At 36.1% G+C, this 288358-nt stretch overlaps 1 protein-coding gene across 2 annotated transcripts; it reads right to left on the bottom strand.

Moving 5' to 3' along the window:
- Positions 1–57609: 57609 nt before the first annotated feature.
- Fut9 (fucosyltransferase 9) lies at positions 57610–238826 on the bottom strand. Of its 2 annotated transcripts, XM_057790741.1 has the most exons (3): positions 238362–238826; positions 154991–155075; positions 57610–69517 (listed from the first exon to the last, which is right to left on the bottom strand). In XM_057790741.1, the coding sequence occupies exon 3, from the start codon at positions 69507–69509 to the stop codon at positions 68430–68432; it is 1080 nt and encodes a 359-aa protein (XP_057646724.1). In that variant the 5' UTR covers positions 69510–69517; positions 154991–155075; positions 238362–238826; the 3' UTR covers positions 57610–68429. The 2 variants fall into 2 exon arrangements, with proteins under 2 accessions (XP_057646724.1, XP_057646725.1); XM_057790742.1 differs by lacking the exons at positions 154991–155075; positions 238362–238826 and adding an exon at positions 104009–104013.
- Positions 238827–288358: the final 49532 nt, after the last annotated feature.

The raw sequence follows: 288358 nt of genomic DNA, 5'->3' as shown, positions 1-288358 counted from the left end.
TTTTTTTATTGGATTATTTGTTCTTTTGATGACCAGCTTTTTGAGTTCTTTGTATATTTTGGAGATCAGCCCTCTGACTGATGTGGGGTTGGTGAAGATCTTTTCCTATTATGTAGGCTGCCATTTTGTCTTGTTGACCATGTCCTTTGCTTTACAGAAGCTTTTGAGTTTCAGGAGGTCCCATTTATTAATTGTTTCTCTCAGTTTCTGTGCTACTGGAGTTATGTTTAGTAAGTGGTCTCCTATAACAATGCGTTCAAGTGTACTTTCCACTTTCTCTTCTATGAGGGTCAGTGTGACTGGCTTTATGTTGAGGATTTTTTTTTTTTTTTTGGTTTTTCGAGACAGGGTTTCTCTGTGGTTTTGGAGCCTGTCCTGGAACTAGCTCTGTAGACCAGGCTGGTCTCGAACTCACAGAAATCTGCCTACCTCTGCCTCCCGAGTGCTGGGATTAAAGGCGTGCGCCACCATCGCCCGACTTATGTTGAGGATTTTGATCCATTTGTAGTTTCTTTGTTTCTATTGTGTTGTTTTTAGCTCTCAATTTCATTGTTTCCTGTTCTTTAGTTCTTCTGGGTGAGTTCAAACAGCTTTATTTGCAAGGATTCATTATGTAATGTGCTGTTGGTCAAGTTCACAGCCTCTTATTTCTGTTACACCAACACTGGACCCCCACTAGAACTACTCTCTGATATTTTGCAGTTGCCTCTAGCCATAAAGATCCTGTGGCTATGGTTCCACAGAACCAGTCCAGCAGGTTACAGATGGGGTAAATATTGGGGTGTGCCCAGTCAAAGCCCTGGATGTGTACCTGGGTGGTAGCTGGGTTGTTCTGTGCAGGCCAAAGTGACTACCTCTCTCAGGTAAAGGGCAACTATCTTATTAGGAACTGGGCCAGATTTCCTGTATGTGTTAGAGGGGTCATAGTGGCACATTATTTCCAAGGGTCAGCTAGGAGTGGGATCAGCTCTCTAGCGAGAAGGCCACTCTCCCCATGCCAGTGAGGAGAACACCCAGCTCAGCACAGCCCTTATATGTAAGTGGAGACTACTCTTGCATTTCTAGCCTCCCATACATGAATAATCACACAGAAACTCTATTAATTACAACACTTCTTGGCCAATATCTTAGGCATATATCTACCTAGCGCTTATATTTTAAATAATTTTTATTACTCTCTATATCACCATGACGTTGTGGCCTACCAGTAAGGTTCCAGTGGCATCTTTCTCCTTCAGCATTTACATAGCATCTCCCTGACTGTCTACTCTGTCCCTCTATCTCTTCCAGCTTGGTTATATTCTGTCTTCCGTAGTTCAAAGCAGCTTTATTCATTAACCAATAGGAGAAACATGTATATAGAAGACATCCCATATCATCTCCCCTTTTCTCTCTAACTAAAAAGTAAGGTTTTAATTTTAACATAGTAAAATTACATAAAACAAAACAGGTATCAAGCAAAAATTACAATTACAATACTTAGTCTATTTGTATCTGGAAGGTTTCATTCATATTTAATTTATTTTTTATCATTATTAAGAAAAACTATAACCATCTGTCTTCAACTCTTCAAAGACCCCAGAAGGATATAATATTACCTAAGTAAACAGGAATGCATTATAAGCAACTTCCAAAATGCTAGAATTGAAAGAGACATCTCACTGCCTGGATAGTCATGCAAAGTTTTTTTGTTTTTTTTTTTTGTAACATTGGGGTATCCATCTTCAGCCTACAGCCCCAAAGTATCTGGCAGACTTTTCTAAGAAGCAGGAAATTTGAAAAACTGTTTTGAATACATCGGCAGTTTATTAGTCACTTTCTTCTGTGTCCTGCAAAATGTCTGGCAGACTCACGAAGCAAAAATCTGAAGGACTGTCTCATCTCACTTTAGGCAACTTTAGCAGTCATTTTTGTGGGTCCCCCATGTCCAGTTCATATAGCATACTATCAAGTAGTCCAGGCAAGAGCAGTTTCTTGCCTGAAAGGCTAGAAAATTCCAAAAGGAGACTCTTTGATGCCCATCTTTCTTTTGAAGTAATTGGTTCTGCCATGAGAAGACATATCTTAATGTTAAAAAAAGTCTAAGTTCTTAAAACATTTTAAATGCCATATTCTTTAGGTCTTTGAAGTATTAAAGATTATCTAACTGAAATTTATCTCTGTATATCTAGAAAACCTAACTAACATGACTGCAATTATGACTATTATAAATGACTATCTTTAATTTTAAGTTATATACTATATTTTAAATGAGCTCCATAAACATTAATAATACCTTAAACAAGGGTAGAAATATACACATAACGAAATTGACCTTAAATTTGTATCAATAAACCAAAATCCATACCAAAGTAAAGTATTCATTTCTATATCATATTATCCTTATTACTTTTTAAAAATTGACTGTAACCATTAAACATGTATAACCAGCCCTGTTAAAATGAAAACAAACATTTATAAACAATTATTTTGGGAATTTGGGTGCAATTTTTTTCCAAACTGCTTCTGCTGTTTGTTAAGCAAAGTATTTTAGGATTCACAGAGACCTTTTGAGGGGGTGGGTCTTGTTCTATCAAACCACATTTGCCTGGATGTAACACATAGGTTCTTATCTTCTGTGGAAACAAAAGCAGAACCTCTTTTCTAACATATCTGTAGACTCAAATTTTGAAGTCAAGATACCTTTACATTGGTTTGCCTTAGCAGCTCCCAGAATCAAATATCTCTCTGCAGTCAAAATTTTCAAAGAAAACATAATAATATGCATAATTCAGATTCTCTGTGTATTTTCCATCTTTACATAACTTTTTTTACTCTATTATTTTTTCATTATTATTTTATTATCTTTACTCCTTTAATCTATGACTGTATATACTTTTTCTTCTTTTTCTTTTAAGCCCATCCAACACCTTGATTCATTTAGAGATTTTTTTGTTTGAATTTGTCTTTATTGCATATATGCAATCCTTTTCTGACGAGGAGCACTTCTTAAAATGCTAATCTGTGTGGCCTGGGCTAAGGCTGCTTTGCCCAGTGCAACATGGCAGAGATACGTTCACCACCAGCTCTGTGAGCAAAGCTCACTGGCCCAGCTCCAGGGGTGAAGTGTGTCTCTGTTGCCATTAAGCAACCTGTAGCACTCTACTCACAACCCCATTTAAATGCTCCATTACAGGACTTCCCAAAAATACCAGAACCATTTGTGCTGCCCTTACAAATCAGGAAGTTAGCTCTTAAAGGAGCTGCACAGTTTTTGCTGCTAACGCTGAGTTTGGAAACTTTCTCTTAAAGGAATCCCACCTCAGCTTGCTAGCAAATAAAGCCTATCTAAACAAAACAAAACAAAACAAAAACAACATAACAATGTAGCTACCAAGAAGCTGAACTTGGCTCATGTTTATGTGGGTCTAGAAGACCTCTTCTTTTTCTTAAGCTTTTTAAACGTCTTTTGTGGACTTATGTGGAACCATGCCCCAAGTGGTAGGTGCCATTATGTAGACAGAGACTGCTCTTTTGTTCCTGGCCATCCTGATCCAAATAATCACACAGAAACTATATTAATTACAACATTGTTTGGCCAACAGCTCAGGTGTATTTCTACATAGCTCTTATATTTTAAATTGTTTCAATTAATCTGTATATCACCACGAGGTTGTGGCCTATCAGTAAGGTTCTAACAGTGTCTTTCTCCTTCAGCAGCTACATGACATCTCCCTGATTCCACCAGCGCTCTCTCTCTCTCTCTCTCTCTCTCTCTCTCTCTCTCTCTCTCTCTCTCTCTCCCAGTCTGACTATATTCTGCCCTACCATGGGCCAAAGCAGCTTTATTCAATAAAGAATAAAAGCAACCCATATACAGAAGGATAACCTAGACCACTTATATTTTAAACATGGTTCCTTTGGACCCCTGTGTCAACATAGACAATGGATGCTACCACAGACCACAGCTGATACAGGGTTAAGAATCCAGACACGAATCTTGGCATCAGTTGAAGACTAGACTTCAACATGGCCCTGGGTGGCAAGCAGGCCTCCTGCGTCAGCCCATTGCTCACCACCTTTGTGTCTTTAATCTGTCCCTCTCCAAAGGACATAAACCATTCTACACCCCTACATACCCATAGTCATATATATTTCCACATCCTAATGGCCTCTGATGGGTTCTTGTATCTTTTCCCCACCTAGAGCAAATAACAAGGACTAAAAAGTTTTATAGTTGTTACTTTAGCTGGCTTATGTGGACCATGTGATCATGGTCATCTTAATTCATGACTGTGGTAAATTTACATAGCATATACTTTTTTTTTAGCCTTAGTAAAGATGACTTCCAGCCACATGGTCATCAGTCAAGATGGAGGTGAACTATATGGTTTCTATTTTTAAACATCTATTTTCCTAAACAAGAGTTGAATCCAAGTTACATTCTAAACAAGAACTGAACCACATGTAAAATATGCAGTGGTAAATATGAACATTACCTAAGTATACAGGTAATTTTAACTATCAGTCTTGTGTTATAAGTTTTAAGTTAACTTTTTGTTAGGGATATTACAGATCTTTGAACCACATCCAATGACCTACAAACTCTGAGTTAAAGAGTTTACACAATGGTCTTAAAACATTTTGTGAGAGCAGAGTTAAAAGAAATTGTAGACATAAAAGATTTTTAAGAGTGGGAAGTGGCCAAAACTTAGAGACGAGAGACATTTTTTAAGTGTGGAGCAGAGAAAATTTAGGTATAAGAGATTTGGGGGCATTTGTTTTTGTAGTTGTAGAAGTCATTACCATAGAGAGATTTGAAAATCACATGTGTCATTTTTGGCAATTGATTGAGCTATATTTAAAACAAGCCATTTGTAGGAACACAAGTACAAGGAGTAAAAAAGAAAGGGTCATATAGGCTCAGAAAGGTAGAAGGAGAAACAAAATAGGTAGTTCCTAGCAGGAGGAGACGAGGAAAGGGTCTCGAGCAGTAATTCCACCTGAGGGAAGATTCCATATCATAGAGGCCCAGGATGGAAGAGAGAATCTGCACACCTGCAGGTTCTAGGGGGCGGCAAGGAAGCTCCATGATGGCCCTGAGAACAAAGGGAGTAGAGGAGGGTAAGTGTTGTGGTGACAAGAATTTCAACTCAGAGCCTCCCCAAGTGCACCAAGAGAGTTGTCAGTGAGAAATAGCCCAAATCACAAAGGAAAGACATCCCTTTCCATAAGATAAGGATCCAGTAGGGTGAAAGGAGATTCTAGGCACACTGGTGGTATGTCTTTGGTAGTAAGTAATAGCAGACAAAGCAGCCAGTTTCATGGTGACATCTACATAGTAGAGGAGGAAAGACCAGTTAGTGAGAGCAGGTAGGGGAGAAAATATTCAGAGTGGAACTGGGAGATTTTTTTGGGAAAAGGGAAAGTTCCAATAAAGGGAGAAAGGTAAGTATTTTAGAAGAGAGATGCCCACATAGTGGGAGCTCATGGCTGAAATGACAGGATTTTATAGGAATTATAAACTGGTGAAAGGGAAGCAAAGCCCATAGGCTGGAGAAGTTTAGGGAACAGGATGGCATGAGAAGAGCTGAGAACAGCTATAGATGCTGACCCCCCCACCCAGGTACAGGTGCCCATAAGATTGAGGTTTTTATGAGATTGCATATACACATCACGTGAAAGGTATTGGAAGACAGCAAGCTACTTTAGCAAAAATGAGCTACAGTTTCCAGAGTTGATGGTCCTGCAGGCCTTGCCGGGACAGGATTAGCCTCCATCAGAATCACTTCTCTAATGGGTTGACATTTGAATTAGCAGTTGCCATATGCTGTGTATTTCCATGGCCTCTGACACCCAAGGCAAAATGTAGGTGAAAAGAAACAGGTAAAGTTCTAAGAACCAGCAAGTAAAAAAACTAAAGAAGACTGAGAATTCAAAACTAATAATAAGTCTCTGTGTCATTATTTGAGAGGTGATTCACGGCCCCGAAAGAAAATGCTTGGTATAATAGACCCAACTCTTATATGAGAAAGCTGAAGAAAAATAAACTCCTGTGAGATTTTCTCTGTAATGAAGCAGTCTAGCCTGCATCCCGTCTGGGCACATTCCTCCTGCTGAGCTGGAGTCAGCTGACAGGGGTGTTATCTGCTCCTCTAGAAGGTCAGGTAAGGTTAAACAGTCCACAGAGGGCAGCTGGAGCAGAGAGAGAGAGAGAGAGAGAGAGAGAGAGAGAGAGAGAGAGAGAGAGAGAGAGAGAGAGAGAGAGCTATGCAGGTGCAGAGAGTTTTCCCACAGAACCTGGGAGTTAATTGATTGATAAAGCACCATCTTTTCCACTGCCACCTAAAGGGAACAGTGTAATGCTGAAGTTGGCAAGAGATGTGCCAGGAACAAAGGTAAATCCAAGAAGGTGAACCTGAGACACAGACCTTCAGGACCTGAACCAGAATTGCACCCCCACCCCATAAACACAGCAACATATGACCAGAACTATTCCCAATTGTAATTGGCAATAAGGGGAACTTCGTACCATAAAATTCTAATAAAGAGTGGATTCCTACACAGAAATCCCTAGCAGCAGGAAGTAATTTGAATTACTGAAGCTAGTCACCCTCCTGAAGAGCTGCAGAGATGGCTATTAAAACAAAACAAAACAAAAAACTAACAGAACAACAACAAAAAAAAATTGAGTGGGCAGGAGTAGCCGCATTCATCCAAATAAGAAAGAAATACTCAGTGAGATTATAAAATCTTCTATCATTTTATCTCATTTCTTTTTACTTATTATATTGAATGTGAGGGGAGTCATGTGCACTGTGTCTGTGTGTGTGTGTGTGTGCATGCATGATGCATCTGTGTGTGTGTATGTGTGTTGGGGGGCATGCACACATGTTGTCGTTTGGGGAAGTCAAAGAATACTGCAGCCATTTCTCTCCTTCCACCATGCACATCCTGGGTATCAAACTCAGGTTTCCAGGCATGGCAGTAAGTACTTTCACTTGCTAAGCCATTTTGACAAATCCTTTATTCCCTTTTTAGCTTTTAATTGTTTTATTGCTGTTGTGTGTGCTTCTGTGCTTGTTAAATTGTTTTTAGTTTGCATTTTGTCTGAAAAAACTTCTTATCACTTTACTTTTCATTTTCTGTACCTACTCCATGCTATTTTCTTTACCGTTTCTCCTGTCCTTAACCTCTGTGCTTTCTTTCTCATTAATAATTTACTCTCATGTTTTGTTTTCTCCTTTCCTTTTTTTGTCTACCATTTCAACACTTAATTATTGACACTCTTAACTCCAAAAAACCTATACACTCAAGTATTCCTAATCAGTACTTTAATGTTACTGTCTCTTAATACCTCAAAGACACCAGTAAAGTACACAAGTATGTTCTATTCCAAATTAGCAGTGTGACTACTGTCAAATTATTGTATTTGTTGTACATGAGAGAATCATTTCTTTAAAAAACACTGTTTGAAGCTTGCCTTTACAAATCAAACTTTAACCCAACCTGTAATCAAGGTAGCAGTGTGTTTTAGGATATTTAAAACTGTATATTTCATCTCCTTAAATGCTGTGTACTCAACATGTTCAGAATTAGCTGACCTTTAAGAAGGACATTGTAATCGATCTTACTCTGCTTTGGACTTCCAGTGTAATTAATTTCTCCCTTCCCAGCACAATGCATAGCTTCAGTGTACCTTGCTCCCATTTTTTCCCCTGGTGATCCACTCATGTCTCTGACTCTGGAGAAAAAAATTTGTGAATACGTAAGATGTAAGAAGTGTGGGCTAGAATTCAGATCATTGCCAGGGAACAATGGGAAATGAAAACACGCTTTTCTTCATGAAAATGTTGAAAACAACATGTAGGTATTGAGGAACAAAATCTGATTGTTGGCTGTAGTGTGCTGTTCTGAGTTAATAGGGGAAAAGCAATAATTTCCTCCTTTGTAATGCTCCTATAAATATTAAGACAAAACTTCCCCATTTCTATTTGTCATATGATTCAAAAAAATAAAGAAGTTGACATTTGCTTGAGAGACAAAAATCAGAGGAGAATTCAGAACTCTTTCTCTACAAATTGTTTACAACTCTAGTTGGTAGCATAAACCTGGAAGAGCAGGGCCTAAAAATTGGTGGGGGGGTGTTACACATGTGGTGTTACTAGGAAAACCAGTGTTTTGTTTTCTCTTTGTTTTTTTAGTCTTGTAAATAAAACAGTTTAGCCAGGAGGTGGTGGTGCACGCCTTTAATCCCAGCACTCAGGAGGCAGAGGCAGGTGGATCTCTGTGAGTTCGAGGCCAGCCTGGTCTACAAGAGCTAGTTCCAGGACAGGAACCAAAAGCTACGGAAAAACCCTGTCTCGAAAAATCCAATAAATAAATAAATAAATAAATAAATAAATAAATAAATAAATAAAATAAAATAAAACAGTTTAATGGACTTGGAAAGAATTTTACCAGAATTTTAGAGAAAAACAGCAGGGCAGGCAAACTGTAAATTTTAGCAGTTACCCAGAGGAGAAAGGTCAACAAGAATGAAGACTATGCTATCCGTTGGTAGTCAAATGGGTAAATCATGGGCGATAGAGATAGCTTCAGAGAAACACTATTGAAAAAAGCATAGAAGAAAATGAAAATGTTATGCTTTTTTGAGTAGTTCAGAAAAGTGGACTGACTTGCAAGAGCTATGTGATGTCTGCTCTGTAAGCAACTGCACCAAGGGAGGGACTTCTGGAAAAACAAGTGTTTTATCTCAAGGAGATTATTATTACTTCTATCTCCTTAGCATGGCTTTAAATGTATGAGACTTCATGAGGCATGGTTGATGACTGACAGGCCTGTAGAATTAACTCTTAAGTGAAGAGTATGTAATATTCCAATCTTTGGAGAAGATCAGAATGCCATGTTGATACTCAGGGTTAGTGATAATTTTTTAGGGGGGGGGGAAGGATTAATCCTTGATGCTGTCTGAAGTTACTAATTCCTACCTAGCTATCAGCAAGGTAGGGGAGGTATATATGGACTTGGAATAAACTTGTGGAGAAAACTAAACTTGCATGTCTGAAAATAGTCAACCATACACATTGCTGATGTATGGAATTCATTTTCCTTTAAATATAATATGATGCTATCTTGGACTTGGGCCCTGGTACCCACATCAATCAAAGCACAACAGTACATCAGTAGTTAGGTCTGTTGTAACTTTAACAAATATACTGACGCTTCCTAGTGGGCAGTGGAAAGTTGAGTGAGGAGATCATCACCTCAGATTCTAGCTATTGTACCTCTCTATCTCCAGATGAAAGTGATCCTAGGAGATGCTCGAGTATGTAAAGAGTAAAAGGTGAGGCCGGGCGGTGGTGGCACACGCCTTTAATCCCAGCACTCCGGAGGTAGAGGCAGGCGGATCTCTGAGAGTTCGAGGCCAGCCTGCTCTACAAGAGCTAGTTCTGGGACAGGCACCAAAGCTACAGAGAAACCCTGTCTGGAAAAAAAAAAGAGTAAAAGGTGAGTTAAAAGTAGGACTCGCTGATGCAGCACACATGAGGTCATCATTCATGATGGTCTAGATGAAGCTGTTTTGAGCATCATTCATGCTCCAACAGGTAACTGACCTGCATCTGTGCACTGCAAAAATAAATCTCAATGGAGTTTGTGGTGTCGCTGAGTTGGACTTTGGTGAAGCTGTTCTTTCGTTCATTGTTATAGACATTTTTCATATCTCTCTAGCAAAATTTAATGTAACAACTGTGGACAAACTGATGCTTAGTATTTACTTAGAATAATGGACAACATAATATTGAGGCTTCTAACATAGGTTAGGGCTGATATTTTAAGAGAAAAAAACATTTTGGCTTGATATATAGTTGCATACCTGTAGTGCATTCCTCTGGATGTTAGTGATATTTTTGTCATGACTTCATTTTAGTATCATACACAGAATGCGTAAGCAATAGTTTACGTGGCATAAGCCATTATAGTAATAAGGAAAAAACAAACCCAAATATCCATCACCAGGTACATTGAGAAGAAAATGGAAAATATTGCATATAGTAAGATTGAAAGAGGATATAAAAGGAAATAAAATTCCTATAGTGGGCTGGATAGATGATGTAAAAGAGAATAAACTCAAAGATCAGGGTTTGAGCACTGTTTCTACATAGAACTTAGTCCATCACAATCTGTAGTTCTGTGGGTGAGTTCCCTGAGGGGAAAATATTCCAGCTTTTCTAGAACTGATATGCTTTAGTTGCCTGTGCTTCATTTTAGGGAGAATAACCAGAGTGCAACTGATGCTACTTCTCATTCTTCATTTCTTTCAGGGCTTCTTGTGTGGCCATTTGTTTAGTAGAGGAGCTCCCTGGTTTAGAAGTACAATGCTCATGAACTGGAGGGATGGATCAGCCATTAAAGGCTAGATACACAACAAAAAATATAGGAACTATAAGGCCCAGACTGTTTTCAGTGAACTTGGTCTTTTTGTCAGCAAGCAAGATGGACAACTCAGTTCAAGTATTTGCCTAGACAGTTCTCAGAGACAGCATTTGAATATAAACAACATATTGCAAATGACTGAATGCAATGATTCATTTAAATCAGTGGTTCTCAACCTTCTTAATGTTGTGACCCTTTAGTACAGTTGTGGTGATATCCAACCATAAAATTATTTTTTTACTAACTATATAGCTGTAATTTTGCTACTGATATAGATGATAATGTAAATATACGATATACAAGATATTCGATATGACCCTAAAGGGGTCAAGACTGACAGATTGCTAACTGCTGATTTATGTGAATTATATATGTTTTAAAACACATACATAAAACTACATATTTTCTTATGCTTGCGGTGGTCATTGACTCTTCTGAGATTGGGTTTGCTTAATCCTTTTAGACACTGAAATCAGAAAAGAAAATGTAAGCCTTTTTAGCTAATCAGAAGTAAAGCAAGTGATTTGCTGCTTTTTCTCTCTAAGTAATTAAGAACCACCAGACACAGAATGGATGATGTCGGCTACAAGGCTGTCCTTATATGCTCTGTCTCTCTTTCTTGGATAGGCAATTTGGAAACAGTTGAGTCACCAGAGTGCATCTGATGCCACTTCTCATTGTTCATTTATTCAGGACTTTTGTGTGTGGCCATTTATTCAGTAGAGGAGCTTCCTGGTTTATAAGTACAATGCTCAGGATCTGAGGAGATGGCTCAGCCATTAAAGGCTTGACATACAACCAAAAATATATGAAATATAATGCCCGGATAATTTTCAATGAAGTTAGTCTACCTTAATGTCAGAAAGCAAGAGAGACCTAAGCAGTATCTTCATGAATTTTGCTGCTTCGAACAATGGCCTATGAAACTCCCTTTTAGAGGCAGACACACTTCTCTGGAAGAACTATTGCTTCTCAGGGGTCTCTGAGGAGAACTGTAGGCATTAATATTTCCTTTTCATACAGAGGTAATAATAGGAAGGCCAGGAAGATCACTCAAATATCTATAAACTACCTGTCCACGACAGTGCTTAGACTCTCATCAGACTTACAGGAAGGCACAGACCTTGTCATCAAAGTCCAGTACATTCCTAAGAAGAAGCCACACACAGTCTCAAACATCTTTAATTGTAAAAACAAACCTTCACATTTCTGCTGAAGGTGTTGGTGTCAATGACATAGTAATATGTTGTCTATTCAAAATAAGAAAGAGTGTTGAAATGCAGGTAAAACGACTCTGGTCTGACAAAAGTTTGCATTTGACTGTGCTCACTAGCTATATTGTCCTCACTGACTAGCATGACCCTGGAGCAGTTCAGATCCCATTGCTGTCCTGCTTGAGCTGACTTTAATGACCACATTCCACCATAGTCCTTCTCCTTTCCCTGATCTCAAACAACAAGCCACAGGCAGAGCCATTAAACACAGAAAATGTGAGCATCAATCTAAAATATGAAAACAAAACAGTAACAATAAGAAAGCCCTGCTTTTGCAATCTGATAATATAGACTGTGTTATCCTGTGTTATGTATTTTGTGTGTAGATATACTTTAGAATTGTTAAGGGATTTCCTTTTAAAGCCAAAACTTTTGTGTTCTGAAGAAACCTATTGATGGACTATTTTAGTCTAAGTAGTCTGATTTTACCTTTTCTCTCTAACTTTTAATGACTTTACCAATATCTCCCTTTGAATTTCATTAGCAGGGATGTTTCAAATTGGATTCAACATACATCTGAAAGTGTTTTTTAAATTGGGCAGTAACAATATGCTTTGAATCAGAGTTGTACTAGAACATAGAAGCACTAAAGATTCTCTCATTCTTGCTGCATTTTTCATAGCTGCATTTTTCATATTAGTTGCTGAGTAAAGCCATGGCAATATAGAATGTTTGATAGTAATACGATGCCTTTTTACTAGTAGCTAAATGCACACTTAATATTAGTAATACGATGCCTTTTTACTAGTAGCTAAATGCACACTTAATATTCTAGATACTCTTAATGGACCTTAGTGCTTAGATTTCATTAAATATCAGTGCTCAGATTGGTTGATTTTGACTGTAACTGTGAGCACCTACACTTACTCCCAAACTTTCCAGATCAATTTAATTAATAATTATTTAGGCACGTATAAGCAAAATTGCCAATAAATTTTATTATGTAGTTTAATTCTCTGGATTGCCAAATTTATTCATTTAAAACAATAATATATTTTTTGTAATCTTCAAATTCTTATTCTTCTGTTTCAGCCTTTATCTGTATTTGGTCACATGTTGTTGAATTATTTCAACTTTCTTTCACGTTGATTTTGAGAATCAGAAAAACAATCAACATATGTGATTCCAAATCTTGTCATTTGACTTTTAAAAAGTGTTTTAGCATAATTATGTGATAGATGTATATAATGTGAAATCGCTTAATCGAACTAATGGGATAGGGCAGGCACTAGACAAAGTACTACCTTTAGTTCACATGATTTTTTACTCGTTGCCATCATTTTTGTTTCTGTTTTATGCTGGGGAATATTTCCATCTTATACAGTCCTTATCACTCTTGTACATAGGATATAACAAGTTCTCCTTACTTTGCAATGGTACCTAAAGTTATATTTGTAGACTTTGACTATAGCTCAGGGGTAGACCACTTGGGTACTACAGCCAAGATCCTGATTCCACTACAACTGTCTTGCAATAACTAATTTTTATAGTAAATCTCACCTAGTTTAGGGTCATCTAATACAAGAATTCTTAAACACTTTTTACTCGTGGGGGGGCTTTTTTGTGCTAGATATCATTACGTGACTTTGAGTATATATTTTTTTTTTGACTTTGAGTATATTTATTCATAAAATGGGTACAAACATGAACATTTAACAATCATAATTACAAAAGCATTATTTTAAAGCAATTATTTAATATATATTTACTATTTATTAAAGGTGAAAAGAATTTATATGCCAATGAGATGCATAGACTTGTACTTTTACACAAAAACTTAAATCTAGGCTGAGTATTTGATACTACAGAACACAGTATATCTCCAACATATTTCATTTCTTGATATCAATAAACACTTAAATTATGATTATCAGTACTAGAATGCTACTTTTATAAATATGTGGTAAAATTTTAATTATGCTTTGGATTATTTCACAATTTGAAATTTGTGATTTAATCTTTTTTTTAAATTTTTATTGAGCTCTACATTTTTGTCTGCTCTCGTCCCTGCCTCTTCCCTCCCTTTCAACCCTCTCTCAAGGTCCCCATGCTCCCAATTTTCTTAGGAGATCTTGTCTTAAGTCAAAATTTTTAATGCTTTATTTAATACACAAGTTAACAACTCAAAAAGCACTTTTGAAACTCATACATGTTAACACGGTACAAATGAAACATACTAATTAGACACTTGATGAAGAATGATGGTTAAAAATATCATAAAAGCTTTTTTCTAATTTAATCCATCATTAACAGAAACAGAAAGATAACCCCAAAGCAGAATCAAGATGCTTAGGCAGCATTGTTGGCCTTGCATGGCAGGATGGCATGCTTAGGACTGAGTGTCCACGTTGTGAGTTAACAATAAATGCTGCAGTGATATCACATAATGCAGCACAGGCCAAATGCCTCAGATCTATTCCGAGTTTGATTTTGAATTAATCTGTAAATTTTAGCATATCCTGTTAATTTCCTTTTCATTACTTGATTAGTTGCAACATTTATTAGTTCTTCCCACTTATCCATCATGATGTTTAACAAATGAGAAAGACAACTTTTATTCTTGATGAGGTTGTACTCCAAAGAAAATATGTTAGTCTCTGGGTAATTCTAACACAGAACATGAGGGACTATCAGAAGGACGAGGGAAACATCGATGTGGTGCAATAGTAAAAAGCACCTACCTGTTCTTGCAGCGATTTTGTCTTTGGGAAACTGAAAGCTTTAAATAAATTCTTATAATCCTGCAGCGCCCCTTTTGTTTAGACGGACTCACATGACAAAGAGGAGGAAAAGAAAATATTTACACCTTATTCTGAATAATTCCTGATACATGGTTTATGGCTAGCTCATGCTATTAATTTTAGGGTTATTATAACTACCAACCCAATTGCAGAAGGGAAGATAGTATTTGCGACAACTACAGAATGCTTTTGAGTGAATGAGAACAAAACTCTGAGTCTTGTTATTTGATTTGGTTTCTTGATTCTGTCAGTAGAAATTGATATTCCTTCTACCTATTGAAACTCAATATTGCTTAATGTAATATGAACAGGTTTTAATAACCTTTTATCCTCACCCTTCAACTTTGATTATTTGTTAATACCCTCTCACAGATCAAAGAATTTTTACTACAATATTGTTAATTTTACTTAAAGAAATAAGATTATAAAATTATTTATAAACAGTACAAGTATTTATTACATAAACTAATACAAAACAAATACTTTCTGCTTTTACTTTTATTTGACTTCATTCGTTTTACACATTAATGGAGGGCTACGGGTCCTCCATATTTATTTAGAACATATATTTCCAACCCCCAGATTCAGAGGAGTTCACAAAAGGAAGGAAAAATAACAGAAGATGTAAACCCATGACCCTGCAAAGCTGGTTATTGATCAAATTCTCCTTTCAAATGCCCTAGCATAGGACTTGGGTTTCATTGAGCATGCCAAGGTCTCCTGAGACTGCTTCTTCTTCCACTGTGTTCTTCAGAGTCACATAACATTGCAAATGTTGAAGACTCACAGACATAAATGGTTACATAAGGCTGAATGTGTCTCAGCAAAATTAGCCAAGTTTGAAGGAATTATATGTGAATGTCAGGCTCACATATTTAGTATGAGTGTAATACATAAACAACAAATATAGCACGGAATGATCTCAACTGAAATAATCTCAGTTTATTATTTTTTTTCCTGAGCCTTACATGGGCAAGCTTGTTCAAGATATGTAATTTTAAAACCTATTCAAAACAGTAGGAAATCATAAATTATAGGTTTTCATCTATCAACATGATTTGAGATTTCTGAGTTACAAGTTCTGGACTGTACTCTAAAACACACCTGCTGTTTATTTGCCATCTGCATCTTTTGCGTTGATGATATATAATTTGTAACCAGGCTAGGGAGAATGCAGTAACATTCATCAGGAGGAAAATGAAGAAAACCTTTGTTTCTTGACATATTGATCCCAAGAACATGAAAATAATGTACTAATAACAGCATCACCAAGTATATAGGAAAATGCTTCCTGCTTTGCTGAAGATTACTTAATGTTTTTTTCAGGAAATGTGTTAGCTAGTTTTATCTGAAAGAGAAGTGTCGACCTTATTTTATTTATTTTTTATATCCTATACCTACTTGAAATTAAATTGCATTTGTATGTTCAGTGGGGAAATGGTTTGAAAGAGACCTTACTAAGGTTAGCATTTATATTTTCTGACATATATGTGTGCTAAAAATGACAATGAAGAAATGTTTAGCTCTGTGAAGCAACAGAAAATTTGCATAATAATTAATCTGTTATTCATCCGCATTCAAGGTAATAGTCATGCTTATTACATAAAAACTAGAATTCACAATTGATTTAAAATTTATTTAGATCAATAATGGCGGATATTAAGGAACTCACAGAGTAAGGATGCATCATTGCTACAAACCATCAAACTCAATTATAAAATGACAAACTTGGCTGATTTGAGTTTTATTATTTTATATACAAATTAATATTTATTACTATACAAATTTCTAAAAATTATGTGTATAATTTTTTGCTTGCAGTATTGTAAGCAAAAAAACTATGATCATTAGCAATGTGTAACTGAAGTCAGTATCTTTAGGCAGATAACTAAAAATAACTGAGTCGTATAAAGCCACCAATCAAAGGCAAACCACTGTTAGCGCTGTTCTCATTTTCTCTTGGTAATTGGTTTTCTTTCTTTATGCTTTTGGAATTGGTGACTTGACAGTGAAAGAAACTAGGCATGCAGAGAAAATGAGTGCAGTCTGATCCTCAGGAAAAATGCTGTGCTCTTTTCCCAGATCTGCTAATGACAAATAGGCTCAAAACACCCACATTCTGGGAAGTCTAACTCCCCGGCCACTCACCTTTCCTCTTTCTTCTGTTTCTTCAGATCATGTATATTTGTCTTGTTTTGCTCACTTGCATTTTCCTTTTCATGTTAGTATGAAATGCTAGTTGTTGGCTTGCAAAAGTTTAATTGAACATTGTTAATGTAGAAGCTGTCTTCCCCTTAACCTTAGCCTTAAACCTAAGAAAACTTAAAATGAAGGTAGGGCTGTGTTCTTCCTGACAAAATGTTCTATGTGTTTCTATTTCTTTTCAGTCAAGAAAGCCTTAGTTTTCATAGGGGACATATTCATTACAAGATCTCAGTGAATGCCTTCAGCCACAGATAGCACCCAATTCTTCATATACTATATTTGCCCACATTCATGCATACTTAAAGTTTAACTTACATATTATGTGCAATAAAAGATTAAAAACACTAACATAATAAAAATGCAGCAATATAAACCAACAGAACTTAGGTGACTGTGTTCTTGCTTTTTTTTTTTTTTTTTTTTTTTTTTGGTTTTTCGAGACAGGGTTTCTCTGTGGCTTTGGAGCCTGTCCTGGAACTAGCTCTGTAGACCAGGCTGGTCTCAAACTCACAGAGATCCGCCTGCCTCTGCCTCCCAAGTGCTGGGATTAAAGGCGTGCGCCACCACCGCCCGGCGTGTTCTTGCTTTTTTAAAGAGTGAGAAAACATTAACATTTTCAGACAATGCTAACTGGGTCACTGAAACCATAGAGAACTATGGAAAGGGGATGGTGTAGTATTCTACAATAGACCCTAGCAGATGGAGCCCCTAAAGGCAAAACCTGGACTGCAAGCATGGGAGTCAGGAGTAAAGAAGTTATGTTCTGGGAGAATGGCTAACACCCTTAATTTTAGTTTAAAGCTACTTTTTCATTGTTCCTAGGTAACAGTAAACCCATCACCCATGTATCCCAGGAGAAATTTGATAATTCTTTAAAACTTTGTAATTAAAATTTATTGTATTTTGCTAAATTAAATATTTCATTATTACCATATTTGATTATCAAAATAAAGTATTTTGGAGAAAATATGATGTGGTGTGTGTGTGTGTGTGTGCATGTCCAAGTGTGTATGCACATAGACATTTATGAAACAGCCAGGCAGCAAAAAACCTCATCTGAAAATGGGACAATGTCCATATCTGCATTTATATATTAAACCATTTCCATACTGACATATACTTAGCATATATACATATATATTACTTATTATGAAATTTAGAAGCATATTTTGTTTGCATAATACATTCCTACACAAGACAATGCTTTGTAGAATTTCTTTTTAAACACACCGTTTAACACCTTCAATAAATGTACCTGATTAGATACCTATTCTTAGTTTTTTTTCTTTTTAAATTTTGAACAAATGCTTTTGTGGTATGATTGGGAATCTCTTGGGTATATTCCCAAAAGTGGAATTGCTGGATCCTGAGGTAAGTTGACTCCCAGTTCCTGAGAAACCATCACACTGATTTCCAAAGTGGTTGCACAAGTTTGCATTCCCACCAACAATGGATGAGTGTTCCCCTTACTCCACAACCTCTCCAGCAACGGCTATCATTAGTGTTTTTGATTTTAGCCATTCTGACAGGTGCAAGATGGTATCTCAAAGTTGTTTTGATTTGCATTACCCTGACCGCTAAGGAGGTTGAGCATGACCTTAAGTGTCTTTTGGCCATTTGAACTTCTTCTGTTGAGAATTCTTTGTTCAGTTCAGTGCCCCATTTTTTAATTGGGTTAATTAGAGTTTTAATGTCTAGTTTCTTGAGTTCTTTATATATTTTGGAGATTAGATGTTTGTCTGATGCAGGGTTGGTGAAGATCTTCTCCCATTCAGTAGGTTGCCTAGTTTCAGGAGGTCCCATTTATTCATTGTTCTTATTGTCTGTGCTCCTGGGGTTCTACATAGGAAGTGGTCTCCTGTGCCCATGTGTTTCAGATTACTTCCCACTTTCTCTTCTATCAAGTTCAGTGTGGTCAGATTAATATTGAGGTCTTTAATCCATTTGGACTTGAGTTTTGTGCATGGTGATAGATAAGGGTCTATTTTCATTCTTCTACAGGTTGACATCCAGAACCTGGAAACAACCTAGGTACCCCTCAATAGAAGAATGGATAAAGAAGGTGTGGCACATATACACTTTAAAGTTCTACTCAGTGGTAAAAAACAATGACATCTTGAATTTTGCATGCAAATGGATGGAAATAGAAAATACTTTACTGAGTGAGATAACCCAGACCCAAAAGATGAATATGGTATGTACTCACTCATAAGTGGATTCTAGCCATAAATAAAGGACATTGAGCCCATAATTTGTGATCCTAGAGAAGCTAAATAAGAAGGTGAACCCAACGAAAAACATATAGTTATTCTCCTGGATATTGGAAGTAGACAAGATCGCCGGGCAAAAGTTGGGAACACAGGGGTAGGAGTGGGATAGGGGAAGTGGGAGATGGGGAGAGAGAAGGGAAAAGAGGAGGATTGGGGAGAGCTTGGAGGAATGGGATGGTTGAGATGGAGGAAGGGTGGATATGGGAGCAGGGAAGAAGATATCTTAATTAAGGGAGCCATTTTAGGGTTCGCAAGAGACTTGGCTCTCGAGGGATTCCCAGGTGTCCAAGGAGATGTCCCCAGCTAGGTCCTTGAGCAGCAGAGGACAGGGTGCCTGAACTGGCCTTATCCCATAGCCACACTGGTGAATATGTTGCATATCATCATAGAACCTTTATCCGGCGATGGATGTAGATAGAGACCCACATTGGAGCACTGGACTGAACTCCCAAGGTCCAGATGAAGAACAGAAGGAGGGAGAACATGAGCAGGAAGTCAGGACTGCGAGGGGTGCATACCCCCACGGAGACGATGGGACTGATCTAATGGGAGCTCATCAAGGCCAGCTGGACTGGGACTGAATGAGCATGTGATCAAATGAATGTGGCTGACAATGAGGGTAGACTGAGAAGCCAATGATGGCACTGGGTTCTGATTCTCCTCATGTACTGGCTTTTTGGGAGCTTAGTCTGTTTGGATGTACACTTTCCTAGACCTGGATGGAGGGTGGAGGGCCTTGGACTTCCCACAGGGCAGGGCACCCTGAGTTCTCTTGGGACTGGAAAGGGAGAGGAGGTGGAGTGGGGGAAATGGGAGAAGGGGAGGAGGTGGAAATTTTTAATAAATAAAAAAAATTATTATGAATAACATCACAAGAAATTAATGTAGTGCAATCTGTGGATGTCTCCAACTATTACAAGTTGGATTCTGTAAATGTGGTTTAGATACATAACACATCCATGTACTCCTTAACAGACTGCAAAATGGGTTAATAAAGCTTTGGAAAATAATGTGCCTCTCCGAAATAGCAGCGGTTATTATTTCCTGAGTATCCTAACCCATGATATCCCTGGCAAATCCTCACTGGTGCTCACACTATGGCTTTACACATATTTTTAACCAGTATAACAGATAAAAAAGTAATCTTAATTTTTATAATTTTAATATCATTGACAACAAAACTGAATATATTCATATTTAACATATACTTGTGTTTCATCTGATGAATTTGGAACTGTTTAGCTATGTTTTTCTCTATTCTCATATTTGTAAAAGATTTTTTTATAAGTTCCCTATATCTATCTCATATTCGTTTATATCAAATACATCACCATGCACTTTGCATGTTAATTGTATAAGTGACATTTTAAAGATAAATCATTTCTTGTAATTAAACTATCAGTATGTTATTACTTATTTATATATTTTAATCAATGTTATAAATATTCATATTGGAAATTGGGAATAATATAACTTTTGAAAAATTTGTCTAGTTAACAAATTCTTCCAAAAGTATTAACCAGTTGTATATGTTGATTAAGACAATCTCCATAAAATTTACTACATAACATTTGTGAAAATACCCCAATGTTGTTTGTTCAATCTGAATTCAGTAATTTTGAGTCAGTTTCTTGTTCATTTAATTTCCTAAATTTTAGTCATTTTCTAACACTTGTCCAATATTTTCTTTTTATTAAATTCCATTTGTTTTATTTTTTATTTTTCTTTCTTAATTATATTGGTTTGTTAGCTTACCAAGGCAGTCAAGCTTTCTCTTCCTTAATTCACACAAATCATTTCAATTCTTTTTTTAATATTTATTTATTTATTTATTTGTTATGTATACAATATTCTGTCTGTGTGTATGTCTGCAGGTGAGAAGAGGGCACCAGACCTCATTACAGATGGTTGTGAACCACTATGTGGTTGCCGGGAATTGAACTCAGGACCTTTGGAAGAGCAGGCAATGCTCCCAACCACTGAGCCATCTCTCCAGCCCCGTCATTTCAATTCTTGCATTCTCTGGATGGAATGGTCATCTTGGACAGTGGGATTTCCGAGAATGGGAGGTTTTGTTCCTCATTCGTTATAGTATTTCTCATGTCAGGTTCGATGCATAGTAGAAGAAAGCAGTTGATGCTTAAGGAGGTTTATTGAATGAGTTACTGAAGATATAAGTCAATATTTAGAAAGCAGGGTAACAGTACTAATGACTGTAATAAAAAAAAGATGTAAGGAAAATGAATGGAAGGAAATGTGAGGCTCTCATACTTTCCTGCACACAGGAGGAAATATGAGGCTCTAATACTTACCTGCACACATCATATTCAGTACATTTACCTTAGTGAGTGTAGACTGCTTCTGACTAACGTCTAATCATGAAATGTAGGGCAGTGCACTCAGCCTGTCTGTGAAGAGCACGCCTAGACTTTTTCTCTGTGAGCACCTGTGAGAAGCAAGAGACCCACTTCCACCCACGCACCACATGAACACACGTTATCCTCTTGTCCTGTGCTTGCGTCTCACAAATCTCTCACTTTGGGAAGCAATGGAATCTCAGGGGAGAATTTAGAAAGTCAAGTACAGCTGCCTTAGGATAGTTAAGGAGGCGCTGAAGTCTTTAAACTGGGTTTTATAGTGGGAAACAAAAATTTTCCTTCTTTTCTTCCTCTCTTTTTTTCGTTCTTTCTTTTTTCTTTTTTTTTTTTGTGACAGTATCTCTTTACATCACCCAGACTGTCCTAGAACTCACTATGTAGACAAGGCTGGCCTTGAAGTCCTAGAGGTCCACCTGCCTCTCTGCCTGCCAATTGCTAGTTTTAAGAGCCTGTGCCACCATACCTGCTTCCCTTAAAATATTCCTTGTGTGTTCTCAGGAGATAAATTTCACTATCTGCCTGAGTCATATCAAATACCTGCACATCACAGTACCTGTAGCAGGAGAAATATTTGTAACCAGGATTAGTTTTTCCCCCTTTGCCATTTAGTTCTTTTCTTAAGCTTCTCACTCTGTGTATTCAACCAGGGAGAGGATGGAAGAATGTTCAGTTACTATCTTAGCCCAAAGCCTCTATGTGCAGTGCTTTATATATTTTTGTACATTGGCAGTAGCTTTTCTGCAGGCAAAATTTGATTCCTGAGACAGCTTAGATGGGACCTGATGGCTTGGACAGGGTTTTTGATGCTGATTTACAAGGACATTTCATTTCAAACATGGGCATGATTTTTTTTTTTTAAAAGAAGGAAATACTATGGAATAGGTTTTCTTTACAAACTCTCTTAAGCCCAATTTTATTAAAGTTTTAAGGCCAATAACAGTTAAATTTACACAGCAGCAAAGCTTTTCCAATGTGGGAAAACAGTTTGTGATTAATTTTATTCCATGTGTTTTGTTTAATAGAAGTTCCTTATCACACACACACACACACACTATGAGACAGATGCTAAACTTTCAATCTAAAACACATACACTTTGTGTGAGAAGAGACGACATTGCTTTGTTGAAGCTTGCATTAAACCAGTATTTAAAATGAGGTAGATATGTATATTTCAGTTAATAAAAAATGATTGGAAAGGACAGTGAAAGTCAAAGGTAGGATAAAAACTTAACTTATATATTATATAAGTTGGGAATTTTACTGGGACCCCTTTGGTCAACAGCTCAGTTAGATGTCACCCAATCATGGAACTTTAGGCTTCATTTGGTGACAAGATACAACCAGTTAGAACTGTCTCCCTTATAATTTGGTGATTTCACTTAAATCATCTTCATGTTTATATTTTAGTAAGATTCTAGTGTATTAAGTTTCCATAGTACCCCTCAAATGACAAATTCAGCTGTTTCTTCCCATATTCCTCTTCCTGTCCCCCTTTCTCCTTCCTCTCCCATTTTATTCTTCAATTCCACTACTGACATTCATCCATAACTATTTTATTTCCCTTTCCTTGGGAAATCTATCTGTCCTTCCCATTAACTAGCTGAGTACCTTGTACATGTGGTTCTACATATTCTACCTTGATTGTCATTGATTTAATAGTTAATATTCACCTATAAGCAAGTAAATGCACTATTTTTTTCTGAATCCAAGATACCTCATTCAAGATTAATTTTTTTTCTAATTTTATCCATTTACCTGCAAGTTTCATGATTTCCTTTTCCTTAATGGTTGAGTAATTTTCCATTGTGTTAATAAAATTACCACATTTTATTTATCCATTTTTTCTGTTGAGGGACGTCTAGATATTTTCCAGTTTCTGGGTATTATGAATAAAGCATCAATGAATATGATTGAGCAAGTGTTGTTGTGGTAGGATTTAGTGTTCTTTGGGTACACGCACAAGAGTGGTATGGCTTACAAGGTAGATCAATTTTCATCTTCCTGAGGGACCACCACACGGATTTCCACATTGACTGCACAAATTTGCATCCCACCAGCAAGAAGGAGTGTTCCTCTCACCCCACATCCTCTCCAGCATGAGCAGTCACTTGTGTTATTGATTTTAGCCATTCTGACAGGTGTAAGATGGAATCTGAAAATAGTTTTGATTTGCATTTTCCCAATTGCTAAGGATGTTGAACATTTCTTTAAATGTTTCTCAGTAATTTGAGAGTCCTCTTTTAAGAATTCTCTGTTTAAATCTATACCCTGTTTTTAAATTGGGTTATTTGTTTTCTATATCTACTTTTTAAGTTGGTAGAATATTTCATATATTAGTCGTTTATCAGATTTAAAGTTGGTAAAACTATTTTCTCACTATATAGGCTGCCTGTTTGTCTGCGTGACTGTATTTTTGCCATGCAGAAGCTTTTCAGTATCTATCTCATTTAATTATTGGTCTTATCGCCTGTGCTAACATGGTTCAGTTCAGAAAGTCTTTTCCTGTGCCAATGACTTCAAAACTATTCCATACTTTCATTTCTATCAGGTTCCATGTATCTAGCTGTATGTTGAGGTCTTTGATACATTTGGATTTTTTTTTACACAGGGTGACAAATGAGTCTATTTGGATTATTTTGCATTTAGGTATCCTGTTTGAACAACACCATTTGTTGAAGATTCTGTCATATTTTTTTCCAGTGTGTATTTATGGCTTATTTATCAATAGTCAGGACCATATGCTATGGTCTTCATTGTTTATGTACTCAAACCTCTGCTCATTTATAGGATCATCTTCTTACATGCTCTCCTGTCTGCATTGGTTTCAGCAGCTAAAAATGATGGAAAAGCATTTTATGCACATAGCTATGAGATTTTTTTCTACTTCATTTTCTGATAGAGTTGTTTTCTGATTTATATGTGACTTGGTTCTATGATTATGCAAGAAATATATTATTATGACTTTTAAGCATATCTTTTCCTAAAGGCAGAACGAGAGAAAATGCAATTTTCTTTTATATGACTCTGCTTCATTTCAGTCTAATGCATTTCCTGCCTAGGGAGGCGATCAGAGGTGAGCACAGGGTAGCTAAAGAAGTCTTCGTGGCTTTGAGAGACTTGCATACTTTTCAAGTGGAGGGGAGATAGTTCATGCAGAAAATAAAACAAACAAAATAGCTGATGTCTGGTCAAGATTATGACCTAGTTACCCACAAACATATTCAGAAGATAATCATCATTTGTTAGCATGAGAATGAAATCATGGGAAATAGCATTTGAAAAGATAATTTGGGATGTAGCTCTTTAAAATGGAGATACTTTTGGTGTCTTCTGCTTTGCTTTTTCTTCTTAATTGAGCTCAATGTTACGTTTTCCTACCATTGTGACTAAGGTTGAGTTTTATAATAGGTGCTTAGCATCTAATCACTCTACACCCACTCTATTAGCATAATTCACTTAGCTATTATTTCCAAAGTTTTTAATTGGACTCCTTTTTTTTCATTATTTTAAATGAACCATCTATATAACAGCCAGAACGACTGCTTTAAAAGGTCAAGAATATCATGCATTTTCTGTTTTCAACTCAATCCTTGAATGTTTCACTTGGAAAAAAAAGCTACAAATATTTTCTTTAGTCTTCTGTGACACCCTTCTTTCAGTGCACTTCTTGCTTCGCTCCCTATCTACTTATTATTCTCATTCTCACTTATTGGACTGCCACCAAATTGGCTATTCTGTGGCCCCTCACATTAAGAAGACTCAATCTTTATTTATAAAACAAAAACCCAAAGTCCCCTAAATCTCTGGTTTGCTCTGTCATTTATCTCATGCATAGTCCAATTCATTTCATCAGTTTAATGAAGTGATGAGTCTAATCAGGCCTCTTTTCTTCTTTAGTTTACGTCTGTGATTTTGTAGTTTTCTTCCTGATGTATATCACTACTTAACAATATTGTACATATTATCCTTTATTGTCTGTCTTCCCCAGCAGCATTTATAATATTTAGACACGGTTTTTTAACTAAAAAATTTTAAGATCCTGATGAAAAAATTGAAATGATCAAGAACACTGAAATTTGAATTATAACCAATATCATTAAAGATAATATTTGTCTGAGACAACTCATTATATTATAAAGCCATCACTAGAGTCAGGGTTCTAAAAATTAATTGTTTGAAGAAAAATGTAACTAATGTAAGATGTTAGGAGATAGAAACACTGTAAAGAATAAAGTAGTGCTGTCAAATTAATATCACTTCAGAAGTCTGCTTAAACTGATGTGTGAATGCATAAGTTTTTATCACCATTCACACTATGGCACCTACTAGATTAAAATTATTTTTGTAATTAAAAAAAATAAAATACAAATTAAAAGATTTAAAGAAAAAAATAAATAAAATTATTTTTGTGGAAAAAGAAAGATACATCTTTAATGATGTGTTCTCAAAATAAATGACTTTATTCAATGAATAATATTTTATGATTGTGTGTGTGCAAACATTGATAAAAGTTGCTTACTCAAGAAAGTCATTGGTCCTAGAAGGAAACATACTGTTATATTTTGTTAGATGGACATGATAACATACTGTTCTAGATATGTATTTATTGTCATAAATTCATGCTGCTCTTATCCTTGCTCAGAAAAGTTTCTATTAGCAGTGGCAAAGGGTCATTTCTTGAAAGTGTAAATTATATTTCTTGTTATGGTGGCAGAGATGTCTTCACAACTGAAATGTTGTGCCCTTTGTAAATAAAGAATTGGGAAACAGAGTATCATTTATAGCTGTTTTGATTATCAGTTAAACTGAAAATACAGCAGATCTCTGAATTTATTTCTCAGCATAACACACGTATACATGAATCATAACTCAGGTTACTCACTGCTATCTTATGCTAACATTTATAGATTTGACAGCTTAAAAGAGAGACTTTTCTTCTTTTAAAGAGGGTGTGATAGTTAATCTTCGTTGTCAGCTTCACTGGGTTTAGAATAATCTAGGGACATGTTTCTGGCAATGTTCATGAAAGCATTTCCAGAGAAGCCGAAGAATAAGGAAAGACCCATCCACTTGGGCAGCACTTTCCAAGGACTGAAGTCTTAGAATGGATACAAAGAAAACAATGGGGAATATGAACCAAACAACATTCATCTTGTTCTGTTTCTTCCCCTCATACATAGTATGTTCTGCCTTCTCACATGCTTGGAACCATTCCTCACTGTCATGATGGACTGTGTTCCTTCAACCGTGGACCCATCTTAATGTTCCTTCCTCAAGTAGTTTCTATTGTTTTTCTTTTGTCCCCATATAACAAATAAATAAATAAATAAATAAATAAATAAATAAATAAATAACACAGCAGGCAATCATTTCAGATTTCTTTGACCTTTCTAATGCTGAGAAGGCATATTATGCTCAAGACTATTTTTAAAGTCAAAATATTGTTAAGTTAAATGTATAATATTAACAGAGAGAGATATTGAATTCTTGTTCAACTAACCGCTTGCTATGACAAGAGAATTTTGAAAATATATAATTTAAAATGTTCTGATTTTCATGTGGATTGATTGACAAAAGCACTAGCGGGTATATCAGCTCTACATTATGAAGTGTTTTTATCTACACGCAGACCTGATAATAACCTCTAAATTTTCCCAGAGAAGGGCTATTTCTACTGCAATTACATCTCACTCTCTCTCTGTTTCTTTCTGTAAAATACTTATATCTGTTTTAAATAAAATGTGCTTTATCTTATAAGGTCTGAATAGCATTCAAAAAAATAAAAAAATTCTAGGTCAATTTTATATTGATAGATAAAATTGAAACAATATATTATTATTTAGTAGATGTAATAAGATAATTTTTCTATTTGGATCCTTTTTTTCTTTAAACTGTTTAACACAGGCATTATGTAAAATTTTGCATTGTAACATATTTCATACCTCAGTAACAGATGTGAGAATATCATAACAGGATTATTAGACAGTCACAACAAAAGTGCTTATTACAGCTTATTGTTTTAGACAGAATTGGCAGTTACAAACAGCCTTTAAATGGAAAGGATCTCTAAGGTTTTGTGGCATATATTTCAAGGATGAATCCATGGCATTCAATCAAGTATGAAAACAAAATGAAGGTATAAAACAGACTTGGCATTAAAATACCTCAAAGTGTTACATAAACATCAACAAAGTGTTTTATAAGCACCATGCAGTTTTAGAATGTACTCGTGTGTTCTTCTAGCCATTAATATCTCTATGACCATTTCTAACTTGAAGATGCTCTGGTACTGAGCTGCCTTTCAAAGTAGCAATTAGTCCCAGTCTAAAGTCCTCACATCCCAGAACATTCTTGGTATTGCCTTTCATAAAAAAATTAAAATGTTTCTTTCTGATTTGAATTCTCCATTTTTTTTTAGAAGAAAGCACTTACCGTCATTTAAAAATGTGAACTATCACACATTTGAGTGTGATTGTTTTTCCTTCTCAAAGCCAAACTCTTTGCCTTCCCCTGAGTCCTGACTTCAGTGGTAGCTGCTCGTTCTCATCCACTCCTCTTTCTTGTGTCATCTCTTCTTTAGAACTAAGGGAGACCATTGGTTCCTTCATGGTTTCATTTTAAACAGCAGCTCAAAACACGAACAATTGTTTGCCCATATTCTATTTATCATCTTATTTGTATTTTGTTTTGAAACACCAGAAATTAAGGTGTCCAATTTTTGTTTAAATTTCTCTACTTACTTCTATTTCTGAATGTAAAATTTTGTCATTCCTTATTTATGTTCAAAAATTTCTTTATATTTATTTATTTATTTGTTTTTTTCAAGACAAGGTTTCTCTGTAGTTTTGGAGCCTGTCCTGGAACTAGCTCTTGTAGAACAGGCTGGTCTCGAACTCACAGAGATCCGCCTGCCTCTGCCTCCCGATGCTGGGATTAAAGGCGTGTACCACCACCGCCCGGCCCTTTTTATTTATTTTTTTAAAAATGCATTTTGATTACATTCTTTCTTTTCCTCCAGCTTCTCCTCCCAGGTCCTCTTCTGCATATCCACCAAACTCATGTCTATCCTCTCCCAAACACACACACACACACACACACACGCACACACACACACACACAGAGAGATATGAAAATGAACAAACTAAGAACAATACTAACAACAAGACAATAAGACAAAATAATGTCAAAACAGAACAAAAAGCACTCAATAAGTGTATGGCATTCACCTTGTTTTTTAACTAATCCTGGGTATGGGGTCTGACTTGGAGTGAGCTTGGTATATATACCCGGTGACACTCTATTGGAGAAAATTATTCTCTCCCTTTTTCTCTAGTTATCAATTGCAAATACCTTCTTGCTTAGGGGTGGGAATTTGTGCCCACTTCCCCTTCTAAGCACTGTGATTTTGGCTGATTTGAACCTGTGCTGGCCTTATGTGTGTTATTACAGTTTCTGAGTTCACACGTTGACTAGTCCTTTAGCGTTTAGAAGCATTTAGCCCTGAGTGAAATTTTCTTATCAATCCCCCTTTCTCCAGGCTCAGGTTTCTGTGTAAAAGAGGAAGTATAATGACTGCAAATGGCAGAGGTGGTACATAACTACAGAGATTTCTCTTCCAAACTCATGCCTAGTTGATAGTTAAATGACCCCTTTTTATTCTGCTCCATGATCCTCCTGTGACATTCTATACCTGAAATGTCTTTTCTTGTTTTATGTTATCTTTCTGTTTCTCTGACATTTGTAACCAATCTTTTGCAAGTCCCCAAGTTACCAAGAATCTATATTAATCCCTACTTATTTTCTGACTCTATAGATTAAAGTATCTTTCTTTCATATAGATGTTTTATTGTATTTGTCTCTCATTTTCCCTTATGAAACTTAACACAGATTTAAAACATACTTAAAAGGATTACACAGGAGTGGCCAAGTCAAGAGCTCATAACATTGATAGTGTGTCACTGAGAACATAATGTTTAAACATTAGTAATCTGAAAGTAGAAATCTGAATATTCCAAAATAAGTTGGTTGAGAACTGACATTAAAACGCATGTGGAAATTTTCATATGACCTTCTATGATATGCCACAGTCAAAAGACAGGTGTCTGGGAATATGTCAATAAATTAGCTTCAGGTTAAATACATAATGTATCTATGAAACAGAATGTGAGCTGGGCATAGTTGTGCTCACCTGTAACTCTAAGACTCAATAGGATCAATAATTTGAGGTCAGAGTATGCCATATAGTAAACCAAATATCTTAACTCTCAAATATGCTTATACTAATAAAAAGAAATATTGTAAAGGCCCAAACATGAGAGTCTATTCTACCTTTTTTGAATGTCAAAGCATTTGAGGATGTTCAAAGTTGTTAATAACAACTGTGGCTTCTCACCCTGACCTAGCATATGGTTGCTTGCTTTTTCGGACATTAAGATGGTCCAGAGAAGGAAATCCACTCTACTCTGACCAAAGGTCAGAGAAATTTAAGCATACTTCTGCTCATTCTATTGAATTAGGGTGGATGACTTAGGGAGTGATTGTCTTCATGATCTAGGTCTTGATCTTCATGATCTTGGTCTAGGGTGGGTTTACCGCCTAAACAACAGAATGCTTTTCTCATGAATTAATGGCTTGCTGTCTCAAAGCAAGTAATTGTTCTAGTTGTCCTTTGTGTAATGTTAAAGCATTCTTTTGTCTTCTTTCCCTTTTTGTATTGGAGTATAAAGTATACAGGAAATTAAAAATGGGTGAACTCAGTCAAGAGAAGAATTCAGCATTTAGTATTTGCTGAGTTGCCCTCCCAGTACTAGCCTATGTTTCTGTATTTCCTTCTCCTAACATTTTTATTCCTCATGCCCCTACCCTGGCACATGTGAACCCACCATGGCTAGGACTGTGGCAACAATCACCCCAAGAAGGTGGTTCACAACATATGACAGCCAATGTGGCATGGTTCATGACAAAATATATGCACATATATGTAAAATTGGGATTTTATCATCTAGATATTTCCTAATGTATGTGTCCATTTCCCAACAGAATCCTTGCTGCCTTTTGAAACATCATAAAGTTGCCATTCACTGTCCACGTTTCTCTCACCGTTCTTCTTACTTCTCAACAGAACAGCCCATGAATCTCTGCTTACAGTACTTTAGGGCTTTTGTAACCCCAAATCCCACACTATTATATTCTTCCTATAAAGAAGTTCCAGAGGCTACAAACCACTTGTTAAGGTTTGCGACATCAAAGATGTCTCAACTTCTCAGCATCAGTTCTCTATATTGCTATCCTTATTACTGGGACAGGGTTTCAGACAAACAACTTAAGGAGGAAGAAAAGGAGGGTTTGTTTAGACTCACAATTCACAGGTACAGCCTTTCATAATAATGAAGTCAGGAAAGCAGAAAGTTGGGGCAGCTGCTCACACTACCTGTGCAGTCAGACAGCACAGAGAGATGCTCAACCAGAGAGAGGCTAAGCCAGCTTTCTCTGCTTATGCAGTCTCAGTTCTGTGCCCGCCAAGTGATGACTCCACATCAGAGATATTAAAACGCCTTCACAGACATGTTTTGATGTCTTTCTCTAAAAGATTCAAAATACCATCAAGTAGACAATTGAGGTCAACCATCATATTCATCATGACACAGAACAACATTTTGAAGACACTATAACACTTTCTTCTGTGTCATAGTCAGAACAAATTGGAGGAAACCAACCTCCTTTTGTTTTTATCATTTCTCAAGTTTATTTTTCAACATAAGTGCTTTATCTGTTTACTTCAGTAACAAGAAGTTAGGGATATTTGCCCTTAAATCTAAGGATGGATGGATACACAGTAACCCTCAAATTGATTAATATGTCCCTAAATAAAAATCACAACTGGAGGGTCACATTTGATATAAGACATCTGTTCAAAGACTGTGGCACTAACACAAAGATCTCTCCTTTCATTGTATACAATGTACAGAGCAAAGAAGAATTGTTTGTGTAGTCTTTTGAAAAGCAGCGTTGATCTTCCCTGCTTAGTCTTACTCCCCTATTATGAATGTGGCCCAGAGTTTGAGATATAAAGACAATACATCATATGAGATTTTCAGCTACTTTGCTTAATTCAGAAAAATGAATTGTGAAATCTTTCAAAGAATGACATAAAGACATATAAATGTCGCCATGTTTGGGCTGTTGGCTCAGTAAACCGATTTCTAAGATTGCACATAAAATATAAAAGTCATTCTCCATGATTGTCTGTGTAACTTTCCTTCCATTTATCAGCTTTGTCTGTAAGCAGAAGAAGGTCCTGAAGATGAATATGTTTGGATTGCTCTATCTCTCAGTGTTAAGGACAATGAATCCTTTTTGCTAGAGTTTATAGAGTAAGCTATACCATCTCCATGACAAATGAAAGGTAAGACAAAGCAGTAAATATTCATCTCAGTCAGAGTAAAAGCTTAAAGATACTATTGTGTTCCTAATTTCCATTTTCCCTGCCATTTGCTGGGTAATACTGCTTGTTACTTTCATTGTGAAAATAGTGCAAAACAATGGAAGATTTTGTCATATCCCCTCTGTCAAAACAAAGCAAATAAACAGACAATAAAAAAGGAGGGGAAAGAAAAAGGAAATCAGTTAAGAGATGTGTTTAACATTTAAATTTTAGATAAAACTGTCTTAGATTCTGATATTGAAAATTTTTGTTAGTTGAAGACCAAATCACAAGTCTTTGTCCATTTTCTTTTGGAAAACCCCACTTTCTTTTATGCTAGCATAAATTTTCCCCTGATTTGGTACTGAAAATGATTCTCTGTACTTGATATTTGGGGATGTTAAATGTGCTTGATGTTTTTTCATAGGACCTAAGTTCAGTTCCTAGTACACATGTCAGGCAACTTTTAACTTCCTGTTACTCTAGCTCTTCCAGGGTTTCTCATGACCTCTATAGGCATGTGTGTGTGTGTGTGTGTGTGTGTGTGTGTGTGTGCTGTGCTGTGTGATAATGCTTTGGTACACTGTAAAGATTTGTCACTCATATTGGTTTATGAGTGCTGATAGACCAATAGCCAGGCAGAAAGTATAGGAAGGACAACCAGACTAGGAATATTCTGGAAAAAGAAATAGACATAGTCACAAACCAGATTCAGAGGAAGCAAGATGAGAATGTCCAACTGAGAAAAGGTACCAAACCATATGCCTAAACATAGACAAAAATTATGGGTTAATATAAGTTATAAGAGCTAGTTAATCATAAGCCTGGGCTAGTAGGCCAAACAATTTTTAACCAATATAAGCCTCTGTATATTTCTTTGGAACTGAACAGCTGAGGAACCAGGAGGGACAGAAACTTCTCTTTACGTGTGTGTGTGTGCACGTATGCACATGTGAACACACACAGAGATATATGAATACATAGACACACAGACATGGACATGGATACATACACATGGGCAAACACACATACACTCAAAAATAAGTCTTTAAGAAATTCCATTGACCTGAGTTTGAAACATTAGAACAGTGTTATTTTGAGCAACATCTTAGGAAAAAAAACTTTCTCATAGTCCTCCTTCTATCTGACCTTTGTATTTGGTACACTGAATTATGCTCTTCTTGAATTCATAGTTAGAGGGGAAATAGATTCCTGGGATGTTTTTGTAACATTGTTTATGCAATATTTAATGATTTTAGGTGTCCTGAATGGCTATTCTCTATATTAGAGTGAACCAAATATTACAAATAATTTTTAGATTTATTGTTTTTATTTTTAATTGTATGCATGCATACCTGTGTGTGTGTGTGTGTGTGCCCGTACGCATGTGAGCATGTGAACATAAGTTGAGTATGGAAGCCAGAAGCTTGTGAAAATCTGAAAACACAAGGTGTAGGAGCTGAGCTCACATCCTATGGAAGAGAAGTAGGTGTTGCTACATGCTATGTCATTTCTTCAGGCCCCAAATAATTTTTGAGGTAGGGTCTGGCTATGTTGCTTAGTCAGGAATCTGACTCTTAAAGGCATGTGCCTCTATGCTTGGAGTTCAAAATAACTTTAAAAGTGAAACAAAATTTGTTTTTTTCTTTTGTGGATTAATGTATAATACATGTCAGAATTGTTTCACAGTTAAATTTTGAATTCTGTGGTATGGGGGTTTTGTTTCATACGCCTTTTATGTGTATTGTAGTATAAACACTTTTGTTACAAGGGCTCTTACCAGCAAAAATAATCATGCCTTTCCATGGTATTTTCAAGTCACTGTTTTCTGGAAAGTATTTTCAAAAGTACTTTATCCACATCATGAAAGTCTCACTGTTGCTCCTGAAACAGCTGTATTTGCACTCATGCCTTTTCAGCTGTAGAAGATGAGTTAGTTCATCGTTTCCACATTTTATTTCCACCCCGTAGAGGTGCTGAAAGTGGACATTTGTAAGATATGCTTGTATCTCCTATTCCTATCTTTACACATTTCCGTCACACCTTTAAAGCAAGTCAGTGATTCACTCAGCATTTCTTTGACCTGCCAGTGTTTGAGCCCCTGTGCTTACCAAGTACTTTTTACCTTTACTTTATGCATCTTAAATCCCTTCTGCTAGCCACAGATGGAAAAGTTATTCTAACCTTTAAAGTTAAATAATTACACCTTTAGATTTCAAGTTTTCATTGACATAATTGTAAATTTTAAAGCTTGCCTATGACATCATTGCTGTTCTGCTAGCAAGTTTTGGAGGTGAGCACTGCTCTTACCACAAACTCTGGCAAAATTTTTCTTTTTATTATTGTTCTACTATTTTTTCTACTAAAATATTTTTTTCAGAAAAGCCTGAAACCTTACCTGGTGATTAAGATATCAATTAGAACAATCTACTTTCATTTCTGGTCTTTGTTTTTAATTTAGGCGATACATAACTGTTGATGAGACTTAGTCTATAAGAAGGGTATACATGCTATAAAAGTACACTTTGCAAATTTTGCAAATATCTGTTATAAAGTGTGAAGTGAATAAAATGCACAACCCTCTTATGAAATATTATCTTCACAAAAGATTGTTTAAACTCAGATGAACATAAGCAAGAAATTATGCAAAATTTACAAAGATTCCAAAATATGCATTACATGATTGTTGTTGAGAGGAAAACCTTTCTGAATTACTTCAAAGCAAATAATGCAAGCAATACAAAGAAGGGAGGATTATATGTCTACATTGAAACCTAAGTAGGTCACATTGGAATTCCTGTTTGAAACCATTCTTTCATTTTGCAGGCCTGTGTCCTTATAGAATCAGCTGTGGATGATCATATGACTTGAGGGGCTTGACATAGTGCTCAGTTCAGATCTTACTTAAAAATGAAACGTTATCTTTGAGAATTCTAGTCTTTAGAGAAAAAAAGTAGAAATGAAAGAAATGTGAATATCAATACGATTGGCAACTATTTTTCTTTCTGGGTTAGAAACTTAAACTGTAGTACAGGCCCTTTCGTCTCAGTTCCTGACTTCTTACTCATTCCAGGACTTGCAGCAAATCTGGAAAAAATTTTAATATTCTCGACTAGGATTCTCTCCCCGTAGATTTCTGGAAATCTCCCTTTGTAATCTACATTTGTGATACTCCATGTGATTGTTGGTTTTATTTGTCAACTTGACCTAGTCTAGAATATAGGCAATAGAAGAGTGTTCCCTTAAATGAGGGATTCAAATAAAGGAACAACATCAAAGGATAAAGATGGCATCATTAAATCTGTTATTTACAACATTCAACATAAAGCAACTGGGAAAATTGAAGAGTTAACTTGGGTTTCCAGTTGAGATTTCTCTTCATGAATGAATATTTTATGGCTCAAACTTCAACTTTATTTTCTCACTTGCAAGCACATTTATAACAAGGGACAGACAATAAGTAACCTCTGTTGAAGCTAATTTACCACATAGCTATTCTCAAAACACAATACTTTTACCTTTGGGCTGTTTTGCTGTTCTGTTTTCTACCTATTACAGATTTGGGAGAGCCATCTTATTATCAAGCAAAAGCCTTAAAGGACACTTTGAAACAAATATGAGTCTGGAATGAAATAGTTAAATGTCTTTCTGAGATAGTTTCTTAGTGAATTCAAAAAGCCTATGACAATTTCCCAATATAATATGTTATACCGATTCTAGACTAAAGAGAGAAAATTGAAAAAGAGTATTTCCTTTCAAATTGTAAAAAGTCACGGATTCCTAAAAGTAGTACTGGGAATTTTAGTTAGAGGAATAACACAGGTAAAAGAAGCAACAAGACTGCAAATAGGCAGAAGAAAAAATTCTACATGCTCTGTTTGGTAGATGATAAATTTCTATACTTTAAAAATTTCTGGACATTACTAGAAAACTCTTAAAGCTGATACTTTCATCAAAGGTGCAAGATACAAAAGTCAATATATAAACTGAATAACCTTTGTATATATCTTTAACACACTTATTAAGGAAGAAATGAGGGGAAATATTCCATTCATGGTAACTTCCAAAAATAATATACTGAAGTATAAGTTAGACAAGCAGAGAAATGTATTTCATAATGAAAACACTGAACATAAAAACTGAAGAAAGCAACTAGCATTGGAAAGACATTCTTTGACCATGGATTGGCAGAATTAATTTGTAGACCAATATGACCTACAGATTCAATGCAACCCCATTAATGTTTTAATAATGTTCTTTGCAGAATTAGAAAATACAGTCATAACATTCACCTAGAATAAGAAAAGTTCCCCAATAGGCAAAACTGTCATTAGTAGAAAGAACAATGGTAAAATCGTAGCACCTATCTCAAATTACACTACACAAGTATATAAATACAGTGTTATAGTTGCAGGAACTGCATGACATTAGAACAAAACTGATATGTAAACCAAGAAATAGAGTACAGGACTCAGGAATGAGCCCACACGGCTAACTCACCTATATTTTCCACAAAATAGGAATAAAGTACATTGGAAAAAAGACAGACTATTGTACTTATGGTATTAGGAAAACTGGACATCCACATGCAGAATTAAATTGGATCTATTGATCTTACACTGAACAATAACCAGTTTAAAGTATCTCAAAGAGATTTGATTCAAGCATTTGGCAAACTTCTTCAATCACAGCATAAGGGAGGCAGAGGCAGGAGGATCTCTGAGTTTAAAGTCAACTTGGCATACAGAGTGAGTTCTGGCACACTCAGGACTGCACATAGAAACTCTGTCTTGAACAAACCAAAATGAAAATGAAAGGGAGTGAAGAGAGAGAGGAAGGGGGGGGGGGAGAGAGATCATGAAGTAGTTAAATTTCTAGAGAAAAATAAGGAAATCCTTTCAAGATTTGAGACAGGAAAGAATCTACTGAAAACAATTCTAACAATACAGTAAATAATAAAGTTAGACAAATCCAATTCCACAAAATTAAAAATCTATACAGCTAAAGAAACTATCAGCATAGTAAAGAGAAAGGCTACAGAACAGGAGTAAATCTTTGGAAATTTACTTTGTAAAGGAGTTGTTATCTATAATATATAAAGAACTGTAAAATTTAAGCACCCTCCCCTCTAAACGACTGGAAATGTAGAAATGTCCCAATCAATAACTTGGTCAATTGGCTTAATGGCTAACTCTATTGCAGAAGCATAAATGGCAAATAAATATACTAGAAAGTGTTCAACATTCTTAGTTATTAGAATACCTGAATACCAAGCCTGAATACCTGAATTCAATACCCAGCATGCATATGGTGAAAATAGAGAACTACCCTGGAAAGTTGTCGTTTAACCTCCACTTACTTATTAGGCACTTGCAACAACCCTCATGTGCACTCAAACAGAGAAAATAATATGAAAGTAAAGTTCCCTTTACATAGCTCTCACACCACACTGGTATGATACCCTTCTTCACCCAGTCTCCTTTTTTTCTAGGCTATTTGTTTAATCTTACCACACCATGTGTTACTGAAAGCAACAATGCACGAACAGTTTGAAACTTTAGAAAATATTGCTGACCAGATTTGGGTTAGACAACGCACTGATAACACAATTTAAAAGAGTTAAATTTCATCTTCTTCAACATTTTTTCTGATCTTTTCAGGCTTTAAACTTTTAAATAAATCAAAGTCTTGATTTACTATTGCAATTTACTCGGACTTCTACCCTTTTTACATATAAACATACAAGGCATAGATATTTACCTATAATTTTCTGAGCAACTTAATGTAGGTTGGTTTTCTTGGTTGGTAGTACATGCATTTTCTTCTTTGTATCATTTCTGTTTAATGGGGGAAAATTGCTACTGCGACCAAAAGAGAAGGGCAATCGGCAGTCCATTCCCCTTCTATTTTCAATGATTTTGTGAGAAAGGAGTTAAATTCTCCTGGGATGGAAATGCTATATAAAATGTGAATGCTACTGCACAGCAGGGAAATGAAGTGCTTTCTTGGGGAGAAAGTGAAGAAAATTTACAGGGGAGATCCAAAAGGAGCTGAGATTTTTGGGGAAAAAAAGAAAAAGCAGAAGCAATTAACTTCCAAATAAGATAACGTGACTCATATCTGCAGAACTGGTTGGGAATATATAACTTTTATTTGTGGGTTTATTAAGTGCATTGCATACATCAGCATTCAATGCAGCAAGGCTTTAGATGGGAATTTGCTACATTGCATGTCGCATACCTTTAATTGACATGTTACTTGTTTGAAAAACGCAAGTAAAGCTTTTGTTAGGGAGTGAAGGGTTGTCAACCCATGCTCTGCGAATCTGTGATGTGTATACGTTTTATTTCTGCAGATTTCACATACTTGCTAAGAAATGGAGCATGGCAAAAAGCCAAGTGATTTTCTAGAAAGTGCCAGCCTGCCTTGTATTACCAATTTCCATGTCTTCCCATCATAGCACTATGTGCTTTTAAATTAGTGCATTATAATATACAGTAGTAATTTATTTTCCTGTCCTTAGTTGAGTGGCGTATTAACAGTTTCCCTTGTGTAAATAAATGTCTAATGTGGTATTTAGACAACATGGAGATGAAAATATAATGTGCTACTTTCCCATAATTGAAGACATTAAAATTAATATTTGAACCAGAATAAAATTCATGAAGGTTGTTAGGCAATACGAGAGTAGGCAATGGGGCTTAAACATGTCATTGGTGGACAGATAAAGCTGAAACAAGAAAGATACATTTGTTAAAATGGGACAATGCCTTTGGTCATACAGGCAGGCTCAAACAAAAGTGCAGAGAGAGATCATAGGGCAAGACAAATAGAGAAGACATTTGTCTACATTTGTGTTACTCTGCTGGCGAGGCTGCATTACCCCACGCAGTTTCCATTTCATAGCTAAAAGCTACGCCTGACCTACATACTGCTCATCATCATCATCATCATCATCATCATCATCATCATCGCCATCGTCATCATCATCATCATCGTCATCGTCATCATCATCGTCATCATCATCATCATCGTTGTCATCATCATCGTCATCGTCATCATCATCGTCGTCGTCGTCATCATCGTCGTCATCATTGTCATCATCATCATTATCATTGTTGCCTAGAAAAGCATATATGTGAAGATTTTGTGATCTTATGTTTATAATTGAAGGATGATACCTTTATACTCTAGTAGGAAACATGTTCCAGATGAGGAATTTTGTTGTCTTTGTTATTTGTTTTGTTTTGAAATGGACTTTGGAAATTCTATGACTTGCCCAGTGTCACCCTTTAGTATATTTATTTTCTTCTATCATACTCTTTATAGCCTTTAATTTTAAAAATGGCATTTTGCTGTGGTTAATTAAGTGGTTGCTAAGCTTCTTCACTGGTTAATTGGTACATATTAGGTTAAACAGTATTCTGGTTGGCAGTGATGGAAAACAGATCAAGCAATTTAGGAGAAATATTTAAAAGGCATGTATGTGTATTCATCCGTCTGTACTAGTTAGTCTAGAAATGGTTTCAATGCTATCTACTTCTTTCAAATGAGACTTTTACATTTTTCCCTCCCATATTATGTCATATGTCTGCATGATCAACAAATTATAGTAAAATGATAGTTTTAACTTCTGGGGGAGAAATCATAAAGGAATCTGTAGCTTCTCACTTTCTCTCTCAGATTGTGCAATACTGGGAGAGATCTCTTTGATGTGGTATGAAGTCCCTCAAGCAGCACACTGTAGAGTATATGTTGAGAAGATCTGAGCCCTCCACAAACGTTAATGAAGATCTGAGACTTCTGGGAAAAAAAAGTGAGTGATCATCATGGAAAGAATCTTCTGTCCCCATTTCCATCTTTAGCTGCTGTTCTTACAACTGACACTCGTCTTCAATAAGGGAAATCCCAGGAGAGACATTCCATTTAATCCACCTTCACATTTTTGACTCTCAAATCTAATGTAAAATAACATCTTTTTTTTTCTATTTTTAAAATGCAATTTTTAGAGATAATTTGCCGCACAGAAATGTGTATCCAATAAAACAATTGAGAAATCTCATGGTAGAATTTGCTTAGGTGTGTACCAACTCAAATATTCCAGGCTGTGGTCAGAATCAAATATCACCATATCTCTTGCTTCTGAATTTATTTTATTCTCTTCCATTTTGAGAATTCTTCATGTGATAGAAATAAATATCCTTAGATATTCTGGTACACATTAATTTACATTTTTAATGTTATATGTAATCTAAGATCTTCTACTTCATGCTATATATACATGAAATATACATATGATACATAAAGTAGTTTATAAAATATGTGTTTTTTTAAATTTTTCTGGCAACCTGGAGCCTCATGTATGCTAGGCAAGCTCTTTACCAAGAACTATATCTGCATGCCCTACTATTTTTCCTAAAGTAGACATACTTTCAAGTCTAGGTTGGGAGTGAACCTCTCAGCCTTATTAGGCATCCCAAACATCTAAGCTAAAGATGTATACTAAACTCATTTTGCTCATACCATACTTTTTAATTTCACATACTTATGATACAGTGAGGTATATCAGGAAATGCATACAATATACAATGATGTATCAGCATTAATAATTAACTGTATAACTTCAAACAGTTGCCATTTCACTGTGCTAGGATTGTTAAAATAGTTTCTTCTCTTGTGTAAATGGACTGCATTTACTTTAGTCATTCTTCCATCAGTGTATAATAAATTAGATTCCATAATTTGACCATTGCAAATATTGTTGAAATAAACACAGATACAGACATTTTTCAGTAATAATTTACTTTCTTTTGGATATGTATCAGGTACTAAAATTACTGGATGATAAGAATCCTAGTTCTAGTTTCTATTGGGCTACTCCTTATGTGGTTATGGGGGCCAGTTACATTCAAAGTACCACAAAACCCTCATTTGTTTTTAACCAGAATACAATTTTAAAGCCCTTAGCATTGTGGCCCCAGTCGCTACTTTTTGACTAGCACCAATAGTCTCAGACATATTTACTAAATCTAGAGGTAAATTATGTAAAAAAGTAGACACTGGGTTTTTGTTGTTGTTGTTTTCTGACATAAGACACCTCTGAACTCATGGAAAACATCAACCTTGTTGACCAGATAGAAAGATGTATGTAGGTTTTTGCTTTATTGGTCAGGTAAACAAATATCTTTAGACAAGTTAACATCTTTGATTCTGTTTACATGTCTAAAAATAGTGTTAAATATTCATATGGGGACAGCCTAGAAAAGTAGTATAGACCTTCAATATTAGCTGCTCAGGAAGTTAAAACGAGAGAGTGTTAAGTTCAAACTCAGTGGTTTAAGATCAGTTCTGGTAATAGAGTGAGACCCATGTGAATAGCAAACAACAGTAAAACTTCAGATAGGATTTTTCTTTTTAAGCCTTCAGGAAGGGAAGATAAATGAAAAACCTAGTTTTATCGGTAGATACTAATGATATAATAATAGTAAAATCGGGCTATAAATAAAAGATATTTTTTACTTACCATGAAATCATAATGCCCGTTAATAATAAATTTTTAATAAAAAGCTTCCAATGTTCAGTAAAATGTCTTATAGGGCAGCATTTTTGTTTGTTTGCTTTTTAAATCTTAATAACTTAAGAAAGCGAATCCCAGGAGTGTGTGCTGTGTCAGTTGCCCCAGTATTTTAACAGATTAAACACTTCAGTATGGACAGAGTATGATGTCTTAATCTTTGTGGAATAAAGAATATTTTGAAAAAAAGAATCAGTTGATTAATTTATGGTGAAAGACATCTATTTAACTACATTTTTTTTTCTGCAGATGCCTCCGAGGATGGAACAGAAAATTGCAAAAGCATTTGGGAGCCGAAGACAGACGGCTCATCACACAACATGGCTTTATGAAAGGTTCTGAGCTCTGTGTGTTGAGAGACGATTAATCTGCTAGATGCTTTTGTCTTGACATCAGAGTCTCCTGTACAAAAAGAGCTATTGATCAGTGTTTTCTGCTGACTACTGCCATCATTTCTGTCAGGTGCACTGCTTTGGCTCACAAAGAAACCCTTTGAGGTCTCATAAATAAGCCCATGACAATCTTACTATCAGAAGGTTTGTGAATTGGGTATGATGCTGCTAGTGGAAACATTACTTAGTAGGCACAGGGAAAATTTTGGAAAAAAGCCTAAAACAGTTTTGGCTTTGAATGATTTATGCAAGGGCAGGAACATGACTGAAACCTGGGTAAGTAGCTAACTCCTTACTACAGGAAAACACTCATTGTATGAAGGCATCAGACCATAAAGCATACTGATACTACCTGGTAGGCAGCAACACCCTGCCATCTTCCAAAGGCAGGGGAGCCACTTCTGAATTTATTATATACATTAATTTGATTGCATAGTGATATATTCATTCGACAGATTTCCACAGGTCTAATTGAAGGATGGGCTTAAAGCCACCTGATTACTGATTACATTTCATTTATTCTATCCCAGTGTATTTGTGTAGATAAATTAGATGTAATTTCCAAGTAATAAAACTTAAGTGGTGTAAAATCTCAAGGTTACTAGATTGAAAATGAATGGAGATATTTAACCACATCATTGAGTGCTGTGAGTTATGGAAGCAGGCAGTGTGTATCAGTGTCAGAAACACAGAATACGAATGGAATACTTATCTTTTCTGTCTTAGTTTTGTGAGGTCCACATACATTCTCATAGTAGAGGACACTGATTCTTCAACTCAGGATGAGTTTATTTTCACATACTATCAGGGTTATTTTTTAACAAAACTAGCAAGATGGGAAGATTGAATATTTAGTGATAGATCACAGGTTATGACAACTACATCCTATGGTGTGTACATAAGCCAAAGAAGGATTTTACCCCCTGTTCTTTCTAGAACATTCCAAATCCCTAAAAATGTGACTAGGTTAAGGTTGTTTGTTTCTGTCACCTGTATATAAAGACATCTTAAAGTATGTAAGTCATTATTTACCATAGTATCAATGAACATCTGATAAAATACGTATTTACTGGAATATAATAATGTATTTTTATTAAACTTAAATTCTTTTTCTGTTTCAAATATAGTGGTATTTGAATTATGAGGTGAAATACTCTTTGTATTAAGAAGTAAGACATAAACGGAAGGCTGTCATTCTAGGTTTGATATAGTTCTTTTATTGTGGTTCCTTAATGATAATAAATGATAATATAATGATAATAGAAGTTCACTACTTTTAATGGTTTGGCCCTAATACATTTTAAGTACTCTACTAGAATGTGGACAAACTTTTAGAATTCTGAACTATTAATTCATAATGGGTGGCTGAGATGCAATGTGGAAGGAGACAGGATGAAAAAACTGCTGATGATTGTTCTAGAAACTTGAACCCACCACACTGTCAGCAAAGAGAATGTGTGCAGGAATCTTTCTGGCATGTGCCTCCATTGCTTTCTTGGTCAGGTGTGTGTGTGTGTGTGTGTGTGTGTGAGAGAGAGAGAGAGAGAGAGAGAGAGAGAGAGACAGAGACAGAGACAGAGAGAGACAGAGAGACAGAAAGGCAAAGACATTGTGTGTGTAACCTGAGGTATCTGTGCAGAGGACTAGTTTATTTCTTTCTTCCCTGTCTCCCTCCCTCTCTCCCTCCCTGCATCCCTCTCTCCTTCCTTCCCTCCATCCGTCTTTTCTTTCTTCCTTCCTCCTTTTCTTTCCTTTTTAATTGTTCTACCTAGCACTGGGAGTCCAGCTACACTGGAAGACTCATATTTGACAATTTTGCCTTCTGGTATTTGAGTAAAATGGGACTATTCTAAGGTTTGTTAAAGGCATTATTTAAAGTCCCATTTCTCAACCCTGCCAGAACCTCAAGGTTCATTCTGTAAGTGGCAACATCTTCAGGCTTCCTCTGTTTACATCCTCTTCACTGCCTTATTTCCAGTAAGCCCTACTCCTTGTTACTGTCTGTAATCCACTATAGTCGCCTGTCTTCATGATATATTTGTTCATTCTCAAAAAATTATACTTTTATTTTTAAAATATCACATTACTTCTAAAAGATTTATTTCTATATCTTCCCACTTTTATTTATGCTATCTGCTTTATTTTATCTAGTTAATTATCTTTTCCAGGAGAGCAACTGGCTTGTGACATATATTAGTAAGTTCAATAAATGTAGCTTCAGGTGGGAAGCTGAGATAAGCCCAACCACAAGTGTTTGTAAGATCCAGCTTTATTTATTGTTCTTTCTGAAGTTATGCTAAATTGTTTGCAGTTGAAAATGCTATCAATAAAATTAATCAGAGTTTATAGTGTAATGCAATATCCACCAAACTTAACTTTTCCATAAACTGGGGGGAAAAAAGAATAGAAAAGAACAGAAGGTTGGGCTTAATACAGTATTTCTTTCAAAAGAAAATCTAATAATGTTTATAACTCAGCTTAAATTTCACAATACACCGTTATATGTCATCTTTCTATATAAAATAAAAATTCACTCCTTGAAAGTTTGTTTTCCCTAGGAATACATTTTTTTCTGTATATCTCATGAAATGATATGCTACAGAATAAATGTTCTCATATAAATCACAGTGGGGAAATTGTAAATTTTTTCTAGGTTTAAAACTAAAAAAAGAATCTTGTATGAGATCTACGAGAGAAAATTTGATTCAAAGTGTTGAGATGACCCAGTAGTTCCTCGCATGCAAACAAGTTTGGAAGCTCATAAAACACAATTTTAAAAAATTAAATACAAAATTTTAGCAAAATGAAAAATAGTAGAGGATTTATTCTTTCCTAAAGCAAGTTTTCCCAAAGGCATTTTGTGAGTCTTCTTGGGATGAAAAAAAGAAAAGGAAAGAAAAGGAAAAAGAAAAGAAAAAGAAGAACTTGGTTAGTATTAGAGAGGGTAGGGGAAGGAAGGAGGGAAGAGAGGGGAGCAAGGAAAGAGAACAGACACACACACACACAGAGACAGAGAGAGGTGGGGAGAAGAAAGGAGAGGGATGGAGGAAGGAAGAGAGATTATTTGGTGTTTAGAAAGTAAACTTTCTTTTGGTCAGAAAACATTTTAATGGAAGTAATTATTTTCAAGATTTGATCAGCTGACAATTCAGGATCCTAATTTCTGTGAATATATGTGCAATTGTTTTCTCTTATTGCTTTTCATGATCTTGCTATTTTTATTTTTAGCAAACAATGCCAAACACAGCCATCACAACAGAAACTTCCTCAATCACTGTCTCTATTATATGCATATTCATGGCCAATTAACTCCTGCAGCATGAACCAGTTGTGTGAGGTTATGTTCCCCTTCAAAGATTTATAGTCTTCTATATATCCACTTGCTGATATACTTAATGAAATTAAATTGCAAGATATGAGTTCATCTACTTCAAGATACAGCTATCTCACTCTTGGGCATATACCGAAAGGATGCTTCTTTCTGCCCCAGAGGTACTTGCTCAACCATGGTCATTGCTGCTCTATTCATAGTAACCAGAAACTGAAAACAATCTAGATGTCCCTCAACAGAAGAATAGGTAAAAAAAAAAATGTGGTAAGTTTATTCAACAGAGTATAACTCAGCCATTAAAAATCATGAAATTTATAGGCGAATGAATGAAACTTTATAAAAAGTCATGTTAAAAACATTATAGTATGTATTTGTATGTATGTATGTTAAGTCAATGATAACCAAGCTATAATCCATAGAAACACAGATATTCAATATAGGGTAAGGGACTAGAGGAGGGGAAGATAGCTCTCACTAGAAAAGGGAAATAGAATAGATAGATATGAAAGGAAAAAGGGAAGACGGGGGACAAGGAAGGGAAAGAAAACTAAAATTAAGTGGTATTTGAGAAGATATTTGGAAATCTAATATAGTAGCAATTTCCTAAATATATATACATTTATGAAAGCATTTTTAATAAAGTCACCCAATAGTGGAGAAAACAGAGCTCCAACTTGTCACCAAATGAAGCTTTGAGGACTTGGATTGGCTTATATCTAATTGAGTTGTTGATCAAAGGGGTCCAATGGGAATCCTCAAACAACCCAGGCTGGTGCGAAGACATAGGTTGCTCTCCACAAGCTGACAGCAAGTCTCCATCACTGAAGACAATACCTATACAACACAGTGAACATGTTGAGTTGGTACTTACAAAGAGCCTTCACCTCTATGTAGTAGTGTCTTTGGTACAGGAAGGTACTCTGCCTGCTACCAAAAGAGAAACATAAACTCCATGCCAGCCACAAACCCCTTGCTCTCCAATGCTGTTCTGTCTGTAAGATATACTAGAGCAATAGTGGCACAGAGTTTGTAAGAGTAACCAACCAATATCAGATTTGACTAAAGCTCTGCTCCACAAGATGGAACCCATACTTGGCACTGCTTAGGTGACTAAAAATCCTGAAACGAGGTAGCCTGAGGACCTAGGGTAAAATCAAAATCAAATACCTCTAGTCTAGAAGGAGGAGGAGGAGGAAAATTAGAAGATAGCTATAAAATGACTTCGCTTGACATTCTCTATACTCATAGATCAATGCCTTATTTAGCCAGCATCAGAGAAGCTTCCTCCCGTAGCAGGTGAGAACAAATACAGTGATCTGCAGTCAGACATTAGGCAGAGAGTGAGAGACCTTGAAACACCCAGTGGGAAAAGGGATATTTTCACTAAATCCCTCTTCTCAGGGTTAGGAAGAGGAGGTGGAAAGAGTGTAAGAGCCAGAGAGAATGGAAGACATCAAGAAAAGAAAGCCCACTAAATCAGCATGATTGTCTTAGTTAGGGTTACTATTGCTGTGATAAAACACCAAGAATAAAGCAACCTTGGGAGGAAAAGGTTTATTTGGCTTATATTTCCCTGTTACTCTTCACCTTTAAAGGAATTCAGGACAGGAATTCAAACAGGCCAGGAACCTGCAGTCAGGAACCTATGAGACCATGGAGGAGTCCTGTTTACTGACTTGCTCCCTGTGACATTCTCACCCTGCTTTCGTACAGAACTCAGGACCACCAATCCAATCCAACCCAAGCATGGCACCACTCACAGTGGTCTAGATCGTCCCTATCATTTCCCAATTAAGAAAATGTCCATCAGGTAGATCTTATGGAGGCATTTTCTTTATTGAGTTTCCCCCCTCTCAGATAATTCTTGCTTGTGTAAAGTTGACATAAAATAAACCAGCAAGATGATCAAAGTTCATGTGAACTTACACAGACTAAGACAGTATGTACAAATCCTGTAAAGCCCTGTACCATGTTCCCAGTGTATGTATTGTGACTTTCAGTTTAGTGTTTTATGGGATTCTTGAGTGGAAAAAAAAAAAGGGGGGGGGTGTCTCTGATTCTGGTGTTTTTCCTTGGGTTCTTTTCCTTTGTTTGTTTTGTTCAATTCCAATGTGTTAATTTTTGTTTTGCTTTATTTTATGTTATTATTATTATCCCATGAAACTATTTGGGTTTTTAAAAGAAACAGAAAGAGAGTGGATACATAAAGAATGGAATGTGGTGATGAAATTTGAGGAATACAGGAGAAGAAATCACAATTGGTATACTATGTAAGAAACAAATCTATTTTTTTATTAAAAGGAAAAAGAAATACAGACAAAGGATCTCAGGCCTTATAATCTGAGTTCTGAATTCCTTTTCCAAGCCACACATGGTAAAAGCCAATAACTGTCTCTCTCAAAATGAGTTCTGATATCCATCCACACATGTTTGTACACATATGCATGTGAACACACACAATCTCTCTCTCTCTGTCTCTCTCTGTCTCTGTCTCTCTCTCTCTCTCTCTCTCTCTCTCTCACACACACACACACTCACACAGAGAGACACACTCACACAGAAAGACACATACACCCACCTCAGAAAAACACAAAAATAAATAAAAACATAATGAAAAGTCAGAAAAATATATGGATAAATGTGTGCAAATCAATCAGCCCAAGAATAAAATTACTTCAAAGAATTAAGAAACTCTGTATCATAGGAAACATTCTGAACAAGTTGGATGCCACTTTTTCTTTAAAGCAAATGTAGCAGCAGCAGGAGAAAAACTTTGAATCACTAATGGTGTCACAACTGTAGAAAAACTAGATTTGCTTTGACATAATCAGAGTTTGTTGCCTCACTCATTCTCAAATGTGCATGGAAAACAGATACAATGATAACATATGGATACTATCGACATCTGTGTTTTCACTGTTAAATCTTTATGTTAAGTACTGTGTTCCATAATGTATCTGCAACATGATTTATAAGATTTCTCCCCACTTTTTTTTTTTTAGATTGTTTTTCTATTCTCTGTTCTACATAATGTGGTAATTATTTTGATAGAGGGAGCTCTTTTTTGACAATAAAAATAATTTTCTTATAGTGCATAATAAAAATAATTTTGTTGGAAAAAATATACATCTTATAGGTATGTTATGTATATATACAGAAACACATATAATGCATATTGTTATATATACATATATACACACATACATATGTGCGTACATATATATATGACTTGTTTTTCATGATCTTTTAAAAGTTAATTAATTAATTAATTTTTTAAAAAAGAAAACATCTTTTTTCATTATACATACCAATCCAAGTTCCCACTTCCTCCCCTCCTCCCATTCTCTCCATATACCATCCTACCCCACCCCCATCCAATTCTCAGAGACAGTAAGGTACATTGTTTTGGGTCCTCCTTACTGTTTCTAGCTGAGGTCCTCCTTACTGTTTCTAGCTGACCTAGGTATTGATCCAAAGAGAATAGGTTCCCAAAAGACCAGTATATGCAGTAGGGATAAATCTTGGTGTTTGTTCCTTCTGTAAGGACATGGAAAATTTTAAGGAACTTTTTGCTTGCTTAGTAGCTGATTAGGGCACTGGGTTCAAATGCAAGACGCCTAGGGCTGGTTGAAAACAGAATGTCTGACTAGGACGCTGAGCTCAAAGCACAGACCACAAAGTGCCCCTGGCATCCTGGCAGCAGACCCACCTGTCAACACCTAGCTCTGTGGTCTATCAGGGATCAGAAAAGTCGACCCGCTTCCGGGAGGGTTTGGGGGAGGGGGAGCCTGCTAGACATAACCACTTTGGGGAGGGGGCTTGTTAGAGATAAGGCACACCTGCTGTTAATGTAAGACTAACTCCTTTGACCCAAAATGAACCTGGCTTGCTGTTTTTGCCTATATAATGTCAACCCCAAATGATAAGGGGGCTCTCCTTCCTACTGTGCTGCTACGTATAGGGGACAAGACCCCAGCCTGCCTGAATAGAGCTCTCAATAAACCTTGCTTTTGCATTCTGGACTTGACTGGATCCTGGTGGTCTCTCTGGGAGTCACTACTTGGGCATAATACTTCTTCAACAGGATTGCCCAAGCTCTGCATAGTGTTTGGCTGTGGTTCTTTGTATCTATTTTAATCAGTGATGGATGAAACCTCTCTGGTGACAACTGGGCTAGGCACCAATCTATGAATATAGCAAAGTGTTATTAGGAATTATTAAATTGAGGTGGTTTTTCTTTTTCCTTTCCTTTTTCTTTTTCTTTTCTTGCCAGTGGTGTTTGGTTCTATTCTAGGTCTCCGGGATACCCAGACTCTGGCATTCCAGGCAGTGTCAAGCGTGTGCTCAGTGTGGGGGTCAGGATCTCAGGATGTACCTACCAGACATTGGCTGGCCACTCTCAAAATTTCTGTGTTACCTTTACCCCAGCACATCCTATAAGCAGTACATTTAGTGCTTTTTTAAAAATATGAGTTTAGGGATAACCCCTTTGACTGGGTGCCCTATCAGGGGCCTCATCCCTGTAGAAAAATTCTCTTTTATTCAGCATCCATTAGTTGTCTGTAGACATTCAAATAGGGGAGGGGCCTTGTGAACGCGTTCACTCCATCCACATGTGAATGTCAACTGAAATTTCATTGAGGAGGTCTTGCTTACGTGACAATGTGGAAGACCATAGATCACAACAGATGGCTTGGTTTCTGGCCTTTAGAATCATCTCTCTCCTCATCAACATTGTTTTCGGAGACTTAGTTTTAGGGGTTGTGTTGCAGAACTATCAACTGTGGGTTAGCATCATGTGGTTAATTATCTTCTGCATTTTGAGTTCTTGTGACTTCCTGTAATGGTGTCTGTCTGCTGCACAGTGAAGTTTATTTGATGAAATAAGGCATCTTTATATATAAAAATACACATTTAGAATGCAGTTAGGAATTATACTGATTTACAAGAGTAGCAATAGTAGGGCCTGCTCTAGGTCTATAGCACTAGCCATTGGAAGTCTACTAGGTTTACAGTATCAACTATTAATGCCTTCCTACTGTGTAGGCCATACATGTAAATAGAAGGCTGTTGGCTACTCATGAGATATATGAAGCACTGCAGAACACTCAGGTGTATCTTGTGATGCTGGTTATTACTGTGGGATTTAGGGCTTATAGCTGGTTAGGACTGTTAATTGTTTTTCTCCCTTAGCAGTTTATATAGCACCTTCAGATATTATGGGTAAGGCCTTACGAAGGAGGCTTTCTGTTTTATTCCAGGTTATTCCTCCAAGTTCTATGTATGAAGTGTCGTTGGGATTAAAATCTTTAAGTTTTGGAAATTAGCAAAGAGCAAGTACAATAACCTACATTATTTTCCACGTCTTCAGGATTTTACTTACCAACAGCTCCCCATGCCCAATATTAGACTTCTTGTTAGGTAGTCTATTGTTCTCAAGGGCAGCATTATCACTTCAAGTGGTTTAATGCCATTTAAAAACAAACATACACACATAATATACGTGAAGAGAAACCATGACGGTGTCAGCTCTTATAAAGGAAAACATTTAAATGTGGTGACTCACTTACAGTTTAGAGGTTTAGTCCATTATCATCATGTTGGGAAGGAAGGCAGCATGCAGGCAGATATTGTTCTGGAAAAGGAGCTGAGGGTTCTTACATATGAACTCACAGGCAAGAGGAAGTGGTCTGAGACGTTGCACATGGCTTGAGCATATGTGAGATCCCAAAACCTTGCCACCACAGTAACACATTTCCCCAAACAAACCCATTCCTACTCCAAGAAAACCACACCTCCTTATAGTGCCACTCCATTTGTGGGCCATTTTCTTTCATACCACCATTATACATATATTAAATATTAAATAATATATATTCAAGTGAAGTGAAAATATTTCCCTATAGTTTTTTCAGTCATCTTAGTGTTCTTTACCTCCATTTCCTTTCCCTCCATTAGTATTGTCCTTTCTCCCTTGCTCCAGATACCGACAATAAAGTTTTTCAGGTGCCCTTCTATATCAACTTTGCCTTATTATCCGCCATCTCTAGAGATCTTTCTTCCCCACACCAATGGTCTTTTTTTCTTTTCTGATATCTCCTATTACTCCAGGTTATATATACACATCTAAAGACTCAGAGCTCAGATCCCCAAACAGTAGAATATGCAGTGTTTGTTCTTTGAGTCGGAGTCACCTCACTTAGTGTATTACTTTTCTGGTTTCAACGATTTTCCTGAAAATTTTATAAATTTATTTTACTTTTCAACTAAATAACATTTCATTGTGTGCTTGCATTACATTTTTAGTATCCACTCATCAGGTGAATATTTAGGTTGCATCTGCATCCTAACCATTGTGAATAGAGTGGCTATCAACATGACTGAGGTAGTTATCTGTGGCACAGCATGCTGAGTCTTTTGAGGATATGCCCAGGCGTGCTGCAGCTGGTCATATGGTAGATCTCCTTTTAGCTTTTTAAGAAACTTTCAAATTGATTTCCATAGGGACTGCGTAAACTTGCAATCTCACCAACAGTGAATGAGGCCCACCCCTATTCCCCACATCTTCAGCAGCAATTGCTGTCACTACTTTCCTTGATCTTGACTGTTCTGTCTGGGGTGGGATGAAATCTTGAAGCAGTTTTAATGTGGATTTCTCTGGCCACTTGGTAGCTTGTTTCTTCTCTTTTTTTTTTTTTTCTGTTCCCCATGATCACTGTAGTGGATAGTATAAGATAACCTCTCTCTCTCCATTTCTCTTCTTTTATTCTCTCCTTCTCTTATCCCTCTTATCCTCCTTCCTTTTTCTTGAAAAGAGATCTTCAGGATCTGTTGTATTTCCTTTTGAAAGTGGTTATGGCTTATTTTCCACTTTCAATTATTCTAGTGATTTGCCTCTTTATTTTCATGCAATGGTCATTCTATGAGGAAGATTATTGAATGAATGATGGGTAACATATGATGATGTAGCTTCTTCTAATGATTTCTGTTGTTTCTGCTGATCCCTGATGTTTTTTAGTTGTAGAATTTGAGATTGGGCTTTGATATGAGGTAGGGTTATTTGTTCAGGTGGTCTGATTGCAGTCCTTGCACAATATTCTTTATGACCCCATGATCTGCATATCTGACTTTATGGATTCCTTCCCAAATTGAACAGTACACTATGCAGGAATTTCACTGTTAACTGCTGATTAGAATTGATTTTTGTCACCCCAAAATTTGATGATATTCAAGGTGCATAAAGGAAAATGCGACTTTGCTTGTGGTGACAAGCACTTTAATGACTGTGTAATTACTCAGCAGAATCTTTCCCAATTTTCATGTTAAAAGCACTAGATTATCTCTTTTAATTTTAGCTTTAAAAAATGTATTATGAACCAGCTAATGATTTAAAAATGACCTTTATAGTTTATCCATATTTTAGCTCTCTTCTGAAGAAGTTTTTCTATAATCTTTAGTCCATGATTTCAGAATCAAAGATCACAGTATTTTCCCTGACTCTGGTAATAAGCAATGCATTGTATCAATGAAGTTATTCTCAAATCTTCAGTGTACTATTACTGTAAAATTTTAGCTTATTATAATATTAAAAGCTACATTAAAAGATATTTGAAATGTCTCAAAGTTTGCAAAATGACCTGTAGGAACAAAGTACCCTATGAATGAAGGCCATGGTTGCAGAAGAGGAGAGCCTATTCCTGGTTTATAGGTCTAATAGACATACCCTGTCTTAGGGACGCTGCTGACCTGGAGGACTCTGTGTCTCTTGCCAATTCTTCCTTTCTCAGACACAACATAAAACTAAATTAATTTTTTTTCTTCTCTGTATTCTCCCATCACTATACATTTTAGAATTCACCCCTTTCTTTTCCTGAAATATCAGTCAAAGTATGCCCTTTCCGTGACTGTTTCTTATTGCTTCCAACGCATTTCTTCCCTGTCTATCAATCTGTTTGAGAATAAAATATTGGAAGATGTGAGGACAGATTTGCATCTTACTCTACCATCTCTTAACTTTGCAGCAGAGTTCTCTACACTCTTAGGAAAGTGGGAGTATTGTGGTGGGCCTGATCACCACTTGGAGTTCTCTACACCCTTAGCAACTAAGTGGGCTTATCTGGCTGGGGGATACTGATCACCACTTGGAGCTGAGAAAGAACCTGCTTCCATGGGTTCATTTTGAATTCATTAATAATATTCTTTAACAGAAAATCAAAGTAAATTAAACCCATTTAAACCAACAATTTACTTTTTAATGAAATCTTAGAGCAATGTATCCCTGATTAAAACAGACTACTAAATATTTTGCTTTCACATATTTTCCTGAAAACAAGCTGTTTTCCATATGCGTTGCGACATCTTAAACAATATTGGAGGGATTTGGTTTCATGCATGAAATTTGATTTAGGTACTTATGTTGATATATTTATTACTTTTATAATGTATGTTATGAAATATAAACCAATGTTTTCATCCAATTTCTGTTGCTATAACTGCATAATTGGGGTTACAGTTTTATTAAAGAATGTAGTTCCTTTGTCTCATGGTACATGATATATAGAAGTCCCAGAGTCTGGCACTGGCATCTGGTAGACTTCTAGTGAGTCTTCTGGATGTGTTATGGTAAGTGGAAAACACCACATGAAAGAGTGGTCTGTTTCCGCTTCGATCTTCTCTTTCCTTCCTCTTTCCTTCCCTTCTCTTCCTATAAGGTGTTCATGTCTGTCAGAAGCCCACATAGATGTAAACAAGATTACATTCACATACAGCACTCACATATACACGCCCAGCATAAACCTACACCATTCACATACAACCGAAACAGGAACATATACTGCTCACACATGCATGCCAAAGAATGTGCATATACCACTTACATACACATGCCACACACACCCTTTTTATTTAAAGATTTTGACTTCATCTTAGTTGAGTGTCTAGAGAGTGTGAAGCAGATTGGATGTCATATTACAGTCTGCTGGAGTTTCCTTTTAATAGTTACATTGATTTGTTGTCAAAATGCCTTCTAAATATTTATATTTAAGCCCATAAATTAGTGCTTCTTTCAGCGTTGTTCAGAGAAGCGTCTATTTGCAGTGAGTAACTATGAATTCTCTGCAGAAAAACTACAGAGAATAACTGGCTGCCAAGTGTTCAGCCCTAAACATTGAGTTTATCCTATGCCCTCAAATGCCCAGTGAATATGGAAGAGGGGATGGAAAGAATCTAAGAGCTGGAGGATGGGGAAAAGGGCTATGAGGTGTTCTCTTGAGGACATGATATGGCGATTTCGTTAATGAGCCTCACCAGTTGTGGTTATCTAAAAACGACTTACACAGATGCAGCCCATCAACCCTCCTGAGCCTTTACCCCAACCACGTGACTAGGGATAGCTAATCATTACTGGAGAGCATTACCTTTTTCTTCATTGATGAACAGTCTAGGCTCAAGCAAATATCTTCCTGTTTCTACTTATTTATATAAACAAACATAATTATACACAATGGTTAAAGTAGAAATAAAACAAAAAGGAAAGCAAAAAAGGAAGCTAGGATGAGGACTCGTGAGGAAGAATTCAAGAGGAATCGGAGAAGGGGTAAGAGAGTGGTGGGGATAGAAATGAACAAAACATACTACATATTATTATTATTAAAAAGAAGAGGGTGCTGATTTCCATATTGGGCATAGAATATTAACTAGAGTCACTGAGACTTTTTGGGTCCAGACCAATTAGTGTAAGTCACAGTCCACTGAGAAAGATGTGCATTGGAAGATAACTAGACCCAATGTCTTGCTTATATCATTGAAACCAGAGAAGAAATATCAATGGGATTTAGAGCAGAATATCTCAAGAGGTATTTGAATAACTTACTGGTTTGGTATCTTTTTTCTGAAATATTAACCGATCTTCTTAAAAAGTAATATGTAATGAATTCACCTTTGTAAATATTTTTATCATTTATATATATATGAGTTGAGCAACAAGCATAAAAGTGTAACATTTCCTTCATATGAGAAACAGATTTACAGAAACCATTTGAAACAATGTTTCTTAAAAATGATAATTCATAATTTGCCATTTTAAAATAAACAGCTGGTATTGACCATACAGCAACATCCATGTAAGTGCTTACACTTCTAAAGTAACAGGCTACAAATTTGTTTGTGGTTGAGGAACTTACAGTTTGAATAATTAAAGTAAAAAATGTAGCTGCTTATAGATTTGGGGCTTAAAACTTTGCATTGTGGAAGAATCTGGCAATGTGAAAGAATTATGGATCATCTAATAATAATCTATTTATTCTTTGTGCAGACTCTGCTGTGGTTTGCTCTGGTTTTATGTTTGCCATGATCCCGGAAGTCAGGATATTTGCCTTAGTGATTTTGGCAACATATTGTCTGTTGAATACATTCCCATTTCTAAAATGTTTTCATAGTATAAGATAGAGGAGAAATAAAGACCATTACTTACCTGGTAAACAATTCTCACTTTTTCTCCAACTGGGACTGTGTTCCCAAAAGGTTGCCGATGTGCTTATAAAATAATAGTACCTATTTACTTTATATATGGCGATTCCCAGAGTTTCAGATGGGTTTAAAGCTTTCTGTTTGTTGTTTGTTTGCGGGTATTTGACCATTGATTGTAGGTTTTCAAATATTTAACATTTCTCTTGATATCAAGCTACATTCTTCATGATGAAAGCACTTGCACTGTCTACCCAAAGAATGTAATAGTAACTGGATTAATAACACAATGTATTTTAGATAAAATAGATGAAGAGTATTTGGAAGGACTGAAGAAAAGATGTGGTGCAGATACTTGGAATACTCTTTATTCTGGTCCTCTTGTCAGTCTGTTGGTATATTAGTTTACTAATTGTGATAGTTTTATGATGCTTTGGATCAACTAGGAATCTTCTATATGTCAGCCAAATACTTTAAGGTTGACCTGTGAGCCTACTTTTTAAGATGAAGAAATAGTGAAACGGTGTTACAGTTACAAGAGGGAGATCTGAGAGCTGAACATGAGCAGTCTGTCTCCAGGACTCAGATATTTTGGGCTTCCACATTGTGCTTCTTTGTTAAATAAATATATTGTATCTTAACATACCTTACATTCAGACAGAAGAAGGTATATGGCATTTATTTTTAAATGATTTACAAGCTCATAAATATGTATTTTGTGGTTTCTACATATTGTACATCTGCTCATAAACTTTCAAGAACTTTTGATGTTGCAGTGTAAATCAAATCAAGGTAAGCCAGCTCCAATCATGTAACCTACTAAACATTTATTAGTTTGTATGTCTGTTTTCATGAATGGGCCCTTAAAATAACAAAGCTTGCTTACAGGACAGAACATATTCTGTCCTTAAGACTTTGCTCAGATTTCCATTGAAAGACTTATATAATTTGCTACTTAAATTCTCACAAAAATGCTGCAACTTTTTCTGTATCATTTTGTTTTAGAATATTTTATATCTGTAATGCATTTTGAATCATAGCATATATTTCTTTAAATATATTATTAAGGAAGGTAGGACTTCAGCAGCGAGAGAAATGGCCTGGGGAGTGGCTGATATGTGAGGTGTTAATGACAAGACTGCCTCGGAAGTGGATGACATAAGAGGCGTCAATGACAGGATGAATTAGAAGCAAATAAGTGTCTAGACAATTTGTGAGGAAGTCACATATAAAAGGACAAAATGACTTGCTACCAAATCAGGAGTTTACCTAAAAATGGACAAATCCATGAAGAATTTTAGTAAGTGTGTGAGTTTCAGGAAGTAGGGCAGCGGAGATTACTGGTTAGCCATGTTTTAGTTGAATTTTTCCTCTGTCATATTTTCTTATTTATTTCTATTATTAGTGATAGTGTAAAACCTGGATTTTGAAGCTTTGAGGAGTTGGTCAGTGCAGGTAAAAATTCTCTGAAATTATGTCAACTTAATTAAGTCAATGGCAACAAATCAGAAGGAAAGTGTCATATACAAGAGATGTCTTATGATCGATTCAACGTAAGGAAAAAGGGTCAAGTTTGCAGTACCAACCTGTACCATTACATAAAGGATGAGAGAAGGGAGAAGTGTTGAGATTCTTCCATAGTGGTGTTTATGTCATTAGATGACAGATGGCAATCAGAAGATAAAAGCAGATGTTTGAAAGGAGACGTCCATAGTAGATATATATTGGGATTGTAGATGTTGTCGACTCTGCAGGCCTGCATTAGAAGGCTGAGATGGGGATGTACAGAATCAGAGAATGAAGGTAATAGAAGACAGGGTCTTCAAAGTTAGGATCAGGACACATTGAGGGTGTCCTGATTCTCATGCACAAAATTTCATTATTAATGAAAATAAATAATAATAAAATCATTATTAATGATTTTGGCTACGCTACTAAACCCATTAAAACAATGCTTAAGCAAACTCCATGTGTGCACTGGTTGTTGATGTTTGGTTGGCTATCTATAATATATGTGTAACCTGATTAGTATATTTTAATTCACTATTAGTAAGTCTAGATTTGCATGTGAGTGAAAATAATTTCTGAGCGGATAAATTGAGTACAATCATTGCACACAAGCCAAACTAACTATTGCACATTTAAATTGAATTATTTTATTTTAAATATTCACATTACAGGAATTAATTAGGCCCAAACAGAACATTATTATTTACACATCTAATAACTCCAGTGTCAAATCAGTGAGGTATTTACACTGAATATCGTAAATGTGATGTAAGAGACTTACATACAGGCTCAAATTCTTTACACATTTATTTTTCTGCATTGGAATCTTTGTGCAGATGGTAAAAAGCATTAATTGCTAAACAAAATTTCACAAAATTGGAGCAATCACATCATAGAGTTATAAGCCTGAAAAGGCATCAATGATCAGGAACATACATTGTAATGACATAATTTTTAAGGGAAGAAAATTTCAAATGGCAGCTCCGGTTTATTTTATGGAAAATACAATTTCTCCAAACAGCTGAAAGTACAGATTTCCTATGACATCATGCCCTTCATGGCTTATTAAATATTAACTTAGCTGCCACAAAGTATTGTTATTTACAGGTGAATTCAATGAAGGGATGCATGCAGTATCAAACTACGAGACCAGATCAGACACTTGCTGAGTGTTACACACTTACAGTATTGTAAATGGCATATTCACCTTTTCATACACCTGCAATATCATGAATGAATGATATAGTCATCCTTTCTGTGACAGGACAGGCTGTTCACACTTATGATATCATGACTGACAAAGTCATCCTCTCTGTGGCTGAACCGGCGGGCTGTTCTTCATTTGAGTCAATGCTTTACTTTTGAACTTCAGAGGGACTCAACCTCAGGATTTTGACTTGGAATAGTAACTAGAGTCATTTTTCTTAGCGTTTTATTAACTTCATTGATGCTGTTAAAATTAGACTCCAAAGAAACAATCTACTGTAAATAAATAAATAAGCAAATAAACATTACTAAGGCTTCTTTGCTTTGTTAACGTAACAGGGAAATTACCTTCCAACGTGGTGAAAGTTTATACTGGTAATTTGAATTACTGAAAGCTATGTTCCACCCATTATATGTTATGATACATGATTCATTATGGGAGGGAGAAATCAGTCTACTTGTATTACCTGCCTAAAATTAGGCCTTTCAAAAACACAAGGTTTTTTTCTAAAATAAATAAGACCAACCAGACAAAATGCCTGAGCACATCCTTTCAGAGATTTTATTTTCAGAGATTGCTGTGATTTTTCCAGCATGTAAAGGTGTATCTCTGTTGCCAACATTCAAAATTCTTCTACATTTTGCAAATTACTAAAAAAACAAAAGATTTGGTCTACCATTCTCTCACCTCTGCTGTACCAATTGGTTGCGGTCTGGATAGTCTTGTTAGTGCTCAGGTATAATGCAGGTCTGACTTAGTGTTTCTCCTTTTTGGCAGTAGTAGTGATTTGGCAGTGTTTCAAAAATGATAAGCTTTCCTTGATTATCCAAAGAGCTGCCAGAATATTGTATTCATATAATGGAACGTTGTACAGTGACTTTTTCACATCTTCATGCTAGAAACTTTAACTTTCTATGCTGCCACTTGTAAGATTTGACAGCAAATTACTTTATTTGCTGTAGGTAATTGCTGACAACCCCAAGAAAAAGGTTTTTTGGGAAACTTTATAACACTATAATGCAATGTTGGAAGAAAAACTAAAGCAGGACAGTATTCTGCCTTGTCACAGGGGCTCGTCAGCACTAAGACTCACAATTCACTATATAAATATTGCAAAAGGACTCTTGAAAGAATGCGAATCATGCACACAGATTAAGACAACGCTTGCATGTAAGGTGGCAGTGGGAAACACCCCCTCCCCAAGCTGCATGGTTCATTATAGCATGCATATTTCCCATTTACAAACACAACCTTAATATTATCATAGTATTTAACATCTTATTTCAAACATGCATTGGCTACCAAAATAAGATTTCAAAGAAAAACTGATGTTTGATATAAAATAATCATGTTATTTCAAGTGTGGAAAAATACTCTACAAAAAAATAAGTAAAAAAGTGATTTCTGATCAATGTATGATTTTTATCTATAAAATCCTAGATGACTAATTAGTGTGCTTACAACAACCCTGTTGGATCTGCATCATAGTAACACCCAGGGAAAGTTAATAGCATTAAACAACTGGCACAATGCAATGTAGTTCTTATACGAAATAACATGAACCTATGATCTATACATTTGGCATTAGAGAGCATTTTAAGTTTGCTTGAACATGATAATATCGTAGTGCAAATTACAGTACAATAATAAAACATACAATTGCTTTCAAAGTCGTTTAGGGCCTACTGGTCCTTAGAATTTACATATTGAAAGAATTGGCACATTTTGTTTTAGTGTAATTGCTTTGACCTTCGTTTCTTGAGTATGAGTCCCTTTATGAAAATGACTTGAACTACTCAAGCCAAGCATCGACTATGGTTTATATGGCAACCCTGAGCAGAATCAAGGTGGTAGGCACATACTCTGTTCTTCCTTTGTGGACCTTCACTACAGTGTTCTTCTAAAGCAGTACTTTATGCCAAGCTTTATGTGGGATGTTCTGCCCCTTCTTACAGTTATAGAACATAGCCACCTGGAAGAATGCATGGAGGAAAAGTCTAGAGTATATGGTAGACCATATTTCTGATCAGGATTTCGGACCAATGTCCATATGTAAAGAGTTATAAAGAGTTTCTTAGGTGAACTAATGACAGTCTATCACCTTTGGATAACAAACGAGGATCCTGTGGCTTTGAAATGCTAGCAAATTACACCATAGTTGCTAAAAGCTAAAATGGACTTTGATCATGAGTTTTCTTCACATTTTCTTGTTTCTTCTTGATGCTCTCTTCTCTCTGAATCATGTAAACCTGGATCTAAATTTAGACTTGTTAAGCTCTTTATTTTGTGTTTTAAAAAACACTATTTTATCCCATGCTGGTATAGATACAGAATAAATCACATTACTACTGATAAGATAACTTATTTCTAAAAGTATACTCAGTACATTTATGAAATGGAGTGTTCCCTTTTACCTTTCACCCCCACAACACCTGCTTTGATTCCTAGGGACTTATGACATAATAGGACTCCTATCACATGTGATGTTAAGGGATAGAGAAAGAAAAAAAAAAAAGAAAAACATAACGTCCCTTGATTAGTTTTTTAAAACCATACATTAGAATCTGTGTTAAACTGTGCCTTCTTATAAAGTAGGTGGTTACCAGTTTTATGTAGACCATCAGTTAATCTGGACACAGGTCTCACCATAGCCCATGGAGATACATAATATCTTAATCCACTTGTGCATTCCTTTGGTGGTCTCACATTGACAAGGATGTCATCTCTAGGATTGTCTCAACTATGGCCTGAAGGGAGATAGTGAGGGCAGTTTGAAGCAGGGCGATGCATTTTTACTTGCATGCATTTCTTACATAATATGTAGCTCTGGGTCCAGGATGTTAATCGAGTCTTTGTAAACTATTTTTTTCCAAGCCTGTTTATCTAGCCGCTATACCCTCATTAATCAAAATGAAATTCAATCATGTGTGGAAAAGTTAGCTTAACATGCTTCTCCAGTTTTAGATTATATAGACATCACCTGTAACCCACTTTTTAACCGTATATGTTTATCACAATTATAGCTCTAGTAGTCTTTTATTTATTGTCCATTATATATCCAACTAATTAAAAGTATTCGGTTGCCAGAGAATTCAGTAAACCAATTCAATTTTTGAGACTTTCTTTTAAGATATATTTCTAATATCTCTTAAGGAAGCACAATTAAAAATAGTTAACATACTATTTTCAATATCACTCTTTTTTCATGTGAAAATTTTCCTTAAGTGTATCTTTTTGGGCCATTCAATTTAAAAATTATGTATATGCACAGTTGTGATTGTTTATGTCAAACTCCTATTTATCATGCAATTTGTAGAGACTTAATCACAGCCTGGCTCAATTATTTAATTTCTGCACCACTGAACAAATTAATTTCTGTTTAATGAGTTTCTATCTTAACATTTTGACTTTTTCATTTTCTGTAATCTTTGGGAACGGTAAAGGGAGGCTGGGTTCTCTTGCAAATTACCCTTACTTGGTTCTGTGACTAAGCCACGGTTGATGTGGAACATTCAGGCAGGTTGTTAGACATTTCTGTGAGTGATTTACTCACCAGAAAACTGTATCTGAGACTACTTCTGCTATTGTATCCTTGAACTTAAGCTGTATGACCTTCTAAAGAACTAAATTAACAGGGAAGACAAACAAGGCCTGCTTATTTTAGGAGATGGTCTATGTGCTTAGTGAGGCAAGCTGTGTCTATCCATCACTGCCACCACCCAGCGACCCTTTCTGGACTTTTTAATTTCAGTAGGTGTTACTGTGTGCTTCCACACTGTGTTTGTGCATATCCCTTCTATTGGATATTTACCCTTTGGCTTTTTAAATTTTTCAAAAATTCTTGTGAGCTGCCAGCTTAACATCAACAGATGTTAGATCTGAAATTTTGATATGTTCTAGATTTCTCTTATTCTCTTTTATAACTGAGGGATAGATTAGGGGTAAAACATTCACACACATACACATAAATATATGTATATATCATTGTCTATTATTGGACATTCAATATTATTAGGAGGTTCATTCATTTGTTTTTAAGATAGCCTACCCTCATGATACATACACAAATCTGAGAGTCTTAACTTTCTTTCTTAAAGATGAAGAGCTCAAGCACAGCTAGTGAACAACATAACTTGCATTTAAATCTGAATTCATGATTGTGGACAGTCTACAGTGTTATAATTGATTGTCATATCCTAAGTATCCCACAGGCTGCTGAGACCCAGGAAAACAAGTGGTCAGGCATGTACAATGGCTTGTTGACTGCAAGAGATCCTAATAACTGTCTACTCTTCTTTTTGTGCTGAAAAAAAAGCATTTAAAAGCTAAAGGAGAGAATGAAAAAAAAATTTTTCCAAGTAAATAGCTGGAAATGCTAAATTGTTTGCCCTAAATCACAGGATTAGTTGAAGAGCAGCACAGCTGTGGAAGGCATAATTAGGTATGAGGAACATCTTGAGTTATGAAATATAGTAATACATATCAATATATTTAAGAAGATTGCAAGTGAGCAATATTTCATGCCTGTATTGTTTGAATATAGAATGATTTCTATTTAATAAGCAGAACACAGACTGTTAAAACTGGCAACATGCCAGAATTGTCTAGGGAGCTATTAAAAATACAGTCCTGGGGCATGAATGGTATATAGTAGTATTTGAAATGATGTAAATAATTCTGATACCATTGATCTAAGGAGTCCCCAATGCAAATGTCAGTCAGGCACAGGGTCCTAATAGCTCCTCCCTTCTTCATTCTTCTCTATTCTAAGTTGAAAAGATTCTAATTGCCTAAAACAGGGGCCAGTTGTTATATTATTGGCAATGTCTCTTACAAACTCTAGATCACATGACTTAGAAACAACGCTTTGGGTAATGCTTTAAAAAATTAGTGATTGGAAATTTTCTTTTAAATTCAAATGCACTCAGAATGTATTAAATGGGTGGCTATTAATTAGTTATGGGTTAAAAGAATAAAATTTCTAAATTTATGCTCAATCTTATACAATCAAATTGTATATTTCTGTTGATGATGACATGCCTGAGGAGCTTCAACTGACTTCCTGAGTTTTGCATCAATAAATAGTTTTATTATAGTAAGACTTTTAATATTACAGGAAGAATCTGAATTACTTTAGAATAGACTTCAATATATGGTTGATTTTCTACAGGCAATCAAATTCTCAAAGTATGTTACAAAAGACCTAAGAGGAAACAATACAGGAGATTAGTTAATTGAGCACTTGCTACATTGTAAGCTTCAATAAAGAACCAAGATTATATTATTTCCATCATTAAAGTAACCAGTTTCATGTTTTAGATATTTATATATTGTTGCAGAGAAATAAAAAAAATTCTATTTGGAGCGTTAACTTTCAAAAATATTTCTAGATGGGCAATGAAATTTGAAATTTAAATTTACGCACATATAAATTTAGGCCCTGTACTAAAGAGCAGTGGTGTTGAAGGAATTCTTACGGACATGGTCATCCAGAGAGGTTAAGTGACTCTCTCAAGGCTACAATTTGTCGCAATGATTGCCTAGGGTAGAATTACTTATATTTCTAGTTTAACAGTGTATCTCCCATTTGAACTCTATTAACTGCTTATGAATATGGATGCATTGAACATCAATTACAAAGAGGGACCACACTTCAGATAGGAGCAGAACTTACCCGTTTTCAAAGTGCTATAAAGTCTCTGGAGTAGAGATGCCCCCAATTGAAAATCACCTGACTGACTGATTTTTGCAGTACCTTCACAGTACAACAAATGCAATTAGCAAGGGATGAAGGGTAAAACTGCTTTCTCTTCTCAGGGTTTGATAATACATATTTGCTTACCATGGTGCTTGATTTTGTATGCTATTTACATAACCATTTATTTTCTATTAGAAACAGCTGGTGAGTGATTAATATTAAAATAGAATAGAACCAACAAGTTCCAAATATAGTTTAATCTTTTTTTAGCATTTTATTTCTTTTGAGTTCTTTTAAAAAATTTTTATCTATTTATATTTTATGTATGAGTGCTCAGCATGCATACCTGCATGTCAGAAGAAGGCATCAGATCCTATTACAGATGGTTGTGAGTTACCATCCTGGTTTCTGGGAATTGTACTCAGGACCTCTGGAACTCCAGCACCTCTTCTGGATTCTCAAAGCATGATAAAAAGAACTTATACAGTCTACTCTCTCTATCCAGGAGAAATGTGAACAGTAAAGTCAATATAAAAACGTCCTTTGTCTGGAAGAAGTTGGTATTTTGACTACATTAAAAGTATTTTTCACATCCACTAATTTCACTGATGTAACCATTGACTAGGCATTTATTAGTGACCTGTCCTTCATCAGGAATTACTTACCCTTTAGCTTCTAATGTCTATTCTATTCACCAGCTTGACTACAAATTTTAATACTTCCTCCCTTGAGATTAGAGTTCAGGGCAGGTGATAGACATGAAGGAAAAATATGGAGAGCTAAACTTCATGAAACATTAATCCACACAAATCACCTTCTGGGTGAGTAGCTGCCTTGAAATCTAGTCTGAAAATAGACCAGTAAATTAAAAAAAATCTCAGTAATTTATTTTCTGTTTTTGTTCCTCCTTTTTAAATCTCTAATTAGAAGTAAGAATTTAAAGACTTAGCAAATAATTCCTTAAGTATTTTGTCATTGGTTGTGTGATGTCATTCTGTATATGCATTGCTTTATTGGTTGATGAATAAAACAGTTTTGGCCAATGGCTAAGCAGAGGGAAGTCAGGCATAAAAGCTGAACGGAGATAGAGAGTAGATGAAGTCAGGGAGATGCCATGTAGCTGCTGAGGAGGACACATCGGAACCTTAGAAACCTTACAGGTAGGTCACAGCCTCATGGCGATACATAGATTGATAGACACGGGTTAATTAAAAATGCAAGAGCTAGTTAGTAATATGCTAGGGTCATTGGCCATACAGTGTTGTAATTAATATTGTTTCTATGTGATTATTTGGGTCCAGGCAGCCAGGAAATGAATGAGCAGTATCTTACTATAGTCATTTTACACCTCAATGCATTTAGCCCAGGTTTACGCACTTTGGGGCTATGCTTTTCATAGTGAGTTGTTGCTATTTTCTCACTAAGATTATTTTTTATAGTTTCTACTTCATATGAAGTCATGGCTGTCCTAAAATAAATGACTGTCATGGTTTTCCTTCTTCAAATATGAATCCAGATAGATATGGATAATTCAGTATATGTTCTTATCAGAGAACTTCAAAATAATCATTTGCATATTCTTACTAATAAGGCCTGCAATAATTAACAATTAAATATTCAGAGTGCTGATTGTAAGACTTTCTGCACTTGGAATAAAAACTTGTTCATGGCCATTTTAGAGTCATAGTTTATTCCCAGGCCTATTATCAGTCTTTATTATAACCAACCGCAAGCCAAGTTGATTGAATCAATCTATCTTTCACATGAGATATCATTAAAAAACTGTGAGTGGCGAGTGGCAGATCTTTTCAGTTATTGTTTCTCACTTACACATAGCAAAGCTCACTCTTTTTGCTAAAGATCAGCTGCTAAAACAAATGAGAAAAAGTGTCAAAATGTAAAGTTTTGTTAACTATATATTCAAAAGTTGAAGTCCCAGAGATTACCATGCCACATATCAATGTGTTATTGACATCGCAGGAATTGGGACATATTTGTACAATAAGGTGTAGAAGTGTGGAGACAAACATGACATTAACAGCAATAGGATCCTTAAATTCCAATATCTACTATCACTATGTGTGGGGTTGGAATGACAGTCTTTCAATATATGTCATGAATAAATAATGCTTTATGTATAATTAATTCAGATAGAAGAATTTAGCTTATGAATATTGTTGTGATTTTCTCTAGTTAAAATGCTGGTGATTCACTGTTCACTTGGAATTCAAACACTCATTTCTATGGCTTGGATTAGGCTCACAATGTACAGATGCACTAATGAAATACTTGTTGCCTTGGCTTGGTTTATATTTCTGGCATTTAATTGTAGTTTCATTTTAAGAATAAGCTCAAATTCACTGTCAACAGAAGAGACAGCTAGCTGCCTCCAGGTCTCTTAGCGTCCAGTTTAGCAATGGTGGATGGAAACACAACTAGATGCTTTCCAGCTTTCAGAGAAAATGCTTTCTAAGCTTAGCATTGCATTGTGTCTTTAGGTATCTATATTTTATGGATCAAAAAGATAATGAATAAATGTAAATGTCTGAAATTAGCTTTTAAACAAATAAATATATGGTATAGCTTTTAGGACAATATCCATGTATATGCACTTTACCTCCATATACATAAAACAATGTGTGGACAAAAGAAATAAATATATGTCAGATCAAATGATGGAAAGAGCCTGCAGCTCCAACACATGATGAGTAGCAAAACAATTGGGTAAATTCATTAGTAGTTTTTTTTTCAGTAAATGAACAATGACTCATACGATCTCCATTAAAAGTTGAGGAAGCTCTCTTTCACAAGCCCTTTTAAGGCAGTGACATGTTTTTTTTATTTTTGTGTTATATTGTTGTGTTTATCTTTTGTATAATTATTTCTGAAAAAAATAAACATGAAACCAAATTTTAATTCTCCAGTTTAATTCTGGAGTATTTGTTCAAATCCTTCCCATGCCAGGGAAGCTCATTCTCTCACAGGGCACACAATTACCTGCTAACTGAACTAAAGTGTATCTTTCCCCGTGATCTATACGGAGAGAGTATAAATTGTGTTGATTGTAACAGTTAATAGGAAACCTACAATGAGCCACGAAAGATCCAATTGGATTTCATCACAGCATTACATTTCCTGTAGGTTTTGAGTAGAGTAGAACACAAGCATTAGGAATCCTTTGGAGAATAATTTACTGTAAAAGTCTTAGGTATCTGCTTTTTTTTTTCCTAATCTACTTTGTCTACATATGCCCGTCTACTTCCTCTAAACTTTCAAAAGAGAATTTCTGCAGGCAGCTGAAAGTTCATGGGTAACAAGCCCCCAAATTCAGTGCAATAATAAGCTTATACTGGTTCTGTACAGCCCTGAATATCATAACAACATATGCTATGCATGAATAGTTTTAAAACATAATAAAAAGATAATTTTCAATTAATAGCCATAGACTAGAACTGTTCCTTTATTGAAACAAATAAAAATTACCCATGATTTTCCAATGCTGTTAATTTATTTATTTAATAAAAATATTTTGAGATCCTACTCTGTGTTAGCACTGTCCCTTGAAAATTCCCACTTACATACCAGTTGTAATAATTCTGTTTAGGGTTTTTAAAATGAAAGGATAGACCTTTCAAGTTTTATATGCATTTATTACAAAATAAGGAAAAATAAAACTTGTAAATATTGATGCTTTCGAAACTATTTCAAATGGACAAAGTAATTAAAATTATATAATTGGCACAATTTATGTATTTTATCTGTATTACAGATACCATTTTACTTGTTTTATGAGGAAATTGTTTATTTTTGCAAAAATGGCAATGTTAAAGATTCGAGAGGGGACAATCAAAACTTCTCCTAGCTGTTTTTAGGCATTAAAAATATCACATAAATTGTATGTCTCAAAATTTTTGGATATTTTAAGATATTGAGAGTCTGCATTTGCAAAACAACTTAATGCAAATGAATGTAAAGTCTAATAACATTTCTGCTTCATATCTTTCTTATTTACTACATGAATAAGTCCGTCTTCACAAATGTGGTAAACAGGTAAAAATGACATCAGTTATACACAGTGTTCAACTCTGAAGTCGAAGAGGTTAAAAATTAAGTGATACTCTAATCCTTCTTTGTTAACATTATGCAAGCTAGAATCTAGACATTATAATCCTTGGTAAAAATCTTTCAAATTTTAGGGTATGCATTTCCATTTCCCAAACAGATTATAGATCGGGTTGGTGTAGAAACAATTGAATCATAACCTTACTTTACAGGCAACTATAAAATGTTCAAAAGAATGTTTACAAATGAGAAGGAAGAATAAATTATTTCCAGTGCTCATTATCACATATATACAGGATAATTTAAAACCAAAGGGAGTGATCGCTTATTCTGAGCTCTTAAAAATTTCCATCAAAATATACATGTTACTCAGTGGAGGGTGGAAAAAATAATCTGTGACATAAAAGCAAAGTGTTCCTCTTATTGTCGGAACTTGAATGATGTCACATTCATATAGTTCACTAAATGTGAAAATTATGAAAACTTTAATTCCAAAACCATTTCTCCAAATTACCAACAGACTTATATTCTTGATGCCTTTTTACATGATCACAAGCCAGGCATGCATGTGATTCCCAGAATCGTGGGAGGTTGACAGTGAAATCCTTCCTCCAGTTAAAGTAACTAAGGTACAACTTATTGTTTTTGTCAACTTCCTTTAGATATTTTGCCAGCTCACTGGGAGAGTTATAATCTTCCACATGAATGAATGAATCAGCTGGAATGTAATTCTCATAGTTTTCCCTAGAAGGTCCCAGGACAACGGGTACTGAGCCGGCCAAAAATGCATTGTAAAGCTTTTCTGTGATGTAATCTTTGTGAATTGAATTTTCAAAAGAAAGATAAAATTTACAAGTAGATATAGTGGGAATCAAGTTTTTGTCATTCACGTATTCTCCAAATGCTTGCCCATAGGTGTGGATCTCAATACTCTTGCTGAGCTCATTATAATACTTGACCCTGGCATGCTCAGGGTTCCAGTTACTCACAACCCAGCACACCAGCTTCTCTTTGTTTGGCACTTCAAACACAAAGGGATTTGTGCTCACCGTCAAGAAGCCATAAGGCACTTGGATATCGGAATCACGGCGATAAGTGAGTGTCAGGTTGAACAAGTGCTCAATCCCACTCTTTTGGGGAGTGTGAGTGGGTGACTCTAAGTTCATCCAAATCCATTTCTGAAAGGGTGGCCTCGCCTGCTGAGGTAAATTGGTCAGATCCCAGCTGATGTCTCTGTGGTGTATCAGGACCGCGTGGGATTTGTTGTACAGTGAGCGGTCTGTCGTAAGATGGCATCCATGGATGTTGAACATCGCTTGGCACGATGTAAGGTCAAAGGTCTGCCCAAAGGGCCACACCCAAACCAGAATAGTGGTTTCGTTGAAATAATCAGATTTTGTGGAAAAGAAATTTTTCATTTTCAGGACAGAACTGGCAGACTCCATTGGACTGAAGACCCAGCTGTTGGTCGGCTTGATGTAAATAAGCAGACATGCCATGAAGCAGGCCAGGATGATGCAGACGATTAGAAATGGACGAAGAATGCCTTTGGATGTTGATGTCATAATTTTTTCTGTGGGAAAGAGAAAGATAAGGTAAAGGCAGGAACAAAAGAGGAAATACTAAATACAATTTAAGAGAAATAGTAAGACTGCTGTAATCATAAAATCAACTGTTACTTCTTTCAGTATTAACAACCTCTGTGAGAAACGTGTAGGCACAAAACTGGTTTTAAATAGAAGTTTCCAAGAAATTCTGGCCTAGGAAGAATAAATCAGAATTCATTTTCAGCATTTATCGTGAAGTCAGGCTAAACAATGCTTCAGTGACTCTAAAACTACTCTGATTTCATTTGTTACAAAACCTGACAAAACAGATAACCATAGTAAAAGTCTGAGTTTATCAGTAAGTATTTCTCCATAAGATTTGTAAATATTTTCCAACTGACATATCTGCTTGTTCACAACTATGCTTTAAAAACTTTCTTTTCAAGAAAAAGAAATAGCTGAAGTTGGGTGGGTAGGGGATATAGAAGGGGTTAGAGAATGGAAAAGAATGTGTTAAAACAGCCTTAATGGGAGAACACTCAGTAAACAAAACTTCTGAAAAACACTACCCAGTACACTTCAACCTAGATTAGTTATGAACACCTGGCATTCACCTGGAAAGGCAAAGTCAATATCAAAGATAAAATCTACTTTGAACCCTTAAGCTTGAGATGTACAAGGACGGACGGACAGACACACACACACACACACACAACAAGGAGAGGGGAAAAATAAAACATTTATTCCAACCACTTATGAGGGCTTGATAGTTTGTCTGTAAGCACACATTACAGGTTAGGAGTCAGTACACACAGCTCAGTCTTGCGATGTGCTTATTAAAGCAGACAGTGACAACCCAGGCCTTAGTTTATAGTGTAAGAGTCCTGAACTCCCCATGCACTTGCAAAACTCAGGTTCCTAAGAACTGGGGCAAATTGGATGGTGTAGCAGGCCTGGAATTCAGTCCCTGGAATCTACCATGGAAAAGAACCAACCCTTGAAGGTTGTCGTTTGGCCCCTCTATGATGCATGGGTTGAATGCTTCTGAAGACAGTGCTGACTTTTTAATTTTTATTTCTGTAAAGACTGTATTTTCAGGGGCTGGAGAGACTGCTCAGTGGTGAATGACACTTCCTGCTCTTGTAGAGGACCAGGGTTCGGTTCCTACACCTACAAGATGGCTCACAACAGGTAGCTCCAGTTCCAGGAAATCCAGTTCCCTCTTTTGATCTCCAGGGGCAACAGTCACATGTGTGTTACACAGATGTACTTGTAGGCAAAACACCCATTCATATAAATAAACAACTCTTTAAAAAAAAAAAAGAAATTCTCAAAGAACCAATAAAATTAAAAAGAGATAGTTACCTACTTTTGCCATTAGCGTGAAGTTAAGAGAATATTAACATTTTTGAAAAGTTATTATTTGTTTCTGGGTAAAAGTATATTTTACCCTTTATATATAAATATATCAAGATAGCCATGTGATTAAAATGTAATCTTTGATATTTTCTTTTTGTAAATAAGCATGTTAACAAATCTACTTCTGTTTTCCTCTTTTTATTTATACATTTTACAATTGTCTGACGATTTTGTTTCAATAACCTTGTAGTGAAACAAGTAAGTGGCAGTATTTACTAATCAAGCACACTGCTGTCATTAGAACAAACTCTCATTTGTCAGGTATTAGGGCTTCAAGCTTATCCTTTGGAATTAAATAATATTATAAATAAAATTCTTAAAATAAAGATATACATGGTGGAGAAAGACATTATTAATCAATTGACCTTTAATAGCTTGTGCCTAAAGCAATGAGCCATTTGACTTTTTTGTGTAAGTGTCCTCAAAGGTGTACTTTTACATTTGTCTCTTTATGAATATGGAAAATAAATGTCACATGTAATATATTTACAAGATTATTTCTTAGTAGAATTATTACCTGTTCTCTGAAATTCATATTCTTTTTTTCTCTAAACTGACATCACTCATCAACTTCAGATGTATGAATTATCTTGAAATCTTGATCAAGTATAATATAGAATACTCTTACCTAAATTTAGGTGAGCATTTGAAAAATCACCCCCCCACACACACATACATTTTCTTCACAACCTTTTAAAGAAAATAATTCTGTGTGAATTATAAAGCTCAATTATGTAAGTATAAAAATTGTGGACATTGAATTCTAGAGCATTCCCTGTACAGAATTATTGGAAAAAAATGAAGTTTTCTCTCAAATATAGATTCAGTCTTGAAGTCAGTAACCAAAAGAATTGACAAAAAGAGAATATATACAATATATCTAAGACCTATTAGTTCAACCTTAGTCTATAGAGATAATTGGGAAGGAGTTATAAAGGAAATCTCAATATTTTCAAAAAAGTAGTATTGAAAGTACTTTATTCCCAAGTTTATGGTATGTGAGAGAAAAATAGTACTTAGAAGAAAATTACAGGTTTGATAGTTTTCAGGGGATTGATTATTTGATCAGTCTAAGAAGCCCCACAAAAAAATGTAATAAAATTAAAAAAAAATACCAAAAAAGAAAATGAAGAAAATAAATTTAGACAAACTCACTGATGTTAACAGCTTAAATATGAGGGGATTAGTAATATCACAATATCTGAAATATTAATAGAAAGATTAATCAAGACAGAAAAGAAGAAATCTGGGTTAATATCAAAAGGGTAAGTAATGATTAACTTAATGCAGAATAAAATTAGGAATAGTTATTTAGTTATTATACTAATATAATTAAAGAACTTTATAAAATAAATGATTATGGTTTGAGTTTATTGGTATAAGAAAAAATTCTATTGAAAACATAATTTTTTAAAGAATGGAATTTATGAATAACAATTGAGAGTAAGTCATAGACCTAGAGAGCACAAAAGGACTGAGACCAGGAATTCATTAAATTGAAATTTGCTGTAATAACCCTTTTGAATGCTATGAAAATATGTTGCTCTTGCTGGCTGACAATAAAAGCTGCTTTGACCTATATCAAAGCAGAATGCAGCTAGGCAAGAAAGAAAAATGTGGCAATATACAGATTAATAGAAATGGGTTAATTTAAACATAAGCGCTAGTTAGTAAAAAGCCTGAACTACAGGCCGAAGGGTTTGTAATTAATATGAAGCCTCAGTGATTATTTAAAAGAAAATATAAAAGAGGAGGAAGAGAGAAACCTTCTTTACAGAGATTGTTATCATATTTTTTAAAAATGGATCATTTTAGAAAACATAAAATTAAAGAAAAGTGATTTAATTATTATATGAATTCAGTTACAATCTTGTTAAGAATATATCTGAAAAGATATTTTTAAAGGTCAATTTCAGTTAGAAATACACACAAAGCTAAAAAATTTAGCAAAACAGAGATTTGTAAATATAAAAGAATGCCATTGCAGAAGAAGATTATGAACATCAGTTTACATGAAGTCCTGAAGTCATGGAGTCAACACCCATTTAACTGAAAAAATCTTCTTGAAAATCATGCTAAATGACACTAACATGCTCTCCTGTGCATAATCTAATCAGAGCTGCTCCGTCTGTAAGATCGGGTTACAGTTATAACAGCCACCATTCAATAACCGCCTCTTCACCGGGGACTGCAGGTTTGCATGGGCCATTTCTGCCCGTCCTTGTAGAACAGTTGTGAGGAAAACCATTGTTACCGCTTCTTTACAGATGATCAAATAGGGGCAGAGATACATGTTACAAGTGATTACCTTAACCACTGAGTTGCTTTCTATAATCCACACCAAGCGAAATAACACATCAATAAACTATTTCCATTGTAGTTTGGGTTTCATTATTTGCCCCCTTTAACTCAGGGCTTTTGTTAACAGATAAAATGTGGACCAATTTCTCTTATCAAACAATACCTCACACTTCCATTGCACTTATTACTGCAGAGACTGACCTAAGAACTTACACTCACTCACACACATCAACAGATCTATCATTTCATATTCTCATTTTACTAAGAAATAAACTGAGACACAACATGGTTAATAAGCAGCTGGCACAAGCTTAGTCAGCCAAGAAAGTTCAGAGCACACTTTCCAGTGCAGGCTGCTGGCTGCAGGGTGTGAACACTTGGTTGTGTTTGACGATCTACAATTTTGCTCACTGCAGGCAGAATTTGCAATCATTTAGTGGTACCAGAGTGAGCCTCTTGATAGGCTTTGCTTCCTTCACTGACACACCAATACCCTCTGGGCAGAGTAGGTGCTTAATAAATGTTCCTTGTGTCATGTGAATGAATGAGTAAACTACAGTGCTTCATACAAGTGTAAGGTGCCATGCCAGGCACTACAAACACAAACTATGACCCGAGTGTGAATTTGTGTTTACTTGTTTTCTCTACAAATGTAGCCTATGGTTGTGTAGACAGTGAAAACCACTGAAGCTGATAGGAAGCATCTGGGCAAAATCTTGTTTTGGATTTTTCTCCTGTCTCATTGTTAGTATGCATACAGTTGATTTTCCTTTCTTTATTAAAAAAAAATGATTTGGGCCGGGCGGTGGTGGCACACGCTTTTAATCCCAGCACTCGGGAGGCAGAGGCAGGCGGACTCTGTGAGTTCGAGGCCAGCCTGGTCTACAAGAGCTAGTTCCAGAACAGGCTCCAAAGCTACAGAAAAACCTTAAAAAAACCCAAAAAAACAGAAAAAGATAAAGAAAAAAAATGATTTGGTCACTAGGCAGAACACAGCACTACTTTCGCTACGTGTTCTTCCATTTCCCTGTGTCCTGGGCTTTTTGTATTGCTTGTTCCTCTCTTTCCACTCTCTACCACTAATTTTTCACTGCTGTCAGGGTCAATTACTAAATGACGGCACAGTCATCCAGTAGGGCGTCCATTCATAGAGACTGTCAAAAAGCTTACCTCCTAGGGCCAAGCTGACATTCCTTTGACAGGAACAGTTTCACTTACTCTTCATAACTGAAATTCAGGTGAAAACCCAACATGTATTGCTCTATCAATCAAGCCAACCTACTTTTTTAAAGCCTCTAAGCAGAATTGCTATGTAGCGTTCTCCTGCCACAGCAATGAATTCACAAAATAAGGGGAATTGTAGCCATAAATCAGATCATTGAAACTTTTCAGTTATTCTGAATGGCTATATGGTGTGCGGGAGATGACAAAGATTTAGTATTTAAAGAAAAGAACAGAATCTTTGGTGAAAATAATGTTTGCTAAGATTTTGTATAGGAAAATATTGTCCATTGAGAAACTAATCCTATTTTTCAATATTGCCCCAATACATGATGTAAAAAGTGGAAGGAACTTTAAAATGCAAAGCGCTGTGATTTGCAAATGATAGATGCATTTTCAAATAGATATTATGGGGAGAAATGAGAAAGCAGGGAAGCTGGGAAGCTTCAGATGCTGGAGATTCTACCAAAAGCTTCTCTATGTGTGTTGTTTGTTTGATTGTTGAGCTAGTAGTCACTTTTATTTTAAAATGGAAAGGACATAGACTAAAATATAGAACAGAATTAAACAATTGCCTAAAACGGTATGAAAGAATCCATCTTTTGGCTTGAGTTTAGGTTTTATCTCCATGCAATGGCTACTACATTTTATTGTCTTGCCTACATTACACAATTGAAGAAATCACTACTCATATCAGTAGGACTTATTCATCATGGAGTAGTCAGTTACTTTACATTGTGTGTGTGTGTGTGACATATTTTTACCCTTATTAAAAGAAAAGGTTGATCAATGACTACCAAATGCAAAAACTAGGAGTGGATTAGTGGAAATTTGATGGGGGGCTGGTAGTGGTTTGAGTAGTTATGGTCCTCATAGACTCATGTGTTTGAATTCTTGGTCCACAAGGAGTGGCATTATAAGAGGCATGGCCTTGTAGAAGTACGTGTGGCCTTGATAAGGGATGCTTTTCACTGTGAAGGTGGGCTTTGAAGTCTCATGAGTTCAAGTCTTGCCAGAGTAACACAGACTCCTGCTGCCTGTGGATCAAGATTAAGAACTCTCAGCTCTTACCCCAGAACCATGTCTTCCTGTACACTGCCATGTCCCACCATGATGATAATGAACTAAACCTCAGAAATCATAAGCCACCCCCAATTAAATATTTCCCTTATAAGAATTGCCATGGTCATGGTGTCTCTAAACAGCAGTAGAACTCCTAACACTGGAGCTAAGTTAGAATTAGTTTTAAAAAATAGTTTAAAAGATGATCCTTTAACTTATTCTTTCTGAAAAAAGTTGTAAAGTGTGAAAATTACATATTTTTTGCTATTATTATTCTATGGTAACAAATTAGAAATTAGAATTCTAAGCCAAAACGTGTATAATAGTAGACCTTCTGTGATTTTTTTTGCAGATTATTGTCATTTCTAGTTAACTGAACATCCACACAAAATTCTTCAGTAAGTTCAAATATAACTGATTAATTATGATTAATAATATATAGATAAATTATAAGAAATTGAAATTCTTGAATATCTTTAGGGTCTTTTTATAGTTTATGGAAACTTTTAAAAGAAATATTATTCTAAATATTTGTTCATGTGGGTATAACTCATCTCCCCCTACTCTGTCTATGGTATAATATATTCAACAGTTCAAGCCCTCAAGACTTGTGCATGCTCTAAAAGTGCTCACTCCCTAGGCTGTATCCTATTTTCTATTGGACAATTGCTTCTGCTGGGCAAACTTGTACAGACTACAGAAAAAACAAAACTTCTCTTTTATTAAGCAGTGTTGACCAGGGGAGTCAGATTGAGGGTGAAGATGTCTGAGGATCACAATGGAGCTCTCTGGTGAGGGCTGGATTAGTGGAGCTACTCCGGGCTACCTTTCTTTGCTATTCATAAGTACCAAGAGTTATGCTATAATTAACTGTTTCACTTGTGTTATATTAATTATAATTATTCTGTTACTTGAAATAGACAAACTAGAACAAATGAACAGAAAAACCACTACTCTAAACAATCAGAAAATCCAATTTATATAAACTAATTTCTAAACCACTTCTTTTTCCCTCAAGATACAAATTATATATCTTGAACCACTTCAAAATATACAAAATTATCTAGATTAAAAATTTGGAAAGATGCTGTGCGGTGGTGGTGCATACCTTTAATCCTAGTACTTGGGTGGCAGAGGCAGGCAGATCTCTATGAACCTGAGGCCAGCCTGGTTTACAATATCTAGTTCTAGGACAGGCTCCAAAGTGACAGAGAAACCCTGTCTCGAAAAACAAAACACAAAACACAAAACAATTTGAAAAGCATAAAATAAAGTTGGATTTGAATTTCCCTGATCGCTAAGGAGGTTGAACATGACCTTAAGTGTCTTTTGGCCATTTGAACTTCTTCTGTTGAGAATTCTCTGTTCAGTTCAGTGCCCCATTTTTTAATTGGGTTAATTAGCATCTTAAAGTCTAGTTTCTTGAGTTCTTTATATATTTTGGAGATCAGACCTTTGTCTGTTGCGGGGTTGGTGAAGATCTTCTCCCAATCAGTAGGTTGCTTTTTTGTCTTAATGACAGTGTCCTTTGCTTTACAGAAGCGTCTCAGTTTTAAGAGATTCCATTTATTCAATGTTGCCCTTATTGTCTGTGCTACTGGGTTTATACATAGGAAGTGGTCTCCTGTGTCCACATGTTGTAGACTACTTCCCACTTTCTCTTCTATCAGGTTCAGCATGTTCAGATTAATATTGAGGGATGGAGAGAGAAAAGTGAGAAGGGGAGAATGGGAAGAGCTTGGGGGAATGGGATGGTTGGGATGTAGGAAGGGTAGATAGATATGGGAGCAGGGAAGTATATATCTTAATTAAGGGAGCCATTTTAGGATTGGCAAGAAACTTGACTCTAGAGGGGTTCCCAGGTGTCCAAGGAGATGTCCCTAGCTAGTTCCTTGGAAAGCTGACTAGAGGGAGCCTGAAATGGCCCTATCCTATTGCCATACTGATGAATATCTTGCATATCACCATAGAACCTTCATCTAGTGATGGATGGAGATAATGACAGAGAACCACACTGGAGCACTGGACTGAGCTCCCAAGGTCCAAATGAGGAGCAGAAGGAGGAAGAACATGAGCAAGGAAGTCAGGACCGCGAGGGGTGCACCCACCCACTGAGACGTAGGGGCTCATCTAATGAGAGCTCATCAAGGCCAGCTGAACTGGGACTGATGGAGCATGTGATCAAACCAGACTCCCTGAATGTGGTAGACAATGAGTGCTGACTGAGAAGCCAAGGACATTGGCACTGGATTTTGATCCTACTGCATGTACTGGCTTTGTGGGAGCCAAGTTTGTTTGGATGCTCAACTTCCTAAACCTGGATGGAGAGGGGAGGACCTTGGACTCCCCACAGGGAAGGGAACCCTGACTGCTCTTTGGACTGGAGAGGGATGGGGAGGGAAATGGGAGGAGGGGAGGAGGTGGAAATTTTAATAATAATATAATAATAATAAACACACAAAATAAAATAAAAAGCATGTGTATATTAAATAAATAAATAAAGTTGGAATCAATCACATGACCTAGTATAAATACCTGTACTGACTCCTAAGTCGAGTTTAAGATTTTGGCAGTGCTATCAGTGTGAAACTCTTATGTGTATGATGAACTCATAGGACAACTCTCTTCTAATATTAATATGACCTCTTAATAACATCATATTAATTTGGAATTACCCAAAATACAAATAATGCAAGTTTTCAAGATTTTTTGTTTGTTTAATTTTTCTTATCTTACTTATCTTACAACTTTTTACACTAAGATCACTTAGACATTTAAAATAAAATACAATTTTCTCATTGTATACCAAATTGTACTCTCTCTCTCATATTATAAAGTTGTATATTGATACCTTCTCTTTCAAAGATTCTTTGGAAGTTCAAATTGTCTTGAGCCTTCCTCATGGGCTTTATTGGTTTTATTTGCCACAGCTCTCTGTCTTTGATGCAGAGCTGCATACCTGCTGTCTGTGGAGAGATGCTGTTTACTTTCTGGCAAGGAAATACTGGTTGATTTCTGGAATGCTCTCAAATTTGTGTCTCTGATCCTCTGTCAAAGATCCTTAAATATAATCTCTGGTGTTTCCCTGATTAAATCTTTGTTTTGCTTCCTTGGACTCTGGGGGACTTTGCACTAAAGTGCTTCAGTAAGAATGGGATCACCTGGCTTTCCCCAGGGTCACCAGTGCTTTTCCAGAGTCATCTTCAGAATGATTTCCAAAGGAGCTTTGTCTTTAGGAAGCCTAATGAATGGCTTTCTTTCACCCTGCCCCCCCCGTTTTTTCTGTCTTCAGATATTTGCTGCTAATAGTGAATGTGCTACCAGATGCCATTTTTCGTGCACTATCAACTCCTTTATTTTCAGGGCTTTCTATAGTCATTCCCTTTGAAATCCTATTCAATTGAGGGATTAACATCTTTGAGTCTGTTCTTTCATGTGCTCTTTCTCTTCTATCACTAGTTCTTAATCATTGTCTTTATTCAATAGGAAGCTCTACTTACCAGCTTGAGTTATAGTCACAGCAATCAGATTTGACACAGAGCCTAAGTGTAGTCTGGCTCACATTCCCTAGGGTATGCTGTAGAGAAGATCAGGGGCCCCCTCATGACATATTTTTCTCCTAGAACATGCTTTCCTGTGCACCTGAGGGCCAGTTGTCCTTCATAACTTGGCTGACATAATTTTCTATGATTACTGTTAGGTGTTACACCAGATAATATAGTTCATGAAACACAAGGAAATTTTGCTTTGGGAAAATTCTCCCCACATACACACACCTCATTTTGCTTTGGGATATTCACATTTCTTCTTATTTTAAAGATGAAACTCCATGCTATCCAAATAATAAGACAGAGCAACTAATTCAGACAATCCTCTTTGGCAATTCTTCATCCCTTATATTGACATAAATTCCAGACCAAATATTATCTTATAAATATTTGTTGCATTATTTGATTATTCTTCATTTATCTAAGTAAAACACCCGTCATCTCTTGTGTGGAATACTGGCTTTGCTTTGAAGTTATCCACTTGGCATTGCTTTTTTTTTAAAAATTTTCTTTGAATAATTTATAAAAACATAAAATTATATATGGCAATGGAACGTATACCATGTAATGTTCAATAAATCATGTAATGTTTCAATCAGATCAAAATATTTATATCTACAAACATTAACAATTTCTTCATGGTGAAAGTTTTCAAAGTCTTTTCTTCATTTTCAAATATCTAGTCTAGTACATTATTGACATAAAACTATGTATCACCATACTGTACCTTTACATATCACTATATTGTACAATAAGGTAACAGCTTTTTAACTACTTCTATATATTTTTGCAGTGACTTCTTAGCTATGAATCAGCTTTTGCCCATTTTAGGAGGTAGTCGTTTCTATAGTCTACATATGAGTAAGAACACTCATTACCTGTCTTTCGGTTGGGAAGTTTCTTTGTCCTCTTTAAATTTGCTCACACTATGGAGCACCTATGGTTTGTAAGGCTCGGTTCCCTAGACCAGAGAATTTACCTCTAACATTTTGACATTCAGAAAATAACACTAATGAGAAGGTCAAATCAAGCTCAGGAAGAAAGCTTCTCTCTGACCTCCCAATCATTTCCTATCTCCTTCATCACAGTTCTTCTCAGTTATATAAACCACATGTCTTTTTCCTGGAGAGAAGACATACAAACTAGAAATTCCTTCTTGAAAGCAAGCTACACCTCCCCTCCAATTATTGCTCTAATAATTCACACCCTTCTGCCTTGGAACTGTTGGTGAAGAAATTCTTTGATCTACCTTACTGTTTAGTGGGTCAGAAGATGCTAATTTCAGCAGGGATCCTGTTGGATAGTGAAGAAGAAGGCATATATGCTGCAGAGGCTAAGAAGAATCTGAATGCACTGGCCTTGCAGGGATCCCATGTATTATGTCATTACCTATGGTACAATCTTGTTTCTGATGATGCCCAAGTTCCATTAAGTCTATACATTAAAATCTATATCTTATAATGGACATTTATATACTTATTTTTAGGATTCCCTTGCCTTATACAATCATCATTGAATGACAAGAGGTTATGAGAGTCATTGTTCACTGCTACCCTTCATGATGTCTGTCTCTATAGTATCACTTGGGGTATAGCTAGAAATATCAATTTTCCCAACAAAGCAAATGTATGAAATTCGAAACTGGAGTGAGTAACAGCAATCTTTTTAAGACCCCTACAAGCAGTCGTGGTGAACAGTGAAGTTCCGGGACCCCTGCAGTAGAGTGACATCTCGACCCTCTAGTCAAAGATACTTTTTGGTTCAGGCTTCTTTATTCTAATGGCTTTTAAGATTAAGTTTAAAGTACTCGTGTGTTCCACAGACAGCTCCTGATGATAGGACACTGTGGCTCTAATCTCATTCTTGCCACTGCTACATCAGTTGCATGTCTTTGCTTGTCCCTATATCACACTGACTCAGCATCTGAGTTACTGCTTTTCATGTTTCAGTTCTCAGTTGCAGTCAAAGGTCCTTATGAAAGGGATGCTGATGACCTTCTCCAACCTACTGCATCAGATTTCTTAAGCGCATGCTTTCTTACAATACACGTCATATTTGCACTGCTTCATAGGAGCAAGTCCACACATTTGTACGTTTGATGTTGTTGACCCTGTTCAACTGAAAGTAGGTTCATAAGGCAGAGTTGTCCCTTTAGTATTCACATTTTAATTCCTAGGGTCCAAATCACAATGGATAGTTTTGCTCTTAACATTATGTTTCATGGGTCATTAAATAGCCATTAACTATTCAGAACATTTAAGGTTCCAAGTATTTTATATATAGTGCTGTCATCTAATTTTCAAGTGATTTTCTTTTTCTTAAAAAATAGACATCACAAGGCCTGAACTCTACTCAGAATTATAGGCAACTAAGGAATGTTTACTCTTATCCAGGAAAGAGCACACCAAGAGGTTATACAATATCAAATGATCATTCCTGAAAACACACATGCAAATAACATGCAGACTGAGCAGGTCATATTTATATATCTAGGAACATACCACACACACACACACACACAATATGTTGCAACAGGGGTGTAGGAGGTCCTTCTGTATTTGTTTTGATTTCATTGGTTGAATAAAAAAGCTGCCTTGGCCTTTGATAGGGCAGCCCTTGGGTGGAGTAGACAGAACAGAATTCTGGGAGGAAGAAGGCAGAGTCAGAGCTGCCATGAAGTCGCCAGAGTCAGACGTGCTGAATCTTTCCCTGTAAGCCTCAGCCTCGTGGCTCTACACAGATTATTAGATATGGGTTAAAGCAAGATGTAAGAGTTAGCCAATAAGAGGCTAGAGATAATGGGCCAGGCAGCAATTTAATTAATACATATTTCCGTGTGGTTATTTAGGGTATAAGCTAGCCGGGCAGGATGAAACAAGATGCCCCGCTCCTCGTACTAACACAACAGAATGAAAGAAAATGATGCCATGAATTTGAAAATGATCAAGGGAAGTACATGGAAGGTTTTTCAGGGAAAGGAGGGGAAGAGGAATGGGAAGTGATGTCATTATATTATAATCTCCCAAAATAATAAAAATATTTGTTTATTAAAAAGTCATTTCCTAAACACAAAGCATATTATGAAGCATTTTACTAGTATCAATTCTTTTAACTCATACCATAGCAGGTGATATATATGCTATAACTACATCTGGTTTTGCAGGTAAAGAGACTGAAGTGCAACAGTTTCCCTAAGTTAGGTTTTCTAGATGTATAAGAGATATATTTTAGATGGATTGGTATTCATCATACCTTTCAAAAACTAACAGAATATGGCATTTCAAATGCTTTAAGAACTTAGGACTTTTCATGAGCATGAGACACATCTGTTCCTGGCAGCACCAAACTACTTCAAGAGGATAATGGGCATCAACAAGGCTACTTATGGAGTTTGTTTGTCATTTGGTCTAGAAACTGCTTTTGCCTGGACTGCTTGAAGGTCTGCTGTGTAAGCTGCACTTTCAGGACCCACAGAAAAATGACTGCTGAAGTTGTCTAAAGATGAGACAGTCCTTCAAGGTTTCGCTTCATGAAAAAGTCTGCCAGACATTCTTCAGGACACAGAAGAAAGTTACTGACAAACTGCCAATATAGGCAGAACTGTCATTGAAATTTCCTGCTTCATGAAAAAATAGATACTATGGGCCTGTATTCTGAAGGTGGATGCCCCAATGTTACAGAAGAACTTTGGGTGACTGTCCAGATAGCAAGATATCTCTGTCAATTCTAGAGTTTCAGAAGTTGCTTACAATGTACTCAGTCTTTACTTAAGTAATATTGTATTCTTCTGGGGTCTTTGAAGAGTTGAAGAAAGATAGTTATAGTTGTCCTTAGTTATGATAAAAGATAAATTAGATATAAAACTTTTGACTCGCCGGGTGGTGGTGGCGCACGCCTTTAATCCCAGCACTCGGGAGGCAAAGGCAGGCGGATCTCTGGGAGTTCGAGGCCAGCCTGATCTACAAGAGCTAGTTCCGGGACGGGCACCAAAGCTACAGAGAAACCCTGTCTCGAAAAACCAAAAAAAAAAAAAAAACTTTTGACTCATGAAGATAGGAAATTGGTTCCATAATCTCATGGAGCCAGACTTGCCTATTGAGCATACAGCTTATGACAGTTATAGCCACTTTAATATCAATTGTTCATTGAAAATTTAAGACAATAATGTACCTGTTAGACCTGTGTATATAAAATAAAAGTATACAATAGTTTACCTTGGACAGGTAATTTGTCAAATGTAAATGGACTTAAATATTGTAAACTATTACTCTTGCTTGATACCTGCTTTGTTATATGTAATTTTACTATGTTAATGTTAAAACCTTAGTTTTCATTTAGATAGAAAAGGGCAGGTGATGTGGTATTCCCCTTTGTATGCTGTGAGAATGATTTGTTACCACTGGTTAATAAAGAAACTACTTTGGGTCCATGGCAGGGCAGAATAAAGCCAGGAGGGAAATCCAAACAGAGATACAGAGAGAAAGTAGACATAATAAAGGATAAGCCAGGTACCTGCCAAAGGAGACAGATGCCACAGAACCTTACCTAGGTAACCACAAGCCTCATGGTATATAATACAAAATAATAGGAATGGGTTAATTTAAGATGTAAGAGTTAGTTAATGATAAGACTAAGCTAATAGGCCAAGCAGCGTTTTAATTAATGTAGTTTCTGTGTGATTATTTCAGATCTGGGTGTCCCAGAATGAACAAGCAGCCTCTATCTACATAATTAATGTTAAATGAGGTCCTAATGATAGGGCTCTGACTCAATAGAAACAAATTCAGCCACTTCAATATCAATTGTTCATTGAAAATTCAAGACAAAGATGTACCTGTTAGACCTGTGTATATAAAATGAAAGTACACAATAGCTTACCATGGGCAGTTCTCAGCACAAAGCAAGTACTCAGTAAATATGAACATCAATTAGAGTTACACATATGTGTTTAGAGGTTAAAAATGAATATTTTATTCTTGAATGTAAAATTGTCACATATAGTAGTAGTAATTTAAAAATGCACCAGAGAGAGCTACAAGAAGTTTTACAATGGTTGACCTTGTCACTTAACTATGAAGTAATAGGCAACCTCTCACAAAAAGAAAATGTATCATTGACTGCACGTAAAATCTAATTTGCTCAATTTGAATTTTATTTTGTTTCATCTTTTAGAATAATTACTAGTCAATTATTTTGTCATAAACTGTATGCTCAATAGACGAGTCTGGCTCCATGAGATTAAGAAACTAATTTTTACTGATGTAGTTTGCTCAGCTTGGACTTACAATTTATGAAAATATATCGTTTTATGTTGACAGAGGTTTCTGTTCCATCTGGTCCTGTAGCCATTCAATCACAAAGAGACACACAGAGGCCTACATTAAATATAAACTGGTTGGCCTATTAACTCAGGCTTTCTTTTCTTTTCTTTTTTTTATTTTATTCTTTTTTAATTAAAATTTGTGCCTCCTCCCCGTTTCCCGTTTCCCTCCCCCTCCTCCCACATATTTCCCCCTCCCCCCTCCCCTCCCTCTATCCCCACTCTTCTTCTCCTCCCCCCACTCCATTCCCCCTCCCTCTCAATACTGAAGAGCAGGCCAAATTCCCTGCCCTGCGGGAAGACCAAGGTCCTCCCACTTCAGGCTTTCTTAATAACTAATTGTTACCTCTTACATTAACCCATAATTCTTGACTGTATTAGCAATGCGGCTTGGTACCTTTATCAGTGAGGCACTCCCATTTTGCTTCCTCTGTGTCTGGGTAATAACTGCATACTGAGCCTTTCCTCTCTCCAAAATTCTCGTATTCTGGTTGTCCCACATATACTTCTTGCCTGGCTACTGGCCAATCAGTGTTTTATTAAACCAATACAAATGACAAATCTTTACAGGATACAAGACCATTGTCCCATAGCACTTCATGCTTTTTTTTTTTTCAGAACAAAACTCTGATTATAATCTCCTTTGTTTAGCTTTCTTCCTGACCACTATTCATAACAGCTTGTAACCAACAGTTTAAACAAAGACACACATCCATAATCCATTTATTTAGGAATGTGGGCATCGTTTTCTAGTATACTTCTTGCTGATTGGGGGCATTGATAATCTTGTGGGGGCCTAAAGAAAGATTATGGTCAAGGCCCGACTGGAATATTCTGTGAGGCCTGATCATCTCATTGCATAATCTTGAAGCTGTTCTGGATGTAGAACTCAGTGGAAACTCCAACAGAAGTTCTCTGAAATGTTGAGTCATCTCTCCTATTGGGGACTTTTTCATAGGGTTTTCCTTGATCAATCCTGATTTTTCTTAACTCACAATAAATCTACAGACTCTTATTTCTTGTGAAAAAAAGAAATACCTCTTCTTCAAAGTTACACATATTTTGACTTAAATTTTGATGTCAAAGCATTTTCAGAATACATATGTTGGATTAATCAAATGTCTTTTAGCAACTGTTGCTCTTTCCTCAGCCATCAAACAATTCAAAGACAGAGCAATAACATACAGTATCCAGACTCACTATGTTTTTTTTCCATCTTTACATAGCTTTATTTTAAATTCTACTTCTTTTATTTTAATTTTTAACTTTTCGTTTTCTGAGACAGAGTTTTTCTGTGTATTTTTGGCTGTCCTGGAACTCATTCTGTAGAGAAGGTTGTCCTTGAACACACAGAGATCCATTTGCCTCTGTCTCCCAAGTGTTGGGATTAAGGTGTGTGCCACCACACCCAACTACTCTCTTTCATTTTTATAAAGTACTTTATCCTTTTTCTCCCAAGCCTACATATACTTTTAAATACATTGTAAACCATTTGGAGGTTTCTTTCTTTTTTTTTGTCCATCTGAATCTACCTTTATTGTATATCTCTCTTTTTCTAATCACATGAGTCTTTAATTTGTTAAGCGATATAGCTAGGATTAAAGCCATGGCTTTGACAGCTGTACCCACCCCATTCCTTAGCTTTCTGAGAGTCTAGCTTCATGGTGGAGGTACTGGTGAAAGCCAAGTTTATTGCCACAACACCATGGAGTTTCAAAGTCCCTGCCACCACCAAGAAGCATGCTGTAGACTATTCATAAACACCATTTAAATGTTAGGTGGTGGAACCTCTTTTTTTTTTTTTTATTTTTTTTGTTTTTCGAGATAGGGTTTCTCTGTGGCTTTGGAGCCTGTCCTGAAACTAGCTCTTGTAGACCAGGCTGATCTCGAACTCACAGAGATCCGCCTACCTCTGCCTCCCAAGTGCTGGGATTAAAGGCGTGCGCCACCACCGCCCGGCGGTGGAACCTCTTAAAAGAGATGCAAGTTTTTTTTTTTTTTTCAGCTAAAGCTGAGTTAGGAAACCTCTCTTATATGAGACACACTTGCCTCTAGCAAACAGAGGCCACCTGAGAAAATTCTGCTACCAAGAAGTCATATTTAAGTCTGTAGAATCCTTCCCAAACTTCCTCAGATTTTATGTGGATGTACTTTTGTACGTTAGTGCCATTTGTTGAGAGAGCTTTCTAATTCTGCCTGGTTGCACAGCCATTCAGTCCCAAAGAAACACACAGAGGCCTACTTTAATTATAAACTGGTTGGCCTATTAACTCAGGCTATCTTATTAACTAATTGGTACCTCTTACATTAACCCATAATTCTTGTCTGTGTTAGCGATGTGACTTGGCACCCTTATCAGTGAGGCACTCTCATCTTGCTTCCTCTGCGTTTGGGCAATAACTGCACACTGAGCCTTCTCATATTCTGGTTGCCTCATCTACTTCTTGCCTGGTCACCCAACCTCTACTTCTTGCCTGGCTACTGGCCAATCAATGTTTTATTAAATCAATACAAATGTCAAATCTTTACAAGGTATAACATCATTGTCTTAAAGATGTTCTTTTTAGGACTAAATAATTTTCCATTTATTTTGACTCTCTTGACTTTCAAGGTTCTTAAATACTTAAATTCTATTTTTCTCTTTCACCAAACAGACTAGTACAGTAAGGGTTTGTATATGTGAAATATTTATTAGTTCTTTTAAAATCATATGGTTATGATCTAGTGTTATGAATGGTCATCATAGTTGCTGCAAGAAAACTTCCTTAAGGAATCCATAAATAGACAAATTTATTAATTCACAAGTAAATATACAAATTCTGCTGAATAACTCATCCATTTAAAAATGTTTCTCTTAACGATGTTATATTCTATTCTTCCTTCCTTGGAAGATCCACTCCTGCTCCTAGTCCCTTACTAACTACCTAAGATCTAGTAGTTATTTAAACTAAAACTCACATATCTAAAAGCTAACACCCACATAGAAGACAAAACATGCAATATTTATTGTTTGGGGTCGAGGTTACTTCACTAAGAATAATTAACTGCTTTTGACTTCATCCATTTACCTGAAAATTTCAGAATTTCATTTTTTAATATCTGGATAATATGTCAACACCTGAGTATACCATAATTTCATTTCCTATTCAACAGTGATGGACTTCTAAACCTATTTACAACTTATAACTTTGGGTAAGGGCTAAAAAGAGTTCCTCAATTTTGTCAAGTTGTGTGCCCTACATACTCACATGTTGAATATTTGATTTACAACCAAGGCTATTTTGAGAAGTTCTAGATTTAGGAAGAAATTTGAGAATATAACTAAGGATTGTCTTTATCTTAGAGGGTCAAGGGTAGAAGAGGAGAACCCTCAGAAGACAATGAAGTGCTTTTTCCATTGAGTGATGGTAGATTTACCACTCAGTTTATTTAAATTCTAATCTCTTCCAGTTATGTGAGCACATGTATTTTTAAAAAATAATGCTTTACAAACTATATGCATATTATTTTATCCTGTCAAGTTGATAGATAAATTAATCGTCAAATTAAATTGTATGTAAGCCAAAATACATATTATAACCAATATAAAAGGTTTACCACCATAAAGTTTAAAATTTTATTTTAAACAGGTTGAATTTTATTTCAAAGTTAATTCTTAGCCAGGCAATGGTGGCACACACCTTTAATTTCAGATGTCTGTGAGTTCAAGGCCAACCTGGTCAACAAGAGCTAGTTCCACAACAGGCTCCAAAGCTACAGAGAAACCCTTTCTCAAAAACCAAAACCAAAACAAAACAACAAAAAAAAAGTTAATTCTTTTTATGTATTTATCTATTCATTCTGGCTTGTAGATTACTAATGTATAATGTGAGAGTAGTTTTAAAATCCACACTCAATATTTTATCTATAGTAGTTAAATATACATCTAAGTTGGGTGTTCTAAAGTATTTGCATGCAAGTGACTGTTACACACAGATGTTGCCTAATTACAATACTTGATGTCTGAATTTGTACATTTATCAAGTAGACCATAATTTTTGTTTGTTTGTTTTGAAAAGACTATATCTACCATATGTTGCTTAACAAAAATGTAAATGGCAACACACTCAGTTGACATAATAGATGGAAATGGTAGAAAAGCAAAGTGCTATGGCTTACATTCAGAAAAAAAAGGCAAAGACAAATGGACTTGGTGGGAGGAAGAACCAGGAAGTGGAGTAATCTTGAAGAGGATACCTGTCTTTCTCTCTGATGAATTCCACAATTTATCTTCTTCACTGTAACACCTACGAGCCAAATGGGGCATTCTTTAGTTCTAAATTGTCCCCAAAGGAATCAAGGACAATTTCTTTTTCTCTTTCTTTCTTTCTTCCTGTCTTCCTTCCTTCCTTCCTTCCTTCCTTCCTTCCTTCCTTCCTTCCTTCCTTCCTTCCTTCCTTCCTTTTTTTGTTTTGGTTTTTCGAGACAGGGTTTCTCTGTAGCTTTGGATCCTGTCCTGGAACTTGCTCTTGTAGACCAGGTTGGCCTCAAACTCACAGAGATAAGCCTGTCTCTGCCTCCTAAGTACTGGGATTAAAGGCATGCGCCACCACCGCCCAGCCGACAAGGACAATTTCTAAGTGTGGTTCCAGGATAGAAGACCCCATTCAAGCTCTATTTCGGAAGGTCAGATCATGTTGGACAATTCAGGGGTCCACAGCAGTATTTAGCCTGCCATCTCGAAATGCTATATCAGCAGTTATCCTTTTAGAAAATATGAATAATTTAGAATGTGATAATAAGAAAAATGCATATATATAATAGTTTGAATTAGTTTTAGACGACTTTGTTGGAACGTGTTTTAGGTCATTCCTTTTGGACATTGGAACAGGAAAGAATAGAAATGCCCTTGCTATTGTTCCCAAGTCACTTCTCACCTATGAGTTCTTCTGCCTTCTCTACTTATCCTTTTTCCTCAATCCCATTATTCTAGATACTCTTGTGTTTATTTGAATCTTTTACCACGTGGTTCCAAATAAAAGCATAGTAATGAAGAAAAATTGAAATTCCTTTACCCTGCCTCCTAGTTCTAACTTAACCTGTAACAGTGAAAGATGATTGTCCTGTTTCCATAGCCTTTAGGAGCGAGTTCTTTTCCTTTGTTTTGTGGCTTTGGTTTTGCTTCTCCAAGATAATGTCTTACTTTGCAACTGTCACTGACCCAAAATTCTTTCTCTAGCTACAACTGGCATTTTTTGTCTTAATATACATCATTTATATGGTACTATGCAACCATTTATTTTTATTTAGCCCCCTGTAAATGGAAAACTTCTGGTAACCTTTAAAAACAGCATTTTTTATGCTTAAAACAATAAGTAGGCCTCAGCTATCCTTTCTTTAATAGCATCTTAACTGCTTTTAACACCTGTTCATAATAATGGGCTGTCCTTTAAATACAAAATTGTGATTGTTACAATATTAATTCTGCCTCTTTGGGGACCAGGAAAGAGTTTGCCTTTAGTCTCATCTCTTACTCACATCTGCCATGTGATGTTTGTAGATTTCAAATTGGTGCGTGGTACTATCTCTCTACACACATGTATGAGGAAATTACTGGGCCTTTGGAACTTTGTGTTTTCTACCTTAATCTGTGTAAAATATTCTTAGTTTAGAACTTCCATTAGTACTGATTCCTCTTAATCTTAGTTCACACAATAGAATTTCACATCTGTGTTTAAAAAACCTAAACTAAATTCAGTACATATTATTAACCATTTTGTTATGCAAAATATTTCTTAAAAATGCTTAATCACAACCATCTGGCAATCACATTCATTTGAAAACTCTTACCAGTGTTGTAAGAAGATAGCAACTATTATGAAATACTAAAGAATACAAAAAAAAATCTGTAGGACCTTTCTTTAAACATTCTTAATACATGTAAAATTATATTGTGCATGTAAAATTCCAGGTGCACCATTTGTCAAACTTGTAAGATAGATGCAAATCTATTCTATTTGAAGAAGAATTCAGTAATTTTATCTCTATTTTGTAAAAAAAAATAGACTTTAAATGAAGAAAGGATATGAATCAAGAAAAACTCTAGTGAACTGATAGAAGAACAAGCCCATGTCTAAAGTCCCATGAAAGGAGAGTTGTACATGGTAGTCTGTCAATATGTTCAATGAGTGATACATTACCAACATTGTGGAGGCCCAAAGAGGTCAAAGGTCAGAGAGTTTGGGGCTTGTTTTTAGTTCATTCAAGGGTATTGTAGGATGAAGGTCCCACCTACTTGTAAATCAGAGTTCTGCTCTCTCAAGACTATTGTCAATAGGTGTGGCTAGTTGCCAGACCTCCTGCTCTTGAAATAGGGAAGTAGTAGGTTCCACCTAAAACAAAAGTCTAAGGGTCCAGTTAAGTCCCAGTTCCCTTTATGGAAATAACTTTGGATTCCACCCAGGGAGTAATTTGCCTCAGCGTGTTTGGTCTAGGACTGAGTCAAGGGCATGCATGCTGAATGTACCCAGTGACTTTCAATTTGTACGTTAATGCAGTCCTTTTGTTATAATCCTACCTTTTGAAGTCAGGGGTATATTAAGCTGTGGGAAAATAAAATTTTCTGTATTCACTGAAATTCCCTCCCCATACTATCCTATATGATTCTGCGTTTTAATCCTTTCATTGGCATCTTTGTATTCTAAATTCCCACGCCTCCACTCTGGAAAGGGTATTTTTGTCGAGGATGGCCCCCAACACAAAATTATATTGAAAGACCCCGATAAATTGAGACCCCTCTAGCAGAAAGTGTAGAGCCAAGAAAATGTAGCAGGGAGAGAAGAACCAAAAATCTAGGTTAGCTGGTTCAGTGACTCTGTTCCAGGTACTAGCTGACCACAAAGTTAGATTATAATCTTGAGAATAATCTTGAGAAACAGGGAGTTACCCCTTGTGATTGTCACTGGCATTTTTGGAATTTTCCAATGATCACTGGTATTTTTGGAATTTTCCAATGATGCCCTCCCTATCCCCTTTGGATTACTGGGTTGTGGTTTCTTCACTTCAATACCCCTTCTCCCAGCTACTCGGGGTCCAACTCTCTACCCCTGCATGGGAAATGAGTTTCGGCCCCAGTGTACTGGTTCCTGTCCTGTCAAAAAAACCTCATGGATTGCAACAAGGATGGCCTCTTTTGAGTTCCTGGGGTGGGGGGAGTCGTGTTATCCTGAGACTTGAGTGAGAGTCTCCCCACTCCGGGGGTCTTTCAATATCAAACACTTTACAGGTTGTTTCCCATGCAGCAAGCAAAGAAAGAGATGTCGTCATTTCTCACACTGCTAATTTAGTGGGGGATGGGAAAAAAGTAAAAAGTAAAGAATGTAAGGGTGTGGGTGAGACAGCATCAGTTCGGGGCACATTTTATGGAGAAAATAAGGCATAATGTGTGTGTGTGTGTATGAGAGAGAGAGAGAGAGAGAGAGAGAGAGAGAGAGAGAGAGAGAGAGAGAGAGAGAGAGAAAGAGAGATCTTTGTTAACATAAATAGCATGATAGAGGGTATTTAAGGCAAGACTTTGAGTCTCCTTTATAACATCTAAGAAGCAACAGAGAAACTGAAGAAAAAGAAACGTTTGTGTATATTGGTGGCAGTAATCGATGCTTCTTCTAACCCCTCTTTGACAACTCAAAGTCAATTTCACCACATTCTGCGAGTCCTTCTCTAAGTCCAGCTATTCATTTTAACCTAAGTTCATTAAAAGAGACTCTTTCAATTAAAACAGTATCTCAACAGTACAAGGAAATCTCACATCTATTCATACTTAGGCTTCTAAAATGAGGATTGCGTTCTTTCTTTAGCTTTGAAATATGTTCTGAGTGAGAAGGGGAATTCATCCCTATGTCAAATGTACCAAAGGCCAACTGTCCAGGCAGACTTTTAGACACCATTTCTGAGTCTCCCGTCTACCTGTTTGTTTGTTGTGTCTCCCCACTCCCCCCTCGTGTATTTCACTTTCGATAAAACTTTGCTGAGTGCTGAGGCCTTATTTTTCTTCTCTTTTTATATATTAAAAGGGCAGAGAAAAAAAAAAAGAACCCTTTTCTGCAACACTGATAGCTACACCCTGGTAATATAATGACTATGGAATGGACTTAGATTTTCTACACCTGAAAGGAGGTTTCATGAAAAGGAATGAAGTTGAGATTAACAACCAAAATACCTTGAAAAATAATGATAAGAGGATGCTAAGAAACAAACAAAATGATGGAACAGTGCGGGTCTGTGGTTCAAGCCTGTAATCTCAGTATGCTAGGTAGGCTGAAACTGGAAGGTTGGAAGCTCGAGGTGACTTCAAGTACAGAGAGCTTGAGGTCAAAGAGAGCTATATGGTGAGACCCTGTCTTAGAAAACAAAAAACCAAAAGAGGGGTGAGGTAGCTGAGTTCTAGCTTCACTTTGCTTCTGTGATGAAAAAGTGGGAGAAGAATTTTCTTTTTTTTTTTTTTTTGGAGACAGGGTTTCACTGTAGTTTTGTTTGTTTTTGTTTTTTGTTTTCTTTTTGTTTGTTTGTTTTAGAGCCTGTCCTGGAACTAGATCTTGTAGATCAGGCTGGCCTTGAACTCACAAACATCTGCCTGCCTGTGCCTCCCGAGTACTGGGATTAAAGGCATGTACCACCACTGCCTGGCTGGGAAGAAAGTATTAATTTTAGTTTTCAGGTTATCATCTATCACTGAGGGAAGTCATAACAGGATTTAGGCAGAAACTTAAAGCAGAAACATGGAGGAATACTGTTTCCTGTCTCACAGGTTCTTGCTTAGCTAATTTCCTTATACAGCTCAGTAGTATCTGACCAGTGAATGGTGACCTGCCCCAGGGGCTGAACCCTCCCATATCAACTAATAAGACTCCCACTCCATACAAATATGCCCACAATCTAATCTGATCTGGGAAATCCCTCAGTTGTGACCCGTTTCTCAGGTGTCCCAAACTTGCTAGGGCAGTATACCTCTCATTGGATAGTGAACTTTATTCTTTCATTTGCATGAATGTTTGTGGTTCGTGTTCAGCCTTAAGCATTCAATGATTATTTCTTTTTATGAAACAATGGGACGGTTTTCATACTTATCTCTCATCATTGGTGAGTTCTGTAAAAGCACACTACTAAGGCTTTAACCTCAAGGAAAAGAAGACAAACTGTGTAGGTTTGAGTAGCTAATTAATCGTGAATTGAATGTCAGAAAAAAAGAGAGCAAAAAGTCACCCGAAATGGTTTTTGAGAATCATACATAATAACCAGCAGGCATTTTGGAAGGCATACAACAAATCCAAATGTTCTGGCTGAATGTGAAGCCATCTCTATTAGACAGAACTCAAACTTGGTTCTGTAAATCTGGTGAAGAGTCCTTAGCTGGGGAGGTCCTAGGCTATTAGTGGGGATCTACTGTCACTGTTCTTGATGAATGGTCATGTTTGAAATTGTCTTCTACACATTTGTGTTTTTGTCCACAGAGCAGTGCTGTACAAAGCTTTCATGGGGGAAGCTTCTTACTGCAGAGGCCAGTAGCAGGTGCAGAGATCTGGAGAAGTGCAGAGATAAGAAAATGCTTTGTTGCCAGACGGTGGGGGTACACACCTTTAATCCCAGTACTCGGGAGGTCTTCTGAGTTCAAGGCCAGCCTGGTCTACAAGAGCTAGTTCCAGGACAGGCTTAAGCTACAGAGAAACCCTGTCTTGAAAAACCAAAAAAAAAAAAAAAAAAAAAAAAAAGAAAGAAAGAAAGAAAGAAAGAAAGAAAAAGTGCTTTGCCATAAATGGAACAAGTATTTATTTCACCCCTTCAATGAGGCTCAGAAATCATGTGGAAGGGGAGGGTGAAAAGAACACAAGAGTCAGAGTGCGAGGGGATGTATGGCAAAAATGCTATCTTCTGAACATGATACTACCTTGCCTCAGTGAACGCCATCAGCTATGCTTATGTGCCAAGAGTTTATGGGAAAGACGGGTGTTCGACCCTTTACACCATGCTATGAACCCCACCTCCAACTCTAACTCCTGACTTAGTAAGTTGCCAGGCTCCAGCTATGGACTCCAGGGTGAATTCTTTGAGTAGAGTGCCAGTTATTTACTCTCTTAATCTAATCAGGGTAATGAATAAATGGCTAGTCTTGGAATCCTCCCAAGTATTCATTCACAGGCAAAGAAAACGTGCTGGCCAGTTAATATCAGCTTGCTTAGCCTTGTCTAAATGCATCTGCAAACAGACAGCATTTATTTTTGACCCACAGTTTCTTAATGCCTCTTAGAAAGTGCTACAGACTTGAACGCTACTTAACACTGTGTTGGCCAGCTTAATAACATATTCTAGATGTAGCTACCACCCCTTTCCCTGCTCCCTTATATGACTCTATCCACTGCCACCCCCAACTGAAGCCAAATCAGTAGGATTTAAAGAAAGAAAATACCCATAGAAATAGACCACATTTGATCCACACCCTGCAAACAGAAAAGTTACTTAATCTCATTTTATAGAGAGATATATAAAATATTTTCTTTATATTTTCATTTGATGCAGTACAAGCACCCTATTCTCCAGTGTTTTAAATGTATTATGTGAATAGACAACTAAAAAAACTCTTTTCATGTAGCAAAAATGTGTCTTTTGCAACTATTATAATTTTATTGAATTTCAATAATTCATAAAAATATTGTCAGAAACCATTTTCATGAATGTATAAAGTAACAATTCCAAATGATAACAATATCGCTACATATACTTGAGAAATGGACCTATGTGTGAAAATTTTTGGGTGTAGTTTAAAAGGTTTGACAACTGTACAAACAATTCTTTCAACAACAGCAAAAATGAGGGTTTGATCTGTGCAGCGCCAATCTTAATATGTTAAGGTGGATTTTATTTTTCAGTTCTGTGGTTAGTACAAATAACTGCTCTTATCATTAAATATTGCATAGAACATCTCTTACAATTCAGACATTCAAAACTAAATTTCTACTGTAGCAAGATTAATAAAAAACGCAGAGACTGATATTGGCGCACAACCTGAAGGTCAGAAAAGCAAAAAAGCCAGTCACTGGCTCTTACCTCTACCTCAGTCTGCAATGGTGATCGTGCCTCCAGGAATCTCAGAATGAGACTGTGTGAGAGAGCTGTCTCCTTCAGCCTTATATTCCTCTCTGGGGCTGAGATTAAAGGCGTGCACCACCACTGCCCAGTTTCTAAGGCAAACTAGTGTAACTGCTGAGAATAAAGATGTGTGTGACCATTGCCTTGTCTGTAAGGCTGACCAGTGGGGCTGTTTAACTCTCTGATCTTCAGGGAAACTTTATTTATAAAATACAAAGGAAAAATCACTCCATCCTACATTTATCAAGTAAAAACATTCAATTCTCAGGGATCATAATATCTTTGATCTGAAGTACACATTGTAAGCTATTTCAATTCCCTTGGAACTTATTAATCCTGTGAGATTTGGGTGCAAACTCGATTATCCTGCATGATTTCACTTCACTGACTGACGAATAAGAGAAACTTCAAGTGCAAAAAGTGAGTTTGTTATGCTGTGGACATACATTTTCCCCTCTGAAACACTTTGTGATTTCATTAGACACTCCAAACCCTATCTGGATGTAAGCATTTTTTCAATATCGAACTGAGTTTGAACTGCAAATGAGTCCTATTTGTTTTCAGGATTGGTTTTATCTCATTAAGTCAAGAGTATTTGTTTTATGATTGTATGCAGAAGTAAATAGTCTTTCACAGGCCTATGATAAAAGATTAAAATTTGTTTTCAATGTATTTTGTTGTCAGGAAAACAAGCTTTCACTCATTGCTAGCCTATGATATTATTTTCCATTTCTGCTACAATAAAAATTTTATTTGAATTTCCATATATGAGATAAAATTAAAAACAATTTTCAAAACCAAAAGAGAAATAGTAGAGGACACATTACGTTTCAGAAGAAATGCGAATAGGAGAGTGACAAGTCTGGTTCATAATATCTAGACACTTTAGAAAAGGTCTTCACTTAAACACAGAATATATTGTGAGTTTAAAATGATTGTGCAGAGCTGTAATAAGTAGATGTAGTGAAAGAAAAACTCCTAGTTCTGATTTTGAATGAAAAAAGTCTCAAGCAAAATGTAGAAATAAAGCAAAATCAACAATAAAATGACTCTCTCTACGACTCCTGAAAAGGAGCTATGATTTAGTTCCGTTTAGCTTGTAATGGAGCTGACACTCTCTGGTAACTGCACATATACCTATAATATATCTACACCTAATAATTTAATAATGTATCTATATGCACATCATTAGCAATATTTCACTGCATACTCAAGTAACCATCTTCCAGAATAATGAGATTATGCTACTCTGTTTTACTGAGGATGGATTAGCAACTGAAATAATCAAAGAACTAACTTGAAGCTAAACATATAAGTCATGAGAACCTGAGTTCAGATCCCGAATGGATATATAAAAACCAAGCATAGTAGTATATGCTTATAGTTCCAGTGATGATGAGGGAGAGGCAGGCGGGTGCCTGGAACATGCTGATAGTCAAGCAATGATGAACTAATGAGCACCATATTAATGAGCACCGTGTGAAGTGAGAGACCCTGCTTCAGAAAATAAGAGGATGACTGAAGAAGATACCCAGTACTATCCTCTGGCCTTCACACACTCTTGCACACATACATATATACCATATACACATAAATAGAGAAAAAAATACATTGAAATTTCTATATTCACTTCATAGTTTTCAAACCATATTAGTCATTATTTGGTGAGTCTATAGCAGATACAATAGGGACATTATACAAATGCCTCAGCTATGACTGTGAAGTTCATATATATATATATATATATATATATATATATATATTACAAGGGAGATTTGAAAGCTGGCTGTTCATCCAAGATTATAAATCATCAGTGACAAATCCAAGAAACAATCCCATAGAAGACGTCTAGCACGGGGAACCAATGGGCTTTCAGGAATTATTTACAGAAATTATGAATGACTAAAAGCTGAATTATTGGAAAACTGAGAGATCACATCTTCAACTGCAAGCATGAACAAGACCACACAAACAGGAACTAGGACCTCAGGCTATAAACTCTTAAAGCACAACCCCAGTGGCATACTTCTAACAAGGCTGTACCTCCTGTTTCTCCAAACTGTATCACAAACTGAAGAAACGTGTTCAAATGCCTGAATCTATGAGGGCAACTTTCATCCACATCTGGTATGTTGGTACTACAACATTTTGAATCTATAAACTAGCAGTACTGTTAGTGGCAACTCTTCTCCAGCAGACTGTATACTGCATATCAGTACAAGAAAACCCACAAAAGAGGGATCTACCCTCCAGTATATTCCCTTTCTGGTTTTCTCATGTCCCGTAGCCAAAGATATCATGTCTTTAGCAAGTGATTATTGCCATATAGCTCTGGAATGTAACCAGCATACAGGCATTATTTATATGGTTTGTGAGGTGCTGGGAGTGACACTGGCCATAAAGCATTAGGAAAGTACTGCAATCCTGGTACTGGAATTTTCAATCAACAACCTAATGACTCCTGGGAGTTGCATTTGCCACTCTCATAGGAAGCTTTCCTTTAAGATTTTAGAGATCTGTAAAACACTCAAGGCTTTACGTTACATACCTTTTCACAAAGATCTCTGAAGGCACCCTATTGTATACTCTAAAGTGGAAATTATTCTCACAGCTAAGAAGAACCTCTAAACGACACATTAGCAAGACCCAACATAGTGGGAAAGGATCTGATTCTCAGTCAAGTATGTTATCAAAAGAACTATACTGACATATAACATTGTGTCAATCCAACTGTCATTTAATTATCCAGAGTTATTTTCTTTCTTTCTTTCTTTCTTTCTTTCTTTCTTTCTTTCTTTCTTTCTTTTTTTTTTTTTTTTTTTTTTTGGTTTTTCGAGACAGGTTTCTCTGTGGCTTTGGAGCTTGTCCTGGAACTAGCTCTTGTAGACCAGGCTGACCTCTGACCTCGAACTCATAGAGATCCTCCTGCCTCTGCCTCCCTAGTGCTGGGATTAAAGGCGTGAGCCACCACCGCCTGACCAGAATTATTTTCCATTCTGCCTGCTCATTTTTAATGCTGATGTTCCTCAGCACCACTGCGCATTTTTTCATCCCCGATGGTCTTGGCACAGCTTGCACCAACTCAGGTCCCAGGGAAAACAGGGTTGTGATCAAGCCTTCCATGATTTTACTGGAGACTACTCTCCAGTTCGGACAACTCCTAATCAGCATTGTGGCACTTGGTTTTTCACTGGCTACATCTGTCAACTGATAGGCTTCAGGCTGTGTGAATAATCTCCACACATGATCTCTCTCTCTCTCTCTCTCTGAGTTTGTGTAGGGGTTTATAGGATATGTTCAAAACAAAGTCTGGAGGGTAGCTGACCATACCTAGGACAAAGTTATTTTTTTTTAAATTTGAACAGCTTTATCATGTATAACCTTCTGAAAGCATCAGCTCAATATTTAAGTTTCCATTAAAATTTTCCCTAAGAACTCCAGATTAACAAAAATTTTATTACATTTGCCTTTGCATGACTTGTACAGACAACTTAAATGTTTTGCCTTTTTCTTGTTCCTCCTTGATTACTTCAGCAATTCAGGAAGATAATTTACATGCAGTTCAAAATTATGTAGCTTCTCCCTAACCTCTCATAGATGGTATCCCACTGTGAGGTTCAGCAAAGCCATCAAAACTTTATGTAAAACCCCGTCTCAAAAAACCAAAACAACAAACAAACAAACAAAAAAAACCCCCAAAAAACCAAACCTTATATAAGTCCCATGGGCCCTGATTATCCAACTTTATTTCAAGTTCTTCTATGAAAACAGTCCCAGGAATCTCTCTTATGACCATTTCCCTAAAAACATGCCTGGCTATCCACTATTGTCTTTCAGACCAGAGTATTCACAGGGGCCATCCTCGGTCAGTGATGAGCTAGTATCCATAATTTCTTGCCAGTTCATTAGAAATAATTTCTCTCATAGTCCTTCAAGTTTTTCAACCTTTATCTCAAAGAGAGATGAGAAGTTTTTATTATCCAGTTTTTCAAGTTTAACAAACCCGTTGGCCCCATGTCCTGGAACATCTGGAGCCATTCTGTGAGAGGCTCTTTTATTGCCTGGTTAAACATCTTTCCAACCCAATCAGATAAAGTGTGCAGTATTCCATTGTTGCCATGGTTTCCTATACTGGGTCATTATTAAAGACCTCAACATCATTTGTGGATTCATGCTTTCTCTGTAGTAGAGGTCGCCCCTCAGGGATATCTTCTATAACTTCTATTAGTTTATCTCTCCGCTACCTGGGTTTTCTGCTGCAAGGATTTTAAGATTTGGGGTCCCATGAAAAGGCCTTTCCTTGAATCTTATTTTACACTGTCTTTTGCCTAAATCCAGCTAACCTTCAGAAACTACACCAACACTTTCATTCCATTCATTTGTTCACTTGTCCTGCTGAATCAGAAGTTAATACAGTGGATAAAATCTTGATTTCTTTTCTTAAGTTTTTCCCCCCTCATTGGGCATTTCCTTTCTTGGAAGATGGCTGAACCTAAATTTCTTGTATTGTCCTCAATAAAAAAAAAATGCAATTGATTCTACAGCCTGCTTTTGATCTTGTTCTATACACGCAACTTTCAGGACCAGCAATATATACTTTCAAGCCATCAGCTATGATACCCATCTCATTCTCCACAAATATAAACCTCTCTACCACCATTACATAGAGAATTACATGGCCCACTCTGTAATTCCCCCCAAAGATACTCCAATTGTGGATACCTTAGCCTGGATCTTATCTTAGTACCTATTGCAGGAACATGCAGCTATGACAGCATTTTAGGATTGCCTTCACAGGAGGTTCTGCATTCAGACATTCTCAGTTGCACTTCTCACCACTCATGTAGGGGGCATGAAACTTCCCATTAATCTTTGGTTCTTTAGATTGGAGCTTGGGTACTAACTGTAACATGTAGCTTTTCCTAGGGAGGCATGAACTCACTCTAGATAGGGTACTGATAATAGACCAAAGACAGTTCCACCCACAGGTATCTTGATGAATGATGTGTGGTTACTTATAAAAGCGTGAGTGACTCAAAGGCAGCTGAATGGCTCCTACATGGGTAATGACTCACACAAGTTGTATCTGTCAAACTTCCTGGGCCAGCTGCAGATGGTTTGTTTAGATGGTCTCTCTACAGCTATTATTTGCTGCTTTTATGATCTTGGATGGTGCTTCCCACATCGTGTAAATTTCAACACCCTTCCAGAGCCTTATAAATTTCATTTACTTCTCAAGATGGATGAATCTCCTACTCTGTCCACATGTGAATGTTTCAGTTCAAAGGAAACTGCCACATGTACCCAGAAAAGTCATCAGAGCAGCATGCTACGTATCCTGCCCTTTTGCATGTATTATTAAGTGAACTTTATTCTTGTGAAGACCAATTCTTTAAATAGAGAGTGATTCCCCTCACTTTTCACTTTTTTTTTCTTTCGGTTTTTATTTATTTATTTATTTATTTATTTATTTATTTTATTATTTATTTTTTTTTTGGTTTTTCGAGACAGGGTTTCTCTGTGGTTTTTTTTTTAGAGCCTGTTCTGGAACTAGCTCTTGTAGACCAGGCTGGTCTCGAACTCACAGAGATCTGCCTGCCTCTGCCTCCCGAGTGCTGGGATTAAAGGCGTGCGCCACCACCGCCCGGCTTCTTTCGGTTTTTAGAGACAGAGTTTCTCTGTAGTTTTTCAGCTTGTCCTGGAGCTAGCTCTTGTAGATCAGGCTGGCCTCGAACTCACAGAGATCTGCCTGCCTCTGCCTCCTGAGTGCTGGGATTAAAGGTGTGCGCCACCACCACCCGATTTCCCTCACTTTTCATTGATCTCATTGGAAACATCACTCAATTTTTTTAAAAAAGTTTTCCTTATTATCATCAAAATACAAAGAGATCTACCATTTACATTAATCAGATATGCCTCTCCTCTTTGCTGATTCATTCCTGTATTGAAAGTTGCAATCAAATCTGAGCTATTCTGCCTTTTCACACTCTTCACCTTTTTTCCCCTAATTCTATTAAATTCATTGTAACCTTGAATTTACTTCTGCTGTGTCATAAAAACTCTTCTCTCCTTTGCTAAATCAAGTGATTATTCTCTATAATCACTTTTATTTACTTTATTTATATGGAACATTTGGTATATCTACTTCTCACATCCAGCATAAACTTTTATTCAAGAAACTATGTTTTATTATTGGTATTTTACTGCATTAGTCATTCCTGCCAATATTTAAGATCTCGTCTTTAATCCCAGCATTCGGGAGGCAGAGGCAGGCGGATCTTTGTGTGTTCGAGGCCAGTCTGGTCTACAGATAGAGTTCCAGGACAGGCTCCAAAGCTACAGAGAAACCGTGTCTCGAAAAACCAAAAAAGAAAAAAAAAAGATAAAATATTAAGCCAATGATGGTAGCACATGCCTTTAATCCCAGCACTCAGGACGGGAGGCAGAGTCAGGTGGATCTCTGTGAGTTTGAGGCTAGCCTGGTCTACAAGAGCTGGTTCCAGGATAGGCTCCAAAGTTACAGAGAAACCCTTTCTCGAAAAAAAAAAAAAAAAAAAAGATAAAATAGGTGGTGGTGGTGCACGCCTTTATTCCCAGCACTCGGGAGGCAGAGGCAGGTGGATCTCTGTGAGTTTGAGGCCAGCCTGGTCTACAAGAGCTAGCTTCAGGACAGGCTCCAAAAGCTACATTGAAACCCTGTCTCACAAAACAAAACAAAACAAAACAAAACAAAACAAAAGATCTCAAGGCACAAGTATCCCCTATTTAGTCCTTAGCCTTTACAATTTCTTTTATTAAATCAATATAAGCACAGTAAGAATGTTTATATCTCCAGATCAAATCATTCATGAATACTAGCTAGTCTCAGGTATCATGACAACTATTTGGCTTTTCCATTTATCGTTTCAACAGATATAGCTCAATTTCCTTCTGACATTAAAAAGAATGCAACAAATTAAAAAAAAATAGTCACACTGGGCTGTGGTGGCACATGCCTCTAATTCCAGCACTCAGGAGACAGAGGCAGGTGAATCTGAGAATTTGAGGCCAGCCTGGTCTATAAAGTGAGCTCCAGGATGGCCAAGGCTACAAAGAGAAACCCTGTCTTGAAAAACTAAAACAAACAATCAATCAAAAAAGACCCCCCAAAAAATAATAAAAGGAAAAAAATAATTTTAAAAGTAGTTAATTACTGACTTTGCTTAGAGAAAGAAAAGAAGTAAACATGAAATCCTCATGTACTAAATCTCTTCTCTCTTTCATCCCTCCATCTTTCTGTGTGATAATCTCATCCTTTCAGACCAGATAGAAGATTCTACTCTTTATCTCTCACAAATATCCAGTTCACCACAAACTCTTGTTGGCTCTGTCTGTATATGATACTTCAATGATTTCTAGAACATTGTGTCCTCCACTCTTCCTGCTAGTTGCCAGTTCCCTTTTTAACACCACAATGAATCGCAGGCACCAACCTGCTCACTCCTTCATGCATCACACAAATCATTATCTACACATGGAAGCGTCTTTCACTTTGCCTGCCCCCATGCTTCCAGTCAGTGTACTGTATAGGGATAGGCACTAACCATTGTTATCCAATTCACTGACAAAACTCACTGGCAGGGGAGGCAACCCACATTAATGTTAAAATGTTTATGAGACTGGAACTTGTCTAATACCCAAAACCTTTACCAAGGCACTTCCTCTTATTCTAGTGTCTATTATGAAGATGCCTTGCAAGTTAATTCATTTGACAGCAGCAGTGTTACCAAGCCTATATGATACTACCTGGAGGGCATATACTAAAAATTTAACCAAATATTTTCGGGTACTTTATACAATATAAACCCAGGACTGCAAAAATATAAGTTGTGCCTGTCTTTATTTTCTTAATTTTTGGTTCATGTGGGAGGGCCTATTTCAGGGTGGGTGGTTCCAGCCCTGAGCAGGTGATCCTGGATATAAGAGAACAGGCTGACTAGGCCATGGGAAACAAGAAAGTAGGGATCATCCCTCTAAGGCCTCTCCTCCAGTTTCAGCCTTCATTTCATGCCAGTGTCATGTAGATACTGGAAGAATTGTGGAAGTTATTTGGAAATTTAAAGTCCCGTCAAAATGTTTTGAATCTGTAATTGGGAAAGACAAAAGTCTTCTGGGAAGTTTTCCCTCAGGGTCAGCACCACCCAGAAGTTGCAGTTCAGATTGCGGCTGAGGCTGCTTTGTATTAATCTGTTATCCAGTCTTGATTATGTGTAAGAGTCTCACAGGTGGGAGTAGTTTTAATGGCGCGAAAGCTATATGGCTGAACAGGTTGTGGGTAGAAGCTGAGGCCTGGTGCCATGAGAGGCTAGGAGAGGCCGCTGGTGAAAGTGCAGCCTTAATTGCAGTGAAAACTCGGTATACTGAAGATGCCAAGACTGTGGGGTGATTACCAAGGATGGGAGCAGGTATAGAACTGGGGAAGCCAGGGATAGAAAGCAGGCTATGTGTGTTGTAGATGATAAAACCAGAGAAATGGTGTTGCCTACCTCGAAGTCCAAAATATGAGTCCAAGATACCAGACATATTCTTGAAGAGTTTAATTTACATTGCTTCAGTTTGTTTTGCTTTGATTAAGTCTTATCTGCGTCCTGATTCATCCCTGTTGGAATAATAAGTATGTCACTTATTTTTCCATTTTCAGAGAGACTTCAAATCTTGAAAGTGCCATCAGTCTCTTTAAAGAGACTGAACTTTTAAAGTATTTGAAAATTTCAGGACTGGAGCTTTTAAAGTTATACTGTGATTTTATTGTGACATTAACAAGATCTTGGGGACAAACAAGAGGGAAAGGCTATGCTTTACAGTGATGTATCTCAGAATCAAATTGACAGGACATCAAGTTGCTAGTTATTATTATTATTAATTATTTTAAATTGGCAAATGCAAGGATAGTCTCAAATTAGAACCTGACCTTCAGGCCATACCCGTAAGTACAGCAGTGGAAAGCAGACCTGTATAAATAAGGAATTTGAGGTCAACCTTAGCTGCTGTAGTTGTAACATTTCTTGTTGCTGCAACAAAATATTTGACAAAAGCAACTTCAAAAGGAATAGTTGAGCCTGGAGAGATGCATCAGCAGCGAGAGCACTTATTGCCATTGTAGAGGACATTGGTTCACTTCCCAGCACCAACCAAGGTGGTGTCTTACAACCACCTCTAACTCCAGATATCAGTTTCAAAGGATCTAATCCCCCTTTCCACCGTTGCAGTCACTGGACATACGCGTATAAACATGGAGGAAAACATACTAATACAATATAGATATAGTTATCTATCTATCTAGATAGATAGATATGCAATTTTTTAAAGAAAGGATTTATGTTTGTTTACAGTACTAAGATTTAGTTCCCAATGGTAAAGAATCCAGGGTATTAGGAGCTTGAGGCAAGGGACGCCCTGCGTACACAGTCAGAAAGTAGAGAGAGATGAATGACAGTGTTCAATGCACTTTCTCCATTCATAAGTAGTCGTAGGATTAGTCCACAGAATCGTGGTATTCACATTTTTGCTGGGTCTTTTCATTTCCATGAACCTAATCTAGAAGTATCCATTTTCAGAGTCTTGTTACCATGGTGATTCTAAGTCCCATCAAATAGACAAGATTAATCATCAGAGATACAAAAGAAGTTCACAGCCCTTCTGAGAAATATGAGATCCTATATCAAAAGGAAAAACTACTTTCTGAAATTGAGGAGTTAGTGTCATGACACATATCTGCTGTTACAGTACTTAGGAGTCTGAGCCAAGAAGACAGAAAATTTGAGGACCAAGAGGCAGAAACTTTTCAAATAACCAACATGTATACACATGTACACATAGAAAAAATTTTCCTAAATTGAAACACAAAGAACAAAAGTAAAGAAAAGAATAACAGAATTTCAAGGACCAAGGAGCAGTTTCAGGAGCAACATATCATCAATTGGAATACGATATAAATTAAGAAATATGACAACACAAGCAATTTAATAATAAACAAATTCAAGTAATAGAAAAGAATTTATTAAATGAACAACTACAATAACAACAACAACAACAAAAACAAAAAACAAAATCAATGATCTAAGTCCAGAGAACACCAAGTAATAAAATAATTGCCTCTAAATGCATTCCATTACTTCCAAAGCACAGAAAATTAAGGATAGAGTGAAATGCCTTGACAGAAGCTAATGCATGCAGAACATACCAAGGCAGGTGGTGGTGGCACACGTTTTTATTTCCAGCACTCAGGAGGCAGAGGCAGGCAGATCTCTGTGAGTTCAAGGCCAGCCTGGTTTACCAGAACAAATTCCAGGATAAGCTCCAAATCTGCAGAGAAACCCTGATTTGAAAAACCAGAAACCAAAAAAAAAAAAAAAAAAGAAAAAAAAAAGAACATTCCTTAACATTTCCTAAGGCCCCTCTAATTCGAATCTGTAGGCCTAGATCTGAGCAGGTGCTGCATCTACAGTCAATCTTGACTACTATGATTCAGGACCCTTCCTGTGCTATCCATCCAGGCCACCCCTCTAAACTCAGGTCAAAGCTGGATCTGTAAGCTCTCTTGGTGAATTTGACTGTTTTCCTTCCTCCCACATCTTCCCCCTCAAGGGATAGGCCTAGCTAGGTACTATGTTTATGAACTCTTACTTTCTGCTGTCCATCCATGCATCCTTCCAGGCATAAATTAAATCTGTATCATCTATTTCTCTTATCCCAGACCCAGCTAGAATTGAAATTTGTGTGCTCCTTTGCTGAATCGAACCCAGGTCCCTAGACATATGCTGCTTTCCTGACCCCAGCATATCTAAGAGCAAGACTAAGTATTTTTTTCAGAAGCTCTTCCTGATTCTTTGCTACCTTCTGCCTCTTCAGTTTCAAGCCCAACTGGAAACTATATCAGAGATCTTGGATTTTAGTGAAGAAATCACACACAAAACTTAAGAACCACACATCACATTTGTAACCAGTGAGTTGGAATCACCTTACCGTCTCTAATCAATATTCAAGACTTGGCATCTGGAAGACTGACCTGACAGAAAACCAACAAAGCTCAGATGGCAGTAAAAGCAGAACCAAACATCAAATGAACAGAATCAGTCTAAAATTTTACATCAGAAGTATAATCAATGAAATAAATCCACATACTTATGTCTTGTCACAAAACCACAAACATAATGAAAGACCAAGACAATATGTCCCTTCCCCAAGGTCTACTGGTCCTGTGGAAATGCTCTTCAATGGAATTACTGTATTAGTTACTCTTCTATTGTTGTGATAAAAATAAGTTGACCCACAACAGCCTCGAAATGAAAGAATTTAATGTTTCTTAAGGTTTATGTTTCTACTGGGTTAGAGTCTATTATGGTAGAGCAAAGGCATGGCAACAGGAATAGCTGTGAGCTTATATTTCCAAGTGCAAACAGGAAGCAGAGAGAGTGCACTGGAATTGTGGGATGCCTTTTAAAACTAAAGCCCATCCCAAGTGAAACACCTCCTTCAATAAGGACATGCTTCCTAATCCCTCCCAAATAGTTCCACCAACAATACAGTATTCAAACACATGAGCTTGTGGGGACCATTCTTATGCAAACTAATACAGTTATACAGATTAAACTTATTCACAACATAGAATTCAAAAGAATAATTATAATCTAAGCATTCAAAGAGCATACATGCGAGTATCTAAAAGAACTTAATGAAAAATTTAAGGGCAAAAGAACACAAACAACTGACTGAATGGAATTGAAAAAAAAATACATTTTAATAAATAGAAATGCCAAATAAAATCAAGCTAAAATGAAGACACACTAAAAAAAATAAAAGATCCAATAAGAAAATTCAGAGGAAAGTTTTATTAATAGAATGATCATGACAGAATATTAGATCTCACAATAAATAGAGAAATTGAACTAGTCAATGAGAGAAAGTGATAAACTAAAAGAAAAGAAAAGCAAACACCATACACATAAAAGGAATATGTATGAAACTTTGCACTCCATGAAACAATCAAATCTAAATTATCAACATAGAAAAATGAAAAAATATTGTGTCTATGGTATAGAAAAACTGTTTAACAGGATCATAGAAGAAAACCTTCAAAAATTAAGGAGAAACATTTCCATACAGTTACAAAAAGTACACAGACCACCAAATAGATGTGATACATTATAGTTAAAACACAAAATATACAGATTTTGTGTAGGCTTTGTAAAAATCAGTAACGATATTCACAAATTACACATTGTGCATTGAACCAATCAGGATTAGGAAATCCTTGGAAAACATTGCATTTGTAATGAACATATCTGTATATGTTCTTTTCATTGTTACAGAACATAGTGTGACAACCACATACATTGTGTTAGTTGTAAATGATCCAGGTATAATTAAAATATAAAAGACAATGTTAATAGATTGCATTCAAATACTATGACATATTATATAAAAAAGACGAACCTTAAATGTTAGTATCAGAGAGCTGGTTGCTGGACATAATTCTCAAGAACATGCAAGGCCAGCTGTTTTTAGATATGACACTTGTCCTGAAGTCTCTTGGTTAGATATCCATGTGGTATGATTATTGTGAAGGGATTGGATCCTGAACATCGTTAACTAATCAGAGAATTAGTCTGGTGATATCTGCCACAAGCAAGAAGATTCAGGTTTGCTTTCTTCAACAATTATTCCTAGGTCCTTTTCAAAATCACAGAACTTTGAACTCAGTTTTCAGTTTCTTAGGGGATCTTCTATGCATCATCAAGGCTGTTTCTCTAATAGGGATTTTAGCACACTTTCTCATGCTCACTTGGAGCTATCTTTCTCCACTGTGTACTGTCAGTTCTTTTCTAGTATAGGTAAAAACTCTTTTTCTAATGACTTCATTCATTTTGGTTGTCAATGAAGGGTTGAGTGTTTCAGTCAGAAGCAGTTACTTCGGAGTTTGGAAGTTATTCACTGATAGTAAAATATGATACCACATGGGCCATTCAGTCTTATATAATTTTTAATTATTATTGGCTCTGATGCCACTGTGTATATTGGAAATGACCCTTAAAATATACATAGGCCATGTTACAGGTTTCTCTCATGGCATTGCCCTCTATGGCAGTGCATGTAGCCCTGGGAAATTATCCTAATGTGTTCTTTTGCTCTGCACTCTTGAACAACACAAAAGTTTTTAAAATTACTTATCTTGAGTGAATTTTTAATATTTGTCACATCATTAGTAATTTTGTCAAAGCTTTTAATAAACAGTTATCTATACAATTACAATCAATAATTCACGAACCTATTCTGGGAGATCTCAGCAGATCTTATGTTTTATATTAAGACTTCCTATAGATTGTTATAAGCATATAATCAACAGCATGGTGCTACAGAATTATATTAGAGGTTCTTGGACAAGACATTTCTGAAGGAAAACCCATGAATATAATGTCAAATAATAAATCTGGAAATATCCTTGAGACTTTTCTTTTTAGTAAAGATTTGGGAGGCAATTTTATGTTTAATCAGAAAGAGGACTCTTGGCTTCTTAATATGTACTGCAGTCTGTTGTCAAATGCCAGTTGATAGAAAATATTTCATCATACGGAATTCCTGGCATGTTTTTTATCTGAGGGGTAGAGGATATAAGGACACATTGAAAAATAAAGACAATGTTTTACAGCTGACAATGAGAGTTGCTTACCCTCCAAATAATATTCTGTCATTTGAATTCTCTTACTTCACTTTCAAAATCTATTTTACTCCCTTGTTTTAACCAGGGATGAAATATTGCAAGATCCAATGATGCCAAACTAGCACAGTGTGATATTTCACTACCTTGCTTTATCACTAATCTTTGAGAAGCTATGGAGATGGCTGAGACTATATTGTTATAATACAAAAGATGCTTACAGAGAATTAAAACTCATTAGGAGCCAAAGAGACACATATTTCCATAACATTATCTTGTTCAAACCTTGATTTGATTTGGGATTCTTTAAAGTCAAATATCAAACTCCTGGAGAATCTTGTGATCTCTTAGACTGTCAAGTGAATCATCACTTTTATGGCCAAGATGGGGAAAGCCATTTAGGGCAAGTAAAAGGATACAGAATTTCAATAATTAGATACTATGAAAGTCAACGTTGTAGAATTGAAAATATACTATGTGAAATTCAAGCTTAATTAACATGTTCAAGAGCAAACTGTATTTAGAGCAGCCTAAGCCAGGGTGTAAGAATCCACTTGTCCAAATTCTTGGAGTGGTATATGTTCTTGCTTCATGCCCATTAATAACAGGCAGTGTGTGTGTGTGAACTTTCTGAAGATACTTAGTGTTAGTTTATTATATCCAACTTACGAGGACTGACTAAAAAACTATACTAACCAATTTGTATCAAGCAGAAAATGTGGCCTCATAATATACTTAAAAGAATGAGCTCTTCTTTAAATCTCATAGGTACTTTGTTCTGACTATTCTTGCTCACAGCCTGGAAAACATCTCTAATATTTCTACTGACATGAGGCAGTTCTGTAAATCAACAACTTGGACAACTTTGTATCACAGCATGTGATCCAATGAGGGTCTGAAACTTTACAAACATTTAAAGCTCCATGAAAGTTTCCAGATACATTGCTCCAGTTATATTTAGCTCTGATTTTACTTGGATGACTCTAGTGACAATTACACAAATCATAGAAACACAATTGTTTTTCTTTAAGTAGAAACAGCAAAAGGAGGAAATATGGCACGCTCAGACAGCACACCTCAAATATCTTTCCCCAGCACAAATTACTAGTTACTAAAATGATTGGGCAATCGAAAATCTCTTCAAAGAGCTCACCTTTGACAGACTTTAGGATTTCTTATTTAATCCAGTGTGCTAAAGTTTCAATTAGTGTTGTCCATACTATAACAAGCTTTGAATTATCTTCCAAAGTAGAAACACAGGAGATAGTGATAGTTTTAAGAGATCATTCAAGAAATCTGATGGGCAAAATTCTACCCATTTTTATCTTTATATAGCTAGATGTATGCAGATGTTGCCCTACCTCTGGCCATATCTGACTCTCTGCCAAGTACTTAGTAGAAAGTCACTCATAATGTCTAATGCCTGCTACTTTTATATCATATATCTTCTCGGCAGGGAAACTTATTCTCTGCTGGCTTATATGAGGATTAAAAGCCATAAAATGTATGCTTTAGTTTGAAAATATATATCATAAATGAAGTCAGTGGCAACATGTCCATTAATTAATTTATAAAGATGTTTATATAAGATAGAAAATTTAAGAGAAGATCATGGACAGAATTATTGTAATCATGAATCTTATTTTCTTCATAGTTATATACCATTGAAGTTATCCTTGAGACCACTTCTAATTATTGTTCTAATTATATTTGTTTTATTATTAAAAATTAATCATTTTAATCAATACAAACAAAAAAGTATAGAGAAAAATATATAGCTAGGTAAATTACATTTGCTATAAATGTATTGTTCATTTATATCACCACATTATACAAAGTTTCTTTATTTCTCTATTATCTTTCTCTGGAGGAAGACATTGGTAGATTGAAGGACAGTAATCTTTCAGTTGTAAATGGAGACAATATATAGTAAGGTCATACTGCATTCATCTGTTATTGACATAAATTAAAATTTCATGACTCAGCAACTGTCACTAACGTGTATATTCATTTCCTGCCTTTGAAAACATTTTTATAAAAAGAGATTGTATGAGATATTTAAATTAGATTTATACCCACCATTAGATTTATGAAGGTTGAATATGTAAATTTTTCTGCACTGTTTTTGCTTGAATAAAGTTAAGACCCCAATTACTTTTAAAATATTATTACTTTTCTATAATAAATTCCAAGCTAGGACTTTAAAATATCAAATATAACTACCTCAAAATCTTGAAGTATTGCTTTTGTGTGTGAAGCTTTGTGTGTGAGAGTGTGAGTGTGTATTTTCTTCTAAAATACAAGCAAAAGATACTCCCCAAATTAGTATATGGTTTATGAAAAGACTCAGCATCTTAGATTGTTACTTTAGTGTTTATTTAATAAATTCAGAGGAGCTCAAGGTGCTGCAATATTTTTAGTGATTTTGGTAATTGATTTGGAAGCACAGTAGTTAGAAATATCATATTTTGCAAGCACAAGAGAAATCCAAGGTAAAGATTGATCATATTATGTAGAATCAATAATAGAGAATCAAATAACATATAACAGGAATCCTATAAGAAACTAGATCTAGTTTAGCCTTGTCAGCCAGTCACGATTTCGAAACATCTTTAGTGGTGGGTACTGCTCACTCAGATCCTTTGGGTACAAAATTTAGTTAAAACCTTTGCCTTTTACTTTCTTCATTCTTGTTCTAACAAAGAAATGGAACTTTAATGGGGGTAGAGGGAATAAAAAACATTTCAAACCAACATTCTCTGACAGTTATTTTATTTAAAGGATCATATCTCAGTTCTTTAGATACAGGCAGTGAAATTTACACACTGAAGTTTCAACTCTCAGAGCACCTGAAAAAGGAGTAGTTTCATTTATCTCCCATAAACTGGCTTTGTGAAGGGGTGAAAGGACACAGCACAGGAATGCCCTGATGGCAAAAGTGAAAAAGAGGAGACAATACTAATGAGTAGCAAAACCTATTTGACTGGATCATTGTGATATGTGATCTGGCTTGTTTATAGGATCCTCAGAGTTTTTGGAGGTTGGAAGAAAAGTTGCTTGAACTATACATTATAATTTTCCTTGCTGTGCTGTGTAATGTGGTGAGAAAAAGATCATTCTCATTTAGTATAGGCAACACATTTCAAATACTTGTGTCTTACTTAGGGTTTCTATTGCTGCTATGAAGCACCATGACCAAAGAACAAGTTGGGGAGGAATGGGTTTATTTGGCTTACACTTCAACATTGTTGTTCATAATTGAAGGAAATCAGGACAGGAACTCAAACAGGGCAGAGTCCTGGAGGCAGGTGCTGAAGCAGAAGTTATGGAGGGGTACTGTTTATTGGCATGGTGCACATGGCTTCCTCTCCTTGCTTTGTTGTAGAACCAGGAGCAGCAGCCCAGAGACAGCACCACCTACCGTGGACTGAGTCCTTCCCTCTGAATCACTAATTAAGAAATGCCTTACAGCTGGATTTCAAGGAGGCATTTCCTCAACTGAGGCTCCCTCCTCTCTGATGACTCTAGCTTGTGTCAAGTTGACCCACAAAACCAGCCAATACAACTGGCAAATAATTACTTTCTTCTGTAAAATCAGTTCCCATTGTAATCACAAAATCTTGAATTAAGCCTGAAAGAGAAAGTTTGATCTTGTCCAATAGAAAAATAATAAAATGTAACCAACTACAGTAGAAATGTACTAAATTTGTTTTTCAGAGACTTGGTTGCCTCACTCAGAAAGACCTTTTACAGTTCTATTCATTTAACTGCAGATATTACTTTTCTTAACAGCTAAATAACATTCCATTGTGTAAGTACACATTTCATTACCCATTTATCAGGATTTTTTTGGTGTTGAAGATGTTCCCTATTTTTGGCTATTGTGCATAGAGCAGCAATGAATATGGATAAGCAAGGATATCAGTAGTAAGATATAGTGCCCTTTGGGTAGAAGCCAAGAGTGATATCATTGGGTCTTGTGCTAGATCTACTTTCAGATTTTTTAGGAAACTCCACACTAATTTCCATAGTATCTGAACCAGCTGGCTCTTCTACCTGCATGAATACGAGTTCCCCTTTCCCCACATCCTCACCAGCACGTGCTGTTATTTGTTATATCAATCCTGGGCATTTTCACTGGATTAAATAAAAGCAACTAACGGTTTTCTTAATTTGCATTTCTATGGTGACTAAGGATGCTGAATGTTTTAAAAAGTGTTTCTCTTCTGTTTATTTTCCACAGTTTTGAGAATGCTGTTTAATTCTATATTCCATTTTTTAAATTAGCAAAGTATAATGGTAAACATGTATGAAAATGTTCTAATAAAATTCTAAATTAATTAAATAAAATTAGAAATTAATTGCCTCAATATTAATATATTTCCCAATATAAAAAGCATAAAAATCTACAGTTGTTTGAAAACCTAACCATAGCAAAGTATAAGAGATTAGGCTGAGTAAACTATAAAATAAAGTTTTGCTCAGGTTCTAGAGATTAGCAGTCAAAAATTGAGGTGTGGTCAGGGTAGACATTCTCTGTACCATCTCTACTGGACTTGCTGATAACTTGTTAACCCTTCATATGGGCATGTCTCTCTCTAGTTTTAGCCAAAATGTCTCTTCTTGAAAGACTACTAGTTACATTATATTATTGTCCATTACTACTAAACTCATTTTATCTTGATTGTCTTTTAATTGGATTGTGTACTGGAGAATGGGACTTCAATATGTGAACAGGGATCAGGGAGCAATTATTCAAACCATAATATGGCCTCTTCAAAATGATATGAAAGACCTTGTAAAATAAATCAATTGCTAAGACTTATGTTTGCCTCCCACTGAATTCCCAATCTTTTTTTTAATGTTTCAAGTTAAATTTAATAATAAAAGTAGGTGCTATTGGGGAGTATAATTTAATTGCCATAGAGTCTAGAAATCCTTTTTGCTTTTTTTTTCCTAAAATATGAGGGGCACGAAGGTGCTAAAGGAGGGGGTACTTAAAAGGGACTGGAGAAAGGATGGGGGATGATTTAATGAATTTTATTTAAAATGATTTTTAAAATATTCTAATATTCTTAATAGAAAAATTTTTTTATCTGCTTATTGTAGGCAACTTTTGTATAGAAAAGGGAAGATTTGTGTTTGAGAAAAAAATCTACTGAAATGTTAGTAAAGTATGGGTAACATTGAAGATGGTCATTGCCTGCTCATCATGCTCAGTCAAACAGCTTGAGGACTGACTGTACCATGACAGAATCCAGGAGACCTCACCTAGTGCTCACTTCTGTCTGCAGACAGAGGGGCTCTTCAACTTTACCCATCAAGAAGTGTGCATATGGCCGGGCGGTGGTGGCGCACGCCTTTAATCCCAGCACTCGGGAGGCAGAGGCAGGCGGATCTCTGTGAGTTCGAGGCCAGCCTGGTCTACAAGAGTTAGTTCCAGGACAGGAACCAAAAAGCTACGGAGAAACCCTGTCTCAAAAATAAAAAAATAAAAAAAAGAAGTGTGCATATGAAGGGCATATTTTTAAATAAGAGTATCTTATCACTTAGCCCGAGATGTTCTCTCTTCAAAGTAAATGTATTTGAACGCTACAACTATCGTAAAAGAAATTGCTGATGATTACATCTTTTTATTGAATAAAAAGGGTTTGATTGAATTAAAGTCAATAATATTTAATCATAATGTTCTCAAAGACCACTGATATCTGAACTTTTTAAATACAGAAGTTAATAAATGTCTTTTTCTTTTAAAACTCTGAAATGTACATTTTACTTTTATTATTGTTGGACTTTTAAGACAAACATAGTTTTCTTTTATCCCAAAATGAAGAGATAATTGCAATTATAGATATTTAATAAAATTAGAAAAACATAAGCATTAGCAGTAGATCAGTAGATGGAAAGTGGTCACTGCTTTGCACCCTTGCATCTCCTTCTGCACTAATAGCCAACTCTAAGAAACATGATCAATATTATTAGTTTGACAGTGAAATACTGAAGAGTTTTTATTTAAGAGAAATGTGAAGTACTATTGTTAATAGAATCAAGCATTAGACATTAGACTGAAAGCATCTATCCCATGTCCTGCCCTTGCTAAGCTGAAAACTGGTGCTAAATTGGGTTAACCCAGCAGAAGCACAATGAGAAATGCAGAGAAAAGAAACATATCGCATCTCCCCTCTCGGGTGAGTTATGGATTTAATCAGTTCGTCCCTCTGTTGAGTTAGGTTCCCAGCCACAATTTAGCAAAAGAAATATTTCTTAAAGGGGCAACAAATGAAAATACAAATGCAGATGGAAATAACAACTTAAAAAATTAAACAAGAGAACAACGAAGTCAGGACCACGAGGGGTGCACCCACCCACTGAGACAGTGGGGCCGATCTATTGGGAGCTCACCAAGGCCAGTTGGACTGTGACTGAAAAAGCATGGGATAAAACCGGACTCTCTGAACATGGCGGACAATGAGAGCTGACAAGAGGCCAAGGACAATGGCACGGGGTTTTGATCCTACTTCAGGTTCTGGCTTTGTGGGAGCCTAGACAGTTTGGATGCTCACCTTCCTAGACCTGGATGGAGTGGGGAGGACCTTGGACTTTCCACAGGGCAGGGAACTCTGACTGCTCCTGGGACTGGAGAGGGAGGAGAAGAGGAGTGGGGGGAGGGGGAGAGGGGCGGGAGGAGGGGGAGGGAAATGGGAGGCGGGGAGGAGGCAGAAAATTTTTTTTTTTTCAATAAAACAAAAAAAAAAAAGAAAAAAAAAGAAAAAAATTAAACAAGAGCAGTGATTCTGGCATTCATAATCTAAACTGGGTTCTGAAAGTGGAATGCAGGAAGATTTAGCAAACGTGTGTGTGTGTGTAGATACATGAACACGTGTACCTGTGGGCAGAGAGAACATAGGAAGTGCTGCAATCTATCAAACTTTACTGACCCTGGAGATAGGCTGGTTACAAGAAAGCTCACTCATTCTCCTGTGTTTGAGTGCTATGCCCCCACCCCACCACTACAGGACTGGTTTACATGTATGCATGACCATAACTGACTTTTAATGTGGCTACAGATTATCCAATGCCAGGAAATGATGAGCAGAAATGCTGTTACTCACTAGGACATCTCTCTAGCCATGATGCCGACAGTTTCTATAAAGGCTCACCCAGTTGTACTTTCTTACCTGAATTTGTTCTGACTTCACTGCTTAGGAAGATTCTTGTAAAGTATCCATTGCTTTTTTGTTTGTAAAGTACTTTTAAAGAATATCATACTCTTAGAAAGTAATGATGCATTCTGCTTCCCCAGATCTAATTCCCCAGTCTCATCCCCAGCTCTGCAGCAGAACACCAATGGAAACCTTCCTTTTCTCACCCATCTCCTTTGAATCCCACAGATCTTCCCTTTCTGGCCTTCTTCACACTGTTGTAGCCACTTTAATATCTAACAAAATAGACTCTAAACTCAAACTATTCAAAAGATACAGAGAAGGATACTATTCACATATCAATGGAAAAATTCAACAAAAAAACATTTCAGTTTTTAAGATCTATGCCCAAAAGACAAGTACACCCAAGTTTATATAAGAAATACTGCTACGCCGGGCAGTGGTGGTGCACGCCTTTAATCCCAGCACTTGGGAGGCAGAGGCAGGCGGATCTCTGTGAGTTCGAGACCAGCCTGGTCTACAAGAGCTAGTTCCAGGACGGGCTCCAAAACCACGGAGAAACCCTGTCTCGAAAAACCAAAAAAAAAAAAAAAAAAAAAAGAAATACTGCTACAACTGAAATTATGTTGATCCCCACCTACTGAGAGTGGGGGACATCAATACCCCACTCTCATCAGTGGACAATTCAGATAGACAAAATTCAAATGCACTTAACAGATCTTTATAGAACTTTTCATCCAAACACAAAATATATCTTCTCTGCACATTATGGAACTTACAACAAAATTGACTATGTACTTGGAGAGAAAGAAAATCTCTATAGATACCAGAGGAATGAAATAACTTCTTACATTCTATTAACCCTCCATGGATTAAAGCTATCAGCAACTACAGAAACATCAAAAACTTCCAAACTCATGAAAACCAAGCAATTCTCTACTGAATGGAAAATGAGTCAAGACAGAAATAAATATATTAAAGATTTTTTAGGACAAAAGTAAGCACACCCAAGAGTAGTAGATGCCAAATAGTCAAACTGAGGGCTGAAATAAATAAAATAGAAATAATATGAACAATACCAAGAAACAGTAGAAAGAAGAGTTTATTCTATGAGAAAAATCAAGAAGATAAACAAACCCTTATCCAAACTAACTAAAAGGTAGAGAAGAATGTCCAAATTAAAAAAAAAAATCAGAAATAAAAAGGTGGACATAACAACAGACACTCAATAATTCTAGAAAATCATAAGGATATACTCCAAAATCTGTATTCCACAAAATTGGAACATCTAAAAGAAATGTATAATTTTCTCATCAGGTATTTACTTGAATTACAAAAGTCAAATCAGGATCAGATAAATAATTTAAAAAAAAGCAATCATTAAAAGTTTCCTATCAAAATAAGCTAAAGGCCAAGGAATTTTAGTGCAGAATTCTACCAGACTTTAAAAGAAGAGCTAACACAAATACTCCACAAAACATTCTACAAAATAGAAATAGAAGAAAAAATGCCTAGTTCAGTTTATGAGTATACAGTTACTATGTTGCCCAAAACACAGAATATGGAAGCAAGATAGAAAATTACAGATCAATTTCTCTCATGAATATTGACGTAAAAATACCCAACACAATGTTTGTAAAATGAATTAAAAGACACATCAAAAATATTACCCACCACAATTAGGTAGCCTTCATTCCAGAGATGAAAGGATGTTTTACTATATGACAATCAGTAAATGTAATAAACCAAGAGAAAGGCAAAAGTTACATGATCATTTCATTGGATACAGAAAAGGCCTTTGACAAAATCCAACATCCATTCATGATAAATACTATATTAGAGCTTAGAGATACAAGGAAAAATTTTTAAAAATGATAAAGGTAATTGACAGCAAGTCTATAGTCAATATCAAATTCAGTGAAGAGAAACTCAAAGCAATTCCACTAAAATCAAGGGCAAGACAAGGCTGTCCATTTGTTTCAACGTCTATTCAATATAGTATTGAAGTTGTAGCTAGAAAAACAAGACAGCTGAAAGAAATCAGGGAAATACAAATTGGAAAGAGAAAAGGCAAAGTCATTTGCAGATGATATGATAGTATATTTAAATGACTGGAAAAATTCCACTGAAGAACTAGTACAGTGATAAATGCTTTCAGCAAAGAAGTTGTATGGGGAATTATCTAAAAAATAATGCAATAAACTACATATATATATAATATATATATATATATGTAAATGACAAATGGACTAGAAAAAAATTAGGGAATCAACAACTTTCCCAAAAGCCTCCAATAATGTAAAATATTTTGGATAACTCTATCCAAGTAAATGGAAGACTTATATGAGAAAAACTTCATGTATTTTCAAAAATGAATAGATGGTGATATCAGAAGTAAAAAAAGATCTCCTATGCTCATGTGTTGGTCAGGGCAACATAGTAAAAATGTACATCATATGAAAAGCAATCTACAGAATCAATGCAATCCCCATAAAAATTCCAATTCAATTCTTTACATACCTTGCAAGGACAGTTCTCAACCTCATATGTAAAGCAAAACAAAGAAAGCAACCAAAGGTAGATAAAAACAATCCCAAATCCTAAACAATAAAATAAATTTTAGAGGGCTTACCATTTCCAATTTTAAGTTACACTACAGAGCAATAGGAATAAAAATCATATGGTATTGGTATGAAAACAGGTTGATCAAGGGAATCAAGTTGAAGACTCAGACATAAGTCAACACTCATATAGGCAACTGATTTTAGATAAAGAATCCAGAAATACAGACTGGAAATGGACAGCATCTCTCAACAACAGTGCTGATCCAACTTGACGATTTCATTTAGAGGAACGCAAATACATCCATATTTAGCATCTTGAACAAAACTTAATTCTAAGTGAATCAAGACCTTAACTAAAAACAAAGCAAAGCAAAATAAAAACAAACAAATAAAAAGATACAGTTAACATGATATAAAAGAGAGTGGAGAATATTTTGAGCTCATTGGCATAGGAGAAGACTTTCAGAACAGGACAACAATAGCCCATACAATAAAATCAACAATTAATAAATGATATATCATTAAACCAAAAAAACTTCTGTAAAGCAAAGGACACTTCTATCAATAAGATAGAGCAGCATTCTACAGAATGGGAAAAGAATTTTACCAACTCCACATCCACCAAGGACTACTATATACCATCTAAAATACATTAAGAATTCAAGAAACTAGGTATCAAAAAATAACCCAATTTAATATTGAGGTACAGATCTAAACAGAATTTTCAATAGAGAAAAATCAATTGGCTGAGAAACACTAATAAATGTTCAACATCCTTAGCAATCAGGAAAATGCAAATGAAAATTACTTTGGGATTCAATCTTAAAACTGTCTTAATGGCTAAGATCAAAAACAAAACTGACAGATCATGCTGATGAAGATGTGGAGTAGGGGCAACATTTCTCTATTGCTGATGGAATTGCAAACTTGTACAGCCATTGTAAAAATCAGTGTTACAGTTCCTCAGGAATTTGGGAATCAATCTACTTCAAGATGCAGCTATAACACTCTTGGGCAAGACCCAAAGGATTCTCCATTCTACCACAAGGACACTTGCTCAACCAAGTTCATAGTGGTCTTGTTCATAATAGTCAGAAACCGGAAACAATCTGGATGTCTCTCAACAGAGGAATGGATGAAGAAAATGGGGTACATTTACACAGTGGAATATTATTCAGGTGTGAAAAAATATGAAATTTTTGACAAATGGATGGAACTAGAAAAAAATAATCATCCTTAGTTGAGGTAACCCAGATCCAGATAGATGAAATTGTATATATTCACTAATAAGTGGATGTTAGTCATTATGTAAGTGATAAACAAACTATACTCTGCAGATCCAGAGAGGTTAGCTAAAGAGGAGGGACCTACAGGGAACATATGGGCCTCCTTGAGGGAAATAAAATAGATTTTATGGGTAGACTGGGGCCAGGTGTTGATTTGAGTGGAGGTATCAGGTTGAAGGGAATGGGGGAAGAGGGTGAGAATTGGGGGAGATACAGCTGTAAAGGGGGGAGGTCATGGGAAGGTGGGGAAATTTAATGCAGTGGAACTTTCTAGTATCTCTGAATGTCATCCTAATGGGAATTCCTAGTAATTGGTGATGTATGGTCTCAACAGGTTATCTCTTGTCAGGAGAGGCTACCAGTGTGTGGGGGGACCATGCTCCATTCAATTGAGTCGTTGCTCAAGGACACACTATAGAAATACCCAAAGAAATCAGGCTGTTGTGAAGACAAAAGGTTTCTGTCTGCAAAGTGATAGCAGGGCTCCATTGATGAGGAAAATACCCACATAACTCACTGAACATGGAGAAGTTGAACTGGTGCCTCCATGGAGTCTTTACTCTTACATTCTGGTCTCTTTAGGGAACCAGGTTATTCTACAGGCTACTGAAAGACAGACATGGGAACCAACATAGCCATAAAACCTACAATCTGTCCTGCAAAATCTGTTAGGGCAATGGTAGCACAGAACTTGTGGGAGTTGCTAACCAAGGTCTGATTTGACTTAAGGTTCACTCCACAAGATGGAACCCATATCCACCACCGCCTGGGTAACTAAAAACTAGAAACTGGTCAACCGAGAGATCCAGGATAAAACCACATACTAGTGGAGTCAGTATTATGACTCCTAATGAAATTTTGCTCTACTAATAGATCAGTGCCTTTTTCAATCTTCATCAGAAAAGCATTGTCCAGCAGCAGATGGGAACAGAGACCCATAATCAGACATTAAAAGGAAAAAGAAGGGCTGGAGAGATGGCTCTGTGGTTAAGAGCATTGGCTGCTCTTCCAGAGGAACTGAGTTCAATTCCCAGCAACCACATGGTGGCTCACAACCATCTGTAATGAGATCTGTCTCCCTCTTCTGGTGTGCAGGTATATGTGGAAGCAGAATGTTGTATGCATAATAAATAAATAAATCTTTAAAAAAAATAAAATGAAAAAGAATCTAAATGGAAGATCTTCATCAAATCCCTCCCTGGAGACTGCAGGGAATCTTGCAGAAGAGGAGGCAGAAAGACTGTAAAGCATAGGGGATAGTGATATTAACCATGTGTAAAAACAAACCACAAGATATACAATGAAACTCACTTTAAGAGTTTTATTGATAAACAGAGGAGACATGGAAAGGAGGGGGTGCACAGGACTGTCTGAAAGCAACATGGTGAGAAACAGTGGAGTGGTCAGGTCTGTTTTTTAAAGGCCATATAGTGTATGTACATAGGGGCTTACGTAGTCAGTTATGTAGGGTGTAAGGCCCTAGGGTGACTGACAATTTTACTTGAATGATGATGGTGCATGCCAGGCTGTGGGACCATAAATGCTAATGCCTTGGGTGACTAAGCATTGTGCCTGAATGCAGATGGCCATGGAACGTTAGTTGTGATGGGGATGACAAGAGATAGAGAATACCAGAACAAGGGCCTCTGAATCAAAATCAACTAAACAAGGCTTATATAAGCTCAGAAAACAAAACAACAAGCACAGGGCCTACATGGGCCTGCACCAGGACCTCTCTTTATATATATTATAGCTATTAGCTTGGTATCTTTATGAGGCTCCTGACTGAGAACAAGTGGTTCTCTGACTCGTATACCTGGTCTTGGGACTCTTTTCCTCCTGTCGTTTTGCAGTGTGCAATTGTAAGATGATACTTTTTGCATAAGTTTATTATATTTTATATTGTCATGTTTGGTTCTTGTCTCTCAGAATTCTATTCTTTTCTAATGGGAGACAGATCAGGAGTGGAGAAGAGGTGAGGAGGAACTGGGCAGAGCGGAGGGAGGATAAACTATAATCAGTTTAGTATTCCCTAAATACAGATTACTGCATGACACCCATCAATGGCTAATGTTCACTTGTGATTTCAAGAAAAGGGATCCAGAGAAGTGAAGCAGTATACTGTGAAAGGCATATCACACTGAGGTGAAGGAAGTCACACTTTGAATAGTCTGAGTCGTTGTTGATCAGAAGTTGTTCCTGGGTATTACACTAAGAATCCTGTCAATTAGGTATGACTTTTTTCTGTTTTTTGTTTTTCGAGACAGGGTTTCTCTGTGGCTTTGGAGCCTGTCCTGGAACTAGCTCTCATAGGTCAGGCTGGTCTTGAACTCACAGAGATTCACCTGCCTCTGCCTCCCAAGTGCTGGGATTAAAGGCGTGTGCCACCACCGCCCGGCTAGGTATGACTTTTAAGAACTTTTGCAAGTAGCTCAGGTTCTAATCCATGTATAAGAAAGTAAGTCAAAGATAGGCTTGTTTGATGGCATCCCACTTTCTTTTCTGACAGTAATTAGTGGCTTCTCCTTTCTTACCTAGAAATTTTGTGTTCATTAGTGCTGCTCCCAGACAGATTTCTGCACTCCCCTTGCTGTTGCCCAGAAGTGTTTTGCATGTACTTTGCGAGGTAAAGCTGGGCTTTCATGTGTGGGAATAAAAACACATTTTATATTATGCCTTTCAAGTTTTGAAGATACGTGCATTTTTAGCAACACTCTTTGTAACATATACATTTACAACTCTACCAATGTGATGCCCAGTAATACTAAATTACTTATACTTAGCATAATAGGCAAATCATACACAGTAATATAGCAAGTCATGCAAAATGACTCCACAGAACACTGTGAACCCTGGCAGACAGATCTTTACACCAGTCCTAAAGCAGTCTCTTCATCTGAAATGTGGTATCTAGAAAAAAGGGTCTTCAGGACATTTTATGATATATAATTACACAGGATTATTTAAGAAACACTGTTGATTTATTTATTAAAGCTTATTTATTGAATATTTGCATTGTATGAAAACTAGGGCATGCAAAGAGCAAAATGGACATGGCATCCCATAGCTTTGGGGCCAGTGACAGAAAAGAGAGTGGCACACACTCAATGCTGTGAGTGAGACAAAGCGCTCTGGAAGCTAGGGTTAGTGCCAGATGCCCGCAGGAGGGATGCCCATCTGCAAAATCTAGGTCACTATTCAAATCTGAGTGGCAAGGATGTCTTGGCTGAATCTGTTGTCTTGTTTTGCATTACTAGCATCTATCTAAGCAACCCAGTGAAAGATGAGCCACTAGAAGAGCCAGTGCCATAGATGGACACTGGGAAGTGCTGGGCTTTAAGTCTCTGGCTACTTCCCAGGGCTGATTCACAAAGTGATCATGATCTCCCCCTCTAGCGTCATGGGAAGGATTTCACTGGCAGTAAATTTTTTTCTCCTTTACAGGCCCTGGCATTTAATTGTACATGTTAATAATAAAGTGTCTTCTGGTTCCTCCTTAAAATATTTATTTTTTTGTCCTTATTATAGTATTTCCTTTTTTTATTTTTTAAACAATCTTACTTTACATAACAATTCCAGTTGCCTCTTCTTCCCATCCTCCATTACCCCTCGACACCTTCTCCTGATCCCTCCTCCCATTCACTTTCTTTTATTTCCTTAAACTTCCTTTTTTGTTTACCGCAAATTGTGGAGACTGAGAGATCGTTGTATGTAAAGAAGATAATCCTGGTGATTTAAAATACACTCCAAGCTCACAGCTATCTATGTCTTTCTTCTTTACGTAACTCCTTTTATATTTATATCACTTATATTGGAAGGTTGCCCTCTGGAGAAAGAGAAAAAGATAATATATTCCTTAGGCTCAAAATACCCCAGTTGGAATTAAAGCCCATGAGAAATGTGGACTATGAATCTTTACAAAATACAGCTCTGCTTGGAGCTTTTTGTCTCCTAAGAATTTAGGGGAGTTTTCTCAGCCTAATGGTGTGGAATGAGTCTTCCGACCATATGAGTGTGCTCTCAGGCCATGTACAATGTGGTGGGGGAAGTAGGAACCCAGGACTGGTGGGCAAGCTAATCTCCTCAAGGGATGTGTACTTCATCTGACACACGGCAAACAATTTCAATTCACCCTGGGCAGCAAAGAGAGAACATAAAGTAGAATTCCTTACATTCTTTTTGACAGTTTTTTTTTGTTATTAAAATAATAGTATCTCTTTTGAACAATATAATTGTATTGGGGGGATTGTATTATATGTATTTATAAAGATCTGGTCTATGTAGTAGAAGTTACCCTAAGGCTAAAAACACTATCAAGTTTAATCAATACTTTCTAGCCTCAGAGTTCTCCTAAGTTTTTTTTATAGCCTAAATTTAACATTTGTTTAGGAATCATTCCAAAATGACTTTATGGTAAAAAAACATTTTAGCTGTTATAAAGTCTAATACCTTAGGAAGTCATACCTCCAAAGTATAAGTTAGCATTCTATTGTCCAATTACAAAATTATTTATGAAATGGCACTTTCTATATTTTCCCTTTCTGTATCCAAGTGACATAGCTCACACCTGCCTAAGTATTAAGTAGATTTGTAAAATATTAAAGAGATCACAGTGAGAATTTGAGGGGTGGTATTTGGCACTATGCTGGACTCTTGTGTTTTCCTTACAGTTATCTGTAGCAGGCCAGCTCTACCCTGCTCTTGTTTCTGCAGTTTTAACTCTTCACAGGTGGAGGCTCCTCTAGACAGAGGGAGTGGTCTTCCTCTGCTGTGCTGCAGGTGAATGGTTAGTCCACTCACAGAGGCATCTGTCTTTGCTGCTGTAAATTTCTCTACTTTAAGCAGTTGTTTAAGCAGCAGCATCTCTTTCACTCCATGTATAAACAGGGATGCCAGAATAAATCTAAACCACAGCCCTTGTTCCCTTATTCCCATAGTAAAATAAAGTCCTCCAAGCCTTCCCCTTTCCTGATGATTACATCAGACATCTAAAGCTGTGACTCTCTCATGAATGCCTACTGATCAGTATTCCATCAGAGACCAGCTTTGTGACAAGGATACCAGTTTCCTGAGTAAGGGCATGAGATTGGAAAAATAAAGAGAACAAAGACGTGAGTGACGATAACAAACAGAAGCATAGGATAATATCAAGAGGGAGTTCCAGTGAACACTGAAATTGCCTGTGTTTAATTCCCACTTTCTTAAATACCCCAACCCCCAAAAGTAGGAGTAAGATAAAAATCTTCATTAACACAATACAAGAAACTGAACTGACTAGTTGAAGGATTACAGACTTCATTCTTAGGTAAACTTTCTGTTGCCAGAACTAGACAAGCAATGCTCACATCATAGACCAAAAAATTCTGTAGGCAAACCATTCACTGGGTGAGATCTGTAGTTATCTCCCTAAGGGCATAGAAACTTAGTTGGATCTTTAGACTTTTGCTTGAGGTAGAAATACTAGGCCTGGATATTAGCCACACTTCTTGACAATAACTTTGAGAGAGCAAAACCTTCTGGTCCAAATAAAGGTGGGACCTTTGTTTGAGTTAGAAACAGACGATAACCTTGAAGGAACAGAAGTAAGTTTCAACTTTCATGACCTTTAGTCAAGATAGACTAGGTTCACATTTCGGCATCCACAGTATTCCCTTCTCCACACTGAAACCCTCTCATATAGTTATGCTGCCCACTCTCCCTGGAATGTGCAGCTCTTCATTTACTACCCCTAACTTCCATGTTTTAAAGTCCGGGCATCATAGTGTTGCTTTCCCCTGTGATGATTTCTGTAATCCTGACACTTCATGTAAGATTACAACCTGGTGAATTCTTACAGGTCTTTATCCAAACCTTTTATTAATACCATTTTGGTTTTCCTGTTTTTATTCTTGGACTTATTTATTTAGAAAAGAAAGATTCATCTGGAAAAAAAAACCCTATATTTTTGTGTGAGACAGGTATTTATTAATTTTTTAGGTCCAATGCTTACTTTTGGAAGAAACCAAAGTTATATGTTCTAACAATGTTATATTGGATTTCAGGAAGCTTAATTTCTGAGTTGTAGAGAAATAAGAGTTAAAGTGTGTGGTGGGGAGAAATACTTGCTTTAAATATTAAATAAACTACTTTGGGCAAAAGAATGGTGTAATATGTTTTAAATCAGATTGTTTAAAATTGTATCCCCAACATGTTTCATTGTGGGCTCCTATACACATTTTTTTTTCATTTTGAAATTTGCTGTGTCATCTAAATTAGTAACTATGTTCATCACCAAAATAAATGTACTCTAGTGATAAAGAATTGCATTAATTTAACAAAAAGTTTTGGAGTACTGGTATAAGATGCTGTTAGGGAATAACATAATGAAAGCAGTCTATTCTTTCAAGTCTTTCAAATTCTAATGGTTCATGCTTTAACCTAACTGACTTGAACAAAGAATGAACGTTTTATTAGAGATTTGTGTATGTTTAGACTTAGAATACATGTTTACATTTTCATTTACCTATATTAATATTTCAATGGTATTTACATATTCCTTATTTTTATATAGTCTTAATCCTTTTAAAAACATATGGGGCCTCATGTACATTGAGCAATATAGTATTTTTGCAGTGTCAACTCTCCCACACCAGCTCCATGCTTTGGAGTATTTAATGGTATCCATGAGGCAAATGTAAATGTAAAAAACTCAGGAAGAAATAGCCTACATTATATGTTTCCAATACTCATCCTACTGTGCAATTTTAATTGAAGCAAAACTATAAAGTTTGAAAGCTTGGGCAGCTTGAGTTGGTTTGATGACCTATAGAGTACTCATTCATGTAAATACCCACTCCCCAACAGAGGGACTTTCACGATTATTTGCTTATATCTTGTATCAATGACAGCTGTTGATTAACTTCTGTCATCCAAATCGTCCAGAGCTCTATGGAGTTCACAAAGCCAAAGAATGTTAGAAACAGAAGGTGTTCTAGTGTTTCACCTGGACCCCACTTCCCATTCTGCTGATGAGAATCTGAGTCCTTGAATGGCTTGAGTTCAAGGTAATTGAATCATTTTTTGCATCCCTAGCTCAGTAAACAGTCTGCTGCAATTAGAACTTAGAAATAATTATAATTATTACAGTTTGTGAAATATTTGAAATGCTGAAATTGGCTTTAAATATAGGGCTAGTCTTCAATTAACTATACTTGACTACTTTATTTATTTTTTTAAAACACCAATGTCTTTATCCCATTGCACGATGCTTCCGTACTTTTATTATTACATGGAATTTTACAAAATGTATTTTCTTCTTCTTCTGAAATATCGTCTACATCTTGGACCCTGTATCTTTTATCAACATACCCCTGTTATCTTCAGAGAGCTTTTGAAGGTTAGACAGGCTGACTCCACCTTGCCTACCCAACCCTAGGTGATTGTTTATTTTGCATAAGACAATGATTGCTGGATGTGATAGTTTGAAAAGGAATATAAGCTTCATATTGTTCTGAAACATGGGAAGAAATATGTCTATCCTGAGACTTAACATGGATAAATACTAATACATTTAATATTTTTATACATTTTTATTGATATTTATTGAGTTCTACATTTTTCTCTGCTCCCCTCCCTGCCTCTTCCCTTCCCCCTTCAATCCTCCTCCCAGGTCCCCATGCTCCCAATTTACTCAGAAGATCTTGTCTTTTTCCACTTTCTACTTCCCATGTAGATTATATCTATGTAAGTATCTCATGGTGTCCCATTTTTTTCCTTTTCTTTAGAATCAGCCTAGCACCATGCATATATTCAAGGTAGGAAAAGTATGGTGCTGTTATAACTCAGGATTTTGAAGATGCAAGCATTGCTTTCTTTGTTATGTGAATGGAAATTGTGTTTGCACTGGCTTTACTATGGGCTGTGAGATTTTTGCTTTCAATTCAATGTCTGGAAGAAAGGCATTTGGTTGGAAGATTCTTTATATTTCATTATAAAATAATAAGGGAGCAAAAGTAAGCCTAATTAAATTTCTGCTATTCAAAGACAATAAAATTTCAGCTCCAAATTTAGTGCTGTACAATTAGGCTTGCCAATTAACAGCAATAAAACCGTGGCTGGAGCAGACCTGTGAGCATATCTAGCTGGCTCTAGATACATTCTCAAATAAATTCAACATTTGCTTTAGCATTGTTCAGCCAAACTTTTACCAAGTTGTAATACTACTTTATACTGATGTGAAAAAGAAAGAAAAGGTATATATAAAATGTAAATTTAGAGACAAGTTTTTGACTTATATCTCTAATAAAGTGATAGCTTACAACTAATTTGCCCTCTATAAATTTTTCAAAGAGGAGAAACAAAGAATACATATATAGAAGGCTCGATTTTAATGGGTGTCAATTCTGAGGAAATTCAGTTATTTATTTATGTTTATGATTAGTCTTTAAAGTTTTTTTCATACAATATATTAGTCATATTCTCTCTGTTCCCCCAATGCTTCTCAGGTCTTCTCCCCTTTCTCTGCCCACTCAACTTTGAATTCTTCCTATTAATAACTGCTGGGAAGGGGGATTAGTATTCTTCAATGAGGTGACAAGGTGCCAACTATACTCTAGGGAAGGCCCCATGAGAGTTAACTAACACAAAATGGACTCTATGTTTTGTTTGTTTTTCTTAAATATGGGATGAGTGTTTATACAGGACTTCAAAGATATAATTCTTCATGGCATTTTTTTCAATTTGCATATTTGATGCCAAATGCACATTAGATATTTATATTAGCTTTGGCATATGAACATGTAACAAGAATGCTTTTATAAATACAAGTGATAACTACAAATAGGAAAGAAAATTGTAGCTGCTTTTAGAATTATTATTTAAGAAGTCTTCTGTCTTAAATGAGAGGCTCAGTGTATGAACACATAGCATAGGAAAATACACAGAGCTACATGGTCTAGATCAGCTCATGCTCTTTGGAAGCTTCCAGCTAATGGTGCTAGCCAGATCATTCATTCTTCTGCTCAAAGCCAGCAAGTGCTTCTTTTCTAAGTTTGATTGAATTCGAAATTCTTTTTATGACCCTGATCTAAAGCATCGCTGAGTCCTACCCCTGCCTTTCATGTCCTTTATACTTTTAGTTCCAACTTCTTCATTGTTACCTCCACTGCCGCAGAGCAGGACTTTAACAAATCAGGAAAAGGTTTTCTGTAGATTCTCCAAGGTTCTCCCTTTCATATCCTTCAGATTTGAACTTGAAGTTCTTATCAGTGAGTGTCTTTGACCACTCTTTCTAAAATGAGCTTCACTCATATTTTGGATAAGTCTTCTTATGTTCTTCAATTTCCATACTGCCCAGTATACTACAGATCATACTTACATAGTCTTAAATGAGGAACTATATAAAAGTAGCAAGTATTGTCTCCTGATTTCTTTGAGATGTTCCAAATTTTCCAAACACTGCTTGTCACACAGTAGTTGCTAAGGGGTATATTACTGGTTGCCTAATATACATAAAGCAAAGAAGATGTGTCTTGTAATGACCCTAATAGAATAAGTCATGGAGTCAGTAAGAGATGAGAGAGCACAATCCGTAAGTCAGGGGACACCGTGTTTACTTTCATTGTGAAATTCTTCCAGTTCATTTTCTGTACAGTAGTCTAGGTAACTGTGAGAGCACACTATTTTTCTTTATGTTCTTCCCACTTGAAAGAGAATACAGAAATGTATTATTTTCTGAGAAATCATGAAAATATATCTGTAATTGATATAATTAAGCCAATGTTTCAAATGGAGTGTTTGAAAATAGATCTTACATATGAAATTAATTTATCCTTTTCTAGTTAGCTGACTCTTATTTAGAATCTTAATAACTGAAACAACAGAGACTCATCATGCTCTTAATCCTTTAGTAAGCAGATTTATTTCTTTATTATGTTTCATACAACTCATTTAGCTTATTTAAGAATTCTCTAGTTTTACCAGGCATTATTGGACTCTGTATAAGCTCAAACTCTTCTAATAATAGCCAATTGTTGGACGATAAAGTTGATTGATTATACCTTCACATCTATTTCAGCAATCTGTTTTCCCAGTTGTTTCAATACGGCATATCAATCTCCTTTCCTATCAGCAGAAAAACACATTATAGCCTTGCATAGCATTAGTCACACAATCTCCGTGAATGAAAACCTGCTGTTCTTTGTAGACAATTTGGGAAGCCAAAACCAACTATCAATCACTTAAGTAACTGAGAAAAATAAACACCAAAATGATTTAGAAATTAAATTCCTACAAAAGCAAGAGTCATGAATTATATAATAAACTGCGTCCCACTGGCATGTGTGTGAGTGTGTGTGTGTGTGTGTGTGCATCTGTGTCAGTCTGTGTGTGTGTGTGTGTATACACAGCCTAGAAGTTCATCTTGAGGGCATACATCCAGGTGAGTGTGCTGAATGAAAAGGGTCAACAGGGAGACCCAAAGTGAAGAAGAGCAGGTGGATGACAATGCAGCTTTTAGTAAACAATACTACTTAGAACCCACTGTTGGGGATGACTGATGTTGAGTCAGATGCATAAATAACAAACATAAAACTAGTATATAAATATATTTTAAAGACTAGTAAATAAATATAAAACTTTACTCTTCAACAATTGGTTGGGAGAACATGTAGGAGGTAAGTCTGCTTAAATAATTCACATGATTATCCTTTCTTCTGTCTTTATCATAGCCAGTTTCCAGTGTGTCACAAGGGATATTTCCTATTTTATTCAAAAAAAAAAAACTTGGTCTTTGGTTCTAAAATTTTAGCTCACCATTCAAGGTCATATCTTTATGTTTTAAAATGACCTTGTTGGAAAAGCACTGATAGCTCAAAAAACAGGTAATAGTCATGCAGTTAATACACATGCACTCAGAATATAGAATTCCTGAGCTTTTGTGATTGAGTAATGGGAACAAATAGAAGCAAGAAAGGATGAGAATGGAGGGAAGAAGAAGTGAAAATAGAAAAAGAGAAATGGATGAGATAGTGGGATAAAGAAGGAAGGAGGGAACATAGCAGGGAGTATAGTATAGTATAGTATAGTATAGTATAGTATAGTATAGTATAGTATAGTATGGTATGGTATAGTATAGAACCATGTAACTAATCCTTAAGATCTCATTTCACTAGCCCCATAATGGTTCTCTCAGTCAAGATACCTCTTTTCTTTTTTTTTTAAATTTATTTTCACTTAAAAATTTCCACCTCCTCCCCTCCTCCTATTTCCCACCCCTCCCCCCATTCCACTTTCCCCTTCCTCACCAGTCCAAAGAGCAGTCAGGGTTCCCTGCCCTGTGGGAAGTCCAAGGTCCTCGCCCTCCATCCAGCTCTAGGAAGATAAGCATCCAAACAGACTAGGCTCCCACAAAGCCAGTACATGCAGTAGGATCAAAACCCAGTGCCATTGTCCTTGGCTTCTCAGTCAGCCCTTCTTGTCCGACACGTTCAGAGAGTCCGGTTTGATCACATGCTCCATCAGTCCCAGTCCAGCTGGCTTTGGCGAGTTCCCATTACATCAGCCCCACCATTTCAGTGGGTGGGCGCACCCCTTGTGGTCCTGACTTCCTTGCTCATGTTCTCCCTCCTTCTGTTCCTCATTTGGACCTTGGGAGCTCAGTCCAGTGTTCCAATGTGGGTCTCTGTCTCTAGCTTCATCCATCGCCAGATGAAGGTTTTATGATGATATACAAGATATTCATCAGTATGGCTATAGGATAGGACCATTTCAGGCTCCCTCTCCTCAGCTGTCCAAGGATCTATCTGGGGACATCTCCATGGACACCTGGGGACACCTATAGAGTCAAGTCTCTTGCCAACCCTAAAATGGCTCCCTTAATTAAGATATATACTTCCCTGCTCCCATATCCACCCTTCCTCCATCCCAACCATCCCATTCCCCCAAGCTGTTCCCATTCCCCCCTTCTCACTTTTTCTCCCCATCTTCCCTTCTCTTTTCTATTTTCATTCTTCTACAGGTTGACACAAACATACAGAATAAAGAAAGAATATTAAGAGCTGCAAAGGAAAAAGGTCAAGTTACTTATAAAGGTAAACCTATCAGACTTACACCTGACTTCTCTATGGAAACCATGAAAGCCAGAAGGTCCTGAATAGATGTACTGCAGAAACTAAGAGACCATGGATGCAAGCCCAGACCACTATACCCAGCCAAGCTTTCATTCACTATAAATGGGGAAAACAAAATTTTCCAGGATAAAAACAAATTTAAACAATACGTAGCCATAAATCCAGCCTTACAGAAAGTAATAGAAGGAAAATCACAAACCAAGGAGTCCAACGATGCCCACAATAACTCAATCATCTAGAGACCCTTCACCAGCACAACTCAAAGAAGGGAAGCATACAAACTCTACTATCAAAAAAATGACCGGAGTTTACAACCACTGGTCATTAATATCACTTAATGTCAATGGACTCAACTCACCTATAAAAAGGCACAGGCTAAGAGATTGGATGCGAAAACAGGATCCAACATTCTGCTGTTTACAAGAAACACACCGCAACCATAAAGACAGGCATCTACTCAGAGTAAAGGGCTGGGAAAAGGCTTATCAAGCAAATGGACGTAAGAAACAAGCAGGTGTGGCCATACTAATTTCTAACAAAGTTGACTTCAAACTAAAATCAATCAGAAGAAATGGAGAGGGACATTTTATACTCATAACAGGAACAATTCATCAGGATGAAGTCTCAGTCCTGAATATCTATGCCCCTAATATAAAAGCACCCACTTATGTAAAAGAAACTAAACTCAAAGCAGTCATCAAACCACACACACTAATTGTAGGAGACTTCAACACTCCTCTCTCACCAATGAACAGGTCAATCAGAGAGAAACCTAACAGAGAAATAAGAGAATTAATGGAGGTAAAGAATCAAATGGACTTAACAGACACCTATAGAACATTCTACCCAAATAGGAAAGAATATACCTTCTTCTCTGCAGCTTATGGAACCTTCTCAAAAATTGACCACATACTCGGTAACAAAGCAAACAGTTACAAAAAAATATTAGTAACCACCTGTGTCTTATCGGATCACCATGGATTAAAGTTAGAATTCAACAACAATGCTACCTCCAGAAAGCCTACAAACTCATGGAAACTGAACAGTCAATTACTGAACCACACCTGGATCAAGAAAGAAATAAAGAAATTAAAGTCTTCCTTGAATTCAATGAAAATAAAGAAACAACATACTCAAACTTATGGGACACTATGAAAGCAGTCCTAAGAGGAAAGTTCATAGCACTAAGTGCCCACTTAAGGAAAACAGAGAAAGCACACTTTGGAGACTTAACAGCCCACCCGAAAGCTCTAGAAAAAAAAGAAGACTCACCTAGGAGGAGTAGAAGACTGGAAATAATCAAACTGAGGACTGAAATCAACAAAATAGGAACACAGAAAACAATCCAAAGAATTAATGAAACAAAAAGCTGGTTCCTGGAGAAAATCAAGATTGATAAACCCCTATCCAAACTAATCTTTTCTTGCTCTCTGTCTCTGCCCTTCTCCCATCTCGACTATCCCCTTTCCTCAAGTTCTTCTCTCCTCTACTCTCTCCTTTCCTCTTCCCCTTCTACTTTCCTCCCCAACCCTATGCTCCCAATTTTCTCAGCAGATCTTGTCTATTTCCCCTTCTTTGGGTGATATATGAATGTTTCTCTTAGTGTTCTCCTTGTTACTTAGCTTCTCTGGGGTCATGGACTATAGGGTCCTTATCCTTTGCTTTACAGCTAGTATCCACGTATGAGTGAATATATATCATACTTTCTTTCTGGGTCTGGGTTACCTCACTCAGGATGGTCATTTCTAGTTCCATCCATTGGAAATGCAAATTTCAAAATGCAATTGTTTTTTTACAGCTAAGTTACACTCCATTGTCTAAATGTACCACATTTTTGTTATCATTCTTCAGTTGAGGGACATCAAGGTTGTTTCCAGGAATTCACAAGGATGACCCCAACTACGACTAAGCAATAGTGGAGAGGGTGCCTGAACTAGCCTTGCCCTGTAGATAGACTGATGATTATCTTAAATGTCAACATAGAACCTTCTTCCAGAAACCGATGGAAGCAGATGCGGAGACCTACAGCAGAGCGCTGGGCTGAGCTCCCATAGCCCAGTCGAATAGTGGGAGGAGCGAGAATATGAACAATGAAGTCAAGACCATGTAGGGGGATACCCACCGAAACAGCTTACCTGAGCTTTGGGAGCCCACCAACTCTGGCCTAACAGTGAGGGAACCAGCATAGGACCAAACTTGGCCCTCTGAATGTGGATGACAGTCGTATGACTGTGTTAGACTGCGGGGCCACTGGCAGTGAGACCAGGATTTATCCCTACTGCTTGAACTGGCTTTTTGGATCCCATTATCTTTGGAGGGAAATCTTGCTCAGCCTAGCTATAGTGGGGAGGGCTTTGCTCCTGCTTCAAAGCAGTGTTCTAGACTTTGTTGACTCCCCATGGGAAGCCCTATCCTCTCTGAGGAGTAGATATGGGGTGGCTTGGCGGGGGGAAGGTGGAGCAAGCGAGAGGAGTGGAAGGAGTGGGAACTGGGATTGGTATGTAAAATGAGAAAAGATAGGTTTTTAAAAAATAAATAAAAAGCCGGGCGGTGGTGGCGCACGTCTTTAATCCCAGCACTTGGGAGGCAGAGGCAGGCGGATCTCTGTGAGTTCGAGACCAGCCTGGTGTACAGAGCTAGTTCCAGGACAGGCTCCAAAACCACAGAGAAACCCTGTCTCGAAAAACAAACAAACAAACAAACAAACAAACAAATAAATAAATAAAAAATAAAATATTTTTTAAAAAGATGTTTTTTTTTTGTTTTTTGTTTTTTGTTTTTTGTTTTTTTTTTTTGCCTAACAATCAACGTTTGTCAGATTAGCTCTGATTTTCTAAGCATGTGAAAGGTATTCCTCTCTTGTTGCTCTCAGGTTTTAAAAAAATATTTCTTAAACCTCTTGCCATTCCAGATCACATTCTTATGTTGATAATTTAATGACTGAATGTTAGTCAGCAAGTAATATTGTGCCTGAATCCTCTCATTCATTGACCCAGAAAACTCTTGAAATTTATGTTTTTTGTTTCCTAATATGTAAGGCAGTGCTTTGAGCATTGTATATACATCATGTATGCTTGCAGAAAAATATGCCTGTGGAGAATTTTTCTAATGTCATGAATACATTCATCATGTTAAATATGAAAAGTAGCTGTAGAAGAACCTTTTAGAAGAGCCTCTTTTCTACTTGACACTGTGAAGAACAATTAAATTTATTATAGTATTCACATTTATGAAAATGTACAAAACAAATCGTGTAAGCATCTGTATTTTCATGTAGGGCTCTCAAGTTCAGAAAGGTAAAGTAAGTTATGAAAGGCTGAGCATCTTACGATCACTCATTCTTTGCATTTTGGTCAGTTGCTTATCTATTATCTTCTCCTGTAAAAGGAAACATCTTTGATGAAAAGTAGGGTCAGGCTGTACTTATCTATGGGTACAAGGACAGAACTTAAAAGGCATCTTGAACTTCTATACTCGATTCTCTTCCAGGGCCTATGACTTCTCTAACAATAAGATATTGGTTATGTTCTTAATATCAGGCGTAAATTCCTTATAACTGAGAACTTTAGGTTCAATTAAACAGCTGCTAGTTACCCACAGGCACAAGTATTATCTTTGCAGTGTTGGGGATATCTTGATGCTCTGATCTATGTTGTCTAACTCTTCCTTTTCCTGCCTCAGCCAAAAACCTAGAATTACACCTGTATATCACTACACTTGTTTAGCTATGTTCTTTCTGTGGTAATAATAATAAGAAGAAGAAGAAAGAAAGAAATACCAGCAAAATACAAACTATTATTTAATATGAAAATACAAATTCTTATACACAATGTGAGTATTTTAGTGAAATTTAAGGATTCACATGAAAAATACTGTACCACAATTGTTTAATTGGCTATATTGTTAATGTTTTCTTAATAACCTGAAATATTGACTCCATAGTATATTCAGACACTATATTCACCTTCATTGAGACAAAGTGAAATTACAAACACTCTCTGATCTATAATTAGACTCATTAAGTTTTGCTATGTTCCTTCATGATGAAACTTTAAGTCATTCCTATTATAAGCCTGCCTTCACTGCTAAATTCTCCTGACAGATCCTGTGGTCTTTGGTTTCTTGTTTACTTTTGGGAGGATGGAGATCACCTTCACTCACAGATGGCAAATACAGAATTTGATACTGAGGGACTAGTGGGTAGATAAAGGTACTTGCAACCAAGCATGAGAATCTGAGTTGTGTCCCTAGAATCCACATGGTAGAAAGAGAGAACTGAAACCCAGTTTTCCTGTGACACCACATGTATACTATGGCATGTTCGTAGGTATACACACATGAGTATGAACGTAGGCACACATGTACATGTACATACACACTAACTGTAATAATTTAGATGAAGAATTTTCCATTGACATACCTTATTCCTCTCATGGACATTATTCTTATTAATTAGACCTTGCTGGAATTTCTTAAATTCATGGCTAGGAAGAAGATAATTGTATCAATACAGATTAAACTCACCTTTAGTTTTATTGGCTAATATAAGAATAAACCACACATAAAAATTTATGACCTAGAATCTTGCCTGGAATCTAGAAAACTTTAATGAGATTTGTTTTCTTTGTCATTTCTCTACATCCTGTTATATCTCAGAAATTATTTGTTTTTAAAAATTTTCTAATTGCTTTGGCAATTTTATGCATAAAATATTCAAGTACATAACCTAATGTCCTGTTCCAAGTAGTACCATTAAAATAACCTTTCACGAATGTACCTATATAATAGAGACAGAGTTTGGACTAATTTCTACAGAGAGTTACTAGGTGGGGTAGAGAAAGGATTCACTGAGAATGAGAATAAAGAAAAGTATATCTGTCAAACAGGAAGAGCCGAGTTATGAATAAAGTTTAAGAAATTAGCAAAGATATAAGAAGAAGCAAAACCTTCAACCAGAGTATGGAGAAGTAGAAATCTCTGAGCGGATTAAGTCCTAAAAGGACTTCACTGTTGCTGTTATCCACAGCTCTCCCAGGCTCCTGGTTCTCATTCTGCAGCATTATATTTGAGTTCTCTTTGAAAACTATCCAAGTTCACTATGTAAAATGCATACTTCTGAAGATGTACTCCTTTTCTTCACCCTGATCTTCCTCTGCTCTGCTGTCTCCTTCCCTTGAATTCAATCTCATGCTTCTCCATGCCTCTATAGCCCTTTGTTTTCTTGCTTTTGTTTTGTTGTCCTTTCTTGATGCTCTTCAGTGCCCTGAAACCTATTTGAATCTAGTTTCGCTCAGTTTCTGCCCTCATTAATGCTTTGCCTTTGGGGAAAGTCACCCATGTTTTGATGTTTTTACAATTTTAGTTGATATACCTTATTTATTGTTACTTTATCATCTGTTTTTCTATATCTTTGTTGCCACCAATTCCAGAATTCTTGACACCTGATTCTCTTTCTTTTTAAGGTAATTCTTCTTTAATCCAAAGACAACCATAGAATATAATGTTCAAAATAATGTCTTTCTTGTTAAACCAGGTCATCTTCAACATCACCTTCCTCCTACATGTAAATCCCTATAGTTAAACTTCCTTTCATTCTCAGAATTGTTTACTTTCTTACTTCAAAGACAATGTACAATCTAGCAGATGGAAAGTCTTCAATATTTCATATTTAAAATTATGATATGCTTGCATGTGTTTTCATCAGCATGATTTTTCTTCAGTCATCATTAAAGATGACATTCCATATATTGTTGATGTCAATTTAGGAATCTGAATTAACCAACCATGCATTTGCTTGCATTTCCATGTTTCTCTGATACTTGCTATCTCATCATTGTTATTTTAATTAGTGTAAAGTTTCTCCAAATAATTACATGCATGTACTATCACAAACACACTGCGTTCCCCTAATTTTCTTATCTGATCTTATTCTGTTACTTCACTAAAAGTAAGCTGGCCATGGCCATTTAGCAATTAGTAAATCTTTATTAAGCTCAATTTGCAGTGTTTGATTTATTTATATTACTTCATATTTTTAGTCATTGGTAATTTCTCTTTCCCTTTTCCCTACACTTATCTATGTCCCTATATTCTACTAGTGTTATACTAGCAGTAAAATTTACTTAGTTATTTAGCATTTAATTCTTTTTTTTTTTTTTTCCCGGAGACAAAGCACTTTATTCAGAGGCTTGGGGAGGAAAAAGGCTGGAGAGTTCTATGCTGTCTGCTGTCCTCCACTGGACAGAGCTCGCAGGCCTGCCGTCGCTAAAAGTAGCATTTAATTCTCGATGCTGGTTTTTTTTTTTTTTTTTTTTTTTTTTTCTCTATTTCACATCCTGACAGGTACTTCTGAGGGACTTTCTTCATTCCTGTGACTCTACTTATTTTATTTGCTTGCATAAGTCTATGACTCAGGCTTTTTCGTGAATTCCATAATTCTATATGCAAACATAAAGAGAAAATGTTTTTTATGAGCCCATGTGCATTAAAACAAATTCTCCATTTTGTATATTTCTTATCTTTCTTTTAATATGTATCAATTTATTGGGTTATTCTGTCATTCACCAAATGCTTGAGTTTAATTGATTCTGGAATTCTAATCCCTTAGCATACAACCAGCAAATTTTCAATATAGGAATTTCTCTTTAATAAATTTTATTTGTCTACTTTCAAATATGACTATAATTACTTTCATTCGTTTTAGATTGTTTGTTTATTCTATTGCTGAAATTTTCATAAAAAAGTCTCTAATTCTACATATTACATTATCACCAAAGTGGTCATTCTAAGAAAATATACTTGAAAAGTACTGGCTTTTTCAGTATGACATAAAATATTCTTCATAGTTTGGTTGACACTAACTTTTCAAGCTTTCTTTTATTGGTGACAAAATATGTTTCAGCATATATCCCTCTTATTAGATTTACTAGAACATTTGTAAATGCAACATAGTTTGTAAGAAACAAAAAACTTAAGAGATCATGTTAGGTATCATTTCTTAATCTATGTTACTATAAAACCCTGGCTTTTTCCTACGTAAGAGTTGTTAACAACATTAGAACTGGCAGCATTGTAATAGTAAGAAAATGATGAAGTATGTGTTGCCTGGATTTTATTATCAAGACAATATTATAAAAAATAAACAATAGCCGGGTGGTGGTGGTGCATGTCTTTAATCCCAGCACTTGGGAGGCAGAGGAAGGCGTATCTCTGGGAGTTCGAGGCCAGCCTGGTCTACAAGAGCAGAGGCAAACTGATTCTAAACAGTAAAAATGCTGCTAGGGTATCCCTAAGAAAAACATATATAGATTGACCTGGAAAGTTTAAATAGACATATTTAACTTGGGAATATAGGGGTGGGGTGAGAAGGGAGGGTGGAAGGGGAAGAGGAGTGGAAAAGGGAAGGGGCGAGGAGAACTTGAGGGAATGGGATAGCTGAGAAGGAAGGACAGAGATGAGAGCAAGGAAAGAGATATCTTGACTGAGGGAGCCATTATGGGGCTAGGAAGAAACCTGGCACTAGAGGATTTCCCAGGAATCCACAAAGATAACCCCAGCTAAGATTCTAAGCAATTGAGAAAGGGGGCCTGAAACTGGCTTTGACCTATAATCAGACTGATGATATCTTATGCATCACCATTGAACCTTCACCTAGCAACTGATGAAAACAGAGGCAGAGACCCACATCGCAGCACTGGCCTGAGCTCCCAAAGTCCAATTGATGAGTGAGAGGAATGAGATATGAACAAAGAGGTCAAGACGTTGAAGAGTCCACGCGCTGAAACAGTCTCCATGAGCTAAAGGGAGCTCACCAACACCAGCCAGATTGGGAAGGAACAGGCATAGGACCAAACTAGTCCCTCTGAATGTGCTTAACAGTTGCATGGCTGAACCACTGGCAGTGGCACCAGGATTTATCACTACTGCATGTACTAGCCTCATTGGTGAGGTTTTTCTTTCCTGTATATTCTTTTTGAACCAGCCAATGTAAGGTAAAGACATAGTTGATATTTAAAGTGCTTTTTAAGCCTCTTCTCCTTCTCCTCATCCTTCTATTCTGTTATGAATTTTAGACACAGGAATTTGCTGTGTTTCTATTGATGTCCTTAAACCTACTGTCTTTCTGCCTCAGTTTCCCTAATGTTACAGTGCTGTTGTGCCTCCTCCTCCTGCTCCTCCATATCATCATTCTCCTGCAGTTTTTGAATTTTTATTTTAAACCACATACAGTCATTATCTTACTGTTAATATCATGGAGCTGGGGATAATTATACTGGATCATTTGACTCCCAGTTTCAATTCTGTAGTTTCAAGACTAGTAAAGACTGTGCTTTACTGGCACAGTCTCACTTGAGGCTAGCTTAGGAAAGGTTTCCGGCCAAGTGCCCTCATACTGTTCACTTTTTAAAAGTCCACCATCAGTAATCAAAGGACTCCTGATGACACTTGCTGTATGTACTCCCCAAAATGCTAATGAATGGTAGCTCAGATGCTGAAGGTCAATCTCTTCAGGGACTCGGCTGCCAAGATGAAGTCTTACAGATATGCCCAAGGATCTGGAAGAATCGCCCTCCCATAGTTTTCAAACGGAATCAGGAGTTGGGGGTTCTTATGAAGTATGAATTAGGCAGGAAATGTAAAATCAGCCAGTAAATGGAAAAGATGGGAATAATTTATTATTTTAAAATTATCTAATCTTGAAATTCAAGCTTTCTCTCAAGGGTGACCTTGTAGTGAGTCATTTATTGATAGTGAAGCAATTAGTTCTCCAAGAGTGACAGAACAGTGTACACAGCATTATATGATATAATCAGGGCCCATTGCACTGCCATATTTCTCTAGAAGAAAAGGAAGAGCCCTTTTGGAAAACTGGGGTGACAAGAGAAGAATACAGTTATTGTTTTCATTATGGAGTAATAGAACATTGGAAGTAGAGAAAGAAAAGCCAGCATTTAAAATAAGAAATTTTTATTTTTTTAAAAAAGTAGGAGATGGTTGAAATTAAAACTACAATGGACAAAAAAACAGAGGAGGAAGAGAACCATGAAAGAATTTTAGATCATTCTAGAACAAATAAAGAGTAAAATCAGTAATAGAGAAAGAGCAGGTAGAAAAATAAAAAAATCAGCATGAAACAAAGATAATCAAATACCCCTACCGAGTAAATTTATTAGAAAAAAAGCAGTCTTAGCCTAAGATGAAAAATTGATTGACATCTATGATTACAGCAATGGGTACAGTGATAACCCCTGCTTCTTTGGAGGCTGAGAAGGGACGACCTTGAAATCAAGGTGACTCTGGGCTATCTAGTGAAACCTTATCTCAAATCATGCGACTTTATAAGACATACAAATTTTTATACTAAAGTAGAAAATGTGTTTTCTTGTATAACGTTATTAATTTTTGTGAGATATTTTACATTTCCATCTTATTTTTACTGTTTTGGGAGTAACTTTCTGCATTCACTTTACAGTTTCATACCTGCTGTACTACATCTCATCAGATGACTAAAGAAAAACCTTTCTCTAGAACTTCCTACTCTTCCTAGTGCAAACTGTTCTTCAGTACTCGTCATCATTGTCCCAAGGGTTTTTTTTTTATACCCTTGTTTGAAATAGACTGGGAACAGAATGGCCTCGTGTTCCTAGGAGACAATCAATTTTTTTTTCTATAGCTATGATAGCAAATAGTCACCTGCAGGGTTTTTAAAAAATGTACTTAATCAATGACAGTTCTGTAAGCTGTCAGAATGGATTTCTCATGCATATGTAGGATGGATGGTGGTACACGTCAGTGAACACACATTTGCAAGTCAACTAGATAGGAACAACACACACTTCAAAAAGTCAGTTGATCCAAAGAGCACACTTCTGAGAGATAATCAATCAATGGCATGCTCATCTCAGGGACCATGTGTTTTCAAGAGAAGTTCATAGAATTAATTCTCCCAAAGCCTGACAATCACTGCTTGTTGCTTTTCCCCAAGACCATGGATAATTTTAGCAGCCCTGTTTCCTCTGATAATCTGTATGACTGGTGTATTCTCCCCATTTCTAGTTAAGCAAAGTTTCAGCTTCATGCTTTTGCTTAAAATTGATGGTTGGATTTTATCCCTTTGGCAACTAAGAATTCTGTGGTTAATAATTATGGGTAATCATGAAATAAAAGCAAAGAAAACAAAGCCAAATAACTGTAAATTCTGGCATAGCAGGATTCTGTATTAAATATATTTGGATTGGGTTTTTATAACTCTATAATCCTTTTTGTTATAATAAGAGAAACTTGAGTACAAATTGTGATTTCTGCATTAGAGAATACTAAGCAACCATACTATAAAATTTATAATGTCCTATAAGACAGTTGAGAATTCTAGGGATGTTATGATCCCTTATTATTTAGAATTCTTGACTCTGACTCCCTGAAAATTTATCTCCAAATTTCAAACCAGCCTTATCCAACATAAATAATGCTTTCCCTCTGGTGACTTAGCCCTGACCTGGAAATTATCTCTTCATCTTTCTCTTTATTTTACCATGAACATTCACTTAAGACACAAACAAGGTTAGCAGATGGTCCTAAAGTTTTAGAGCAAGAGATCTCACATCACAGCAGAGAAGCTACTATGGAACACAGACCATCATGTTCCCAAAACTCACTTCCCTCACTAGCACTTCTCATTTCCTTCTGGAGACAGCAACGCGTTCTCACTTTATTGCCTAAGATCGTTCTGTATTTAATGTAGGCTCTGATAGTAAGTACAGCTTGGCATGGTGTTCCATCACCCTATAGCAACATTGTGGTCAACTTTGAAAGCAGCCTTCCAAAACCATACATATAAAAAACACTATGTTAAGTTTTTATGAGGGTAGTGACTTAATGACATTAACTTGAAGTTATACAATTTACGTTAGCATCCTGTTATCTTTGACAGATGAAAACAAAGTGAATTTAAAAAGTCATCATATAAAGAATAGTAAAACTGAAGACTATTTTTAAAACAGTTCAAGGAAAACTAACACAACTGTAATTTATTCCTTTTACTCTCTTCTCTACCCTACACTCTGTGCATCAACCTCAATTTATACCTTAATGTTCCATCATTGCCTTTAACTTTTACAACAGTGTGTTCTGTCTCCCCTACTGGAAATCCCCTAGTCATGGCTCCTTGGCAATTTTCTGACATCTAAGTGTATTCTAAATGAAACATACATTTCTGAAGATTCAATGTTAACATCTACAGATGAGGGAAACCATATGACATTTGTATTTTGGGGGGGTCAGAATCATTTTACTCAATGATTATTTCTACCTCTACCAACTTACCTACAACTTTCATAATTTCATTTTTATAGTAGCTGAATAATATTCAAGTATATAAATATATTATACTTTCAATGTTTATTCATTAATTGATAGACATCAAGTTTATTCCCATTTCCTGGCTGTTGTAAGCATACCAGCAAAGAATAGCAACAAGCAGGTATCTCTAGAAGAGCAGAGGAGGATATGTTGTCTTTTGAGGGTCGATATTGCTGGATCATATGATAGATGTGTTTTTAGCTTTATGGAGGGTCATCAACACTGATTTGTGTAGTAACATCATCAATTGCCATTATCACCCCCCAGTACCTAAGTGATTTTCTATCCTGAAGTCAATATAGCACTTATCATTTTTGTTTTGTTTTGTTTTCCCTAGGAAGTCTGACTTGGGTAACTAAAGCACTTTTGAAAAAAATGTATGAAAAACTATTACTTTAGTGTATTCCTAAAATACATGCAAATATATAAATTCTTCATATACATGTGTGTATGTACACATAATATATAATGTGTATACATAAAACAGTTTATTATTTTGAAATTGTAATATAATAACAAAGTGTCATATCCCCCTTCCTTTTAATCCTTTTACTCCTGCCATTCACCCCATTGCTAACACAATTTCAAATTCACTGACTCCTTTTTAATTGTTGCTACACTCCCCCCCCCCCCACGTATCCCTTTAACAAGGCAAAAGTGCTCCTACTAGATGTCAGAGACTAACAAATGAGGCCAGGTGTCAGGAATGGGTGATTTCTTTTTGAGTCATTGCTTAGTAATGTCCCATAGATCACCAAATATTCAAGGTTATTGCTGTTACTATTTGGTATGTTACAGAACTTGACAGTAAGACTCAATTGCTGAAGATATTTGAATCATAGAACATGACTAAATTAAGCTGGTATGGACCTGAAAACTTCATCCCCACTGGGTAGTTTTTATAGTTCTAGAAAGTACTATACATGCTACCAGATGATAAAAGTAATCATCAATGGTATCCAGCTGTGAACCCTCTGAGATACAATAATGACTAACATAGCAAGTGATGCTAAGGGGTAAATAGTGGCATGAACATCAGGGAAATAACCAATTCTTTTCCAATTAGATTTGAGCCATGCTCCACATGATTAAACCTGTACCAAAAAGCCCCAAAAGCTATGACTACAAGGTCATAGGACCTAGAAGAGAGCTTATTTCTATGATTCTGCTAAATGGACAGTATTAAAATGACTCATAATGAGTTTTAGTTATAACCATAGACAAATACAATTCTGAACTCCCATTTGAAGTTTCTATTTGCACATGGATGGTTATTGATACAGAGATTCACAAGTTGAAAGGTGAAGAGAGTAAGAGACCTCAGAATGCTCAGCACTAAGAGGAATCTGTGTATATTACATTGCCTTTTCAAGACTCAGGTATCCTGAAAAATGGGGCGGAAAGAATGTAAGGCACAGAGATGATAGATATTTACAAGGAGGCAAAGTACCTTCATGTATGCACATATGAACTCACAGTTATTGTGATAGTTTACAAAAAACAAACAAACAAGAAAACTGTGCAAACCCAAACAAGACCAAATCCCAGCATGGAAAAATATGTGACAAACATTACCATTTCTGGACACAAGAACTGTAGATATTTATTAGATTTTGGTGGAAGGAAAGACTATTTTCTCTAAGAGAACAGTTCCTGGTTATGCCAACCACCATGCTCCAGTGGAAGACCACACATCCAATAAAACTTGGACAGCACAAATAGATCGTGATGGGTTTTTAAAAAGGACTTAAAGCTCAGTGTAATTGGAAGGGTGGAAGAGGAATGCGACTCTGAGCAAAATCCATGTACGAAACTTTCAAAGAACTAATAAAATTAAATAACAGATAAATGAAAACAAAATAATGACAGAAGAACATGGTTGAAAGAAACTGAAAATCCTGAAGGATAATTCATTTCACAAATAGCTAGAAAATCCACATGAGAAATATACGGTTTTAAGTAAATATAATTTTAGGGAAAAGTAGAGAGCATTTTTACCTGCTTCTACTCATTAGAAATACTGCCAATATAAATATTCATTCGCATTGCTTTCCACAGGAGGTTTTGATGACTGTGAAGTGTGTTTTTGTCTCTTTACAGTGTGGCTACAGGGAAGCATAGGCTCCTGTAAAATTTTAAACCAATTTGAAAGTATTGAAGTATATTTTTTTGACTATTTTGTTGACTAGGCCTTTCTTTCTCTTAACATTTACTACAAAGCATAGACGTCGAGGTACTCATAGCTGCCTATTAAAATAATAAAATATCATTAGAATGCATAATAAGAAAACAAAATAAGGTGGTATAATAGGCAGTCCCTCACACACTGACTTTTACTCTATACTTTTTTCCACAAATTAAATAAGCCAGTAATTTCTTCAGGAGACAAAACATAAATATAACCTTAGTTGTCTGCTAAATATTCTAGGTTCCATGGTTCTCTCTATTTGAGCTTTGTAGCTTGGCTCCTTTAAATTTACTTTCTGAGTGCAGATATGACTTGTTTGTGATAAGCATGGTGTAATGGAAGAACTTGTTTTATGTTAGCCATCCTGTTCCCTCCTCATTATGCCCTATGGATCTGTCTGTATGTATCTCCACCTACTTTTACAACAGGAATTATGTCCTGATATACGAAGGACTTTCAGTATCAGTCATGGGACTCCAATGCTCTTCCATATTCTCAGTCCTTCCCAGGTTTTCAGTTACTCTTGACATTGGTATCTTCTTAAGTAAGCCAGGATTTCATAACAGCAAACAAAGTGTACCCTATGGGACTGCTAAGGGTAAATGGGGTGAGAAACGTGAGAAGGGGATGATGAGGGGTGCTTGGGGGATTGGGATGGTTGGGATAAAGGAAGGTTGAATACGGGAGCAGAGAAATATATATCCTAATTAAGGGAGCCATCTTAGGGTTGGCAAGAGACTTGACTCTAGAGGGGCTCGCAGGTGTCCAGGGAGACGTCCACAGCTGGTACCTTGGGAAACTGAGGAGAGGGAACCTGAAATGACCCTATCCTATAGCCATACTGATGAATATCTTGCATATCACCTTAGAACCTTCATCTGGCGATGGATCGAGATAGAGACAGAGACCCAAATTGGAGCAACGGACTGAGCTCTTAAGGTCCAAATGAAGAGCAGAAGGAGGGAGAACATGAGCAAGGAAGTCAGGACCACGAGGGGTGCACCCACCCACTGTGACAGTGGAACTGATCAATTGGGAGCTCACCAAGGCCAGCTGGACTGGGACTGAATAAGCATGGGATGAAACCGGACTCTCTGAACATGGCAGACAATGAAGGCTGATGAGAAGCCAAGGACAATGGCACTAGGTTTCGATCCTAATACATGAACTGGCTTTATGGGAGCCTAGCCTGTTTGGATGCTCACCTTCCTGGACCTAGATAGAAATGGGAGGACCTTGGACTTCCTGCAGGGCAGGGAATTTGGACTGTTCTTCAGTCTCCAGAAGGAGGGGGAATGGAGTGGGGGGAGGGGGAGAGAAGTGGGGATGGGGGAGGGGAGTAGGGGGAGGGGGTGATGTGTGGGAGGAGGGGGAGGGAAATGGGAAATGGGGAGGAGGCGGAATCTTAATTAAAAAAGAATAAAGAGAAAAAAAAAAGAAATTCAACAGAAATACTTTAAGTGCCTATTATGAACCAGACAGCAGAGTAGGAAGTGCAGCACAAAAAAACTTTTGAATAACCTCTTAATAAAACCAAAACAAAGTCATGAATTAAATGAGATCAGTTTTATTATGCAAACATGGGGTTGTATGAGTAAAACCAAAGGCACTGATAGCTCTAACGATTCAAATACATTGGGAGGTACATTTGAGGACAGCATCCTCTGCATTTGGCAGATATATAGTAAAATAGTGAATATAGTTTAGCCCAGTAGAAATTTTATTTGTTTCCTTTTACCTGCTAGCTTTTTAAGCTATAGATCAGAGATTTCAAAGGATGCATCCTCTTCTGGATCACTTATGTTGTACTGAACGGTAAAGCAATCATAATGATTTCCAAGTTGTGTCTATTTGACTAGCAGGGCAATATTGTCAAAGAATAGAAAGCCAACTGAACTACAGGGTGACAGAGACTGAAATTTTCAATAGCTTATGTAGTATGATTTTAAAATATAAACATTAGAGAATAACTTTAATTATTACATTTAAAGCCACAAGGGAAGACCTACACAGAAAATTTAAAAAAAAAAAAGAGTGTAAAGAAACTGCAATTAACAGAGAAAACTATTAAAATATTTCTACCCAAGTGTAGCAAATTTTATATTTCACTTAAAATGAGTCATAGCATTGTCTTTCATTTTTAATTTAATGAAGCAAAATTATTGGGTATTAGTGTTGTGTTTTCATATGTGGATCTAGTGAATAATAATCAAATTAGATCACTAATATTTCCATCTCTAGCATACACATGTACCCAACCCAGTGTGATATCACAGTGCAAACATGTAATATTATTATCAAATCAGCATAATCAATATGTCTTTTCTTATGATGACTTTGTATTTGGAGAATATATTGACAGGCTACAATGAATTCTAATCACTATACCATGCTGTAGACACTAGACTTGGCCTTTCTGCCAAACATTGCCTCTATTCATTCCCATTACCCAGCTTTCCTCCAATGTCCCTCCTTACCTGTTCTAACTGCAGTGATCACAATTTCACATGCAGATCCACTTTTGAAAAAACATGTAAAGAGAGATCATGTTTGTGCCTTATTCTCTTTTACTTCACTTAATATGTAGTGCTCTAGTTTTTACAGTTTCTTTTACATTTTAATTTACCTTTATATAAGGGTTTTAAAAAGCAAATGTAAAACCTATATTCCTGAATAACTCAGCATAGACTGAATGAAAGTTCAGTCTTTAGTGAGGTAAGCCAGACCCAAAAAGAGGAACATGGGATGTACTCACTCATATTTGGTTTCTAGCCATAAATAAAGGACATTGAGACTATAATTCGTGATTCTAGAGAAGCTAAATAAGAAGGTGAACCCAAAGAAAAACATATAAGCATCCCCCTGAATATTAACCTTCATCAGGCGATGAAAGAAGACAGAGACAGAGACCAACATTGGAGCACTGGACTGAAGTCTCACGATCCAAAGGAGGAGCAGAAGGAGAGTGAGCATGAGCAAGGAACTCAGGACTGCGAGGGGTGCACCCACACACTGAGGCAATGGGGATGTTCTATCGGGAACTCACCAAGGCCAGCTGGCCGGGGACTGAAAAAGCATGGGACAAAACCGGTCTCGCTGAACATAATGGACAATGAGGACTACTGAGAACTGAAGAACAATGGCAATGGGTTCTTGATCCTATTGCATGTAATGGCTTTGTGGGAGCCCAGGTAGTTTGGATGCTCACCTTAATAGACCTGGATGGAGGTGGGTGGTCCTTGGACCTCCCACAGGGCAGAGAAACCTGCTTGCTCTTTGGGCTGAGGAGGAAGGAAGACTTGATTGGGGGAGGGGGAGGGAATGGGAGGTGGTGGCGGGGAAGAGGCAGAAATCTTTAATAATTAAATACATTAATTAATAAAAAAAAGATATTGAAGACAAAGTTAATGTGGACAGGAACTTTTATTAACTATGGAGAAGGTCAATCACAATACTTTCCTCAATGTAAATAAAACTCATTCCTTGTTATGATCTACTTACATGTTTGTTTGATTTTTTTAAATTTTTGTGAGATACTCTTCCTGCTAAACCAGGCTCTTCCCCGCTCCTGAGCACAGGCAATCTTCCTGTCTTGGACTCACCAATAGTTGGGCTTGTAGTTGTGGATTCACACTTAGTATTCTTTTTTCTAGTTCCTGCCATCTATTTATCTGCCAGTTCCAGGATTTCATTTTTCTTTACAGATGAGAAAAAAAAAAAACCATTCTGGATAGTACCACATTTTCATTAACTACAATCCACTGAAGAACATTGAGGATGTTTCTATTTCTTATTCTAAGTAGTTATTCTACTATAGAGGCAATGGACATGGATGGACAAGTACCCATGGATTAGGATGTTGCATCTTTTGGACATATACAAAGAAGGAGTATAGCTTCATCATATATATATATATATATATATATATATATATATATATATATCCTAATTTCCATCCTAAAAGCCTTATTCCTACATCCATGTCTAAATGTGCCTCTCACCCCTCATGGAAAAATATTCTTCCTGCAGCAGAGAGAAACCATTACAGAAATCCACAACTGGTCAAAGTGTATCAAATAAATGGTCATAGGACAACTCCAATTTAACACAGCTACATACATATACCTGGTTGATTTTGCATGATGTGTATGCAAATCCCTTTGCTTGTTTTTCAAGTCCATCTTTAGTTTTCAAGTTTTAAGAACTTTATACCTGAATATTAATCATGGCTAAGTCATTTTAGAAGCAGAAACTTAAATTAAGAAATTTTCCCTACCATACTGGCAAATCTTTAGTACATTTTGAGAGCTCAGCCTACTGTAGTTGTTATCACCATTGGGCTGGTATTCCTGGGTTCTATAACAAAGAATACTGAGCAAGCCATGAGAAACAAGACAGCAAGCAGCACCCTTCTATGGACTATGCATCAGGTCCTGCCTCCAGCTTCCTTCCCTGTTTGAGTCCCTGTACTGACTTCCTTCAGTGATAGCCCTTGATGTGAAACTGTAAGATAGAATAAACCCTTTACTCCCCTGAGTTGCTTTTGATCATGGCATTTTATCACATCAATAGAAACTCTAAAACAGGACATATAGACCATTTTCTGTCCCCCTTTCTAGCTTCTCCAATTGTTAACAGGCCATGGACCATTTGTAAAAAGTCAATTAAACACAATAGCATTAAGCAAGCTATAGGCTTTCTTCAGATTTTGCCAGCTGTATCTCTCTACTCATTTCTTCCTTCAGAATCAAATCCAGAATATGACAGTTGAATAAGTTATACAATTTATTTGGGGCCTTCAGCTGTAATATTCAGTTCTTCCTGTCATTACTCTTGAAAATTCAGGTGAGGATGTGTGACTCACTTTATAGTTAACACTTTTTATTTGTGTTTAATGTTTTTTGTTGTTGTCTTAGAAGATTCAAGCTGTAGGCCTTGAGAGGGGATATCACAGAACTGTGATGTACTTACCTCATCACACCAGGTTAGAAAGTGTCGGCAGGGTTTGTCACTAGAGATGTTAAATGTTAATAACATCATAGTCTTAAGGATGGTGCCTGCTAGACCTTCCACCAATTCCTTCCATATTCTGTTCTCTGGGAAAGAGGTGTCAAGTTGGGCTACACCCAGGAGGAGATTGAAGCTTTCTTTTGTGGAGAGTGAATGAAGTATTTGCATGTAATAAGTGCAATTTTTGTGGAATGAATATTTATTTTGAATTTTACTTATTAGTACACTTATGAGTGTGAATTCAGGGGCTGTGTTTTCTCAGCTGAACTGCAGCTCCATTTATTTATTTGTTTGTCTGTCTGTCTGTCTGCCTTTCTATCTGTTGTTTGTAGCAGCCTGAAGTGCTTGAGCATTAATTGCTAAAAGCTCACTACAAACTCAGACATACTGATTGAGTTTTGTTTCTGGTATGTCCCAGGGAGTTCTCTTCTCTCTTTTCTCTCTCTTTCTCTCTCTCTCTCCTCTTTTCTTTATTTTTTTGTTTGCTTTTTTCGCACTACAATGTTTCAGAATTGTCTCCCATTTTTCTTGTCCTGGACAAGAATCGTCACTCGCTTTCTTATGGTCTGGTGGGACTTTAGAGGCAAATATTATTTAGAAGGGGACAACGGGATTTGCAGGGTATCTATTGCCACATAGTGTTATTGCTCCTAAAAACTTTTCACAGATATAGCTAATGTTATGCAACTTTATTCATATGTACACATGGCTTTGTTTCTGTATCTGTTTATAGAAATCAAAGTGAACTCACATTGGCAATTAATGTTTTTGTTTTAGTATTACAATTACAACACATTATATCATTTCACCTTTTGTTTCATATCCTCAAACTCTTTTGTAAAAGTCTCCTTGCCCTTTTCAAAATCTTTTATTTCAAAGTCTTTTATTTCATTAATTGTTGTTTCATGCATAGTGACAATGCAGCCATTATATTATCTGTATTTGTAATATTGTCTTCTTTCAAGAGCAACCTTGCAAATTCTACAAAAAATTTATTTATTCATTCATTTTATCTAATACATAAAAACAGTTTCAGAACTCCATATTCCTTATAGGGGAAACAAAACATTCAATAGGAAGGAACACATCTACTCCTCTTTATATAGTTAATCCAACCTTATTCTTTTTTTATTATTTATTTATTGATTTATTGATTTCTTAAAGATGTCTGTCTCTTCCCCACCACTGCCTCCCATTTCCCTCCCCCTCCCCCGATCAAGTCTCCCTCCCTCCTCAGCCCAAAGAGCAATCAGGGTTCCACCAGTCTGAAATCTCAAGGTCCAAATCAGGAGCAGAAGGAGAGCACGAGCAAGGAACTCAGGACCGGGAGGGCTGCACCCACACACGGAGACAATGGGGATGGGAACTCACCAAGGCCAGGTGGCCTGGGTCTGAAAAATCCAACCTTATTCTTTTCTGATTTTGTGTTGTCCAAATTCTGTTTCCCAAAATAAATTTTACTAAGATATCATTCCTAATTCATTACAAAAGTCAGTTTCCCCTCTGTCTTGGAGACGCATTCTGTTCAATTTTATTTGTATTCTCTATACCTCAACATTGTATTTAGGAGTTTTGTGCCTTTTGTATAATTTTCCCAACAGTTGAAGACTAGAATAATATTGTATCCCACATTTCCCCATGCAATCAGAAAATTACTTACAGCCAGTTAAGCATCTAAGCCAGGTAACCATGGATCTGCTTCTCCCTGTCTCAGTTTTGTTTTGTTTTTCCTGAATTTATATACTTGCTATCACACAGTACTTAGACATTTGAGGCTTTATTGTTTTACTTGCAGAATGGATTTGGGATTTTTACATTGGGGCCTGTGTATAAAGATCAGTGGCAAAGCACTTGCCTAGCAGACACAAGGCCTTAGAGTCATTTCTCAGCATTGAAAAGAAAATAGAAACTTTTATAAGAGTCATGAAATCAATAGCTCTTTTCTATACTTGAACAGTATATCCTATTGATATTTCAGTTTGTTCTTCAATTGAGCAGTTAAATACAGCACTTGTTCGTTTTTTTAGACAGAGTGGCACTACATGGATCATGCTGGCTTTGAACTTTCCATACTGCCCTAAGACATTTTCTCTCTCCTCAGTCTTTTGAGTGCAAAACTTATAGGCACGTGTTACTGCATCCAACAACATTTTGATTATTTATAAATTTTTATAAGTATTAATTTGTTATAAATATTTACACACTTTTACTGTAAAAAATGAGTATTCTCTTGGGTAGATACATAGAAATGGAATCATTGGGTCATGTAATATGTTTATATAAAGGGCATCTAATTTCTGGTAGTACCACTTGTGATCTTCGAAAGTTTAAAGCCATTTGAAAATGGTATTCAAATGGTAGAATCTGTATTCCAAATTTTGACCACGATTTAGTGCACAGCAGCAATTCTCAATCTGCCTGGCATGACCCTTTGGAGATGTCAGTGGACTCTTCCACAAGGGTCATCTTAGACCAATGAAAATCATAGATATTCACATTAAGATTCATAACAGTAACAAAATTATAGTTATAAAGTCCCAACAAAAATATTTTTTAGTTGGAGGTCACCACAACATGAGGAACTGTATTAAAGGGTCACAGCACTAGAATTGTTGAGAACCAGGTGGTATAGAGGTTATGATACCCCATGATGATGAGCTGTTTTGTTCTCTGCTTTTAGGTTCACTGAACTGTCACTATAGATTCAGTATCTGCACTCTCCTATATAAGGAAAGGGTGTAACCTTTTCAATAGTAATTGTCCCATTTTGAATTTCCATAATAATGAGTCTTTAGCATGCACTTAGTGCTACTGTTCCAAAACTGTATTTTGATTATAAGAGGAGAAAATAAAACAGATAATTGAAATGCAGTTCACCTACCTCATTTTATAATTTCAATGTAGTCATAAGAAAAATTCAAATATTATAACCTTCTTCAACTCTCTAAATCTAATCACCTATCCAGTCCTGCTTCTGTACAGAAGGAACAAATGTCAGGACCCTTCACTCTATGAGTGTGCAGATCTACTAACCTCACACAGGAGCCGCCCAGAAAAAGGCTGGGGGAACAAAGGCAAGGCTCAGAATGTGGGGCCAGGCTTAGTGGATTTGATATGTAGAGGTAGCATTTCCTGGTACCTTGAGGAGGATGCATGTTTGGATTAGAATAATGGAAGTGTTGCTGTCACAGGCTCACATTTTTCTGGGAGAAAGGATTGTGATGCCTACTTCTTCCTATTCCTTTGAGTAAGCTTAAGGTCCTCTTAAACCTCTTTGGCTTTTGTTTTCTTCACTTTTCAAATGTTTTATTTCTAATAAACACATAAAATGAAATACATTTGATTGATATTATTTGATTTTTATACTAGTATAACTTTTGTTGTGTTCAAAGCAGGTTATGCACATGTTTTTCCTGAAGGAGTTATCATCTTATTATGAATAAACATTCAAAATCCTATCTTTTAGGTTTTCTCTAAATATTAAAATTAAAATATAAAAATTTTCACATAAGCTTAATACTTCTTCAAACAAAAACAATACCATAAACCAGACTTAACTTGTTTTTCAGTCCTGCAAAATGAACAATAAAAACAACATATCCCTGTATTGATCACTTTTCCTTTTCTTTTAATTAAACGTACAAAAGCATATATGTTCTATAAATAACTTTGTGATGTAGCTATCATTTAATCAATATTATTAAACACATTTACAACAAATAGCTACTAGAGAACAAAATATAAAATAAGAAACTGACTTGACCTTAAAATTCTATTTCAAATTATATCTATCAAAGGCAAGAACATTTTAGAATGCAGCAAAACATTTTCTAAAAATGTTTATGTCTTTCTTTCTGAGAATGCAAAGATACTGAGTTTAAAAATTTAAAGATATTCCATATAATTGAATGCCAGTGTATTATTTTACCATAACTATTATTTCATGCTATAACTTTCAAATAGTATTAAGTTTAAATTTGCAAAACATCTCCTGAGATCAGATCATCTGAATTTATTGTATTTAGAATGAACCTTAGCTTATAATTTTCCAAGGAAATATGAAATATCTCTATTTTCAAACCAAATACAGTTTCTGCACCACCAAGCAGATTAGAAAATACGAATATATACTCACACTGTAGAGAAGAGCATGGGAAGCAGAGACAGGTGTTGAGCTACTCCACTGAGTTACCAGATACTTGAATTGTCACATCCTAAACCTGTTGAAATGTAAATAATAGAAGAGATTAGTTAAATGTGCTGAATGTGCAACAGAGTCTGGTAAATAACCAAAAAAAAAAAAAAAAAAGGGTAAGCATCAGTTACCTCACCTATGAACACATAACTTTTCATATAGCATTACTCCTTCTCTCACTCATGGTTTTCCTTTTAGTTCTTAGGCAAATTTTATCAAAACATATAAATATCAGCAGTGCTTGGTATTTATAAAATTTTTAAGTAACAAATTCTGTAAAACTCTAAGGGAGTGAGTAAATCTTACAACTAAATACATATATTTCATACAATATGCTTTTCTAATGTCCATTATTAGTGGTATAAATTGTATCCACAGGAAAATACAAAATAAAAGAAAGTTACTAAATTAATTAATGTTTTCATTGTATAGATGGTCAATAAAATAAAAATCAAATTTCTAGATGATTTATATAAGCATCTTTCATTTTCAAGCAAATATTTCTAAGACGACCTACACGGTTGATATGGGTAAAGGAAAATGCTTTCACATGTTCTTGAATAACTTCATTTTATTATGAATAAGATTACAATTAATTAAAAGATGGGAAGTTGACTCCATTAAATTCAACCACACTAGACAGCAGCGAATATCATTTTAGAATGTAGAGTCATCTGTCAGTGTAACTATGAGCAGCTTCAAATATAATTCTACTTCAACATCCTTCTTTTTCTGCACCTCTGGTATTACTGGTGTTTGCCACCTATTGATTGCCACAGAGAGCAAACATCTTTATCTTACCAAAAAAATTAAGTCAGGTAAAGAGTCAGATTTCACCTGAAGATAATACCTTCTTAAATTAGGCTGGACAGATTTGTATAATATGTGATATAAGTTTTGTAATAAAATCAACAATTTGCTTATCCTTAGAGGTGACTAAAGCTAATGGTTAGATACACATGCACATAAATTCATAGATTACATATATACACACATTACACACACATACATACATATATAGATGTGCACACATTTTATGTACACATACAACCTCTTGTTCCAATGCCATAGTTCACAAAACCTTAAACTTTGTACTCCTGAAATTAGTGTATTTAAAAGAAAAACATCTCCTGATCTTAATGAGGAGGGGTACAATGTCTTCAGTTATGCATAGTAAAGATAAAGATAATTTAAATTTCTGTCAAATTAGTGCTCCCTCTCTCAATGTATGTCATTTAATATTGGTACGAACACATTTTAAGAAAATACAAACACGTCCCCAGTTAAGTGAGGAAAAATAAAAGAAAATACAAATTTGAGGAAATGTTCTGAGGATTATAAAAATGAAATCGCACCTAGATTTTTTTCCCTCTTTTCTCCAAATGTATCACAAAATGGAGATGCGCTGCCAAACAGTTGGTAACATTTATTCATGGTATTGTGGGGGCCACACGCTAAACTGCAGTCCCAGGGAAGTTTTATTTTCCTCACAATTATGATAATTCAAAAGTTTCATGTGTACTAAGACTTGAGAAGTACGAAGATTCATGGACATCACAAAGCCTTGTTTGTTAGTTGTAGACTTTAATTGCACATGGATTCCTGGGAATCATATTAAGATTATTTGGCTTAGGTATCTACTTTCAATATTGTTAATCTTTCAGCATTAATATTGTTAATCTTTTCAGCACCGTTAAAAAGAATAGTGAAGCCGGGCGGTGGTGGCGCACGCCTTTAATCCCAGCACTCGGGAGGCAGAGGCTGGTGGATCTCTGTGAGTTCGAGGCCAGCCTGGTCTACAAGAGCTAGTTCTGGGACAGGCACCAAAACCACAGAGAAACCCTGCCTCGAAAAACCAAAAAAAAAAAAAAAAAAAAAAAAAAAAAAAAAAAAAAAAGAATAGTGAAAGTGCTGTAGTTGGTAGAATTTCTTCTGTATAATTGTACTACCTCATATTTAGGGCTGCTGAAATGGTAAACCACAAAACAGCATTTTATTTCAATAATGCATGCAATGTGTTAGTTGTAATTCTTGACATAACAGATATTAATAAAGAGGAGGGTTCAGTTTGGGAATGCTAGTCCTGTTTGAATTTAAAGGACCTGACCCCACATTTTAGAATTTCTATGTTGAAAAATACACACTACCAAAATCCACAGGTCAGAAACAAATAATACATATTCAAAGACAAAAAAAAGTCACTGTACCTGCATCTTGTGAGGTGATGGGAAGTGGGGCTAGGTGGGTAGATTGCATCATACCATGAAGGCTTGAAGTTCATTCTAAGGAGCTTAGATTTTTCTCAAAGAACTATGGGATAGACAGGGTTGGACTATGGGATGAACATGATCTGATTAAAATCAGAAATCACGGCCATCCAAAAGACCATTGTAATAGTTGCATGGAGGCAGTTAAATTGTTGACATTGTTATCAGAGAGAAGGTGTTTGGATTTGTGAAATATTTTAAATTTGATTAATTTTATTGTTTCCTTTAATCTTTAACTTTTTATTTTGTGTATATGGGTATTTTGCCTGCAAGTACATCTTGTCACTATTTGTGTGCCTGTTGCCTATTGAGGCCAAGAATGTTCAGATTTCCTGGAACTGGAGATACAGGGGTTTCTGAGCAGCCATGTGGAAGCTGGGAATTGAGCCTGAGTCATTGGAAGACCAGCCAGTATTCTTAACCACTGAGTCATCTGTCCATAATCAATTTTATTATTTCCTCATTGTAAATTTTTTTAGATTTATTTATTGTGTATAAATGTATATGTGTGTATGAGTGTGTGTGTGTCGGGGGGGCTGTATGTAGATATGAGTGTGCTTGTACCTCCGCTTGTGTGTGGAGGTTTGAGAATAATTCATGTGGTTTATTTTGCTTCCATTATGTGGTTTTTGGGGCTCAAAATCAGGATATTCCAATCATGGCAAAGTACTTTTACCCTCCATGACACCTCATATGTCAAAACATTGGTAAATTAAAGTATTTTACTTCTTTTCTCTATAGAAGTATTTCTTTAAGTAATAAAAAATGAATATTTACACAGGACACTGAAGTATATTTCAGTAAAACAAATACCTACTAGTTTTACATATTTTTCCAATTAAAGTTTATTTACTTGATCAAAGAGACTATAAACCATTAATCATACCACTGCATTATATATAAATACAAAGACTAGAGAAATAGGAAAGGATACATTACTTTGAAAGGAAAAAACTTTAGCGGAAATTAAATGATGTTTCTGATATGATCTTAGGTATATTCAAAACTTCATTCTGATAATACAATCATGCTTCTTGATTCATATTTCTAGAAGTGATTAAAGGCCAATGACTTTTGAACAAATAATGACAATTACTTTATGCCATTTATAGTAATAAATGAGATTTGCTTCCAGACAAGGTTACAAAGTCAATTCCTGTGGCTGTACTTCAAGTAGAATTTTATGGCTTCACAATTACTCAACTGGGTCTTCAGGACCACATTAATTCAACATACATTCTTCTAAATGCCTTCTGTGTAACCAAGAGCAGCTAAGTGCTATGAATATCAGGGTTTCTAACACATTCTCCTTGCCCTTGAAAGGGTCATATCGAGGGGATGAAGGAGAGGCAGACTAATGAAGAACTTTCTACAAAATGTTTGTCTGGGGACACCAATGTAGCAGTGCTCCATTTTCCCTGGCAGAAACTAAGTAGAAAATACACTGTGGCTGGTTAACGCTGAATGGTATCCCACAGAGCAGTATGCTTGTAGACAAGAAGGAAGGATAATAGAGTATGGGAGTAAAACATCATCTGGCTTTAGTGGATCAGAGACATAGAAAGTGCAACAGAGGACACACAGGAAGTGCAACAGAACACAAGAAGGCAGGAAAGATGAACAATGGTCTAGCTACTGGAGAGTTTGAACCTATCATCACTAATTTCAGCAAGTAGTTAAACTTTATCTATAATATTATAGGCAGTTTTAATGTGTGTGTGCGTGCGTGCGTGCGTGTGTGTTAAGAGTGGAAAAACAGAGTCTATGGTCTATATCCTCACTCAGTCCTGTAAATAGCTGTGTACATCACTGTTATTCCCATATGAAGAGCATTACATGTTCAGAAACTAAGTAGCTGAGACAAGTGTCTTAGTATTTCTTTTGCTGGAAGGAAACACCATAACCACAGCAACTCTGATAAATGAAAACATTTTGTTGGGGTCGGGCTTACAGGTTTAGAGGATGTTTTACTGCCCATTATTGTCATGGCAGGAGCCCTGGTGTTCTGCAGGCAGACATGGTGGTCTGCAGGCCGTCTACGATCCAAGAGTTCTACATCAGGTTGTCAGACAGAAGGAAGAGAGGAGACATTGGGTTTGGCTTAAGCATCTGAAGCTCTAAAGCCCACTCCAGTGACAGACTTGTTCCAAAACAGCCATACCTCGAAATGACACCCCCTAAGCATTCCAGTATAACTCTATAGCAGCCATTCTTGTTCAAATCACCACACAAAGTTCACCAAAATAAACAGTGTAGTTACACTCTAATCCAAAAAGTTTATTACAGAGACCTGCTCTTCATCTGCAGGTCTGACTCATGATCAATGTGTGAGGCCCTAAAGTTGTGCTTCTCAATCTGTGGGTTGTGAGCCCTTTGGGGTCAAATGACCCTTTCAGAGCAGTCACCTAAGACCATCAGCAGACACAAATATTGCCGTTACAAATCATAGCAGTAGCAAAATTTCAGTTATGAAGCACCAACAAAAAACATTTTTATGTTTCTATAGGTCACACAACATGAGGAACTGTATTAAAAGTTTACAGTTATAGGAAAGTTGAGAACCACTTTCCTAAAGGGCTTCTTCTGTATAATGAACACGGAAAAAAGGAACAAAAACTTGCTTACAATCTAGAAATGTTGATCTTCCTTTTCTGTTAAGCAAATATGTGACAAAGAATTCTGGTCCTACTATCACAAAACCAGGTGAAAAGGACAGGAGTGGGGGGAGGGGGGAAATCACTAAATGTTTCTTCAGCATTCTACTTTGAACTATATTTTGAACTGCATATACTAAGGGTCACTTTGGGTGGTCCATATCTTGATGACAAGTTACAAAAGGGATGGCTATGGGAAGGGCATCTAAATTCTGATAGCTTCTAAAGTAATTTTCATTATTTAGAGTTGGAATCTCTCAAAAGTGGGATTTCCTTTTAATTTCCCCGTTGTCTAGTTGATTTGGTTGATCCATATGTGTCTTATGCACAAAGTAAGGACCACTGACAGTCTCTCAAAGCACATGTAGCCTTCCCCAACTCCCACCCCATCAAGATATTCCAGCCCTGAATATTGCAATGCAAATGAGCCACAAGAAAAATGACCTTAACAGCAATGAAGACAATAGAGGTTCTGAAAGAGTAAATGAATAAAGTCTTTAAAGAAATTAAGAAAACTATAAACAAAGAAATGAGGAAAAGATTAAATCCCTTAAAGAAAGAAAAAAACATACAAGAAAAGGACATGTGAAGAAAATAAATAAAACTGTTCAAAGCCCACAAATAAAAACTAGCAACATTTAAAAAACACACAAACACACAAACTGAAGGAATACTGGAGATGAAAAATCTAGGTAATTAAACAGGAACTATAGATGCAAGCAACATCAACAGAATACAAGAGATGAAAGAAAACAAATCTCAGGCAAAAAAAGATATGGAAGAAATTGATACATCAGTCAAAGAAATTATTAAATTTTAAAAATCCCTGACAAAAAACAAATAGGAAATTTGGGATACTATGAAAAAAAAAGCCAAACTAAGATTTGGAATAGAAGAGGTAGAATTGCAGCTCAAAGGAACAGGAAATTCTTTAAAACAAATCATAAGAAGAAATTGCTCCTCAAATAATGAAGGTCATGGCTATGAAGGTACAAGATGCTTACAGAACACCAAATAGATTGGGTCAGAAAAGAAAATCCCCTTAGAACACAATAGTCAAAGCACTCCATACAGAACAAAGAAAAGAACATTAAAAGCTACTAGGGAACAAAAAGGACAAGTAATATATAAAGGCACATATATTTGAATTTATTTAATCAATAAAACCAGAAGGGTATACAGCTATCCTGCAGACTCTAAGAAACCACAGATATCACCCTAGACTACTCTGTACCCCAAAACTTTCAGGTACTATAGAAGGAAAAAAGAAGCTATTGAAAGACAAAATCAAACTTAAATGATGTCTATCCAAAAATTCAACATAATAGAACATACAAGAATAACTTGTACTCAAAAGGTTTAACTATACCTATGAAAACACAGGAAGTAAAAAAATCTCACACAAGCAAATCTTTAAAAAAGACAAACACACACAAAAACACTACCACTAACAATAATAATAATAAAACTACAAGAGTAGCAATCATGATCACTAATATCCATCAATATCAATAGACTCAATTCCCCCAAAAGAAGACACAGACTAAAAAAAGAAATTCTAAAACAATATTCATCCTCCAACTGCATTTAAGAAACACATCTCAAACTGAAAAGCTTCTGTAAAGCAAAGGACATGGCCAACAAGACAAAATGGCAGTCTACAGAATAGGAAAAGATCTTCACCAACCCCATATCATACAGAGGACTGATCTCCAAAATATACAAAGAATTCAAAAAATTGGTCATCAAACGAACAAATAATCCAATGAAAAATGGAGCACAGACATAAACAGAGAACTCTCAACAGAAGAATCTAAAATGGGTGAAAGACATTTAAGGAAAAGTTCAACATCCTTAGTTATCAGAGAAATATAAATCAAAACAAATTTGAGATTCCGTTTTACAACTGGAAGAATGGCCAAGATAAAAAACAATGGTGACTTAATAAACGAGGCAGGACACATAGAGGCTCACGGGGACTCACAGAGACTGAAGTAACAATCACAGATCCTGTATCGGTCTGAGTTAGGTCCTGATCATATACCTTATGATTATGTATCCTGTTGTTCTTGTGGAACCCTAACAATTGTAATTAGGAGTGTCTGACTCTTTTGCCTACATTTGTTTTCCTCCTACTGGATTGCATTTTTCAGCCTTGACATGAGGGTTTGTGTCCAGTCTTATTGTAAATTATCAGGTCATATTTGGTGGATCGGTGGATATCCCTGGGAAGGCTGTTGCTATTGTTGGTTGGTTTTTTTTTTTTTTTTTGGAGGCATGGGTATGATAGACAGGTAATGTTGGGAAAGGGCTGGGAGGAGGGGAGGAAAGAGAACCACAGCCAGTTGGTAATGTATAAAAGAAGAGTAAAAGTTTAAGAACAATGATTAAAGAAGGTAAATGTCCTTCATATGCCTGTAAACTTCAGGGAATAAGGGTGAAGCTTCAGAGAATGTGATCCCTGAAGAATGGATAAAGAAAATGTGTCACATTTACACATTAGAGTACTACTCAGCAGCAAAAGAAAGTGACATCTTGAATTGTGCATGCAGGTGGATGGAACTAGAAAAAACATCCTGAATGATGTAACCCAGACCCAGAAAGATGAACATGGTTTGTGCTCACTCATAAGGGGATACTAGGTATAAAGCAGGATATTGAGTCTATAGTTCATGATCCTAGAGAAACTAAGTAACAAGGTAAGCCCTAAGAAAAAATTCACAGATCCACCTAGAAAGGGGAAATAGATAATACTGCCTGATGAAATTGGGAGCGTGGGGGTGGGGGGAGTAGGGAGGGTGGAAGGGGAAGATGATAGGAGAAGGGAAGAGGGGAAGAGAACTTGAGAGTATGGAATAGTTGAGATGGAGGAAGGACAGAGATGAAAGCAAGGAAAGAGATACCTTCATTGAGAGAGCCATTATGGGGCTATCAAGAATCCTGGCACTAGAGAAATTCCCAGGAATCCACAAAGATGACTCCAGCTAAGACCTTAAGCAATAGAGGAGAGGTTTCTTTAACTATCCTTGCCCTGTGGTCAGACTGATGACTATCTTAAATATCACCATAGACCCTTCATTCAGTACCTGATGGAAACAGAGGCAGAGACCTGCCTCAGAGCACTGAACTGAGCTCCTCATTTCAAGAGTGGGAGGAGTGAGATTATGAGCAAAGAGGTCAAGACCATGATGGGTTCACCCACTGAAACAGTCTACTTGAGTTAATGGGAGCTCATCAACTCCAGCTGGACAGGGAAGGAAACAGCATAGGTCCGAACTAGTTCTTCTGAATGTGGGTGACAGTTGTATGGCTGGGGCAGACTGCAAGGCAAGTGGCAGTATCACCAGGATTTATCCCTCCTGCTTGTACTGCCCTTTTGGGAACTTATTCTCTTTGGATGGATACTTTACTCAGCCTAGATACAACAGGGAGGGACTTGAACCTTCCCCAAAGCAGTGTGCCTTATTCTCTAGGAGGAGTGGGTGGGGGTGGGGTGAGGTGATAGATGGAGGGGATGGGAGGACAGGAGGGAGTATGAACTGGGATTGGTATGTAAAATGAAAAAGGTAGTGTTTTTTTTTTTAAATTAAAATAAATGAAAAGAAAGAGAAAGAAAACAGGCTGAACAAGACATGATAGAGCATCTAAAAAAGCAGGACTCTTTCATGAGTTCTTCCCTCTAGGTTCCTGTCATGAGTTCTTGCTCTTGTTTTCCTCAGTGATGGACTTGATGTAAAACTGTAAGCAAAAGTAAACCATTTCTGTTCCAAATTTCTTTTGGTCATGATGTTTTATCACAACAATAGACGCCCTAACTAAAACAGAAATTGGTACTCCAAATGGGGTTTGGCACTTGATGGAGGAAGGTCATTTGTCAATAAACAAACTGCCTTGGCCCATTTGATAGGCTACCCCTTAGGTGGGTGGAGTAGACAGAATAGAATGCTGGGAGGAAGAGGAAGTGAGCTCAGATGCAGGGCAGCTCCTCTGAGAGACAGACGCCATGCTATCCTCTCCAGGGCAGATACAATAAAGCTCCGACCCAGGATGGACGTAGGCTAGAATCTTCCTGGTAAGCGCATCTTGGGGTGCTACATACATGAACAGAAATGGGCCAAGCAGTGTTTAAAATAATAGAGTTTGTGTGTCATTATTGTGGGGCATAAGCTAGCCAGGCAACCATGAGCCGGGCTGTGGGAAGAGGCCCGCAGCTCCCTACTACAAAATGGCGCCCACGTGGATAACTGAATCTACAGAAAGCTTGAGAAAGCTTGGGAAAGAATAGAGTAAAGCATGTTTTCTTGGTAGCAACAATTTCTCGGGTCTGCTCTGCTTGCTAGAGGCAAGCAAGTTACTCTCATCTAAGAGAGGCTTCCTGACTCAGCTTCAGCTGTGAAACCTTGCAGCTCATTTAAGAGGTCCTGCCACGAAACACTTAAAACGGTGTTGGTGAAAAGCTGAAGGCATGCTTTTCGGTTTTCAGCCATAGCAGAAAAAAAATTGTGCTGTTTTAAAATGCCGGCTTTCTGGGCCATTCTGCCAGGGCAAACTCTGACTGTTTGAGGCAGGAGGGCTGACTACAGAGAGAGTACTTGAATGTTGTCTGTGGATATAGTATTGCAGCTTGTTTGCTGGCAAGGACCTTGAAACGCCACAGAGTTGTGGTGATAAACATGGCTACAGCCGGTACCTCAGCCATGAGGCTGGAAAGCTAAGGAATGGCTGGATCCAGCCGTCAAAGCCACGGCTTTCGTCCTACTGATATTGCTTGGTAAATTAAAGACTCATGTGGTCAGAAAAAGAGAGATATACAGTAAAGAAAGATTCAAAGACAAAGAAAATTTCTAAATTGTTTACAGTGTGTTAAAAGTATATGCAGGCTAAAAGTTCTTAAAAAAAATAAGGAAGAAAGCAGTTGGGTGTGGTAGTACACACCTTTAATCCCAACACTTAGGAGACAGAGGGAGATTGACCTCTGTGACTTCAAGGTGTGGTAGCACACGCCTTTAATCCCAATAAAACAAAAGTAAAAATAAACAAAATAGAGTTAAAATAAAGCCGCACAAAGATGGAAAGTACGCAGAAAATCTTGATACTGTATGTTATTATGCTCTCTTTGAATTGTTTGAATGCTGAGGAAAGAGCAACATCTGCTAAAAGATATTTGTTTATAAATGCTGCTGAACTAATCCAAGATAGATATTTTCAAAATACCTTGACTTCAGAATTTGGATCTAAGGATATGATACTTTGGAAAAGAGTTTCTTCTTTTGTTTTCACAGAAGAAGAGGCACTGTGGATTGCTTCTTTGATCACGATATGGTATGATAGACCACGTCCTCCTGAAGGGTTGCTGTGAACACCTTCAAAAAATTACTTTGCTCAACTGACGACTGAGAGGAACCTAGCACACAGGTTATACCATGAAAGACCTGATTAACAGCGCCCCCATTCAGCAGGAAGCAGTTTGGAGAGAAAAAACTGCGCCCATGTTCCCATATATTGTTTATAAATGTTCTTTTACATTTAAAGGGGGAGATGATATAGATGTGAATAATTTGCATTGATATGAATCTTGGTTTACTGATATTAATTTAAGGTCAATTTTATTATATGTATATGTATTTCTGATATTGATTAAGGTATTGTGATTGTGTAGTTCACTTAAAAATGTAATGTCTATAGGTTGTTAATGGATAATTATCAATAATAGTCAAGTTTGTAGTCATGTTAGTTAGATTTTCTAGATGTGCATGCATATATTTCAGATAGGCATTCATCATATCTTTCAAAGGCTAGAGAATATGGTATTTTAAATGTTTTAATAACTTAGGGTTTTTCATGACAATGAGACACTCTGCTCCTGGCAGCACCAATCTACTTCAAGAAGAAGATGGACATCGAAGAGGATCCTTATGGAGTTTGATAGCCATTTGGGCAAGAAACTGCTCTTGTCTGGACTATTTTATAAACTGGACACAAAGAACCCACAGAGAGAGGACTGCTGAACTTGCCTAAAGGTGAGATGATCTTTCGGGGTTCCTGATTCATGAAAGAGTCTGCGAGACATTCTGCAGGACACAGCAGATAGTGACTGAACTGCCTTTAAATTTCCTGCTTCATGGAAACGTCTCTGGATACTATGGACCTTTAGGCCGAAGATGGGTGCCCCAACGGTACAGAGGAACTTTGGGTGACTGTCCAGGCAGTGAGATGTCTCTGTCATTACTAGAGTTTAGAAGTTGCTTACTTTTTGTTTGCTTAGGTAATATTGTATTCTTCTGGAGTCTTTGACGGAGTTGAATAATAGATAGATAGTTATAGTTATAGTTTTCCTTAGTTATGATAAAGATAAAATAGATGTAAATATTGTAATTTTTACTTGATAACTGTTTTGTTATATGTAATTTTGCTATGTTAAAGTTAAAGCCTTCCTTTTTTTTGTTTAAACAGAAAAAAGGGAAATGATGGAGGAAGGTCATTTGTCAATAAACAAACTGCCTTGGCCCATTTGATAGGCTACCCCTTAGGTGGGTGGAGTAGACAGAATAGAATGCTGGGAGGAAGAGGAAGTGAGCTCAGATGCAGGGCAGCTCCTCTGAGAGACAGACGCCATGCTATCCTCTCCAGGGCAGATACAATAAAGCTCCGACCCAGGATGGACGTAGGCTAGAATCTTCCTGGTAAGCGCATCTTGGGGTGCTACATACATGAACAGAAATGGGCCAAGCAGTGTTTAAAATAATAGAGTTTGTGTGTCATTATTGTGGGGCATAAGCTAGCCAGGCAACCATGAGCCGGGCTGTGGGAAGAGGCCCGCAGCTCCCTACTACAGGCACTGACAAGTCTGACCATGTTGTTTTGTGAAGGACTGGAAAAGTATAATGGAACGTTAGGGTAGAGAAAAAAAACTGTTGAATTCTCAGAGATCAGTGGGCTGTACTGTGGGAGCTTGTCACTGATGTTTTCCGAAACACAGTTCCCCTTTCAAAAACACAGACCATCCCCAGGTTTCTTAATGTTCACACTAAAGTTTCCACAGCTTAATGTGGAAAGAAAAGAAAAGTCTTCAAAATCCACCTGCACCCATCCTTTTTGTCTTGTCTTCACTCCAGCCGAACCCAGTCACACAAGTCTGTCCACCATTTCACAGTTTATCGTCATACATCCTTAGAATGTTTGTCATTTTTTGACATTGGTTTTTTTCTTTAAAGCTTATGAAATCTGCTAAGCCTCTGATACAGAATTCAAACCTTAACTTGCTTATTAAATTTCATCTCCCTACTTTCTCTTCTCCCATAATTTCATACCACGCCAAAGGATTTCTTGTAATTTAGCTTGTACTCTAATGTACTCTCAATATTATGCTTCACAACTGCATCTGATGGTTTTTAAGGGCATATTAGAGTTAAATGAAATAATCATTTTTATAACATTAATTAACAAATACTTAGACTATTTATGATAAAACATGGGAAACGTGTTCAACTCCCAATGTGCCCATTTTCTTTTAAAAAGAGTTTTACAATTTTCCTTGCCAATGTTTTTCCTGTAATATAAATGGTTGAGTATGAACAAGTAATTTTTCCTTTGCTATTGGAGTACAAATGAATTCATTCCATTTTCACTCAGCATTAGCCTTTTGAAAACTAATTCACAAATCCAAGAGGATTTGTGACATTCCACTGACCTTTCTGTAGTAGGCTGAATAAAATTCTCAAGGTTTAGCTTAGAGTTCAATTAACAAAGATTCTATACAAAATTCAAAGTTGTGTGTTCTCATTCCATTGAATTTTTTGGTTTGCCTTCGAAATTAATTATTCAACCTATGTCCAGGACTTTGACTGCCTTTGAACATTGATGAAGCTTTGCTTAACAACAACAATGGAACAGTAGATCTCTCTCTGGTCCTCAAAAGAAAGACATGAATGACCACAAGACACATACTGGAAAAAATGGATGAGGATCAGGCAAGGGCAGTTTTCATAAAGCATTTGCTCATGAGAGAGTGCAGATATTCAGAGACAACATGACGTCAATGCATTTTGTCATTCGTGTGATTGTAAGGGAGGTATGCCTATCATTAGTTCCTTCTTATGAGTGTTAACATGATACTGTTCCCGGCATTTCATCAAGAAATGCAAAGGTGTTTCATAAGAGGAGGAAAAGAGGGAGAAATCACAACTACTTGCAGTTTTGTTTGTAACGATAAATTTTTCTTTTCCTTACAAAACTGACATGGCCCTTATGTTCACGAAACTAAAATAGTATTTTAGATAAGGAAGTGGCTTCTCTCTTCCCCCAGACTGTTGTGAGTTACTTTTAGCAATTTGCTGCCTACAATAATTTCAGAGAAAGCTGCAAACTTCTTTTTTTTTCAAAACTACATATGTAAGGTGAAACTATGGGAGTCATTGTTACTCACTAATTTAGTAAGCATTTTTCCAGTAACTTCTGTGCACATATTCTGAGAAAAGTGATAAATGAATTTCAAGTCATTAATAAAGGACTTCTCAACACCTGATTCAGGTGATACAGATGCAAATGTCTATCAAGGAACACTGTTGTAAAGATTACACTAGGAGTTTGTACTGAAGTCTCCAGGCTACAGTTGAGAGTCAGTCAAGAGGTATGTAAATGAATCTGAGAAAATGCTCCACAGAAGGGTTTGCACTTTGTCTGAATCATCCGGATTTCAGCAAGGTCCTTGCAATAACTCCTAAGATATTGCAATAGAAGAGCTAAATACAAATGGAAAAGGAAGCTGGTCAGTTAACGCTGACCTGGGACACTTACTACCAAAGGAAAGTGAATGGTGTATGGCTCTGGGACTGAGATTTGAAAATCACAGATACCTACTAAGGAACCCATCTTTATATGGTTTAAAAGAAAATGATGTAGTCACATACAAGGCAGGTCAACTAATCTGAAGGTGGCTTCAGCTAGTATGTGATACAATTTCAAAGACTGATAAACTGGAGCAATTAGTCAAAACAGATAATGTAAGTGAACAGTAATAAAGAGTTACATTTGGAATCCACTATCAAAACAGGGAAATTAAAAGGTATAGTTTTCCACATTAGAGGTAAAAAGAATCTAGAGTTTTAGCCAAATGAAAGATTTTGTGACTCATGAAAGTTCTTTTCTTAGAACATTAATAGAATTTTAAACTATGACAATAACTATGCATTTTGTAGTGCATGTGGCAAATACATTCATTTGTTTTTTCCAAAACACTGCCTACCAGAAGACGGTGACTAGAATGTGTGGACTTTGAAGCTACGTTGTAAAAATACATTGAAATAATGGATGCTTAGCAAAGGGGAAGATCTAGGGTGCAGTAAGAGACATCTAAAGTTATTTATTACACTCTGTTTTCCCATTTCAAGTCTTATCTTCATTTCCTTCTTTAATGTTTTTCAAACATGCTGAAAAGAAATGAAGTGGGTAAGTAAGTAGCTTGTCTTCAAGTTCCTCTCATTTTCATGTAGAGTTCTTTAGCCTGAGAAGGTGCTTGGAAGATCAGAACTGTTCTGATATAGTCATCTGTACTTTTGTGGATTTTTGTGTCTTCATTTGGAGTTGACTCTATAAATGGTACTTTTAATATAACTAATACATATCAATTATATATATTAATGGAATACAGTGTGACGTTCTAATACATGCAGACATTATCCTTTAAGTACATTCACAGAACAAATAACATGCTCTTAATTTCACCCCTCTCTCTGTCTCAAAATCTGCTTGCCCTTCTCTAATAGTGCTTTTATTAGAGACTTTGGGACAGACACACACACACTTACGTTGTTGCTTTATTTACAGACAGGGTTTCACTATGTATTTCTGGATGTCCTAACTCTTAGACCTTGAACTCACAGAGATCTGCCTGCCTCTGCTTCCCAAGTGCTAGGATTAAACACGTACATCACTACTCCCGAGTATATACATATAAACTATATATATATATATATGTGTGTGTGTGTGTGTGTATACATATATATGTATATATGTGTGTGTATATATATAATTTACTTTCATATCTACTTTGAGTGAAGGCATAAGATACTTGACATATTTTATAAAAAACAATGTCATTTGTTTCATTCTTTTTCTTTAAGGTGGGAAGATTGCATTATTTTTTTGAAAAGTGTCCCATTTGTAGACAGACCACATTTCTTGATACATTAATTTGTTAATGAGGACCTATTTTGATACTGGATCTTAGATATTGTGAAATGGTAAGGAACTTTATGTCTTTAATCCCTTTTAGACATAAACTAAGTGATGGAATATCTCTAATATTTAGTTTAAACTCCTTTGGTGTTACTTGTTTTTAAAAACTTTCACAGTTTTTAAAACAGCTGTTCTACTACTTTACATTTTCTTTAGCAATAATAATTTATAGTCTTTTAGTGAATAATAACTCCAGACGTGAATCTTTGACATAGGAAATCATAGAATTTTATAAGTAGAAGAGATATCTAATTGAATGTATCTTTTATACAAACATGTTTGAGATGAGAACATGGAGGCTGAGTGAATAAAACAGTTTAAGTATTTTAATAGGTTGGAGCATACAGTAAAAGAATTGATGTAAATATGTTCCCAATTCTCTATGTGTTTACAATCTATTGGGATTTTCATTTAGCAAATTCTCTGGACTAATAAAGTTTTACATTTTATGCATAAAAGTTTGAGATGCTCATTGAAATTTAAAATAGAGTACAGACTCCATGTATAAGTACTTAAATATATAGTCCACAGTATCATTGAGAAAATCCAAAAAAGCATTTGGATTTCCAAAGGAGGATTGACTCCCGCAAATGCAGCAGAAAGTTCAAGGAAATTGAGAACTGAGCCTTTGCTTTTCTTGTTTTTTATCAGTTTAGAAATGATAGTAGAGAGGAGAAAACAGACAAACAAAGAAAACTGTAGTGAGTGGAGGGGTAAGTGTGACTAGAGTCAGCTCAAGAGAGAGCCAATAAAGGACACGTCCGTATATGTAGACATGTGTGGAAGATTTTTCTCTGAGGAGTTCAGAAGGATGCTATGTCCATCCCGTATGCGTCAGAGGGCTCATCTCCAAAATATAAAAAGAACTCAAGAAACTAGACATCAAAATACCAAACAATTGAATCAAAAAATGGGGTACAGATCTATACAGAGAATTCTCAACAGAGGAAAATCAAATGGCCAGAGAGCACTTAAGGAATTGCTCATCGTCCTTATGCATCATGAAAGTTCAAATAAAAATGCCCCTGAGGTTCCATCTTATACCTGACAGAATGACTAAGATCAAAAACACTGATGACAGCTTATGCTGGAGAGAATGTGGGTTAAGGGGAACACTCCTCCATTGCTGGTGGGAGTGCAAACTGTACAGCTGCTTTAGAAATCAGTATGGTGGTGTCTCAGAAAATTGGGAATTAACCTACCTCAAGATTCAACAATACCATTCTTTGGCATATACCCAAAGGATCCACAATCATACAACAAAGACCTTTGCTCAACTACATTCATAGCAGTATTATTTGTAATAGCCAGAACTTGGAAACAACCTAGATGTCCCTCAACTGAAGAATGGACAAAGAAAATGTGACACATTTATACAACGGGGTACTACTCAGTGGTAGTACATCATGACATCATGAAATCGGTGGCAAACTGATGGAACTAGAAAAATCCATCCTGAAGGAGGGAACCCATACCCAGAAAAACCAAGATTGTATGTATTCATTCACAAGTGGATATTATACAGAAAGCAAAGGGTACGAGCCTATGACCCACAACCCCAGAGAAACCAGGAAACAAGGAGGACCCTAAGAGAGGCATACATGGATCCCCCCGGGATGAATAAATAGACAAGGTCTCCTGAATAAACTGGGAGCATACAGGGAGGGTTGTTGGAAGGGGAAGGGGGACCAGGGGGGAAGGGGTGAATTAGAGGAAGACGAAGAAGGTGAACAAAAAGGAACAGGAGGGTCTAGTTGGGGGAAAAAGAGAGAGGGAGAACAAGAAAAGACGTATCTTGATAGAGGGAGCTATTATGGCATTACAGAGAAAGCTGAGACTAGCGAAATTTCCAGGAGTACACAAGGATGACCCTAGCTACAGTTCTAGGCAATAGTGGAAAGGGTGCATGAACTGCCCTTCACCTGTAATCAGCTTGATTACTACCTTAATTGTCATCATAGAACCTTCATCCAGTAAGGGATTGAAACAGATACAGAGATTTACAGGGAGCACTACATTGAGCTCCCAAAGTCCAGCCGAAGAACGGGAGGAGCGATAAATAAGCAAAGGGGTAAAGACCATGATGGGGATACCCACAGAAACAGCTGACCCCAGCTAACGGAAGCTCGCTGAATCTGGACTGGCAGCTGAGGAACCTGCATAGGACCAAACTAGGCCCTTTGAATACGGGTAAGAGTTGTGTGGCTTGGCCAGTTTGTGGGACCACTGGCAGTGGGACCAGAGCTTATCACTAGTGCTTGAACTTTTTGGAGCCCATTTCCTATGGAGGGATACCTTGCTCAGCCTAGATATAAGGGGAAGGGCTGTTTACTCCCATGGGAGGTCTTACCCTCTGTGAGGAATGCATGGGGGTAGGGTGGAGAAGAGGGGAAATCAAGAAAAGGGGAAGGAGGGAAAACTGAGATTGGTATGTAAAATAAAAAAGATTGTTTGAAAAAAATTTAAAAAGATGAAAAGAGAATAACATTCAAGAAAAACAAGGGTTAATAATAATGATCATTGCAAGCATAAAATGAGATTTTTTAATTTAAAGTACTTATTATCATGAATTATGTATATGTAAACATACACACATAAAAATATTTGGGGCAAAAATGAGTGTAGATGCTTGTAAATTCAAAAGAAGGAGTTAGATCTCCTGAAGCCTGAGTTACAGATGATTTTGAGTCACGTAACATAGATTCTGGGCCCTGAACTTGTGTCCTCTGCAAGACCAGCAAGTACTAAGCCATCTCTCCACCCTGAATTTCTGATGCTGTAAGATAGGTTTAAATGTAGTTAGTGTTCAATAATTATGCATACCAATGATATAATTTTTTACCTTTTTTATCCATGTACTTGGCTGTATGCATATGACTTTATATTGGTAGGGGGTTGAAAGGATCCAGGATGCTCCACTGATGAAATATTTCAATTGTTATGTAAGTATGAATTCACTATATATTATGAAATGTACTTGTGCATTCTAGCAAGGAAAACAACCAGAACATAAAGATAAAGAAAGGAAATGAAGCTCCGTTAGAAATGTCTTCCTGAAATACAAATCTACACAAGAAGGAGACGTGACAGAAATGAACTAGAAAAAGAAAGAAAAAGGAAGGAAGAAAAATAAGAGATTACAAAAGAAAAAAACGACTAGGAACATTTATAGCTCCCTCTCGCAAGGAACAGTTTCCAAGAATATGCTACATTAAAAAAAAAAAAAAGCCTGCTTAAATGTCATTTGGGAAATGCTGAATTAAGCAATGCAAAGGCTTCTTTTCTAAAGGTTTTCTCAGAACTCAACGAGTACATGGCACTGCCATTTCCAAAACATATTGACCTTGTTTTTTTCAGTGCAGAGCACTACTTCTGAAGGAACATTAGAATTTAATAAGAAGAGTCAACTAGCTTTTCCCCTGGATGATGTTTATCTATCTGACTGTAGGACACACGAATAGGGCTTTTGCATCATACAGAAATGTGTTTTAATTGTGACTCTGTCATTAGGTATTATCAAGGAAATGTCTAAACTCCTTTGTCCCACAGTTCAGTTTTGTAAACTCTGGTGTGGCAATCTATAGCTCACTCTAGAACTCACACACAAAAGGCAAAGTCCCGGATGCAATTGTGTAGGTACCAGTCACTACACTGGAGCTTCACTGACAAGACTGCCTGCTCTTATGAAAAACAAAAACAAAAATCCCAAAAAGCTCCAAGAGCAGCACTTGTCACGGTATCTTTCTACATACTTGATGCTGCACAGAAGAGTCGACAGTGCAGAAAAGAACAAGCAAAGTTGTTTAACTCCCTTTCTGGTAAAAGTTGCTAAAATAAATATTTTCAAACTTGACTTTTGTGGATTCTTATTTACTCCACATCTTTCAAGCAATGTTACTTTCTTCTCAGGAAACGCGACTCCCTACTCAGAAGTAATACAGCCATGAGGCAAGTCAATTTAATTCTACTTTGTGATTCAGAGATCTTTTGTGTTCCAGAGGAGGCGTAATTTATTAGCTTTCTATGCAAGTTCCTATCTTACATATATTGTCAAGACTGGCATATTCTTCCTTCTTGGACATGTTCCATTCAATCTTCATGGCCCTTAAAGGTGCTATCAATCATAGAGCCCATACAATCTTAACCATAGAGAAATGCTTAAATCATATTTGACTATGCTAGTCATGTGAAAAATAAATATGGCTGTAGAAGATATAAGAAAAAACTATTTCAGAAGGAACGTGATCAAAATTAAAATAAAATATAAAATAAACTTACCAAAAAAATTAAACAACCTTATAAAAGTAAAATTTATGTTTCTGAAAAAAAAGATTCCTATGAGAAAAGGCCTTGCCAATTTTCTCACTGATTTCATAAATATTTGGTATGTTCCCTGACTATGTGAACTTTGAACTATGAGAAACAGGATGCTTGGCAAAATATGATGATTCTTGATTCCTGACTGCCAGAGGATAGATACTGATCAATTGAACTCTTGTAAGGAGATAGTCCCAACATGCATACTTTGCATCTTTACTATTAATACATACTCGAAAATAAGGTACAATATTTTTGCTTATTTTTAAATGTTACAAATGTGGAACCACATACAGCATGCCAGGTACACTTAAGATTCCATGTTGAGATAAATCTGAGTTGGACAAGGCACAGAAATCAAGTTCACTCATTGTATTTGTGGTTCAGTACTATATTGTAAGGGACTTTGAAAATGATGCTGAGGGTATTTTTAATATAACCATTACTTTGATAAATATTTCAATAAAATTTTGATGATAAGACCTTATTAAAATTTCAGGATAAGATGTATTGTTTGTGAAGTATTTTTATTATACTTCTTGCTATAACTTGGTGTGTTATATCAAATATTATTTTATATTCATGATTATAGTGGTATATAAAAAATTTAAATCTCTAAAACCATCTTTATTTTCAAGTTTATGTTCATAGTATAAATTAATTAGAAATTAATAAAATGGCAATTAATATTTTAGACTCTTAAAACATTCTTACCAACAAATTCTGAAGAAACTAATAAAATTTTCTCATGAAACTACCTAGTTTTTATGAAAGTCTTCCACTTAAGTAATTTTTTTTGAAAAATGATTTAATACAAAGAACAACTGCATACTCTTCTAATCCTCATCAATTGGAAATACAATGTCATGTTTCAAATTTCCTCAGTCATTTCATGGCTCTCTGGGAATGTAATACAGATACCACAATAGTTTTTAGCTAGTTATTTAAGAATTTTTGGAATAAATATTTCAGAGAATAACATTACACTACCTGATAATGTCAAGACAATAATATTATATGTTATGTTGTATATTGAGTCCTTCTATAATTTTTCCAGTTATATTCCAAGACCTGTATGACAAGAACTTTAATTTTTTGAAGAAAGAAATTGAAGAAGAAACCAGAAAATGGAAAGCTCGCCCATGCTCTTGGGTATCTAGAATTAATGTAGTAAAAATGGCAATCATATCAAAAGCAATTTACAGTTTCAATGCAATGCCCATCAAAATCCCAGCAAAATTCTTCACAGAAGAAAAAATAATAATGGCGTCTTGAAATTTGCAGGCATCTAGAAAAAATCATATTGAGTGAAGTAACCCAGACCCAGAAAGACAAATATCGTATGTATTCACTTATAAGTGGCTTTTAGACATAAAGCAAAAACAAAAATAAAAACAAAAGAAAACAAAAAAAAGCCTACAATTCATAATCCCATAGGACCTAGACAACAATGAGTACCCTAAGAGAGACATACATGGATCTAATTTACATGTGCAGTAAAAAAGGCACAATCTCCTAAGTAAATTGTTAGCATGGGGACCATCGGAGAAGGTTGAAGGGGAGGGTAGAGGAAGGAGGGAAGAGAGAAAATGTATAGCTCCATAAAATCAATTAACAAAAGAAAAGAACAAAACCCATGGGATAATAGTAAAGATCCAGTCTTTGTTTTGACTGTTTTGCTCGTCATTCTTCCACAAAAAACTCCTATTGGATTCTTTATTTGTTGTTGTGTCCCAAAACAAAAAAACAAAACTAAAATTTTAATATACCATGGTATTTTATTATCTAAAATATCTCAGGATTTTATCAATTTTTTACTTTTCCATGATTGTATTCAGTCCAAATATGTATGGAAGTATAGATAGGAAATACTTTGCATTTTTATTGTATTATATCATGAGTAACATAATAATGGACTGCCTCCAAATTGTGAAGTTAAATGTTATTCAAACTTTGTAAAAATTGTCTCACAGTGTACCTATGCTTTAAAAATTGTCTGTTATAGCTACATTTTAGACCTTGTTGTCTTTTGTTTTTCCCTTGGACTGCTTAAAGAATAATGTTTCTATTAAATCTTTTTTTCTTTTTGCTTTTGAGAGTTACATATGTATTAAGTTGTGTTATATTTTGTTTTATTATTTGTATTACTATACACTTTGGATAGATCTAAAACAGTAATAGAATAAAGTATGTGTGATCAAAGAAAGAATTTAGATTGCTGTTGTACTTTAGCTACTATGCAGGAAATAGAATGACTTTATCTCTAATATTGTATTAGACAATATTGTTTAGTTTCCAAAGTAAATAATAACCAAAACTCAGAAAGAATATATATCATACAATAACTCTAGAGATTCTGGCTACAACCCTTAAAAAAAGAATCATCAAGATGGGAAAAAAGGCACAAAAAAAATCTCTCAATTTATCCAAAAGACCACCTTATAATAGTCTGTTGAATATTGATTAGTACACATGGGTGAGGAAAATACTGAATGCTGAGGACAGAATCACATAAAAGAATCAAAAATCCATCTACAGATATTAATATTGCTATGAATTGATAGTGTTGCAGTCAGCAAAGTAGAAAAATCCATTGTTCAACAAATGTTGAAAAGATATCCACAATATCATAGAAGGATTATTAGTCCTTGAACAAAGGCTGTCAAAAGGAAAAATGTCAGAATGTTTGTAACTGAACAAGACTAAATAAAGCATTGAAGAGATATACAAATATCAACATTCAACAAATTTAAAAGTCACAAAATATAGTATTTTTTGAATTGAATGCAAGTATTCAGGAGAATCGATGGAGGAGAGATAAAACCATGGGGAACATTCTTGAATACTCTTTTTGAATTCTAGAATCAAAATTACCACTTCTAACATAAAAGTATGCTACATGAGATTAGCTATGTGCCAGACACTGCCAAAGACAATACAGGAAACTGAATATATGGCAACAACAATGATCTGCTTTAAAACACAAAGACAGCCAATAAAATAAACATCATATAACTCTAGAAAACCTTCAAGACACCTGACACAAATCTATTAAGAGTTCCTAAGAAAGCAGGGTATAGAAAGAAGAGAGAAACATTTGAATACACAATAATGATTTCTTAAAAATATAGTGACAGCTATAAATGTACAAAAACAAGTTTTAAAAAAAGATCGTAGATAACAAATAAAAGGAAAATGTATCACAACATACAAATAATTAACTTCTATGAAAAGGATACAATAACATTCAAAATCAGTCAAATAAACCTTTATGAACAGAGCATAATTATTCTAAAAAAATGGCATATGCCTAACAAGAAGCAAGGAACGATCTAACAGTTGAGGGGAGTTGGTTTTTAATGCACTGAAACCCAAATGCTCAAGTAAAGCATCGTGAGCAGTGGAGACAAAGGAAGACATTCTCAGATACAGAAACCGCAGTGGCAGATGCAGTAAAGGAATTCCTGCAGAAGGGAATGGCCCTGAGAGGAAATACATCAAAGGATGAACATTGCAAACAGCGAGTAGATCTAATGATGCACACTTTCCCTCTTAGTTACAACACCTGTCCAAGAAATAAGAGGTTTGGACAAAAATTAAAAAAAAATGCTGTTGGGTCATAGTATATTTATAAGTAAAATTTATGACAAAAACTTGAAAGTTTATGGGAGAAATCAAATTTACTATAGCAAATTTTGGTGCCAGATGTAAAAAGTAGTATAATATCACCTGAAGATTGATTGCAGTAAGGTTCAAAATTAAATATTCTATAAGCCATGAAATAACAAAGCAAACAAGAATTTTGTTAGTCAACTAATAATAGAAAAAATTCTTTTTTTTCCTTTCTTCTTTGTTATCCTTGAATGCTCAGATGTGTGTGTCAGGAGACATAGATATAAATCACAATCTGTCAGGGGCCACACACTCCTAAACTGCGCTCCTAGTCCCACTCAGTGCATGGTCCTCTTATCGTCATGTGTCTCCTAATCCCTTACTGTAACTGATTCTTATTCAGTATGGACTGAAAAAGTGTTCAAGCAGAAGGAAGTTACATGAAATAGTGCAAAAAAGACTTGGCAGAGAAGTCTCAGGACTTCCTCACAAATGGGCTTTTGATATGGAAAAAATAATAATGCTGCGTTCCTATTTACTATTAACCACAACATTAAACTCCAGTCTCTGTTATATAAAAGGAAACCTTACAGCTCATGAGAGAAAATGTTAAGAGAATGTCTTGGTACCTTAAGATTGGGAAACAATTCTTAATCACGTTGTATACAGTTCAACTTAAAAGATGAAAAACTAGTTAATTCAATGTATCAAAATCATGGATTTTTAGTCACACAGTAAATTAATAAATAGCTAAGCATGAGAGGAAATTTTCTTTATGCAAACCTGAAGATGTTTATAATAGGAAAATGAACTAAGTTCCAAATCACAAATAAAAAAGCAGACCGATATAGCTAGCAAGTAAGTGAACTTACATGGAAGTGCAAAGAATGTTGCTTTGTTAAAGATGCAAAATTAGAAATTTAAAGATGCAAAATGTCATTAGCAATGTAAGGAAATGTGTCTGCTCTTACAATTTGAGACCATTTTATAATGCAAAAAGTATCTGTGTAATTCGAACAAACATTTACTTTTACTTATCCAGGTTGGTGTTGTTTTAATGTAACAATTACTAAGGTACAATCATTTTCAGGTAAGTTGAATAAGGATGATAAATTACAGAGGCTTACTCTACAGGTAATACATATGTGTTGTTCAAGAAACCCATCCAGGTCACAAAGACATCCATGTGTGCATCACAGTACAGTTTGTTCTAGTTAGAAATTGGATGTGACATGAAAATCTGCCTCTAGGAGATGAACTAACTAAAAAAGGGACAAACATGAGTTATATAAAGACGTTGGGAACAATGAGCTTACTCTCATGTCTATACATATGAAACAGATTTAAATACTAGAAAACCCTGTTCTCATTTTTAAAGCACTTGGGGTCTCACTGTAACTCAACAAGCTGCAGTAGAACTACAATATATTAGAGACGTTTTGTTGAATTCACTTTATCCACCAGTGTTTGGCAGAGCTGGCTTATTCATTTGTTCCAAAGACAAAAAGGGCTCATTTCAAACTTGTGTTTCAGGACTTATGGCTTTAAAGTTTGTTTCCCTTACAGCCCATGTTGAAATCTTAACTTCCAAGATGATAATAGTATTAGAAAACAAAGATTTTGCTCAGTAACTTGCCACCCCCCCCCCCAAATGGAATTAGTGTCTTTATAAGGGACCATGGATAGGTAGCCAGATTCTCATTCACATGAGTATCTTAATGCCCTGCAAATTATGGTTCTTCAAGTCTGCGATATCACTGGGACTTCCCAAACTGCTTTTGATGTATCTTTTTATATATTTTATATATTTATTTAAATAAAATATTTGGGGAGTGTGCTCTGTGGAGTCTGGCTATCCTCTTAAGCAACCATTTGGGGGAAATGATCCAAATATTAACTATCTGGGTAGAAAGCACATGATAAAACAGAAAACTGAGCAAGATAATAATTTATTCATCACATTATCCCAATATAAACTAAAACATAAGCACTACACCACACAGAAAGTTTTGGAAGGATAAATATCTATGTAGGGACATATATATTAAACATCAGAGAAAATGTCAAAGGGAAATAGGAGCATGCAATGAGAGTCTTTCAAAAAAAAAAACCCTTTTCTGTTTGGATAGAACTTCTGCTATCTAACTGAGATATTTTTTTCTGATATACTATTCAGATCATATCCACTGAGTACACAATTATGAGTCTGATGATTCCTTTAAAACTATACTTTTCAGTAACATTTCTCTAGACCATTTATTCACAAGTGTCTGCATATTAGAATGCTTTGTCACAGATATACAATAAAATTGGCTTTACATTCTGAGAAACTTAGTAAACTATAAGGTAAATCATCACCTTCCATCTTCAGTAAACTCAGTTTTGAATCTGTAAACATGTGTAGGAAAGGTGGAGCCCAGTCTTAACTGATGAATCTGCAACACAAGGCTGGCATCCAAGACTCAGGAATCGTTGCAGAAGACAGGTTAGAAAATGTATAAATATCAACGAGATGGAAAAATTTCCGTGAGATTCTGTTTTCTACAGATGGCAGAAGCCACACCCAAGACTTCTAATCAGCATTGCTGCCTAAACATGACCTGAACAAAAATAAAACCAATAGACGTACTAACATGTAAGGGGGATATCTCATGGACCCTCAAGCCTACACAAATAACTATAGGAACCAAAGGAAGACTAAGAGCAGAGAAATACTCTTTCCCAGTGAGAAGCACACCTACTGGTTAGCCAATGTCAGATTGCCATCTTGGAAATCATGATAAAATCAACATTAAATCGACTAAACAGGATGTTTTATGCATTCAGGAATGTGGTAATGTGTGTTTGTGTGAGAGAGACATTGATGAAGAAGAGGTTGTTGATCTGAAAGAGAGCAAGGAGTTACATGGGAGCCTTTGGAGGAAGGAAAGGGGAAAGCAGAAATCATATCACTATAATCTCAAAAGTAATAATAATTGCAATAGAAAAAATTTTTAAGCAATGTATTGGAGCAAAATTGAAAAGTAAAAGTTGAAAAAACTCTTTTGGGATTTGGTTCTTTACCCCAAATCCCTTCTTAGTTAGAGAGCAATGTTTGCAGCTTGAAATAACACATGGCATGGATGAGATGCGCCAGATGGCCATTCCAGGAAAGTTGGGAACATCTTTCTTTTTCACAGAATTCTTTGGCAAATCAACTCAAAATTACTTTGCCTGTTAAAAGGAAATAGAGAGATGTCATCTTCCAAGCTTCAGAATTTTAGTGATATCAAACTTTAGTCTGTTATTTTTAAAAATAAAGATGTCTTTACAGATATGGTCCCAACTTTTAACTTTGTAATTTGAATTAAGAACATCAAAAGTCTACACTGAAGGTATTTTCTAACAAGTCTATTTTAAAAATATTTTTATTAATTCTTAGAACATTCTATACACTATTTTTAAACATTTTCAAATTCTTCCCAGTCTCTCCCAGATCCACCTCCATTCCTTACTCACTCAGCTTTGTGTCCATCACATCCCATGAGTGATGCCTACAGACCTTTGTTATGTGACAAGACCCTGGAGCACGTTAGTCCTGCCAGTGACCATCACCTTTAAAGAAAATTAATTCTCTGTTTCTTGGCAGCTATCAATTACCAGCAGGTCCTTACACTATGCACAAATCAGGCCATATCTTACACAGCTTTGGGGCTGAGAACCTATAACTAGAGAGGCCATAGGATCCAGGGAAGCCCCTCTTAATTTTACTCTGTGGATAGAACGAACTGAATCCTAACTACTTCTCAGTGTACCCACCCATTAGTGTAGCACTGGAAGTTCATCTGACAAGCTTTTTTCTTCAGTGATGGCAATTAATATTGAGCCCTACTCCAGCCAAGTGCAGAGGATGGTGACTGTGCAGTGATCATCTCTTTAGATGATACCTATATTACAGATAGAGACACCTGTATCGCATCCCTCTCTTCCCAAGGTGCTGGGATCATTCTGGAGAAGGGGAGATGAAAGCGTTTAAGAGCCAGAGCCAGTGGATGGCTAAGACAAAACACTTGTATTAGTCAGGGTTCTCTTGAGTCACAGAAGTTATAGAATGAATCTCTCTCTCAGTTGGGTTGTTGGGTTGTTTTTTTTTTTTTTTTTTTTTTTTCTGGCTGTTTGCTTGCTTGCTTTGTTTTATTTTGTCTTTTTCTTTTTTGTTTTTCAAAGCAGGGTTTCCTCTACGTAGCCCTGGCTGTCCTGGAACTTGTTGAGGCCTGAACTCAGAGATTTCCCTGCCTCTGTTTCCTGAGGGCTAGGATTAAGGGCACACCCCACCCCACCCAGGTAAGGCCTGTAATTTTCAAAGCTGTTGAGCATATCTCATTCTCCTTGAGGAGGGTTCTACAAGAAAACCTCACATCACTGGATGGTAGCTCAGTAAGAAGGTAGTTCAGGATGCAGAAACATGAACAGAGCTAGTTGACAACAGAGTGGGAACACAGGGGGGAAATATCTGGCTGCCTACTGCAGATGGTACTTGAAAAGAAGTTATGACCACCTTAAATATAGTAGAGATGTTGGTCACATGGGGGCTACACAGAGAAACCCTGTCTTGAAAAATAAAAATTTTAAAAAATCATGAAGAATGACATGGTGACTAATAATCTGGGTTTCCTTGTAGTCTCTTGATGGCTAGCAAATAGAAATATCACAAACTTGTTTCAATTTGTAAAATAATTGAACATTTTTTATCACTGAGTGTTTTATGAGGTAGGTGTGGGAAACTTACTAAATACTGCTAGAAGCATTTTCAGGGAATATACCATGAGGCACAAAATGGTGGCATGGTAAACATTTTCTAGATGTTTATATTCCTTTAAGCTTTTATGACCTTATAGAAATAATTCATTGTGTGTTTATGAAGACAACACCGGGGACGGGAGAGTCTCCTGAATGATAAGAGTTCTGTTTGCTCTTTTAGAGGACCTGAGTTCGATTCCCAGCACCATCATGAATGTTCATAGCTACCGTAGCTACAGTTCCAGGGAATCCGATACCCTCATACAGACATACATGAAGGCAAAACACCAATGCACATAAAATACAAGTGAGTAAAAAAAATAAATCATTTTTAAAAAGAACAATGCCCCAAGGACAATGTTATCAATTCAACAACTCCAATTTCTAAGGAGAAAAGCCAAGTCTCTTCCGTTTCTATTCCCAGACTGTGCAACACTTAATACGTTTTAAAATTTTAACAAATTTGTGGTAAAACTTCAAGTATGTCGATATTTGTCTCCTTAAATGAAGTAAGACTGTAATTTATATTCACACAATAGAATAGATCAATTCTTCAGCCAGTTGCAAGCCCTTAGGTAATTGGCCCCTGCCAACAAAACCATTTATCAAGTGGATCTGTTGTCCTTGAAGTTTAGTAAAGATAACTTGACAATCTCATTAAAACTTGCTTCTTTGGAATTGAGCTCCAAAAAAAAAGCTTCTGTTATTTCCTGAACTCTCAACATCCTTTTAGAAAATACCATTTGGGGTTTCAAAGTACAAACACGCAAGCAGTCTTTTTGTAGTTTTATTTCTTGAAGAAAGGAAGTAGAGACCCTATGGTTCTATTTCTGAATTGCACAGGCTCTTAACCATGGAGAAACTGAGTGCCCTGAGTCACAGCTTCCCTCCGACCACTAGCCCATTATTTATAGTAAATAGATAGTGGGGGTGACAGGCTGTGAGCAGCAGCACAGCTGGTGTACCTGTCCTTTAGTTGTACATTGAAGAGGAGGAACAAAGGACGCTTTAGCGGCATGATCTTTGGGGCTATAAATACTTGGCAATCTTACTGTAAAGCGTGTAGGAGGAGAAAAGCAATGTTACCCTTTTATGTGTCTTAGTGCATGGGATAGACATCAGAGTCCTCCAGGTCTTCCTCACTGACCTGCTGTCAAATCCCTTTGTAGAACTCAGATGAAGAGAAACTCAAGGAACCAGCCAGTGACGCCCTGAACTACCTAAGTTTGCTACTTTAAAAGTTTAAATTATTCAAACAAACTATAAAATGTGAAATAATTCCCACTAGTTTCAATTATACATTTATATTACAAAAATATCATAGTCTATGGAGCCTAGTCTATTAAGTCTTTCCAAATACAATTACATTACTAAAAGTTAAGTAAGTAAAAATTATATGTCACTTTTATACTTGTATAAGTCAAACATGCGTTAGAAAGAAAGCTTGTTACTTGTTAGAAAAATAGATTTCAGGCCAGGAAATAGTGGCTCATGTTATCCCAGCATTAAATCTCCTTTAATCCCAGTATTCAAAAGGCAAAGCGACGGAGATCTCTCAGTTCAAAACCAGCCTGGTCTACATAGCAAGTTCCTGGACAGCCAGGAAAACCCTGTTTCATAAAACCAAAACAACAAGCCAATCAACAAACAAGAAAACAAACAAACAAAAAGAACTTCATTCCTGAGGGGAGAATTCTTGCCATTTTCTTAGAGATGCAAAACATCAAAGGGAAATTTGCAAGAGTTTGTGTTCCATACCTCTCCTGGGTTTTTGGTATTAGACTCTGGTTAGAAACCCAATTACTACAGCATCACTGGGAGCGAGAAGCCTGAATACTCTTTTTTTAACCCTTTAGCAACCATTTAGCCTCAAAGTAGAATCAACCCAAATAGGCTTTATACCTTTCCTGAACTCTGTACATCATTAATAAAATATTGGTTACTATGACTTTGTAATATATCTTAAAATTTGGAAAGATAATCACTTCAATGTTTTACCCTTCAGGATTGCTTTGACTATCCAGGATCCTTTGTGGTTTTATATGAATTTTAGCACTTTTTTTCCTGTTTTTGTGATGGCTATAGGGACTTTTGTTGGGATTGCACTGAATTAGGAATATCCTTATAGATAGGATACCATTGTGAAAAGCCCCAACCAATGCAAAGAACCACTGACCATGGGGTGTCCATCCCTAAGTGATACATCTTTAACAAAAACTCTCCCTCTATGTATATGCTAGTTTATGTATGTGTATCTATTTATGTGTTATCTATGATCTAAATCCTTCTTGTTGATCCATTGTCTTTCTTTTAAGAAATTTAAGGTATTTGGTTATTAAATCGAAATTTTATTTCTTCTGAAAGAATGTGTTCTCTATGTTGGTTGCCAAATTGTTTCCAATGCCCAGCTCTTAAGTCACAGTGTCTGAAAGGACAGAAATGATAATTCCTGAGGTTTCTACAAACAGCAAGAGGTAAAAATAATTGCAATCCCCACTTGTTTCACTGAGAAGAAAAGTGTCACATTACTGGGATAAGTTTAGCTTTTCTACGAATCATAATTAAATAAAAATTTGACTCCCACACAGATATTAGTGAATTAGGCTGCTTGGTGAAATTCATATCCACAACTCAATATCAATCTCATTACATTATATATCTTACAACAAATTACTCTAATTTTAAGTAGTTTCATCTTAGCAAACCAAAGAAAAAGGTTTCATCACACACAGTTGACAGTCTTTGTGTATACTGAGATACAGAGACAGAATGACATGTATTTAATGTTAAAAATCACTATTGAAAATACTCAATGACAAAACAGAATAATAGTGTCAAAGAACTTCAAGGGCCTCTCATAGCCACCTTTGCTAATTGCTGTAATACTTTCAACTGTAAGGAATTTTTTCATTATTCTTATTATAAATTACTTCTTTTATTATGAAATAATTTCAAGTCAAAAAATTTAAAAGATTTAAATCAAGAAAGAATGAACAATGTTACCTTGTATTATTGAAAATTTCTGTGGCATGAGTTTTTGTGAATGCTGAAGAACTCCATGCTTTGATAAACTGAACTGAAAGAGCAGGAGCTGGCTGTGTTCCTCCATGACAGAAGACAAGGGTTGGTGCAGGTAAGGGGTGCCCATGGGTGCTATCCTAGTGACAGAGGCAGTACTTCAAGGGGAGAGCTTTCTTGCGGGAGCACCCTCTGGGATACAAACTTAGTTCCTCTTCCTCAGACCACTTTTCTATTCTTTGCCCTCACTATCTTTCCTAGTCTTTGTTCATCACGCTCTCCTTGTCACGTTGTGCTGAGATTCTAACGATTAGCTAGATATGGATATGCTTCAACCAGTTTCTCTAATTTTTGACCTCTCAGTCTTGATATTCAAATTCTCATTTTCTTCCATCTAGCAAGCATTATGTTTATGTGCATGAACATATGATGCATGCGTGCGCGCGCGCGCGCACACACACACACGCATGCACGCACGCCACGTGTGTGCAGACTCTCAGAGTCTTCTCAGCTTTTACCAGACTTTGATATTTATCACTGTCCTCCATCTTTGCATCTCTTCTTCACAGAGCAGCCAGGACTCATATCTTTGTAACCCCTCCAGTTTGTGCCTTCTGTCACATTCCGATAGAAATTGTGTGCGCTTGCACACAAGCTACTACATTTACCTTCCTGTGTTTTGAGACAGAGTAGCTATCATAAACATTAGGTGGTTACATTTGTTAATTTCATATTAAAATATGTTAGTTGGAATATGATATAAATAATAATAACTGCAGAAAACATTACCTTGACCTATTTGAGAAATAAAACTATAATTTAAAGCATAGAACTGGGCAATATAGTTTACTATACTAAAATTTTCTCAATTATGGGACATTTATGTTACTTCCAATATTCTGGCATCACAAATAAACATTTAAATAAATGTCTTCTCTGTATTATCAATTTATTATAAAAACATCATAAAATGATAATTTTGACTAAGAATACAGAATTTTGAAGCATGCTATATTTGTGTCAAGCATATAAATGGTTCCCTTCATATCAGTCAATCAAAAGATACAAGATTTATTCATTTTATTTTGTGTGTCTCTTCTTCATGTATGTATGTGTATCACATACTTGCTTGGTACTCCTGGAACTGAATGACAGCTGCTTGTGGACCATCATGTGGGTGCTGGGAACTAATACTAACTCCTCTGCAAGTGCAACAAATGCTTTTCACACCTGAACTGTCTTTCATCATCAATCATTGTACTTTTATATGCACATGTTTTTTATTATTGAAATTAAATGGCCTGTCATTCATGAGCTTTCAGAATTCTAGATTACTAAGACTTAAAATTTATTGTTGAGTTGTACATGTTGGGGTATTTCAAATTCATTTCTAGGTTCTAATTATTTTGTTTTGCTTAAGGAACTCTAATAATTTCTTTTGTTCACTCACCTTTCTCAAAATGCTCTTATCAGAAGTTTGATACATATATGAATTTTAAGATTTTCTTTACATTTCCTAAAGACATTCATATTTTAACTGAAAATAAATTAAATATATTTTGCAAATTTCTCGTCCATGAATTTGGTATTAATTCCACACAGCCAAGTAAAATAATATACCTTAATTTTATGTGCAAGTATTTTAGCTATTATGTTTATTATTATTCCCTTAAATATAATGATTTTCTATTATAACTTTAGTAGATATTACCTATATTTTTAAAAATCTTTTTATTTATTTATTTATTTATTTATTTATTTATTTATTTATTTATTTATTTTTTTGATTTTCGAGACAGGGTTTCTCCATAGCTTTTTGGTTCCTGTCCTGCAACTAGCTCTTGTAGTCCAGGCTGGCCTCGAACTCACAGAGATCCACCTGCCTCTGCCTCCTGAGTGCTGGGATTAAAGGCGTGCTCCACCACCACCCTGCTTGAAAAATCTTTAGATTATTACTTGCCTGCCCTCAAACAGTTTGTTTATTTGACTGAAAATTTGGGCATTTTTCTCAAGTTAATTTTGGTAGACTTTCCAGTGTTTTCTTCCTTCACTCCATGACCAAAACTACTGTAATTGTTTGGCAAAACTGTATGGATAAATGCATGAGAACAAGCTTCCTTGGCATGCAGTTCACTGTAAATAAATATTGTAACAGTTCCATTGGTAAAATAGTATATCTTTTGTCAATGTTTCATTGACAGTATATGCATGGAATATAAATTAAACTCCAAACAAAGTAAAACATTCATTTTCTACTTACTTTGACTAAGATAAATAACAGCATAAGGAAAATATACTCCTATATTGCTATTAATGATCTCTAAATATCAAATTGTATAGTTACTTCACTCATAAAAATTATCTATTAACTTACAATAAACACCTATTTTCATATGTGGATAATATAATTTGATCATTATCTTTCTTACTAGGTTCTATATTATTATTACTATATTATTAATATAACCTATATATTATTATTATATCCATATTTTTCATTATGTATCATATATTTTCAGATACTGTGATGAATTTTTTGAGATTTTAATTACTTACAATACTTCTTTCCCTTTCCTCTTTCCATACTCTCCCATTCTTTCCTCTCTTCACTTTTCTTTAAATTTATGGCCTCCTTTTCACTATTATTCCATCGTATGTATAGGTTTATAGATATATAAGCCTAAATATAACCTATTCAGTTCATACTATGCTACTTGTGTGTATATTTCCATACACTGATCACTTTCCATTGGATAACCAATAGGTGTATTCTTTTTTGGAGACTATATCTCCCACTACCTGTATTCCTCAGTTGCCTGAGGAATATTATTTTATTTCTTATGTCTTTCTTTTCTTACATTTCCATTTACTCATTAACGTTTTGCATAACCTCAAATGTGACTTGTAGTTTGATGACTTCCAAAATTCAATACTAGCTATACTCCCTTTCCAGAACTTCAGTATTAAAAAGTTTGTTCATTTATTATTTTTTATGTTCAGGCACATGAACCACCCGAGTGCAATGTTCCTGAAAACAGAAGGTGTCTGGGGGCTAGAACTAGAGTCACAGGAAGTTGTAAGCTTCTATGTATATGCTGAAAACAGAAACTGAGTCTCCTCTAAGAGCAAGAAACAATCTTGATTACTGAGAAATATATTCAGACCTAAAAACTATACTTAATGACTTTATTTGTTTATTACTCTTCTCTGGATACTTGTCTGCAATGTTTGTTTGAAAAGAGAGATTCATGGGCTGGATAGAAGCCTCAACGGTTGAGAGTACTTGTTCCTCTTGCAAATGACCTGGGTTTGACTCCTTGCACCCATATAGTAGTTCACAACCATCTGTAAATCCAGAGCCAGAGAATCTACCATCCTCCTCTGAACTCTATAGGCACATATACACATAATTCTTTTAAAAAACTTGTGAAAAATTGTTTTCATTATTCTTCAAAACCCATCTGCTTTGTAGCGTCATGATGATAATGAAAGCCATGAAGCTTCATGATAGCAGTAGCATATAAGAGAACTGCAGGTATTTATTTTTAAAATTTATTTGAAAAGCTTATTATAAAGCTTTAACAACACGTTTGCCAATCATTAATTATTGTATCTAGTAATATTAAAGCAATAGTAAATATTATGCTCATTTCACAAGAAAATAAAAACAAAGACTTGTAATAAATTGCCCAAGAATGTTCTTATAAAACAAAATGTCAAGCTAGCTTTTTAGACTTTTTCATAAAGTCGCAAGTCCAGACCTCTGTTTCCAGGCTAAAACCAATGAGATTCCTCCTTGATTGATTCCTTCTTCTTCTGTCATTAAATGATTCACAGAGAGCTGTCATTCTCACTGATGTTTAGTGATATTTTGTCACATCTACTACACTTTCATTTTCCCAGGAATTCCTAGTCTCAAAGTACAGCAAAGAAAAAAATTCTAATAGTTTGTTTCTAAGCTATTTCCAGTATATTCATGTCAGATTCTATCATTCCTATGTTTAAAATGGTTCTGTAAATTCCCATTCCTTACACTATAAAATTCAAGTTTATCAGCATAATCCACAAGGTCTTTTATAATCTAAATTACGATGACATTTACAAATGTTTGCCATTTGTTTCACAATCCTGCTTAACTATGGTCTTAAATGTAGTGAACTTCTAACTAGGTTCCCAAACATCAGCACATATGTGTATACAAGTATGCATACATGTGTGTGTGTGTGTATATATATGTGTGTGTGTTGTGTGTGTATCAAAATCCCATGCAAATGTGAGTATTTATCCAGAAATCTACATTATCAGAATAAATATACTAATATCCACTGCATTTTAAATTACAATATACAATATCTCACTGATGACAGTCTTCAATGGGATTTTCTTTTGAGAGAACAATTGAAGGAAGAGTAAAAGGTAGAACGCAAAGCTTCAAGACAACTATATTTTTGTTTATGAGATTGCTGTCAGCCAATCTCATAAACAAAGGAGTATGGGGAATGTAAGTTTTGGGTCCTTGGAAAGAGTTCCTTGCAGTCTGTAGGGGGAAGACTGAAAAAATTTTACTGTATCATTTCTTCAATAATGCCCTAAAATCATAGTTCTGACTATAAGGTATATGTGCTCACACATCTCAGTACAAAACACTCACTGCTATTTACGTGAGTTTTTAAAAGATTTTCACATGCTTTATCCTCTTAATGATTACTTGGCCTAGTTCTAAATTTGAGGAAACTGGCCTGAATCATATAGTTGGAAGAAATTACATGGCTTCTGCATTAATCATCACGGTTGAAAGGTGAGAAAGAATGGCTACCAAAACAGATTTTTAAAAAATTACTTGTGAACTATGATTACTAGAATTTGTTAGGGGTGAAAAGGATTGCTAATACCATACAAAAATATTACAAATTTATTTCAATAGATAATACTTTCCAGATATAAATTTTATACAGCAACCAGTACACAAATTAGAATAATTAAGCTTATAGTATTGTCAGTAAGATTTTCCTTGGTGCTAGAATCTTATAACAATTTCTACACATTTTCTTTATTAAACATACAATTGAAAATCATCATTCTGTGTTAATTCTTAACTTTTTTATTTTTGATATTATCATATAATTACATTTTCCCCTTTTCTCCCTCCAAACACTACCATATATACCTCCTTACTCTCTTTCAAATGCAAAGGCACTTTTTTCATTGATTGATTGCATAAGAATTTATTAGAAAGAAGAAATAAACCTTAATGAAAGCAGTTCATTAACTTTCTTAATTATTTTCTTACTAGAAGAGTTTTTATTGTGCTAAAAATAATGATCACTCAGAAACCAAAGTCATAAAACTCTAAATAATTAGCAGTGACCCTGATCATTTAGCTACACAAACATCTGGCAGGTAAAAGACAGCATCTAAATCAAAGATTAGCGAGGCTGGGAAAAATGAAGCTTTTTAGACCAGTTGCTTGATAAATGCTTCCCACTTTATTCAGTGTTTACTTTTTGATAAATTGTCAGGCTTTGCAATGACTTTGCCTTGACATTTATCTCACAGTGAGCTGCCATTATCTTGTGACAGCCAATTCCTTTCTTTTATCTCACAGCTCATAATTGCTGAGTCTTCTCCCTGTCTTTCTTATAAATTTTGAGATTGATGTTGTAAAATTCCAAACTTTCTGGGAAAATATCTTAAGAAAATATGGAAAGGGAATGGATATCTAAGACTAAAGATCTTTTAGAAAACTAATATGGAGTCCCATTATTGCAGAAAATTCCTGAAACATATACTCACACTTATATAAAATATTTAAAATATATTTGAGCTATAGCTGTACAAAAATACTCTCTATCTAACTACCTATATATCTCTTTATAAATATATTTGTATTTTCTAGCCTATACTACTTCTCTTTGTTTAATATTTATATTGCCTTTTATTACTCCTGATTATTCAAATTTTGGGTGAATTATTTTTTTAAGTAAATAAAAAGAGGAAAAAGAGGAGCCTGATGTAGTGTGCATGCTATGGTAGGAGATAAGTAATCATTAACCTTCCCAACTTTGAATCTTGTAAGCTCAAATAATCTGTGTGACAAGATATGCCAACTGGTGCAATAGTAGCATGGATGTCAAATGAATAAGCAACAATTTTCTCACTGGATTTAAGGCCCACCCAAAAATTGAAGTTCATAACTGGTGTAGGAGGTTCTTCTGTCTATGTGTTGCTTTCATTGGTTGAATAAAAAACTGCATTGGCCTTTTGATAGGGCAGCACTTAGGTAGGCGGAGTAGACAGAACTGAATGCTGGGAAGAAGGGCAGACAGAGAGCTGCCCTGCAGCTGCCAGGTCAGACACGCTAAATCTTTCCCAGTAAGCCACAACCTTGTGGTGTTATACAGATTATTAGAAATGGGTTAAATCAAGATGTGAGAGTTAGCTAATAAGAGACTAGGCATAATGGGCCAGGCAGTGATTTACTTAATACAATTTCTGTACAATTATTTCAGCTGTAAGCTAGCAGGGCAGCCGGGACCAAAAGTAGGTCCTCTCACATAACACATAACTGCCACCAATATAAGTCACAAATGTGTGATAGACAGGTCATAGGTCCTAGATGATAGCCCACTTCTATCACTCTGCTAAATGAGCATATTATTAAATTTATTCCTAATGATTTATTGCCATGCCAACAGATTAGTGCATCTCTCAATCCTCATCAGAAGTTTTGTTTGTTTGTTTCTGTATTTGTTTTCCTTTTTCTCTAACTTTACTTCTTTTGCCATTGGCATATGGCAAGTAACACAGATATAAACCACTGGTCAACATGCAGAGAATAAAACATGATATGCCCTCCTCCTAAAGCTTGAGGATCTTTGTGGAACAGGGCAGAGGAGTATAAGAGCCATGGGTGGTATGTGCCTTTAAGAAAACAGCAATTGCACATTTGAACTCACAGTAGTTATGACAGCACACATAAGACCTGTGTGAGTTCATGCCTACAAAATCCCACCATACAGAATGGGAGGCAAGCTCAAATCATAGGTGCTAGGAGGGGGATATCCAACTTTTTTCCAGGGTGTTTTCCACACTGATTGACGACATTCCATTGAAGAAACATAAATCTAAGAATATAAGGGCAATTTGAGGGAGGAGGGGATATCTGAGATAAGAGGAGAAAAAGGAAAATGTTGGTCCAGATGTAAAAATAAGTAAAAAAATAAATGAAAAAAAGGCCACACAAAATGTAATTAATGATTTTAAAATGAAAGGACAAGCTGGGTGGTGGTGGCATACACCTTTAATCCCAGCACTCGAGAGGCAGAGGCAGGAGGATCTTTGTGAGTTCAAGGTTGGCCTGGTCTACAAAAGCTAGTTCTAGGACAGGCTCCGAAGCTACAGAGAAACGCTGTCTCGAAAAACCAATCAATCGATAAATAAATAAAATGAAAGGACAAAACCTGAGTGGGATGGAAAGGTGAGAGAGGTTTTCAAGACAGTGGAGTAGTTAGCTGAAAAGGATCAAAGCACACTGCATATAACTACCAAATAACTAATAAAAAAGAAAACAAAAGAAAAAAATCTAGACCTATAGCATTGCCATGTATTTTGTATGTGTTTGGATGTGTAGGAAGCATGCAAATAAAAAAATTATTAAACAAATATTTCTTTGCAACCCAAATAACTTCACAAGAAACTTCATATAATAAAATTCAAGAAGGCGCAACAATAATGAAAGCACTGGCCATATTCCATCTTGTGACCATTTACTTTCAGAACTGAGAAAGTTGCCAAGAACTTGTAACCATTGGTATTCCTCTCACTAAACAGTTTATATTTTCTGAGTCTTATATCTGTGGGTGTTGGAGGCACACCATATTGACAAGAAAAGTAAACAGAGAGGACATCTTCTAAGACACCAATGTTTGCAATGCTAAATTATAAATTATAAAAAATTTATAAGGAAACAGCCGGACAACGGATTGCACTAACTAGACCTAGAATATCAATGAAATTTCATTTTCATTGTTTTGCTATAAAGATGAGGAAACTAAGGTGTATAACGTATTTATAATACACTCAGGGCAACTTATACAAATAAAAGACAAAACAAAACTAAAGAAACTATGACATTAGTAATCTGCTGTATAAACAGAATGCAGAGATTTCTTAAAGTCGTTATCTCAAAGCAAAAATGACACATTTACTTAAAAAGATTTTTCTTTTTATGGTGGTAGAAGGATCGCACAGTCTCTGAACACCAAGCAGGTACTCTTTCACTGAGTTAGATTGCACCAAAATGCAGTTTTCTTGATGCTTTCCCAAATCTAGTATAAAATTATGGAGTCTGGAATATTGTAGCCCAAGAGATTTTGATAAAGCTGATAAAGATGATTCTCGGGGAAATCCTGTTCTGGATTACAGCACTCGATCAATCATAATCTTTCCATTGCTTTGGCGATAACAGCACAAAAATAAGATTTACTAGACATTCGCCTTTAGAATATCTAGTGCAGTGGTTCTCAACATAGGGTTGAATGTCCCTTTCACAAGGATTGCTTAAGACCATCAGAAAACACAGGTGTTTACATTAAGACTCATAACAGGAGCAAAATTACAACTATGAGAGAACAATGAAATAATTTTATGGTTGGGAGGGGTCACCATAGCATGAGAAATTGTATTGAAGAGCCACAGCATTAGGAAGGTTGAGAAGCACTTATCTAGAGCAAGGAGTAAAGTGTGTGTGTGTGTGTGAGTATATTCGTGTTAAGGTAAAATATGACAATGAGGGATGGTTTAGATGGAACCTTGGTCACAAACATGTTAAGAAAAAGAAGAAATTAATGTAATTAAAATGCAATTATTTTTCACAGTTGAACTATTTTTATATGCAGGATATATATTTTAGAAAACAGAATTTTGTGTGCTGGGTATCCAAGAATAGTTACTGCAGAGCAACAATATGGCCAACAGATTTGGCAAGGACTTGTGGTTCTAATGGGACCTCTTCTTTGGTTTGTGTTGCCCTTGTCACGAACTCACATGCAGTTGCCTTTTATTGAGTGCTGTCAATCAGTTTTAATTGTGATTAATACTCATAGAAAGACATCACTTTCCACATGATTCAACACAGTTCCCAAGTACACAGGCTTTGCCTCAGCTGTGTACAGTTCTGATATAACAGGGTGAATATGATTATATTACCAAAAACAATGAGTTGTACAATATGTTCCTCATGGCATTCAGTATGGAGAAGCATCTTTTCACTAGTGAGTGACTCTGAGTTGACAAAACCAAGGTAATCATTCCACCACAATGCCCATGTTTCTGGGACACTTACTATAAATTTGTAGAGTTTGGCAGTATATGTAGGTCAGTATAAGTTTTAAGTGGATCCATAATAGAACTTGACAGTATAATCACAAATTTCTGCTCTGACCAATTGAGTCATAATTTGTTCATTTGGAGGATTTTCTAAGGACTATAAATAACAAAAATAATATTTTGTGTTTAGGTTTAATTATGCAGTTGTGTTTCTATTAAGTTGTTTGTCAGTTTGAATGCATGGTCACAACTTTTATGTCATAGTCTTAATGAAACCGATGAGAGACATTGGCACCTCTGCTTGAGTGAAAAGCATCAATGATATTGATGAGATTTTTTTTTTGCATGAAGATTCTCTTTCCAAAAGTAAAGTGATTGTATCCATCTTTCTGAAAATCTGGAATCCAAACCCTTATCATGGTATCCCATGATACCATGTTGTTGTCATAAAACCTCGAGCATTAGTGGCCATCCAGTTCATTGTGATTGAACATTTGACATCCCATATCAAATACAAACTTACAATATTTTTCATGTTTCTTCAGTTTATATATTTTGGCTTTATACCCTGGAAGCAAATCTAAACTGCATAGGCTAATGATAGATCATCCTAGGAAAGAGGTTTTTGCTTCATCATTGGTGCATTTACCAGATGTAGTGTTCTGTTTTTACAAGACTTTACCTGATTACTTGCTCCACCTTCTTCTTCTTCCAGAACCATCTCCATTGCTGCTTCCAAATAAGAAGCAAGGAAGAGTTCACACTATGGATGTTTTATAGCCTTCCATTGAAATATTACAATAGATGATTTTACGTGATGGCATGTGGAATACTATCATGACACTATCGTTACTATTTTATAACTACGGCATAGTTAAATGTTAAAACATTAAGTTACTTAACTCAGTCCACAAAAATGATTAAGATCGAATTTATTTCAACATGGGATAATGTCCCTGGCTACTTGATGTGCAGCATTGTTTCTGTAGCTCAATAGGGGAATGAATCTACCTTTTCTCTTTGAGTCTAATAAAAAACTGTGCTGGGAGGATGCCTATAATAAAAAAGGGGCAATTAAAAGCTTTCTCTGGTTAAATGTTGTTGTACAGTCAACTCCTGAGAGGGATGGATTACGCTATCTTAATATAATGACGTTAAAAAGGTTGACTCCAATAGAATGAAGAAGAGAAATTAAAAGCTTAAGAATATAGGTGTCTCCAGAAACTGAAAGGTAAGGTATAAGAATCATAAAAGAATCTCAGTTAAAACAACATAAAAGGGACAGAAAGAAAATTCTAGAAAGGCTTGTGTCAAGAAGCAGTTTTGTGGCCTTTGTGACCTTTAATCTCTCCCTTACTTCTGTCATGGGGTTATTATCAGTGTTAATGCACATAAGGCTGGAAATGCATTTTAACATGTATGTGTGTTTATAACATTTTTCAAGAAAAAGCAAGAGGAACTACAATGATAACACATTTTCCTTCTTAAGCTCTCTTTTTTTTTTTTTTTTAAATATTTATTTATTTATTATGTATACAATATTCTGTCTGTGTGTATGCCTGAAGGCCAGAAGAGGGCGCCAGACCTCTTTACAGATGGTTGTGAGCCACCATGTGGTTGCTGGGAATTGAACTCAGGACCTTTGGAAGAGCAGGCAATGCTCTTAACCACTGAGCCATCTCTCCAGCCCAAGCTCTCTTTTTTGAAGTCAGACATTGAAACTGAATTTCACTGGCCAGGTGCATTAAACCTGTTGTAAAAATTAAAGATGTGGTACATTCTCAATAGGCTTTTTCATCTATTGAAAGATAATAGTTTATTTAAATTGCTATTTTCAAGCTAATCTACTAGATTAGTAATTTTAACAATACTAATTTAAAGCAATATTTTTGTATTTAGTATTTCTAAATGTTATATGTTGTAAAATTAAATTAAATTAATTTTATGTGTTGTTATTAGTGTTCTTTGGAAAATAAAATGGTTTTAATGAAGTAGTCTTGTTATGTACAATATTTGGATTATTCATTTATTATATTAAGGAGCTTATTATTGCCATTAGGGAAATTACTCATCCTGTAAAGGGCTTGCAATGCACCAAGTATGCATAAGGATTTGGGTTCTATGCTCAATACCTACCTATAAAAAGCCAGACATAGCAGCAACATGGGCCTTTAGTCTCACAATGTGGAGATGTAGACATAGGTAGGCAACTAAAGATTGAGGGCTTTCTCATCTAACCAATATAAGCTCCAGGTTCAATGAGATACCCCCCCCCACTGATTTTATAAAATGAGATCTACCAAGAAAGAAATCAGTTTATTTCTCTATACAAAAAACAAACACATTGTGTTGCTTTGTATTCTTTCAGTGTTGAATTTGTACTTAACAAGTGATTGTACAGATAAGATTATTAAATGAACACAGAAACACCATTTGAAGTCTTTGCCTTTGGCTAAGGGATAGCTTAATGGTAGAGCCTTTCTTAGCATGCATAATCCTTGGACACAGTCCCCCAGCAGTGCAATAACACAGGGAAAGAAGACACACAATCCCTTCAAAACAGCCACCTTGGAAGGCCAACGCCACCCACGATGCTGTGACAGGAAATATTTTGGAGATGCAAATTTAAGAACTGTTTTCGAGATAAAATATGACTCAGAAGAAAATCAGCCTCCTCACTATATATTCTCACTTTGAAATAAAGGAGGTAACTTTTTCCATGCAGAGAAGATATCACATTAAAGAAAAACCCTAAGAGATTGTTCTAAAAATTCAATCTAAATGGTGTCCTAGAAATGAGCCTAAAGCAGCACCAGCTAGTGATGCACCCAAAGTGCTGATAGAGGGATGAGATGAATAATTGCTTTAGATAATTATTAAAATCTTTCCAACTATGATAGTCCCATATATGTATGGGTACATGCACAAACATACATGCACACAAACACCTGTATGCATGTATGTATTTATGTATTTGAGTCTGTGAAGTCCCACCACATCAGACATTCTTCACCATTAAATAATGTCTATTCTAGGTAACCATCAACCTTATGGTTGACTTTGTTCCTGAGTGAAACCCTAGCCCAGAGTAAAACAATGTTAGCTTGCTGGTAGGAGGCATGCAAGTGTGTAAGCATGTGGTTAAAGGAAATTACATATGGGTTGGGCACAGATTAAACAGGGAAATAAGCCTAAAGAAAACTGACATAACTACTGGAATCTGAAGAAGTGCTCCTGGTGACCGGTGCTAAATATGTAATTTAGCAGAAAACACAAAATGCTTGTTTAAATGCTCAGAACTCTCTGTATTATAGCTCTCACCCCTCACTGTCTTCTACACATGTTTGTTTTTATACTAAAATTCTTCAAATACCAATGAGTCTTGTACCTAGATTTGATTTGGCAAGAATACTCAAAACTAATACAGTGCTAAACCTACTCTGTATATGCTAAAATCTATTTCTAATTTCCAGGAAAGTGAAATACCATTAATATTATTGTTAAGTTATGCATAATATTGTTTAATGTTTATTATGAGACATAAATTTAAATAGTGGGAATTTTTATATTGACAACAGCACTATTTTCCCTATGCCCAAATTTATTTTTCAAGTGCACAAAATTCTACTAAGCACCCATAAACAATAGAGATAATATTATCATCATAAACTGGGCAAAGCCTATGAGTAACAAAGTAGTAAGAGGTAAGACTTTGCCAAGTTTTTAATTTGTCCCTTCCAAGTAACAGCCTTACTAATGCTTAATGTGCACTACAGAAGGCTGTGGCTGCTTGGTCTCGCAACATTAAACATTTATAAATTCATCACTCAGTCCTGAAAACATTCACTTATATTTTCTTACATGGAATTATCATGCATTTAAATTTTACTCATTTAAAAAAGTTCCAGTGCATTAAGTCTTCAAAGAGATTTTCAAAGTGTTCAGTTACTTCTTCTGACTGCGGCTTTTTTTGTTGCTTTGGAGAAGAGCCAGGTTCCCAGTCTTGGCACTTTCAGTCTTACTCTCTTCAGGCACTTATTTCCACGGATAGTGAAAAGAGGTCTTCTTTCAGGATTGCCTCAACACTGAGAGGTCCTTTTGAGCTTTAAAACAACCAAGCTTTAAAGAAATTAAACTGGCATCTTTACAATGCTGTAGTTTTTGCTCAGTGAGAAATCAAGCTGTCGGAACAATGAATGCTTGTCTAAAGCAACTATTCACCAGAGGTACTGCCTTCTGGGGACTGGGTAAAGTTTTTACCTACTGAAAAATGGGGCAACATAACAGACCGGAACTGTGCCCAGCCCCAAATGTTTTGTGTTTCCAGCACAGAAGTAAGGAGATCAGTTACCACCTCCCTGCTTCTGACCCGTAATAATAATATATAAAAAAAAGAGCGATAAAGAATGTCAACTAAGATGGCATGGCAGTCCAGAGAATAATGGGGAACTGCTGTTAATGTCTTTAATTTACAGATTTAGAAAATGTTCTGGGATGTGAATGGAATTGGAGAGTGGCACTTCACTGAGTGTCGAAAATTGTGTAGGGTATATAACAGTTGATTTAGGTTCAGATTTTATTCATGTCAATACATTTATTTGTATATTAAATAACAGATTTGCTTTGAGATTTTAAAGCCCTGCCCTACTTTTCTCCATTTACCATCCACATGTCAAAACTTCTGAAGGCCTTGGAACAAACTCCGAACGTGTATTCTCTATGTTCAGCACCCACATTATCCATTAGTGCCTCTCACGGTGTAAGGTGTAGAAACCATTTAGAAAGAACTCCCTGGGCAGTGGTGGTGCATGCCTTTAATCCCAGCACTCGGGAGACAGAGGCAGGCAGGTTTCTGTGAGTTTGAGACCACCTGGTCTACAGAGTGAGTTCCAGGACTGGCTCCATAGCTCATGAGAAACCCTGTCTCACAGAAACAAACAAAAAACAAACAAGCAAGCAAACAAACAAAAGAGAGAGAGAGAGAGAGAGAGAGAGAGAGAGAGAGAGAGAGAGAGAGAGAGAGAAGGAAGGAACTCTATGGCTCTATGGTTTGCTTTCTCATTGGAAGATGGATCCAGTTTGGCCACTGCTTTGTGTTTAGGGGTGACAGAGTTCCTCTTTATGATACTATATTAGCTTCTTTGGGTGACAAAGATGGAAGAGCGACATAAAGAAACTGAACCAGGATGTTTTACATTGAACTTGTGGGATAGCTTGCTTGCTTCCCACTTTTCATTTTCCTATCTCAGTTGATCTCAAGTCACACAGTAGCGAGGGAGAAAGGAGAGAAAGAAAAGAAGAGAGAAAGAGAGAAAGCGAAATGAAGCACAGCCGGATAGAGTGGACATGTGAATAGATAGATGGGACTTTCAGAGGGACACAGAAGCTTTTACAATAATGAATCTACCATGGTTTAAACAGAGTGTAATTGCTGCCAATGTGCTGATGTCAATAGTTAGGGCTCCTAAGAGGTGCTGAGCCAGGAGGACTCCGTTCTCATTAACTGAACCCAGAACTTACAAAAGAGTTTGTGCACCAGTGGCTGACTTGTTAACCTGAGGACCCAATGTCCCTTTCTGTCCAGAGATGAATCTTGAAAACAGATGGAGACTCATATAGACTAACACATGATACTAGATCTTTTCTGAGGTTGTGATGTTCACAGCATTGTATATAGTAAGTGTAAGATAAGGAAAATGGCAACTACATAAATTGATAGATAAGTTAATTTTCTATATATGCATCCTACACAGTATGTTGCATACCTTAAATATACAGAACAAAAATCAATTAAAATCAGTAATAAAGTAATGTCAGTCTCTTGTCTTCTGGAGCATAAGTACATCAATTTCATAGATATTCCTTAAGCAGATTCCCTCAAGTTGAGAAAGGAAAACTACAAGCTAATTCTAAGCGGTTCTGCTCTTGAAAAGGAGGAAATCATGTCATGGCCTCATGTGGATTTACTTCATGTCTAATGCAGAAGCTTGAGAGGACGTTTCCTTTGCTTTAGGTGTTTCCCATTTATTTTAGGAGTTTGAAAATGTAGGGTTTTTTTTTAGTCACCCTCTCTTCTCTCTTCTTCACCCCCTCGATTTGTTCCCCCTTCCTTCTTATGTTGTGAAAGTTGTATAGCCTTTTCTCAAATGTAACTTTCCTGTAGACAACATGGAACAATAAGGAGGGGAGGCCTTGCAGCCCCCTCTTCAAGACTGCTTCATATAACTGGGCCATTCCATCATCTGAGTTTGTCTTTTCTTCAGCTTTCTTCTATAGCAGCTTTCAATACAAATATGGATCTATATCCTGTGTTTACATTACATTCATTTTCTATATTCTTCATAGCATAATTTTAACATAATTCACCCGCATTAAGCAATTTTAAGCAATAGATTATAATCTAGCCTAAATTTAGAACTTTTATAATTAAGTTTATCTGTGAAATATCAGTGAAGTTATATCCATAAAGTTGCAACAACATGACTGCCTAATGAATCTGATAAGGGTGACAGCAATAGATATGTTAATATGGAGTGGAACCTCACTATACCCCATCTCTAGACAAAGTACTAGAGGCAGTTAAGGAATGTTGAAAGCTGGAAAAATAATATTTCACAGGAAAGAGACTGCCACTTGGTTATCCAGGACTATGTAGTAAGTAGGGTCTGAGATCATATACTAACATTACAAGTACTATACAAGGATCATTATATGAAGTTAGCAGGTTGCAAACATATTTGGGAATATATATGTAATAAGAGTTAAAAATAGGTCATGATTTTAAGAGTGCAGTGTGGGGTTACATGGAAGTGGTTGGATGGAAGAAGTGGGGGAAATGATATAACTGTATTTTATTATCAAAAAATATAAAGGCAATTTATCAGATCAACTTTTGCAAATTATGTAGGGACATAGCCCCACCCATTGGGGGCGTGTTCGCCTCGGGCTAATGTTTACTGATAAATCTGCCGGGCGTGAGCCCAGCAGCCCTTTTTCTTTTGCTCCGCTTTTCCGGTACACCGCGGTAAAGCTGTATATATCTATATAATCTGTCTACATTCATTTGCGCCACCACAAAATTATGTACATTACTGCTTTTTATATGACTGAGTTTCTCATTTGTGTTTTAGTAGGACTCAGTTTACAACTTTCTTTCCATTTTTCTTCAAGGAATGTGTATAAAGTGTTTGCTTTTTGAGACTTTTTATCCTTTGCTTCCCAGAGTAGTTTAATTCAACTCTCCTTAGTATCTCTGAATGCCTCTAGAAATAAAGGAAATAGAAACTAAAATATTTTGTCACTATTCCAAACTTTTAAGAAAAAGATAAAGGAATGAAACAGTTATTTATCTAATGAACCTCTTCTCATTAATATCACATACAACAAAGAACTACGCACATTGTAAGTGTTAATATAACCATTGCTCCAAGTGGCTAAATAGTTTGCTAGTTATAATTTAGAATTTCAGATACCTAAAATTTGGCTTATAATAAAGCTTTTTCTCTACTACAGAAGCCATGAGAATAAAAACAATGGTTGTTATTAATAATATCTTATAATTCACTGTGCTTTTTACTGATCAAAACATCTTAATCTATTTTGTGAAAAATTATTGAATTTACAGAAAAATTGAGTCTCCTCATACAACTACCTTTTATATTGTAGTGACATTCATTTATATTTTAATAAATAGAACTTGCCTGAAGATCAGAGAATAGAACAGCCCTACTAGTAAGCCTTGAAGTCCAGGCCATGGTAACACACACCTTTAATCTCCATAACCACACTAGTTTGCCATAGAAACCAGGTGATGAATGCCTTTAATCCCAGCCCAGAGAAGATTATAAAATGGGAGGAGACAGCTCTCGGGATCAGTCTCATTTTGAATTTCTTGGAGGTAGTATTGCCATTTGGAGTGAGATCGGGGTAAGCGCCAGTGGCTGGCTATTTTGCTTTTTTGACCTTCAGGTTGAACCCCAATTTTTTTCTCAGAGTTCTTATTGATCATGCTTCATTTTGGTGCCCAATGTGGGGTTTGAACCCACAATCCAGAGATTAAGAGTCTTATGTTCTACCAACTGAACTAGTAGGTAAAGTGAAGCAACTAGCTTCACTTCAGCGCCCAACTTTTGGGGCACAAATTTATGAAAAGAAAAAACCATTTGCCTGAAGATTTCTAGCCACTAGCCCATGCCAGAGCTGAGATTGGAATTCCACATGTAGGAATTCAAATCCAAATGTATCTACCTAGGTTCAGGGCAGGGGGTTGGGGGATTAGTGTTCCTAGGTCTCATTCACTATGGCTTAGCTTCCATGTAAAGATGGAAAACACCCAGAGAATCTGTATGTTATTGTGTTGTCCTTGAATTGTTTGATTGGTGAAGAAGGAGCAACAGCTGCTAAAAGACATTTGATTATAAATGCTGCTGGATTAATCCAACCTACATATTTTGTAAGTGTCTTGACTTCAAAGTTTAAGTCACAATATATGTTACTTTGGAGAAGAGGTTTTGCTTCTTTTTCCACAGGAAATGAGAGTCTGTGGATTCATTCTTGGTTAAAAAAAAATAAGGTTTGATTGAGGAAGACCCCCCTCCTAAAAAAATCGCTAATGGGAGTAGATGCTGCATGAGTGAGCCTAAGCGCATCATGCTGCAATTCTCTACAACATTCTGTGCATTACAGAGCACTGTAAAACGTTCCCAACAGGTAAAGATAAAACTAATTTTTCTGGTTCATTAATTTCATAGTCTGCATCATATTGTATCCATAAATAATGCATTGTTACAACTTTTGTAGAAGAATAATCAGATACTATAACTAAATAATACAAACAATTGATCTGATTGGTGTGTATTCAATCAGATGGTGAGTCACTTTCCAAGAGGAGTTTACATCTTCAATAGGAGCCGAACAGTATATGATCTCTGAACCAGTGTTGCAAAGTGTTTGAGAAGAATCTGTTCGCAAAATTATTCCTTTATCTTTCAATGAAAGTTGAATACTTTCTCCTGAGAATGGAAAGATTTTTTTTCACTATAAATGCAGTCATTGCTTTAAATGGTACTTTGGGCAGAACAGCTTTAAATTTTCTGAAATATGAAAATGAATGAAATGACCAAATATCCTAGACATAAATGCATCACTTTAACGTTTCTTTATTCCACAGGTAAAATTTAGCATAATCCTGAAGACTTAACTAAAGTGGCTATGGAAGTACAGGATCGGGACTTATTTATTAAGGGATGAAATAGCACACTCACAGATACAGAATGAAGCCACACCTCTGCCTCTTTGTCCACCAGGGTAGGGTGGGGAAAGCGCTAGGCCAGGTCACAAAGCCATGGCATCAGGAATCCTTCTAAGTCCAAAAGAGGAACCCATGACCCTCCTTCCTTGTTTCTTAAGGGCTCACTAATTGCCAGAGAAGACCACGCCCAGTGGGCAACCCACTCCATGCCATTGGTCATTAGACCAAATAACCAAATTCCTACAACATTTAATTTCTAAAACAGTTAACTGTAAAATTAATTTAATAAAAATGTAGACTAGAGAATTATCTGACAACATTTTGACCCATGTAGACAATTATTCTCTCATAGACTATAAAAAGCCTGCTAGTTAAGGTAATTTGGTACACAATTTTAAAAAGTTACTCCTTCATTTTTGTTTGGTTTCTTTTCAGTGATTCTGTAGCTCTGAGGATACTTGACCATCTCCAGACTAAGGAGTTACTACAGGAATTTAGGGCAGGAGCCTGGAGGGAGTAACTGAAGCAGAAGCCCTGTAGGAACTCTGCTTACTGACTTGCTCCCCAAGGAGCAAGACTACTTCTTCAGTTTGCTTTCTTTTACACTCTAGAACCATCTTCCCAGGGGTGGCATTATCTACTCCAAATGGGCGGGGCCATCCCACATCCATCAGCAGTTAAGGAAATGCACCACAGGCTTTCACAGACCATACTTGTGGGGTATTTTCTCAATTGGCATTCCGTCTTTCAAATGACTCTGGCTTGTGTCAAGTTGACATAAAAGTAGACAGTATGCCATTGTATGTTGCAGTTGTGTGACTTGTTTCATTTATTAATTTTATCTTACTTTATAAGTTCTCACATGAATCTGAGATGACACTTTAGGCTTTTAGGCAATGATGGTCTGTGAAATTTTCTGACTGTTTTGGAGGTGAACTAAACACATTTCATATTGTGTGAACTTTAGCAGCTAGAGAGTCATCATTATAGTGAAAACTGATATATATGGGTATTAAGTTTATAAGAGATTGATTGCGGATAATGTTCATTGTGTACATAATACCTAGGAGGCACTCGTCTGTATTTCTCTATGAGGTTGTTTCTAAAAGTGTTTAACTGAGGAGCGAAGATTCACCCTGAGTATGGGTGATACCATTTCTTGAGCTGAAGTGCCTGGCTAAATCAAAATAAGAGATTGGTGGTTAGTGACTGTTGGGAAGGGGATGCCATTTTCTTAAATTGTATAGTCACTGATAAGTTGCCCTTGATTTAGTGAAAATCCTCCCACACCTTGTAGGCATGAAATAATACTCAATGTGTCTCACACACACAGGAAGACATGACAGCAGAAGGGGACTAACTGAGAAGAGGTTTTAGTGGGAGGAGAAGGGGAAGGAGCAGGCAATGGAGATGACAGTGACTAAAATTCACTTACGTGTGTGAAACTATCAATTTCAAAAAAGGAGGTGAGTAGAGTAGCAGTCTCTCTCTCTCTCTGCCTCTCTCTCTCTGTTTCCTAACTGTAGATCGGTTCATTTATGTTTCTACATTGATGCTTTCTCTAGTATCAAGGATTATATCTCAAACTGTTAACCAAAATAAATCTGTCCAATGCTTAAGCTACTTTTGCCAGGTATCTCATGACAACAAGATATATAATTATTGTAACAATATATTAATTAACACTAAAAGAGACAAAGCTACATGTGTATAAACACATGTGTATAAATCTTTTACCCATAAGCAAATTAAAAGACTTTCAGATAATGTTCATAAGTTCCTTATTGAGAAATAACACTAAAAACATCTTTACTGGGAGTAGACCACTGGTAACTATTTACCACACAAACTCAAGGGTAAAAGTTCATATCTGCAGTGCTCATGTAAACCAGATTGGTATCGCAGCCCATCTGTAATTCCAAACTGCATAAAGCAGAAACAAAGGATTGCTTTAGCAACCTGGTTACTTAAGTTGGTCTGATTGATGAGCTCTGGGTTCAATTGAAAGCCCTTTCCTTAATATATAAGGGTAGGTATGTAAGATAAATTTTTTAAAATGTTGTTTAAAGAAAAAAGATTTTATATATATATATATGGTGGAAAGTGGTTAAGGAAGACATTTATTGTATACCTAGGGCCTTAACATGTCTTTTACCTACCCCCCCCCACATATCTACTCACAAAAATAACTGTGCACACACATAAATACACACCACAATAATATATACATTTAAAGAAAATCAGCTTTATGATTGAAAAAAAGACAGGAGTTTTCACGTGTGGGGGCTACTCGTCAAAGTGTTTTGTGGAAGGCATCTGTGCCTCATCTACATCTATGCTAGAAAACCAGATATTGAATCTTCTCCAACAATGCATGGTAACTCCTTCCTGGTTGCGTCTCATGACTGCCTCACAACAGGACTGTGGAACGTTTGCTGAATGAGTGACTGTGAGTCAAGGACTCCAGGGCCCGTCTCTCTTTTTATCTTCAGTTTTTCAGGAATGCACAAATCTTCCCTCAGAGGAGACATTATGGATTAAAGGAGCTGTAAGTCGCCAGGACAGTAAGCATTCACGATCTGTCATCGTTTCGCTAACTTTTATCTGCAGAAGCAGAATTACCACTTGCTTCTCTATTGAGTAGCATTTTACTTTGCCATTTTTTTTTACAAAGTGTCGTACATATCAAAACTCCAATCTCAACCTACAAAGACTTGCACTAAATTACTAGGACAGATATTCAATTGATTCCAATTTTAGTGCCATTTTTGTAACAGATATGTGTTCTTAGAACCCAAGTTTTTCCACTTAGCCAACGTGGTATCACAAAATGCATCCTCCTCCCAAGATATTTAGGTGTGAAGATCCAAAACCATTGAGGCATTTTTTAAAATAAGATTCCTTCTTCCCAGATAACTCTAGCATGTGTCCAATTGGCATAAACCTAACCATCATGCTTATTAAAAGCATAATAAATACAAAATAGACAATACTGGGTGTGGGGACTGCCCACACCACATAGTCACTAAAAATATAGAACAACGAAAGAATATTAGAAGCTACAAGGGCAAAAGACAATATTACACATTATGGTAGATGCATTACAACAGCATCAGACTTTACAGTGGAGACTGAAAGCCAAAAGGACTGGAAAGGATTTTCTACAAGTTTTGAGAGACTAAGGATGCATCCCAGACTACTATAGCCAGCAAAACTCTCAATCACAATCACGAGAGAAAGAAAAAATATTCCATGACAAAAAAAATAAGAAAGTTTTGTCTACCAATGAGTTCTACAGAAGGTACTACAAAGAAAACTTCAATCTGAAGAGAAGATTAACATATGCAAGAGAACATAAGGAATAATAATCCCAGAAAAATTAAAAGGAAGGGGTTCAAAGCTCCCCACTACAACAACAAAATAACAGAAAACAACAGAAAAAACTGCTTAAAATAACTTCCAATACTAATGACATCAGTACCCCAATAATAACACACAGACTAACATATTGGATGAGAAAATAAAATCCATTTTTGAGTGGCCTCCAAGAAATACACCTTGGACTGATGCAGGCACTCTGCAAATATTACAATTGTGTAGTTTGCTCCTCTTGTGGGACTCCTAGTGAAGCAGGGACTGTTTCTGAGTCTTTTACTGGATTTCGCTACAGTCCTCATACCGGATTACCTTGCCTAGTCTTCATACATGAGGATGTACTTAGTCTTATAACAACTTGATAAGCTATGTTTTTGTTGAGATCTATGGGAGATCTGCCCTTTCCTAAATAGAAATGGAGGAGGAGTAGATCGGGTGATGGGAAGAAAATGGGCTCAGGGGAGACCTGGGAGGAGAAGAGAGTGGAAAATTGCAGCCAGGATGTAAAATAAAGACTTAAGCCCAGGCCTGGGGGAGGTTCCCAGGAGAAAACATTGACCTTCCTTATGCCCTTCAGCAAAGGGCAGACAGGCACTATTATGGTGAGCAAATGCATGCTGAGTTTATGTGTGAGAGAGAGCCAGAATGGTTCACATCCTGTGAATAGAGGGAGGTATAGCTGAAGAGGTGCAAGTAGTAAGGGGTGGGCTGAGGTGGGTGACTTCATTGCTAGCCAGGGTGGAGATCTCTCAAAAACTAAAATAGAGATCTACCACAAGATTTATCTATATGTTATTGAGCATAAATCCTAGGAACTCTGCAAGAAACCCAAAAGACAAGTATTGTATATTTTCACTTATACGTAGATGTGAGCTTTTAACATTGGATATGTGTACTGTAACCTGTATACACCCAGAGAACTCTACTAAAACTGCCGAAAGACAAAAAGCTTTTAAGTTTTTAATATCTGTGCTTCAATATGAATATGGTAAGGGAATAGGTAGGAGGAGAGAATCTTCCAAGAAAGGGGATGTAAAATATAGGGATATAAAGAAATTATAGGAAAACTAAAATTGGAGGATTAAATTGGGAAGGAGTTGGGAGGGCAGGATAAAGTAAGGAATATGAGGAGGGACAATCAATACTAAAAGTCTTTTGAAAAAATATAGAAACTTATTACTATAGAAGCTTCCTAAACTATAACCATGAAAGGAACTTAAATGGAGTCACCACAAAATTGGGGAAACAATGCTCCAATTTGACATTTTGTGTTACCAAGTAATACTACAGTGACAGGAATGGGTACACCTTGTTGAGTTTTTGTCCAAAGGGGTCCCGTAGACTCTTCCCTTACAACATTATAGACTATTTCCAAGGCTGTTGTTTACACTCCGATCTGGTAGTAAGACCCCAGTACTGAAGACATCATCAGCATGCTGACATGTCTATCAATCACTTTCTTTGAGCATAATATTCCTTGACAATTTTTCCTTCCAGTTTTTCTCTTTGACTATAGTATTGAAACAACCACTTTGGCTGACCCTATAATACAGATATATGCATCTTCCCTTGGTGATTTCCCTGATTTGGGTGCTATATCTTTAATGATCCTGATAAAGTTTACTTCCTCCACGGCAACCAAATTTATATTGAACATCTGTACATGGTACTGTGATGTATTTCATCGAAAGACATTGGTAACAGAGGATATCATACATTTTAATATAATCATGTGACTGTTTCAACCTATGAATGTACATAGCAATATTAAAGTTTAAATAGATATACATTACATGCACTTACACTAAGATACTAAGCTTGCCTTTTGTAAATAGCCAGTCTTTCATAAGTAGCAGAATGAGGAATGATTTCAGATTCATGTGACACATATTGTAGCAATTAAATGCATTTATAAATTAAATTTTAAGAATATTCAGAAATTATGGTTCTAAAGAATGTGATTTTTAACTGGGTTTAAATTATTCAGAAGAACTACTGAGGAATTTTCCAGGAAATTCAACAATTAGTTATTTGTTAGTTAAGAGATTCTATTTAAGCATAAATCAAACAATGTAAGAAAATATATCCTGTACTGGTCTAATAGCACTTGGAAAATAAGTTCTGTTTATTGTGTGAGCTTAAAGTCCTGCTTTAGCTTTGAACATTCAACTGGTTTTCTAATCCAAACGCCCCAAAGTCCACATTCTACTCAACAAAAGCACAATCAGGCCAATGACAAATGTACCCCATCCTTTGGTACTAACTTCTACCTTACTTAGGGTTTCCATTGCTGTGAAGAAACACTATGATCAGAGCTACTCTTACGAAGGGAAATATTTCAATGGAGCTGGTTTACAGTTCAGATTTAGACCATTATCATGGCAGGAAGCATAGTGGAGTGCAGGCAAACATGGTCCTCCAGAGAGACTGAGACTTCTACATACCTCAGGTGGCAGAAAGGAAGAGTGGTGCAGGCCTGGCTTATGGATCTGAAACCTCAAACAAAGCTTGTGCCCAGAAACACACTTCTTCCAACAAGGCCACTCCCTGCGGACCAGACATTCAAATACATGTGTCTATGGAACCACCAAATTTGGTTCTGGTAACACACACACACACAAACACACACACACATACACGACAATATGTGTAAATAATACTGTACCTTTTCATGGATTTTTTTTTATTTGGTAGCATATTACAGATAATCTAACCTTCTGTAGGAATTCAGGCATCCAGAGCTTTATTTATATACAGCATAAGTATAGTTTTAAGATGGAGGAGAAGTGAAAATGCTAAACAAATTTTAATGCTATTGGTTCCTGTGTTCTCCTGCACAGTCTCTTAATTATGTACTCAACCAAATGTAACTATTGTTGTGGCTTCTCTCCCAGGGCAGTGAAGCTTTAAATCCCACCTGCTGCCTCTAAGAGGAAAATTAAGGAAAGAAGAAAAACAATCATGCTACTTAAGCCACTATGGATCTCAGATACATTGTGACAAGCAGCAACAAGGCCAGGAGAGAGGCTTCAGTGAACGTGTTTGGAATCCTGGACTGTGAGAGAAACCTGGAGCGCTAAGCAAAGTGTATTTATAAAACAGGTGGGAAGAAGAAAAGGAGAAGTTACTCTGTTGTGAATAATTCAGAAAAATGTCTGCAAAGCAGGCAGAATTATGATGCTACATCGGCTGAAGCCAGGTGAGCCACCACAATAGGGGAGGGGATCGTGGGAGGGAAAAGTACAGTATCTTGTAACAGGACTGCCTAATTTATAATATTTGTAAGGAGATCAACTCAACCTAACTAGAATGTTAAGAAATGTTAGGCCAGAAAGTTTGTAATTAATCAGTTGAGTAGAGATTAGAAGAGAAGAATCTTTGTCTTGTTTCTGATCTAAGAGGAAAGGTTTTCAGCTACCCTAGAAACTATCTTAACCAATTGTTTTCTTACAAAAGCAGTTTAATAATTTAACCTTTAATAATTATCTGCCATAATCTTTAGTTTTATTATATTTGAAATAGGCATAATAATAGCTATCTATTAACACACGCACACAAAAGACGCACCAAATGGATTAGCCTCAACTGTTTAATACACTTATACACTAAAAACTTTTAGATTGGGGCATCATAATTGCTAACATTTGATTTGGATCTAAAGTATCTATCTAGCCTATCAAAATTAAATAATTCATAAGGAAAATATAAATAACCACACTGAACTCAGCTTTATAATATTCATGCTAACCAAGGTGAAATTTGCTGAAAAGGGACTGACAGTATGGCATTGTGGCACATGTCTGTAATCCTAATATTCAAGAGAATAAGGCAGGGAAATCCTGAGCTTGAGGACAGTGTGGGTTAAATAGTGAAGCCCATTTTTAATAATAAAACAAGCAAACAAACAGGGACAAAAAAACCACCATGCAGAACAATGGACTGATAGCGATGGCTATGGTATTCAAACACAAAAGAAAATAAATGTAACTCAGGTTTCAGATCTTGGTCATGAATATATGTAAAACTCTTTCAACTAAAAAAGACATGGATATTGCTTACGAATTTGAAGAGGAAACAAACTCCAGAAACTATTATAGAGTTACACAAGCAAAAATCTCAATGAAATTAAGAAGTCAGTTTAGAACATGGAAATAATTGTATGGAACAATAGAAACACTGAATAGAAACCAAAGTGAAGTAATCCTGGAAATGAAAATGCAAGAGGTAAAATAAAACAACATCAGAAAGCCTGACCAGTGCAGTAGATCACGAGATCATTCAGTCAAAGATGGTGACAAAACCTTTGGAGGTGTAAATGAAGTATGTAAACTCTTTGAGATTCCCTGATAAAAACAAAATTAGGATTACCCACATTTAAACATTCTATGCCAAAGGTATATTAGAAATAATGCAGTATGTTACAGGAACAAAACATAAAAATTCTAGACAAAAAAGAGATGACTTGGTATAATAAATATACTATTTACACATAGAAATTTGACTGACCATATTATAGTTAAAATATTAAATATACAGAGTGCTAAAGCCAATACTTAATGCTGCAAAATAGAGCATTTAATTTAAAAACTGTGACACCCAAATAATGCTGATTTTTTTTTCCACAGAAACACTAAAATCCAGAAGTAAGGCATTTAGAATGATGCATTTCAACTTCTGAAAGACTACAGTTGCTAAATCAGAAGAATATATCTTGAAAACTCTCAGTCATAATTGAAGGAGAAGTAAAAGGTTTTCATGATAAAAGAAGGTCAGAAGAATTTATGGGCACCTGACTACTTCTACACAGGGTACTTGAAAGAATGATTCAGACAGCAAATATAATAAAATATTCAAGAAGTTACATGGGGGTAAATAAAAATGTTAAGACAGCTGTTAATTAAATCAAGACTAAGAAAACAAAACAATACAAAATGAAGGGAATAATTAACACATTTCTATGATTACTGTAAATATTAAAGGTCTGAGATCCAAAATCAAAAGACGCAGAATAGTAAACTGCATCAGGAAACTAAGTTTTCAATTTTCTTTCTCCAACAAGTACACCCTACATTCAAAGATACATTTTACCCAAGGGTGAAACCATGTATAAAAGTGTTTTAAGAAAATGGGATTAGGAAACAAAACCAATTTTGTTCTTCTAATGTCTGACAAAATTGACTTCAAATCAAAACTGACCAGAAGAGAAAAGATCACTTCATACTGAGTAAGAAAATATTCCATCAAGAGGATATTGCTGTTCTACACACATGTATGCACAAACATAAGGGGCAATTCATGAAGAGGACATTATGTTTCTAAACATAAATACCCAACATGGTCATGCCCATTTTTATAAAACAAATACTACTAGATACAAAGACAGAAACAACCCAACACAGAAAACATAACTAACTTCAATGTCCCTCTTCTCACCACACAAGTTACCAATAAAACATAATGAGAAAAGCACTGGAGTTAAGCGATGTTATAGGAAATGTATCTGGCAGAGAACAGTCCAATTCATACAGACTTTAAAAATGGAAATAAATGATAAATGGTTATTTGCATAAGTCAAGAAGAGATAAAAATATTACTAGAATAATGTGAAAAGGAAAACAGAAGCTTTGAGATACAAAGGCAATTCTAAGAGAGACATTTATTGTCCTGTGTGCCCACGATGTAAAAAAGAGAGAGAAATTAAGTTTTTCACTTAGTGGTGTACCTTACACCCATGAAAAACAAGAAATGACCTAACTCAAAGCAGTAAGTAGAGAGAGATAAATACGATCAGAATAAAAACTAATTAAATTGAAAAAACAATAAAGGAAAACATTAAAAGAGCCATAGTTTCCTTTATAGAGATTAGAAAATGTTTAGTCAAATTAAGAAGAGAGAAAATATAAACTAATAAAGTTAAATAAAAAAGAAAAAATATTTCAACTGATACTAAAGAAACTTTAAAATTTCTTAATATCTGTACTTAATTAAATTGGAAAATTTGAGGAAATAGATGAATTCCTAGCTGTATGTGACCTGTCAAAATGAACAAAGATGAGGTCAAAAGTGTGAACAAGTGTATAATAAGCAACAAAATATAGCAATTAAAAATGTTTTCCAATGTACAAACAGCCTGCTCAGGATGAATTCTATTCAGAAGTATATTCTACCTTCAAAGAACCAACACCAACACTTTTCAAGTTATTCCACAAAATACAAATGAGAATAATGCTTCCAAAGTCACTATTATCAATACAAAAATTAGACATCACCACAAGAAATTACAGATCAGCCTTCCTGATAAACACAGATGTTTAAACTCTTTTCCAATCTCGGATAATAAACTCAACACATCAAAAAATTATTCACAATAATCAAATTGACTTCAATTCAAAGACTTAAGGAAGGTTCAGTATCTACAGGTCAAGTAACATCACTTTTACATAAATATACTTAAGGACAGAAATCTCATGATCATCTCAATAGACAGAGAGAAGGTCTCTAGCAAAATCCAATATCCCTTCGTATTAAAATACCTGAAGTGACTATAAATGAAATGTGTGTATTCATATATATTATCTATACAATATAAATGTATGTGTATGTATATTAACTATAAATATATCCTATAGTCAACCATAATAAGTAGCATTTCCACTAAGATTAGGAATAAGACAATGTTTCCATTTTCCCCTCTCCTATTTAATCAAGTGCTTGAAGCTGTACAGCAATAAGACAAGATAGAAAATGAAAGGGATGCAAATGAGAAGTCAGCTATGGATGGAGGTAACTTTAGGGGTAGACAGATTCTAGTACAGGCTCCACAAAAGGATCCAGACCCACCTGCCTGTAGACTCAAACAACAGCAAAATAACAGGATAGCTTGCCAAAAGCTTTGAGAAGCTGTCCCTATGCCCCCACCCTACCCCAGACAAATATCATTCTAAGAGAGTTGACCTTTTGGTTTTTTTTAAATATTACACTTTTTTTTATTAAAAATTTCGGCCTCCTCCCCGCCTCCCTTTTCCCTCCCCTTTCCCCCATTCCCCACCCCCACTCCCCTCCCCCTCCCTCTCCAGTCCAAAGAGCAGTTAGGGTTCCCTGCCCTGTGGGAAGTTCAAGGTCCTCCCCCTCCATCCAGGTCTAGTAAGGTGAGCATCCAAACAGACTAGGCTCCCACAAAGCCAGTACATGCAGTAGGATCAAAACCCAGTGCCATTGTCCTTGGCTTCTCAGCAGTCCTCATTGTCCATCATGTTCAGAGAGTCCAGTTTTATCCCATGCTTTTTCAGTCTCAGTCCAGCTGGACTTGGTGAGCTCCCTTTAGATCAGCCCCACCGTCTCAGTGAGTGGGTGCACCCCCCGCTGTCCTGACTTCCTTGCTCATATTCTCCCTCTTTCTGCTCCTCAGTTGGTCTTTGGGAGCTCAGTCCAGTGCTCCAATTTGGGTCTCTGTCTCTATCTCCATCCATCGCCAGATGAAGGTTCTATGGTGATATGCAAATGTCCTTCAATGGAAGAATGGATGAAGAAAGTGTGGAATATATACATATTAGAGTACTACTCAGCGGTAAAAAAAAATGACATCTTGAATTTTGCATGCAAATGGATGGAAATAGAAAACACTATCCTGAGTGAGGTAACCCAGACCCAAAAAGATGAACATGGGATGTACTCACTCATAACTGGTTTTTAGCCATAAATATAGGACATTGAGCCTATAATTTGTGATCCTAGAGAAGCTAAATAAGAAGGTGAACTCAAAGAAAAACATACAGTTATCCTCCTGATATTGGAAGTAGACAAGATTGCTGGACCTTTTGGTTTTAAATGAAAACCAAGCCTTACATGAAGGTCCCTTGTGACTGCTATGCTCATCCAAGTGGAAGGCTGCCCAACGTGAGACTTTTAAGTAACAATCAATAAGATCTGACATAAAGAAGGCACACCATCCTCATACACTGCAAATTTAAAGGTGAATCCATTTAAACCAGAGACAAAACTGTCATAGGGAGAAAAGGTCTGATTTTAATTGAATCCCAAAATGAAAACTAAAATAAAAACCCTTTGATTCCATACTTACAAGCCAGTCACATGCTAGTTTCTAAAGTGAAAATAAAATGCTGTTGTCTAATTTTTATTGGTATATTCAACTTTATAGGTGAAGTTATGATTATAAATCATCAATAAAAAAGTTACTTCTGTGTTTTATATATTTGTAGTGATAGGAGCGGCGGGCCGCATCCCCCCACCTGGCTAGCTTTACCCGAACTAATTACATGGAAATTGTATTCATTTAAACACTGCCTGGCCCATTATATCTAGCCTCTTCTTGGCTAACTCTCACATATTCGCTTAACCCATATCTAGTAATCTGTGTATCACCATGGTGTTGTGGCTTACCTGAAAAGATTCAGCATGTCTGATTTGGCGGCTGGCTCCATGGTGTTTACCTGACTCTGCTTTCTTCCTCCCAGTATTCTGTTCAATCTACTCCACCTATCTAAATGCTGCCCTATCAAAAAGCCAAGGCAGTTTCTTTATTAACCAATGAAAGTAATACATAGACAGATGACCCTCCTCCATCAACTATCCACTACCGTGTTGATGAAAAAATAAATGCTTTCATTTAATTCTTCTTATCAGTGTTCATTATGTCAGAGTGTATTTCAACATCTCAATGCATTTAGTTTTTCTAATGGTTGTTGAACTGGTCTTTTGAACATCTGTATCCTTGAAGTCTGATGAACATCAAGACAATAATGGCAAGTAGTTTTATGCTCTGAATCACAAGGTACTACTCAATATCTTGGGCACTGTTGAAGTCCTTTGTGTAGGTCATAGTCTATAAACTCAATATAATGTAAGATATCACATATAGATAGCATTTAACAGGAATCAAATCAATACTAAAAAGGAAGATGACAAAGCATAAAAGTCAGGAAGAAAGATAAGAAAATAGACTTTTTAAAATTTAGTCACTGAGATATTGTTTTCTTATATAACTTTGACCCAAGTTGTTACACTGTATTTTAAAGACATGTTAAAGGTAAAGAATACTAATTCTATTAAACCTACACATACTTGCTGATCACTTTATTACATAATTGAATTGTTTCTGTCAAGACACACATAGTAAAGACTGAGATAGATACAGTGTCTGACATCGAGCTAATTTATTCTTTAAAATTTTTCTCTTTAATTAACTAATTAATTTAAATGAAATGGTGTGTATGTGTGTTTGTGTGTGTGTGCATGTGTGGGTGGGTGTATCACTGTACCTATATAGAGGTCAGAGGACAGCTTCTGGGAGTCAGTTCTTTCCTTTTGCTCTGTAAGCTCCAGAAATTGAACTCAGAAGACTGGCCTTAGAGGCAAGTTACCTTTGCATGCTGAGCCATGCTGCTGGCCTCAAACAGTGCAGGGAAATTACAATAAATTTTCAAATAGAATTTTCTTGTCATAACAGAACAAAATAGTACAGTAGAAAATGATGGAAAAGCAATGTGGATTCTTTTTACAAAGCAGTTAAAGAGGCTTTATGAAGTAGAAGAAATACGTGAGTTTATAATTGGAAAAGTAAAAAAGATCACAGGAAAGAGAGACACCACCTACTTGATGTAGGAAGAATCTTGTTAGGCTTAAATGGAATTGACGAAAATGGGGAAAATGCGTGACATAAAATTAGGACAGAGTGATAGTTCAGTGATACAGGGATAGGTGGGAATTCTTAAATTGCTAGGCAGGTGATAGGGAGTAGCTAGTAAGCACAAACATATCTGTCAGTGAAAAAGACCTAATAAGTTTCTCCCAGTCCTCGTGTCTGCAATTCTCATTACCAGCATTAGAAATTTTTCTTTTTTTTTTTCCACTAATGACACATATAACTGAATGGTGACTATTTCAATTAAAGAAATATTTCATGAACATCTACTGTGTGATTTTAGTGATTCCACCACTAAGGACATGACTTAGAGAATATTCAGTGTAGGCAGAAAGCCAGGCACATTGAACTATTTTGGGAACAATATAAGAAATGATGAGGTAGTCGGTATATTGTAAAATAGCAGTGAACACTGACTATTCTAACATGGTGATTTGGAGAGTTTCCTAGAATATGAAACACCTGAGTTCTGAGTCAGCTGTTCAGAACAACAACAACAACAAAAAAACCCATTATCTGAAGAAGGAAAAAACAAGCAGAGGAGGAGAAAGCAGAGGAAAAGGAAGAAAAGAAAGAGGAGGAGGTAAAGACGCATTTCATACAGATTTTACAAAATAACCTTTGAACATAACTAAAGTTTTGGCTAGTTGTTCAAATGCTATCCTCACATCATTTCACCAGTATTGGTGAGTGGTGAGATTGATAGGACCCCATCAGAATTGAATTTTAAATAGGTCACAGGCAGAGGGTGGAAACGTACTAGAATTTTTCTCCCCTGCTTCCATTAAAGTAGACACTTACTTTAACAATGTCAAATCATTTCTGAATTCTTTTAAATGCCCTTTAATCATGATAGAGCAATTTCTGATATCGCTCATATTGTAGATCCCAACATCACTTGAATTCATGTGACCTAGATATGACAAGGATAGTCAGCAATAAAAATTTGTGACTTTTCAGCCAGCATTTCCTTTCTGAAAACCTTTGGTCTTCTTATTCTGTACAATACCTTGCAATTAAATGGAAAACTATAGCTATAAAACCTAACATCTCAAATTTGTGCCTTTTTTAAATGAGGTACCTAGTTATATTTTACACATCTTCTGCAGCCTTCTGACCTTTGGTACTATTTAAAAATGTTTTTCTCTGTTCTAGGAAGCAGCTGAGGATCCATGATTAGATGTGTGTCTCAGGTTGCTGTGTTATCTTTAATGAAGTCCATAGCCTGGAAAGTTCTAACAGTGTTTGGAATTATAGCACAGCTTGATATTTTTACATGTATGAGTCTGACAAAACAAATACTTTAACATCCACCTCCCCTACGACAGGAGGAATTCTTTTAAAACCTACACACTCTTCCAAAAGATACAGAATAGCAAGAGATGCATAATTCTGCAGGTTCCACGATGCTTGTCTTTGACTAGCAAGTGTATACCAAGGGTTAGATTGTTATTAAGCCTTAAAGAAGGTCAAATATTTTTTATTTGCTCCTAAAAAATGTGGATCTGAAATGTTAATGTTAAATAAAATAAACTATAATTAGGAAGACAGACATTACATGTGTTCACTCATATGCACAATCTAGATTTTTTTTTTAAAAAAAGACAATGAAGTAGAATGGGGAAAGGAAGGGAGACAGGATGTGGAAGGAGGCAAACGAGAGTATGACGGTTGTACATTATGTATATTGATAAAAATATCATACCTAATCCTGTAAATTATACAACTAAAATATTAATAAAGTTAATTTCAAAGAATGCGTGTTTTTTTAATGTTTTGTTTACAAAAATCATCTTTGGAGTGTTGATACAAAGAATTTTCACCGTCTTTAATCTTTTAAGAATCAGTGAATTTTTAACTTAATATGAGTACTTGAGTTTACAGTTTTTATTCTGATAGAAAAAGATAACTTGAAATTTTAGATATAATCTCTGTTCTGAAGCATAAATGTTCTGGCACAAAGCATTGAAATGAAATTTGAAAAGAAATATTAGTGTGATGTGTGATTCCCCACTGGATGTTGTGATTAATAAAGGACTGCTTTGAGCTTGTGGCAGGGCAGAACAGAACTAGGTGGGCAAAACAAAACTGAATTCTGGGAGAAAGAAGGTGGAGTCAGGGAGAAGCCATGTAGCCCCGCCAGAGACAGACGCTGGAACATTATCTGATAAGTCACAGTCAAACAATGTTTTAAATAATATAGTTTCTGTGTGATTATTTAGAAACTGAGCTGCCAGGTGGCCAGGAAGGAACCAAAAATGTAAGAGCTAGTCAATAAGAAGTTAGAGCTAATAGGCCAAGCAGTGATTTAATTAATATAGTTCCTGTGCGGTTAGTTAATGCCTGATCAGCCAGGAAATGAATGAGCAGCCTCCCCCCACAATTAGTCCACAGATTTTAAACTTGATTTTTGTATCAGATATGGATAAAACTAAGATAAATCTTAAAGTACTTCTGAGTAAATGTCATGTTAGTTTGTAAAATTGTGAGCTTTTTTTCTCTTTATTCACTTATTCATCCTCATCTTCCTTCAGCACTTGGGACTGAAGTCTGTTTTGAGCATTCTAGGTAATGCTCTCCCACTAATATATACTTCTAGATCTCAGAGTTACCTTTAGCCTTGGACTCTGTTGCCTCTACTTTCATAGTCACAGTTCTTGATTTTTCCACATTCCTCACTGTCAAAGACATTATATATTCAGGAAATTATACATTTATGACACTTTATGGGTTTCTCATGCAATGTATATCAAATACACTTACATCCTTTAAGGACACAGTTGCCTAAATGTGTTTAGGCTCCCTTATTTGTTTTTTTATTGTCACTTATTTACTGCAATTTCTATTTCCCTCTTTGAAATCAAAGCCTGAAAGAAAGTTTACTAGTACTATAAAATTTTCTGCTTTGGTTCCCAAAAAGTGAAGACACATCCAAGCTTTGTAACTGTCAGTCTTGTAGATATCTCAGTTCCCTTGGTCTTCAGTTCACTATTCCAAAAATGGAGTGAATTGACCAAAAATCACATAACTTAAGTCATAAGCTTCTCAAACAAGCTAATAATTCAAATCTACACTCCAGAAATATACATTCAAATCCACATACATATGGATATCCTGTGACTCCGAAAATCATAAAACCACTGGTTAAATGCTTGGCGATCCAGAGCCCTGCTTAAGGATTGTTTTTATGGTATAGTTTAGCAGATGCGTGCTAATTAAAGCATAGTTCCTAGAACATCAGTAAACAGGGAGCTTGTCAGAAATCTCACAAGATTAATGAATCAGCATTTGCATTCTAATAACGTCTTGAGGTAATTAATGAAGAGATCAAGTATGGCTAGCCTTAAGTTTTGGTTTAAGCATATTTCATGTGAATGAATAGAATATTAGGTAATGTTTAAAGATGTTCTTCTTTTTTCTGCTTCCCAAGGTAGGTCCCAAGGAGCAAATATACCACAGCAAAGATGATGAAGGTGGGCTTCTGGTTTCATAACAAAATGATGAGCCTAGCACTGAAAAAAATAATTGTCTAAAAGAAAACAATCTTTCTTTATAGTATGCTATGCTTGATCTAATCATAATAATGATTAATTATGAATCACATTAGCAGAAGATTCATCATTAATGGTGATATTGATGAAATGGAAAGGAAAAATAAAAGAAAATCCAAAATTACTTTGGCATAACGACAGCTGTCATGTGAAGCACTTATTTAATCGTGCAGCACAATAACTGTTTTGCCATTCATGATAATACTAGCATATCAAATTAACTCTGCTCTAGATGGGTTTTAATTAGTGTAACAAGTATCAGGATATAGTCAGTCTTTATAATCTATTATTATTGCAGTATGGGAATCTGACTAGAACCTTTCATAATTAAGGTAAATATTATTTTAAGAGGATATTCTAATGATTAATTTAGGTTTCCACATTTAGCCATTTAGTTCTTAGAATCTCTGTTCTGAAGCCTAAGTGCTCTGGCTCAAAACTCAATGCAAAAGAAAGAAAGAAAGAAGTTTATAATTTTAAGTACTCATTCACAGATGTTAGACTGAAATTATCTATAAGATCTGCCTAAAATTAAAGTAATTTTTGAACTTCTGAATACATAGCACATTATTCTATAAAACTATGAGTACTTATATTTCTAAAATTGTCTTTTGAAATATAAGAAGCTAAATGATTCAAAAGTGTATCTCTATCAAGAGGAAGAAAGTGAATTTTCAGGCAGAAATGCCTGGTGACTTTTACTGACCCAACAAAAGAAGCACAATAGAAGAAGGTATGAATTTCAGTGTTCCCAAAGTTTGCAGGACACAATAATAGTATCTCAGTAATGCTCCAAAAGCTCAAAGGATATTTTCTCTTTTCTTCTTTCCCTCCTTTTCATTCTCCTTACCTCTCACTCCGAACCCCATTTGGGTGTATGTGAGATATAAAATGTAGAATATTGTGCTATTCTGGAAGCAGCAGAATTTATTGAAGAAAAAATGGGTAGATAGCTTAGTTCCCAGTAATTATTTCTTATGCTTAGAAGCTCTGTGAGTCACATAAGTTAGTAGTTAGTAATCCCTCTGTAACTTTTGCTTTATAAGAAATGGTCATCTGGCCGGGCGGTGGTGGCGCACGCCTTTAATCCCAGCTCTCAGGAGGCAGAGGCAGGTGGATCTCTGTGAGTTTGAGACAAGCCTGGTCTACAAGAGCTAGTTCCAGGACAGGAGGCTCCAAAACCACAGAGAAACCCTGTCTCGAAAAACCAAAAAAAAAAAAAAAAAAAAAAAAAAAAAAAAAAAAAAAAAAAAAATGGTCATCTGTCAGTGTTCTCTTATATAAGTTTATTGTTTTTCTTGATCTGTTTTATTTTTCTGTTATCTAGGCCATGGTATCTTTAAGTTACTGGTCAATGTTTAGCGTACTTTCTGCTTTTTTAGTAATAAGTTTTTTTTTTTTCCAGAACAGATCTTGCTGGCAAGCTCAGAAATTGAGCAAAGAAAGAAAAATCATGGATGATTTCTTTTTCTCCACTTAAGAGTTTTGCAGACTTACTCTGCATCTGTTATAAAAGCCATATGAACTTGCACAGCTGCTGTGGGCACCAGTGTGATGGCTACTCAAGAGGATGGAAACAATCCTACTTCGATATCCAGCTAGACCATTGTGAACAGATTTTTCTTTGGGCCACCAGCTCACAAAAAATGATATGAAGACTTGTTATTGATTATGAAAGTTCAGCCTATAGCTTAGGCTTGTCCCATTAGCTCTTATACCTTGAATTAAGCCATTCTTATTAATCTATATGTTGCTTCATGTTTTTTAATTTTCTTTCATCTCTTCCATCTTGAACCCCCTGTTTCCTCTCCATTTCCTCTGGTGTCCCTCCCCCACATAGACTCATCTCCTCTCCTCCTCTCTCTTCCTGGAAGCCCTGCTTAACCTCCTTCTGCCTAGAAACTGATCATTCAGTTCTTTATTAAACCCCATCAGAAGGCTCTTTGACAAAAACATCTTCATAGTGAACAAAAAGATTGTCCCACAACATACCATTCTCGGGATAGCTCCAAGGAAGTCTGTATTCTTCTACAGAGTCATTTACTCAGCCCTGTTCATTAGTGCTCTAGTAGACAGAAATTGGAAACAGACTCTATGCCCATCAACAGATGAATGAATAAAAAAAAATCGATACATTTATACAATGGAGTGTTATCTAGCTGTTAAAAAATGAAATTTGTAGGTAAATGAATGGAACTAGAAAAAAATCATCCTGAGCAAGGTATTCCAGTCCAAAAAGACAAATATGGTATGTATTTGCTTATATGTGGATATTGGTTGTTAAGACTTTAACAAACAGGCTATATGCATATAACCACAGAGATTAGGTATAGAGTAAGGGACTGGAGGAAGAAATGGTTCACCCTAGGAAAAGGAAATAGAATAGATAATTATGGTTTGATTTGTGAGGGCTCAAACAGAATGATCAAATGAGGAAGGGAAGGAAAGAGGAGGTGAGGAAGGGAATACAGGAAGGGACAGCTAAAATTGAGTACCATTTATGGGATTGTATGGAAATATGACACAGTAGAAACTTCCAATAATATATACATATATGAAGATGATCTAAATGGTTTGCAAAATAATGCGGAAGATGGAGTCTGAGCTGGACATTTCTCTTACAGTTCTGGGAAGCTAATCAAGTAACTGGCCAAAGGGTCCCCATCAGAACACTCAAACAATCCAGGCTAATTCAAGGCTATTGTTTGCTGTCTACAACATTAAGGCCCAATTGCTGATGACCACCTACAAAACTTGTTAAACATGGAGAAGTCAAGTTGGTACCTACATACTCCTACTGAATAGTGTTCATGGCACTAGAAGGTACTCTGCACACTAGCAAATGGGAAAGGGTAAACACTAACCCAGTCACGAACCTTCAGATCATCAATCGTGACTTGTATGTATGATGTGCTGGTGCAATAGTGGTGTAAAACTTTTGGGAGTAACCAACCAATATCTGATTGAATTTAAGGGCAACTAAAGAGATGGAACATTTCCCTGATTATGCTCTGGTGGCCAAGAACCTGAGATTAGACAGACCATGGACCTTGGAATAAACCAAATACAATTGTTCTGCTTAAGTAACATAGCAACCAAATGGCTCTTAATGAAGATTTTCTATACTCATAGATCAGTATCTTGTTTAGCTATTATCAGAGACGTTCACTCTTGCAGTAAATGAAAATCAGTACAAAGACCCAAAGCTAGACAATGTGAAGAGACCGCAGAACATCCAGGCTTAATGGCATATCTCCATAAAGTCCCTACTCTCAAGGTTCAGTGTACCTTAAGGAAGAGGAAAAAGAAATACTGTAAAAGCCAGACAGTATGGAGAACAGCACGAAATCAAGGCCTTCTAAATACAGAAGAACTGATATGCATGTGAACTCATGGAAACTGATAGCACAGGGCCTTCACAGTTCTGTACCATGTTGGGTCCCATGCCAAGCTGGGAGGTAGATACAGGCCTCAAAGCTATCTCCAACTGATACACTCGCATACAAAATACCAGAAAAGTGAAGCACCAATGAAAAAGCACACAAACATGCCTAAATAAAACTCTTGGACTTTTATGGCACATAAGCCTTTAAGACTAGGTTATTTCACTTAGCAATATGCGGTTGTGATTCTGCTGCATCTTGGTTACTGTATTTTTTTATTACTCATTGATATTCCATTGTCCATGTATACTATAACTTATTTATCTATTCCCCTCTGAAGGGTATCTTGACTACCTTCAAGGTTCGTCAGTTGTAAAAAAAAAAGTAGAAATTGCTGTTTATTTCTAGAATAAATAAATAAATATTGGATGGTTCCCAGTCACAGAACTAAACTGTTCCATAGTAATAGTAACGCAAGTTGATTCATGTCAATTGATTCGTTTAATAATGAAGATCATTTATCTTACACTGAAAGCTCACATACAGATTAATACCTGTTTGTTGAATGAGGCAATAATTCAAGGAAATAATGTTAGAATGCCAACCACTTTTTTACATAAATTATATTTTACAGCCCATTTACATGTTGATTTATTATTTATTTTTTTGTGCCATTTTGCTGTGCAAGTTTGTTAGCATGGCTGAATATCATTTCTGATGTACAGCAGGGACTAAGTGGATATTAGTGCTGAATGTGACTAATCAAATGATCATTCTCTGACAGTTGTGATGATCTACTCACTGCTCCCAGTGTCGCTGCTCCAGTGATATGGCGCTGCCCCTCCCACATTTGATGATGATATCCCTTCCAGGTTTGGCAAGAACATTCCTCTGCCTGGTGCCTTCTCCTGAAGTGGCCAATATATTAATGAAGAAGGCAAAGATGGGGTGATTTCATGAGAACTAAGGACAAAAATGAAAGCTTATCAGAAAACTGCCATTGATAGAAGCCAAATAATCCTTTTGTTTAGGTCTGTATAATTTTATTTTCAGTCTCTTTGGTTTTTATTCCTAATTGAAGCCTTTATGCTATTGTCTACAGCAGATTTGGAAGATTTTATTCTGGAGCTTTGGCCATTTTTTAGAGATATTATAAGTATATAACTATACCTGTGTGTGTGTATCATCAAATATATTAACAAATGTGTATATGTGTAATTTGTGTGGTTATATGTACATACTTGTGAATATATGTGTTTCTAAATAAATTTACAAATGTGAAGGTTTATATCTAAGTATATATGTGTGTGATCTTGCACATTTGAATGTAATTATATTTGTATGTCTTCTTATACATTGGATAGATTTTCAATCTTTATACATATACAGAAATATGTTTACATATATTTGACTATATTTATGAGTGCTTATACTGTGGTATGTCAGGCCAAGTTGAGCCAGTATATTGCTGAAAGTTATTTGTTAGGAAAATATACTTTTTGGTATGCTTTATTTATATTCCTCATCTATGGCAATAACTCTTTTGTACACTTCAAGAAAATGACTTGAAGAAAGGAAATAGAACTTGAATAGGATTTGGATAATTTCCATACTATGTAAGTAATTGTAGCTAGTATATTTGCAAATATTGTTCCTTTAACTGAATGAGAAGCCAATCTTTTCTATGCTTATACTCTACCTATAGTAAATGACAACCTGTTTCAGAGTTAGCCATCCCATCAGGCCAATAATTATGATTTAATAGAAACTCACTATTTAGAGGTTTAATTATTGACCATAATTTTAACAAATTATTAGACATAAATACACATAAACTTAAAACTAGTATAGTTAACTTTCTTCAGGGAACTACAACATAACATACTGAATAGCTTAGAAAAAAGCTTAGAAGTGCTGCTGATATGACTGAAAAGGTGAAGTTTAGATATTTTTCTTATTTTCTTACTTTAAATTACAGAGAAATTTGTTTTTAAATTTTCTTACTTTTTTTCTTTATAACAACTAATTCATTATATGGAATTTTATCTCCCATTGTAGAAGGCAGGAAGCCACACATGATTTTTATTAATAGCTTTGGTTCTTTTCCTTACAGACAACACAGAAACTTTTTTCTGGGAGTAAAATACTGTCATACTGAGTGGAACAACATGTAAATTTGACCAGAGGTTTTTCTACAGTTGCCTAATAATGTCTGCTGTTTGTTCCTTCTCGGGCAGTTCAAAAAATAAAATATATTATCTCAATGGGATGCTCTTATATCTCTGTTTGCACAGCCTGCAACAGCCAGAACCTGCCTGAAATTGGGACCTGAACATTATAAGACCACATGAACACAGAAACTGTAGTTAAATGACACCCAGTTTTCAGTATTATTAGTTGGTTAATAGTAGGGATTTTGAATATAGAAAGAATGGGTAAGTTTTGTTGCCTATTTTTATAATTAGAAAATTTTTGTTATTTCTTCACTTGTATTTATCATTAAAATTTTTCATATGTAAATATATATGCTTTATATATGTAACAATTCTTTATATGTATACATATAATTCCTTTGTTTAAATTTCCTAAAGAGTACAACTTAAAGAAATAATATACTCAGAATTCATCCAGACCATTACTACACAGCACAAACACATTGAGTTGCATGTATTTCCTCTTTCCTACTGCCCTTCTGTCTGGTGCTCTTTTACTTCACTAAAGATTTGGATATACTACGAGGGTGAACATTCTCTACTGATGAAATATGATTTATAAATGCAGCCAAACAAGAGCATGGCTAGAAAATCTTGTAAAAAGTGGAAGCCATTGATTTCTCTGTACTGAAAAGAAGCAAATTATTCATTCAAAATGTCACATAAGAAACCAAGTAGGATTGCTCTGGGGAAAATGTCTGAGAAATGTTTGTCATGTACATTATCACAATACTTGTTTTCGTAAACTCTTCATGTGAAGCACAAGAGTGTTCTTGAAGTCGCAAAGTGACCCAAAACATAATGGTCAAGTGTGGTTACTTAGATCAGTGGCAGAAGACATGAGAACAACGCAGAACCTGTACACAAACTGAAAATTAAAATATCTAATATTCAAAGAGAGGATTGCAAAGACGTAAGCTTTAGGTTAAGTCTGGCTCAAGCAATTGTTTAGTGTGGATTCGTAAAAAAATCTGTGGTTCACGCACTAGTTGTGGTAAACTACAAAACTACAAGTTTGAAACAGTTCTTTCTTTCTTTGTTTGTTTATTTTTCAAGACAGGGTTTCTCTGTATTATTCTGGAACTAGCTCTTGTAGACCAGGCTGGCCTTGAACTCACAAAGATCTGCCTACCTCCACTTTCTTAGAGCAGTTCTGGGAATAAAGGCGTGCACCACCACCACCCGGCTTTAAACAGTTCTTAAACTCTTGGCAATGGTTTTATTTCTTCAAATTTCTCTTTGTTTTGTATCTTTTATTAAATTTATAGTGTAGGGTAAACTGAGATTTATAGTAATTATTTATACCTGGACTTAATTTACACATTTTACAATCTAAGGTCATTTATTTGAGGCAGTGAGTTATTCTAACCATTAGTTGGCCTTTTATGTACCGAAGAAGTTATTACGTTGCTTTGAACTTAAAATGGAGGTTGGGAGATGGGCTAGAAAATTTCATGTAGAAACTGTATTAGTAGACAGACCTACTGTGCACCTAATGTCTGATGGAGATTTCCTTCTGATTCTCAGCCTGCTTTAACATTTATCACAAGAAAATACTCAGTAGAAGTGCAATTAATACCAGGGTATGTCACTTCAAGTAGCCTTTCACTGGAGAATGTCAGGGGTTTCATTCTATGCTTATATATGTCATATTTGATTTTTAATTATTTGTCAAAACTTTACTTAATGTATTGCTAGAGGATATATAACATACTGATTTTATCATTACCTCTACTGTAATCTGATCCTACTCTGAGCTTTTACTCAAATAGCAGGAACTGATGACCTATTTCTTCAGGGAAGGACCTTTATACAACAATCTGGGCATGTATTTGTTGTCCCAATGAATTCGATGTGTTATTGAATTCAAGAAAGGGTCTATATTAGTTCTTCCTACAGCTAGTACTGTTTTCAGTCTTTCCAGAGTATTTTATCAAGAGAGGCCCTCCTTTGGATAATGATTTTTAATAAATGTGAAAAGCATTGTACCACACCAGCTTAATAATAATTAAAAGAGAAAATTGCCTTTTAAAGGATTACCTATTTTTTACGTAAATATGATTCTGAATCTATTTTGACTATTCATTATATGCTACTTTCTATATTATTATACACCCACCCGTCAAGCCCAAGTGGCCCAAGAGTTGCTAATTACATAACTGGATTATCTAAGTATCACTTCCTGTTTAAGCCAAAATAGAATAATTTCTTTTGGCATTTATTGGATAAGAATTTAGTGTTGTCCAGAAGTTTAAAAACTTCTAAATATTATCTAATTGTGCATTTTTAGTACCCAAATGTTTTAGTTAAAGGGAGTAAGAGTCTTAAAGATCCTACAAAATTTGACATAACTCTCCCAACCAGCAATTCTGTGATACTTTGAGTCCATTTGTGTGCAGTTTCAGATTTATACTCTTTTGTCTGTATACTGTGTTTCTGTGGAGCTGTAAATTTTTGTCTGTATCATGCTTTAAAAGGTTTTACCACCTCTTCTCTCTGTCGTAATCTCACACTGCCAGTTATGTTCAGTTGATCATATTTTCAGAGGAATTTTACCAAAGTCGTCTATCAATGTACTCAGTGCTTCACCACTCATGGTTCCAACAGAAACATATTACCTTCTGATTCACTTTAACTTTTGTATTTTCCTAAATACTATATATTGTATCGTGTTTAGGTAGTTCCTTGATAATCTTATCAGGAGAGTAGTGAGTCAATATAGAAGCAATACAATTACCAAGGACATATTAACTATGAGCATTATGGAAAAAATGAGTCCAATAAAAAGAAAATAACTTGCAATTTTTAACTTTCCATAATAATATAAACTAAAAAAATGAATTAACAATGTGAATTGAAGTGACTACATCGTCAACCCATAGCAGCCAGCAAGAGAGAACAAGAGCCAGAGACCACCATCACTTCAGGATCTTAACTCTTCCTTCACAGAAGAAACTCCTGTGTCCCTTAGAGGTTGGATTTTTTTGTTATGTCTTCTGGTTTGTAGAGTGTGAATGACCGATTCAAAACAGAACAAATTGAAAGATGGTACACAAGAGGAAGAAAAGGGCTTCTTCAGATTCTCGAGTTAGTGCCTTGGTGATAAAGATGGGCTGCTGTGAGCAGCAGATGTCTCCACGTAAGAGCAAAACATTGTGAGATAGCCATAAAGAAAGAAATTATGATCACAGCAAAAAGAGACAAAAAAAGTATCCTCATCTTCAGTCTCCTCTGAGACAAGGAGAGGTTTGTCACTGTGGAATTTCTAGCTTGGGATTTCAGAAAACTTAAATCATTCCTGGCTAAAGTCCAACCACTCATTTACCTTGTAACTCTTATCTCAGTATCTTAAGTATATAAAGTGAAATAAAACTTTAAGATTTAATTATGTGTCACATAAAAGCATTTATGTATGTAAATCACTAAAAAACATGGTCATTATGAACCCCAAGGCATTATTTCATTTCTCATATTCTCAAGGAGCATAATGTTTTGCTTTTCATTATTTAGAAAACTTTAGTCTAATTTCTAAGTATAACTTATTAATAAAATTTAAGGACATGAGAACATATAAACACCAAATGTTTTAGTGAGTTTTCTTTGTAATCTACACAGATAAAATATACGTTTCTTCTAGCCAGTGGTTATGACTCAAATTTATACTTACTAGAACAGAAATGTGTAATGACAAAATCTCTCTCTAATAATATATAGTTGGTAGAAAATAATCTAAAATCTGTACTTAGAACATACTTGTTCTAAGGGCTTACTGATTCAGATATCTCAGGTATCCCAACTGAAAAAGCATCTTATCATCAGGATGCCCATGTAGTAACAGGTAAAGAAGGAGTCCAGCTAAAATAAGCATTTATTGAAGTCCTTTGTTATCACTGAGAGATAATTTCCCATGAGTGTTTCAAGTCTCTGCACATCACATGAATCACTGACTAGCTTGGCTTCAACTGTTTTTAGGTGTCTGTAAATCAAACATTCCAAGAAAGTACAAAAAGAGTCTCCTTCTGGAACAAAGGGAGGAACATTTACTGTCGATTACAGAAGATTTGCATTTTAAAGTACTTGTTCCTTTCTTGCAATGTGTAGGAATGTGAGAGTATGTTTAGTGAAAACGGAGCACAAGACATCAACACAGTGTTGATACTATTTGCTACTTCTAGGAATAACAAACCTTCCTTTCTCTCTAACAGAAATCCAAAATCATTTGTGAGCATCATCTATGAAACTATGACGGGCTTTTGAGCTAAGGTACAAGAAGAGAAAAATCTCAGATGTCAAAGATGTTGACATTGATAAAGATAAAATGCTGATAGAGACATCACTTGCATTCTTTCTGCCTGAGGATGGTTGAGGTCCTTGCTAGTTTTTTCATGGGATTGAACGAAGTCTACAGGAGTCTATGACAAACACACAGTAAACACTAAATGTATCTTTTACCTATTATTGATAATAAATCAAGGATGTTATTTCAGTGTAATGAATAGAAAATAAAGAAAATGCAGATGCCAGAAAGTTATCCCTAATGTTTCTAGTTCTCTTATTAACAGAAACACACCCTCCTCAATAGAAGGAGCGCTTTCACTTGTGCAGCCCTATAAATAGTAGCATGAAGATACTGCTCAGATCACTTCTTTACATTTATCTGTAGAAAATAAAAGACTTGAGATTCAGGTCATGAGCTTATACCAGGATCATAGCAGGAAAGACAAGGAAACGACATCTGGTGATAAAGTTTTGTGAATCAGTTTAACAATGTTCTACAGGAAAAAAATAACATTTTATATGCTTACTCTTTATCATCTCTTAAGTACTGGAAGACTATCAAAACTGGGCAAACACACGTCATATGTGCTAACAAGACGTAAGTCTTGCATGATTTCTGTTTGTTTGTTGGTTTGTTTTGTCTTCCCATATGGTCCAATTGAAACTGCTTAAATATTATAGGAGAAAGAAAGACCACAGGTGCGATTATAGATTTTAAGGGGCCATTGGCAACAAGTGAGGCAATATCCTAGTGTAGCAGCTTTCTGGAGAAGTGAGAGAGTTAATCAACTTTATTAGCTCAGAGTGGATTAACTCTCACTGAATCCAGCTGTTGGTCCCTTAGTCCCAGCTGTTCATGCAATTGAATACGTGGCACAGATTACACTTCTAGAATGGGTCTTGGTCTCTAGCAAGACCATCTCTTCTCTACTAAAGACTCCTAAGGGTGAAAGATCAAATAACATTCATAAAACAAGATCACCAATATACTTTCCCCTCATTATTACAGCTTGCTGTGAGGATTTCTTAAATTTGTTCATAGACACAAGCACACGCATACATATGTGAGTGTATGTATATGTATTTATGAGTATTTATGTATTTACATAAAGATATATATGATTTTTAAAAGAATCAGTTTCATTTTTATTCCTCTTTGGAAACCAAGAGCAAATGTAAAGAAATAAATTCTTCATGTGCATAAGATATATTTTTCATGCAAAATTATTCAAGTACCATAAGAAGCTATTACAAACTATTACTATATACAAACTACAATATTATAAATTATAATTACTAAGAAAAGAATTTCACAGTCCATGTTTTACATTATAAATCTCTCCAAACTATTTCTCAAGAAAATATTTTAACAGCATTTCAACTAAGTTTTATCATTTTTCTAACATTCAGTTGTTACTATTCAACAAATTATCCTTATCAAGTAAGACAGAGATTTTGATTGCTTAAGTTTAAATCAATTTTATTAAACTCATTTGTAGACTTGTAAGTATTGAAGACACAACGCCAGAATTATTTATAGCTCTTGCCCCACAATTACTCACTTTCTTGTGAATGCTTACTAAAAGACAAAGTGGGCAATTCTAATCTCTAATGAAAGGACATTGAGCCTATAATTCGTGATCCTAGAGAAGCTAAATAAGAAGGTGAACCCAAAGAAAAACATATAGTCATCCCATGTTCCTCTTTTTGGATCTGGCTCACCTCACTCAGGATAGTGTTTTCTATTTCCGTCCATTTACATGCAAAATTCAAGAAGTCATTGTTTTTTACTGCTGAGTAGTACTCTAATATGTATATATTCCAAAATTTCTTCATCCATTCTTCCATTGAAGGGCATCTAGGTTGTTTGCAGGTTCTGGCTATCATCCTCCTGGATATTAACCTCATCAGGCGATGAAAGGAGACAGAGACTGAGACCCACATTGGAGCAATGAACTGAAATCTCAAGGTCCAAATCAGGAGCAGAAGGAGAGAGAGCACGAGCAAGGAACTCAAGACCGCGAGGGGGGCACCCACACACTGAGACAATGGGGATGTTCTATCGGGAACTCACCAAGGCCAGCTGGCCTGCGTCTGAAAAATCATGGAATAAAACCGGTCTCGCTGAACATAGCAGACAATGAGGACTGCTGAGAAGTCAAGAACAATGGCACTGGGTTTTGATCCTACTGCACGTACTGGCTTTGTGGGAGCCTAGGCTGTTTGGATGTTCACCTTACTAGACCTGGAAGGAGGTGGGAGGTCCTTGGACTTCCCACAGGGCAGGGAGCCCTGACTGCTCTTGGGGCTGATGAGGGAGGGGGACTTAATTGGGGGAGGGGGAGGGAAATGGGAGGCGGTGGCAGGAAGGAGGCAGAAATCTTTAATAATTTAGTTAATTAATTAATTTAAAAAAACCAAAAGTATACAAATCAGCTACATTTCCCTTGGAAACTTACCTTATAACCTAATCATGTAATGTGTTTATTTGTAAGAATCATAAATATGCAGATATATTTCTGATAAATGTCTGTATTGTCAGAATTTTGTTGACATGACATTATATTTAAATAGAGGTAGCAACAAAATCATACGCTTTTAAGAAATACATTATTTTCATATAAAGCCTTAGCAATGGCTTCTTTCCTCCCTCAATTAAATTCAATGAAGATTTGCTTAAGTTGTGTTTTTTTAATAATTTTTCTTGGGTCGTCTGTTCAGGAAGATAGGACTGCCTTACCTTAGGGGCAGCCAGCTTCACAATCCTTTATCATTTATAAGCTTCCTCTCCCGCTAAACTGCAATATGTTTGAAGTCAGCGCCTATGTCATGTTCTTTCATCTGTTTGTATTCATCACCTCAGATCTCACTGTATAGTAAGATCTCAGTTAATGAAGGGTGAATTGGACTGAAAAGAAATTAGGTCATGGAAACCTTAGAAATGCAATTCTCCTATTAGGCAAATCTGCATCTTAAAGAGCTCAAAGGCAAGTTCCTTGAATAAGGAACTCAAAAAAAGAAAGAAAGAAAGAAAGAAAGAAAGAAAGAAAGAAAGAAAGAAAGAAAGAAAGAAAGAAAAGAAAACTGTTGAGCAAGACACCATGCTTCTCCTAACCATCCCCAACCCAGCCACATTCAGATAATGCAATAGTGCTCCACGTGATAAGACAGAGTCATCTACACAGTCATCCTCTTTGGGAAGATGACACTGGTGATCCACCACATCCAGGGATGTATCTGACAATTTATTATTAGCCAGTAATAATGGCAGCTCCTCATCGGTGTACCCTTTCTCCACTGCCTCCTGTGAGTGAGGAGAAATTTTCAGGTGCCAGGATTTTCAGATGTGATTTTGAGCTTGGTGAAACACGTTTTTCTTCACTGACTACCCAAGCCTCTTAGTCTATGGGAGACAAACATCAAAATGAAAAATAAGCACAGAGATGTGTAAACTCGCTTTGTGGTGAAATAAAGGTTAAGTAAACACACAGGTGAAATTACAAGTCCAGTTCTGCTCCTCACTTGAAGAAGCTAGCATCTACTTTGAGAATATCTTCCAATTAACAGCTTATAAAAATTAAATGGAAATACTTGTGGTATACTATTTCTATAAAATAAACTTACACTGTATGAGTGCATAATTGATAATGAGAAAAATCAATGATAAAATAGGAAATGTTTTAGATAGCCAAGTTACGCTATAATTTTAAAATGTTTTCTATGTATAACAATAAAGTGACAAAAGAATGTCAGGAAATGTGGTTACCTTCAACTGTGGAGAAGAAAGATTAAGCACTGAGGTGGACTTTGAAGCAGTAAGGACCTTTGTTGTGTTTAGCTTCCTATTTTCTTTAAAGCTGAAACTGAATCATCCCGTATTACCAAGGAAAGGGCCAATTTTAGTGCCATAGAAAGATAGACACCACACTGGTAGAGGAAACTTGTATTCTAATTCTGAATCTAATACTCAGGAACCTTAGGTAAATCATTAATAAAATAATGGAAATGGAACATCCCTCAAATCCCTAATCAACATCGAAATTCTATCAATCATTTCAATTAAACAAATCAAGGTATATTTCACGCAGATTCAAGTCACACCACAGAATCTCAAAGTCTTTGCTGATGTGTGCTTTTGTTTAGTTGTTTGAAGAGAGCCCAGGTTGACCTTGAACATATGACCTTCCTGCCTCAGCTTCCCAAACATTAGAATTACAGGCACATGCCAAGAGATCAGAGGGAATGCTTTTTTACATAGAAATCATAATCACACATCTTAGAAAACTGTGAAACTTTGGTTGAAATGATCACTATTTTGTTCCCTGGAAAGACTTGTTTTTAAATATATTACTGTATAGACTAAGGCTAGAAAGAAAAAAACATTCTGAATGCTTATATAATGACTTGCTATTCCTGCTACTGGTAGGTTTGTGACCTCATAAAATTTGGATGTTATAATATATAGACTATGGTGAATTAAAGTGTGTGTATATATATATATATATATATATATATATATATATATATATGAAAGAAGCATCCACTAACACATAAATAAGCCAGCACAAGACATCATTGTAAATTAGGTGTTAGTTTATATATTTATTGTCCCAAATTTTGTCTTTAAATTTGTGTAGAATTTAGTTTAATTAGATAGTTTATGTTAATTTGCCTTTGGCTCTCAAATTTTGTGAAAGAATTTAAATTACCACTTCATTAAAAAAGAAAAATGCATTTTTATTCCTGAAATTAAGAAGGCTTCTAAAAAATCAAGTTGGAAAAAAAGCTGTTCCCACCATAATAGGAACTGTATGCAGTTCTCTTCCTTTAAGGAATGTGTTCAAGTCACTATTCAGCTTTTATGCTTTTGCTCCATGCTTCCTTTCCCTCAGCCTTTCTCTCTCTTTACCTTGCACTTTCAATAAAATAATTTGCATGAAGCATTCGACTAATGGCAACTTGTTGATGAAATATCTATGTCACTTACACAATTGTTAATATGTATTTCCAAAGCAAATATTTATTTTAGACCTGTCCTCTTGGTAGCACATAATTAAGAACATTAAATATTCAACAATGTACCAGGCCATCATCGGCGTACCTGTCTCCTCATCTATTATATTTAATTGTTTTTCATAGTTTTACTAACTACAGGAACTTTAAATCCAGGCGAGTCTTGAAGTTCTTTATACGAATGCTTAAAATCTCTGCCATGCTTTATGACAAATTAATTTCCATGCTCATAGATAATTCTGCGACAATTTTAATATTGTGACACAATTTAGAATTATGTTAGAACACATTGATTTGAACTTGTGCTGATCACAAAAACAGAGCAGGCAGCATTACTTCTTGCTGTACTTTGGTCAATTGTTATGGCTCTTTTTAGTGAAGACTATTTTTTGTTATACTGTACATACAAATTACCCCATCACTACACAAAAGTATATCCAGAGGGAAGGCTAAAAGATCCTTTGATTCAGCTTCTCTCTCCCTTATTGTCCACCCATCACATCATACAGGAACACCTGAAGCAATCGCGAGCTTATATACATGGTTTCAAGTATTCTTCTTAGTCCAACACTACTTATAGTTAGGCAAATTCCCATATTTAGAAAACCAAGCGTAAAGTTAGTACTTGTGGCCCCTGTGAGTTTTGACGCAGCTGAACACATTTCCTAAAAACCACAGCTGGACACTGGGTTCCTGCCCAGACTACATAAGACAAGGGGTTACAAAGGAAACACAATGAAGCAAAATGCCTGAAAATACAAAGGGTGGACTTTTTAAGGCAATCCACACTAAATAAACCCCTCATCCAATTGCTTGACTTTCCCTTTTCTGTTTTTGTAAAGTGAGGATCGCCTCTTCAAGAAGAGGACAGAGCACATCCTCTCCATCAACTGCAAAGGTGAGGGTGGCCATTCAAGTCTTACTCCCCTGAAATTGCTTGCAGAAATCCCAAGAAACTTATATTCACACAGCCCATGTTTAAACAGGTATCTTTCAAAAGTTTCTTATATTTTTTCAAATACTCGTAACTGTACTTTTCAAACATTAACCCTATTCAGGAGTTGTGTAGAATAAAATGTCACCTCCAAATTAATATTTTACAAGTTGTTTGAGTGTAAATTTTAAGTCATGTGCAGCCTCATTTTAACGACATAAGTACACAGGAATCTTGATACAAAATGTAGTGTTGAAACTATCTCCCTCTTTCCTTACCCCCTCAGTCAGATTCCTTCACTGAACACAATGCCAATTTTCACTCATGCCATATACGAACAAACGCCGAACCTGGTTTCAGCAGGAAAGGTTGCTGTACTCAGGGAAGCTCCTACAGAAATCTGGGGAAGACAAGACATGACACCCTACCTGAAGAGCATGATGTCGGGGTCGCCTGTACAACGGTTCCCTCTCAGGCACTAAACACAAGAATAAGGGCTTCGAATCATTGAAATCTCAAAAAAAAAAAAAAAAAAAAAAAAGATTCCGAAGGGCAACTGCCGCCACCCTGTCCTCTCTCAAGAAAAATCTGCTTAACCTCAAGAGTTGATGAGCTTTGGGTGGTTTGGCTGATGGAGATTCACAACTGGGCTATGTAGGTGTTCTGCTCTAGACCTGAAAGGAAGACCAATGGAATCCGGAAAAACAGGTAAAAGAATGTTCCTTTCCCCGTGCTCAGCCAACAAGACTGCAGACAAGGAGTCTAGGCAAGGTAAATAGTTATGCACTTTGAAACAATGACAAAAAGTTTAGTCCCACAAGGTTTGCTGTTTTTTGTCCCTTTCCTTTCATGCTTGATCATCCCCAAAGCAGACCAGGTGCAGAGACACAATACACAGAAGGCAGGATCACCCGGTGTCACTGTCAGTTTTGAGGTGAGTGTCGGAAAAGCTGGGAGGCGGCATCATATGGAGAGAATGAGGTCAGAATTCACTATCACTCTGAGAAGGAGCGGGACAGCGGGACCCGGGGCTCTGTGATCAGGCTTTGAGGGGAGGCGGGTCAGGAGAGGACTTCGTGGAGAAAGCTGGGTCCGCGTTACAGCGCGCGGCAGAAGAGGGAATTCAGAAAGATGTGGGGACAACGAGGGCAGCAACGACCCTGCTTGAAGTGAAGCCCGGCAGGGGCTATCTGCATCAGGAGTGACGGTAGCAGCCAGAAGGCCAAAGGGTGACAAGGGACTAAGATCTACAAGCATTTATCTCTGGAAGAGAAAGGGTTCAGGTTCCCGGCTGGTGGAGTTGAAACCAAATGTCCCCGGAGACCTGCCGGACACCCTGTGCCAGGAGAACACCCAGCAGGTGGTTGGGGTGCCTCTGGCGTCTACGAATGTTCTGTGGGAGCTCAGCCCTGTGCCTAACACCCCGGACTCTTTGGTACTCACCGATTCCATCCCGACAAGGGAAAGCGCCATCCAGGGCGCTTGAGGGTAGCGCAGCGCGGGCGGGACGAGGGCTTGCGGCGGTGGCGGCGCTGTCCTAGAAGCAGAGCTGGAGTCGGGGGACAGCCAGGCGGCGAGAGCGGCGGCGGGGGCGCAGGGCACCGGGGGCGGGGAGAGCGGCGGCTCCAGAGCTGCAGCGCCCCGCGCGCTCTCTGCCCATCTCCGGGGCTGCTGAGGCTGCTGAGGCTGCTGCTGCCCAGAGCAGCCAGGCGAGGGGGAGGGGAGCAGGCACGCGGCAAGGAGGGAGAGCAAAGAAAGCCGGGAGGGGAGGGGGGCAGGGATGCGGAGGGGAGACGGAGATGATCACCGTGAGTTGGGAAGGGAAGGGAGGAGCGTAGCAGCCGAGTGCAGGTTCTCACCCGAGGAGTTCCGAGATGAGGCTGTGGGTCTTGCCCTAATCCCCTGCCACTCCATGCTTCCCCTTTCGCGCCCTTTCCTTTGGCTCTTCCTCTGGTGTCTGTGGCTGAAAATATCCACGCTCTGCCGCGACTGCAGTTTCAGCAAGCTGCCTCTTGTGCTGAGCAGGGAGGCTGCAGAGACAGAGCTCTGGGCGCCGGGCCTGTGGCACCTGTGCGCACACACATAGCCGCTGGTTCCATTGCTGTAGCTCCCAGCTGCAGACTCTCAGCCTGTCGCCATCCTCCACTCTCCTTTTCGGTCAAGCTATGATTCTGTACATGCATCAAGCGCATCTGTCGAGTTCTCTATTGCTGTTTGTTTCCCAGGGCGCTATTTGGCACCGACTGTCCAGCCAGAAGGCGACAACAGGGATCTCAGTATGGCAACCTTCTCCTTGAATCTGCTGTCTGGTCATGGATGGAGGTGTTTATTCTCATCTGGGGTTGAACAGATAAAGACCGGTGAAAAAAGACAACAACAGTTTTTGAACCTGATTATCTTAGTGATTTGAGGAGGTCGTAAAATGTGAAGAGAGGGCTGCAGTCAGTATAGGTTTTCATCTTTAGCCAACATTAAAAAATAAATAGGTAGATATAGATAGATAGATAGATAGATAGATAGATAGATAGATAGATAGATAGATAGATAGACAAATGATAGATAGCAATGAAGGGCTTAGACTTCATCATTACTCCTCCTTCCATTTTCCTGGGACAGGTTTGTTTACTTTATTAGCCTACAAATCAATCCTGAATATTTGTTCTTAAACAATGATTCAAACACATACAGAAACTATATGTAGTGCCTCCTCCTACATTCCAAGCATCAGAAAATGAAGTCACACATTTAATAGATACAAATACAATCGAGAGTATTATCGACCAATTCCTATGAACCTTGGTTTTCCTAATCTTTACTAATTGAGGACAGGGAGCAGGCAAGGAGCAAGTGGATGAGGTATGCAAAGATACAGGTAGAAAGAGGAGTCTAGTAAAACTCTCCTCAAATAATACAGGAAGTGCCTCTGTACTCCCTAATAGAGGACTGGAAGAAAGAGATTCTGATGTGTGTATGTGCATGTGTGCGAGCATGTGCGCGTGTGCACGCATGTGTGTGTGCACACGCATGTGTATATATGTGCTGTTTATGCACATGGGGATGTATGTGCTGCTTTTTTAAGTGTAGTAGTCTTTCATCTGCCAAAGGAACTTAGTCTCTAGCATAATTTAGACATTTTATTTTACATAATTATGTCTTACATAACAAATGTACTCATATTAAAATAAGTGCACTCTCAGTTGTAAATGCAGCGTGAAAACATTTTTAATGCAACAAGCCAGGCCTAAATATTACCGAAAACCTTCTATCTCTTCCTGTACCTTTTGACATGGACAAAAGTAAAAACCAAAAGTTTAGTGATAAATAAATATTTGATAGTGTCCCTGACTTGTTAGACTCTTTCCTGTTGAGCGTGTGTACTAATGAAAAGATTTGGTTCCACATCGAATTAATGGTAAGAATAAAAGAGGCATCTGTTCGGTAAGAGCCACCAGACCATACACCTTGCCAGCTTCAAAGGGCATATGCAGTCATGCAGCAGATAAACCCACCTTTTGTTAATCACTTGAAGAACATGGAAAGAAAAAGGCTGATGAAGCCTAATACGCCACTCAGCACTCTTGTCTTTCTCAGAGGTGAATGGTAAACTTTGCACGTGGTAGTAACTGCTTAGTCAAGGGGTGGTTATTAGAATTAGCTAAAATACAGATTTCCTCATATATGGTTAGCATTGTCATCTGTTTTTAACATAACATTTTTATATAATTTTAGTATACAATATATTATAATATTATCCACTTGTCATGCCCCTCACTCAGCATAATCCACCCCTCCCCACCTCAATTTTATATGCTCTGACTTTATTTTTCATAACTATAGTAGTTTTAATGATTGCAGCCTCCAGAGGCTCACATATTTGAATAATTGGTCCCCAGTTGTTGGAACTGTTAAGGAATGATTAAGGATTAGTCGAAGTTTTTCGTGCCTTGTTAGTTGAGTCCTGTCACTGGGGGTAAGCTTGCAGTTTGCAATCTTTTGTCTCCCCTGGTGTGTTCTCAGTTCTTTGCTTGTAGTTTGAGATGTGGGTTCTCAGATGTTCCTGTCATCATGGCTTCGTGAACTGTCAGCCTCTGAAGTCACTATACCAATTAAACACTTTCTTTGTAAGTTGCCAGGGTTATGGAATTTTTTTCACAGAAATAAAAACATAATTAATATAATAACCCTTTGCAACAGATTTGTCCTCATGCATTTGAGACCATCCACGAGAGTATGGTTGACCTCCGAAGGGATACACCCTTAAACGAAAGCGACTGTCTTCTCCTTCTGCAACCATTGACTGTCAGCTCCTCAGACAGGCAGAATTTCCTTGGCTGGGGATGCTACAGAGATGAAAGACTTTCTGAAAGCAACCTCGGCTACTATGTATTCATGAGTATCATGATCCTGCTGTGTCCCATAGATACTGTTTCTCCCTGTATCATTCATAATGGGATATCTTTATCACACCCCATTCCTGTCTTAATAAGATAATTTGCCTTTGAGAAGTTTTAGTGTTTTCTCCTCATATTTGGTTCATCTTGTGTAGTCTGATTTTATGGTTATGAAGTGGAAAAGAGTGGAAGTTAAAATTTCTTAACTCCAAGCAAAAAGAGCACAAGAAAACACAATTTCACTTTAGCTTTCTTCCATAGCCACACGACCCAGTGGAGACAAGAAGAAAAAAGAGATAAAAGATGGAACAGCATTTTAGTTTTCTTGCCTGTGGACTTAGATTTTTTATTTTTATTTTGGAGGGATAAAAACTTTCTTTTCAACCCTAGTGTTCTCTCTTTTTTTTCCTCATTTGTATCTCCATTACTGTATAATTATATTATGAATTACAATAAGAGAAACCAAAATAAATTTATTAATAAAATAAAATTTCTTTGAATAGCTTCATACTTTGCATTAGTTGAAAACAAACTCATTCGAAATTTTCTGAAACTGAAGGTCTCAAGACTAATCTATGAGCTGCTAATGCACATATGGTAAAAGTATTTAGTGCAGTAAAGTCAACACTATATTTATAGAACCAACACTAAAGGAACAATCTGTACTATGTTAAGGGTTACTACAGTGAAGGAAAGTGCTAACTTTGCCCTTGTAAAGCTTATTGTTCAATGATTCCACAAAATAATTGATCAATAAAAGAAATTATATGATAATTGCAATTATGGTGTGTTTTAGGCCTATAGAATGAATATTTTATAATTTTATTATAGTCATTAAGATGCATAAAAGTTAGATGCAGAAAGAGTATGAGACTCTGCTCCAGTGGATTTATATATGAGCTGTAGATGGACTTTTCTTTGGGCCGCCAACTCAAAAATGACAGAACGGAGACTTATTATTAATTATGAAAACTAGGCCAATAGCTTAGGTTTGTTTCCAACTAGCTCTCATAACTTAAGTGAACATATTTCTATCAATTTACTTTTTATCTCATGGCTTTATTACCTTTATCTTGTACTGCCCATGCTGTTTCCTTTGAGTCCTGGTGTCTCCTTGGGACTCCTCCCTTCGCAGCATTTTCTCAGCCTCCCAAACCCTGCTTAGCTCTTGGCTGTTTAGTTTTTTATTAAACCAATCATAGTAATATCTTCCAACAGTATAAAGGAATATTCCACATAAATGAGCTTTGAAGAGAAAAGAAGAGGGCCCACAAACAAACAAAATAAAATAAAAAAATAAAATTGACACAATATGAGAACATAGTTTGTAGGCAAGTGAAAATTTAGTCAGAATTAACTATTTTAAATGGGTGTCTGTTTTCCTTTGTGGTAGTTCATAGAATAATGTCTCTAAGCTTATAGAACATTTTAGAAACTACACATGAACTATACTGTATGATCGGTTACATGAACTAAAATTGATGTGAAGATGATGCTGGAATCTGCAGCTTTCTCTCTGCCCCACTAAAGAATATTCCAAAGCCACAATGAGAGGGCAAAAGAAAAAGCTCTGATATTTCTATTTTCAACAAATCAGATGATAGACAACCCGCCATTCCCCAAATACATAGATGAGATCTTAAAACTGCCAAGATTGAATGTTGATATCACTGGTTTTGCAGTTTTCGGGGGAGAGGGAACTGAGAATGGTCCCAAAGACATCTTCTCTAAGATTTTACCAACAAACCTGTACTTAAGAAAAGTGAGAATTTCATTTTGAAATGGGAAATTTATTTTCCTTGGTACAGTGCATTCAAAACAAGAATTGGTCCTTGAGGCTACCTGCTGATACTGATTCTAGGAGCTAGCATCCCTTCTTCCCCTGGGTCCCTGAGGGATGAACATGGCTTGTAAACCTCTGGAGGATGTCAGGAGAAGTATGATTAGATAGAGGCATAGATAGCAAATAGCGTTTGATCCTTTGGTAGCAACAATAACAAAAAAAAAGTCTTTGGAATCCTGGGACATTCTTTCAGCTTCTCACTTTGATTAAAAATATGTTGACTTCATTAATTTGATTAGCTAAAAATAGGCACAGTATCAATATAAAAACCAGAAAGTCCTTGAGAGGAGCTGAAATGAACCAGTGATTGAACATTTTAACTTGAAAAAGAAATGTTGCTGTGGAGAAGTTGAAAAATTGTTTTAATATTCTGACATGAATTTCTATAAAGGCGCAGCAAAGGAATTGCCTCTAAGAGTGAAAACCACAGGCATAAGAGAAAGATGATGAGAAGATAGCAACTTGTGACACATGGCTGGCAGAGTTCAGAAGACAAGTGAGGAGAAAAGGAGCAGTCACAAGTTAGAACAGAAAATAGAAGAAAGCCAGCATAAAATAGACATCAAGGCAAAGAATAAAGGTGGGGAGAAATTTTAAAAAACTTAGGAAAAGGATGAGGTGACAGTATCAAGTCAATAAACATAACAGATCCCTGGAGAATAATAGATGCATCATGCCCCTGAAGAATAAGAACTGGTAATGAAAAGAAGAAATGTTTTAAAATATATTAAGAATATTTTCTGCAAAATAAAAAAAAAATTTAATTTTCATTGGACAGGAGCAATGATTACCAGAGAAATTTCTCTAGAATGATAAACTCCAACTTCTAAGGAAAACTATTTTTTTTAGAATTTTCATTGTCTTTTTGTTTGTGTTTAATTTTGTTTTGAATACATCCCAAGCACAGTTCCCCCTCCACTCCTCCAAGTTCCGATCCCCCTTACCTCCACTATCACCCAGATCCACTCCTCCTTCATTTACCTTCAGAAAAGAGCAGTCTTTCTATGGATATCAACTGCATTACAAGATATAGTAAGACTAGGCACAAACCCTTATATCAAGGCTGGCCATGTACGACAGTAGTAGGTCAAGAGTCCCAAGAGTAGACAACAGAGTCAGAGACACCCCTACTCCCACTGTTAGGAGTCCCACAAAAACCCCAAGCTACACAAAATAGCTTACCTGCAGAGGAGCTAGTGTACCCCACACAAACTGTGTTTGCCACTTCAGTCTTTGTGAGCACTTGAGTCCTGCTTAGTTGATTTCTGTGAGCCTTGTTCTCTTTGAGTCCTCAATAGATCACTTTGTCAATTCTTCCTCCCACTTTTCCACAGGTTGTTCCCAGAGCCCCAAGGGAAGGGACCCAATGGAGATCTTCAGTTTGGGCTTTCTCTCTGCATAATATTTGGTTATGGGTCTCTGCATATGTTCCCATCAACCACTAGCGGGAAGCCTCTCTGGTGACAATTGGACTAGACACCAATCATGTTTGTCTTTCTGGGACATATAGGTTGTTTCCTGTTTCTGGCTATTATGAATGAATCCACAAAGAACATATTCGAGCAAGTGTCCTTGTGGTAAGATTGAACGTCCTTTGGTATATGCCCAATAGCGGTATAGAAGTTGTGTCTAGAGGTAGATCAATTCCACGGTTTTTGAGGAACCACCAAATTAATCCCCACAGTGATTTTAAAAGTTTGCATTCCCACCAGCAACATAGGAGTGTTCCTTTTGCTCCACTTCCTGGCCAGTCACTAGGCTGTCACTTCTGATGTTAGCCATTCTGACAGGTGTAAGATGGAATTTCAAAGTAGTTTTAATTTATGTTTAAGAAGAATTATTGATACTATCCTTAAAATTCTGTCAGTTCTAGTGGTGAAGTACAGTCATTCAACATCAGTGGAGAAAATCTGCAGCAGGTCTGAAAAAGAGTGCCAACTATAGTTTGCTTGTTTGTTGGTTTTTATTTACTTACTTTTGTTGAACTAATGACATTCTAGTATAATGAATACAAACTGTTTTGAATTTGAGCGAATTCCAGGAATGCTACTCTCAGGAAACCATCTTTAGAAAATCACTAAACTGGAAAACAAAATGCAGCTTTCTAACCAAAAGAAATATGCTGGATCAGAAACTGATTGTTCAAGTTAATAAATTGGAAGCATTTATCTATTGATCTACCTTTGCAAAAATATAAGAAATGAGCAACAGACCAGAATGTAAGCTCTATTGATTCAAGCCTATAAAGTACTACATCTGAGCAAAATCTGAACAAAAAGATGAAAGAAGATAGGGTATAAAGATGATGATCATTTGATGAGTAGAAAACAAAGAAAATCACTTAAAGCAACAAAAAAAGCAATAGAAATAATAGTTGGTATTTATATTGAAGGAGGAATATAGGGAAGAATAAGAAAATTTCTGTGTGTATCGATATTTTAGTTATGTGTGTGTGTGGACAAGCATGAGTGTGTGTTATTGAGGGTGTACATGCATGTATGTTTGGGTTTATGCATAGACTGTAGGTCAATGTCAGATTCTTCCTTAATTTCTCTCCATCTCATTTTTATAGACAGGATCTTCTGCTGAGCTTGAAGTTCACATCCTCAGCTACAGTGGCTGCCCAAGACGTCCCTGGGATCCTCAAAGTTCGTTACCATGGGGTTCTGTGATCACAAGTATATACTGCACAGGTATTTTATTGGGTGTTATGGATATGAATTGTGGTTCTCAGACTGGTGACAAGTGCTTTAATAACTTGTTTAGAATATTGTTTTAAGGTGTGTTACTTTTTTTTAAGCTCGGCAACATTTATTTGATGATTCAAAGAAGTGTTTGGTTAAATAAAATCCACCTGTCATCCGGAGGCTGAGTCAGAAACCAGCTGACAGGAAGTTATAGGGAAGAGTCAGGTGGAGAAGGGTGTATGAGTTAATGGGAGCTCACCAAATCCACCTGAACTGGGACTGAAGGAGCATGGGATCAAAATGGACCTTCTGAATGTGGCTGACAATTGGGGCAGACCGAGAAGCAAAGGCAGTGGCACTGGGATTTGTCTCTACTGCATGTTCTGGCTTTTGGGGATCCTATTCTATTTGGATGCATATGTTCCTAAACCTGGGTGAAGTGGGGAGAACCTTGGACTTCCCACAGGGCACGATACCCTGACCTCTCTTAGGACTGGAGGGGGAGAGGAGGAGGGGAAATGAGGGAGCAGGAGGGTAGTGGGAGGAGGGGAGGAAGTGGAAATTTTGATTGGTATTATTTATAAAGTAATAAAAAAAGAAACATTAAACACCTCATGTGTGTATTCAAAAAAATCAAAATAAAAGGAGGGGCAAGAAAAAGCACAAGGACTTTTTGAGAGACACAAGGAGGTGAGATAGCTGAGTTAGGTGAGCTGCTTGCTATTCAGACTCTCTGGGAAGCAGGATACTACCTCAACCTTTAAATCTTGAGGTTTTTTTTTTTTTTTTTTTTTTTTTTTTTTGTAGGACAGAGATTTTGATAAGTTCTCTCGGTAGTTTTGAAAGAGCTGCTGCTCTTTGGCCTAGTCGCTGTTGGTAGCAGTGGACTGGCAATGCTGACTAGAATACTCGTAGCTTAAAAGGAAACAACCATTAAAATATAGGACAACAGTGGCTGTGCTGTCTCCCCGGATCCAAACACTTATTTTATCATTGATTGTTTCAGTAAACTAAGCTATGGCATCTTAAAATAGAGAACTTTTTATTCTCAATTTTCTTATTATATACCCAATTTATAAAGGAATAAATTTTGAAGTAATCAAGTACAAAACAAAAACTTCCACAATATAAAATACACATAAAAAAATAAAAAACTATGCTGAAAACAAAATTTAAGGCCATAAGGAATAAAAGCAGCATAAAAGAATATAGCATAATAAGGAGTAACTATATTATCCATATCAATAGATATCTGTGTGTTTCTAATGCATATTTATATAAATATACATAAAATATGTATTTCCATATTTGAATACAAAAAGGAGTTCTGTTCAATTTTCCTGTAAATGAATTTAACAGGACTGAAAAAGAGAAGAATGGACATGCACACAAAAAGTAAGAAAGAACTGCAAACATCCAGGGACAAAGCTGAACCAAGGCCAAACTCTGTTCATCAAGAAGAAAAGTATTTCAAGATAATAAAATAGGCACTTTTCTATTATAAATAAAACTAGTAAATTATGGTTTTTATGTGTGTCCTAGATAATATCACACTAACAATGCTCATGAGAAATTATAGCATTCAGAGATACAATGAAACTTTTATTAATAAGAACCTTAAAGCTTCAATCTGTGTCTATTTAACATAAAATTAGAAAGGATGTTAAACATGAAATATTACATATATTTTAAGGCCAATATTGTAAGCATCACTGCAAAAATTCTAGTTAAAATGTAATAGATAAATCACAGCAGTGTATGAATGACATTACTATTTATGTGCTGTTTTGTCAAGAATGTAAGGAAGTATATATATCAAATTATATATAAACATGTGTCATCATTTGTCTTATCTATAAAACAAAAATAAAATATCTGTACTCAACTTCCATTCTGTTTAAAGCCATGTTTGTGTAGCCATTACACACCAAATCCTTAGCAAGAAGACAGGCATGGAATAAGGCTCTGCTAGTTGTTACCTGTTGAGTTTATCAGCATCCATATGATATTAAGAAACTGTGCTGTGACAGCAGAATCAATCCTTCCTTCTCTTTCTTGAATAATGAATGCTTTGTGCTGGTTTATTAAGGTTCTGTTCTCATGTTTTGTCCTGTGTTGGGTTTTCATTACTGAGATTTTATTTTTGTTCCTTTTGCATTATTATCAATGTCCTGCTAAGAATACAAACAAATTTGAAAATCCAGGGTTCTTAAGACTACTTATCTTAAAATTATTTCAGGTCATCATAGTAATATATGAGTGAGTTAAGCATTCTCTTTTTCAGAAGAGACTTCAGTTTTCAGTGTGGCTATTTGCAAACTGATGTAGAGTTCACTTACTGCCTGCTCAATCCACTTCATGTGTTGTCAACATCTCCAATATTTGTTGTCTACAGTGACCCTACAACGATACACATTGTCACTAACATGGACAGTCAGTTTTAGGATGGACTGATAGAAATAACACATTCTATGCATTTTGCAATTTTATCATGATATGTGTCCATAGCAATAATATGTTGCAGAATGATTTTCCTGTTCTAAACCTTCGCTGCTCTCCATCTGTTCATTTCTCCTTCCTTCCTTGACAGCCTACTGTCTATTTACGGATTTTTTAAAGATGTCTTGCTTTTTCCACCCTGCTTTATATTTGAAATCATATGTATATGACTACTTCAGAATGACCTCCTTCTTTACTTATACAGATTCAATATTATCCATGTCTTTTAGTGACTTAAATCTCATATGCCTCCATTTTTATTTTCTGTATGCACCACAGTTTATATAGCTAGTAATAGAAATTATGATTACTTTCAAATTTTCGATTTATGAAAGGGTCAGTTATAAACAACCATATATAATTGCTGTATGGGCATTGTTTAGACTCCCTTTTTGTTACTATTTATTGTGATTGATGATCACATGGTAGGAACATATTCAGTGTTGTTAGAAACTAAAATGTTTTCTAAAATTGCTCTGCTATAGTAGTTGAAGGAGATTTGTTGAACTGACATCAGGCCAGAGCAATGCACTTGCCTGCCAGACATCCCTTGAAAACAGGAGGGTATTTGCACAGTTTTGGCAGAATGCTGTCTTCACACCCCAGCAAGTACTTCCTTGGCCAGATGTCATGCTCTTCACATTTATCTTCTGGAGAAAGGTTCAGTTAGTAACATATAAAAGGCTACTCTTTGTACAGAAAGAAAAAATGTAAATATTAGCAGATTGTTCTCTTACACACTAGATATTTTGTAATCAGAGCTGCAACACTATCGAAGGCTAAGAATAAAGACTCCCCTCTCTGCTTCCCAAATCAGCTGAGCCCATTGCCGTTCTTCATTTCAGTGCCCACAGTCTCTTTTCCCCTGTCTTTCTCAGCCAGCAGTGAATGAAACTCCCACATCACATCTTCTTCTACATCCATTCCACGTTTACTGTTGCCAATACTGAATTTGGGGAATAGCAACAATCAGGTGGCATTATATCATCATCCTTGCTTTAGGTTTTACTTTCTGATGGTATACAATATAGGATCCTTTCATATGCTTTATTTCCATTTAAATATCTTCTTTGTCAATCTAAGTCTTTTGAACATCAGATTATTTATTTTTTATTCTGAATTTTGAATATTCATTATGTATCTTAGATAGCAGCCCTCATCATTTAGGCCTTTTCACATATTTTCACCCAATCTGTGGTTTGGCTTGTCATTGTCTCAGCATTATTTTTCACAGAGTAGAAGTTTTAAATTCTGACTAAATAGGTTTTATCAATTATTTCTCTCAAGGATCATATCCTTGCGAGATTGTTGTGATACAGCTTGTGATAGTCACTGTCATGTATGATATTTCCTTATGGTCTCTTCTAGAAATGTTAGACTAGCCATTTAACATTTATGCCCATGCTTCATGTTCCCTTGATTTTGATAAGACGTTAAACCAATCTCTGTTGTGGATATACAGCCTATGTCTACTTTATTTTTCTTCACATGATAATGAGAAGCTCCAGCAACACCTATTAAAAAGCCCTGAACTCCGCTGATCCATTTCATTAGCTGTTTCCCTTGTCAAAGGTTAGTTGATTAGGTGGTTTTATTTCTACATTATTCTTGCTGTTTTACTATAGAAATATGCTTATCTGTTCTCCAACCAAAATCATGTGAACTTGGCTATTATAGCTTCACAATTGTTGACCTTCTTATTGTTTTATTGTCCTTCAAATGTGTGTTAAATATTCTGGACCATTTACCCATCACTTGTCTATTTTTTATTCTTTATCTATCTATGGTTGGCAGACCCATGCCCCCCACACACAAGCACACAAACACACACACAAACACACACACACGCACACACACACAGAGTTTGCTTTTTCAGTTTGAGCAACAGAATTCATAGCCTTGTGTTTGCTATATGATCTTCCTATCCAAGAACTACCCTAGTTTGATGATATTAAACTGTGAATAAATTGATAAATGTCTATAAGAGTAACTCCCTGTGTATTTATTTTCCTTTACTTTTAATTCATGTTTCTTTTCTAATTTGAAGTAAATGACTTCCTTTACTTACATTCATCACAACCCTGTTCAAGCCCATTTTATCTATGAAGCTTTATTTCCCCCTGCAATTAGCATAGTGTTCAATTCTTTTCTGATCAAAGTACTTTAAAAAGAATTATTTAATACTCATTGTATAAAACAATGGATTTCATTTTGTCATGTTCACACATTGGTTATATATCTTACGTATATTCACACCTCATCCTCCCATTTTGCCCTCCCCACCACAATGGTCTATTTCCTCCATTGCATTAGCCTCATTAGTATGAGGTCAAGTTGAGTAACTGTAATATTGTGACAGTATCTCCTTAATATAGATAGTATGACAATGAATGGGAGTGTGGCTATAGCTCAATGGTACAGAGCTTGCATATAACTTTTAAAGCCCCAGTTCACTTCATAACACCACAAAATAACTAAACCAAACAAACACAAAACAACTAAAGTAGCTTTTTTTAGTACTTTTTTATTTCTTTATTAATTTCATTTTTGATTTTCAAAATTCTAATAAATTTATGTTATATCTTATGCATCATATATATGGTATAAAATAAACCTGCATTTTATTTAAATAATAGTGCACTATGCACAGAAATCAACCAATTTTTTTTGCACAAAATATCTACATGAGTAAATCTTATTTCTTCCCATACAAATACCACTAATTATATGTGTCAATTTTAATTGCGATGTTGCTCTTTACATGTTTATTTAGGCTTTTAAGTAGCATATCATTATTAAAATTGATTATATTTCACATTCTTGACAATGTTTCCCAGTACATATAAGCTCAAGATTTCTATAACAGTGATTCTAGAACCTCCCTTATGCTGCTATCCTTTAATACAGTTCTTCATGTCATGGTGACTGCAAATGGTAAAATAATTTTTGTTGCTACTTTATAACTGTAATATTGTTTTCATTAATTATAATGTAAATATCCATATTTTCTGATTGTTTTACATGACACCGCTGAAAGAATCATTTAAACCCAAGGGGTTGATACTCACTGGTTGAGAACTACTGACCTAGAATGTATCAATGAAATTAAATTAATGGAAATTTCTTTTCTACTGAAAAATGTCAACTTTTTCTCAAAAGGATATAGGTATTTAATACTGTGTCATTTAATGAACATTTCTGTTTTATCACATTATTGTTAATACAGTAACTTTATAAGATAAAGTCATTTTATAGGTGTTTGTATTTGCATGTTTGTAATATTGCTACTTAAATGTATACATATCAGTCATTAATCTTTGAATTTCTTCTTCTCTCTCTCTCTCTCTCTTTGATTTTTGAGACAGGTTTCTCTGTGTAACTGCCCTGTCTGTCCTGGAGCCTGATCTCTAGGCGAGGCAGGCCTCAAACTCACAGAGATCTGCCTGCTCTTCGTCTCAAGCTCTGGGGTTAAAGGTGTGCTCCACCTTCTGCTTGGTTTTCCTCTTATATTGTTTCAAGTTGCATTCTTTTCGCCTCCTTTTTTCCTTTTATGAACAATAGACTTTTTTTTCTCAAATTATATCTCTATTCTTCCAATTCCTCTCCACCTCCCCTCCTATCTGGACCACCTCCTTTCTGTCTCACATTAGAAAACAAACACCAGATTTGGAAAAAACAAACAGAAAGAAAAGAGCACAAGAGAAGGCATAAGAGACTCATTATATGCACACTCAGGAATCTCATTAAAAACACTAAACTGAAAATCATAATATACACACAAAGGACCTGGAGAGTAAAAAGAGAAGAAAAAATATTTAAATAAAAATAGTAGTGTAAAAATTAAATATAAAAAAGAAGATGCCTAATGTGATTTTTATGGGACAAGAAACCTCCAAAAAATCTCTAAGTTCCTTTTCTGTTGACCATACAATGCTGGCCACTCAGCCTACCCTTAAGAGTAGTAGTAGAAAAAGCCAATCATGTAGTTATTAATTAGAGATTACTTCTGGGTTAAGGATAGGGGTATGTGTCTCTCCTAATTATAGCTCTAGGACTCCATCTGGTAAAGACACCTGTGCATACTCCCAGTCTCTGTAAATTCATATAATCTTTGCTCATGCTGACACAGATGACATGTTCTCTTGGTGCCGTCTATACGCTCTGACTCTTAGACTCTTTCTACCTCCTCTTCTGGAGGGTTTCCTGAGCCCAAAGGGGAGGAATTTGATGGAAACATCCTATGTAGGGTTGAGTTTTCCAAGATCTCTAACTCACTGCATAGCGTCTAGTTGTGAATCTCGGTATTTGCTCCCATGTGCTGTAGGATGAAGTTTCTCTAATGAAAACTGATTTATGAGCCTAGATTCATTTTAAGAAGCATTTTATCGCAATAAAATTTCTTTGAAGACTACTTATATTTGGTTTTACCCTAGGCCCCAGGCTACCTAGTCCCATGTTCTTTCTAACTCGAGCATTGTTGAGTATATGTTTCTTCTTATGGACTGGGCCTTAAGTCAAGTCAAATATTGATTAGTTGCTCCCACAATCTTTGTACCACCATTGCAAAAGAATATATTGGAGACAGGAATCCATTGTAGATGAAAGGGTTTGTGGCTGGCTTAGTGTGGGTTTCTGTTTTGGTAGGACACAGTGTACCTTCTTGTACAAAAGAACATGAGGATCAAAGTGTTTGTGTAGGCATCAGCTCAAGTTCTCCATGTTCACTGAGTTGTGCTGTCTTCAGCAAAAGGATTCTTGCTGCCAGTTTTCAGAAAGTAACCTGTTGTCCTGGCAACAACCTGGTACATTTGCGATTCCCATGGGATCCCTTTGCCCCAAACTCAATTAGATGTAAACCAATCCTGGTTCTGGATACTTTGGTTAAAAGAAATGGTTAGTTCAAGCTGTCTCCCTACATTTTTTTTAATGGAAAATGAATTTATTTACATTTAGATCAAAACAACATGATAAATGCTACTGGTTTCCCTCCATCTTTTTGGTAGCAGTGTTATCATTTTATAGAAAAGATAAGAATTAAACCCCAGGAAGTTCATATATATTAATTCCACCACAAAATAAACTTTCAGAATTGTGTGAAGTCACCTCTTCAGAGTCAAATTCTTCTAGTTGACACCAAGAATATTAGCCTTATTTTACTGCCAGTGTAGGATTTTTTTTTATTAATTAATTTATTTAATTATTAAAGATTTCTGCCTCTTCCCCGCCACCACCTCCCATTCCCTCCCCCTCCCCCAATCAAGTCTTCCTTCCTCCTCAGCCCAAAGAGCAAGCAGGTTTCTCTGCCCTGTGGGAGGTCCAAGGACCACCCACCTCCATCCAGGTCTATTAAGGTGAGCATCCAAACTACCTGGGCTCCCACAAAGCCATTACGTGCAATAGGATCAAGGACCCATTGCCATTGTTCTTCAGTTCTCAGTAGTCCTCATTGTCCATTATGTTCAGCGAGACCGTTTTGTCCCATGCTTTTTCAGTCCCCGGCCAGCTGGCCTTGGTGAGTTCCCGATAGAACATCCCCATTGCCTCAGTGTGTGGGTGCACCCCTCGCAGTCCCGAGTTCCTTGCTCATGCTCACTCTCCTTCTGTTCCTCCTTTGGATCGTGAGACTTCAGTCCAGTGCTCCAATGTTTTGATTAGTTTTCTTGATATATAGTTTTTTGTGTTCTTTATATATTTTTATATTTACTCTTTATTGGACGTATACTTGGCAAAAAAAAATATTTTCTTATTTTGTAAGATGATGCTTTGTCCAAATGAATGTGTCCTTTGTCGTGCAGAAAATTTTGTTTCATGAGATCCATTTATTAATTGTTTATTTTAGTGCCTATGTTAATGTTGCCATGTTCAAAAAGTCTTTGCCTGTTACAATAAGTTCAAGGCTATTCTCATTTTTTTTCTAAAAGGTTCAGAGTATCTGATTTTATATTTGATACATTTGGAGTTGAGTTTTGTGTATGGTGATAAGTATATATCTATTTGCATTCTTCTACATTTTGATAACCATCTGGTATTACCAGTCCTGTTCGTAGATGTTTATTATTCAGTGGGTATTTCTGGCTTTGTTTTTTTGTTAATAACCAGTTTTCCATAGGGATGTGCATTCATATCTCTATCTTTAATTTTATTTCACTGTTTGGTGCTGTTTTCATTACCCTACTTCTGTGGTACAACTCAAAATTTGGGATGGTGATACCCCAGCAGTTCTTTGATCTCTCAGGATTGTCTTGCTGCACTGGGATTTTGTGTTTTTATATGAAACTGAAGATTGCCTGTTCATGATTTGAGTATTATATTGGAATATTGGTGGGAACTTCATTGAATCTGTAGATTGCTTTTGTAGGGTGGCCATTATTACTGTATTAATTCTACTGATCCATGAGTATGGGAGATTTTCCATCTTCTGCTATTTCTTCATTATCTTAATTTTTTTTTTCCATTTGAGTCTTTCACAAGCTTGGTTAGAATTACCCCAAGATACATTATATTATTTGGTGCTATTTTGAAAGGATTTGTTTCCCTGATTTCTTTCTCACTCTATTTGTCATTTATATATAGGAGGACTGCAATTTTGTGAATTAATCTTGCATCCAGCTACTGTGCTGAAAGTGCTTGTTAGCTGTAGGCATTTCCCAGTGGAACTGTTAGGATCCTTTATATATGCCATCATCTGCAAATAAAGATACTTTGACTTCTTCTGTTACAATTTGTATATCCTTGATCACCTTTGGTTTCCTTATTGTTTTAGCTAGAACTTCAAATAGTATATTGAGCAGGTATGAAAGGAGAGACATCCAGTTTTGTCTTATTCCTGTTTTTTTTTTTTATAAAATTTCTTTTATATTTTGGGTACTGTTTGCTGTAATCTGCCCTTATTATATTGAGTTATGTCCCTTGTATCCCTGTTCTCTGCAGGACGTTTATAATGAAAGGATGTTAAATTTTGTGAAAGGCCCATTCTATATCTGACATGACCATGTGTTTATTTGTCTTTCAGTTTGTTTATACAGTGGATTACATTTATTAACTTACGTATGCTGAGATATATTTACGTCTCTGAGTTGAAGCTACTTGATTGTGGTAGATGACCTTTGTGATATGTTCTAAAACTCAGTTTGCAAGTACTTTATTGACAATATTTGCATCTATGTTCATAAGTGAAATTGGTCTTCGATTGTCTTCTTTGTGTCTTTATGTGGCTTGGGTACCAGTGTAATAGCAACCTTGTAAAGTGGATCATGCAATTTTGCCTTTTCTGTTTCTATTTTGTTAATAATTTGAAGAGTATTGGCAATAACTTGTATTTGAAAGTGTGGTAGAGTTCTAAACGGTCTGGCCCTGGGCTTGGTTGGGAGAACTTTAGTGACTGTTTTTATTTCAATAAGAGTTATAGATATGTTTAAATTGCTCATCTGTTTTTGTTTTAACTTTAGTAAGGGCTGTTCATAGTGAAAATTACCTTCTTCTTTTAGATGTTAACATTTGGTGGGGTACAGGCTTTTCAAATATCTCATTATGATTTTCTGGTTTTCCTATAAGTGTGTTGTCATTTACCCCTTTGCATTTTCATTTTTGGTTTCCTTAATTTGGATATTCTTTATCTGCCTTTTGGTTAACTGAATAAAGGTTTGTCATTCTTACATATTTTCTAAAAGACCAAGCTTTTTGTCTCATTGACTCATTGTTTTTTCTATTTCATAAATTTTAGTCCTGAGTTTATTTCTTGTTTTTTTTGAGGTGTATGTGTGTGTGTGCTTTCTTTTCCTCCTCTTGCTCCTTCTTCTTTTAGAGCTTTCGGGTGTGCTGTTATCTTACTAGTATGAGATGTTGCCATTTTTTTTTTTGAATGTAGATACTTCAGCCTACAAAATTGCTTCTTATATAAGTTTGAGTATACAAAGTACTCACTTTCATTGAATCTAGAAAGGCTTTTTTTCTTTCTTAATTTCTGTCATGACTCCTTTTCTATTCAATAGTGATTTATTCTGTTTCTGTGGGTTTATAAGCTTTCTGCTATTTCTGCTGTTGTTAATATCCAGTATCAGATAAAATACAGGGTATTTTTCAATATTCTTGAAATTGTGTGTGTGTGTGTGTGTGTGTGTGTGTGCATTTCCTCTTGTGATTTGCTGGTCTGAAGTTATTTATTTCTTTTGTTTTGCTAAGCTCTTGAGAGTCTTCCATCTAATGCTTACTGAACTATTGTGATTGAAAGTTTTGCTGGGTATAATAATCTGGTTTGGCATCTGTAGTATTTTATGGTCTGTAGAACATTTATCCAGGCCTTTCTGGCTTTTAGATTTTCTATGGAGAAATTCTGATAGGTCTGTCTTTATTGTTTTCTTGTTTATTTTCCTCTAGCAGATTTTAATATTTCTTTTTTGTTCTGTACATTTAGTGTATTGATTATTATGTGTTAAATGGAATTTCTCCTCTGGTAGTCTATTTGGTGTTCTGTATGCTTCTTGTGTCTTGATTAGCGTCTCCCTCTATAGGCTAGTGAAATTTTCTTCTATGATTTTCTGTCCTTTGACCTGAGTTTCTTCTCCTTCCTCTAATCCCATTAGGTTAGATTTGAATTTGGTCTTGTTTGATATTTTGTGCCAGGATTTTTTCTTTTATCCTTTTTTGAGATTTATCATTTTCTTTGACTGTGGTATCCATATTTCTTCCATAGTGTCTTCAGTTCCCAAGATTCTTTCATTCATCTCTTGTATTCCGTTTATGAGATTTGTCTCTATGGTTACTGTTTGAGTTCCTAAATTTTTTATTTTATTTTATTTCCCTCCACTTGGGTTTTCTTTATTGATCTTATTTCTATTTTCATGTCTTCAACTATTTTATTTATTTATTTCCACTGTTTGTGCTTTTCATTAATAGAATTATTTATTTCCTTTTTACGAACCTCTATCATATTCACAAAGGATGTTTTAAGGTCTTTTTCTGGTGCTTCATCTATGTTGCAATACTCAGGGTCTAATCTGTTAGGATTGCTGGTTTCTATTGAAGACATATTATACTGACTGTTACTGGTTCAGTTTTAATTTTAGGAAGATTATAATTATAGGTACCACTATCTGATTTTGTGTTTATTTGTTCCTTGGTTTCTGTTTCCTCTCCAGTTTTTAAGAGAAGGTGGTGACTGTGGGTTACTTGGTAGGAAATTCTTCTGGGATCCTTATAGGTGTAGTCACTGGGAATTCCAGGTTGAATGTGTTCCTAGGGAGTGAGAACTGACATCTAGGAATGGGGATGGACTGAGGAGGGGAGAGTCAGGGTATCCACCTGAGGGAGGAAAGCAAGGTATTTTACCATGATCTTCTCGTTCTCCTGAAAATGTGGGCAGTGAATGTAGAGTCATTACAAAGCCAGTCTGCCAGGATGAGACGAGGATTCTATCTGAAATAGGAGGGCAGAAAATGTTTGCTGAAGCTGGGGGCTGGAATGACAGCATGCATAGGTTAGAAGGTCAGAGAAGGTCCATGTGTCCCACTGGAGTTGGGGACAGGGGGTCAGCAGTGGGTGATCTCCTATGGAAATAAGGGAGAGAATGGGGACTGGTTTTGGAGGAGAGGACCAAGAGGTGAGATTTACAGTTGACCTACCTGTTTCCTTGGCCCTTGAAGCAGATGTGTTGCCAGAGAATGCCCGCTTGAGCTAGAGGCTGGGATAAGGCGATGAGTAGGTTGAATGAAGTTTTGAGCAGAAGATCTCTATAATCCACTGGACTTGGGGACAGAGAAAGACAGTGTGTTGTGGGAGAGGAAGTTTGCAGCAGGCATTTTGCTGCAGAGCTGAGAATAAGACTGGGGGATTGAATTTGGAGGAGTGGAGGGATATGTGAACTTTATCCTACCTGTTTGACTGGACAGATTCTCTAGTGAAATTTCTATCTTTTTCTTATTTATCTGTTTCTGTTTAGTATTTACTTTCTGTTATTTTGCTGTTGTTGTTGTCTGTGTGTGTATGCTTGTTCGCCTGCTGGTTGGAGAAAGGTTCTCTTTTAACTGGCTCAGAGTCACTGGAATCATCTTGCCTCCGTCTCCAACTGAGATTGCAGGTTAGAGTCTTTATAAACTAACATTCTGAACCATTTTGAATTCTTTCTTGAATTTATTACTTAATTTTTGATCAATTCATTTGTTTGTGATGTGGTTTACTATTTAAGTTGCTTCTGGTTGCATTTTGTGAGAAAGCAGAGGCAGTTCCGAAGAGCTTGCCTGGATAGTGATGATGAGGGAGAGCTTGACCAAGGCAGCTACTACTCCGGCCCAGAACCACTATGAGTTAGTCCATCCGATCGTCGCCCCAAAAACGATTAAAGATGCAGTAAAGATCTAAACACAATTATCGAAAGAGGAAACTCAAATGGCTGAGACACACTCAAGAAAAAGCTCAATAACCTTAGCCATCTATGAACTATTGTATCACAGCAAGGGGACGAACTTAAAGATTCACAACTTTAGCATCTCCACGATAGAGGACAACAGAACACCCAAGGTGCGCCCCAGAGAAAACATGTTATCAATAGTGTAGCAGAAGCCAGAGGTCTAGTGCAAGAAATCATAGCAATGAATGCTTAAAAGTAAAGATGGATAGAGTAAAGGGTAAACCCCGTGACTCAACAGACCACACTACAGCTTCCACAACTAGATTCTTCTCCTAATTTTTTTTTTGTTTGTTGATTTTGTTTGGGTTTTGCTTTTCCTGTTAAGTTTTGTTTTGTTTTGTTTGGGGTTGGGGTTGGATGGGCAAAGGACAAATATGTGGGGGGAAAGAGATACATAAGATCAGGATGCATGATGTGAAATACACAAAGAGTTAATAAAAGTTAAGTTAAATTTTAAATAAAGAAATGTAGCTTTCAATGTTTTCCAACAATATGTGAGTGGAATTGATAGAATTTCTTTCAGAAACTTTTGGTTTGCTATACTTTAAAAAAACTCTGAATTTTTTTCATTTTAAATTATTTGTAAAATTCTTCCTTAACAAAAGTCATGTATATTCTATAATCATATTACTTGTTTAATCTAGATTTTCTTCTTTTCATTTCATATGTATTTTCTCTATGATTTCTCATACTTATTTCAAATAAAGCAAATTTTTCTGCATATTATACAAACTTAGTGTCTTCTTTTACAGATCCACAGTGAATTTTCCAAATTATGTCTATTTAATGGTAGCCAAAACCCATTTTTTACTTAGTAGTCTGTCAAGTGTTTGAAGATATTAAGTCATTGATCTCAGATGTACCAACAACCAATAAAAATGTATCAATAACTTGAGGGTGTTTGACTTGCATCATACTTATATTTAACAAACATAATAGTAGAAACCAAGTTCTCTTTCCCAGCCCACCTTCAATGACTCAGTACCAGCAGCCAGTACATCACCCTCCACCAACTGCCTCCCACTTCCACTGTCACCACAAATCCTGTATGATCTCTATATGTGTGTGCTATACCTCTTTAAAAGGTCCCTGCCATTGTAGCCTGTTCAGTCTCTCCTTTTGCTCTGGTTCTCTGTTTCTATATTCCTCTGTGCCTGTCTCTATTTCTTGTTCCCGTTCCAAAGTGGCTTTAGCTCCCCACAATAAATCTCTTGTGTGAGTTATTGTGTATGGTGAGATTTCTGTGGTATTCCTTGGACCTAATCCACCAAGGTACTTCCAACACAGTAACCTAATGGATAGTGTTGTCATAACTATACCAGTTTTAAAATACAAATAAATAAAATCATATGGAAATTCTTCTTTTTATTTCCCACCTCGCCTTAAATATCTTTGTGTGAGTTTTATTCCATGTTAATACTAGAACTGATTTTGCAGAAATAGATATTTAAAATAACCTTGGAATGGTAGTCTTGTATGTATTGATTATTTGAGAGAAAATCATATATTTTAGTATTACATTTTCTGATACATGAATGACTTATTGAAATATCTCAAATGCCTCTTGATAATATGTACAATTTCTACAATTTAGATCATATACATTGCTGGTAGATTTTGTTGCTTAGATTTATTATAAAATATGGATTTTCTACTGATTTTATTACTGTAACAGTATATAAATGAATGATTTATCGACAAATTGCTATTATTTTCAAAACTTTGCTCTATCTTTATATCTATAAAGTTTTCAATAACTGGTTTTAATCGATTATTTCAAGTAACTCACTTTTTCTGAAATGAGTAATTACTGTTTATTTCTTATTTTTCAACCCCAACATAACCATTTCCCTTTATTTCCCTTCTTTTAAAACTGAGTTTAAATCCATGGCAATAATTTGGAAAATTGTCACATTACTAATATGAGATTTTTTTTCTTGTGTTTTGTTTCGCTAGAAGATCATATAAATCATATGAGGTTTCTAGTTAGGTAACTTCCCTGTGAGTCTACATCTTTTTGATAAGCCATTACTCCACTTACTCACTTCTCAAGTACAGTTCTGAAATCACCTGCTTTTGTTAATTTATAGTATGAATTAAGCTGATTTTCTGAGAGAGTTGGCTTGATGACCATTCATTAATCAGCACGAGTAGATTTAACTTGGTAATATGTCATATACTACATTTGCTTCCAATTTTGATATGTTTCGTTTAGTTTTTGCTGTTTAGATTGAATTTTACTATTCACTGAAAATGAGTTAGGTATATTTTCCACAATTTATATATTCTGTGAGAAAATGAATATTCTCAAAATCCATTGTCTATATTTTCAATATGAAGGTTATGTCTCATAAAGTGAATGGCAAATATAAATATGACTTTCTGTTGAAATTTTTTCCTTTTAGCTACAGGGAAATTTTTTCTTAACACCTTTTCTCAATTTTTATTTATGTGCATTGGTGTTTTGCCTGGATGTATATTTATATGAGGGTGTTGGGTACTCTGGAGCAGGAGTTACAGAAAGTTGTGAGCTGCCATGGGGTTGTTGGGAACTGAACCCAGGCCCTCTAGAGGAAAAGCCAGTATTCTTAACTGCTGAGCCATTTCTCCAGGCCTTTCATAAGATTTTTAAGTACTACTTTTTTCTTTTTTGCATCGAATCTTTCTAACATTGAGATCTTTTCATTGGTAAACAATTTGTACAAAGTGTTCTGATCTCACCTTTCCCTCCACAGCTTCTGCACAGCTTCCACACCTCCCTAGTGACCCAACTCCACACTGCCACAAAAACAGAAACACAAACCAAACTATAGGAACAAAAGACCAAAAAAAAAAAAAAAAAAAAAAAAAAGCTCAAAGAAATGTGAGACAATGGGGATGGGGATGTTCTATCGGGAACTCACCAAGGTCAGCTGGACTGGGTCTGAAAAAGCATGGGATAAAACCGGACTTGCTGAACATAGAGGACAGTGAGGACTACTGAGAACTCAAGAACAATGGCAATGGGTTTTTGATCCTACTGCACGTACTGGCTTTGTGGGAGCCTAGGCAGTTTGGATGCTCACCTTACTAGACCTGGATGAAGGTGGGTGGTCCTTGGACTTCCCACAGGGCAGGGAACCCTGGTTGCTCTTAGGGCTGACTAGGGAGGGGAACTTGATTTGGGGAGGGGGAGGGAAATGGGAGGCGGTGGCGGGGAGGAGGCAGAAATCTTTAATAAATAAAAAAAAAGTTAAAAAAATAAAATAACAAAAAAGAAATGTGAGACAAAAGTCTACAAATAAATCATTGAGTTTGCTTTGTTTTGGCAAACTTTCGCGGCTGGAAGACATGTCACTATTTCTCTCTAAGTGGCTATAGACCAATTTTTTCCTTAGCAATCAGTTACAATCCGGAAGGTACTCTGTTATTGGAGGAAAAAGGTATTCTAGTCATCATCAATGCACTTCCAAATCCTGTGACCTCCAATGATTACTTACTTAGAGACATGCTGATGCAATAATGGCAGAGATATTTGGAAATAGCCAATTGCCTTCTGATTGGCTTAATGGCCCAGTCATGAGATGTTTTTTACTAGCTTTGTTGTTATAAGTTTCTGGTTGGCATATTTAACGTATAACATATCTAGATATTTCTTTGTTCATCTTTAGTGGTTGTTTTATAACTGGCATATTTAATGTATTTCACAGAAAAATATAAGCATTCTTTTTGAAATCTAGTTAATTTGGTTTTTTAGAAGTGTGTTATATGCCAGCCATCATATTTTGTTAATCACTTTCAGAGTAATTAATCCTGCTTTTAATTATTCATTATTAAATTTCATGAATTTTATAATTTGCATCATTTGTTAAATGTACAACTATCTCCTCATTTTTTCTGCTAATTATATTCAAATTTTCAGCATCAATAGCATAAGTTTGTGTCACCACATTAAACTGAACATTGGTATTTATGGTATGTTGTCTCTGGAAATAAAAAAACATCTCTACATTTCTTTGATGGCCTGCTTATTTTCTTAGCGTGCTCCCATCCTTGCTTTTCTGGGTTGCAACTTGACTTCAAATCACTGTAATCAATAGTTTTCAAACTTGTATTTTTGTTTGCATGTATTTGACGAGGAACCTTGCTAGCCAATCATGTTTAAGAGGTGGGTCTCAGTTAGTTAAGTGAGTTTATGCCACATGGGTAGAGGTGCTCATGGAGGCCAGAAGAGATCAGATTCTCCATAACAAGAATTATAAGCAGTTGTGAGTTACTGGTTATGGATGTTGGAAACAAACACAGGGTGTCTGCAAGAGCAACAAGTGCTATTGACTGCTGAGCTACCTCTCCAATCTGAGAATTGCAGCGAATTGTATTCAATTGTTCAATATTTATTTTTGTGTATTTAGATTAACAATGTTTGCTGGAAAGCATGTTTCTATCTTTTTCTAGATGGCTATGTAGATATTTAAAGAATAAAATAACCCTTCTATTCAAAAAGAATTTTTACTTCACTTTGGTTCTTAGGTTATGGAAAAATAAATTACTGTTACATATAATTCTTCAGTCACTGATATATTGTTTTTGAGTGTTAAAGACACTGCTTTACTGATCTTTTTGTCCAGACTTTGTGAAGTTTTGTCCAATATGTTTTGAACTTTTATCCATTTTTAAGTTCACCGTTTATGTCTGTAAAATTATTCTCCTGGTTTCTTCCTCTGATGTAATTTTAATATTTAACACTGTTTGGCCTCTGTTAGTTTTTCCTCACCTAACAATTTGGGCTTAGTGTTTACTGATGGCTTTTTAAACACCTTAGCTCCTGAAGGTTCTAATTAAATAAATGAAAAAGAACAAATAAGACAATATCAGGTTTTACAATCCTTGCATGTCCTTATGTGAGACTGAATTAGTCACTAACTCAGATTTCATTTGAATGTGGCCCTAACAAAAAGCTGAATGCTAGTATTTAAAGATCTTCTTTCACATATGTAAAAACATAGGTTTCAATAGTTTAGTCTTTCAACATTGTTTCATGCAAACAAAAGAATGATTATGAATACCCAGTTTCATTGTTTGGTTTCAGAGTTTCAATGTTTGTGTTTGGTTGCTTAGCAAGATACTACCTAGTGAGCAGATTCTATAAAATATCCTTCCCTGAAGTTTGAGAACAATTCACTGAACAGGTATTTCACATAAGTCTCTTTTTGTTTTTAATAAAATGCTTATATATCAAACACGGAAATGCTTTGAATATCACCCAGTTCTTCTGGATCCTGCCTGACAAATATGCTTTTCTTATGTTGTATTTTTTCTATCATGAATATTAGCTATGCATATAATCTGATTGAATCCTGTGAATTAAATTTATGTAGTGCTGAAAATTACACATCACTGATGATAAAATATTAGAATAAAACCTTAATTTCCTTTCAGTTTCAAACTTTTTTCTTCTTGTTTTTGATGCTTGAACATATTGCATGTTCTTGATATACATCTTCTCATTTCATTACATAACTAAACTTTTTGATTTACTTTTATTTACTATTTATTGTTTAAGGATCATCTATGTGTTCTGATTAAATCTGACATATCCTTTGCCTTCCCATTACTCTCTTATTCACCCAACACTTTCCCTTTTCATCTTCATGTGCTGTTCTGGTTTGTTTTTTGTTGTTTCTTTATTTTTTAATTTTTTAATTTATTTATTAAAAATTTCCACCTCCTCCCATTTCCCTCCCACTCCCCCCACTCCCTCTCCAGTCCTAAGAGCAGTCAGGGATTCCTGCCCTGTGGGAAGTCCAAGGTCCTCCCCCCTCCATCCAGGTCTAGGAAGGTGAGGATCCAAACAGACTGGTCTCCCACAAGGCCATTCCATGCAGTAGAATCAAAACTCAGTGCCATTGTCCTTGGCTTCTCAGTCAGCCCTCATTGTCAGCCACATTCAGAGAGTCCAGTTTGGTCACGTGCTCCATCAGTCCCAGTCCAACTGGCCTTGGTGAGCTCCCATTATATCAGTCCCATTGTCTCAGTGGGTGGACGCACCCCTCGCGATCCTGACTTTCTTGCTCATGTTCTCCATCCTTCTGCTCCTCATTTGGACCTTGGGAGCTCAGTCCAGTGCTCCAAAGTGGGTCTCTGTCTCCATCTCCATCCATCACCGAATGAAGGTTCTATGGTGATATGCAAGATACTCATCAGTGTGGCGGTTAGTACAGGCACCCTCTCCTCTGCTGCCCATGGAACTAGTTAGGGAAATCCCTTTGGCCACCTGGGAACTCCTCTAGAGCCAAGACTCTAGCCAGCCCTAAAATGGCTCACTTGGTTAGGATAACTTCTTTTCTGCTCCCATATATACCTTTCCTTTATCTCAATTATCCCATTCCCCCAAGCTCTCCCCAATTCTCCCCTTCTCTCTTCTCTCTCCTCATCTCCCCTTCCCTCCAATCCACCCTCACCCCGCTGCTCCCAACTTTTGCCCGATGATCTTGTCAACTTCCAATATCCAGGAGGATAAATATATGTTTTACTTTGAATTCACCTTCTTATTTAGCTACTCTAGGATCACGAACTATAGGCTCAATGTCCTTTGTTTATGGCTAGAATTGTTCCTAATAAAAAATAATAATAGTTACTAACCAAAAGTCAGAAATATATATTTAGAAATAAATACCAAAACCAAACTGTAGGGGAAAATAGATATCATTAGGAAAGGAAAACAGAATAAATAGTTATAGGAGGAACTTCAAAGTGAGCATCATGTGGCAAGGAGAGAAAAGGGAGTAAATAGAAGGAAAAGCAGTTAAAATTAAGGGCCATTTGAGGAATAATACAGAAACTTAATATAGTAGAATCTTCCTAAGGTATATACATATATGAAGGCAGTCTAAATGAAATTGCTAAATAATGGGAGAAACAGAGTCCCACCTGGCCATCTCTTCTCACCAAATGAAGCTTCCAGTACAAGGATTGGGTTATATCTAATTGAGTTGTTGGGCAAAGAGGTCCCCAGAGAATTCCCAAACGGCCCATACTGTTGCAAAGACTATAAACCATTCTCTACAAACAGACAACATGGCCCTATTTTTGAAGACAACACCTACACAACTCATCGAGCATGCGTAACCTGAGCTGATGCCTACATAGAGCTTTCACCTCTTATGTTCTAGTATCTTTAGTTAAAAAAAGGGGCATTTTGTATACTACCAAAAGACAAATGTAAACAAAGGGGAAATGCTGTGCAATAATGCTTTTGTACACTGTAAAGATGTGTCACTTGTATTGGTTTAATAAAATGCTGATTGGCCAGTAGCCAGGGAGGAATTATAGGCAGGGCAACTAGACTATGAAAATTCTGGGAAGAAGAAAGCCTCAATCTGTGGTTGCCACCTGACTCAGAGGAAGCAAAATGAAAATGCTACACTGAGAAAAATGTACCAAGCCATATAGCTATTCATACATAAGAACTATGGGTTAATTTGTTGTAAGAGAGAGTTAATAATAAATCTGAGCTAATAGACCAAAAAGCTTATAATTAATATATGTTGTGTGTTTCTTTAGGAGTTGATGGATGTGGTACCAGGTGGGACAGAAACTCTATTTAAAAATGGCACATAAAGCCTGAGAAGGTTTTTTTTTTTTTTTGATTCTAGACATGCAAAAGAATAAAGTCAAGCATGGATTCTTGTTAGCAGCATTATCTCATGTGGGCTCTGTTTGATAGAGGCAAGGATGTCTCATTTAAGAGGCTGCCAAACATTGTCAAAACAAGGCAGGAGAGGTCTTCAGGATACCCTACTTCACAGAAACATCTGTTGCATGTGCTAGTCCTATAGACCGAAGATGTATGCCTCAATGTTGCAGAGGAATTTTGGATGACTGTACAGGAAACCAGCTGGTTTTGTCATTTCTCACATTTTTATGGAAGTCTCTTGTTCACAATTCCTGCTTAGCCAGTTAATATTATTTCCTTCTTGTGTCTCTGAAGGAGTTGAAGACTAGATAGTTATAATATTCCTTATTTACCTGATACAGAAAGAAAGTTATGATAGAAAGTAAATTAGTTACAATACTTTGGACTCACCAAGATGGGATAGATATGGAGTATTTTCTATGAATTTGTTAAATACAAAATGACTAGACATTGTTGATGTGTATTGTATATACTTATTGTGCTTATTATATATAATTTTTCTTATATTATTTATAGCCTTCCTTTTTACTTTAGACCAAAAGGGGAAATATAGTGGCATTTCATTTGTTTTTTAATAGTTAAAGCTTGGGTGAAGATCAAAGAGTAACAAAAATCCCACTGGTCAGTCTTACAGGTCAAACAATGGTAACACACACCTTTAGTAGCCACACTAGTTGCCATAGAAAACAGGCAGTGCATACCTTTAATTCCAGTTGTGCATGCCTTTAATCTCAGCCCTAGAGAGGATTATAAAATGAGAGAAAACACGTATCAGTCTCAGTTTTATTCTGAGATTTCTGGAGTCAGTATCGCCATTTCATACTGAGGTTGAGGTAGGAACCAGTGACTGGCTGCTTTGCTTTTCTGATCTTTAGGTTGAACCCCAGTTTTTGTCTCTGAGCTTTTATTAATCATGCTTCATAGCTGTTAACAGCTTGGCTCACAGCTCTGCTTTGCTGTCAATCATTACATGTCTTGTATTTTAAATGAACAACTTCTTCTCTCAGATTGGACAAACTCCATGATTAAAAGCAATTGTGTGTTATATTTTTATGTTTCCCTTACCAAGACACAGAAGAGAAAATGTTCTTGAAATACTTGTAGAATGGAGCAGTGGATGGATGAGTTAAAGATAGCTCAATGATTCTTTCCAAACTGTGAAACTGAGCATAAGGCAAAGTTAGTTTAAAGTGTTGAAAGTAGTGTTCAAATTCTTTTTCTCATCATTAATCTATGCATTTTTTAAAATCAATGAAAGTACTGGCTGCGAATAAGTTTTCCTTTGAATGATGGTTTTTGTAGATGTGAGAACCAAGGACTAAGATGATTGATGGAGATAATGACACTCTAACAATGATTTCTTTCATAACCAACACCTATCTTTGTTTCTAACAAGGTAAGTTACAAATCTACAAGCAATGAAGTTTCAATCAATATTTTTTCTCTCAAAATCAAGGAAATACCATTTACACTAGATGAATGCTTGTATAATTTCTTCTATATAATAGAAATAAAACAAATGTCCTCCAAAGACCCTCTCAAACTATAAATACTTGCTTAGTTTCCTATTTAAAGTGATTAAAATTAAATCATTATTGTGCCAGAATCTTTGAAAAGGTAAAATTCATAGAATATAGTGAAGCAGGATACAGGAAGAATATATTTTGTCACTTTCCAGAAGACCAGAAATAAGAAAGATCTTGCTATTGGGGTGGTGGATAATTTAAAAAGATGCAGTCTGTAGTCCTTCTCAGTGGCTAAAGAGAGGCTTCACTGGGCTTGAATTTCTGGGCAGGTACCTGTCTCATTCCATAGGAATCAGCTGCATATTTTACTGCTCGTTAGACCTCAGAAGCAGAGCAGAACACATCTCAGCAAGGCTCAAGCTGTCAGATTTCAGCCAGGTGCTTAAAGTAAAAGGTGGAATTATACTACCCCCAAGGAGGGATAAGTGCTGTTCTGAGTCCAGGAAGGGAAACAGACCCCTGGAATGATAAGGACAAAGTTGGTAGTTGAGCCAGAAAACAGTATTGAAATAAAAGAAGAGGGTACATGTCAAAACATCACTTGCTAGTACACATAAGTAACCTGAACTTACAATCCTAATAATAGTTACTCTCTTTATCAGTAATATCATAACTTTTACTTTTGGCCCTTCCATCTAATAATGGAATCAATCAAGTTTATTTACCCAGGTCACAGAAGACATTCCTGAAAATCATAGTTCCTTGTCCTGTGATTCAGAGACACATTGATTACAAAATTAAAAAGAAAATAATTAATATTTATGGAATGCTTGCACCATGTAGATTGTTAGTAAGATTTTTTTAAAAATATTTTATTCTATTTGGTGTGGTCTTCATAAAGAGATAAGTTGTTTTATAATGCCCAGATGCTTATTGCCAAAATTAAGGCAAAGAAAATTAGACTAATTTGGTGAAGATCACTAACAGGTAACTTATACCTTCTCAAGATTCAAACTCTGGGATGATGGTTTCAAACCTCTATACTCTTAATTATTTATACTGCTTCTCAAGAAAGAAAATTAATTATTGGCAGAAATCATGGTTTGTTTTTGGTTCAAATTGTTGACCACACATTTCAATTTGTGAAGAAATTTCTGAGGTGGAATCCCACAAATATTGGATTGAATAAATCTTTCTTACCACCAGAAATTAAAGATATTTTTTGTTTTTGCTTATTTCAATGGTCTTCCTTGCCTGAAATAAATTTCAAGAGGCTAAGGAATAAAGTGAACTCTGAACTATTACTGCTTTGGAATTTCAACAGGAAATCTTGATGAATATAACTAAGAATGCATTCCTTTAACTCAAAAAATAATTAAGCAATATGAAGTGTATGCAGTACCATTATGATGGAACAATTTATGTGTTCTGTTCTTAGTAAAAAAATTGATAGAATGGAATGGCCTCTAATCTTATTGAAGTAATTTACATTGTCCCTTGACACAAGCTATAGAGACCTATAAAAGCCAGAGTGCTGTTTTCGATCCTTACTTTATGTACCACATTGGTATATGAATTTGAATACTTTCCATTAAAATAAAAGAGAATATATATGAGTTTGTGAAAATACAGTCACCACAATTTCTGTCTAAGAGCTCATGATCTCAGCTGCATGTTCAATCTACCAAGTTCATCCCATAGGAATAATGTATTAGAATAAAGATTTCTAGAGGTCAGAGAGGTAATGGAAACTGGAAAAGAGTAAAACATTGGCCAGAGGTGGAAGTCATGGTTAGTTATGTGGAATAAATTCTGAAATTCTATTGCACATTAAGGTGAAGATAGCGAACAATGTCCTATTGAATATTTCAAAATATCTCAAAGAAAGAGTTTTGAATCAACACAATACAAAGTAAACAAAGTGATGCTGAGTATATATAATGTATGTATTGCAAATTATCAAACTGATTCCAGAAATATGAATAGTTTTCAATTTAAAAACAAATAAAGGGTCTGGAAAGGTGGTTCTGAGGTTAAGAATTCTAGTTACTCCTCCAAGGGTTCTTGGTTCATGTTTTAGCACCAACATGATAGCTCATATCAATCCATAACTCCACTTCTAGGAGATCTGATGTCCATTTCTAGTCTATGTTGTTATGATACAGGCAAGAGTTGCACTGATATTTGCAGGCTAAACACCCATATGCATAGGAAATAATCTTAAAGTAATTGAAAAAATTAAAAAGTCATATACAGAAGACAGGTTGGAATAAGCTCTCTGTTCATAGGAGTAGCGAATAATGTGTTATACACAAGGAAAAATCTAGCCCAACAAACAGGTTGCTCATAGTCACTCAAGTAAAGTGTTAAAGGATGAGGCTGAAGAATTTGGGGTGGATCCAATCAAGGAGGCTGTCTTTAAACACAGTAGAGAGTTTATAATTTCATATTAATTGAGATGTGAAAACTGGATGTGTTACAAAATATAGAAATCTGGAACATAAGGGCAATCCGTTAAAGCAGAAGCCATGAAAAAGGTCTTAGGAGGGAGGAGGAGGAGACCTCCACACGCATAGATTCCCAATATTCTAAGAAGCAAATTCTTCATAAGGAGAGAGAAACCAGAATGTCAGCTGGTGCTGATGGCAGAAGCTGACACTGTCATTTACATCGCTCCTCTTTCTATGGATTTTACTCTAAGGGAAAGAAAAAAAAATGGGAGGCAGGTGGAACCGCACACTGAATTTTTGTTAAATTCCTTGATTTCCTGGGATGGGCCTTGATAAAGTGTTTTGTTTGTTGGTTTGGTTTTCTGTGCACTGGTGCAACATCAGGCTGACACTTGCTATGTAATGAAGTGGCTGATTATTATCAATGTGAAATATCTGAGGAATCAAACGTGATAGAAGTGAAAAGTTTTGCTTGAGGATCAGGAAATTTTTCTCCAGGTGGAACATAAAAGATAGAAAGGGAATTTGCAGCTACTTCTGGGTTTAATTGATTTCATGATTTACTATATGTGCTGACTATTCTACCGGAAGGAATTACCCCCCCAATTTAGAATTTTATGACAAAAACATTTATTTCTTAGTTCTGTGAGTCACTGAACTTCTGAGAACTGGTAACCAGAGAGGCTAGGATCAGGTACTGACTGGGGCTACAATCTCTGCAGCGCTGATCTTGGGGAGAGTTTTCTTCCATGCTCACTCATAGATCTGTTCCTGATGTCAGTGAAGACATTGCTTTCTTGCCTCATGAGTGTCTCCACAGGATTGCTGATCCCTCAGCAGCGTGCTTTCTCTGGGATGCTCTAATATAGGAAAAGAGGCGCAGAGCAAAAGTCACAATTTCCCGACCCACTAGGCCATATGCATCTATGGACTCAGACTAAGGCAGCTTGTGCCAAGTCAGATGAAAACAGGGGGAAGGACACAAAATGCCACCCCTAGCTGGAAGTTATCTGCAAATGACAGCTGCTGATAGGGTGAAAACCAGTGTTTTTCTTAGGGCAGTAACAATGGGCAAGCCCCATGCTTAGGAGTAGACAGCCAACACCAATCTGACTTCATGTTTTTAGTGACTTTTTGTCTTCTTTTTTGTTTTTATTTTCAAGATTATAGCATGAATTTTAATTGGTATTAATAATAAAAACCCGGAGTCAGATATAGAGGTTTAAGCTGAAGGATCAGAGAAGCTGAGGGACCAGCTTACCTCTACCAGTGCTCAGACAAAAAGCAAAAGGGTGATCCTGTCCTCAGAGTGCTTCCTCAGATTGACTTCTTCAGACTGTTGCCTCAGACTGCTCCAGCCTTATATTCTTCTCTCAGCCCAGCCATATCACTCCTGTCTCCACCTCCCTAGTGCTGGGATTAAAGGTGTGTGGCACCACTGTCTGGCCTCTAGTGGCTTAGCTCTACACTCTGTTCTTTAGGCAAGTTTTATTTCTTAAAACACAAACAAAATATCACTACAAAGAGAGAAAGAGCATGGTGTTATGGAGGTAGGGAAGGCAGTGGGGTGATTGAACAGAATATGATAAAAAACATAGTGTATGTAGCTTCAAAAATAAATTAGAAAACAGGAAAAAGAACATTCAATTTATGATTTTTAGTACAATATATAAAATTATATGAGATATACAACACTTTTATACAGGTTTGTCTTAGATGATTTTACCCAAGGGTATGTGATCAGAGCTCACTCAGAGGTATTGAATGTATTTGTGAAGTTAGGAGGTCATTCATACTGAATGCATTTGTATGTATAATTAATAAATATTTCAAAAGAGAAAGAAACCTCATCATCTGTTATTGTTAACTGTATGCCTTGGCTTGACAGAACAACAGCGTATCCAGGCATTTACTCAAGCCTTATTTTGAATGTGTCTATGAGGGACCCTAGGGGAGACTCATATTTGCTCTACAGGTAACAAGTGCTAAGCGATTGTACCACTGGAAAGCTGAGACTATAATCTGCACTGGGAGATGGTATAAAACAGCTCTAACTGCAAATTGGTCCCATTTAATCAGCTGAAGGCTTTTCTGGAAGCAGCTTTTTATCTAGCTGATTGATCAAAATGATTAAATATTTTCCCTTCATGACTATTTTTACTCAAGAAATTTTTACAAAACACCACACACACACATACACACACATGTATATATAAAAGATTATCAAGCATTTACTAACAATGAATCATAGATGTATTTTAAAATAGTGTATATAAAAAACTTATATTTTTACCATTTAATGCAAAGGAATAAAACTTTGCATACTAATTACATGAATGTACCAGTTTAATTTTATAGATTAAATCTTAGCTGAGTATTTGCTATTACCAAATACAGTCCATTTTCAGTGCTTTGCAGAGTTAATATGTTTATTGTATTTTAACATGTCAGTGCTGGGAGTGCCGCTTTGCATAAGTACAGTACAAAATGACAAAAAATATGTTTAGAAACATTTTAGAGATTGTTAGGAATTTTCCCCTATTTCCAAGCCAAAGTTATTTAATTATTTATTTAAGAAGCATAAATAACCAGGTCATACAGTAATTCTAAATCCAATCACTCTAACAGTACAGTCTAAAAGTATTCTAATTTGATACATACTGAGGTGTATATAAGAAAATAATGTCTCCATTTTCCATGATTAAGTAATTATATTTCAATGAAAGAGACAATTCTTGATATGCAGTAAAACATGGTAGTTCTTACCAGACAATAATCCAAAATATGAGCAAGGCTGTCCCAGGCAGTGATTGTCTTGCATTGTGGAACAGAACACAAGGTGCAGAGTGCACATGTATGTTCAGAATCAAGATTCTGGTGAAGTCATATGAAAAAAACAAATCTTTTCCAGAAACTCTATTGGCTCATTACAAATATGATTTTGAATTATTCTTGAGTGACTGCATGTTCAAACACCTGTACTATTGAAAACCTTCTGAAACTTTCACATTCAGTTATATTACTCTATTTTGTGTCACATCCCACAGTTCATGAAACTTGGATCCAACACATCAAATTTATTTCCCCAGAGAAATCAGGACTTACTATGAATATGACATTTAGATGATACAGATATTGAAACTCAGAGGAGCCAGAGTGGAACTGGGGAATGGTAGAGGCTCATAGTTGCTGAAGTTCATGCTAGAATCTGGATCTTGATTATCCGGGGGACAACACAGATAGAAATAAAGAATCACATATGTAGAACTGAAATGAAGATTGTTAAAATGACAAAAAGCATGACTCAACTGTGTTTTAGTGGTTTGTGGAAAATACGAATGTTCAGCTTTGAAAACAGATATGTAGCTCAGCATATATATAGAAAAACGGCTAACAGAGTGGTATGATTTCCTCTGACTTCTTATAGTAAATTGTAAAGTAGAAGAAATCATACCACTGCGTTAGCCGTTTTCACAATAGCTAGGAAATGGAATAATCCAACAGTCTTGCACATAGCACTGAAGAAACGAAATGGGACACACCTACAGCCTCCATAACACCCCAAAGTGATAATTTATAAAAGGAACAATAGAAATTATGGGACTGATAAGAAGGAAGAAAGAGTAATCATTATTCAGTGTATACATGTGTGAAATTGTCAAACTATAACATCAATCAATAAAAATATAAAAATTAAAGAAAATAGATCATATCCCAGCCCAATCTCTGGATAAAGCCTCTTGCTCCTCCAGAGGCCAAACCAGTACCCTGAACCCCAGGTTAGATAACTCACCCAACCTATACTTAGTTAGCAAAATTTTAAGTGCTTCCCTTCTCCTTATCACCATATCCCAGCCCACACCACTGGTGGAATCTTCCTCCCTGACAGGATTCAAGGTCAAGAGAGGTCAACATCCTTAATCCCAGAGACCAGAAGAGCTCCCTGAAATCCAGGTAGAAGACTCCTACTCCACCAGAAGCCAGGCCAGCATCCTGAACTATCAATCAACTCAGAGGCCATGAGTACTAGCCCCATGGGTGGCAAACCCTGCTAGACCAGAGGTCAGCTGAGTCATCAGTAGTTTATGCCCCAATTTGGCCTCAATACTCAACCACAGGCCACTGCAGCCAGATGACCAGAAAGGAAATACAAACCAAGGAAGAAAACATTCATCAAATAAATAAACAACAATAATAATAATAATAAAAAAAAACAGAAATTGGTTGGGGCCTATAATCACTCTACAACAAGATGCCTAAATTTCTGTGTAAGAATACAACAAAAATATTCAGGGCAATATGTCACCACTAGAGCCCATCAACTCTATTACAGCAAGTGCTGAAAATTCCAACATAGCTGAAGCACAAGAAAACAACCTTAAAAATAACTTGGTCAATTTGGCAGAAGTTCTTTAAGAGAAAATAAAGTAAAATAATCCCTTCCAGAATCTCAAGATCACTGAGAAAAATAAAAACACAGTTGAAGCAAATGAATAAAACCATCTAAAACCTGAAAATAGAAATAGAAGCAATAAGGAAATCATGAACAGAGATTTCTGTAAATGGAAAATCTAGGATATCAAACAGAAACTACAGATGCCAATACCACCAATCAAATGCAGGAGATGGAAGAGAGAGTCTTAAATATTAAAGATATGAGAGAAGAAACAGTTGCATTGCTTAGAGAAAATGTTAAATCTAAAAAATAATTGCTAACACAAAACATCCAGGAAATCTGGGATATTATGAAAAGACAAAATCTAAGAATAATAGTACTAGAAAAAGGAGATTTTCAGTTCAAAGATCCAGAAAATATTTTTAACAAAATCATAGAATAAAATTTTCCTAACCTAAAGAAGGACATGCCTATAAAGGCACAGAAGCTTACAAAATACCAAATAGATTAGACAGAAAAATAAAGACCCTACACTACATTATAATAAAAACTATAAACATGGAGATCAACGAAAGAATATTAAAAGCTGCAGTCAAAAAAAGGTCAAATAATATATAAAGTAAGACATATTTGAATAATATCCGACTTCTCAATGGAGACTCTACAAGCCAGAAGGGTCCAATATGTTGCAGACTCTAAAAAACCACAGATACCAGCCCAGGAAATCTTTCAATTATCATAGATGGAGAAAACAAGATATTCCATGACAAAATCAAATTTAAATAATATCTAACCACAAATTCGGCCTTACAAAAATTACTAGAAGAAAAATTCCAGACAAAGGAGTTTAACTACATACAAAAAAACACAGGCAGAAATCTCACACCAGCACAACCCAAAGAAGAGGCACACATACAGAGAGGGGTGGGGGGAGAGAGAGAAACAACAACAACTAAAACAAAATAGTAAAATAAATAATAGGAATTAATATTTAAAAAATTAAATAATTTATGTGAGTCAAAGTATTTCTGCAACTATGGATTAAGGCCTACTTGATTTTTGTGGATAACCTTTTTAATGTGTTTCTTAACCCCTTTTCTAATATTTTATAGAGAGTTTTTGTATATATGTTCACAGATGATATTGGTCTATACATTTCCTTGTGGAATATTTGCTTTTGATATCAGGATAATACTGGCTTCATAAAAAGAATTTTAAAATCTATTTTCTGGACATTTGCACAGAATGTTGATATTCATTTCTCTTTGAGGCTCTGTTAGGTTTCTGTGTTTAATCTATTTGGAAATTGTTTTTTTTTTATGGTAGTTTTTTTTTTTTTGAGAGAGAGTGTCGTATTATATGGTTTTTGTTGTCTTGAAACTTATTTTGTAAATAAGGCATTCCCTAAACACAGAGATCAGCCTGCCTCTACCTCTTTAATTTGGCTGAGATTAAAGGTTTATGCTATCACTCCTTATTAAGGAGATAGATTTTAAACTCTGATTATAATTCATCAGATATTATTCTTCTGTTTAAATTATTTACTTCATACCGCTTTAAAATTAGTACAGTATGTATACAAAAACTCATCTGCTTCTTTTAGGTGTGCTAATTCAGATTTAAAAAGTATATTCTTATAATTTTTTGAATTTCCTTAGTATGATGTAATTTGTCACTTCTCTTATCTAATTGTATTGATTAGAGTTTTCTCTTTCTTTTATATACTTTGGTTAAAGTTTATCAATCCTGTTACTGATTTAAAGTAACTAACCTTTTGTTTCATTGAATTTCTATTCATTTTTGTCTCATTAATTTCAGTACTGAAATATTTTTATTTTATTCCTATATGCTCTTTTTAGATATGATTCATTTAATTTTTCCCTAAAGCTTACATGTGCATCATTAAGTTATTAATATGAGATTTCTCTAGTGTTTCATATAAATGTTTATGAACTGAAATTTTAGTGTGTCCCACAAGTTTTGTTATGCTGTGTTCTAATTTTCCTTCAATTCTAGATAGAGTTTTGTTTCATCTTGATTTTTCTCTTGACCCAATTTTTATTCAGGTATTTGAGGGGTATGTTATTTAGGTTTAATATATTTATATATTTTTCACCCTTTTTATTGTTGTTGATACTCACTTCCTTTCTTTGTGATAAGATAATATGCAGGATGCTATTTTAGTTTTTCTATATTTGTTGAGATTTTGTATCCTTATTTGTGGTCAGTTTTGAAGAAAGTTACCTGAGCTGCTCAGAGCTAAGTGAAGTATTTAGTCTTTGAATAAAATGTACTGTAAATGTTTATTTGATTTAATTTATCATTTAACCCTAGAGTTTCTCTAGATTTTGTGTGTCTGGTAGTGATAGTAGGTTATTGAATCACTGTGTTAGGGGTCATACATGAATTTATATCTAATGCTGTTTCTTTCATAAAATTCAGTGCCACAAATGCTCAAAAATTGGAATAACCTCTAGCTAAAAATTTCTTTTAATGAGTATGTGATATCATTTGCTTCTGACTAGTTCTGGTTTAAAGTGCTTTTTGTCAGACCTAATAGCTAGGCATCTCTTAATTTAGATTTAGGAAATCTGTGATTTTTTAAAAAATAGTCTCTCTTCCTCTTGTATAATTGGTATTTGTAAGTTTACTCTTTACGTATTGTCCTGGAGGTCCTTTGGATATTGTGTGTGTGTGTGTGTGTGTGTGTGTGTGTATTTAAGTTTGACTTTTTGGATGAGTGATTTCTTTTTTTCTACCTTGTCTTCAAGACCTGATATTCTTTGATTAACTTGATCAAATCTGTTGGTGAATCTTTTCATTTCACTTCCTGATTTTTCATTCTGCTTTTTATTTTACTTTTGATTTTATTCAAAGACTTCATCTATTTATTAAATTTCATTTTATATATTAAATTGTTTTCTTTCCTTCATTGAACATTTTGTGGTTTTATATTTTTTTGTCTTTACCTGGAAATTTCTGCATATCCCATTTGAATTTCTTGAATATAATAATAATTGATGTTTTGGTATCATTGTCTTATGCATCAGCTAAGTTACTGTACTCAGGGGGATATTACAAAGGCTGTGGTCATTTATGGAGGAAGCATATTGTTCATGTTTGTATTCGTGTGAGGAGCTATTAGCCTCTCATATTAGAATATTTATAGAGTTCCTTGTTTAGATATCTTGAATATCTACCAGATTTGTTGAGTGGACATAGGTATCTTTTTCCCCCCAAAAATTACCCTAACCTCTAAGATTGTGGGCCAGCCACATGATGCTTAGTTTCTGTCTCTTTTCAGATTGGTATAGTAGGTAGGGTCATGGTAGATAGCTAGGTAGGTAGAAAAATACTGGGTCCCTTATTTGGGCTTAGGTTGAGCTCCATGTGGTCTCAGGACACAGCAGTTGGTAGAGTGGCTGATACTGTGACATACCATTGTGCTGGTGCTGGAAGTTTCTTCCTGAAGTTCTGGTTAATCTTTGGGTTCAAACATTTGTGCTAGTTTGAAAGAAAATGGCCCCAAAAGAAGTGTCACTTTTAAAATGTATGACTTTGTGGGAGTGGGTATAGCCTTCTTGGAGGACGTGTGTCACTGTAGGGGTAGACTATGAGATCTCTCTTGCTCAAGCTTCCCTCAGCATGACTGTCAGTTGACTTCCTGTTGCCTGCAACATGGAGGGCTTTCAGCTGCTCCAGCACCGTCTATTCCTGAATAGTGCCCTGCTCCCCATCATGATGATAATGGACTGAACCTCTGAAACTGTTAAGTCACCCTAATTAAATGCTTTTCTTTTCTTTTTTTTATAACAATTGCCATGGTCATGGAGACTCTTCGCAATAACAACCCAAACTAAGATAGAGTTGGAACCAAGAACTGGGATATTGCTCTGATAGGCCTGACTGTTCTTTCGTTTGGAGTAATATGGACTCTGGGATTGTGGATGGGACTGCTGACTAGAAAAGAAGTTGAAATCCTTAAATGCTGCTTCATGGGCCATCCTAGTAGAAGTACTGAAGACAGTGGCATTAAAGATGAACTATGTGGAACTGGCTCAAGAATATTCAGAAGGGAAGAATTTTAGTGTGTTGCCAGGAAATCATTCTTGTGATATTCTGGTGAAGGAAATGACAGCCTTTTGTCCTTGTCCAAAGAGTCTGCCTGAGGCTAACATGAAGAATTTTGGATTAATTCCACTGGCAGAAGAAATCTCAAAAAAGCCTAGTATAGATTCTGTCATGTGGATATTAGTAGTAACTCTAATGAAGATTAACACTGAAAAAGAGCAAGCTGAGCAGGGTCAATTGCAAAGAGGAAAGCTAGAGAAATAGAGCACCCAGAAGTGGAATTAAGCTGAATTCTGTGTTAAAGGAGATAAATGGATTAAGAAAGGAAATAAAGTGTGTGGGTGCAACTCTCACGGTCCTGAGTTCCTTGCTCGTGCTCTATCTCCTGCTATGGGGATGTTCTATCAGGAACTCACCAAGGCCAGCTGGCCTGGGTCTGAAAAAGCATGGGCTAAAACCGGACTTGCTGAAAATAATGGACAATGAGGACTACTGAGAACTCAAGAACAATGGCAATGGGTTTTTGATCCTACTGCACGTACTGGCTTTGTGGGAGCCTAGGCAGTTTGGATGCTCACCTTACTAGACCTGGATGGAGGTGGGTGGTCCTTGGACTTCCCACAGGGCAGGGAACCTGGATTACTCTTAGGGATGATGAGGGAGGGGGACTTGATGGGGGAGGGGGAGGGAAATGGGAGGTGGTGGCGGAGAGAAGGCAGAAATCTTTAATAAATAAATAAACAAATAAAAAAAAAGGAAATAAAGGGAGTGGTAACCTCAGTGCAAGAGCCCACCCAGGTAAGTTTCCAACTTGTGAAAGGAAGCTAAAGGGAAACTTAGAGCCAAGCGTGGTAGGGCACAATTTTAATCCCAGTACTGGGAAAGACAGAGACTGGCAGATCTCTGAAGTCATCCTGGTATACAGAGCGAGGTTTAATGTTCAGGGCAACCAAACCTAGATAGTGAAGGACAGAAAGCTAGTGAAAATGCAGTTGAATGATTGGGCCATGTTTCCGCCCCAACAAGCAGCAGAACTTCATAATTTTGATCACATGATTCTGACTTTAGAGTTAAGGATAGAAGAAATGAGTTAGGGGATTTTCTGTCATGCTTAACAAAGACACTGGGCTCAGAAATATGTCAGGGTATCTTTTAATGGAGACCTAGTGGAGAGGTCATTGCATGAAACAGTAAGTTGAAGCCTGGATTGACTTGTAGAACCCAAGATGTTAGAGATGGCAGAACTAGGGGATACCTGCCGAGAAAAACTGATGATAGGGAGTAGAATTAGTCAAAGAGAATTAAGTATATTTCAGTCAAGAGAGCTGAACAGAGCTGGAGATATAAAGATCGTTTTGACATCAGACATGGAGCTGTAGCATTTGACATTTGCCCAGCTGGCTTTTGGTCTTCCTTTGGTTCAGAATTTCTTCATTACACTCCCCTCCCTATATTTTGGAATGATAATGTATATCCTGTGCCATTAAGTGATGGAAATTTGTGATCTGGTTTTTGGTTCTGAATTTTTACAGGTGGGTTACAGTTCAGAGATTGCCATGAGTGTCAGAAGAATCTTTGGACTTTGAAATGTGTTTGAGATTGTTTTAAACTGGAAACTTTTGAAGCTGGACTGAATACATTATTTTTGTGTTTTGATATGGCTATAGCCTTTGGGAGCCAGGGAATGGAAGGTGGTGATGGAAAAAGAAAGGCCCCCAAAGGGAGCGGCACTAGTAAGAAGTATGTCTTAGTTGGAGTGGGTGTGGCCTTGTTGGAGGAAGTCCGTCACTGTTGGTGTGGGCTTTGAGGTCTCTTGCTCAAGCTTCCAACAGTGTGACTGTCTGTCGACTTCCTGATGTAGGACGCTTAGCTTCTGCCGCACCATAGCTGCCTGCATTCTACCAAGCCCTCCATCATGATGATAATGGACTGAACCTCTGAGCTTTAAGTGAGCAACCCCAATTAAATGTTTTCTTTATAAGAGTTGCTATGGTCATGGTATCTCATCAACTGCAATAAAAACCCAAACTAAGACAAACATCCACTTCATTCTCTTTCAGATAAGCAGGACCTATGGCATAGCTGACAGGCTAGTGAAGTAACTGGCTTCAGGAGTTCTTATCTGGAATTCTGACTCAGTCTCAATGTTTGGAGGCCAAGCATTACCAGATGTCTGAGGTGGTAGTTTGGGTGTCTGATAACATGTTGCACCAAAATTATCTCAGGGCCTGTACCTTGAGGCCTGTAGGACAGAGAAAAGCCCGGGTTGAGTTTGAAGGATCGTCTCAAAGCTACTGAGGGGGGGTGAGACAGCAAAATCTAGGTAGGCACCTCTCCAGCCAGAGAGAGAGCTTGGCTGTCTCTCATAATGTAGCTGGAGGTACCCCCACATTATACAATGCCACTTAGCGTATATAAGCTGACAATCACAGTAATAAACCGAGTTCCTGCTTTGACTCTACTCCCTATCAGATCTGATTGTTCTGCATCATGGGGCTGCAGAACTGGCAGATAATGCACTCACCTTTCCCTGGGGAAAAAGGCTAAGGGGGCCTGGGAATAAGCAAGCAGGTGTGGGCGAAGGGGACTAAGTTCTGAGATCTCTAATTAGGATTTAAGGTTTACCTCCACAAGATCCTTGCTCCAACAGTGAGGAGAATGTCAGTCATCATGGACAGGTGGATGAACTTTATGAAGTCCTACTAGAAGTACTTCTTAAAATTCTGGGTTTAGTCTTCAAGCAGTCCCATTGGTGCAGCCAGCGGCATGGCAAGTAGGGAAGCATGTAGGGACAGGGTAGAGGGAGAAGCCTGGCTCTGACGGTACCCAAGTAATCTTTGGAAGATTGTTCATGTGGCCTTGATCCACAAAAGTGGATGAAATGGTTGGCCGTCACCAAGGGTGAGCCACAAATGTACATGTTAATATGTAGGTATTGTTTGAAGTATTTCATTCGGTTTAGTAAAGTATCAACATTTAAGACTGCTTCTTTTCCTAGTGTGGTTGTGCATGCCCTTAATCCCAGTGTTAGGGAAACAGAGGCAGCAGTAGGTAGATATTTCAGTTAAGAGAAAGACTGGTCTGCATAGCAGAACTTATATTAACTAGAGATATATGTGAGATGAAGGAGAAAAAGTAGAAGTAGAAGAAATAGAAGAGGAAGAAGAAGAGGAGGGGAAGACGAGAAAGAGGAAGATCAAGAACATGAAGAACAACAAGAGGAAGAGGAGGAAGAAACTTTTTTTACTATTTTTTGCTATAAAGTCTGTATTTTGTCTTTTATTCTCTTATCTTATTTTTCTCTATAAATAGAAGGTTTTTAAACAAATGACACTTAAAAACTCAAATAAAGGTTCATTTTAAGTAAAATAAACCAGAATCCAAAAGACAAGTATCGTTTGTTTCATTGCATAGGTGGAATTTTAAAAGATCATAAAAGTAACAGACAGATAATTCAAACAAAAGAGGGCAAGAGAAAATGTAAAAGAGTATAAGAAGGTTGATATGATTAAAATATTTTACGTGTACATTAGAATTTTTCCTAATAAAGCTCATTACTTTGTATATAATGATAATTTTTTTTCAAGTCATTTCTAATTGCCTGATGGATCTGAGTATATGCCTTATTTAACAGTATTTGTGGTCTTAACAAGAGAACCTGAGTTCAATCCACTCTAGTAAGTCAGGTGTGGTGGAATATGCCCTTGTGATCCAGTGTTAGGAGAGGAGAAGCCAGGCATCTCACTGACAGTCAGGCTAGCCTACTCAGTGAGGCACAGGCTTATGAGAAATTCTGCCTCAAAAATAAAGTTGGATTGCTCTTGAAGCGTAATAATCAAAGCTGAATTCCTGCCTTCATGGGTACAAACACCCCCACCCCCCGCCGCCGCACACACAAAACTGCCTAATATAGTATCTAGTATCTACTAAATCTAATATCTGAAGTTTGCTTACAGTAAAACATATACATATGTACCTTTTAATGCCTATATATCTAGTATCAGAATGTTGTCAGTTTTGATCTTTAGCTCTTTATATTTATTAATAAATTTCTTCTAGAAGTATCATAAAGTTGTTTCTGCTTACCAGATTCTTTATTTAGATTAATTTCCTGGCTTAAATTTCAATGTAAAGTTCCTTTATTTTCCAATGAATTCATATCATTGCTGCATTTGAGACCTAACTTTTGAAAAAAAAAGGTATTTTTTGTTATATAAACTGATTCATTATTCTTGTTGAAGGTGGATTCATTGGTTTCTCCACATTTAGTTGCCAACAGTTGATTTTATCAATTCCATTGTGACAGATTGCTTTGCAACATACTTAGCTTTTGTATACTTCGTTTACCTCTTTAAAGAATTTCTCTGCTACATTTACTCTGTTTCCTTCTCTGTATTTGAGATCTGCTTTTACATTTTCCTTCCTGTCATTGTCTGTCTCATTGTCTTAACGCTTTTGTTTCTTTCTGTCATATTCATTTAAATATATTTTGCTCTGTAGAGTGTGAATGACACACTAATTCATTTCCACTGCTGACTGTACTTTCTCTTACTATTCTTCTCTCTTCCAAAGAAGTATATTTATTTGTGAATCTTAATTCTCGGGTATTTGAGTTGAAGAAAATCTGTAATTGTCATTAGGTTAAATGTCTTGTTAATCTTAATATGATCTCTACTGCAGTATCTTTGGCAAACAGCTTTTCTATGATTGTTCGTTAAATATTGTGGATAAAACCCAATACTCTACAATTGTTATACCTTCTGCCTCCAAGTTTTATTTCTAAATGCACCAATTACCTACATACTTTGTTTGTGTGTGTGTTAGAAGAAGTTTTTTGATGGAAAATATACAATCAGTATCAGTCATTTTCCCCTAGCTATCTGTCTGCAATAAGAATTATTGTCAAAAATCCCTTAATTTTAAATCTAAGTTGCAAAAGCTAATGCTTAGAGAAGTTACCCAATAAAGATACTCAAAATGTCATACTTGTTTACTAAAGATAGAATGATTTTCTCTTGTTTCATTGAAAATATTTTTTCATACAATTTGTCCTAATTATGGTTTTGTTTCTCTCCCCAGATCCTCCTCCTCTTCCCAGCCACACAAATTAGTCTTGCAAAGACATTCATCTAGTGCATTTGCATCAAGAGCCTTTAGAAATTGCTCGCACTAAAGGAGCAGAAGACTACGAATTGGGATCTAAGACCAGGAGGAAAATAAAATGAGAAAACTAGTTGATATGCACAGAGCACAATGGTGTTGATGGGCTCTCAAACATTATAGGATAAAAACGCGCCTGTAAAAGATATTGGTATGTTTTGCAGAATGTTTTGAAAGTAATAGGGACAACTGAAAATTTTATTTGCAGAAAATACATAGACAGGTTTTCATGGAAAATCAAGAATTATGTGTATAAACATTAAATCTAATGCTTAGGAGAAAGCCATGATTTTGCTATGTATAAACATGTAGTCTTTAATTTTATTCTACATTTTCTCCACCCACTTTACTAATTTAAACTAAGTTTGTATTTAACTTCAACAAGAAAAAAAATTTTAACATCAATCCATTTTGTTAATTTTCTCCAATTTATATTTTAAAAAAATATATCTAATTACTAAAGGATGTTATTTTTAGTGAATAATCAAGTTTATCGATGAATTCAACTTTATTGCACAGGAATAAGGATGCAACTCTAAAGAGTTGTTACCAGAATAAACCTCTCTGCCAACTTTTACCTTATAAAATTAAGTATTTTTAACAAATAAATGTAATAGATTAAAATTTTTTGTTGCCTATGCTTTTACATTCTTTAAATTATTTCTTACATCCCAACTAGTTTCCACTCTCTCCTGTCCTCTCATTCCCTTCCTCCACCTTTCCTCAGCCCCCTCCTCTTTCATTTCTATTCAGAAAAGAGCAGACATCCCATGGATATCAACAAAGCATGGCATACCAAGTTGCAGTAAGACTAGGAGCATGGCGGTCAATGAAGACTGATGAGAAGTCAAGGACAATGGCACTAGGTTTCGATCCTAATACATGAACCGGCTTTGTGGGAGCTTAGCCTGTTTGGACGCTCACCTTCCTGGACGTAGATAGAAGTGGGAGGACCTTGGTCTTCCCGCAGGGCAGGGAATTTGGACTGCTCTTCAGTATCGAGAGGGAGGGGGAATGGAGTGGGGGGAGGAGAAGAGGAGTGGGGATAGGGGGAGGGAAGTGGGGGGAGGGCAATATTTGGGAGGAGGGGAGGGAAATGGGAAATGGGGAGCAGGTGGAAATTTTAATTAAAAAAGAATAAAAATAAAAAAAAAAAAAAAAGACTAGGCAAAGCAGTGCACAGTGAGGAGCAGGGTAGAACCCAAGTTTGACTTCATGTGCACAGACAGTGTCTTGCAGCTTTCTGTAACTCTGCTTACAGGGTATCCAGTGCCATTTTCAGTCATCTACAGACAACAGACATACATGTACACATACATCTAGACAAAACATAATAATGAAACATGAAAATTAATAATAATATACATTCAAAATATTGTTTGACCTAAGGCTGTAGAGTTACTGAAGCCTCAGATAGTCAAAGGAACAATTAAACTTCCACTGTATTTTAGGAGCTTTTGCTATTCCAGAAGATAAGGTACCACAGAATGACACTTCATTCACTCTCTTCTCTTCGTTGCTAGCTGGCTTTTTAAATTTTTTGAACTAAAAATATATCACATTATTTAAATAATTCTCTTTGGATCAAATATATACACACAATTGAACAATAATTATTGAAATAAATTTAAGAAGATTGTTTTTGTTTTTTGTTTTTTGTTTTTCAAGACAGGGTTTCTCTGTAGTTTTGGTGCCTGTCCTGGAACTAGCTCTTGTAGACCAGGCTGGCCTCGAACTCCCAGAGATCCGCCTGCCTCTGCCTCCCGAGTGCTGGGATTAAAGGCGTGCGCCCCCACCGTCCGGCTTTAGTTTTTTCTTATAGCTATTATTTTCTTGACATTATTAAATAATTTTTTCTTCTTTTTCCTACCTCCAAATCTTTCCATATGCTGTTTCCTATCTCCAAATCTTCATTGCTCTATTTCAAGTTCATGGCCTCTTTTTTCATTAATTGTTGCTACATATATTTATATGTTTATACTTATATATTAATTTGCTTTTAGAAAACATAAGATTTTTATTAATTGGAAATGCCAGACATGTATAAAATGTAATTTTTATCACATTAAACCCCTTACTTTGCCTCCTAAATCTTCCCGGTCTCACAGCCTCCCACCAAATTTTACTCCACATCCCCTCTTCATAAATAACTCACCACATATATTTTGTTTTGTCAATATGCTCATAAGCACTCAACAGACCATTGTTGATATGCCAAGGCCATACTTTTAAAGAAAATAAACTTTCTTTCCCCCAGAAACTATCAACACTCAAGAGATACTTAGCTGGTGATGGGAACTAATGAGTCTCATACCTTCATGCTAGAATATTGACTGGCTTAATCTTGTACAAGTCTTGTGCATGTAACAGTAGCTGCTGTGAATTTATGAGTATAGATGTCCAGTTATGACTAAAAGACACTTTAAATTTTATCCTTTTTGATATCTGAATCTTAGCAGTCTTTCAGTCTACTCTTCCATCCCATAATAGTTCCTCAGACTTGGGAAAGGATTTTGCTATAGATGCTCCATTTGTGGCTTGATATTCCACAGATACTTGCTGTGCATTTACTAAATGGGTTTTTCTATGTTAATCCCTTCTCCCTGAAGAAAAAAATCTCTCCAATATACTCTAGAGTGCTACTAGTCTATTGGTACAAGTATGAAACTATATGGCAGTTTGATACTATATGTTACTCAACTGTGAACTCTGAGATACAATAATGATCAGCATATGAAGACATGTCCACAAATGCAATAAGGACATGAATGTTATAGAAGTAACTGTCTTAGCCCCTCTTCTATTGTTATGAAGGGACACCGTGGCTGAGGCAGCTTTTATAAAGGAAAGTATTTAATTAGGAGTCTGGTGACAATCTCAGAGATTTAGTCCATTGTCATCAAGGTGAGAAGTATGGTGTTATACAGGCAGCTGAGAACTACATTATTATAAGTAAAAGGCTAAAAGGCAGAGAGAGAGAGAGAGAGAGAGAGAGAGAGAGAGAGAGAGAGAGAGAGAGAGAGACAGAGAGAGAGAGAGACAGAGAGACAGAGAGAGAGAGAGAGAGAGAGAGAGAGAGAGAGAGAATGAATTGGGCAATTCACCTTCCTCTTGTCAGAAACATCTCACAGATTTTTCATCTAAATCCTACATCTCAGGTAGGTGTGTTGTTATCAAAATAAGCAACATAATTTCTATCAGGTAATAAAAAATATAAAATCTTGCAATTTTAAGGTAAACTAGTTTTATTGAAATAAAAGCTAAATGAGTCTATTTAAAATATTTTCCTATTAACCATTAAAAGCAACACATATGCAGAATGACACCCCTTTACTGTCTAAATAAAAAGGAAGGTTTTAACTTTAACATAGTAAAATTATATATACAAAACAGCTATCAAGCAAGAATTATACTGAACAATATTTAGTCCATTTAAATCTGCAAAATTAAGGAAAATACTTTAGTCATCTATCCTGTATTTGTGAGTCCAAAGTTTTATTTCTAATTTATCTTTTATCATAACTCATGAAAACTATAATTATAACTATCTGTCTTCAACTCCATCAAAGTTTCCAGAAGGATATAATATTACCAAAATAAACAGGAAGTACATTGTAAATAGATTCCAAGCTTCTTAAAATTACAGAGACATCATGCTGACTAGACAGTTACCCAAGTTGTTTTGCAATATTAGGGCATTTATCTTCAGCCCATAATATCTGGCAGACTTTTCAGTGAAGCAGGAAGTAAGAAGATCTGTTCTGTCTATAATGACATTTTGTTAGTCACAGTTTTTCTACATCCTGCAGAATGTTTTGCAGTTTCTTTGGTGGAGCAGGAACCCTGAAGTACTTTTTCACCTTCTTTTGGCAAGTTCAGCAGTGATTTTTCTGTGAATTCTAAGTGCCCAGTTTATACCAGCATACCATCAAGCAGTTCAGACAAGAGCAGTTTCTTGCCCAAATGTCTACCTTTGTTACATTGAAGGCAAATTCCACAATGAGTTTCTTCCATGCCCATCAACGTCTCTGAAGTAATTTGGGCTGCCAGAAGCAGATATGGCTCACTGTCGAGAAAATGTAAATCTTAAAAACATTTTAAATGTCATGTTCTGTAGGTCTTTGAACTGTTGAAGTTAATCTAACATATCTCTGTATATCTTGTATGTATACGTTATGTCTAACTAACATAATTAAATGTTTTATTATTATAGATGACTACCTATTAATCTGTATTTCTTAACTATACATTACATTGTGTATGAGCTGTATAAACATAATACCTTAAACAAGAGTAGAACTATACATATAACAAAAACCACAAAATGGCAATGGTATTGAAAGGTTTTCACAAATTTATTATAATCTCCATTAAAACTCCAAGGATTTTTCACATAA

Source organism: Chionomys nivalis, chromosome 16, assembly GCF_950005125.1.
Source record: "Chionomys nivalis chromosome 16, mChiNiv1.1, whole genome shotgun sequence".
Lineage (NCBI taxonomy): Eukaryota > Metazoa > Chordata > Mammalia > Rodentia > Cricetidae > Chionomys > Chionomys nivalis.
This window is presented reverse-complemented; position numbering and strand designations above follow the sequence as displayed.

Coding starts and splice junctions, on each gene's coding strand:
- Fut9 (XM_057790741.1), bottom strand. CDS start 69,509: ATGACATCAACATCCAAAGGCATTCTTCGTCCATTTCTAATCGTCTGC.